The following is a 281867-nucleotide window of genomic DNA, read 5'->3' as shown; positions in this document are numbered from 1 at the left end:
CTGGTGCTGAGTGGAGCTTTTCTGCAGCCAACAGTCGAGAAGGTGAGTGTGAAAAACAAACCACGGAGTTCACTCACAGGACAACCCCCCCCCCAACGCCACACGCCCCCACAACCCCACCCTGTCAGAGGGGGCGGAGCAGGTAAAACACATTGACAGACACAATGAATTATATAAAGTGAAGTAAACTAATGTGTCAGATGTAGACGTTCATCTTCTGGTTCTAATAAACTAATCCTAAAAAAACGTGAGACTTTTGGAGCAGAATGTTTGTGTAAAATCACCACAAACGACTTCTTCAACGTGCTGTGTGTGCGTAAAAAACAAATCTAAACAAATCTAAACAAATCTAAAGTAAAACTGATAGAAACACAAAGAAAAACACAGACTTTGTTAATTTAAGCTTCTTTACCATATGAAAATAGCATTAGGCGGCAGAGTTATCAAACACACTTCTTCTTTCATTCATATAAAACAGTTAACAGTTCAGGTTAGCACAGACTGTACAATTATCTTCAATAACTTAAAATGATGTTAACTTTGCTTTGTGGACAGCATCACTAGTGTTTGCATCTCTAAACGAGCCCGACGAAAAGCCACATGTGCGCTCGCGAAAAAAAGTCACTTCCTGCTTTTAATAAACGGGTTCCAACGCACTTTTTCATGTTCCGCCTATGTCCAAAACAATGTCTGGAAGTCGGATCGAGCGCGCGCTGTAATGGGAAAATACTGCTGTAGGATACGATGACTTTCCCAGAATTTCAACGTGAGTGATTTTCCAAAAGACGGGACTCGTATCTGCACTGAAGACAAACGCAGGGACCGGGACTAGAGGGAGCGTGGGCGTGGGCACCAGCCTCACGCCGCGGGACGTTTCATATCTGAGAGACGTCGCATGCAACACCGAAGCACTGTGTACAAATAAAAACCTCTCTGTCGCAGTATAAAAACAGTTAGTCCACAGTTATGGTAATGGTAAATAAATAAGACATAGCACATAGACCACAGGGAATATCGACACGGAAACAGATATTGTGTTGTTGGATTGACCATTTTACATTTCCAGTGTATAGAGTTAAACACATTAAATATCGTTACAGAGACGTTGTATATGAACATAAAGCATAAAGTGTAAAAAGGTGATGTCAGACTTGGTAATACTGGTCTTTTCAGTTTGATTGTCTCTCCGTTTTTCTCTTTTTCTGTCCTTTTTCTGCCCTAAACTGTGGTGTGGGTGGGGAACCTGCCCAGCCATCCTTCAGTAATGTTCTACTCCACACAAAACTACAGGCTGGTTTTTCATCATTTTCCAGGGGATTTGTGGATGTGTTTGGTGTTTATTAGCACGTAGCATTAGCACGTAGCATTAGCACGTAGCATTAGCACGTAGCATTAGCATGTAGCATTAGCAACATGTGTGAAGTGTCTCTGGACCGATGCAGTTTAATAAAAATAACATGACAGAGCGTCGGGGATTTAGACCGAGCGCTGAAATAAGGAATATTACATGAATTTGGTAAAAGATAAAGACATTTACTGTTTCAAATTTAAATATATAGGATTTTTTCAGCTTAGTTCCTGGTTTAGTCAAAGTTTAGGTTTTGTTTAGTCCTGGTTTAGTCCTGGTTTAGTCCTGGTTTAGTCCTGGTTTAGTCCTGGTTTAGTCCTGGTTTAGTCCTTGTTTAGTCCTGGTTTAGTCTTAGTTTAGTCCTGGTTTAGTCCTGGTTTAGTCCTGGTTTAGTCCTGGTTTAGTCCTGGTATAGTCCTGGTTTAGTCCTGGTTTAGTCCTGGTTTAGTCCTGGTTTAATCCTGGTTTAGTTCTAGTTTAGTCCCAGTTTAGTCCCGGTTTAGTCCCGATTTAGTCCTGGTTTAGTCCTGGTTTAGTCCTGGTTTAGTCCTGGTTTAGTCCTGGTTTAGTCCTGGTTTAGTCCTGGTTTAGTCCTGGTTTAGTCCCGGTTTAGTCCTGGTTTAGTCCTGTTCTACATAATCATGTTTAAATCCTTTTTGTTTCTCATTGTCCAGATTTAACTTCCACATAAATTGTGTTTTTCAAACTCAATTTTGATACTAAGAAACTCAATCGTCTTCACTGACACGACAAAAGAGAAAAACACTCCCTTTTTCAGTCACAGATGTATTTTCTTTCCTAATCTTAGCACGACGTCTTATATTTATTCTTCTTTATTTATTTCACACTAAAACTTCAGAAAATCTCAAAGTTTTTCTTGTTAGTGATTTTTTTCCTCAGTATCAAATGTGCATCTAGTTTCGATATTAGCTTTAGCATCGATTAGCATCAGATTTCCTCTACTTTTCCCATCCCTGGACATAAATACCGCCTGAAGACGTCCCTTTAACACGTCAATTGTCTGCTTTAATTGTACGGCTAACACTAAAAGAGCGCGGGAGCCTCGTGTTTGTGTGACCTCAAACTGTTTGACCACCTTGTATATACTTTAAGTTGAAGTAGCGTCCTGGTACACCCGCCAGGCCCGCCCCCTGTCCCCGCTTTGACGCTCCACAGACCCCGAGGACAGACACGGGGGAGGGCATCCGACGCGAGCACGAACAGACGAGCTTAGGAGGGTGGGAGTACCCGGGAGAGTACCCACAAGCATCGAATCCGCTCGCACGTTTACTGTAATAAGTGTTTCTACGCGGCGAAAGCTCTTAGTAGTCAAAGTCGTGGCGCGGAGGGCGACTCAGTCCTTCTCTGTCGATATCCAAACACAAATGGAGTCCAGAATTGCACTATTTGTCCACAGTTCTCCAGCTCTGCAGCCCCGGTCCGCACCCGGCTCCCCGTCACTCGGTTTATCTCTTTAAAGAGCACCCCCCCCCCCCGACCAAAGTCCTCCTCCAGAAACGTGTCCCGTGTCCTTCCGTTCTCTCCGACTCCGTTCTCTCCGTGGACGTTGGGTTAACGGTCATTAGTAGTGTTATGTAGGAGATCTGACGGGAGAAGTGACTGACGGGCGAGTTAAACGCTGCGGGAGGGAGATGGGAGGCTTCATCTCGGGGGTGAGTCCACGAAATACACCGGGTGGTCAGAGCAGAGAGCACCTGGAGGAACAACGAGAGATGGTCAGGAATGAAACAGTTTAAGAAGAGACACGAGAAGAAGACGAGATTAGGGCTGGACAGGATGTAAATGCACCGTCTCCACCTGAATTTAATTAAACAAACAGGTCGTCTCCTCCTGGATTTAACTCAAATACAGAGATATGAGCCTCCTGCAGTCGGTCCGATCCAGGTTCAGCAGAGTGAGGTCAGCTGACACATGAATAAACTGAATGACCAGGTTATTACAGCAGAGGAGTTTTGGGAATATTCCAAGATGAAAATGCCATGATTCAACAGGATTAAAGTGTGAAAGAGAGAGACAGAGAGAGAGGGAGGGAGAGAGAGGAGGAGAAGAGGGAGGTATAGAGAAATAGAAGCAGAGAGGGTGAGGGGGAGGGAGAGAGAGAAAGAGAGAGAGAGGGAGAAACAGGCAGAGAGAGAGATGTACAGAGAGAGAAATAGAAGCAGAGACAGGGAGAAGCAGAAAGAGACAGACAAAGAGAGAGATGCACAGAGAGAGAGAGAGAGGAAGAGAGAGGGGGAGAGAGGGAGGAGAAGAGAGAGAAATAGAAGCAGAGAGGGGGAGGGAGAGAGAAAAAGAGAGAGAAGGAGAGAGGGAGGAGAAGAAGAGGGAGGGAGAGAGAACTAGAAGCAGAGACAGGAAGAAGCAGAAAGAGAGACAGAGACAAAGAGATAGATGCACAGAGAGAGAGGGGGGGAGACAGAGAGAGAAATAGAAGCAGAGAGGGAGAAAGAGACAGAGAGAAAGAGAAGCAGAGAGAGGGAGAAACAGGCAGAGGGATGCACAGAGAGAGAAAGAGAGAGAGAGGGAGAAACAAAGGTAGAGAGAGATATGCACTGAGAGAGAAAGAGGGAGGGAGAGAGAGAGAAATAGAAGCAGCGAGGAAGAGAGAGGGAGGCAGAGAGAGAGAAAGAGAAGCAGAAAGAGAAAGACAGAGAGAGGGAGAGAGAGAGATGCACAGAAAGAGAGAAAGAGAAAGAGGGAGTGAGGCAGAGAGAAAGAGAAGCAGAGAGAGACAGAGACATCATTTTCACACATGGATCGTCCACCACAGAGTCCAGACCTTAACCCCAGTGAGAATCTTTGAGCTGGAGAAGCTTTGAGCAGCGTCAGACTCGACCATCATCAATGAAACAGGAGAAACATTAAAGCAACAACTGGATGGAAATAAATCTGTGACGATGCAGAAGACGGAACAGCCAAATATTAAAGTGTGAGACTTTTTTTTTTGGCGAGGCAGTGTAGATATTTATATAAAACATTAGAGATTTGGCCTGTAACATGTAGCAAAACAAAGTCTCATTGTACAAATAGTTTTCCAAATGCATCAATTAAATTCATCATTAATTTATTACATTTCAGTTAAATAAACAGCAGTAAAACTCACATTCAGTTTGTTGAAAAGGTAAATTGAACAAGGTTTGCTCTTTTCGCTATTTTTATATCATTTGGTCACCTTCAGCGGGCCGGATTCACAAGCCCAAAGTGCCGTGTGTGGCCCTAGAGCCGTAGTTTGCCCACGTGTAGCATCAACATTTACTTAAAATATAAACAGGTCCGAGGTCCACGGGCTCCAATGGCATTTCACCAAAACAACAGGTTGTCATTTCATTTTTTTTATTGTAGTTGAAATATTGGTACGTAACTTTCTTAAACTCTACGTGTGTGACCCAGACTCTGAATTTGTTTAATTTTGTTTACAAGAAAGTGCAGCCATGTGGGCGGAGATACGGGAAAGATAAAACCAGAAAACAAGTGTCAAACCAAAAACATTTCAGGATGAATTAAACCTGCATCAACGCACAAAAACAAACGTTCTCACCTTAGTTTATTTTACATTAGCATCGCCCTCATAGCTGCCTTGCTAATCCGTTTGCGGTTTTTCCTCCTCCTCCTCTGCCGCGGCTGAGCTGGAGGCCTGGGCCCCGCTGGAGCTGCCGGCGGCTGTGTGGTTGCGGTTGTCGTTGTGGCGGTTGTCGCTGTGAAATCAAGATGTAACAGATAAGTTTGTGGAGCTTTTGTGACTCTGAATAAGCCTCAATCAGCTGCGCGTCGTGTGTTTACCTGTCGTGTGTGTGGTCGTTTGCACGTGATGGCGGTGGTGTTTGTGCAGGTGACCCTCGGCCTCCCTCAGCCTCTCCTCCTCTTCGCGTTTTAGCTGCTGTTGTCTGAGGATCTCCTTCTCTTGGTCCAGCCTTTTGTGGAGAAGTAACAGCTCCTTCCTCTCCTCCTCCAACTTGGCCTCCTCCCGCTCAAATAACCTGTCCTTTTGGGGCGTTTCATTGTCCCCGTGTCTCACCTGCGGGTCCGGGTTGGGCTCTTTGGTGGGACGGGGCCTCCTCTCGTCCCCGTTTGCCTCCGTGTGGGTGTCGGGGTTCGGGGTGACGGATGCAGGAGAAGAAGAAGAAGCGCTCGTTTGGATTTGTGTGTATTTGTCCTGGTGCCATGTCGGGCTGTGCGTTTGCGTGCTCTCGTCCAGACCAAAGCTGGGAATGTCCCGCACGTTGTCCCTGACCTCAGTAGTGATATTCCCAGCGGAGTGTCCAGTCTTGTCACTGGTGGAGTTGCGGGACCAGAGGGGCGTGAGGTGGAAGGCCTCCTCAGCCCGGGATGGGTGCTCTCGGGGCAGGCTGGAGCTGTCCGCCGCCCGGGTGAAGGTGTCTCCTCTGAGGCTCCAGTGCTGGTCCGTGAGGTCGTGCTCCATGTGGGACCTCTGGTTCTGCTTCAGCTCGTCCCACTGGTGCAGCTCGTCTTTGGAGTGAACTTTCACCTTAAGGATAAAAACAGAAGCTTGTGTGAAACTGTACGGCAATAAAATGGTGATTTAGTTGAGATATTTGGTCAAATTTTTTAGTTGAGTTTAAGTTACTAGTCTCCACAGGGGTATTACTTTGACTGAAATGTTCCATAATATAGCAAGTCTTCACGGGGGTATTACTTTGACTGAAATGTTCCATAATATAGCAAGTCTTCACGGGGGTATTACTTTGACTGAAATGTTCCATAATATAGCAAGTCTTCACGGGGGTATTACTTTGACTGAAATGTTCCATAATATAGCAAGTCTTCACGGGGGTATTACTTTGACTGAAATGTTCCATAATATAGCAAGTCTTCACGGGGGTATTACTTTGACTGAAATGTTCCATAATATAGCAAGTCTTCACGGGGGTATTACTTTGACTGAAATGTTCCGTGATATAGCAAAAGATTTCTAATTAAAAGACAAGCAGGTGTCAGATCTGTGAAGAGGCGACCCTATTCACTGTAACAATGTTTTATCAATTTATTATTTTAGGGGAAAAAACAAAAACATCATCTGTAATTGAATAAATGTAAGCTAGGTATGTGTAATGCTATAATGTGGTGCACTCCAGATCTCCATGGAGACAGGACACGTCGCCAGAAAAGCTACACACTGCAGGTTTAATGTAGTATTTTTCTAAATCTAAATAATAATTAACCCCGAGTACAAAGTTAAAACTAAATGTACTTTTCATTAAAACATAAAAACTAGACAAAAATGAGCAGATGTGACGATAGAGACGAGATCCAAGGTCAAGTCTCAACGAAAATTATAATAAAATATGAAAAAAAAACTAACACAACTGCAGTAACACAACAGTCAGACGCATGTGATTGGACAAAGTTAAATAATATGATCATCAGGAAGGGCATCTGGGACGTTTCCTCGTGGTTGTCTACATTTGTTCAGGGTTGACGATGACACCAGTGAAACAGAATCTCAGTGTGCAGTGTTGTTCTTCTCTGTGTGCAGTGTTGTGCATCGTACCTGTCCCTGTGCAGTGTTGTTGTGTTGTTGTGCGTCGTACCTGTCCCTGTGCGGTGTTGTTGTGTTGTTGTTGTGCTGTTGTGAGTCGTACCTGTCCCTGTGCAGTGTTATTGTGTTGTTGTTGTGTTGTTGTTGTGCTGTTGTGCGTCGTACCTGTCCCTGTGCGGTGTTGTTGTGTTGTTGTGCGTCGTACCTGTCCCTGTGCGGTGTTGTTGTGTTGTTGTGCATCGTACCTGTCCCTGTGCGGTGTTGTTGTACTGTTGTGCATTGTACCTGTCCCTGTGCGGTGTTGTTGTGTTGTTGTGCATCGTACCTGTCCCTGTGCGGTGTTGTTGTGTTGTTGTGCGTCGTACCTGTCCCTGTGCGGTGTTGTTGTGCTGTTGTGAGTCGTACCTGTCCCTGTGCGGTGTTGTTGTGTTGTTGTTGTGCTGTTGTGAGTCGTACCTGTCCCTGTGCAGTGTTGTTGTGTTGTTGTTGTGTTGTTGTTGTGCTGTTGTGCGTCGTACCTGCCCCTGTGCGGTGCTGAGCGTCTGGTTGCCGTGCGCCTGGTTGCCGTGCGCCTGGTTGCCGTGCGCCTGGTTGCCGTGCGGTCGTCGGGGGCTCTTCTTTTTGGGCGGGGGCGGTCGTGTCGCGGGCTGACACCGACACTCCACATGGTCCAACACAGACACCACGGCTTTGGCGTATGTGGGTTTTTTGTTCATATACTCGATCTTCATGACCTTTAAAACCAAATAAACACACACGGTAAGAAAATGCGGCATTAATTTAATTAACTTTTTGGTAATTGAGCTGAATAATCAGGAAGTAGATCAGTTTACACTTACAAAATATTAATAAAAGGCTAGTTTTAGTTTAAATTCCTCGATATATTTGCAGAATCCATAATCTAAATCTTTAATAGTACGACTCTTAAAGGGGCTAGAGCATCCACCATCTCATTCTGTCATTGTGCCTTTAAGCAAGACACTTCCTCTTTGACAGGCTGGTGATTGTCATTATTCACAGCACAGACACAGTGTTATTATTTAAGGCAAGTATCAAATGTTCAGATATCACTCCAGTCTAAAGGTCTGTCATAACTGAATGGAAATGGTAAAAATACAGCGGTAAATACACAGATTTAGATTTTAATGTCAAGTTTAAGGTCCAAGTCGCTCGTAGAAATGCTTTTATTCAACTTTTGTGGAATTTCTCAGGAGTAAATAGTTGTCAAAATCGTCTCTTGACCCTTTAAAGTTCCACATAATCCCATTCTACGATCTGAGACACCAACAGAAGCACAGAAGAACCACCATCTTGCCTGCAGTCGTGTGTAAATGTGTGCGGTAAACGTGCAGCGTCGTACCTGCAGGTATCGGGTGTGCGTGACCACGGGCACACACTGGAGACTCTTGGTGTTGCAGCAGCCCGAGCAGCGCTGCACCTCCACGCAGGGAGGCCACAGGAGGAAGTGCGCGTTGCTCTGATCCAACATGGACCTGGTCACCTCCACCACCTCCGTCCGGACCTTGCACAGGGCCTGCTGCGCCGGCTGGGCATCTGACACGACGGAGAGGAGTGTGAACGCACGAGAATCTCAACAACGCGACATCCCGCTACATCCTGAACGACTGCCAAGCGACGCGAGTGACCACGGCTGGAGCGATAAGCAAACTTCAAATAGGACGGGTCATTATTAGCCTCCGTCTGGTCGCTAGGAGATCAGCGTCCGGCAAATATTATCATCGTAATGGCTTTAATTTAGTTTGGCTTATGATGTCGTCCACGGTCACCCGGCCATTTTAAATACATATATATTTCTGGACTAGTACGACAGATGTGCTTTTAATAGAGTCTCAGAAGTCACGCCAATGTTACCCGTCCTTGTTTTCTCTTACGACTGAAGTTAGCATTCACTGAACCCTCAAATAACAACGCCACGCCATTAAAAAACACAGTCTAGTCTTTGTTTTGCTCGTGAACTTTGACATAAGCCTCGTTAAATAGTCTGCAGATCTATTATTTTACGGTAATTATTTAAAAAAAAACACAAAGAAGAGAAGGTAAAGCTCACCAAGACTCCTAGGAAGTCTGTGACCTCCAGAGGCTGCTGATGTGTCCTGGTCTTCATCTGAGAAACAACAAGAAATGACATGTCTTTAGAAATGTGTTTTTGCATTTAAGACCCTGAAAGTATGTGATATTTTACATTTATATACCAAATGTTGTATAAAAAGAACATGCTAATCAGTGTTTAGTGCTTATTTAGACAAGGAAAGGTGTTTTCTAGACACACTTTGGCTTGAAAACTTACTACTGTTGCTGACGGAACTTAAAACTCGGATAAAACACAATCCACGAATCAAAACTAAACGTGTAACTCTAGAATAAACATGTGCGGTGTGTAGAGAGCGTGGGATAAAGAGGTCGTCTTTACCTACGGAGTCAGAGAGCAGCAGCAGCTGGAGGTCTTCTATGGACGAGATGGGAGAGTTTCTAACCAGCTCCACCAGCGCTGCAGGAAGAGGGTCCCCCTGGAACGCAACCAGCAACAGGGACTTAACACAATGACAGTTTACGGAGAGTTACGGGCAGGATTGTTCCCTCTGCAAGACTTATTTTTGTCACGTAGATTCGATAAACGCAGGTTCCACAGACAGTCCATAGATATTCAAGTTAAATGTTTAGATGGAAGGTTTTTGCACATGTACTGCTCTTATAGTCAACGCGGAATGCTCGGCTTTCCAGATTGTGGGACAAATACAGGTTATTCCATGTTATTTTTATACATTTCCACTGTGTGTTTATTGTTAGCATTAGCATCAGGTCGAATAGAGGCGCTAACCGTGGAATAAAGTTCACGTTTATGCAGAATAACGCAGAAGATTTTGTCGTTTCTTGCAATTTTTACGACTTGCATTCACTCAAACTGCAATTTTGTTTGTTTTTAATTCATCTCGCAGCTCAAATAATCGTCGTAAAGTTCAAAATGAATCCCCCGAAGAGCGAGTTTTCTTGACATTTCAGCTTTAACTTTCATCTTGAATTGTCCAAATCCCAAAATCAATATCGTAATAGCCGTGCACTTGGTAAATGATTCCCTAAATAAGCTGCGTATTGAGGCGGTGGTTGGGGTGTAGGTTTAACCCCCTCGGTCAGTAATGGCCAAAGGTCCTACACCGGGGGGGGGCGGCGTGGGGGGGTTTGAAGCGACGCGGGCCACACAATGGTCACTAAAGAGCGCCCTGAATGACTATTGGCGTTGTGTCCTCTCATCTGCTAACATTTAGGGGTCAAAGGAGCCAGGAAGGAGTCAGGAAGTGGGGGAAGGAATGATACGGAGCGGAGGACAGAAGGAGGTGCATCTAGAAAACAAGGATAATGGATGAATAAATGTCAGGCCCCAAATGGACAGGGATCAGAGCGTCGGGTCGGGGCGCAGGGGCTAGAGGCGCTGGACGTGCTTCATTTGGTTTGGCGTCAGAGTAAAGCGAGGCGAAAAACGGCTTCAAAGGAACAATGAGGTGCGGCAAGTGCATAACACGACCATATTTCAGTGTTTGTATGCGGACAATATGGAAAAGGAGGTGAAAAAGAGGCAAAAAGGAGGCAAAATGTAACGTCTACGTAGTTTTGGAGACCATTTTTGTTCAATTTATGATGCTAAAATCTGCGTTTAAACGTCTTGTAACTTATTTTGTAACTTAAAAATGACAAACCCAACAATCCTGAACAATTCTCTTACAGATTTTCTTTTCTAAAATAATCAGAATTTCAGCGCAACGTGACAAAAACTACACACACGTACATTTTTACTTAGCCGAGTCATAAACCAATGGACGTTTTTAAAGATGCTAAGAACTAAACCTGGTGTATCTCTGTAGACGTTTGACGCAGTTTGACAACGATTTGACAACGATTTGACGTTTTTGTTATTCGATCTCGTGCTCTATTGGAACAGTCGCCATGAAAGAGAACGATCAACTTCTCTGGAATAAAAGGGTCGTAACTGAAAGGTCAGACTCGCCAATATTAAATAATCTATTTGCCTTTAGTTCCTGTAGCCATAAGTCTTCAAAATAAACCTTTAAACAAATATAGATTTACTTTAAAGTGTGTTTATATTGTCTTGAGAGTTTCAGGAGTCTCCCAGCAGGCTTTGCGTTCCGGCCCAGGAGGCAGCGGGCCATGCATGTAGCTCCGCCCCGTCCATTCTGCGGACCAGGCCCCAGTGACTTGTGCCATTGTTGGTTTCTTCTCACACAGTCAAAGAATAGCACATCTCTGCCGCCCCTCAGGACTCATCAGCACCGTTTCCTTCTTTAGCCCAACAAGCTAACCTGCCTCCTGCTCTCGGGCTAATTGTTAATTATAGGATGTTTACAGCCGAGCACAGCCGAGCGCGCTGTCAGGACCATCAGTCAGAGCCAGAAATGTGCACGAAACCACGCACTTTATCATAATATTCAGCTTCATTCATGCACAGACAGAATAAGACACAAATCGATCGATCCAGAAACATCGATATGAACTAAAACTGCGCCAAAATATTATCAAAGTTTCACAGCGTTTCACTGAGACGAAGGACGTAAAAGTGAATTTCTAAACGTTTGCGCAGTTATATAAGTATTATTTCAGGTCTCAAACACAACTGTGGACCATTGCAAAAGAAAATTGAATTCTTTATCATGATTTTAAGAGTAAATGTGTTTCATCTCTGCTTCGAGTAGCTTCTTCGGGAAACTGGTGACGATACTGAACACGTATTAACTCACAGAACACCGAAAACATGAGTTAAAGTGTACTTTTTAGTGTATTTCATAACACGGATCAATGTGCACAGAGTTTTTAGTTGTGTTATGTTATACTGAACTAAAACTCAGCATTTGTACAGTATCTGGAGTTACATTTGTGTGTTCTGTACTGTCAGTTTACGATAAAAACGTACGACGCTTTCTCTTATAATCCTTTTTAAAACGGACTCACATGAACAATTTTCTTTGACTAAGTTGTTCTTTTAGCGCAGTTTGAATTACAGATGCTTTCTTTGTTTTTCCGTCGTGTAAAGTCGGTCTTCCTTTTCGTTTGTCGTACGTGTGTGTCATGTACAGCTGCATCTGGGGCTGTGGCTCTTTGAATAATGACTTTCTGTGGAGAGGCAGAGGCAGCAGCTGTTACACACTGCACCAGGGGCTCGCACATAAATGAACTGTTACATAAACGCCCAATTATACGCTCAAGTTAACCAGCCTCCTTTCTATTGAGGAAATCCTGCACTTTATGTTGGAATATGCCACAACGTGAGTTAGGTCAAGATGATGGAGCTGTTTTATGTTTTTTATGTTTGTATATTTGCTATTTGACAGTGGGACCCAGGTTTATTTCTTACTAATTTATTAATATCAATTATTTTTTAGAAGAATCACTGTGTTATTCTCCTGATTCTAGGTTTTTTTTGGTTCCATGGAGTGTATAAAAATGTGGCTTTGTGGCTTTAAGTATCGGCCGATTTTAGGGCAAAGACTGAAAATATAATGTATCTCCTTTAAACACAAACAGCATAAAATGATCTAAATGTGTTTTGTATCGACAGAACAGCTTAAGTTTAATAATATGAGACGTTTTTTTTGCCAATATTAGCTCGTAAATCATCTTATTACACCAGTTTATTGAGCAAAATGGGATCGGTTAAAGAAATATCTTGGAAACCGATATATGATCCATCAAAATTTTCAATATCCGCACCAATATTAGACGTCAGTATCGTATCGGTGCATCTCGATCACGTTTAACAGCCTAAATAAAGCGAGAAAAAGAATCATAATGAGCAAATATCTTATTAATAATTGAGGTTTAGTGTCTGCATTTCCCTGGAGTCGTGCAGTCGCCTCCACAAAGTCAAAGTGGAAACCAAACTTTGGAACATTTTGCATGGAGAAAGATAAACTTCATGCCAAACTGTGGAGGATTACAGCAAAAAGAACGACATTTCACATAAACATAAACATCATGCTTTTCTGGCTAAAAAGTTAAATACCGTGGCTTTAGTTTAGGCGTTAGAGTGAGGAGTTAAGCTATTTGTTCATAATTTGTTCATGTTTTGTTAAAGCTACAGTCTATAACGAGATTGGCCGACCCTCCTCTGCTGCATTCTCACATTTCACCACTAGATGCTGTCTACGTTACTGCAGGATGAAAGTGTGCGAGCTTTGACCTGACAGAAGAAGAGCACAGAGCACAGGTGAGACTGAAACAAAGACAGGAGAGACGAGGGCGGAGGGAACAGGTTTCACATCCGTCATTTACAGTTATATAAATATCTACTTTTCTTTTATGGAGCTAAATTATTTCCTGATTGTGGGAAAGCTGGACTGGTGTGAGCGAGTGTGATTTAGTTTGAGTTTTTCCTCGAGTGATGCAGAAAAGAGCGAAGCCACCGTCTGTGTGAATGCTCATCTGAATTAAGGAGTAGTTATTATAAAATATTACCAAAAAATTGCAATATTATGTTAAATATTCTGCAGATCACAATTATTTTCTCCTATCGCCTCTTTTAGACTCTGACCAAACACTTGAGACGCTCAGGTGTTTTGTGAAAGTCGTGGACGTGGTGAGGAGTCGGAGAGGACGGAGGTGAAGCTAACGCGACGTCACTGTGCGGTGGAGTGTGCGGGACACGTGGGAGCTTTAGGAAACATGTAACAATGGACTTTATTAACTTTACATTGTTGTTTTTCTCTGAGATTATAACACAGGTTAATCCAACTGCAGCACAAACTCAAATAATCTGTGAAAGTATGAATATTTAGCGGTGCCTAATGGGTCTTTTTTGGCATTTTTGAAGTGAAATAATGTTTATCCATCACTTTTAGCTGCTTGTTTTCATAAAAATAGACGAGTTTAACCTCATTCCGAGCGTTCCAGACAAAGTAATAACACCTCCATGGACACCAGCAGGTAGCAAACCCTCTACCACAAAGATTACGAGGCGTTTCTTTAAATATTTGGTTGCTCCTTCACCGCCGTTTATCAGAGCTTTATTGACACAATGTATAGAGCTTATATCACCGAACTACAGCCTGACTGCAAATACTTTTGATAAGACGACTACAAAAGCCTTCTGAACCGTATCCAGTGTAAAAATAATGAAAAAAAACGTCTGAGTAACACAAGTATCCGTCATAAAACTGCACATAGGAGATCCTTAGGGTGAACGCAGCCCTTTGTGCATCTGCCAAAATTAGATCAAGCGCGGGGGCAAGGGTCTACTTTTTGACTCGCACCTACTTTCATCTCCCCTCAGAACATGACTGAGCCGTACAGCGCTGCCTCTGCTCCGACTCTTTCGCTTTTTTATCATGGGGAATTCCTGTTTGCACCTCAAAGCTCTCCAACTCCTCCAGCCTCACACGCCCCGCCGCGCTCAACCTGCTTCACATGTGGCCCATAAAATACAAATAAGGGTTGAAGACAGGTATATTTAAGTCATCTTTCATAGATCTGTACGTGCCTTTATGTCGAGTTTCCACGGCGATGCTATAGAACAGTTTAATATATAGTTATGGGAGTCAATAAAAAAAAAGAGGAGTGGAGGATTTCAATTTGCTGTAGGATTTTAATTGTAGGTTTGTGCGCCTATAGCTTTCAACATATTCAAAATACAGCTTAGGTCGACTCGAGCAGGTAGGTCTATTTGAAAAAACGTTCTTGCAAAAGTAAAACTGCAGTCGTCTACCTTAAGTTTAACGCCAAACCGTCGTGTTTTACTGCTCAGGTGAAGTAAGTACTACTATTTTTAACAATCTGCATGTAATTCCTGCGTATTCCCTGATTGATTTGGTAGATTTTGACACTAAACTCTTAAAATCCACTCAAAAATATGATCCAATGAGCTCTGTGTGACTGTACCGAGTAAGAAACACAGACAAAACAGTCCAAAATCCCCCAAAAAGTGAAATTAAAAGTTAAAATCTCTATCGTAACCTTCCAAAACCGGCTAAAAAAACAAACCAAAACTGTCACTAAACAAACTCACGGAAGGAAATAAATGCATATAGGTCTATGTAAGTTCAAGGCCAGCACAAAATGTCTCTAAACTCTCCATTTAAAGCTTCTTATCTGGCAGCATCGACAAAACAAGAAGTTGTACATGGATCACCATAAAGCCACTTGTCATGACATTAACTGACCCAGTCGAGACCTTGGGATAAGTTTTGTCTTCCTGTTTGACCTTAAAGGAGGTTCAACGATCCCAATCTCTCTTCCAATCATACATCATTGTCCTGCTTTATTTATTTACGTAAAACTTCCCCTGTGCGTGGTCATATTCCACTTTGGGCCGGGCCTATGTGCGCGCTTTTACGCACGGCACGGTCTGTGTCCAGCTGCGCATGAGCCTCTAGCCATCCATTCATTCAGGTTAATGACCAAAATAACAGTTATTATTTTGAGAGAGGAGCCCAGCCGTGACATTATAAAGACGTGGAGGGGAAACGGCGCGCTTCTCCTGCTGCGGGTGCGCATATGGGCAGGTGCGCACGCTTCAAAGGAGCCATACAGTTGGTCTACTTTTGGTTTAAAGGAAAGCACAAGCAACATCCAGATACGTCTCACGCAGCCCACGTCGTTTGGTTTGGTGCTTGAGAAACGCAGCCCATCTGGAACAAAGTCAAACTGAAAATATAGAACTAAACAATGGCACAAAAAGTCCCATCAGAAATCATTTACGCACAAGAGTGTCAGGCGTACAATACTACGTCAGAGGAACAATAATGCTCCCACAGAACTGTTTCCATTTTTAAAACATTTCCTGCTATTGTAAACTTACAATGTCCCAAACTACAGCGCAGTTCACTTTAATGTGAGCTCCATCGTGCGTCCAGCGCCTTTAAAACTCATTTGACACGCAGTTACACCGAGTCTACGCGTAAAAACACCAACATTTCCGAGTCCTTTAGTACTTTTACACAAGTTCAAGCACATTTTAAGAACCACAGTTGAATCTTTCACGACCTAAACGTGTCTCTATCCCTCAGAATCCCCCTGTACCGTCTGCGCCTCTGTATCGCGCCCCTGCCCCAAAAAAACCGCAGATATGACGGTCACAGCGGACGATGGGCTGTGTCACGGGGGAGGGGGGGTGCCCAGAACTCACCTCGGCACCGCCAAAGCGCAGACACGCCGCCGTCACGAGCAGCAGCGCCAGCCACGAGCTCATCTTGCTGGGCAGCCTCGAGCCGCTGCGGACCGGGCATTTAGGGAGCGCGGGGGTCTTACGCAGGGGCCTACACTCCACCGCGGAGACAGCCAGGGACAAACCAGCGGTGTCAGATGTGTATCAGTGAAGTTCAAGTAAAAAAATCCACTTTGTTCTCGTTAGGCATGGTCATGAAGTGAAACAGAGGAGGTGTTACATCCCCGCGTTTTGACAAAAGTATCCAAATTAAAAGCCAAGATGGGATGGAGAGGGAAAAGTTATTCCAGTATCTATCCGTTTGAGTGTTCTCCCAAGTCCAGCTGTGTCAAAATGTAGAAATAAAAAGCAGAAGAAGCCGCAGAGGAGGAAGTGTCAGGTCGGTTAAACGCTGCGCTCCCTCTTGTTTCCTCGGAGTCTTATCACTGAGCAGAGCGCGGCGTGGACTCAGCGCTGGATCGGCCTGATTACGCACACTGGCTGCGCTAAAGTGCACCTCCTACGGCTGCTGCTGCTGCTGAGGACTGCTCTGCTGCTGCTGCTGGTGTTGGTGGTGGTGGTCGGGTGGTGGTGGTGGTGGTGGAGAGGGGAACAGCACGTTTCCAAGTGTGCCGTGTGAGCGTGCTCTGTGTGTGCGTGGCTGCGTATCTCTCCCGCCCCCTGCCTGAAGAATGGATGATAATGTGCGCACAAAGACACACGCACAGCTCTCATGGCATCGCTGTGGAGCATTATTAGGCACGTGTTTTGACGCACAGCCAAGACAAGTTTGTTGGGAGTGTGCTGAAATGTCGCTGATTAAAAATGGACATAGATTTAGCCACTTGCTCCAGAATAACTTAACTTAAAACTGCACTATGTTACTATTTTTGCACTTATCTTTAAAAAACTGTCATTCCTTTGCCTGTAATGTTGCACAGTATGGCATTACAGTTATGAATCTTGCATTTATTCAGGTGTTTTATTGCCTTTTCTTGTCTTTTTCTTAAACTAGCTCCATCATTTTTCTGCTCACAGTGGAGATACTTAAGTCCAATCATGCAACATTCCAGGAAAAGCAATACTGTACTTCAACTGTGGATAAAAATGTGGCTGAAATTCCACCAGAAAAAAGTAGTTTCAAAGTCAAACCTGTGGTAAGTTGTATTTTTCACTCACACACTCAAAGTCACAGTACTACAAACATTCAAATTTGGACTTTTTCATAGTAAAATACAATATGTTGACACCAAAATCGAGCAAGAGATGGACGTCAACACCATCTGGAAGACGGCAAAGTGATCAAATAACAGCTCAGGTATCACTTTTACAATTATCTGACTTTAATTACCTAAAAACTCATAAATATAACACATGTTTGAATCTGTATCTTTCGTTTTGTGCCTTCTCTCTTCTCTCGGCGTTTACTCGTCCTGCTCGTTCACGTGTCTTCTCTTCTAGTGGACGGTTCACCACCTGCTTGTCTCCATGGAGATTATAATGCTCCACAGTATGGCATTAAACTTATCTATTCCCCATGGAGACAGATGACGCCGTGAGGTCAAGTTACAGCTCAGTTGAGAGGTGACCCCGCGGTAAGAATGCATGTTTTTCAAAGGAGTTTGGATTAATTACATCATTTTAATGCCACACCGTGTGATTTTACATGTAAAGTAAATATCAGCTGCTATCAGAACCCCCGTCTGAAAAGTTCCATAGTGCATCTTTGAGCTTACAGGCTTCAGTTCGTTGACTAAAACTCGAGTGACTCTGACAGAGCAGCTTTTTAAATAGCAGAGCTTAACATCGACGCTGGTGGATAAACTCGGGCCACTCAATGAAATGTGACATTAATAAACTTACTAAAACTGGACGGGTCACGGGGACAGTTGCCATGCCAACCGACTCCTCTCATTACATCAGCATCACCCCGAGCCAGGCCATCAGGAAACAAAAGGTGGTTCAAAATATCACCGCGCTTATTCTGGGCACCTGACCTTTGCACAGTCACTTCTGTTTGGGGACATTCTCAAACAAAGAAACGACCGCACGAGCTTCAACGAGAGCCCAGAAAATATAACTCCAAAAGTATTTCATGGCAGAGAGAGTGATTGTTCTTCAAAGAGCGTTTATGTGATGCAAGAATTATGGGAAAAGTGGTGGTGCAGTGGTTAGGACAAGGCTGCTGGTCCCAGGTCTGAGTCCCACAACATTTGTGTCATTTTGTTTCATAACTTTCAAGTAGAATGACAAAAAATGACCTTAATTATCTATTGATATTATGCTTTCCACGCCCACAATTATAAGTACTTCATTCAAAAGAACTATAGGCACTGATACTGTAACTTTTAACAAAACTTGACTTATATTACTGCAGTATAGTGGTTCTTCAAGTAGTGGATAATATTTACAAAAATAATAAAAATAATTACTTGTTTTGATTATCCTGTCAGAAAAAAGGGTCTCCTCATTTGTGTTGGCAGTTTCATTCCTGAAATCCAGTTGTTTTAAATTTAAAATGCCTCTGTCTGATCCTCACGACCAAAACCTCAGCACCTGCAGCTAATCATGAGTCAGTGCAGCCTCTGCAGCTCAGGGAGTGAATTCTGGAGGTTCTGAACTTCCACATGAGGCCTGTCCATAAACTGTGTGTGTGTGTGTGTGGGGTGTGTGTGTGTGTGGGGGTGTGTGTGTGTGTGTGTGTGTGTGTGCGTCTTCTGACAACCCAATCTAGGTTCAGTTGTGATTGTAACACTTAAACTACACTGTCAAAAAAAAAAGTCTCCACCTGGATTTAACTAAACAAACAGGTCGTCTCCTCCTGCAGTCGGTCCAGTCCAGGTTCAGCAGAATGAGGTCAGCTGACACCTGAATAAACTGAATGACCAGGTTATTCCATCAGTGGATTTTTGGGCAGATTCCAAGACGACAATGTCAGGATTCATCAGGATTAAATTGTGACAGAGTGGATCAGGAGCAGGAGACGTCATTTTCACACATGGATCGTCCACCACAGAGTCCAGACCTTAACCCCAGTGAGAATCTTTGTGCTGGAGAAGCTTTGAGCAGCGTCAGACTCGACCATCATCAACGCAACAGGTGAAACATTAATGCAACGATGGAGGGAAATAAATCTTGTGACGTTGCAGAAGTGAAATTGAAACAATGCCATGGAGAATGTGTGATGTAATCAAAGCTAAAGGAACAAACAAATATTAGCGTGTGTGACCTTTTTTTTGTCCAGACAGGGTATTTAAACTTTAAGAGTGCAGGCAGTTCTATTAAGTATCAGATAAATGTGAAACAAAATGTAAAATAAAATTACCAGCTCTTAGAAATCTCACTCTGCACTTATTTGAAAGATTTAAACACACGTTTGCGCCTTTTCAAATGAGTCACATTGCAATTTAGGTCAAAATTTCCCACCCGTTTAGTTGCTTTAATTGGAAAATGCTCGGAAAAGTCAAGTCCAGAGGAATGTCGTACTTGTCTGAAACGTGTGAGTTCAGTTGTGCTTTGGTGAATAATAGGATGCTATTGTTTTCCTAACAAGAGTCATGGAGGAAACAGTGTGTGAGCCGCGGTGCTATATTTACCCTCAAATTCATATTCACATGTCTGACCAAGGTCACTAGCTCGGAGTCGACTCGCCGTCAGAGAACGCTGAGGTAACACAGGACTCATTTACACTACAAATGTTTGGCGGTTAACAAAGGGAGGCGTTTCAGTGTCTTCCAAATTGAAATGCCTTCCCTCTTAGTTATCGTACGCGTCTTGCCAACTTTATGACAGCGTAACGTGTCAAAACATATTCTATTCCCCCGCTCAGGTTGTGGTTCCCAAAACAGGAGCGTATCTAAGGAGTCAGTGGAAACGAAGAAGAGGAACTGCAGACAGATGAAGAGGAGGGGGTCATCTCGACTGGAGGCGGGGGCTTTCCTACCGAACCCGCTCCCGCCGCCGTTTTATAGACGTCACCTGTGATCAAAACGACAGGAGACACTAAAGCGCCCCGCTACAGTACGTACTCAATTTCAAAGTCGTTTTCGCACCAAAAAAAAAAAACGTATCTAAACTTCATCCCCGAGGCGTGAAAGTTACGAGTGTTTTTACCGCGTGGCCTGAGCTGGAATTGACACGTTTATTATTGGCAGCCATTAATTCACTGTTTACAGGGGGAGGGGGCAAACAGGACAGGGGCTGCTCTTATTTTACTGCGTACGAAGAAGAGCAGGGGTGAATATATGCAAATTTGAAAAGCGTATTTATAAAAACTGGGCATTAAAGCTGCACTATGTAACTTTTCCGTTGGAAATGTTGACATGTTCTGTTGAAATGTCGTCGTTTTGCTTTGAAAACCTCTATTGTTTTTTGTATTATTTCAATTTTAGACGTTCTGATCGCTACAAAATGATCCGTGTTGTCCGTTCTAGTGTAGTACGCTCCGGTCGTTGTAGGGAGTATTATACCTCTGATGACGTAGGATAAGATAAAGGACTGAGGCGGCAGCAAGAGCCCACAATATGTCCAAAATGGACAGAAAACAACGTGTCTCTCCACAGATCAGACATGTAACTTGACCTGGTGGTGTCGCTCGCTGTAATCGACATGAAGATACTTTTGTTAATGCCAAACTGTGGAACATTGCAGGCAAAAGCAGTAACATATCACACATTTAGTGCACATTTAACTTATTTAATGTGTAATAAAGAGCAGAGACTTTAGCGACACAGTTTTATAACATATAGTTTGGGGCTGACTCGCCTTTGAATGTCCAGTGTCATCTTTGTGGACGCGGAAACGGTTGGATTACTGCAGCTTTAAGCGTTGCACCTGTCTCTTTAAAGGAGCATTAGAGACTTTGAAGGTGGAGAGGTGTAAACAGCGCGGGCTTAGACGGTGGGAGTGGATGTTTTGAAGAGGGGTGTATGGGTTACTTGTGCTGCCTGGAGTATCTTAAAGTCTTACTGACAGTCAGCAGAGTTAAAAGAGCAAACCAACACCTGCGCTGTCTCTGAGGAGGCTGAAACGGACGCTGAAATGGACTGTGAGCACGATGGGACACGGGGGTGGATAAGAATCTTTTGCTAACAGAGTGTTGTTAATTGTATTATTATTATTATTTATAATTTTTTATATTTGATTTTTATTGTATTTATTATTTTTGTATTATTATTTATTTTAATGTATTTATTTTTTATTATTATTATTTATTTTATTGTATTTATTATTTTTTATATATATTATTATCTATTTTATTGTATTTATTTTTTTATTATTTTTGTATATATTATTATTATTATTTATTTTATTGTATTTATTTTTTATTATTATTATTATTTATTTTATTGAATTTATTATTATTATTATTATTATCATTATTCTTCTTCTTATTATATAAATATTTTTTGTATTCATTTATTTTTTCACGTTGTCAATTCACAACACAACCATTAAGTTTCTTTTTTTATAAATTGTCATGTTCTGGTGAATGGTTGTGCTCTTCAAACAGATTCAGTTTTGTAACGTATCTAGATTTTTATGTATTTTTTGCGCGGTGGTAGGTTTTTTTTGTGCATCTTAGTGTTTCAAGATATAAACATTTTAAACTAAACAAAAATTTCGATACTAAGGAATTTATTTGATGCCCAGTGCTGATTCCAAACTGCGATGAAAATAAAAAACACTCTATTCTTTGGACATTAGAATGTGATTTTCAACCTAAAATGATACTTTCTTTATGTTTGTTGTTATATCTGTGCTCTGCAGGCCGGTTCCATGAGCGTTTACTCGTCTATGCGTCGTAAAGTTGTTCTGATGCAGCTCAAGATCATTCTAAACACATTCAGGAAAGGTTCATTTCCTGTGATTGTGACATTTTTAGCATCAAAACCTGTTCTAAGTTCTAAGTTTTGATACTAGTTTCAGTATCGATTAGTATCCGATTTTTTTCAAACCTACTGCATCTGGACCTCCTTCAGTCCAGTTACACTCCAAAGTTGTTTTAATTATTTTTTTATTTTGTCAATTGATAAATCAACTCAACCAAGTCAATATATTATGTATAAAAGTCAAAGTTAAATCTGTCAAAAGGACAAATCTTCATAGCCAACATTCAACCTTTAATGGCCCTACTAACTCACTCCATTGTTCTATTTGTTTCCTTTTACCATATTTTTGGAACATTTTCCCTGGAGATACATAAAATACTTAAAATATCATGCAAACAAATCCTCAATCAACCAAAAATGTTATTGATTTACTAATTATTTAATCAGGACTTGGAGGATTTGCTACTGAACGTCTGTGTGAACTTTAGCATCACCTCCTTTTAACCGAACTGAAGACGCAGCTTGGACGAGCAGCAAAACGTCTTCACTCCTACGACGTTTTGTCCAGTTGACAGATTTAACTTTGTCTTTTTGCTCAGACCTGGACGACTGAGGAATCACACAGACTTTAAACATCAAACTAAATTCAGCCGCTCCTTTTCCATCGGCGTATCGTCCACCGAACGTCCTTCCTGTCCCGTACAAACGTCGCCGCTGAAGTGTCCTATCGGCTCTAAACGCTTCAACGTGAACAAATTGTCGAATGTTCTTGTCACACTCGCTTAACGTCCGTCGTGAGGACTTCCAGCGCACATGTCCTTTACACACACGGCTCTCCGCAGACCGAGCCGGCACAGTGGGCCCTCTGTGCTTAACAAACGAGTGAAAAATGACAGCACTCGCTCAAATATTTAAGCTTTTGAGAAGATCCGGAGAAGGTCACCACTCCCCGTTCCCTCTAATCTCCGCTCGGACAATGGCGGCATTTGATTTCCCGAGTTTTCCAGTGGTTAAATTGACGTAGTAATGGCCGCGCTGGCTCCTTTCGCCCACTATATTCAATGGACTTGCGGTTTGTGTGGGTCTATAGGTGCACAGTTGACCCCTGATTCGTCGAGGGGTATAGGCTCTCGGCAGCGCGTGTCCCGGAGATAATAGAGGATCATGGGTAGAGCCGACGGGGCCGCTGGGAAGTCATTAGTTGGCCCCTCGGAGCCCCAGTTTGAACCCTCTCCTCGGATCTCAGGTTTCCTTTAGCCATAAGTCGGAATGTGGACAAAAGAGGGATGTATGCAGGTGCACGAAAAGAACTATAGACAACTCTGTGACTTTTAAGAGCGGAAAGGTATTTTACGAGCTCATCTGTCAATAAAATGTCACGACAAGTGCGATTGGAAAAGAATTAACCGCTGGAGTTCCATCAGAAGGACAAATATACAGTTTTTTGCGCCTGAATTTGACCCAACTTTCAATGCCACTTCCATTGCCTCAGAATTCCTGTCCATATCTCGGTCTGGGAGTACCTAGCTGAAGTATTTGACCTGGGAAAAAGCACAGGTTTAGATGTTTTTGGATGAATCAGAGCTAAACTGGTCGGATACTCGTCACATGCTCTGGGTCGGCTGTCAACACTGAAATAATTGGCTCCTGATAACAGAGTAAAACACAACACAAACACCACAATGAGACAGTTTAGCACCGTTAGCGTCGCACAATTTACTTGTACAGATGGAGATGTTGTTGCTTTGCCTGGAATATTCCACAGTAAAGCATTTAATGTTCAATTACACTTTTGCATTCTTTTAATTGCTAAAAAAAAATACTTTGACAATCATGTATTTCAGCTGATAGAGGCGTTTGTCAACAAGTCTCTCCAGGGGGGCTAAACCTGGACTGAACTTGGACAAAACCTGGACAAAACCTGGACTAAACCGGGACTGAACCGGGACTGAACCGGGACTGAACCGGGACTGAACGTGGACTAAAGCAGGACAAAACCAGGAGTAAAGCGGGACAAAACCGGGACTAAAATGGGACTGAAACGGGACTAAAACGGGACTAAAATGGGACTAAAATGGGACTCAACCGGGACTCAACCGAGACAAAATCAGGACTAAAGCAGGACAAAACCAGGATTAAACCAGGACTAAACCGGGACTAAACCAGGACTAAACATGTTGAATCAGTGTTTGAGTTTTGTTCAGTTCAAACCTGGAACATTCTTCCTGAAGGTGCGAGTGTGTGTGTCTTTTTTATTCTGTAAAACACTTTGAATTTCCTTGCGTATGAGTCGTACTGTACAAATAAACCTGCCTTGTCTTGCCGTAGCGGTGTCGTTTCTCCACAGATCTGACCTGTAACTTGGCCTGCTCGCCTCCGTGAACGCCGTCACACTGTGGAACACTCTGGAACAAAAAACACTTGTAACTGATGATGTTCATGAGGCAGTTTTATTGCATAACGACTGATAAACCAAAAAACACACTTGTCTATCAACGCAATCAGCAAATCTCAAACGCTGCACCAATTTCCTCCACAAACAACCAAATATCCTGAGTTATTCTGCCCAAAAAAGCGCTAACATGTTCTGAAACGTGATTCTATTGTGAACCGAATCCTAGAATTAAACAAATAAATCATAAATATTCCCCTGAAATCATTCATTCTTCCATCGGAGCTTCATTTCGAGTGCGTGCCACCCGTCTCCGACATCCACGGTCCTTATATTCCCAGCATGCATCTGTCAGCAGCAGCTAACCAACGAGCGCACAAAAAAGAGTGAGAGGAGGGAGAGCGGCAGAGAGAGTGACAGACGGGGAGGAATTACTGGAATGCACTCTATTGAAACAAGGGCAGAGAGAGAGAGAGGATATCAGGAGGGAAAACAGATCGAGGGAGATAGATGCATATTGACGTTTAAAGTGCATTATGGGAAGTATGACTGCGGCAGAGTGAACCGTAATGTGTGTGATGTGTGTGATGTGTGTGATGTGTGTGATGTGTGTGATGTGTGTGATGTGTGTGGTGTGTGTGATGTGTGTGATGTGTGTGATGTGTGTGATGTGTGTGGTGTGTGTGATGTGTGTGATGTGTGTGATGTGTGTGATGTGTGTGATGTGTGTGATGTGTGTGATGTGTGTGATGTGTGTGATGTGTGTATCCCAGTTACAAGCAGTGGTTGTTTATATAAAGTTAGACCAGAGCTGTTTCATAATGTTTGTAAAATCAGTTAAAGGTGAATTATGAGGCGGAGATAATAATAATAATAATAATAATAATAATAATAATAATAAAGTTAAAGGTCAGAACTGGAGATTTTTAATGTTTTTGAGCAATAATAACCCACACTTATTTTTGATTTCTTTCTCCTTTTGTCTGTAACTGACTGTTCACAAAATATATAAAATAAAATATAAAGAATGTTGAAAATAATTGATTTATTTTTGTCATTATTATTTTTCTCACATTTCCACATTTACCAAACTCCATTTAACTTGAAATTAAAATGGCTCTGAACTGGTTTTATCTGAACATTTTTTAGATTAAGTAGTAATTAAACAGGCCTACTCGTGGTTCCCTGCGTGTGGATACTTGATGTTTTGGGGCGTAACACCTTTTTTCCGTCGAGCAGCGTGACACGCCTTTGAAGCAAAATACAAAAATGGTTTTCCCCAAAAACAAGTCAGCTCTACAACTGTTTTAAAGACGTTTTTTCACAAACAGATATTTTCTAGCACAAATCTGGCAACTCAAGATGGTCTACTGGAGACCTACTGGAGGTCTACTGGAGGTCTACTGGAGGTCTACTGGAGGCCTACTGGAGACCTACCAGAGGCCTACTGGAGACCTACTGGAGGCCTGCTGGAGACCTACTGGAGGTCTACTGAAGGTCTACTGGAGGTCTACTGGAGGTCTACTGAAGGTCTACTGATTGTCTACTGGAGGTCTACTGAAGGTCTACTGGAGGTCTACTGGAGGTCTACTGAAGGTCTACTGATTGTCTACTGGAGGTCTACTGAAGGTCTTCTGGAGGTCTACTGGAGGTCTACTGGGGGCTTACTGGAGGTCTACTGGAGGTCTTCTGAAGGTCTACTGGAGGTCTACCATCACGGCACTATTTGAGCATAGATTCAGTTTGATGTTCTTGATTATTTGTTTATTTTTTGTTCCTTATCTGAAGGCTAAAGTAGACTGTACAAATACAAAACAAAATGAACACGTGAAGAGCTTTGATTATGAAGAACACAATCATGAGCGAGGAAATGACACTGACACAGACGTCCATTTTTATACCGATAATTAGCTGGACTGTGAGTATTTTATTTAAGGTGCAACTGAAAGGGATTCTCTGTCTTACATTTCAACAACCAGAGTCTCTACGGCAACTTTAGATTATTTTAACATGTTTGAGGAGAAGTTCACTCAGAGACTTGGAAAACTGAGGGAAAAGAGCTATTAGAATAACTTTAGAACGGCTTTGAATGTTTGGTTATAAGTTTAATAAGACGATCTCTGAGCTGTTTGAGGAGTCGTAATGAGCTGAATTTGATTTCTGGCGACTTAAACATTGATTTGTCTAAAACTAAAGAGTTTACCACACCACAGAGTTTAATAAAGCAATGTTTAATCTTTTTTTTTTACCCTCTAAGTTTAAGGCCAAGCAGAGTAACTTCAGATCGTGCTACATTGATCGTTAACATATTTGTAAACCTGTGTAATCCCTCAGTCGTCCAGCTGTGATCCACAGTCCAAGAAAAATTCAAATAAACTCGGCAGGTGGCAGAAGTGAAGACGTTTTGCTGCTCAGAACTGAAAAAGCGACTTGGACGAGCAGCGAAACTGGCATAAAAACTAAAAGTTGGCTTCTACTGACGGATATTACAGATCACTCACCTGTTTTTGTGGTTATGGAAATAAGAAATTGTGAGTAAATATCATTAAACGTGAAAACTGTGAAATGCAATATTGGCAGAATGAAATGACTCAAGAAAAACAAGCTTTTACTTTATGATTATACAAAAAACGTGCTCATGTCGACAATATTAATGACTCTTATAATCGATTCTTAGACATATTGGAGGGCGATAAAGTGATGGAAAATGAAAAACAAATGTATTTTCCAGCAGGCATCAAAAACATAAACACAACAATCCAAAACAAACAGAAAATTGTCATTAAGTTTAAGTATTTCCTTAATGTGGGTGCTGAGCTCAAGACATGCTACAGCTAAAATATGCTACAGCTAAAATATGCTACCGCTAAAATATGCTACCGCTAAAATATGCTATCACTAAAATATGCTACTGCTAAAATATGCTACAGCTAAAATATGCTATCACTAAAATATGCTACCGCTAAAATATGCTATCACTAAAATATGCTACTGCTAAAATATGCTACCGCTAAAATATGCTACTGCTACTCTCACTGCTACTGCTAAAATATGCTACCGCTAAAATATGCTACTGCTACTCTCACTGCTACTGCTAAAATATGCTACCGCTACAATATGCTACTGCTACTCTTACTGCTACTGCTAATGCTAAAATATGCTACTGCTACTCTCACTGCTACTGCTACCGCTAAAATATGCTACTGCTACTCTCACTGCTACTGCTAACGCTAAAATATGCTACTGCTACTCTCACTGCTACTGCTAAAATATGCTACCGCTAAAATATGCTACTGCTACTCTCACTGCTACTGCTAAAATATGCTATCACTAAAATATGCTACTGCTACTCTCTCTGCTACTGCTAACGCTAAAATATGCTACTGCTACTCTCACTGCTACTGCTAACGCTAAAATATGCTACTGCTACTCTCACTGCTACTGCTAAAATATGCTACCGCTAAAATATGCTACTGCTACTCTCACTGCTACTGCTAACGCTAAAATATGCTGCTTCTACTCTCTCTGCTACAGCTAAAATATGAAAAAAACTGTTTGTAATTAGACATGTTGCTAAAGCCATTGACCAAAAAGGAAAAACTGTGTGTGTTTGTGTTTTTGTTGATGTGAGTGAAGTGTCTGACAGTGTGTTTGATTAATGAAGCTTATTTGCCAGTAAAATGTGAAAACTACGGCCTTCAAGGTAAAACTAATCCACGGCTCCCACAAGGCTCTGTCCTTGGACCTAAACTCTTCACACTCTATGTAAATGATATTTTCTCTGTAACAAATCTGCTAAATGTTTTATGTTTGTGGATGATACAAACTTGTTCTTTTGCACAGGTAAAGATATCACTGAGTTCAAAGTGGTGGAAAAACAATTTGCTTTGGTAAAAAAACGTGGTCCCTAAATGAAAATAAAACAAAACTTATGATATTTTCAGGTGACAGAAATGTAGGTAATGCAGAATTATATTAAAATGGAATAGAAATCCAACATATTTATGAAGTCTTATGTTATATGTGTGATCACAGAAAATCACACATTAAATATAATAAACATAAAGTCTCAAAATCTGTGGGAGAGCTGTATAAAACAAAGACGTTGTTCTTGATTTACTGTTTCATTTTGCTGTACTTCTCTTATTGAGCAGATTTGGGGAAATGCAGGAAAAGTCTTTATTTCAGTTTCAAAAGAAAAATATCGAAATTGTTCATAAAGTAACGTATCGTGAACCGACTAATAATGAATTTACTCAGAATAAATCTTTAAAGCTGAGGGACACTGTCGATATTAAAACATTGGAGATTCCAAAAAGCGCACAGCATGACTTTAAACTAAAATCTGGCCATTATAATTTAAGAGACTGGCGTCATTTCGAATCTGATAAAATAAACAAACATTAAATCAGGATGTGTTCAGTTATTGGTGTAAAGTTATAGAATGAAATTATGTAAAAAATGTGTCAAACATAAAACTATCTGTGATTATCAAAAACATGCACACATATTTGAAATACAGGCATTGCTTTCCTTTTTTTTGGGTTGAAAAATGTGTTATTATGTAAATTATTGAAAAAATATGAACCAAAAAGAAAGACGTCATCACCTGGACATATGCTGCAAATGTTCCATGTTAAAACGGTCTGATAAATGACTTAACACGTCTTTAGTGCTAGTTTCATAACTGTGTAAGCGGCTCATTGTAAAGAATATCATTTTAATAATTATAATTGTATTTTTCTCGGGGAACACGGCTGTGACATCAAACCGCCGCAGGACATTTTAGTGTTTTTTTTTATAGTTGAAACCTGCCGTCACGGGCTCGTCTTGGATACAGAAGTGGGCGAATCCTTAAAATACTTTATAAAAAGGAACTTGGGAAATAATGAAACCACAAGACCAAAGTGATTCCTGTCAACAACATGACAGGAAATTAGATCACTGTTTTTTTGTAATCCTGGGATAACAAAATTCCGCTGAAATCTTTATCAAAATCACCACATTTGAAGCTTTAGGTCCTTAGCTGATTTTTCCATGTGATACTTTTACTTTTACTTGAGTACTTTTTTGCTTATTGTTTACTTGTACTTCTTCCTGCACTGCGTATTCTCCTGTAGTATTTGCAAGGCCAGTCAAAGATAACCCTGACAAACCTCGCAGACCGTAAACTGGTCCAAACGCTTTTATTTGGACCGGCGCCAGGACCCGACCCTCTGCGGTTCTCCTCGTTCACGGTTCCGTCTGACCACATCCGTCCTCCGTAAACTCGTGCACGCTCCAGTTCCTGTGTTTTTCTTTAAGTCGGTGACCTCCACATAACTACCAGCCCGTTCTAAGGCGCGCAGTAAACACAAGATACAGCAAAGTGCGATGGGAATACGCAGCGCTTTATACACACACTGACACGGGGTTTGTTATTGTTATTGTCGCCATAGAAACGTGTTCGGCCTCACTGTCGATCAGAAGAGAAAGTCACTGTGCTGTGGATTGTACTGTGAAAATATCACTTATGTTTAATGAAATGACTGGTTTCAATTTGGTTTTAAGAAGTTGTCAAAGTATAATTTACTTTGACAGTTTGGAAATAAGAAGTAACAGTAGTGACAGTTTATTAAATATAGCAAAAAAAGACAGTTTTTATAGTCAGTATATGCATATGCTACTGCTACTGTCACTGCTACCGCTAAAATATGCTACCGCTAAAATACGCTACCGCTAAAATATGCTACCGCTAAAATATGCTACCGCTAAACTATGCTACTGCCACTCTCACTGCTACCGCTAAATATGCTACCGCTAAAATATGCTACTGCTAAAATATGCTACTGCCACTCTCACTGCTACCGCTAAATATGCTACCGCTAAAATATCCCACTACTATTGCTAAAATATGCCACTGCTACTCTCACTGCTACCGTTAAACTATGCTACCGCTAAAATATGCTACTGCTATAATAAGCTACTGTTAAAGTAAGAATGCATAAAGCTGCTCTATGTAAGTTTTCTAGCAGAACTTTAGTTTGAATATTCCACTGTATGACTTTGTTTTAAATGTGCGTGTATTTAGTCACAGTTTAAAAAAAACAACAACAAAACAAAGCAATCTTACTGTGAGTAGGATTGCCTTCCCATAGATGTGACCCGGTGATGTCAGCTTCTTGTTTCCATGGAGGTAAATAAGACTGCACTGTGGAAAAGCAAAAACATCAGCAACATGGAGGTAAGAAGGTGGTACAGTCCACTGGAAATGTTACACAGTGCATCTTTAACCTGTGTATATACTGTATTTCCCAGTCCCGGTTCAGTCCTGGTTTAGTCCCGGTTTAGTCCTGGTTTAGCCCAGGTTTAGTCCTGGTTTAGTCCTGGTTTAGTCCTAGTTTAGTCCTGGTTTAGTCCTAGTTTAGTCCTGGTTTAGTCCTAGTTTAGTCCAGGTTTAGTCCTGGTTTAGTCCTGGTTTAGTCCTGGTTCAGTCCTGGTTTAGTCCTGGTTTAGTCCTAGTTTAGTCCTGGTTTAGTCCTGGTTTAGTCCAGGTTTAGTCCTGGTTTAGCCCTGGTTTAGCGTTGGTTTAGTCTCGGTTTAGCCCCGGTTTAGTCCTAATTTAGTTCTGGTTTAGTCCTGGTTTAGCCCGGGTTTTGTCCTGGTTTAGCCCGGGTTTTGTCCTGGTTTAGCCCGGGTTTTGTCCGGGTTTAGTCCGGGTTTAGTCCGGGTTTAGCCCTGGTTTAGCCCCGGTTTAGTCCTAATTTAGTTCTGGTTTAGTCCTGGTTTATTCCGGGTGTAGCCCGGGTTTAGCCCTGGTTTAGTCCGGGTGTAGCCCGGGTTTATTCCGGGTTTAGTCCGGGTGTAGCCCGGGTTTAGTCCGGGTTTAGTCCTGGTTTAGTCCTGGTTTAGTCCGGGTTTAGTCCACACTATTTCCCACTGCTTTGACAAACAAGCTTCACTGTAAATGTAAATCTATTTTATGAAACAAAAATGATTAAAGTTAGCAAACAAAGTCAGTTTTCATTTATTTTTTACATTTCTGCTCAGTTATCTGTAAAAGCGTCTGACATTCTGTTCCTCGGCGCAGACACAACATCACAAAAGCGTGGCCGTGTTTCTCTCACATTATTTTATTTTGTGGTCCATTGTGAGGACAGTGAGGCGTCCAGTGGAGGATGGACCACACCAGTCTGCAGAACATAAACACCAGGGTGAGGAATGCCTGGTTTTGTTCAGCTCGCAGTGGCTGTATACAGCAGCAGCATTCCTGTGCCAGCACCCCTCCTCCCTCACCCACTCCTCCTCCTCTCCCCTCTGCTCCTGGTGCACGGGGGACTTCCCTACTTCCCTACTTCCCCGCTCTCTACTGTACGCAGCTAATGAAAAGCTCACGGGGCCGCCGCGCTAAATTGGAATTCTAATTTCGAGTTCTCCGCGAGGGGTGGTAAAGTCGTCTCACTCACCCCTCCCTCGGATAGGTGCGGCTCACTGTGTAGAGTAAATTAATTCAACATTCTGAAGGGAGGAGAAGCCCCCCAGAAACTTGTGACTCTGGGAAACTTATGGCTCCATAAAACTGACATCATGGATCTATTAAAATAACACACTGATATACAGATATGTCACACACACGCACGAGGTAATGCAGAGTTTTACATTAAAATCACAAATGATCATCATAAAATTAACACTAAAGGAGAAAAGTGCAGAATAAACCCCTTTCAGTCACATTCACAGATAAACAGAACCGTCTGAGTCTGGATTTAAACATCGTCAACGTCGAGGTCTGAGTCACATCTTCAGGAAGAATGTTCAAGGTTTAAACTGAACAAAACTCAAACACTCATTCAACATGTTTAGTCCTGGTTTAGTCCTGGTTTAGTTCTGGTTTAGTCCTGGTTTAGTCCTGGTTTAGTCCTGGTTTAGTCCTGGTTTAGTCCTGGTTTAGTCCTGGTTTAGTCCAGGTTTAGTCCAGGTTTAGTCCTGGCTTAGTCCTGGTTTAGTTCATGCTTTGGTCCTGGTTTAACCCTGGTTTAGTCCTGGTTTGGTCCTGGTTTGGTCCTGGTTTAGTCCTGGTTTGGTCCTGGTTTAGTCCTGGTTTGGTCCTGGTTTAACCCTGGTTTAGTCCTGGTTTGGTCCTGGTTTGGTCCTGGTTTAGTCCTGGTTTGGTCCTGGTTTAATCCTGGTTTAGTCCCGGTTTAATCCTGGTTTAGTCCCGGCTTAGTCCATTATTTCCTCTAAATTTCTAGCCTGATTTGAATATTGACCTAAAGTTTGATTTTGTAACTTTTCTGCTGGATGCTCTGCCACCTGCTTGTCTCCACACAAATACTATTTATCTGCATTTCAAAGTTTTAAATTAAGCCTTAATACTTTCATAATCAGCTGTTGACTGGGACTAAACCCGGAACTAAAACAAAACCAAAATGTCTAGATCGGGATTAAAAAAAAAAAGCAAATTGATGTTTTTTTCCTTCCAGAATGGTGCGCTCTCACTGTGCATTAGAGAAGTGTAACGCATCCATTGCTCTTTTTTTGGGGAGTGAAAAGTAAACATGCTAAAGCTAACGTCAGTGTAATGAGCGGACATGTTTGTGTGAGTTAAACATTGACAGAACACTGGAGCGCAGCATTATCTCAGAGCGCAGAAATGAGGCCGCTGCGTCTTAAAGTGCACATTTTTCACGTTAGACTACTTATTTAACATCATTATATTGACGATGTTAATAAAAAGGTGAAAATACGACATGGCTGTTTACTGTTACCTAGCAACCAACATGCTAACTGGAGCCAAAACACATTTACAACGCACAAAAGTTATGATTAGACTAATACAAACAAAACACAACACTTATATTTTGTAAAATGCATGTTTAAACTGCCTGAAAAAATGGTTTCCTTGAGCGTAAAGCGTCTCTGCGTTTTGGACGGAATTAGCGTTATCTTTGTCGATTCTGTTTCCAAATTTAGCGCTACTTCCTGTGTTTTATTAGACTTACTTTTCTGTCACTTAACCTGTGCAAAACTATGATAAATACAGTGTTTACGACAAGTTCTATTCCCTAAAACCAAAGAATAATTAGAAAAACATGAAAACTACAAGCACTTTAAGTTTGTCTATGTGAGAATTACACATTAGAGCTTTAACTCCCTGAGACGTAATGGCAAATCAACGACAGAAAGACTTAAAGGAACAAAAAGAGCAGAGAACAGAGCAGTAAATGGACAAACGGAACAGTCTGTCCCATAGCATAACCAGACAACAAGAGGAAAGAGGACAATGCTCCACGTACGACGGATCAACAAACAGGACGGTTTCCCAGAGCTCCGCCCCCTATAGACGCTCCAGTGTGGACAATCATTTACATTTATTTAAGCAAACGCACAAGCTTCAACTTCAGCTTTTACATCAGATTTTATAGAACCAGCAGCACGTTATGGTGATTATTGTCCCTCATTATCAGCGGCTTTGAGGCCCGATACGACCAGGACCGGCCCGAGCGTTTAGGGACCATGAGCCGAGTTTATTTGGACAACATTAAAACATCATCTCAGCCAGTTATAAAAAAGACTGAACATTCTAGAGACGCAGAACAGCAATAACCACAAGTACCACAGAATAAAACATGTGAGGAAAACTTAAAATTCTGGACATTTTTTTCTTGTTTTCTGCTGCATTTTAATGTGTTTCAGTCGACTAAAGTGAGTTTATATTTATCAGCTCATTATGTCATAAAATACAGAATTAGATAAAATAGATGTACTTAAACAAGAGTACAGATACTTCAAAATCATATCACTCCAGAAGTACAAAGTAGTGATCCTGAGTCACATCAGAGAAACAGCCTGGACAGAACATCAGACTCATAATCATCAGATCATTTGGACTCAACATTAAATCAGACGATTTTAGGATCATGTTATTTTTATGTTTATTGTCGGGATTTGGATGCAGTGATTTAATGTAAATAATATTAATGAGCACGATGCACAGATACTGACACCAGTATCAGGCCAGTACTCGGACTCATCAATGAGCTGCCGATACCAAGAGCCGATACCACAGTAGCTGTTCTGTCTCTTGTTCACAGAGGACATCAGCTCAGTGCGGCGTTTACAATAGTAGCATGCTAACGCTGCTAACGCTGCTAACGCTGCTAACGCTGCTAACGCTGCTAACGCTGCTAACGCTGCTAACGCTGCTAAGTGTTTCTGGTGATTATTTTCTTGCTGCAGTGAAATTTATTTAAACAAACACATTTAGACTGAACAGAGATCAGAGATTTAAAAAGACAAACAACAGGAACAAATGTGTGAAAGTAACACAACACTCACTGTGATGATAACAGAGGAGTGTTAGCAGTTAGCTCATTAGCAGTTAGCTCGTTAGCAGTTAGCTCGTTAGCAGTTAGCTCGTTAGCAGTTAGCTCGTGAACGTTGTTAATGTGACACAGGAGCTTCAGCTTCACTCTGATCTGATGTTTAGAGACAAAATGACCAGACACAACCACACTCACCTGTGTCCTCTGTCCCTCTGAGGCGTGTCCTCTGTCCCTCTGAGGCGTGTGTCCTCTGTCCCTCTGATGTGTCCTCTGTCCCTCTGAGTAGAGATGTCACGCTCGAGTCTCTCAGCTGGACATTGTACCGACCTTATGAAGCGGAAGTGTCGCCGAGCGTCGTTTCGATACGCACTTCACGCCAAAAAACACGTGACGAGTCAAACCGAGGCCTCGTTACGTCAGAAGTGTCAGATACGTGTCGAGCTCCAGTTTTAAAGCTGCTTTGTGGGAATTTTCATGGGGGTGGCTTGTACCGGTAATTATATCAGAACTTTAAAAGAGAACTGTGGGTTTTGAGAGGAGGACATTTTGTTGACACATTTCTAACACTATAGTAGTTATTCAATAAGGGAAAGTTTATATTAAAGCAGGTAAGAAACAACAGGTAAGAACAGATTACACCTAGAACAGATACATTTATACACACAGACATATTACATCACACAAGGTACACTCCACCACACACACAGACTCACATCGACACACACCTGGGCCTATATAACACACACAGTCATAGTTTTAGGTCAGTGATATGGGGAAGTGGTAGGTAAGTCTAAGAGTGAGTGAGTATTGCCACCAAAAAGAGCAGGGTCATATGCACAGGAGCACTTTGACTTAATAAGCCCCAATAAAGTGTTTGATTTGTGCTCAAGAGAAAATCTCTACAACTTTATAAATACCATATCTTACATTTTCCCCGCTCACATCCCCGACACCTTTTCCAAAAATGTTCCAATTTCAGAAAAACTACAGTGTCACAATCACTATCCCAGTTGCTTAACCACATCATTTTATTCTCCAATTTTTCCAGTTTAAAAAGCCTCTGTAGCTGCAAACTCTTTAGTAAGTCAGAGTAAAACTAATACAAACAGTAAGTACAGGACACAAAGACACCAGTTTGAAAAGTACTTTTTTTTTTTATTAGAGAGCAGCCATTTTATTTGTATAGTGCATTTAAAAACATGAGCTGCGCCAAAGAGGGAAAAGAAACTTAATTTAAACACAAGTTGACTCAAAATAATGTAAAATAATATCATAATAAACAGGAGAATAAGTTATAAGAGAATAAAAATAAAATGGAAGTGATAAAATTCATTCAGATAAAAGTCAAGGGGAGTGGGGGTTAGTGGAAGGGGCGAGGTTCACAGAAGCTTCCAGCAGGTGTCGCTCTTCTGACTGTGTCAAATGATGATCAATGAAACACTTTTATTACGATGTTTTTGTGAATTTAGCATTTTCAAAACAATAAAAGGAAACGCGATTATCTAAATATGTGATGTGTGTTCTGATAAAACACAGTTGCGTTGCATAATCTACATACAAACATACAGGACTGTGCAGTGATATTTCTGATATTTCCTCTATGTTTTATCATTTTATTTTCCTGCTAAGTGGATTTGTTTCTCTGGGGCTGTGTTAAAGACGTCGTGGATCGAACAAAGATACGAGACTTTACTGAACTGAAGCAAAACATAAAGATGAGACTGACCCATCGATGAGTCTCTGCTGCAATGAGGTAAAAAAAAACAACAACTAAAACCTAGATATCTTCTCAACTGTCTTTATAACACACACTTTTTTAATCGTAAAGATGTGGTGGTGTGGAATAAAAATATCAAATCAATAGAGAGAAGTCTGGGATCAAAAAGTCTGGTTTAAGGCAAAGAGAACCATAAGAACACAAGTAGAGATTTAGAGTAAAGACGACTTTATGGACCATCGTGTCGTGCGTCCTGATTGGCTGTTGGACTGTAGACCATTGTCCATCAGTCTCCTCCGTGCCGTGTCTCCTGTCCAGTACAGAATGTGTTCAGACAAATTTACATAAACGTTGGATCTCAGTGTGACTCTGAAGTGCTGTACGTTTGCGATTTGTTTTCTCCCCGACAAAACCCACAATGTCGATGAAACGTTCTGCACCGACAAAGACGCCTACGAAGGTTTGAACTTTGAGAGAGTTTAAACGAGAGAGAAATGTGAGAAAATGTTAACGCCTGTGTGAGAAAAGTGTATAAAGTGTGTGGTGAGGGGTTTTACAGACAAAAACAGAGAGAATAATGTCAAAAATAAAGCTGATACTTCGTGGATTTCATCTATTGCGGGTTATTTTTAGAACGTAACCCGCGCGATAAACGACAAACCACTGTATGCCCAGCTAGACACAGGAAGAACATGCAAACACCACAAATAAACACCTACTACTACTCAAAAAGTACATTGTCGCTCATATATCTTAGTTGTTTGATTAAATTTAATGTATTTTTAGCCATGTGCTGTGATTCAAACACACTCACAACAGGCAAAAGTATTTATAAAAGCCCAACTTTTGTTTAAAAAGTAGAATTAGACGGATAAGTTTGGAAAAATCTGGGAAACAGCCAATTTCTTTATGTACACATTTGTCCAAACTACCCATTTTCAACACTATTATTTATCTTTCTTATAAGTAATTGGCTGTAATAAGTAGTTTGAACGGAGAGATATTCGTATTCGGTATTTTCAGATTTGCTTTGACGAAGAGAGAAATGTGAGAAAATGTTAACGCCTGTGTGAGAAAAGTGTATAAAGTGTGTGGTGAGGGGTTTTACAGACAAAAACAGAGAGAATAATGTAAAAAATAAAGCTGATACTTCGTGGATTTCATCTATTGAGGATTATTTTTATCTCTACTTTTCGGAACTACGCTTCTCGAGAAATGTAAAGTGCTGGGATTTAACCTTTTTGTACCCGTCACCTCGTCTTTGCGGTTTCTCTTTCCTCCATTATTAGAGCGCCGCGCGGTTCACTCTGTCCCCGCGGTCAATGTGATTACACGGAGGTCTCGCTCTAACAAAGTGAAAACTCAAAGGTGAAGTCAGAGCGAGGTCGACGACACTGAGAGGAGAGTTACGAGCGCCGCAAATAGAAAGAGCGGTAAAATTAGACGTCGGGCAGGAAGGCGGGGCCAGTACAGGTGGATCTGCGTCTTTGCTGTGTCTAAAAATGCCTCTGTGACCTCTTCTGTCTGTGTGTTTTTTGTCTCGGCCCGAGCCTCCTCCCCGACGTTCCTGTTTACAAGGTCATTTCCTCGTGACGCGGGGTCCACTGTGTCATGGTGTCATCTGGTATTGCTCTCAAAAAAAAAAAAAAAAAAGCGGGGGAAAAAAAGCTCACATTCGCTCAGAGCAGGTCGCCGACAGCCGCAAATTCCTTCTTGTTCTCGTTCAGCGACGCAAAGTATTCCATGCATCTACGCCGGGTTTGTTATCAGCGGAGACGTGTTTGTTTTGATAAAGGCAGCGGCGGGTCGGAGAAACTAAACTTGTTCAAATTATGAGAAAATAAGAGTAACTTTCCAACAACTACATGTGCTCAGAGAAGGGCAGTGATGTTTGAACCGCTCCTTTAGACGCAGTTTCTCTCATTTAACCGTCTTATAATTTGAAAACACCGGATTTTGTGGATCTTTTATGTTTATTTCCTTCAAATTATAAGGTTAAAAAAACTCCCACAGTTCCAAAACAGAAGTCCTCCCTGTAGCTCCTCATCCACTCTCTCCAAATCTAACAACTTCTCAATCAACATCAACAACTCAACTGTCCATCCTTCCTCAGGTCAAGGGTCGGGGTGTCATCCTCCACAGTTCACTTTCCTTTCGCTCACACATCAATAACGTCGCCCGGTCTGCATATTTCTCTGGTCTTGGCCCCTCCCTCTCTCCTCACGCCGCTGCCGTTCTCGTCCACAGCCTTGTAACTTCCCTCATTGATCACTGTAACTCTCTTCTCTTTGGTCTCCCCGATAAATCCGTCCAGAAACTGCAGCTCGTTCAGACTCTGCAGCCCCGGGGTCATAACACGAAACACGGACCCCCACTGTCCACCGCGTCACCCCCCGTCCTACAACACCTCCACTGTCTCCCCGTAAAACAGAGAATTCACTTCGAAATATTAATCACCACCTTCAAAGCGACACACAACCTCGCCCCTTCGTACATATCTGACCTCCTCCACATCGCTCCTCCTCCTCTGTCCAGCTCACTGTCCCCTCTGTCCGACTTGTGACCACGGGGACCGGGGCTTTGAGCCGCTCTGCCCCGCCCCCCCAGCTCTGGAGCGCTCTCCCTCCTGATCTCCGCACCTTAGACTCTCTTCACTCTTCAAATCCAGACTCAAAACTCACCTGTTCAGTCTGTCCTGTCTCTTGTAACAATCACACGTCTTTTATCAATCAGTTTTTTGTCATGTTTTATTGTATTTGTATGTTTTTTTTCTCATTTTTATCATGTTCGTTGTCCTTGGGTGTTTGGAAAGGCGCTTATAAATAAAATGCATTATTATTATTATTACTGTCTGACTCTTGATTCGCTTTTATTCAAACGTTTCGGTTCCTCCAGTGTGAGTAAAGCCCCTTCTGCTCTGATTATATAAGTTAAAGCTCCGCCCCCTTAAAAGTAATCAACCAATCACAACACAGAAAAAAATATATTTACAATTAGACCCCGATGTACCCGCAAAATAATTCAGTTTATATCAGTGTGAGTTAAAACACACGGACAATGACTAGAAAAATATAAAGACTATTATTACACTAAAAAGAAAACAATTTGATCCCATAAATTTGACCTTTTTTTTAGCAAATCAAGTGCCTCCGATAAGTTGACATAAAACCTCAGAGCTCAGAGAATGGACAGATATCGCTCTTCATTACGACACTTTTTAACATCATATTACATTAAACAATAATTCATCATTTAAGCGTTTTGGGCTAAGAGTTTGTAAAGTAAAACTCCAATAGACTTCAAATTATAACTCAAATATTAAGTCAAGATGGTTTTACTTATGATTACTTGACTCATTTCTTGAACCACTACTTTGTATTTCTATTTGAGTAATATTATTTTGAAGTAACACTATGTAAACTTGAGATTAGTTATTACGACATAAAATAAGAAAGTGATTTTGTCTTTGAAGTAACAGGAAAAAGAACAACACACAAAAAAGTTTCAAATGTTTTACTGATTAAACTGTTTATGTATCAGCTAATTGTTTGGAATTTCATCTTTCCCGTGTCTGTGTCTAAGGTGTTTCAGTCAAATGAGTCCCCCCAGGAACCACAGCATCTTAAGAAGGTTCCGGGGCAGACCACTGTGCGCCGAGGAAGAGGGGTGTCAAATATTTTAGCTTTTTGTGTTTCTTATTCATGTTCACAGTTAAAACAGACACAGTTAATGTAGAGTTCTATGTTTAACAACCGATTTGACTGAATAAATATTTACACTGTTTTGTCAGAGCTCACTTTTAACACGATTATTGGATGTGTGTAAACTCACCTGTGCTGCAGAGTGGACTCAACCAATCAGGGACGTGCTCTATAAAAGGAGCAGGTTGAGGACGCTGTGTGGTCAGGAGGTGACTATGGACATGTGGAAGTTTAAGTTTTCTGACGTTTTTGGTGTCAGTACATAAATGCACTTGGGTCTGCACTGGAAAAATTGTTTCAGCTCGTCGTTAAACTGCTAAAAATGTTCTATCCGGGCAATTACATCAATAGATTTCAATACCATAAAGCACATGTGTCAAACTGAAGGCCCGGGGGCTAAATGCGGCCCGCCATGTCATTTTATGTGGCCTGCGACAAGTGAATTAAAATGTATGACTGTCTTAAAATGTGAGTTTATCAGGAGATACGCAGTTGCAGTCATATTTTTTACATCTAAACGCATTTGCAATGTTTGTAGTCAAGTAATAAGTTAAAAAAGCAGTTACATTTATATAGTTTTACAGTTACATCTGGCCCATTTTGCTGATGTGGCCCTCAGTGAAATTGAGTTTGACCCCCCTGCCATAAAAGTTTTAACAGAAGGACATAAGAAGCTCTGATGTAGTGGTCCTCCAAAAATAACTGCATTGTGTTCTGACGTTCTTAAAACACATCTAAAACATTCTACATTAAAATGATCCAAACAGTAAAAAAAATCCACCATTGCTCTTTAATAAACTCGTCTCCATTTTCAGCGTGTCATTTTCAGCGCAGAATGGTCCTAGTTCTTTCCACTTTTCGCTCACACTACACGTTTTTTAATCGACGAGAGCGTGCCGTTGTATAGATTGAGTTTGTTTCAGTTTGGAAACTCACAGAAGGTGGAGCATGTCGTTAGGAGGACGCTGAGGTTATGGCTCAGGACGCAGGAGGCCGAGAGCGAGACCAAAGAGGAGATTTATGGATGGAGAGAAAGAGGACGGGAGGCTGCGGCGTGAGCGATGGAAAGAGGATGCAGTGAAGACAGGAGGAGACGGATGATTAGACCGGACCATTGTAATTAGCCGTGAGAGTCATGTGGGGATAACCTGCGAGGGTGTGTGCCCGTTTAGACGATCACAATGACTCACATCCAAACTGTTCACACAATGTGCTACAGTTTTTTAACGGTAGAAGATGGAAAAGTTGACGTAAGTGCTGGTTGTTTTGCAGTAGAGTCTTCTTCATTTATGCTCTGGCTTCATATTTACTGTAATTTATTTTGTAATTTGTTGTAAAAAATAAGAAATGTGCTAAAATGTGTCTGTAAATCTTGTTTGACGTGGAGGAATCGCTCAGAAAATGCCAAAAAAATCACGGCATCAGTTATTAAAACGATTACACGGCAAGTTTGTTTTGTTTGTATTTTTAATCAGCTCTTACAAATCCATATTTAAGCCTGGATTCTTGTAGTTTTTTTGTTTTTTTTTAAATGAACAATCACAACAAAACCAGAGCCTAAACCTGCACAAACGACACAGACACACACAGGTTTTTCCTCAGTATTAATCTTATTCTTTTGCTATAAATCCTGCTAAACCGCACTTTCTTTGTGCTCGATTACATGCGATTAAACACGATTAAACACGATTAAGTGGGCTCATTCTGTTTTCTGATCGGATTAAAACCAAAACACCAATTTATAGCCGCAGATCCTTACCCGTCATGTCAAACGTTTTGTAATTAAGAATAAATCAGCCTTACAAAGATTATCCATAAAAGTCTAAAGGCTATAATTTGATTTGAACATGTTTACGTCGCATCCAATCAAAATTTTACATGAGTTTTTTAAAATCAGGGTTGTCCAAACTACGGCCCGGGGGCGAAATGCGGCCCTCAGACCAATTTTTTTCGGTCCTCCCCCTGCAGAACCGGCCCAAATGAACACAGACAGACTTTTTTGTTGTGTTTTTTTTGTGCATAAATGGGTTAGTAATGTAATTCTACCACTATTTGCTCAAAATACAGACTTAAAATTACTGTTCCAACCCTAATTAAATCCGACTTACTGTATCGACACGAGGCTGTAGTTCAAATATATTTCAATATGTGTCGCTCTGTGAAAAAAGTCTGGACACCTCTGCTTTAAATAACAGACTATAGACAATCTGGCCAATCCTTTTAGAGTTTATTATGAAGTGACCTCATTATAAAACGCACCATCCTTCCATAATAATAATAATATTAATAATAATAGTAATCCCTCACTCGTCTCTTAAACACCTGCTCCTCTCTCCTTTTCACATTAATGACCATCATCCCTAATTCTCCACAAACACAGGCTCTGAGCGTCGTCATGACCCTTAAAACACGAGGTCGGGCAGCAGCAAACGCATCTGACACGCCCCGTAATTTCACAACTACTTTTTTTTTTCTTTCTTTCTTGTTGCTTCCAGTTGCAGCTGTGCACCAAAAGTCAAAAGTAAAAAACCTTTTGAGCTCCATAAATTACCCAGATGTTTGCTCCCGTGTTCAGATGTGACTCTTGGATGACTTTTACGACCTGCCCGTGCAGCCTCTCGGTGTTACGCTCACACGCACACGCACACACACGCACACACACGTTTACGTACAGAATGTGGCGGATTGGACGACGTTAGACACACGGCCAAGAAACCTGTAACCACAATGAACAATCGGACAGGTTGGGGCAGTGATAAAGAAGAAGACCAAGGCCAAAACGTGCAAATGAACCATCGTCAAAGCAAATCTGAAAATACCTCGAATATCTCTCCGTTCAAACTACTTATTACAGCCAATTACTTATAAGAAAGATAAATAATAGTGTTGAAAATGGGTAGTTTGGACAAATGTATACATAAAGAAATTGGCTGTTTCCCAGATTTTTCCAAACTTATCCGTCTAATTCTACTTTTTAAACAAAAGTTGGGCTTTTATAAATACTTTTGCCTGTTGTGAGTGTGTTTGAATCACAGCACATGGCTAAAAATACATGAAATTTAATCAAACAACTAAGATACATGAGCGACAATGTACTTTTTGAGTAGTAGTAGGTGTTTATTTGTGGTGTTTGCATGTTCTTCCTGTGTCTAGCTGGGCATACAGTGGTTCGTCGTTTATCGCGCAGGTTACGTTCTAAAAATAACCCGCAATAGATGAAATCCGCGAAGTATCAGCTTTATTTTTGACATTATTCTCTCTGTTTTTGTCTGTAAAACCCCTCACCACACACGTTATACACTTTTCTCATACAGGCGTTAACATTTTCTCACATTTCTCTCTCGTTTAAACTCTCTCAAAGTTCAAACCTTCGTAGGCGTCTTTGTCGGTGCAGAACGTTTCATCGACATTGTGGGTTTTGTCGGGGGGAAAACAAATCGCAAACGTACAGCACTTCAGAGTCACACTGAGATCCAACGTTTATGTAAATTTGTCTGAACACATTCTGTACTGGACAGGAGACACGGCACGGAGGAGACTGATGGACAATGGTCTATAGTCCAACAGCCAATCAGGACGCACGACACAATGGTCTACAGTCCAACAGCCAATCAGGACGCACGACACAATGGTCTACAGTCCAACAGCCAATCAGGACGCACGACACAATGGTCTACAGTCCAACAGCCAATCAGGACGCACAACACAAAATTGCACCAAAAAAAATCCACAAAACAGCGAAAGGTGAACCGCGATATAGCGAGCGACAACTGTATTTGAATGTCACCTGCATGATTCCATGGAAATAGAACATTAAAACCACACTTTTTTAATGTTCCGTAGTGACAAATGGCTAAAAAGATGCACGATGGAGGGTCTGAAACCTTCTTTTCTCTGTGAGGATGTTGTATTTCCTGGTACGTTCCACAAAAAGGCATAAAAGTTGGCATGGAACACTCTCGACACACCAGAAAAGTTATTATTCTACTGCTGTTCTTGTATTTTTTTATTGTAACACTGACATTTTCCAGAATAATCACATCTTTTTTATTTAAAACATGCACATTTTGATGGTTAATTGCTATTTTAAGATCTTCAGCATCGATGATCGTTGCGTTCGACGTAGTAACATTATAATTATAAAAGTGCAGTGCGTCGTTTCAGCAGCAGCGTTGATAATATCCATATTTCTTCTACTAAAACGACTTTAACTCTAAAAATATCCAGCTCACAGTGCGTGTATGCTCGTGCCAGGTGTACTGGAGGTGGCACAGGTAGAACGAGGGGAAACGGAGAGGAAACTGTCCTATAAAAGACATAATGGTTTAATGTGGAGGGGGGGGAAATGAGAGGAGCGGCGCTAAATGAGAGGGTGCTGCTTCTGGAGGCAGGGAGAGTGGAACGGGGGAAATCCAGGCTTATACCTCCCAGAAGACGCTCACTCGGGGCTGGGAGGGAGGGGGCACATGGCAGCGCCTCGCTCTGCTCTGCTCTCCAGGGTTCGATGAGTCCAACAGTGTCTGCAGTCAAAAGTCATTCCCATCTCCTCCTACTCCAGTCTGGGACAATAGCTTCTGCACAGACGGAGTGGGAAGATGCCAGTCTCACAAGTGTCACGGCCCAGTTACTTACAGTTTATAAAGGTATTTGGTTTAAAAAAGACAAATTACTTCATTTTCCGGACTATATGTCGCTCCGTAATATAAGAAAAATAAGTAATAATGTGTAAAAATGTGTAATAATGAAGAAAAAAACATATAAGTCGCACTGGAGTATAAGAAAAATAAGTAATAATGTGTAAAAATGTGTAATAATGAAGAAAAAAACATATAAGTCGCACTGGAGTATAAGAAAAATAAGTAATAATGTGTAAAAATGTGTAATAATGAAGAAAAAAACATATAAGTCGCACCGTAGTATAAGAAAAATAAGTAATAATGTGTAAAAATGTGTAATAATGAAGAAAAAAACATATAAGTCGCACTGGAGTATAAGAAAAATAAGTAATAATGTGTAAAAATGTGTAATAATGAAGAAAAAAACATATAAGTTGCACTGGAGTATAAGAAAAATAAGTAATAATGTGTAAAAATGTGTAATAATGAAGAAAAAAACATATAAGTCGCACTGGAGTATAAGAAAAATAAGTAATAATGTGTAAAAATGTGTAATAATGAAGAAAAAAACATATAAGTCGCACTGGAGTATAAGAAAAATAAGTAAAAATGTGTAAAAATGTGTAATAATGAAGAAAAAAACATGTAAGTTGCACTGGAGTATAAGAAAAATAAGTAATAATGTGTAAAAATGTGTAATAATGAAGAAAAAAACATATAAGTCGCACTGGAGTATAAGAAAAATAAGTAATAATGTGTAAAAATGTGTAATAATGAAGAAAAAAAACATAAGTCGCACTGGAGTATAAGAAAAATAAATAATAATGTGTAAAAATGTGTAATAATGAAGAAAAAAACATATAAGTTGCACTGGAGTATAAGAAAAATAAGTAAAAATGTGTAAAAATGTGTAATAATGAAGAAAAAAACATGTAAGTTGCACTGGAGTATAAGAAAAATAAGTAATAATGTGTAAAAATGTGTAATAATGAAGAAAAAAAACATAAGTCGCACTGGAGTATAAGAAAAGTAAGTAAAATTGTGTAAAAATGTGTAATAATGAAGAAAAAAACATAAGTCGCACTGGAGTATAAGAAAAATAAGTAATAATGTGTAAAAATGTGTAATAATGAAGAAAAAAAAACATAAGTCGCACTAGAGTATAAGAAAAATAAATAATAATGTGTAAAAATGTGTAATAATGAAGAAAAAAACATATAAGTCGCACTGGAGTATAAGAAAAATAAGTAATAATGTGTGAAAATGTGTAATAATGAAGAAAAAAACATGTATAAGTCGCATTTTTTGGCTCATTTTACATACAAATATACACTTTGTCACTTTGTCCTGCGAATAAACAAACTGTTGAACCCAAAACTTTATATTTTATTTTCAATTGTTTCTTAAATTGTGCTCTGTCGGGTAAGACTTTGCTAAACATTTATAATATTGTTCCAAATGAAAAATTATCATCTTTATGGTTTTATAAATGAAGTGAAATAATTAAGGGGAGATTAAATATGAAATGTATAAAAGAAAACGAGTTGAGTACATTTTCTTACAGGTATTACAAACACACCAGTGCCATCTATTGGTCAAATAAGTGAACTGTAACACGTACAATCATTATTCTGCGACATGAAGCACAGACAGAACTGAACTCGTGTTTGGTTTGTTAACGTAAGATATTAACCGTTAATCTAAAGCATAAAAAAACAAGCTAACGTTTACTCTGGACCTCACTCCAAATCAATAAATTCTTGAAGCCCAATAACGAAGATGTGACATAATATTTCTGAATGATTTTAATTATAAGTCGCACACGGACAAACTGTGAAAAAAGTGACGCTTATAGTCCAGAAAACACGGTCTGCAAAATGTTTTATGAGCTTTGAGTCGTGTTTGTTTCCTCTCGTCATTGTTTCCTAAGGTTATAAAAAAAAAAAATCTAAATCCAGAGCGTCAAAACTAGACACTGATTAGAACATCAAACTTCTCCTGAACAGTTTTCAAATCATCCTGATCAACACACGTCTCCGTTTATTATTTGCAAAGAGAATCAGAATTGTAATAGTGTAACATAATACTATATTTTAATTTAATTTTATTTATTTTATTTATTTATTTATTTATTTATTTATTTATTTATTTATTTATTTATTTATTTATTTATTTATTTATTTATTTATTTATTTATTTATTTATTTATTTATTTATTTATTTATTTATTTTATTTATTTATTTTAATTAATTTATTTTATTTATTTTAATTATTTTATTTATTTATTTATTTATTTTAATTAATTTATTTAATTTATTTTAATTATAGTTTCATTTTGCAGGTTCTTACGGGATTTGCTGGTACGTTAATCCTTCATTGTCCTGCACGGAAAGCTTGAGTCGTCAAAACTGCTGTTCACACTTACCCCTTATCCCCGCCCACATTCAAACTCCTGGTTATACACAGAGGGCTCACAACTGTCGTGTAATTATTAAAAAAAAAACAACAACACTGTAAATGAAAATCAGCTCTTTGCGTCGACACACTGCACAATGAAGAGATGAGTTGTGCGATTTTAGATGAATATAGAGTTTTATATTGAACATAAAATAAAATAAAAACACGTGACACATTTATAATAATAATAATAATAATAATGTGTCGTCTTTATGATTTGAGTTTGTGTTTTATTGGACGGTGAACAAAAATGTGTCACTTTGACTTGACGTTGTTCCAGCTCTAAATCTGCTCATGTGACGTCTGAATCTGATGAACCGAACGACTGAGAAACAACGAGAGGAGAGAGAACAGACTGAACACGGACACTGAACACGGACAGAGGAACACGGCTCAAGACAAAAACTACAGATTACTACTGGTTTCAGAAAAAGGTCACTTGTTTTTGAAGATGCTCTTTTCCTTCAGGTGGTGGAAAGTCAAATATAAGAGTAATGATGTTTCACAATAGTATAACTTTAAAAGAAACACAAAATAGTGGTACAAGAAATGTTCAAATAAAAAGTACAGATCTTCAGAGGAGCCGTGTGGATGTGATTAGTGATGTGTGATAAAAACTGCAAAACTAAATCCCTTCTATTCAAAGGCGACAAAAATGAGAAAGATACTAATAAGAAGAGCAAGAAGTACAAATGTCACTGTACAATTACTCACAAAAGGAAAGTATCCAAAACTTCTCAAGTAAAAGTACAGTTATACTGTAAAACTGATGACTCGTGTAGTACAACTGTATTATTAATAAATGTATTTGAGTAGAAGTAACTAAGTACTGCCCACCCATCTCCACCCTCTGCCTTTGATTAGAAGAGGCCATCTTCCTCCACCTTCCTCCACCTTCCTTCTTCTTCCTTCTTCTTCCTCCATCTTCCTCCATGTTCCTCCACCTTCCTTCATCTTCCTTCTTCTTCCTCCGCCTTCCTCCACCTTCCTTCTTCTTCCTCCGCCTTCCTCCACCTTCCTTCTTCTTCCTCCGCCTTCCTCCACCTTCCTTCTTCTTCCTCCACCTTCCTCCACCTTCCTTCATCTTCCTCCACCTTCCTCCATCTTCCTTCTTCTTCCTCCGCCTTCCTCCACCTTCCTTCTTCTTCCTCCGCCTTCCTCCACCTTCCTTCTTCTTCCTCCGCCTTCCTCCACCTTCCTTCTTCTTCCTCCACCTTCCTCCACCTTCCTTCTTCTTCCTCCGCCTTCCTCCACCTTCCTTCTTCTTCCTCCGCCTTCCTCCACCTTCCTTCTTCTTCCTCCACCTTCCTTCTTCTTCCTCCACCTTCCTCCGCCTTCCTCCACCTTCCTTCATCTTCCTTCTTCTTCCTCCTTCTTCCTCCACCTTCCTCCACCTTCCTTCTTCTTCCTTCTTCTTCCTTCTTCTTCCTCCACCTTCCTTCTTCTTCCTCCGCCTTCCTCCACCTTCCTTCATCTTCCTTCTTCTTCCTCCTTCTTCCTCCACCTTCCTCCACCTTCCTTCTTCTTCCTTCTTCTTCCTTCATCTTCCTCCACCTTCCTCCACCTTCCTTCTTCTTCCTTCTTCTTCCTTCATCTTCCTTCATCTTCCTCCATCTTCCTCCATCTTCCTCCACCTTCCTTCTTCTTCCTTCAGGTGAGACACATCGCTCCTTTTATTCTCTTCTAGTTTGTGATATTGTCTAACTTCTTTGTTGCACAGAAAATGCCCAGTTTGTGTATAAAAAGTGTGACTCTGAGTAGATTCCCTGACCGCTGAGCCGTCCACCCTGCACTCAGTGTGAGGAACCCCAGTGTGAGTGTGTTAGTCACAGGTCTGTCATGTTCAGTACAATAGAGACTCACAGTGACTCTGGCTCTACAGTTTCATCACTTCCTGATAATGAACTTTTGCCAAATGTGGTCAGAACATTTATACAATACAAACCCTTATTCACTTATTCAATATTAGCAAATTTATAGTTTTATATCCAATTTATTCCAAATGTAAATCCAGTCCGCGCATGATTTATTTTACAGATTTGACATGAACAAGTTTGTCATAGTTTGGGACTGACACAGTAGTTGAATATTAAAAATGACTGACCTTATGTTTTTCATTTTTTATTATTATTTTATTTTTATTGTATTTATTTTGTATTTTATTTTATTTTATTTTTTATTATTATTTTATTATTATTTATTTATTTTTATTTTATTTAATTTTGTATTTTATTTTATTATTATTATAATTTTATTTTATTTTTATTTTATTATAATTTTATTTTATTTTATGTTTTATTTCATTATTATTTTATTATTTTTTTCTTTTCTTTTATTATTATTTTATTTTATTTTTTAATTTTTTAATTGTCACAGTTTTCCCATGTATATATTTTAGGAGAACATCCACATTTTAAACAGATGATCTTAAATGGGGGCGTCCCACTGTGGCCCTGATGTTCTCAGTCGTCTCTCGTCTAAATTCGGACTCACCTTTGCGTTGCTCCTGACTCTGACAGGACCAGACTCTGTCCATCTGGTACGGCCACGTTTTAAAGTACAGTGTGTAACTTTCTGGAGGTGGCGTGTCACCTGCACGATTCAATGGAAATAGAAAGTTAAAACAATACGTGGGAACATTCTCCATGTAAACGGATCAGAAAATAACACGGCCCTTTAAGCAGCAGATCAGACGTGTTAAAGTGTTAAAACACAAAATGGACAATCGCACGTTAACAATTGTGATGCTAGCTGCACGTTAGCTTGACAAAACGAGGTATTTAAGTGTTTAGCTCAGGTAATCCTTATTTTCAGTCATTTTATTCATAATATTTTGAATTAAACTCTTTACTTTTTGCTTGTAGATATATGCTGTTAGATTAGCATTAGCATTAGCATTAGCATTCCCATGTAAACAAGCAGGAAGAGGCTGTTTTTCCGAATAATAAAACATCAAAAATGAAATGTTTTTATTTTAGTTTGAATACGGTCAACTTTCTTTCTTTTTTTTCCTTTTTTTTTTTTTAAAGTCACATTTATCACGTCATTTTTGAATTAAATATTTTGAATTAAACTCTTTACTTTTTGCTTATAGATGTATGCTGTTGAAGATTAGCATTAGCATTAGCATTAGCATTTCCATGTAAACAAGCAGGAAGAGGCTGTTTTTCAGAATAATAAAACATCAAAATGAAATGCTTTTATTTTAGTTTAAAAAGTGACATGTTGTGGTTTGAATACGGTCAACTTTCTTTCATTTTTTTCTTTTTTTTTTTTTATAAAGTCACATTTATCACGTCATTGTCATCGTCGTAGTTCTTGAAGTCGTGTCCCATCTCTAACGTCCCGATTGTCTCGTATCTAAACTCTCGGTCCTTCCTGGAGTGTGCACATTCTGAATCCCCTCCCTCCTCATCCTGCCTCTGCCTCTTCCTCGTCTTCCTCTCCCCTCCTCCGGGTTTGTTTGTTCTCCTCGTGGGCTTACCAGGTGTTTTCCGGACAGCGTTCCCTCCGTGATGTTCCCCTCCGTCTCCTCTTCCTGCTCTGACTCAGGTAGCTTCGTCCTCGCCCCCGGTCCTTACGCTCGGACCGACCAATCAGAATCCGTCGTCGGTTCCACTATTCAAACAACAAGTTCACATTTCTGCGCGTCCGACGTCACTCTCTCACTCTCCATCCAATAATAACACAACAGACCTGGCTTCCTGCGCCTGTGGGAACAATAGTAGGATAGCTTTGATGGCCGCCGTGAGTTTGTTGTAGATACTGGCTTATCGGAGGCCCGCATCGCCGCGCTGGCCATAGATCGCGCCGGCCGCCCCGTCCTCCTCGGCCAATGGGAGGAAATCGGGATGTATAGATGAACGAGTACATTAACGGACACACAGGAAATTGGGCTTTTGTTATGACAAGCCTGACAAGAGCAGGAGTTCGCAAACTGCTATTGTGTAAACGTTAGCTAACAATGAGCCCGGGGGGTGTATTGGTGTTGAAATAATTAGGCGCTGGACGCAGAGGTCGTAGGTCATGACGATAATAGCACGAGTTTATAATACTCTGATGCTTCCTGTTTTATACAATGTCCAACGTATAGAGTCATTGTGACGAGTTATGATTTCCTCGGCCTATAAATATTGAGCGTGAACTTAGATCCTCATTTGTCAAGTTAAGAAAATCCGTGTAATGAATGAAAAGTCTCTGGATTTAACCCTCTGGTGTTTTTATTCTTCTCAGGACATGAAACAACATTGTGAACTGCCTGTAAAAAGTTCTATTGTAAATATACAAACACATTTCAACAATTTTTGGGGAAATTTCAGCACTGTATAGGTGTAATGTTTAGCCCTGAATAAGAAAACCAATCAAAAACCAAGGAAATTTACTTGCAGTTGCACCGACTGACCACTGAACTGACCTCAATGGAGTGTGGCAGCAGAGAGCACTCTAGATATGCAGCTCCACCATTTAAACCAACGCATTAAAGAGAAAGTTCTGTTTTAGTAGCCGTCCACTGCAGTGACCGCTGAGCACCAGAGGGTTAAACGATACTTCAGATGCGGTTGTTCGTTTTTTTATCTTTTAGTGTTTGGGTTTGAGGTGGTGATTTGGAGCAGATCGTGATTTAGATTCGTCGCGGTTCATTTTGCACTTTACAGTTTTTCGATCGGTTTTAAGACGTAAATAAAGTCGTGTGGTCGTTCTGAAAGTTCAAACTTCTCTGTGATTGGTTAGATCCAGCTGTCAGTCACTCAGAGGCTTCAGAGATTAACCAATAAGAGCAGAGATCAGGAAAGGCGTTGAGTTTGAGCCTTGAAAGCCGCGTTAAATGGTGAAATTGTGGATTAGAATTTTATGATTATTTTAAAGTCACACTTGCACAAATCAAATGCATTAATCCCATGACAACAGTATAACATTCGGCTTTGGATTTTTAAAAGAAAGGGGTTGTCTAGCGAATTCATTTTTCAAATATGAATGAATGAATCTGTTTTATTATTGTGTCTTGATGCTGATCCCGTTAATGGATTTATAAGACGCCAACAGACTCATTTAAACAAACTCATCTGCTGCTTCTTCCAGGTTTTACAGAGAAATAAAGTCGACTTATAAACATTAGAATGAAACAATCATTTCATCTTGTTGTCGTTTTTACATCAGAACATCTCAGAGCTTTGGGTGAATGTTTCAGCAAATAAACGATTTAGAAATTCTTCATAAAATGGACAAAACAACTAAAAGTTTAATGAACCAGAGAGTCTTTCTTCTACAGGGGCTTAAACCTCACAGGACTAAACCAGGACTAAACCAGGACTAAACCAGGACTGAACCAGGACTAAACCAGGACTGAACCAAGACTAAACCAGGACTAAACCAGGACTAAACCAGGACTAAACCAGGACTGAACCAGGACTAAACCAGGACTAAACCGGGACTAAACCGGGACTGAACCGGGACTAAACCAGGACTAAACCAGGACTAAACCAGGACTAAAACAGGACTAAAACAGGACTAAACCAGGACTAAACCGGGACTAAACCGGGACTGAACCGGGACTAAACCAGGACTAAACCAGGACTAAACCAGGACTAAACCAGGACTAAACCAGGACTGAACCAGGACTAAACCAGGACTAAACCAGGACTGAACCAAGACTAAACCAGGACTAAACCAGGACTAAACCGGGACTAAACCGGGACTGAACCGGGACTAAACCAGGACTAAACCAGGACTAAACCAGGACTAAAACAGGACTAAATTAGGACTAAATTAGGACTAAACCAGGACTAAACCAGGACTAAACCAGGACTAAACCAGGACTGAACCAGGACTAAACCAGGACTAAACCAGGACTGAACCAAGACTAAACCAGGACTAAACCAGGACTAAACCAGGGCTAAACCAGGACTAAAACAGGACTAAAACAGGACTAAACTAGGACTAAACCAGGGCTAAACCAGGACTAAACCGGGACTAAACCGGGACTAAATTAGGGCTAAACCAGGACTAAAACAGGACTAAACCAGGACTGAACCAGGACTGAACCGGGACTAAACCGGGACTAAACCGGGACTAAACCGGGACTAAACCGGGACTAAACCGGGACTAAACCCAGACTAAACCAGGACTAAACCAAGACTAAACCAGGACTAAACCAGGACTAAACCAGGACTAAACCAGGACTAAACCAGGACTAAACCAGGACTAAACCAGGACTAAATTAGGACTTTTGCTGTATCATCTTTAATTCCTGCTCAAATTTGCTCTGACATAACATTTCGTCTTAAACGTGCCTTTTATTTGATGTTATTTATTTTATGTTCTCATCTCGGCTCAGGCTCGACGCAGTGGAGCAAATTTGTACTTTTACGTGGCTAAAATCAAAGTACAAATAAAGTCTATTTTTCTGCGTTCAATAAACCAGCTCCTGTGTCATTCGAGTTTGTTTTTTAGGCCAATGTTTTCGTCCAGAATAATTTAGTGTCAGTTTTCGTCTGACATTTGCGGCTCTAATGGGGCTGTTGAAAAACTTGCTAATAAGTTGCATAATCGGGGCGGACCGCGGCCGCAGCTCAAAGCCATTGAGCCATTTCACCATGTTTCCTTGTTGTCTCACTCTCTCCGTGCTTATCAATAGCGCCATTGATCGCAGCTGCCACCGACATTACCCGGGTCAGAGCGGTGTTGGGATATCGGTCGCCCCTGGCAACACGTCCACGGTCCCGCCCCCGTTTCCTCCGAACAGCCCGAGCCCCTTTGTGCATGAGCGAGATGACAGCATGTGTATGACTGCGTGGGACATTAGGAGGCCATGAGTCATAGTGAACATACCAGGAGCCGGACACAACAGCTCCCCCTGTTGCCGGGGCAGGGGAAGTCCCGGAGGTGTGGGTGTATTGTCTGGGCCCTGGCAGAGACTGTGACATCATGAGAGGAAGGGGGTGACAGGTGGAGGTGGTGGTGGTGGGGGGGGTTTCCTCACGCCGGTGGGAAACTCTAAGGTGAAGTCACAGCGGCTCCGTCACCGGCGCTAATGCTACGCTAACTGTGGCTTTCAGCGGCGATTAGGTTTATGAATGAGGCCAGTCTGTGCGGGATCTGTGTGCGACGACTGAAATGTTAGATGCCAGAGCGGGGAAATGCCAGCTGTGTGTGTGTGTGTGTGTGTGTGTGTGGGTGTGTGTGTGTGTGCTCATGTTCACACAGGCTACAACTTTATTATTGTCTCTATGCTAAAGCTAAAGGAAAAAACATATTGCTATTTACGGTATTTCGTCCCAAATAAGATTCTTTTTCACATTTTACTTCATGATGTGGGCAGAGTTGTGTTTTTGCTTTAGTTTTTCCTCAAATGATGCAGAAAAAGAGGTAAAAGAGAGTTTGTATATCTGAAATTGAGCGATTGCGTTGGTGTTTTTGCAGGTCTTTCATCCACTTACACCAAACTGTTACTCTTATTTAAACTGGATTTACACTTATTTTATGCATTAAAAGTAAACATAAATATGGATAAAAGTGTAAAATAGAGGTAGTTGTGTGGAAAAATGCAAAAGTACATGCTGGTACTTCATTTAATGTGATTTTTATGGCTAAAAAAGTCTAGGAGAGCAGGGACGACAAGTGGAAATTTGTATTTTTGCTTTAACCTGGCGCTGTACATCTTTACTGTTGTTTTTTTTTTAAAGCTCAGTGTTTTGTTGTGCACTGTCCCTGTCCAAATAAAACCACACTATACATGTGAAAACTGTGAAAATAAGCTGCTCTCGTACTTACTTAGCTTAAAGTTTAGAGTCTGGACTGAATAAATCTGAAAAGTTTCACCATTTCTGCAATAACTTCAAACATTGTGCAGTGGATTTATAAACTTTACATTTGTTTGTGTGTCCAGATGATTCCAGACGAGAGCGAAACGATGCACTGATCCAGGAAACAGTGAGTTTATTAAGTGACATGTCTGATGTGTCTGTCACCAGGTGAGAAGTCCCTCTGTGTGTGTGTGTGTGTGTGTGTGTGTGCGTTTGTGTGCATGTGTGCGTCTGAGGAGCGCACACACACTGTACTCGCCGCTCTCAGAGGAAACTGCAGCACAATGATAAGCCTCAGGACACAATGGGCCCAGCAGTGCACAGACACAAGCCAGGACCAGCTTAGCTCGGAAAGGTCAACAAGCCTCTCCAGGCTTTCATTCAGCTCCCGCACTTATTATTGTTCGACATTATAACCATTACTGCGATGGCCTTTATTTTGCAAATGTGGGAGCCATCCGGAAATACCAGCAGAATATGAAAATCCAGGCCAATCGGCTTATTCAGAGTGTGAACTTCTCTGACGTGAAGTTTCCCATGGCCCGGCCAGACAGGGATTTGATTTGCATCACACAAGTTTCTGGTTGAAGGCCAGGTTAATGAATACAACAGACTGTGTCACTGCGGACAGCTGTGGGGCAACACCGCTGTATCTGTGTAAACAACCACTTTAAATATGATGTACGGCACAAAACAGTCGACCGGAGCTGTGTCTCTGCAGGTCTGAGCGACGCTGTGGTGGAGCTCGTGGAGGTGAACACACCATGACAAACTGTTTCACATTAAACCTGTGGTAATGTTTAAAAGTCATGAGAATAACACGAACATCTGCTCCTGTCGTCACACAACTCAGCGATTTGGATCAAATATCAGATCGACAAAGTTCAGACAAATCAGAAAACATTGATTGTACAGAAACATTGATTTTTTTTATTTTATTTATGCTTTAATTATAGGATTCTGTTCAAAGTTCACGTTTTAAACACGTCTGGAGGAATAAGAGCATCACGTTTCAGAACAGGTTTGTACAGATCGAAACGTCAGATCGAAACTTTGGGGTTAGCAGATTTTATGCAGAATTTGCCTCAGTGGGTTCATTCAAATTACAGTTTGGATTTGATTGTGATTATAAACTGCACCATAACATGTTGAAGACGGGACAGATCTACTGCGTTTAAGCTGCGCTCAGTCTCTCAGTAAATGTTCCATATGAAGCTTTGAATTGTGGGTATAATACTGCTCTTTGTTCCAGTCCATCAGTGGTTCCTCAGAAGTCTCATGTTACATCAGTTCTCCTGACGAGGCGCCGTGCTGACCCCGAGCCCCGGTGAAGAACAGCGGCTCTGAGCTCAAAGCTGGAGGTCACTGCTCCAAACATGACACAGGCCTTACATAAGAGGGGCCTTCTGAGGACACGTGGACCTTCTGACCTTCTGAGGACACGTGGACATTCTGAGGACCTTCTGAGGACATGTGGACCTTTTGAAGACACGTGGGCATTCTGAGGACACCTTCTGAGGACTCGTGGACCTTCTGAGGACACATGGACCTTCTGAGGATACGTGGACCTTCTGAGGACACATGGACCTTCTGACCTTCTGAGGACACGTGGACCTTCTGAGGACACGTGGACCTTCTGAGGACACGTGGACCTTCTGAGGACACGTGGACCTTCTGAGGACACATGGATCTTCTGATCTTCTGAGGACACGTGGACCTTCTGAGGACACATAGACCTTCTGAGGACACACGGACCTTCTGAGGACACGTGGACCTTCTGAGGACACATGGACCTTCTGACCTTCTGAGGACACGTGGACCTTCTGAGGACACGTGGACCTTCTGAGGACACATGGATCTTTTGAGGACACATGAACTTTCTGAGGACACATGAACTTTCTGAGGACACTTTTTTTTTTAAACTTATGATCGCGGTATTGGAATCGGTATTGAGTATCGAGTCTTATCTTTTCTTCTGCTTATCCGGGGTTGGGTCGCGGGGGCAGCAGTCTAAGCAGGGACTCCCAGACTTCCATCACCCCAGACAAGTCCTCCAGCTCCTTTGGTGGGACCCCAAGGCGTTCCCAGGCCAGACGAGAAATTTCTAACCATCCCACTGTAGAAATTCTGAAAAAACACATTTGAAAAAGTTTTGTAAAAATATGAAAAGTGAAGAGAAAAGCATCCACGTCAGCTCAGATCAGGTTAAACTCTTCTCTGTTTTGAGTCCACCTGTGATAAATCCTCTCGATTTGTCCTCCCAGTTTGGAAATCTAAACATGTTGACGTATTTTTGTACTTTCAACTGGACAAAACGTTGTAGGAGTGAAGATGTATCGCTGCTGCAGAACTGACAGACTTTACTTTTGTCTCTCCCGATGGATCAGACCTGGACGACTGAGGATCACACAGACATATTTTTGTACTGTACGTTTTTAAAAATATATTTGGTATTTAATTTGGTGCAGGCAGATGGAAATGAGAGGATATTTCAGAGTCTCATTCATCAAGAACATGACTCCAAAGATTAATCAAGTTATTTAAAGAGTTGGATAAAGTATTCATTAACTGAGATGAGACTAACGCTGTCGACGGCAGAGTTTCATGTACGTCTTTTTCGACTTTTCTTCAAGTTTAGGGTTCAGCGAGTAAACGTTTTTAGTTTTCAAGTTTGATAAAATTATTTGCTTATTTAAAATCTGTGAGACGCAGTGTGAGGAGGAGTGTTCAGACGTGTAGGCTGGACTTTAGCGGCTGGAGGTGGGACAGACGACAGCAGCTCGGGTGTGGTCCGCAATTTTTATTTCTTTTTTAAATTACCAAAGTGCAAAGTGCAAATGGAGGTGTGAGGAGCAGTGTCTCCTCCAGCTGCAGAACCTCATGTTCCAGGCGCCTTTTATACCGTCTCCCTGACTGGATAGAACTATTGTTACATAGAGGGGGGTCTAAAAATAAGGTTTGCTCTTTAAAACTCTTAAACCCTGTCTAAACTGTCTCCAAACTGTCTCCAAACTGTCTCCAAACTGTCTCCAAACTGTCTCCAAACTGTCTCCAAACTCTGTCCAAACTGTCTCCAAACTGTCTCCAAACTGTCTCCAAACTGTCTCCAAACTGTCTCCAAACTCTGTCCAAACTGTCTCCAAACTGTCTCCAAACCGTCTCCAAACCGTTTCCAAACTGTCTCCAAACTGTCTCCAAACTCTGTCCAAACTGTCTCCAAACTGTCTCCAAACTCTGTCAAAACTGTCTCCAAACCGTCGCCAAACCGTCTCCAAACCGTCTCCAAACTGTCTCCAAACTGTCTCCAAACTGTCTCCAAACTGTCTCCAAACTGTCTCCAAACTCTGTCCAAACTGTCTCCAAACTGTCTCCAAACTGTCTCCAAACTCTGTCCAAACTGTCTCCAAACTGTCTCCAAACTCTGTCCAAACTGTCTCCAAACTCTGTCCAAACTCTGTCCAAACTGTCTCCAAACCATCTCCAAACTCTGTCCAAACTGTCTCCAAACTGTCTCCAAACTCTGTCCAAACTGTCTCCAAACTCTGTCAAAACTCTGTCCAAACTGTCTCCAAACCATCTCCAAACCGTCTCCAAACCGTCTCCAAACTCTGTCCAAACTGTCTCCAAACTCTGTCCAAACTGTCTCCAAACTGTCTCCAAACTCTGTCCAAACTGTCTCCAAACTGTCTCCAAACTGTCTCCAAACTCTGTCCAAACCGTCTCCAAACTGTCTCCAAACTGTCTCCAAACTGTCTCCAAACCGTCTCCAAACTGTCTCCAAACTGTCTCCAAACTCTGTCCAAACTGTCTCCAAACTCTCTCCAAACCGTCTCCAAACTGTCTCAAAACTCTGTCCAAACTGTCTCCAAACTGTCTCCAAACCGTCTCCAAACTCTGTCCAAACTGTCTCCAAACCGTCTCCAAACCGTCTCCAAACTCTGTCCAAACCGTCTCCAAACTGTCTCCAAACTCTGTCCAAACTCTGTCCAAACTCTGTCCAAACTGTCTCCAAACTCTGTCCAAACTGTCTCCAAACTGTCTCCAAACTGTCTCCAAACTCTGTCCAAACTGTCTCCAAACTGTCTCCAAACTGTCTCCAAACTGTCTCCAAACTGTCTCCAAACTGTCTCCAAACTGTCTCCAAACCGTCTCCAAACTGTCTCCAAACTGTCTCCAAACTCTGTCAAAACTCTGTCCAAACTGTCTCCAAACTGTCTCCAAACTGTCTCCAAACTCTGTCCAAACTGTCTCCAAACCGTCTCCGAACCGTCTCCAAACTCTGTCCAAACTGTCTCCAAACTCTGTCCAAACTGTCTCCAAACTCTGTCCAAACTGTCTCCAAACTCTGTCCAAACTGTCTCCAAACCGTCTCCAAACTCTGTCCAAACTGTCTCCAAACTGTCTCCAAACTGTCTCCAAACTGTCTCCAAACTGTCTCCAAACTGTCTCCAAACCGTCTCCAAACCGTCTCCAAACCGTCTCCAAACCGTCTCCAAACCGTCTCCAAACTGTCTCCAAACTGTCTCCAAACCGTCTCCAAACCGTCTCCAAACTGTCTCCAAACTGTCTCCAAACTGTCTCCAAACTGTCTCCAAACCGTCTCCAAACTGTGACCACATCTCTCCATCAAACCTTCACATTTTGACTGGATCCTGAGGAGTTTATGTCTCTGTCAAAACTCGTAGCAAAATCCAAACCACTTCCTGATTCAGTCACATGGTGCAGCGGCGAGTCTTCAGACGTCATCATTTTCAGCTCCTCCCCTAAACGAAGCAAACCTCCGCATCGCAGACACGCCCCCTCACCTGCTCAGGACAAACTTCGAAGCCTCGATACAGAACATCACAACACCACAAACTACACACACACTTAAAAACATCCTTAAACAAACACTGCACTAATATCACACACGTCCAATTTAATTATTAGCCGTTAACTTTAAATTTGTCGTCTTTTCCCTTTAGGACACACAGGTTTAATTGAAAATGCCACTGCGCCTCCAGATCGAAAACTAGACAAAAGAACAGATAAGTTAAATTAATAAACATTGTAAAATCCTTTTGTGCAACTGTCTTTTTAAAAACGCAAATAACGTTCAAATGCTGCGTGCTCTTAAAGTGAACGTGCGATTTAAAGTGCGTATACTGAAAGTTGCTGTTACTATGGGAACACTCCAACGAAAGAAGAAGAACATTTCCATCGAGACGAGTAGACAAACTTCTGAAACAATTTGTCGTGCACTTTTCACTTTATTTAGACGATTGCCGATGTTTCCTGGAGTAAAATCGTGGTTCATCTTGAATTTAATAAATATTTACCCCAGACCGGAGCGTCTAAACGAGGCGGCGCCGCTCTGAAACTATAAGAACCTTTCCGATCGGTTTTGGAGAACATCGCTCAAACGGAGACACGAGCAGAACACGCCAACGCCATAACGTCTGGGAACCTCCGTGACCTCCGCCGCTGTGAGACTAGAGTGCTAACTACTTCACATCATTCTGCGTTATTTAGATTTTTCGACTTTCCTTCAGTGGAAATTGTTGATCGCTGCTTGAACAGAACCCCCAGGAGACCACACTCGAAAACTCACGAGATATCTGCCAACTTCTAAAATTGTAACCGCACAAATTCGCTTAGTCTGTCGTTTCTCATCATCTCCAGAGCCTCCCAAGCCCAAATATAGAGCGGCCGCAGACGCTCGAATACCAGGGGAGGATCTCTGGTTTTGAAGCGCTGTTTGTATCCCGTGAAAGTGATATTTTCTGAGGACAGAGATCTATTTTACTGTGCGTTCCAAAGCAGTAATCTGAGTGGAGAGACAGTAAATTGGAGACCTGTACGTGCTAATAACTGTTTGCCCAGGTTTGAGATAACTGCTCACCTGTGCTTACCGAGGACAGAAGCGCCGCGCTGGAAAACTCAAACTGTTCAAATAAATACTTTGTGTTGATGTGCGTGTATGTCATCACAAAAGCGACGGCGCGGTGTGAGTTTTTTCTGCGGGTCTACGTGGGTTTTATTGGTTTAATCGTAAATGTGCCTAATTACAAACTTTAAATTTATTAAAAGGAACGTATTTTAAGATCTGGAGTTGTGTTTTGTTTCTTTCGCGCTGAGTTCTTCTCTCGAACTGGAAAAAAAACCGCTCTGTTCCACCTCGTGATGTCATCTTGTGGTCATACAGGAAGTGCTCAGCTCCACACACCTTTATTTCTAGAATCATTTGGATCATTTCAGAGCCAGAATTGATCATCTTGACTGAAATAAAGGTTAAAAAAAGGAGCTGTTAACTGCTTGAAAACTACCACTTCATGACATCACAAGGTGGAACAGAGCGTTTTGAGGTTTGGAGATGTTACAGATTAATAATAAAGTGTTACTCAAACATGTGTGAATGAAAAAAACAACAAAAAAACAACAACTCTAGGTCTGTTTTTGAGGAGGAAACAGCATTAGCAGACCTTAAACTTTTCTTGAAATGAAGTCGATCTTATGCATTTAACATGTTTTATTAAGTTAAATAATGATAAATACCAAAAAATTATAATGTGACAACTACTTATAACTCATTTGTCGACTCAAATCATCAAAGTTATCCACAGGTTGCATGTTATTCTTTGTTTTATTGCTTTTAGACGATGATTTAGACAGTGATCTCGCTGTACAAAATAAAAAATCTGAAGTGAAATGGGACATGTCGTGCTTTTTTTTTCTTTTATTTGGGATTAAACTTCAACATATAACGATCCCGTGAACCATAGGAACACGTTTATTGAGTTTCTCTTCAAAACTGCCTCTTCTTCTCACAGAGACGTTTCACTTTAGCGAGAATTAGATTTTCATTAACGTGTTTTTATCATTAACCTGCACGTCCTGTACGACCTGGAGTCCGGCTATTTGAAGAGTTCCCAGTAAATACAGAAGTGAGTGGAGATAAGGCAAAGGAAACGATGGCAATTTTTCCAGACATGAGCGACTGTGTGTCCCGACGTCTCAGATCCGTCGATGATCAGGCAGTAAAAACGCTCGATGAAGAAACCCCTCGTTATCACCACCGTCGTATCAAAAGTAAATAGAAAATGTTCAGATCCTCAGCCTTTTCTTTTCAAACCATCACAGAATCAGCTCCAGACTCTGAAATTATCTGTAGATTTAAATAATTTTACTAGAAATTTGAAAAAAGTACATTTTAGACGTGTCAAACTCAAGGCCCACGAGCCAAATGTGGCCCGCCATGTCATTTCCTGTGGTCCACAACGAGGTAAAGTAAAAAGTCTGACTGTGTTAAAATGTCAGTTTATCTGGAGATACACAGTTATACAGTTATATTTTTACATCTGTGGAAATACATGTGTAATATTTGTAAATTGAATAAGTAATAAATGCACAAAGTTTATGAACAAGTTAAAAAAGTAGTTAGATTTATTTTACATTACATCTGGCCCTTTGGGAGTGACCATTTTCCTGATGTGGCCCTCTGTTTTAGATAATCAAACGCGTCCACATCGGTCTGGTTCATTTGTTTTGTTCTGTTTCACTGTAAAAACCTGCACAGAATTGATTTTTTTTGACTGAACATGGGAAATTTATTGTATTTTTCTGCTAATGTCAATGACGAACTATTAGTTTTACAATGTAATCGCAATGAAATGTGTGTTTTAATGTGTGTTCACCTGCACGTGGAAACCCGCTGGAGCTAAATCTGGTACAAATCATCTTTTCTTTTGTAAGATTAATTAATTTGTACACGGCCCCTGACAAATAAAGACGAAAGAAAGAAAGGAAAGACTATCCAAACAATCGAAATATAACCTTTACATACGCTAAAGATGAGGAAACACAGATATAATACGGCTCAAAACTCATAAAAGTTGATGTTTTACTCACTATATTCTCTGATAGATAAAGTTTCAAACAGGATTCACTTCATAAAAAACTGTGTCGAGTGTTTTATTTCCCGCCGTCTTTTTATAAATCTGTCTCTTATCACCTGAAACAAACCGGCACCAAAAAGAGCAAAGTGAGTCATTCTGTGCCATTTTTTTCCATTTAATTCCCCTTCACTTTTCCTCATCTTCTAAACCCCGTGCACTGAAGCGTTCCCAGTGTTTTCTGACAGACAAATGTGAGTCTGTATAAGCCCCTGATAAAGATGGATGTGACACAGAGAGAGGAGAAAGAGGAGGAAGAGGAGAAAGAGGAGGGCAGTGGAGCGGTGATCTCAGCCTCCTCCTCCTCTCCTCTGTTCGCTCACGTCCAAAACGCTGCTGCCCTTTTGCCGAAAAATGCCAAGCGCAGCACGACATTCCAGCGGACAATCAGACAAGGCAGTAATGATATAATTAGGCTGGACAGGGCGGGACAGGGCGGGACACGGGACACTCGAAAGTGGGAAGTAACTGATTACAAATACTCACATTACTGTAACTGAGGATATTTTGGGGACCGTTTTAGTTTTTGAGCAGATTTTTGAACGTTTATCACATCGAGGGGAAGTATCAGCTTTATTTTTGACATTATTCTCTCTGTTTTTGTCTGTAAAACCCCTCACCACACACTTTATACACTTTTCTCACACAGGCGTTAACGTTTTCTCACATTTCTCTCTCGTTTAAACTCTCTCAAAGTTCAAACCTTCGTAGGCGTCTTTGTCGGTGCAGAACGTTTCATCGACGTTGTGGGTTTTGTCGGGGAGGAAACAAATTGCGAACGTACAGCACTTCAGAGTCACACTGAGATCCAACGTTTATGTAAATTTGTCTGAACACATTCTGTACTGGACAGGAGACACGGCACGGAGGAGACTGATGGACAATGGTCTACAGTCCAACAGCCAATCAGGACGCACGACACAATGGTCTACAGTCCAACAGCCAATCAGGACGCACAACACGACGGTCTACAGTCCAACAGCCAATCAGGACGCACGACACAATGGTCTACAGTCCAACAGCCAATCAGGACGGACGACACAACGGTCTACAGTCCAACAGCCAATCAGGACGCACGACACAATGGTCTACAGTCCAACAGCCAATCACCTGCTGTCCAGCTTCTCCAGATCTGTGTCCCAGGTGTGTGAGAAGTGGGACGCCCCCTTATCCTGATGCACAGTTCCTCATGTCTCTGGATCTCGATGTCCTCCCTGATTCCCTCATGACACTTGTTGCTCTTCGTGTCCGTGACCTCAGATTGTCCCAGTCCATCAGGAGGTCCTCCCTCTTGGAGCTGACCAGCCACCTCACAGCAGCATCATGTGACATTTCTGAGGCAGCAGAGAATCACTGAAACACGACAAGACATGACACAAATGTACAGGTCTGAGTGTTAGAATCTAAACCAGGTCCTCATGATGTAAAGGCTTTAAGTTCAGTTTAAGGTTTAAGTTCAGTTTAGCAAAGTAGTGACTAAAGTTCAGTCTCCAGGAAAGAAATAAAAGTCGAAGTAATATCCCCAAAAAGCATGAAAACCCAACATCTGGACAGAGTAACCGAGTACACAGTCTATGACAAAGTATTTACCACCTTCTTCGTCGCACTTTTGCCAAAAAACACATTGATGATCCTCAAAGCTTTGATGAAAATATTATAAGGTGAAGCTTTTGGAAGGAAAGCCTCTCATCACATCTGAACAGACCATTTGATAAAAAGAACATGGTGTGACAGTGAAACACGGGGCTGGGACTGTCACGGTTTGGGGCTTTGCTGCTTCAGGACCAGGGACGACTCGCTGTGACTGAACCATGAACTCTGCCGACAAACCCTGAAGGAGAACGTCCGGACATGAGTCTGTGACCTCAGGCTGAAGCAGGATAATGATCCAAAGCAGCAGCAGCAAGTTCACTCCTGAAAAACAAAATGAGGGTTTTGTCGTGACCTGAACCAACAGAGACACCGGGGCACGACCTTAAAAAGACACTTCATCTCCATCTTCTCATGTGGCAGATTTAAAACGATCCTGCAAAGAAGAGTGGGCCAGAATTATATTGCTTACATTTTAAATTGTATTTCTCACCTGCTCAGGGACGATAGATGGAAACTTCAGCTATAATTTTTTATTACTATCACATGTATGTCTTATTTAGGGTTGTGTTTTTTTGTTTTTTTTTTATCTTTATTTTGCAGCTGGCCTGTAGTTTTGTTGTTTTATGTGTGTGGGTGGGGTAATTTTGTTAAATATTGAAAAAAAAGAATATGTTTTAATAAGTATTGTGCACTTCATTGTATCTTTTGGCAGTTTAATAAAAAGACCTTTGAAAGAAATAAACTAATAAAAGAAAAAAATCCTCCACGGCGAAGTGAAAAACTCATTGACAGTTATCACAAACTCTGATAAAAGTCCAACCTGTTATTAAGTTTAGGGCCTTTTTTTCCCTTCATAAATAAAATCAGCTCTTAAAACTGTATTTTGAGTTTCCTCTGAGTTTATCTTTGTGTAGTATTTACGTTTGCTCGATCTGAAATGGCCAAGAGTGACCAAGGTGCGGAAAAAGTAATAAATCTGTAAGGGGGGAACTACTTTTTCACAGCGCAGTAATTCCAGCCATGTAATTGTAAACTGTTACTATTAAAATCATAGGTCTGCTCTGTCCACAGCTCAGATTAGGACCTTTTAACTGTTTACTCAAGTTTTGGATGAAATACTGACTTTAAAATGTCAAATAGCAGGAAAAAGGGGGTAACTAGTCCCTAACGCAGCTGTAACTGAGTAAATCCTCGCTGTACTTTTACTCGAGTAGTGTTTGAGTGCTCGTTTCTCGCTCACACGTGGAGTCTGTGCACACAATGCTGAAGCGGGCGGGTCTGATGTGGCATTGTGTGGGCGCTCCAGCTGTGATTGTCTCGATAGTTGATAGAATGGCCTTTTCGCTGGTGAATCGCAGAGTATTGTGTCGACATGTGAGGAGGTGGGGGACTTTTTTTGGGGCTGCGGGAGGTGATGATGAGTCCGATGTACGTCCCGAGCGATTAGAGCACCCCCCTGCCCTCCTCGGAGACGCTCTCCACGCTCCCAGACGAGAATCGGACCAGTGTCCCATGAGGGCTGGCTCCTTCCCAACTATGTCCCCCCCAGCTCCGCGGCCTTGGCTCTGGGTGTGTCGGCTCTGGCACGGCACGCTGCAGAATAGACTATTGTTGAGTGCACAAGACACAGAGAGAGGGGAAACTGGTCCCACACACAGAAATGAGACTCCTCCTACTCCCAAATACAGATGTACACAGAGAGATACATGAAGGAGCCACACACGGAGCACAGGACTGGACTAAAGGGCCTCTGCTCCACTAAAGTGCTGTTATACACTGAGTCTCACCACGATTTAACACAGACGCTCTGTTAGACGCACGGAACCTGCTCTGAACAGGTTTGAAAAGGAAACACAATCACCACTGATCCTGATTTCAACATAGAACAACCACGAGTTTTCCTCAGTCTCAGTTTATGGACAGGCCTCACGTGAAAGAACCTCCAGAACCTCCTCCTTCAGATCAGAAAGTGGCCTTTTTTTTTTTTTTAAACCAACAGGATTTATATGTAGGAATGAAAAGCAATGATTATAATTCTGAGCTATATTTGATTTGAACATGTTTGGACACAGATTGGTCATTTTTTGGGACATTTGTACACGCTCTTCAAGGCAATCACCAAGAAACTATTATATTCCTACTGTTCCTGCTGTAAATGTCCTAAATGTAGCGTCTCTATGGGCCACAGGCGTCAACGGAGTCTAACTAAATAAATAAAAAAACGAACTAAATAAATAAAAATAAATAAAAAACGAACTAAATAAATCAAAAATAAATAAATTTAAAAAAACTAACTAACTAAATAAAATAAATAAACTAACTAACTAAATAAATAAAAAACAAACTAACTAAATAAATAAAAATAAATAAATAAAAAACAAACTAAATAAATAAAAATAAATAAATAAAAAACTAACTAAATAAATAAATAAATAAAAATAAATAAAAAACGAAATAAATAAAGGGAAATTTAAGACAAAATTAGAAGGTGAAATAAGTGGACTGTGCTCTTAGTTCAGATTCAAAATAAAGCAGAAAAGGCACCAGGTCTTATAGTTTTGACTTGATCTGTTCACAGTACAGTAAGTTTTAAATGAGACATAACTTCTTCCACCCAGTGTTTTAAAAGACGGCGTCGCAGCTTCAGAGCCGCTCGTTTCAATCCTGTATTGTTCACCTTTCCTCCTGTCTGTTTCTCCTTATTCTAACCTTCAGCTGCCATTCTCCTGTTTATGTAAAACCTCACACACCGTCCATATCTCACTTCACTCCACCACGAGCGTCTTTCTTTGATACGCCGTGGCCTTTTCTCGTGGAATGTGCAGGATTTGGTGCGGCGATGATAAGGCGAGGCAGGTGGTTGCGGCGGACGGCCCGGTTTTAGCCGTGTGATAGCGTAGCGGGCTAAAGACTGCGGCGTGCCTCCAGATGCCCGCTATTGTTCCTGCTCTGGGGGATAAGGCCGAGCAGAGCGCCAGCAGCAGGTGTTGGAGCAGATTACAAACGTGCACGTCTGCTCTTAGGCGCGCCACGTAAGGTTTCATAACACGTAAAAACATGACATTTACATCAGGGGCCCCTCAGCTTTTGGGCAGAGGCGCTGATTGGATGAGTTTATTGGCTTATCAACGGGCTTTCACGCTCACTAATGAAAACAGTAGGTTAAGAGGATTTGGCGCCGAACTTCTCGGTCAGTAGAATTCTTTTGGCTTAGTGCAGATCGGAGCCAACGCAAACAACATAATTACAAGAGAAATGATGGTTTTTGCGTCACGATTCAACAGGTTTAGCTCTTTGGAAGAACATCTATACACGTACAAAGTGATTTATACACATATTTTTACACTTAGGGGCTACAAAGGACAGATCTCCACGTAGTACACAGGACGTTTGATAGTTCAGGTGTAAAGGGAAACACAAAAAGCCACGCCCCGTCCCGTCCCACCTGGATAACACCGAGACCACAAACTAAATGACTTTTCTAGTGGATGTAATTCAGCTGCATGTGTGCGTTGTGTTGTTTTGTGCAGTTTGTGATGTGTTCAGGAGCCACGGGACACAGCGGGAACTTTTTTGGAGCTGCTCTCTGTTTAATCTGGTTGACAAAAGTACAAAAAGGATCAACGTGTGCCGCTGTTTAAACGGTCCAGCCTGAACTACAGAAGAGAAGATAATATGGATAACATGAATAAATGAAAACAACGTCAATATCGACTTAAACGCAACTAAAATATACACTGTCTGGACAAAAAAAAAAAAAAAAAAGAGTCGGCAACTGGATTTAACTCGACAAATACAGAGATACGAGCCTCCTGCAGTTGGTCCGGTCCAGGTTCAGCAGAGTGAGGTCAGCTGACACATGAATAAACTGAATGAACAGGTTATTACAGCAGGGGAGTTTTGGGCAGATTCCAAGATGAAAATGCCACGATTCAACGGGATTAAAGTGTGAAAGAGAGGATCAGGAACACAGAGAGAAAGAGGGAGGGAGAGGGAGGAGAAGAGGGAGGTATAGAGAAATGGAAGCAGAGACAGGGAGAAGCAGAAAGAGAGAGACAGAGACAAAGAGAGTGAGAGAGAGGAAGAGAGAGGGGGAGACAGAGAGAGAAATAGAAGCAGAGAGGGAGAAAAAGAGAGAGGCAGAGAGAGGGAGAAACAGGCAGAGATGTAGAGAGAGAAAGAGGGAGAAAAAGCAGAGAGAGAGAGAAACAGGCAGAGAGATGCACAGAGAGAGAAAGAGAAACAAAGGCAGAGAGAGATATGCACTGAGAGAGAGAGAAAGAGGGAGGGAGAGAGAGAGAAATAGAAGCAGAGAGGGGGAGGGGGAGGGAGAGAGAAAGAGAGAGAGAGGGAGAAACAGGTAGAGAGAGAGATGTACAGAGAGAGAAATAGAAGCAGAGACAGGGAGAAGCAGACAGAGAGAGACAGAGACAAAGAGAGAGCTGCAGAGAGAGAGAGAGAGAGAGGAAGAGAGAGGGGAGACAGAGAGAGAAATAGAAGCAGAAAGAGGGAGAAACAGGCAGAGAGAAAGAGAAGCAGAGAGACAGAGACGTCATTTTCACACATGGATCGTCCACCACAGAGTCCAGACCTTAACCCCAGTGAGAATCTTTGTGCTGGAGAAGCTTTGAGCAGCGTCAGACTCGACCATCATCAATGAAACAGGAGAAACATTAAAGCAACAACTGGATGGAAATAAATCTGTGACGATGGAGAAGACGGAACAACCAAATATTAAAGTGTGAGACTTTTTTTTTTTTGGCGAGGTAGTGTATAATTACAGATGTAAATAAAGGCAAAAATAATAACAGCAGGACACTTTAACCATCCGTCCTCTTATCCAGGGCCGGGTCGCGGGGGCAGCAGTATAAACAGGGACTCCCAGACTTCCCTCACCCCAGACATGTCCTCCAGCTCCTCCAGTGGGACCCTGAGGCGTGTCTTTAACCATGGGATTACAATAGATACTGACCTCAAAGAAAAGAGGCAGGGGTCAAACTCTAAATTTATACTAAGCGAAGGTCACACGAAGAAGAAACAAAAACACAGAAGAAGAAGAAGAAGCTGGAGGACCAAGACTGGACTAACAGTGTCCAGTACCAAAATTTAACTTGACTTTCTTCCAAAGCCACAGATCTACGCGCTGTATCTGTATGAAAAATAGAACTGAAGTAACCGTGAAATCCAACGTGCTGATGATCGGTTCCGCCGTTTCCAAATAGTAATGTCTTATCTGAGTTTAATCACCAGATTATTGGATCAGAGCCACGTTTTTTAATCAACTTTCATCTCACATATTTCATGCGTCTCTGTACTCGCAGCAGTGCATACTCGACATGACTGTTTCAAAGCGGCGTGCGGAGGGCAGGAGCTAAAAGCACTTGAAAAATCCCCATCAAATTCCAGGGCATCCGTCTGATCCGACTGCCCCCTCCAGAGCGCACACAGCGGCGCTTATGTGAAAGAATGCTGCTGACACTTGGGACTACTATTCCCCCCCCCGAGCTCACTCAAAACCACAACGAGATCCTAAATAAAAGCTCAAATTGGACAATACTTTGACATAAACCGGACTGGGATGGTCCAAACATGGCTGCAGCGAGACCCTCAAATGTCAGAGCTGCTCAGAGTTTCATTGTTCAGTTCGTCTAAAAGAAAAAAAAACAAAAAACTGACAGATTGTGCTCATTGTAGAACGTCTGTCTAAACTTCTGGCATCTTCCAAGTATGTGCTGGCACCAGACCAGAGCTGCACTGTTCCCATCACAGTTAACTGACTCTGCAGCGCCCCCGCAGTCAGCACTGGGACACAGCACGTCTGAAAACCCCCGGAAAAGCCTCGGTCACAGCTGGATTCTGTGTAATAAGGGAAAATGTAGAGCGCTGGTAGTATTGTGCTGCGCTCCCCAGCTGGCAGGTGGAGGGGCGTGGGAAATCAGACTGTTCCTGGCAGTCGGCCGCGGTGCACTGACTCGGAGTTCATTTTGGGTTTGGGTTTGTTTTGTGTGTGTTGCAGATGGAGCGTAATCGTGACTTCTGTAGCGTTTGTATTTTAATCTCACTGCTGGAGACGTTAAAGCTCGTCGTTTATTCAGTAACGTGTTGTTTTATCGCTCGGAAATATGGGGTTTTCTTATGAGCAGAGTTTCCACAGACGTGACCCGGGGCCTCCTGACGTCACCCGATCGTCTCCTGGAGCTGCAGGTTTGACGCCGCTAAACCGGGGGACGTCAAACACATTTTCACCAACGGCCACATCAGCAAAATGGTCGCTGTCAAAGGGCCACAAGTAAAATAAATGCAGCTAGTTTTTTTAACTCGTTCATTAACTATCTCTGTGTTTATTTCTTATTCATGTTACAAATATCACACATACATTTCCATAGATGTAACAAAAATGGTTGTACAACTGTATCTCCAGATAAATTAACTGTCTTGACTGTCTTAAAATGTCAGTTTATCTTGTTGTGGGCCACATAAAATGACGTGGAGGGCCGCATTTAGCCCGGGGGCCTTGAGTTTGACACATATGTTCTGGCTTAATTATTGCTCAGTGCACGTCGTAGTAAAAGCAGGTGTACACTCTCCTGAAAAGTTACATACTGCACGTTTGCAGTTGCACTTTCATTTTTTTGTACCTTCCATCTGGCACATTCATCACCTCAAGCTTCATGTTGGAAAAGTATTTGCTGCGTTTTTGTGTACATCTGTTTACTGTTGATGCATGTGTGTACTTTGTCATGAGTGTGTGTGTGTGTTTAGTTAAATTGCACATTTGGAGTCTGTGTAAGGTAATCTCATAAACGCTCAACGCTAAATATTTTATCAGACTTTACATCATGTAGAAGTGATGAAGTTTTGCCGTTACTTCAGGAATTAACTGGACTAGGAAAGTATTTATTTATTTTACTTCTGTTACTGTTAATGTTTTAAAGAGCATATTTTACAGCTCCATCCTCCTGTGACATTCTGCAGAAAACACACACATTTTCACTCTGAATAACTTTGCACTGTGTTTCTATTCTAAGCTCTTTAGCGCAGAGGAATGGCGCCACCTTGTGTTTAAATAAATACATTTGAGGTTGTTTCGTGTAATAAAACTGCATAATCATAAACACAAGTTGAATAATTTGAAATACATGAGTTATGATACAACTGAGGTCATGTTTTGTACAGTACTTTTTTAAATAAATTAAAGTTTGTCCTTTTGTGTGTAAGAAAATACAAAATACAAAATGGATTTAAACAACAAATTACAAGAGTTCAGCGACATCCTGTTAAGATTTTCTACAAAAAGATGAGTGTGACTGTAAAACTGGTGACTGTGTTAAAACAAAGCTCAGAAAATGTCTTAAATACAGAGTTTCAGACAGAGCAGTGCCTTCAGTTAGCGTCTTGATGGCCTCACTTGACAAATATCAATAAAAACAGAAAGTACTTCCCCAAAAATCCACACTCCACCTTCTCAAACTGCTCAGACTGGAGTGTTCTGGACCGTGGCGAGGTGGTGGTTGGACACGACGCACAGGGACGTCCTCTGTGTCTTCAGGACGTGTCTCTGGACGGTGAGACGGTGACAGTCGACGTGTCTGAACTCTGCTCCAAAAAGACCGAAGAGGCAGAAGAAGAGCATGACCAGGGCCCACTCGCACGCGGCGGCGGCCGAGCGGTGACCCGTGTTCGCCAGCGCCACCACTGGACGCACGGTCAAGGAGATACACACAAGGAGATACACACAAGGAGACGCACACAAGGAGATACACACAAGGAGACGCACACAAGGAGATACACACAAGGAGATACACACAAGACACAGACGCACAAAGACAAGGAGATACACAAACACAAGGAGAAACACACAAGAAAATACATCAACACAAGGAGATACACACAAGACACGGAGATGCACAAAGACAAGGAGATACACACAAGGAAATACACACAAGGAGATACACAAACACAAGGAGATACACACAAGAAAATACACAAACACAAGGAGATACACAAACACAAGGAAATGCACAAACACAAGGAGATACACACAAGACAAGGAGACGCACAAAGACAAGGAGATACACAAAAAAAAATACACAAACACAAGGAGATACACAGAAGACAAGGAGACGCACAAACACAAGGAGAAACACACAAGAAAATACACAAACACAAGGAGAAACACACAAGACAAGGAGACGCAGAAAGACAAGGACACGCACTTGCACTGAGTAAAGGGGGACACAGGGCGGAGTTTGGGCTGAATAATGAGGCAAATCTTCCATTTATTGTACTAGTACTACTACTACTACTACTACTGCTACTGCTACTGCTACTACTACTACTACTTTTAACCCTAACACAAGCAGTTTGAGAGAAGAATCACTACACACCTACATTATAGATCATCATTAGTGACAGTTAGTGATATAAAATGTTGGTGTTAAAATGTCAGAGTAAATGGTTGTATTTTAGTGACTGGCAAATTAAAATGTCAAGTACTTTTTAACACACATACACTACTTTTAAAGTCTAAAGCGCTGCGTTAGATATTTTTACATAATATCTACTCTCAAATGTACCTGTTTACATTAAAGTGTTCATATGTGTCTACACGTCTGGAGGATACTGGTGACACAGAGGACGGTGCAGAGGCAGCAGCACAGGGCCCTGGTGGGACCGACCCAGTGCCGGTCGTACGAGGGCTGGACTCTGTACGTTAGAAACAGCTGCACCCAGAAGTAAAGCAGACCCACGATGAAGGCGGTGAAGGCCCCCACCAGGTGGACCATCCTCTGGACAGACTGCTGTGAACATGAGGGTCATTAATCTGATAAATCTGTGTGTAAATGTGTCAGGGTTATGTCACAGAGCTGTGGGTCTCAAACTGCGGAGAGAGTTTCAACGACAATGTCCAATGACAATGTCCCGGTTAAGAATGGCTTTGTCTTAATCTACTTTTCTTTTTTTTTTTCTTTTTTAACTTATTTAATTTAATGTATTTATTTTTAATTTACTAATTTATTTGTTTTATTCAATTCATTGTAATTATTTATTTTATTCATTTAATTGTATTTATTTATTTATTTAATTGTATTTGTTTATTTATTTTTATATAATCATTTTTGTCTGTTAGGCGTGATATTGTATTATATTTATTACTACTATTATTATCATCATCATCATCACCACCATTATTATTATTATTACAACACTGTATTATCACTATATGTATATTTTTTTATCGTTATTGCATATTTATTTATTTTATTCATTTCATTGTATTTACTTATGTATTCATTTAATTGCATTTATTTTATTTTATTCATTTAATTGTATGTATTTATTTATTTTTATATAATCATTTTTGTCTGTTAGGCGTGATATTGTATTATATTTATTACTACAATTATCATCATCATCATCACCATTATTATTATTATTATTATTTTTACTACAACACTGTATTATCACTATATGTATATTTTTTATCCTTATTGTGTATTCATTTACCTTCTTCTTTGTACGTGCTCATTGAAAGGGAATCTTGGAGAAAACAGATGTGAGTTGTGGAGTTTAAAAAGGGGAAAATCATCAAACTGTAACTTGTTGTAACTGCAGATGAGATCAACACAAAAATAACGGCGTTGTCTCGATTCCGTGTCAGTTTCGTGTTTAGTCGTTCTTGTGGCGAGTGAGTTTAGTTGTTATACGTTGGTGTTTTGGTTATGTCCAGCAGTAGTTTTGAGTGTGGCATTTTAATTTATTTTAATTTTTATTCAATTCAATGTCCATGACCATCACCACCACCTCACTTTACCCCACCTGGCCCCACCCTGCCACCTTGACCCATCCTCCTCGTGACTCCTCGCTATATTTGCCAAATCGTGAGGTAAAAAATGTAACAATATAGCATCTAACTTCGTCGATAAAAAAAATAAATGCGTTTTTTTTTTTGTTTTTGTTGTTTTTTTTCATGTTGGTTGTGTTCATTGTATTGAAAAATGCTCCTTTCTGTGTGTGGGTTTTCTGAGAGTTTGCATCTCCACAAACCAGGAAGAAGCAGGAAGTGCTCCTCTCACCTGTAGGGGGAGCTCTTCCTGCTCATCTTTATGAAAATGTTGTTCCTTTGGCTCTAATAATCCACAGTATGGCATAAAATAAATATACGTCCATAGAGAATGTTCCTAGACATGGTTTTAACTTTGTATTTCCTCCAGAAAGTTATAAACTGTACCTTTAAGTGTTAGTGATAATCTTTACACTGATAAAAAAAAAAAGAGATATATATATTCACAAAGCTTATTCAGAGAGATTTCAGAGTTACCGTTAAGTCATCCCAATATTATCAATACTTTTATGCATTTGTGAGTGAAAGTTTGTTATTAAACAGTGAATTACCTGGAAATTCCCAAGAACTGAGACTCCAGCGCACGAGACGAATCCCAAAATCACACCCAGAGTATTGGCCTTCCCATGGTCCCCGTAGTCCCGGACCTGCTGGAAACGAACAAACACGATCCACAGGCCTAAAAAAGTCAAAACAGAGACATTAAAACACTGAGAACAATGTTAAATGTGTTTAAACATGTCACAGAAGTGTTTTATAATGACCCAATCCAAAACAATATCACACAGAATTAGTGGAATGAGAAATAACCTGCACAGTAACTTTACCTATGATCGTGCAGATGTTGCAGTACTGAGAGAAGATAGTACTCTGAGGTGTGTAACTGCCACACTCACTGCAAACAAAAACACAAAAGAAGTGAGCTGCCCTGTCCATCAAAGAGGATTAAAGGTAAAAAGAACGTCCAACCTGATGTACGGGAATCGTTCTGTGATGTTGACGGTGCCATTCGATACCGATATCACGTATCTGATCAAAACAAACAAGAGGTTCATTAGTAAAGTGTTTTCTGGACTATAAGTACCACTTTTTTCATAGTTTGTCCGGGGGTGCGACTTGTATGTGAAATTATTCAAATATATCTTGGTTATTGTCACAGTGATGTCCACACGAGGGCGCTCTAGAGTCGTGCACCAGTATCTACGCCTCCTGTAACAGTGAAAAATTAGAATTTCAACATTACGGAAATTTTAAATTCTTCTTCTTGTTGTATTTCTTATTGTTCTCGTTGTTGTTGTTGTTCTCGTTATTATTATTCTTGTTGGTCTTGTACTTCTTGCTGTTCTTATTCTTCTTGTTCTTGTTGTTTTTCTTGTTCTTCTCGTTGTTATTATTCTTCTTATTCTTGTTGTTCAGGTTCTCATTGTTGTTGTTCTTATTCTTGTTGTTCTCGTTATTCTTCTTGTTGTCTTGTACTTCTTGCTGTTCTTATTCTTCTTGTTGTTCTTGTTTTTCTTGTACTTCTTGCTGTTCTTGTTGTTGTTGTTGTTCTTATTGTTGTTCTTGTTCTTCTTGTCGTTTTTCTTGTACTTCTTGTTCTTGTTCTTCTTATTCTTGTTCTTATTGTTGTTCTTGTACTTCTTGTTGTTCTTGTTGTTTTTGTTGTACTTCTTTTTGTTCTTGTTCTTCTTGTTGTTTTTCTTGTACTTCTTGTTGTTTTTCTTGTTCTTCTTGTTCTTATTGTTGTTCTTGTGTTTGTTAGTTTGCTCATTCTTTGTGTGATCCATTTAACTGTTGGACTGTTCTTATCGACATATTTCTGCGAGATATTTCAGAGTTTTCATAATCCTACATCTTGAATAGAAACCTCTCTCTGGAAAAACACTCTCGGTCGAGCTTCTATTTTTATATTTTCAACATTAAGTTAAAAGACGTCTGAGAAAGACTGAACAAAAATGCGCCTTATATGTTTTTTCCTTCATTATTCTGCATTTTCTGGCTCTGGAGCGACGTATAATCTGGAAAATACAGTCGTCAAAAACACTAAACTCTAAAAGACGCAACTAAATGAACTGAGCTGTACAATTTTAGGCTGATTTGCAAATTTATCCAGCACATTTTAGCATTTTGTTTGTTGTTTGTTTGTTTTGTTTTGAACGTGCCAGATTTGTTGTTATTTGAAAATGAAATATATGTATGAGGAAGATTTTAAAATCTATATTAATTAAATGCATTTTAATCCACATATTTTAGTCACAGCACAAGAATATTCCACACAGGAACAAACCAAACAGAAGATATGAAGTACTTGGATTCATAAAAAGTACTCACACAATCCAAATCCCAGCAATGCCAAACACAGCGAGACTCAGAGGAAGCAGCGCCCACAGCCACATGTCCAGATCCTGAGTTTGACCCTTAACACGACACAAATAAACACATCAGCACCGATTTAGTGAATGATTAACTTTACAAAAAGACACTTGGACTTACTTCTGCTTAAAACTGTTTCCAAGGTCGAGAGTTTAAAGGAGTTCCATCCAAAACAGGAGCAGTCGACTCAAGTTTATGACACAAATCAAACAAAAACTATTCACCAAAACCTGTTGTGTGGAAATGTGCAGTGAAAAAAAACTATACGGTTCAACTGAATATAAATAAATTGGTAAAACTACTATAAACAAATCTGTAACCAACTCCACTGGAATGTTCCACGGGTTGGGCTGGACTTTGACCCTGGCTGAGCGCTCGTGGTTAACGCAACTTTACATCTGGAATTTTGATTTAAATAAATATTCTAGAGTAAAAATTGAAGGTATTTTGAATCAAGAGGTGGACAGATCTACAGCCGGTCCGTCTCATCAGGAAAAACATGTGGTTTGGAGTAAAGTTCAGACTTTACAGGAAGAAATTTGATTATTTTTAGTTTAAATTGCATTGTCTGTATTGTTTATTATTGTTTATGTTCAGGAAATGTGAACTGACAGCTGTTTTTATTTGTGTTGAATATGAAATGTGAAAATAGGTACGTCTAAGTTTGTGATCAGTTTGAAAGATAAAAGCATCAGTAATGATCAATGCACCGATTAATCAATAATTATTACATTCTGAGATTAAAGTCCATTTCAGAGTTGTTCTTGTTATTCTCATTATTGTTGTTGTTCTTCTTGTTGTTGTTGTTCTTGTTTTTCATTGTTCTTCTTGTTGCCGTTGTTCTCGTTGTTGTTCTTCTCGTTTTTGTTCTTGTTGTTATTCTCATTATTGTTGTTCTTGTTTTCATTGTTCTTCTTATTGTCCTGGTTGTTGTTGTCGTTCTTGTCACTGTTGTTCTTATTGTTCTTCTTGTTTTTGTCATTGTTGTTCTCATTGTTATTGTTCTTGTGTTTCTTCTTGTTGTCATTGTTGTTCTTCTCGTTGTTCTTGTTATTCTCAATATTGTTGTTGTTCTTGTCGTTGTTGTTCTTGTTTTCGTTGTTCTTCTTGTTTTTGTTTTCGTTGTTCTTCTTGTTTTTGTTTTCGTTGTTCTTCTTGTTGTCATTGTTGTTCTTATTGTTCTTCTTGTTTTTGTCCTTGTTGTTTTTGTTGTGCTCATTGTTCTTATTGTTGCTCTTGTTATTTTTGTTCTTGTTCTTCTTGTTCTTCTTGTTGTTGCTGTTAGTTTGCTTATTCTTTGTGTGATCCATTTAACTGTGGACCGTTCATAGCCTCATATTTCTGTCAGATATTTCAGAATTTCAGTGTCTATACTCTGAAAAAAAACACTCTTGGTCAAGCCACTATTTTTATATATTTTATTTAACACCACTGTACCATTTATATTTGTTTACAGGTTCATTTACATCATAATTCCAGCTCAATCTTGACATCCATTTTAGATTTGTAAGGCTCCAGCAGAGGGCGCACTTCTTCAGAGAGAAACCTGGTCACCTGGAGAGAACGACAGGTTTAAACTGAGCAGCGGAGGCAGAGCGACTCGCCGTGAGTGTGTTGTGTTAATGTTTGTGTCGTGTTCATGTCGTGTTCATGTCGTGGCTCTTGTACCTGCTGAGGAGCGCGGCCGATGAAGGTCTTAGGGTCCAGTAGAGAGTCCAGCTGTCCCAGGATAGGAGCGAAGTACGGGTCAGCCTGGACTCTGGCCAACAGGTCATTATCTCCTCCCTCCTGTTTGACCACGGCCGCTGCCTGCTGCGACAGGACGCGAATCTTCTCATGGCAATCCTGAGCAGACACGAGAGAGAGGACGGGTTAAGACAAACAAAACAGCTGAAAACAAAGATTATATCGTTTTAATATAGTTTGTTTTGTGTTGGAACAGGTAGATCTTTGGACATTTAAGAAAAAAAGAATATCACAGTTAACTCATGTCTAAAAAACAGTTTTAGTTTTGCATACAACATAAAAACATCTGTACAACATGATAATTATGTTGAATCTTGTGAGAAACTGTAAAGCTTTAGACAGAATACAGAATTTTCACTTAAATCGGGCATGTCCAAACTGACTTTTACTGTATATTTCTGAAAATCTTCTTTAACAAGCCCTTATCAAATATTCAATGTGTCCCACTGAGGATGTAAGAGTGAGTAAAGGTTCAGTGTAACTTGTAATAAAACACAGATTTGAAGTATTCACTGTATTGGCGACAAATCTATGTCCCTCAGTCGGTCCTTGGCTTTGTCTGTGATTTTATATGTGGCCCTTCATGAGAAAAATTTGGACACCCCTGACTTAAATTAATGTAGCAAAATAAGTCTTTGTGAAGTATATACAGTCTAATTAAAATACTTGAACATAAACTAATACGTTTGGCTTGTGACAGAAAAGAAAAAATGATCACAAGATGCAAAAGACCATAGAGCAGTGGTCCACAGTAAAAAACAAAAATAAAGTAAATAATTTATCAGCGACCGCATCTTCTCCAACAGAACTTTCGCCCGTCCCTCATGACACGCTAATATGCTTGTCCGTAGATATATAATAAAATCCTGAGAGAAAATCGCCGCAGAAATCCATTTGATATAACGCAGAGTTTATTATATCTGTGCTGGATCTGCTCTCGTCTCCGCGATGACGTATCACGTGTAACACATCAGACACGACGCACAAAAGTAGAGCCACAAGCGACTGAAAATGAGCCAAAAATAAAAGTCTTTAGAGAGGTTTTGTGCAAAGGTGAAAAGGTCGACTGAGGAGCCAGAAGTTGAGCCAGAAGAAGAGACTACGACCTCCAAGAAAGAGAAATTGAACAGACAACACCAGGAGTCCTACTTAAAATATGGGTTTGTCGCTACAGGTGAGTCTCAGGCGCCGAGTCAGCTCTGTGTAATATGTGGGAAAAACAAATGAGGCAATGAAACCTTCAAAACTGCTTCAGCTCATGGAGAATAAGCACCGGGATTAAAAGATAAGACTTTAGAGCTTTTTGAAAGAAACAAATGTGAACAAGAAGGACGAAGAAACAAGTGCAGGGCTCCCTCTGATTTAACAGTATAGTGAGTTGTATTTTTTATGCATTTAACTTATTATTATTTTTGCCATATTTATCTGCCACGTGTAGAAGGCTGGTCCGTGAAAATAAAACCTACATTATTCCTTTCTGTGGTGCAAAAAAAGTTGGGGACTCCTGCCACAGACGACGCTAAAACTCACACGTTAAACTAAACCCGAGCCTCGTACCTGTCTGTTCCCTCCGGCCTTCACCATGGCCATGATCAGGTTTTCCGTGGCCATAAAGGGCAGTTCGTGGCGGATGTGCCTCTCGATGACTTTGGGGTAAACCACCAGCCCCTCGGTGATGTTCTGTAAAGTGCTCAGAATGATGTCTGCGGTGAGGAAGGCCTCGGGCAGAGAGATCCGCCTGGACAAGACACATCAGTCAGATATTAAATGACGACTTTATTATTATTTTACATGCACTAGGGCTGAGATTAACCTGAATACTACACTTTTAAAATAATCATAATCATCATTTTTGGATAATTTAATGTTAACTGGACTGTACAGACATGACAAAACATCGTCTACGGGTCTTATAAACACGACAAAAACAGCGGCAGTATTATATAAACATCCTAAAAATAAGAAAATGTTTCTGTGTTTCATCAATAATGCAGTTTATCTGTAAAAAGTCTCTTTCTAGAAGCGTTCAGCCTTCATATTTATTCTTTTTTTTTTATTTCGGGAAGAACACACACAGTATAAACACATTCACTCCAATTCAAATATTGTGTGAAACAGTATTATTATTCAAAGTACTATTTACTTATACTTAAAAGTGTCATCCCATTTTAGTTTATTAAAAGAGTAGAAGGGAAAAATAAAACTATTTACAAGAACTGGAGAGCTTCAGGTCAAACTGTCCTCACATTTCAACCTTTGTCTGGCAAAAATCCACAACAAAATCACACAGAAAAATGTAAAAATGCATCTGAAAAATCTCAATAAACTATAAAAACAATGACTGACGGCTAAAATAATTGTTAGTTGCAGCTCAGTCTGATAAACTGCTGTTGTGCTGGATCTTTGACACAGTTCCTGACCTGTTGGCACTGTCGTCCAGCGTCCTCTCCAGCCACTGCACTGAGGCCGTCTGCAGAGGGTTGGCCATCAGCGCCACCAGGTGACGGGCGAGGCTGCAGCAGCGCTCCGCCCTCATGGGATTCCTCTTGTACGGCATGGCACTGGAACCTGCGCGCGGAAACTCATTTAACTCGACTAAAAATAGAGAAACGTACAAACTGTTCGTAACCAGGACTATTTGTTATAAACCTGGCGCCGCAGAAGGTGACCTGAAACGGGGATAGACCGGGCTCTCCATCATGTTTGGTGCTTTTCTTTTACCAGGCTAAATTTGGGCAAAGACCTACTTTTTGTCCATACACTATTAATCCAATATTTTTATCACACCTGCTGTGGCCTAAATGCAAAAACCTCTGATATAAACTGTATTTGGCTCAGGGATTTAAAACAACAGATGAATTTTGTGACTAGATTTGATGAGATTTTATTGCTTTGCCTGGAATTAAACACATCTTTTTCCATCACGTTCTAAAAATAACCCGCAACAGGCGAAATCCACGAAGTATCAGCTTTATTTTTGACATTATTCTCTCTGTTTTTGTCTGTCAAACCCCTCACCACACACTTTATACACTTTTCTCACACAGGCGTTAACATTTTCTCACATTTCTCGCTCGTTTAAACTCTCTCAAAGTTCAAACCTTCGTAGGCGTCTTTGTCGGTGCAGAACGTTTCATCGACATTGTGGGTTTTGTCGGGGAGAAAACAAATCGCAAACGTACAGCACTTCAGAGTCACACTGAGATCCAACGTTTATGTAAATTTGTCTGAACACATTCTGTACTGGACAGGAGACACGGCACGGAGGAGACTGATGGACAATGGTCTACAGTCCAACAGCCAATCAGGACGCAGAACACAATGGTCTACAGTCCAACAGCCAATCAGGACGCAGAACACAATGGTCTACAGTCCAACAGCCAATCAGGACGCACGACACAATGGTCTACAGTCCAACAGCCAATCAGGACGCACGACACAATGTACACTCATACGATGCACAAAAACATGTAAAATTACACTAAAATAATCTACGAAAGTTGAACTGTGTCATAGTGAGGAACAAATGCAAATACAAAAAAGAGAAGTTTGATGCCATACTGTGGAACGTAACATGCGAATCCCTCACCAGAAAAGTTAAATAATGCACCTTTAATTGTTTGAAAAGCAGTACTGATGTTACACTGAAATAGTAGTAGTAGTTTTGCTTTGAGTGTGTACATATTCACCGATCTGTTCCTTCTCAAAAGGCTCTTCGATCTCCTTCAGGTTGGCGAGGAGGCGGATGTCTGTGCAGATCTGTGAAGTGAATAATATTAAAACACGTCTCCATCTAGTGTCCAGAACGATGACTTTGAAGAAATAGTTTTTTTTGTTTTGTTTTTTTGAGTTTACCTTGTGCACAGTGGCTCCCATACTCGCCAGACAAGACAGACAGTCAACGTCGACCTTGCGGCTGTACGTCTGTCCAGTCACCAGGTAAGATCTGTGCAAAATAAAACATGTTTGAGTAAGAATCGTTAAGTATTTGAGACTAAAAAAGACAGCACTACTTACTTTTTGAAGCCTGCCATCTCAGTCACCATCCTGTCCAGCTCTTCTACCTAATAAACAGAATGTGACGTTGTAAAAATATCATTTATGACATAAGATTAATTACAAAAAAAAGATAAATTTGAACATTTTTAATAACATACTGGTAGATAAATGTCCATATGTCCAATGTTAATCAGTTCCAAATTGTGTGTCAAGCTGTTTTTCTTGCCATGTACTATAAAATTTACTTACTTTACTTTTTAGTATTAGTTTTGATGCAGAAAAGATACAAAAATCTGAAACTAGAGGATATTGACACGGGTGCATAGACTGGGATTGTTCCATGATTTGCAATTCACGCAACTACGCAGGAAAATATTTGCTTTTATAATGATTACTACAATTTTCTTTTATTTATTTATTTATTTATTTTTATTTAATTTAATTTATTTTTATATTTATTTTATTATTTATTTTATTTTTATTTTTTTAGAGATAGTACATAATCTATAATAAAACTGTGCAGATCAGTACAGAATTTTTGATTTATTAGTTTATTTTGTGATTCTAGGCTGTTAAATGCCTGCAGAAATAAAAAAAATCTCATGTGTGCACACTCTTGTCTTCGGTGTAATTGCTTTGTCTAACTCCACCTTGTCATGATCTCCCTGAAAAAGCTGCAGGAAGCTGGCCTGAGTCCCCGTGGTCCCCTTGACTCCTCTGAACCTCAGGTCGTCCCGCGCTCGCTGTAGATTGCGCATGTCCATGGCGAGGTCCTGCAGCCACAGACACGCCCGCTTGCCCACAGTGGTGAGTTGAGCCGGCCTATTGCGCCGCACAGAAGAAAGAAAACACTTAACCAAGCAGAAGTTATTGTGTCTAACTGGCCGATAATGAACGAGCGTTAGGGCAGTTTAAAGGAGGTGTCTAAAGCCTGTGATTTATGCGCACGGAGGAGCACACTCACTGGTAGTGCGTGAAGCCCAGCGTTGGGAGATCAGCGTATTTTTCTGCAAAGTTGGCCAGCCGGTCGATAACTCGGGCCAGCTGTGGACAAAGAAGCACACGGTTTATCGTTACATAAAGCGGCAGATGTGTCCACGTACACATGACTTCTCCGTTTTGTGCCAAGGGAAATGAACTTGCTTGGAAGATAAACAGATATTATTATTTCTACTCAGATGGCTCGGTTGTAAACAGCTGACGTCGAAGTAGGCGTTTTTTGAGAGTTCACGCAGAGCAAAAGGTGTTGTTTTTTTATTATTTTTTTACACAGCTGAGCCTCACCTTAGGCAGCAGAATGTCAAAACCATCCCGCAGCATAATCAGGTCCTGAGGGGACAGAGGCAAAAACAGACACAATAAGACCAAACAAACTTGAATTAATCCATTAAAGAAGACGCAGATTTTTGATGTTTCTTCTCAAAAATAAGTAGCAGACGTAATTAAGCCTCTACAAAATAAATGAGCTCAAATTCTAAGAAAAAAACTCAAATATTTTGGTGAACTAATAACCCACAAAGTGTAGATAATGTTGAATTTAAACACTTTTTCCCCGTGTTTCTGCTGACATAACTGGACAAGAGGAAGTACTTCTTAGTTACCGTATTGTCCCCCACGTAGCAGGACGTCGCCCCCAGGTGGATGATGGGTGCGGCGGTCGGGCAGCAGTAAGCGAAGGTGTGCACGTGAGCCATGACGTCGTGTCTCAGTTTGCGCTCCTCCTCTGCGGCCATGGTGAAGTCGATGTCCTCCACGTGGCTCTCCATCTCCTGGATCTGAGCGTCTGTGATGGGCAAACCTAAAGCCTAAACACGGAAACAAACGAGCGCCGATTTAGCTTTTTTAAATACGATTCACTGTACATGGTTTCAGTTAGAGGTGAGGGTTTTACCAAAAAAGACTCTCGTTTTTGGAGGGATCACAATTGTTTTTCTGGAGACAAGCAAATTTATAATATTAACCGACTGTATTTCCTATTATTTCAGTGATAAATTATAAAATGAATGTGTTAATAATCACTCGTCTCCAGTTACTCTTAGGATTGTGCGATATTTACAAAATGAAACTTCCATAATTTGTTGAGATACGAGTTAAAACACACCTGAGGTTCAAATATTAGACAAAAAGTAACTCGACAAACACCAGACTCCAGATCTCTCATATTTATCCATATTTGTTGGATCACACTGCAGAATTCTGTCATTTTATTTAAAACTAACAGTGCCGTTTAAAAAGCTATCGACGGATTAATCGACAAAAGAACCACAGCGTTACTCCTCTGAAGCCTTTTAAAAAGATTTTAACATAACTATAAATAATGTACTTGATATTCACATGTCAAATCTATCTCTAAAAAACTGTTTAATATTATTATTTTTTGTCTGATTTCCCCCTTCTCGATGCAGTACATGAGTCATACACAAACTATTAACTGTGACGTCATTAGGGATGTGCAAAAATATATCGTATCGTTTCATTTAATGATACAGTATCGATATCGTGGGCTGCTGTATCGATATATTGTATTTTTTGTATATTTTTTTCATATATTCTGTCACAGCTCTACATTTGTGTGGCTTTTTTAGAGAAAAGAAACTTATTTATGCAAAACATTTGACATTTGATTCACTGTTTTGATGAATAAAACAAGTTTATTTCATATTAACTTTGGTTTAACACAGACTTTTATTCTCACAGTTGTTTTAGTCGATGTGTTTTGCTCCTTCAGAGTCGTTAAACTGCACATGTCTCTGTGTAAATGTAAACGTGGAGCTCGTATAAAACTGACACATGGAACAGTCTGATGTGTTTTTATCGTTGGTAAAAATCACAAAAGAAAATGCACTTTGTTCTTTTCATTCATCTTCAATAAATGGAAGATAAATAAAAAATAAAAATAAAATTAATCTTTAGTTTTTGTGAAAATGGGGTTGATCATTAAGTGTCCCGAAAGTCTTTATTTTTCACTGAATTGTATTGAATCTAATTGAAATATATTGTATTGAATTAACAGTGCACTGTATCGAGATCAGTATCGTGTCGTGGGCTAAGTATCGTATCGACAACTCAATGACACCCAGCCCTAAATATCACAGTGACTAAAGACAAACGCAGACGTCTCTGTTGATGCGTTTTGTAGTTGGAGCTTTGCCTTTTACTCTGAGCAAATCCCGTGAGAAACAATTATCATGATTCAATTAGAGCTCGACTGGGAAGAGAACGTCATGTGACATATTCAGCCCTGATTATACTTCTGTCCCCGGTTACAAAACAGTTAAAGGTCACGTGACGACAAACAACAGTGCAATGTCAAAGGTCATAGACGGAGTAACTAAAAGATAAGAGCTTCAATCAATCAAACTTTATTTATATAGCACTTTACAACAGCAAAAACTGAACCAAAGTGCTTTTCAGGTGCATTAAAATGTAAAAACAACAACAACAACAACAAATATTCTATATACAAAACAACAAACAATAAAAACGGTCATTAGCTGAAGGCAAATGTGAACAAATGAGTCTTTAACTTTGGCTTTGAACAGGGACAAAGTAGTGACTGAGCGTAACTCCAGGGCCAAAGTAGTGACTGAGCCTAACTCCAGGGCCAAAGTAGTGACTGAGCCTAACTCCAGGGCCAAAGTAGTGACTGAGCCTAACTCCAGGGCCAAAGTAGTGACTGAGCCTAACTCCAGGGCCAAAGAGTTCAAAAGTCAGGGAACAGCCACAGAAAACGAAAGGTCACCCCACTGTTTCAAAAACCTACAGAGCGTACACGGATATCCCACTACTCCACACGAGGGAGTACTCTCTAGAGGCGCTCTCCTGTTACTCTGACATTTTCTGCATGCTATTTTTTCACACAAACCTCACAGCACCAGCCGCTGACCTAAATAGAACGTGCGCTGTAGCAAAGACGAGTCCGGTCTCCAATAAAAGGCGACATACGATCTGAGATAACGAGGCAAACGCAGGTCATGTGAGAGAAGAGTGAGGGGGGGAACGTTAATCTCATCTTCTGTCGGGTAAATAATGTGACAGCGACGCACATGACTTTGTTCAGATGGTTAAAATTAACACGTAATATCTCGAAATGAACTGAGCCGCTTTGCTTTTTTGTCCAACCAATACCGTAAAAATAAAGTGACTAAAATGTTAACCAAAATATTAAATACATGCAATTATCCAATTATTCAATCAAAGAAAAAGGGAAAAGGAAAAAAAACAAAGGAAGGAAGGAAGAGAGAAAAAAGGAGGAAGAAAGGAAAGGAAGGAAAAAGGGGAAGAAAGGAAAAAATAAATAAAAGAGAAATGAGACTCAACCCTGAAACTGAATGTCAGAACTAGTTTTAACTTCATAAATAAACTCACTCGTTCGTTCATTTTACCTGATCAATAATAAAACATCAGCTCATTGTAAGACCCCAGCCCAATCCCACCTTCATAAATAAAATTATAAAAAAACTAAAAATAAAACATAATCAAATCTGCAATAAGTGCGTTTGTTCTGACGATTATAAAAAGAAATCAAAAGTATTGCTTGTGCGTTCCTCCAGACTTAACAGAATCAGAAATTATTTTGTGTTAAGTTGAAACTGAGGACGATGAGTTGTTAATATGAACACTATAATAATATATTTTTAATTAATTATATCTCATTTCTGAAACAAAGCAATATGGGCCAAGGTAGTTTGGAGTCATCACAATGAGGCGAAGACTGACAAAACAGCAAATATCTGCAGTTTGCACCATATTAATTAAAATTTTAAAATAAATTAAGACATTGTGATATGTGAGTATGAGCCAATGTGTGTTTTATATCAACCTATGACACTTCATGGTCTTACAGTTTGATGCAAGATGCAAAACCACAAACTTTTGACATTGCAAACATGACTTTATTGCTGCAGACTTGGTTTTGCACAGACACTCTGCAATTTATTTATCTAATAGTCCTCATCGTGCAACTAAAATACTGACTCTTAACTTACTTTCTTTCATGATTAGGCTACTACTAAGGATCCTGCACAGTCCTAACCTGCTCAGTCTGCAGCTGCTGTGTCTGGATCCTCCTTAAACTTATATTTAGACACTGAGCCTGGTCTGACTTCCTCAAGGTCGGATTATGTTTGTGAGTAAAAGTAAAACAATATGTGGAAATGTGCGATCAGAACCAAATAAACTGATGCCAAACCTTCTCTGCTTTGGCCAGGCAGATCCAGAGTTTTCTCCAGGTAGAAAACTTCTTCCTGTCACTGAAGTTGAAGGCCATTTCTTTACTCGCGTATCTCGACACCAGCGGGGAGCGATACTTCATAAAATCATCCTCCATGTTTCAAATCTGGGTGTTTTTTTTCCTCTCTTTTGCAAGAACTTTCCTAAAGAGACACGGGGACACGCTCAGGCTGCACAAGAACCCTCTGGACTGGGGTTTAGTTTGTCTCCAGATTCACATGGAGCATCTGTGCGGATTTACGACACTGCGTCTTCATTTACGGCAGGGATTTTTTACGACACATGTGACTGTTTACGGCAGCTGTTACGTAATGGCTCTAACAAACGTCTGCTTTTATTTTAATCCTGCGCAGAACTTTATTTTTATGCACAAATATTCCTTAAATATAGTTTCGTACATTATTTTGGATTTTTTTAATTTATTTTGTATAATTAACTCATAGATAAACAGTAAATACGCCACTAATGAGACAAATGTGATTTTTCTTATCCTTCAGATCCTTTGCATCTTATTCTCTGGTGACACTTGTATCTCTGTAGTGTATGATTTTAGCAGCATTTTTCATGTCTTACGTGTATTTGCTCTGTCCTGTGTCATTATTTAAATGTATTCATGCTGTGCTGTCTGCAGGTATCACATTAATATCTCTGCTAGTGCCATAGACTGTATATCTAGTGCACGGCTGCAGCTGGGGAATATATTCCGCTGTAAACAGAGCACAGTGCCCTCTCTCTCTCTCTTTCTCTCCTCCCTCTCTGTCTATCCATCCTTCTGTCCTCACTGCAGTCTGGATACAGCCTCACTGCTGCTGCTGCTGCTGCTCTTACACAAGTAAGTAAAACGAAGGGTTTTCCTTGTAAAATGATGCATTTTTCACAGGCTGATTTGTTTTTTCTTTCTTCAGTCACAGAGATGAAATATGCCACACTGAAGGACTGACTCGAGAGGAGGAGAGGACTTTCTATGGACAGCTGTAGCTGCTGAGGAGGTGTGTGGGCTGGAGCAGTGAGGGAGGAAAGGTTGAGTGGCAGTGGAATGAGGAGAGAAAGGGGTGCAGAAGAGGAAACACTGACGGAAGTGCACTGCAGTAGAATGAGAGCCACTGCCAGAACCGAGACGCACATTAGCTGCCATCCTTCCCCGCTCCCTTCTGGATCCTCGCAGTCTCCTTTGTGAAGAGGCACAGCGCAGCAGCACGCCACCGTGGAGCCCAGAAGGAGAAGGAGGAGGGGGGCCGAGGAGGATGAAGCCAGAGGTTCGACACACAAGATGGCTGCTGTGTCCTCTGCTTCTGACACTGGTGAGTGGCTGTTCTTGCTCTGTTGCTCTGAATGCTGCGGGTCCTGTATCTCCACCATCTGTGGAGCGAGGTCCAGACCTCAGCTCTAAACTGTTGCTGCTGAGGTCCACTTCCTGTGTGGCCGCTCACATGGACATGTGTCAGCCGCTGTAGCGTGCGGCAGAAATCAATAAAACTTCCTGCTCCTCCACATGTTTACTCATTATGTCATGCACTCCACTCACACTCTGTTTCCGTGCTTTGCCTTTCAATTCAGACTCATTTCCTTTGATGCATCACATATTCTGCTCATTCGTTCATTCAGTATTTTAGCAGGTGGTCTCAGGTTTGTCTCTCTCTTTTCCATCAAAGGCTGAGGTCATGGTGCACAGACACTGCATGATTCAGATCAGTGACATGCAAAAGTGCTAATGTAAAAGCCAAAAAGGACAGTCAAAATACAGGAGAGCAATTTAATAGTGTGAAGATTTGATACAGGAAAGATGAAGATGTGAATGTGAGGATTAAACTTTCACAGCTCTCACTGATCATTATGGACATGTTTTTACTCATTTAAATATCTGAGTCCCTGTAGATCTTTTACACAGGTAGAATAATAATCGCATGTGCTCTACTCTAATTATAGAATCCCGAGGGCGGCACCCACCTGAGCGCCGCCTGCTGATTCTCGGGGGGCCTCGGTCAGGAAAAACCACCACTGCCAACACCATCTTAGGGGAGGAGGCCTTCGACGCCGGCGTGGAGACGACTCACAGTAACGTGGGTCAGACCGAGATCTACGGCCGACGCGTCACTGTGGTGGACACTCCCGCGTGGGCCATTCCCCGAGACGTGGAGGAAGAAGAGGAGGAGGAAGAGGACGACACGGAGACAGACGACAACGACAACGCGGGCGCCGAGTCGGACAGTCCCAGGAGACCCCCTCCCAGCCTGGACAGCGAGGGGCCGAGCATGGGGGCGATCCTGTGCCCTCCGGGGCCCCACGCCATCCTGCTGGTGGTGTCTGTGGCCCAGCCTTTCACAGACGTGCACCGGAGGGCAGCAGAGGAGCAGCTGGGGGCTCTGGGAGGAGGCACGTGGCGTTACTCCATGGTGGTCTTTACGTGCGTGGACAAGCTGCCCAAAGGGGTCTTCATCGAGGAGCACATAGCCAACACCGGGGAGGCCCTGCAGTGGCTGGTGGAGAGATGTGGGAGCAGGTGAGCACAAATACACTCAAATTAAACAACAATTACCCAATCCTAATAAATACACATTAGGTATTTTACTTTTAGAGTGTATTATAACATGTATTCAGCTGTTAGACCAGGCAGTATCGACAGAGAGAGAGAGAGAAGTCAGAATGGCTCCGGTACATATTGTTCCAGGTAGCAAGAGCGTTTAAGGGACAGTGAAGCTTCAGTTTGATCATAAACGACTCTACGCCTGCAGCGCTCGTGCTCCTTCTGTTTAAAATATCCAAAACAGTGACATCATAGCGTGTTTTTCTTATTGTAAATCACATTAAACATCAGCACAGCATGAAGTCATGAGTTTTCCCGGGATATTTAAAGGTGCACTGTGCAGTTTTATTGACGTGGAGTCCGCTGTCTGATTGACTCCATGCTCAGTGTCGTTCTGCGTAACATTTCAAACGATAACAGCTCCATGGAGACAAACATTTGGTTGAGAACCCGCCAGAAAAGTGACATAGTGTAACGTTAATAATGCAGTCCTGTCGTTTTGTGTTATTTGTTGATACACCGGTTTTATTTTTGTAGATATCACGCTTTTGATAACACCCGTAAGAACACGGAAGACAACACACAAGTGCCAGAGCTGATGGAAAAAGTAGAAGAGATGATCACAGACAACCAAGGTACACTTAAAAGACTTTTTCATTTCACCGCTGGGATTATTACAACTGTATTCTGCGTATTGGGAAAGTTATATGACTGGAATCGATTTGTCTTCGGTGCAGGCTGGTACTTCGAAGTGAACGAATTGATTTTGTTGGAAGAAGAGCAGGCACGGAGAGCTCTGGAGGAGGAGAGGATGAGGATGGAGGAGCATGCTCGGCAGAGGGAGCAGATGATTGGAGGACCACCCCGAGGTAGGCGGGATTAAGGGGCTGTGAGTCATTCAGTCACGAACGGAGACGGTCACACAGCTGCCATCAAAACAACTCTATGGAAACGACCTTATCACGCTGCACAATTAGAGCGGCCTTATTGCTTTGAGCGGCCCTGCCCAGTTTCAAATCTAATTCTCAGGGGAAATCAGTGGTTTATGGTGGTACTGTAGAGGTTTGTAGAACAGATCGCAAACATAAATGATGGTTGTTTGTCAATGACCGAATCAAATCTGCACTTTGCTGTAATAATGACTTTTTTTCTTGTTAAGTTTAGACGTTAATAAATGGTTTCACTTCAGCCTAAACCTCAAACAGTCATTGTTGTTCGATTGGTCGATTGGTCTATCAACTGGAAATCCATTTATTTAGATTAGAGTTTAAGGATTTATAAGGAACAATAACAAAAAGGAAAGTTTGTGACTGAGTTAATTGAAGATTTTGTATTTTTGAGTATTTATATGTAAAAAGGCAGATTAAACTCATGACTCACAGCTGTAATCTTGGCTTTATTGTACTTTTTTCTACATAAATACTTGTTTTTGCAGGCGTAGTCTTGTGTGTGCAGTTTAGTTCAGTTCAGATACATAGAGAGCGTTTTTTTTGCTCACTTTTTAGTCGAAAAATTGATCGGCAAAGTCTTTAGTCGAGCAAGAATTTCTTTAGATGACTGCTGCCCTAGAAATGTACTTTAAGTTAATTACCGTAAATTTGGGACTATAGAGCGCACCTGAATATGAGCCGCACCAGCTAAATTTGAAAAGAAAATCAATTTTGTACAAATATAAGCCGCACTTGAATATAAGCCGCAGGTTTTTCTGTTGTAACGTGCGATATTTACACAGAAAGACGGTGCGCGGAAGGTTTTTTTAGTTTTAATTCAGGAACTTTTTTAATTGAAGACTTTTTTTCTTTTTTCTTTTTATTTTTTTAACTGTGTCTGTAATCTTTCCCCATGTCTCACTTTTGTATTTACTGTTAGAGCGCCCCCCAGTGGCATCTATAAATTATCCGCACTGTTGTTCAAAGCGTGGGGAAAAAAGTAGCGCCTTATAGTCAGAAATTTACGGTACTTAAAAAATAAAGTACTACTACTGCTTGTTTTACTGTCAGTGTGTTTTTGTCATGTACATTTACTACGTTTATGGATTTAGTGAGTGACCTGCATCTGTTGATCGACTTTGACCCTCTTTACAACGGACATTTTAAACGTTTCTTCACAGATTTATTGATCGATTTGTTTCGCGCACTATAACACGCACTCCCTTCGCTTCACAGAGCTGCGGCTGCTGTTATTGGGCTGGAAAGGTGTGGGGAAAAGCTCAGTGGGGAACTCCATCCTCGGGCGCCGCTACTTCGAGTCGGGACAGGAGACAGAGCTGTGCCTCCGCAGACAGGCCCTTGTGTTCGGACGCCGCGTGACCATAGTCGACACCCCGGGGTGGGACTGGTTCTCTGTGAGGCGGACCCCCAAACGTATCCGTCAGGAGTCCCAGCGGGGGGCGGCCCTGCTGCGACCCGGGCCCCACACCCTCCTCCTGGTCCTGCCCGTGGTCTCGTCCCTCACGGCCCGGAAGAGACGCACCCTCCTGGCCCACATAGACACTCTGTTTGGGGAGGGCGCCTGCCTGCACACCATGGTACTGTTCAGCTGCGGGGACTGGCTGGGACGCACGCCGATAGAAGAGCACATCCTGAGAGGTGGACGCGAGCTGCAGCGCCTCCTAGAGTACTGTGGCAACTATTACCACGTGCTGGACAGTAAGACGCCAGGCAAGGACCGCAGTGTGGCCATGCTGCTGGATAAAATCGAGGAGATGATCAGAGAGAACGGGGACAAGGCCTTCCTCCCCATCCAGACGGAGTGGTGTAAGTCGACTGTCTGTGCTCGTACGTGTTTCCAAGTCCAGAAAGAACCGCTTTTGTCTTGCATATTTTCATCCAAATACGTTAACTTAAGAAAAACTAAATCATTTTTTCGTGGATTACAATTATTACATTTATAACAACTTTGTAATCTTGAATTTTTGACAATTTTATTTACTTCAAACCTGTACATACCAGTAGTTAACAAATAAATAACCGTAGATCGATGCTTGATACAGAATTTTCCCAGGTAGAAGTACATATTTAGTGATACTGTTAACCGTATTTTCTGGAGTATAGGTCGCACCAGCCAAAAAAACGCATAATAATCGAGAAAAAAAATGGATTTCGCATATAAATCACATCTGAGTATTAGTCGTACCAGCCAAAAAATGCACAATAATTAAGAAAAAACATAGATTTCACCCATAAATCACATCTGAGTATAAGTCACACCAGCCAAAAATGTATAATAATGAAGAAAAAAAACATATTTGACATATAAATCACATCAGAGTATTAGTTGTACCAGCCAAAAATGCACAATAATGAAGAAAAAAAATAAAAATTCACCTATAAATTACATCTGAGTATAGGTTGCATCTGCCAAAAAAATGCATAATAATCAAAAAAAAAAAATTCCATATAAATCACATCTGAGTATAAGTCACACCCCCATAAGTGCGACTTATACTCCGGAAAATACGGTACTCTCTTAAAAAACAAAACAGTTGATCCTGGAACATCAAATGCGTGGATGTTTGTGCAGTATCAGCTCTGAGTGGTGCAGGTGCTGCTGCTTGTGTCTCCAGTGCGACATTACAGACTCTAATGTCTCTGTTTTTGCCTTTGACAGTGAGCGAGGAGAGCTCCTACTCGTCGGACAACACTGAACCAGAGGACGACTGCAGAGGCTGCCAACTACAGTGACTCACACGTTTGAAAAGGAATTCACTAATGACATCACCTCATTTTAACCTCATCTATTTTACAACGAGCAAAAAGACAGCGACCTACTAGACTCTGACAGCAAACCAAAACCACCGTTTACTGAGATAAAAGCTGTGCCGGGGATTTCAAAGTGCACATAAAGTGAATCTAGAGGGAGGTCACATCTGCTGGAGGGAGCAGAGCCACGTCCCGGTCCATGAGCATGTTCAGAAGTACACGAGCTGCTACAGAGACCCTGTTTCAACACTGCAGAGTAAACAGCCACTCATCATCCCAACTGGTAGACACGCTTTCTACTCCAAAGAGAAACATCCCATAGTGTTTGAGCTGAGGTAATCGTGGTGCAGTAAGTTTGTATTTCCTGGTATTTTTACATCTTGTACCATTAGCTTTGTGGTTAGTGAATTGTATATTTTGCAAGTATACCTCTTAGTTTATATTTTTAAATAGGCTTCAAAGCGAAATGCTCTGAGTGAAAGTGTTTTTAAATCCGATTAGTTTTGTGTGAGTTCTTTGGTGTGTAGAATATTTAAGTGAATAATCTATTTGCACTCATGTTTCTTCAAACAGACTTCAGCACACAGAACATAGAACATCATCAGCGATGTACACAATTTACCTTCTGCTAACTTTTAATGATCCACTGCTCAGGGAGTCGGCAGGGGCTGAATTGATTCCTCTAGGGCAAAATCTGGCACACTTACAAAAATGCTGAGTAGTGCTGAGAGGAAAACTGCAGATGCAAGTTACTGTGAGTGAACCAGCTTTACACTGACGCAGAAGTCTATTTGCACTTTGGTTGATATCAACTCTTTTCACCTTAAAACTCATAACATTTTTGGTCCTTCAATCAACTTGCCAAATAATTTATGGTTATGTTTGCTGAAACAACTGCAAATGAGCAAAGAGGCCGTTGTGAGACTGTGCCGGCCTCAGATGTGTCGGGTTGGACTCGCTCCGCCGCACTGTTCATGTGCTCACGCTTTCATTACATTTATTGATAAAGTAGATTCAGCGATGTGCCTCAGCATTAAAGTGTACGACTTCTCTCAGCGACATCGAGCTTTAGTGTGCTGCGGAAACAAGATAAAACCTCATCAGCCATTCAAGCTCACGACCCGGGAACTTACTATGCCACTGACACTGTTGTATGACTAAACACATCTCACAGGCATGTTCGTACATCGCATGCAGTGAAAAGAGTGCCTCAGTACAAATGGAAAGGCAACCTCATTTCTTATTCTTGCCCAGCTCACACATCTGTGTACCTCTAACAGCAAAAAACACCAGAGTGAAAAGTCTACGTTTTACTTTGAATAGTAGACAGTCAATGTCCAACACCACTGCCAAGCAGTTGTATTTGTTTTATAGAAATGAGTAGCAAATACTGATAGTGCTCCATCTAGTGGCTTAGGCAACTACAGCACTTCTGGTGTGTCGAGCATGACTTTTTCACCTGAAGACGCATCGTTGGAGTAGAATTCCTCTCACATAAGTTGTATTTTGCAGTTTAGTAGAAAAACAGTGTAATTAATGTTACATTGTGAGCTTTTAGCAAGCACTGTGTAAGCTCCACCACTGTAGCCAAAATGCTGTACTCTGTGTGGTCTTAAGTACTGTTCGTTCTAATCTACAATAAAGAATATGGATATATTTCAGATGTTGCCATTAGTGTTTTTTTTAGTTGCTTTGCAAAGCAATTTGCTTATTTTTGGTTACATCTTTTCTGATAAGAGATAATTTTGCCAAGAGATAATGTATAGAATGTGTTTACAGTCATGTATAGCTTTTAGAAAAGCAATTAAAAGAACACAGCTTAAGCTTCATCTGGTGAGAGAGTTGTCTTTTTATTCCATTGCTTTATACAGTATATTCAGCTCATATGGCCTTTAAAGTTGCATATTATGTAATGGGGTCTCCTTCTGAATTCAGGTCATCGTTTCTGCTGTAATTTTGTTCCCAAATTGGCAAAAAAACAAAAGAAACTTAATTGCATTGGTTTTCACATGTAAATTCAAATAGTCATGTGATTTTGTTGATGTAATGGCTTGTTGCACTTTAGTAATGCTCATTGATAAATATTAAAAATATTTAATTTCTCAACTTTGTGCCTGTGGCTTCTGTTTCACTGCCATTACTTAAAACACTTGAGTTATTTGAAACACAACATAAGTCAGTAATTCCCCATTATGACTCTTTATTAAGAGATGAATACATATGGTCTATCTACAACTCACAATTTAAAATCTTACAAGACATTATACTTCAAGGTCCAGGGGATACATAAATGTAACAAATCCATACTATAGAAAACACCCTTTCCATAGAACTACTCTATAAATACAATTTTAATACCAAGTTAAATGTTCAGGAGAATAACTGACATGTACTTCATGGGTTAAGCATGCTAAATACAAAAAAGCCTCAGCCGAGCTCACGTTCTCACCATTCCACTGAAATTCATACTATACACTCTGGTTCTAACCACTAGGGGTCAGCACTAAGCCCTTTCTTGATCCTGGTCAGCCGCACTTCCTCCATCAGCTCTTTGAGGTACTGGATCTCTCTGGCCATGGACTCAACCTTCTCCGTCAGCTCCATGTTCTTCCTCTCTAGTATGACATGCTCCTCCAACAGAGCGTCTTGCTCAGCTCTCTTCTTCTGTCTGTATCGAGTAGCTGCAGTCTTATTCTGCTCCATTTTCTTGATTTTCTTATCTCGTGGTGCCTTCAATTGGACCCTATCCTCCATCACGCTCTGGGAGGACTTGACCTTAACACTAGCACCTGTGGGAGGGGATGGACAGGCCTTGTATTTGGGCTCAGGGTAGGGCCTGCTGCGAGAGGCCCGTGTGGGAGGGTCAGGCTCTGACGGCTCTGAGGGGGTGGTGGTGGTGGTGGTGGTTACAGTGGTGGTGCTGATGCCGAGCTCCTCTCGGGGGGCCAGCACTAGGACAATGCGAGTGGGGGAAAGGGACACCACAAACCTGGGGATCTGGGGGATGACTGAGGTGACGACTGGTTTGACCTCCGTCACCTCCACCTCGCTCTCGGACACATCTACCTCACTGCCCAGCTCCAGAGTGCAGGCGGGAGACAAAGGCTCTGGAGAAGCAGGCTCAGATTTGATTTCGAGCTCCTCCTGGGGTTTTGGGACACACGGGGGCGTGGAGGGAACCTCCTGAGTGCCGACTGGGGAGGCAGGTTCTGAGATGTGAACAATAGAGTCGTCTTCACAGGTGGAATGTACAGAGGGACCCATTTCTGGAAGAGAAGCAGAAGAAAGACTGGTATGCACTGGGGAGGAGAGAGTGGTCACAGGGTAGTCGAACTCCATGGAGCAATCAAGAGAGGCGAGCAGGTCCTCTGGAGAGCTTGGAGAGTCTTCAGAAGGACTGCAGGACCCAATAAGAGAGTCAAAGTCAAACTCCCTCTCATCCATCCAGTCGAGGTCCCCAAATACGTTTTCTAGAAGACAAAACAAAGTCCAGTGTAAGAGCACAGTTAGAATCAGCGCTTGTCAAATTCACACTTCCTCATCTTACCTTTGCTGTCATCTGAGACGGCGTGACATCTCACTTGACCAGGATGGTCCAACCAGGAAATGGAGAGCAGGTCCGACTCAGACCCAGGTTTGACCCCATGGAGACGGTCAGTGGGAGGTGAGGGAGGAGGAGAATAGAAGGGAGGGGGAGAAGAAGAGGAGGACAAAGATGAGTTGAGGGGCGACACCGGCGAGGCACTCCCCTCAAATGAATTTTCTCCGCGTTGTTCGTCTTGGTCAGGGTGGGCAAAGGGGGAGTCCATGGGGTCAGCCATGGGAAAGGTAGGCCCCCATAGAAGGGCCTCCATGTCGTCCAGGCCAAACTGTGAGCTTGTCATCATCATGGTCATAGTGGCTGTTGTTGGTCACAAAGGGAATATGTGACAATAGTAGGGAAGTGTCAAACTCTTTAGTGCTGTCAGATGCAGCAGTGCTGAGGGTTTCCTTAAAGGACCTGAAAATAAAAGACAAACATGGTAAAAACAAACTCATCACACTCTGAGCACAACACTGCCCCCATCACTGCAGTGCACCTGCTCCAGTCACGTGCCCAGACTTGTTGCTGACGTCATAAGTCTCAAATAGGTCACCCTCCCCCACAGCACCAGTCCAAACATGTCCACATCCGCCCGCCGCCATTTTAACACAAAAGAGGAACAACCTTCAACGCCACGCTGGCATTTCAAGTGCCCTTATACCGTGGATATAGTTTAGAAATGTCAAGGTAAACGGTTCATTTAAAACACAAAAGGAAAGAACACGTCGATTAATCGAGTTTGTTTCTTTCACAAAAATGTTCAATTTCTTATGACGTCATGTCGCCGCCTCACTGAGAAATAATATTAATAATCACAAGAATTAAGGTCTTTAATGACATTAATGTCATTATACAATTACAGGTTTCGTTCTCCTCATGAATAAAGAATCGGATCATTAACATAAACAAACATTTAGTCCCCGGCCGCGTGGGCCCGACAGGAAGAAGACAAGTGAAGAATAAAAACAACACTTACGACATTTTGCTGAATTAGAAGAGGACTTCAGTGCACTTGCGTGATGCACTGGTTGTTCTGGCTGCTGCTGGGTCGCTGCACACTTTTACACTGCCATTTCGGCAAAAGGACGCGGTGCCTCAAAGCTGTTCTTTATCTGAGCCTCAGGAGCAAAATGGCGCGGGGCGGAGCGCGAGGACGATTTAGAGCGCGAGGGTGGGCGTGACGTCTCAGCGCGCGACGTCTCAGCGCGCGACGTCTCAGCGCGCGGCCCTGCGCGTGTATCCATCCGCGCAGGACTGTCACTCCACCCACAAAAGTAGTTCCACCCATAAACACATGACGCACTGTGTCAAAGTGGAAATACAAGCGAATATATGAGTGAATAAACACAGAATACTAATATTAAAGGATCGCGTTACGCTGTTTTCTTAATCTGTTCTAATGTTCATCATCACAAACAGACCTGGAGTTGTGTTTTGTTTCATTCTCACATGTTTAACACACAAACCTGCTGATTTAGGCTGAGTTCTACCCTCAAACAGAAAACGCTCTGTTCCACCTTGTGATGTCATCATGTGGTAATACAGGAAGTGCTCCACTGTGTTTTTAAACTCCACACACCTTCACTAGAATCATTTGAATAATTTCAGCTCTAGAATTTACTCTCTCTACAGAACTAAAGGTAAAAGGAGCTGTTAACATGAAAACTCCTACTTCATGACATCACAAAGTGGAACAGAGCGTTTGGAGCTTTGGAGATGTAGACAGACTAATAATAAAGGGTTAAACGTGTGTGAATGAAACAAAACATCCAGACATGTTTTTGATGGTTCTACATTCTAACATGACGAAAAGCCTCACAAGGCGTTTCCATAACACAGGACCTTTTTTGTTTGTTTTTTTAAGATGGGACCTTTAAGGAGCACTAAGGCTCATAACTTTCCTTCCTCTATCTCCATGGAGACAAACAGGGCTCGCCTCCAGGCCAAGTTTTAGATCTGTGGAGACCTGGCCCCGTTCAAAACACTTTCATTTAAATAACTCCAAACCAATGTGCAAATAACTTTAATGCATTACTGTGGAACATTTTTGACATGGACCTACAGTTTCTATGGACACAAGCAGGTAGGGCACCTGCCACTAGAAAAGTCCCATAGCGTAGCTTTGCTGAAGGACAAAGAGCGTGTCTGTACAGAGGTCTCAGTTGAAAAGTTCCCACATATAATTTAAGTAATCCAGTTCATCCTGAAGGTTTTCACCGAGTAAACGCACTCGACCAGAAAACCTGCTCTTTCTGGACTCTTTCAGCTTCTGTCCTTCTTTCTCTGTAAAATAATAATCCAGTTCTTTGGCAAAGCCCTGAAGCAGTCTCTCTGAGGACATTCCTCCAGGCTGTGCTGCCAGGTTCCTCCTCACTGTGTCCATGTTGTTAAACACAGACTGAGTGAGCTGTGCCACCTTCAGAGAGTCGGGCTGAGCTCCTGCTCTCTGCAGACGAGCAGAGTCGTAGCGACGCACCTCGTTCATGGCTGAGAGGATGAAGCACAGGCAGTGCTCAGGGTCCTTCACTTTGTCTGTGTAGTCGTTTATTAATCTCTCCATTCCAGCTCTTGTGATAACCTTCTTTTTGGTCTTAGCCACATGTGCAGATACTCCCCCCGCAGAGGCCACCATACCGGCGCCTACGGCCGTGGCAATAAGAGACGCTCCGAGAGTCACAGGAGCCAGAACGAGGCCCACCACCGCCGTGACTCCTCCCACAGCGCCGGTGGTGCCTCCGGCCACTTGGATGGTTTTCTTCCTCTTGAGCGCCTTGTCCAGAGCGTCAGACGTGGACGTGAGCTCGGAGATGTGGTCTCGAAGTATTTCACTGCGCTTCATCATGAGAAGATTGAAGAGGCGCAGAGCCTTTTTGAGGTTCATAGTTGTCTGATGAAAAGATCTGTAGTAAAAAACAAAGTTACGACAATATCAGTACTAACTAAATACTATGTAATACATGGGCATATTATCTAATCAGCATTATGTATGTATAGTACACATGTGTCATGTACCTTATTTCTTCTTCTAAACTAGCGCCATATAAAGATGGAGCCATGTAGTCAGTCTCTGCAGAAATGAGAAAACAAAGACATATTACATCGTGAGTGACTGTAGTACTATACATCTTTTACATTTTGGGGCAGGCGTGTACTTACTGGACACTACTTTCAACCACCTTAACATCTCAACTATTTCCTAAAGAAAAGATGATAATTTATGTTTTGGTTCATTTAATGTTGATCAGATTTGTTTGAATAAGACTCTACCTGAGTGTAAACCATACTTGAACGATTTGTGGAAGAACGGCTGTTGATCGTCTTGTTCTCGAGGGCCTGACAGGACAAAGATAAAGATCTTTTGTAATGAACATCTGAGCTCACACATTTGCACATTTACCACTATCATTACTTACCACATTGTTATCATGCTCAGGCAGAATGTGCAAATAAGCTGGATACTGTATCTCGCTGTATAAAGGTTCTGTTTCCGACGGTGGAGGAGGGGGTCTGAACGGCGGCGGCGGCGGTCTTGGCTGCGACACGACAAAATTGTCAAAAACGTATTCATGAATTTAGTTTTTGTTGGTTATACTTGTTTATTATCTATTGGGAACACAGATCTAAACACTGTAGACAAAATAGGCAGGTAAAACTCAATATTGACCAACAGGATGCAAATATTTGAGGTCCACGCCAAGTTTGGTTCCTCTGTAACTGATAAAGCTCTAAAGAAGTGGACAAACCTGAGAAGCCAGCGATGCAAAAGGGACGTAGGGCTGTTTGGGTTGAGGGGGCCGAGGTGGAACAGCAGGTTTCTCAGAGTCTTCGTTCTGCGTTACAACATAATTACAGCACGTTTGTTCAGCAGGTGGTTATTAAAATGCAGCATGTTCAGTGTTACCGAAAACAAACTCGCTTTTAAACGTCTAAAACATCTAAAAAAAAGTCCTACCGTTCCTCGATAAATGCCAAAAAGGTTCCCGTGGTCGTCTGCGGGACCTAGAGACACAGGAGACTGCTGCTCAGAGCTCACAGAGGAAGACATGGATTCCTGGCCGTCCTCGTAGTCAGAGCACTAACGGAGGAAATAAACGTGTTAAAGTCAAAGTTAAAGTTACTCGCTGGAGTCGCTTTCACTTTCAAACAGCATTGTACCACAGAAGCGGGTTTAGAGGTGCAGGAGCGGACGCCGTAGTAACCAGCTGGAGGTGGAGGTCGCTCGGGCCGAGGGCAAGAATACGAACGCTTCACTTCCTTCTTTTTGAAAATCTAAACAAAAAACAAAAAAATCATTACGGTATGGGAAGTATTTTTTGAATTACTTTATATAAATACAGACTAGAGCGAAAAGAAGAAGACTAGACCGAAAAGAAGAAGACTAGAGCGTGCAGAGGAAGACTAGAGTGCACAGAGGAAGACTAGAGCAAAAAGAAGACTAGAGCGCACAGAGGAAGACTAGAGCAAAAAGAAGACTAGAGCGAAAAGAAGAAGACTAGAGTGCACAGAAGAAGACTAGAGCGAAAAGAAGACTAGAGCGAAAAGAAGAGGACTAGAGTGCACAGAAGAAGACTAGAGCGAAAAGAAGAAGACTAGAGTGCACAGAAGAAGACTAGAGCAAAAAGAAGACTAGAGAGCACAGAGGAAGACTAGAGCAAAAAGAAGACTAGAGAGCACAGAGGAAGACTAGAGCAAAAAGAAGACTAGAGCGAAAAGAAGAAGACTAGAGTGCACAGAAGAAGACTAGAGCGAAAATGACAGGTTATAGCCCTGTGTAGTGTGTCCTCGTTTGCCCTCTTCCCTGACCTTGTGCTGTTTAAACACTGAGTGTTGGGATTGTTATGAATGTTTTGGGCGCCAGTAGGGCCCCTTTCACTATCTGTTTATGAAACTGGTAGTGAAACGGGAAAATCTTATCCGGGGAATGCCTGGGAGAGGAGCTTGGCCCGCTCCTCTCCCCACGCAGGCCTTGTTTGTTTCATGTTATAAAGACGGGGTAGCCCCTGGTTCGGTAGAGTCTGCTGTGGGATACGTACGGTCGCCCAGCTTTGTTTTTGGACAGCGCAGCGCTCTACTGGACTGTTGGCTCTCCAGTCTTGTGTCAAGGTAAGGCGCTGGTTGATTAAAGTTGCTGTCTGAAGAAGTGATTTTGTATGCTGCTTTTGTGTGGGGAATAAAAGACACATTATTCTAGCACTAAGTGGTTTCTGTGTTTTGTTGCTCCGCCGATCCTCTAACGATCCTGCATAAATATATGAATTAAATGTTATAAAACAGAAAAGAAGAGGACTAGAGTGCACAGAGGAAGACTAGAGCGCACAGAAGAAGACTAGAGCACACAGAGGAAGACTAGAGTGAAAAGAAGAGGACTAGAGCGCACAGAGGAAGACTAGAGAGCACAGAGGAAGACTAGAGCGAAAAGAAGAGGACTAGAGCGCACAGAGGAAGACTAGAGCAAAAAGAAGAAGACTAGAGCGAAAAGAAGAGGACTAGAGCGCACAGAGGAAGACTAGAGTGAAAAGAAGAGGACTAGAGCGCACAGAGGAAGACTAGAGTGAAAAGAAGAAGACTAGAGGGCACAGAGGAAGACTAGAGCGCGCAGAGGAAGACTAGAGCGAAAAGAAGAAGACTAGAGCGCACAGAGGAAGACTAGAGCGAAAAGAAGAAGACTAGAGGGCACAGAGGAAGACTAGAGTGAAAAGAAGAAGACTAGAGGGCACAGAGGAAGACTAGAGCGCGCAGAGGAAGACTAGAGCGAAAAGAAGAAGACTAGAGCGCACAGAGGAAGACTAGAGCGAAAAGAAGAAGACTACAGCGTACAGAAGAAGACTGGATTATTATTATTATTATATCAGTATTTTATTTTATTTTTATTTATTTATTTTTACTTAGGTTGTCTGGTTATTTCTTTTTTATTTCTGCTTTTACAGTTTCAGGACTAGTACGACTGAGCTTTTTATTATATTTGTTTCCTTTTTTTTTTCTCGTTGCATCTCTTTGGAAACTGTTTCACAAATAAATAAACAAACCAGACTCCGGGTGATGGAAGCCGCAGCTCTTTGGACTTCCTTGTTTGCATTCTCTGCATAACTATGTCGTTTAAACACAGGGTGATCTTACATCACTTGGCGCTCCGGGCTCAGTGGCGAGTCCATAAACGCTCTGGAGAGGAGGCGGTTTGGCGCAATCGGGAGACAGATTCTGGCGACAAAATAAAGTCATAGAATCGACAAATAATAACGTGAATGTTCATATTAAATTGAAAAAGCTGAGGCGGTTCTCTTACGGGTTCGTTGGTGGGTTGTTCTGCAGAGGGGGGCGTGTCGGCCTCGTTTGCAGGACAGTCCAGGTGTATTTTTGAGCCGCGCAGTGGGACAGGTTTGGGTTTGGCTTCCGTTTCGTCGTCGTCTGTGGGAGTGGGCTGAAAAAAAACAAACGCATTCTTGGTTTTTGTAAGTGAAAAATGGTAAATACTCTTCGATGTACACAGGAGTAACTTTAGAATCCAACATTTCCAGTTTTTCCGCACCGTTGACCGTTGAGTACTTTTGTCCATTTGACCATTGACCGTTGACCGCCAAAAGATATAATATTTAGTTTCGAATTGTTCTTTGTTATAGCAACGTCGACTCTGAAACCCATCATCATTTTCTTTTCAATATCAGACAAATAAAGTCGGACTATTCGTTACCGTTGTGGGTTTTGCCTCGGTGCTGTTGTCTTCCTCTGTCTCTTGATCGTCTGACGGACCTGGACACGCGTCTGACGGACCTGGACACACGTCTTCCGGACCGGGACACACGCTGGACGGCTGGTCGGAGATGAGCGGGGCGTCAGCACTTTCCTCTCCATCTTCATTATCAGGCGGCTGTCAAAGAAAACCAGCCCCGTGTAAAAGAAACTCGTCAGTAATGTATTTTCCAGAGTATAAGTCACACCTGAGTATAAGCTGCACCGTCCAAAAATGCATAATAATGAAGAAAAGAACATATATTTCACTTATAAATCACCTCTGAGTATAAGTCGCACCGTCCAAAAATGCATAATAATGAAGAAAAAAACATATTTCACTTATAAGTCGCACCTGAGTATAAGTCGCACCATCCAAAAATGAATAATAATGAAGAAAAAAACATATTTCACTTATAATTCGCACCTGATTATAAGCCGCACCATCCAAAAATGAATAATAATTAAGAAAAGAACATATATTTCACTTATAAATCACCTCTGAGTATAAGTCGCACCGTCCAAAAATGCATAATAATGAAGAAAAAAAACATATTTCACTTATAAATCACCTCTGAGTATAAGTCGCACCCCTGGCCAAACTATGAGCTGTTTACTTTGCGTATTGTTTACAGATAAATGTAAGATTTAAACGTACCTTTGCTGCGCCCACGTCCTCAGGGACACTCTGAATCGTCGTGTAGGAGCTCGTTATACCCGAGGTCATCGTGCGACTTTATCATTCTGTTAAAAACACACAGATGTTTCAAAAACCTGGTCCTGTTTGACACGAGAGAGAGAGAGTCCTGACACTGTGTAAACGACATTCAGCTGTGATGTTTGTACGTTTAAATGTGATATTACAGGTGTTGTGTGTTTGCTGATGCGTAAATGTGTGTAAAATGTTGTGTAAAAATGCGTTATATAAATCATTTTGCTCTTACCGTCTCTGTACAAGCGTCTTCTAGATCCCGTCCATGTTGTTTCGGCGCGGCCACCACAGCCTGTACTGGTCCGTCCACAGATGCCACAGATACTTGCTCCTCCCACTCTTTTTGTCTTGCCCCGTCCCGGCCGTTCTTTCTGTCATCGGGTAAAGGTGTGTTGGGCCTGTTAATAAAAGTAAAGGGTGGTTCCATGTGTTACGGCTCGTACGCGTTTAACACAATAACACGTCACATGGGACAAATACCTAAATATCACGTACGCTCTGTCGCTGAAGTCTGATGATGAGGAGGCTCTTTCTCGACGCCACAGAGAACAGTTTTATTAAATACAGTGTCGCTTCAAGTATTGACTCTGACGTGTGTGATTGTGTGTGTGGTTGTGTGTGCGGTTGTGTGCACATTTTTTGTACTTCGTATTTATCAGGTGGAGAATGTGAATCTGAACAGGTCGGGCTGGTCCGGTCGGTGTTTGAGTTTGACTGGAGGATTTGGTCTTTGTCAAATGTCGGAAAGTTCCTTTTGTTGAAAGTTGCCGGTGACTCATGGACGTGTGTTTCTTGTTTCTGTTAAACAGAAATTAGTGGAATTTGTCAACTGCGTCAAAATGTTGAATTTACACTTTAATATTTGAAATACATTCACTGGCCTTAAGACTTTCTGAAAGAGACAAGAAAACAGAACTTTTGATGTGGCAGAGCTGATACTGAACATGTTTAACACTGAGGTCGTCTTTTATTCACAGTGTTTGTTTTGGACGTCAGTGATAAAATATTCCAGTATTTAGTCCCTTTGATTGACATTTGACAGCACTGTCCTGACGTGCTGTGTCTCTGTGGTCCCTCAGTCTCCAGGGGCCACAGTCCTGTGACCGTCCACTCACCTGAGACGAGCTGAAGACGTCCTGCTCCAGGACAAGGACAAGACTGTTTTAAATTTGACCATTTATCCAATATTATTATATTTCTCTAATAAAGTGAAATGGGCACAATTTTATGAATGAAAAGGAGCCAAGTGAACAACCAGGAAGTGAACAACCAGGAAGTGAACAACCAGGAAGTGAACAACCAGGGAGTGAACAACCAGGAAATGAACAACCAGGAAGTTAATAATAATAATAATAATATTAATAATAATAATAATAATAATAATAATAATAAAGCTTTGCCCTTGTGCTGTGCTTCAGACCCACAGGCTTCACAAAGAACAATATACACACTGTACACACTGTACACACTGTACACACTACACACACCGTACACACTGTACACACTACACACACTGTAGTCATAAAGTCTCAGCAGCCACAGTTGGAGTCACAGTTGTCCTGGGGTAGACAATGAGCTGATGAGCGCTATGGGCCTCTGTGATCACACACACACACACACCCCCACACACACCCCCTCTCACACACAAACACACCCCCTCTCACACACACACACTCTCACACACACTGTGCCAGGTGGGTGGAGTTCTTTCCGTAAGAACATTACTTCACTTGGTAATTTGTGTCATAAGTTTTGTAAACTCGGCCTGGATCATTATAAATAATGACATTTTCACACACCACTGCAGACATGTGAGTTAAATAATGTGCAGTGGCTCAGGGGAGAAGCAGCGTCCACAGCTCACACTGTGCCCCACACACACACACACACACACACACACCCCCACACACACCCACACACACCCACACACACACACACACACCCACACCCCCACACACACACACACACACAGCAGTAAACGCGTGGTTACAGGCCTCAGTGATGCTGCAGAGGGGCTGAGGACACTGGAGTATAAAAGGCTCTGGACACATGACATTTTATTACATATTTGCCTTTGCACAGTTTACAAAACTGTCACTGCACCATCGACACAAAGTGACCAAAGCATTTGTCTCTTTAGTTCAACAGTTCACACAATTTAAAGATGATTTATCTTTCCTCCTCGCAGTCATAATGTTGCTCTTTGTGGGATTGTATGTCATGTTTTATGTCATGTTTTGTCATATTTTATGTCATGTTTTGTCATTTTTTATGTCATATTTTATGGCATATTTCCTGTCATATTCTGAACACTTTTATGATCTCTGTAAGAACTGATGACACAAGATCATCGACATACCTGAGGTGATTGATGATCTACGTCCAGTGACAGCCTGTTTTACAAGTATTTAACTCTGTAGAGTTCATTAATATTCACTTTAAATAAGATAGGACAGAGTATCGTCCTCGCTGAACCATCACTGACATGAAACGCGTCTGATAACAGCTTTGTCTCATTTCACTTTTATTAACTGTTTAACCACTTCCCGTTCCGACGGCCCGCGCCTTTACGTTACAACTTTATAGAAATGTACGTGTATTTCTGCGTCACTCACACAAACAATCTACACAACAAATGAAAGCTACGGCATTCATCTTTCTGAATATGTAAACCATTTACACCTCGAATCACCACAGTGCTGACAGGAAAGACGTTTTTACAGAGAAGTCAGAAATGTGGATTTGGACTTCACTCACCATTGAGGCTCTGGTTCTGTCAAACATCAACATATTCACACAAAGTTGGTCTCATTCGTTCCGTAAAGGTCCAGAGAATATAATCCAGTCAAGAAATTATGTCCACAAAGGAAGTTAGAGCCTCCATGTCCAATCTGCTGCAGGAAAGTGAAATCTGTTCCGTCGCTTCTCTGCATTTCTTTTGTCAGTTTCAGACATAATAAACTTCTGACAGCGCCAACTTTGTTCCTCGGCGCAAAACAAACTTGTTAGCTTGTGATTGACACCAAAGTTGGCCAATAAGGTGGGGGCTGTGGGTTACTGGAGCCGCGGACAGTGAATGAGAGCCACAGATGACTGAAAGAGTACGCCCCACTCTCCCCCTTGTAGAATCAAGCTGTTACATCACACACGTTTAGTGATGTTTTCCTCTTAAAGCCAATGAACAGCGGAACACGCTGATGCGTTACACGCAGTGGTTTACTGTAAACAGACGGAGTTTTCTACGCGCGTAAAAAGACGAGAGTGGATATAAAGATCCGCGCGTAAAATTACGCGCGCGTGTTGCGTAATTTTACGCGGCAGTTTTGCGTTTTAAACATGACGAAACGGACAAAACAAAGGAAGTACGGACCGCGGATACTGTGGATGTTTGTACAAGTTAAACTAGAGGCATCTCGGACCCGGAGCGGTTCGTGGAGCCGAGTGAAGATCTAATGATGGACTCAGGAGCAGAGGACCTGATGTCCCTGATGGACTGGATGCTGTTCCTGATCGGTGAGTGTGGTTTATTCTGCTATTGACTTAATTGTGGGTCAAATGTGTATCATGTGTAATCATTAGCATTAGCTAATGCCAATCTGCTCCCCCCGACCACCACCAATCATCACACACACACACCACTTGGGTGAAGTGTCTTGCCTAAGGACACAATGACAGAAATTGGTCCGAGCGGGACTCGATCCTCCAACAGCTTTAAATGTTGTAGTATGTTACTCGTCTAATGCACATACACGTCCCTATCAAATAAAACAAACAAATAAACAAACAGCAAAGAAAATAAATACATAAAGTTAAATCCTTTACTCTCTCTCTCCTGGAAACAGCTTCTGCTCTCATCATATTTTCTTTTCTTTTACTATAACAAAGACCATAAATGCAGCATTAGTCTCTTTTTTAGACTCAAACGTTGCTTCTTGCTGATGTTTCCCTGCTTCATTTCTCAGTTTAAAAGCTTCAGCAGCAGAAACATGATGTTCAGACACAAAAACATTCCACCAGGTTTAATTTATCAACCGTTGTATTTCCTGTTTTAAAGACACTGACTCGAATAATGTTTTTTATATAACACATAGTTCTTTGAAATGCTTAAAATTCTCACAGTTTGGATTAAAACAGGTCGACGCGTCTCTCAGCAGCTTCAGAGTTTGCAGCAGAGCATCGTTTTTTCCTGCATAATTATCTTTTTTTGTTACTTTAGAGCAGTAAAGTCTCGCTGCATGACCATCGTTTCCTTTAACCTCCTGAGACCCGAGCTCTTGCAGGACTTTATTTGCAAAAAAACTATTAAGTGCTTGAACACAGACAATTTGTGTAAAAAACTAAATGAGAAACAATTGTGCCTCTAGGAACAAGGTGCAGGAAGACATATGCCTTGAAATTAAAATGAAAATAAATAAAAAATAAAATAAAATAAAAATATATATATTAAAATACAAAAAATAAAAATAAATTAAAAATAATACAATAAATAAATATTGTAAACTCTTAGAAATATTCAAAATTGACCATGTTCTTGTTGCAGTTCATATAAAAAATTGCACTAAAGTATTTTGTTTGGTAAAATTCAGTTAGTTGGTCTTTACAAAACTGGATAATTTGACCTGTGTTTGTCTCCGTTTGCAGGTTAAGGTGCAAACCAGGCTCAGTTGTGATTGTCGTACCTTTTTTATTAAACCAGGGCAAAACTTTAAATTTCACTATTAAAAGTCTCACGTTTATGTTCAGGTAATTGATGTTGAAAGCTTTTTTTTAAACTTCCATACAAACTAGATTTAAAAAGTTAATAGTAATTGACCAACATGAAGAAAAACAAAGTGATATTTTTTTTGTCGCACTCTGTTTTTACTTTTATCTGTCTTTCACTACAGATCAGCATTAAAATCTCCAAAAACAAACACGCACCTTGTCAGTTAATATTCATTTGTTTAAAAACTCATCATGACTTAAAATGCAGGTTCAAAACTGTACATTTCTTATCAGTAAATGAACAAATGAACAGTTCAGTCAGAGTTTTAAAACTTTCACAGCAGAATAACATTTATATTAAACTATAAATGTGAGATATTACATAAGAACAGTTTACCTCAAGGTTTAGATTTCACATTTCGTTTCATTCAGTGTCATTTCTTTACTAAACCAAATCAAACCACTGAACCAAACTTCACTCCTGGCGCCATTTCTGCTCTGACTGTGATGGACGCGCCTCTGCACCAATGCGCGCTCCTCTCAGTCTCTCCAGGGACAGTTTGAGCCAATAGTCCCCGCGAAATAAAACGATTAGACACGAGTTTTGCCGAATGGAGTTGGTTTGTCAGAGTGAGTCACATGAGGCGCAGTTTGAGGCTTGGATAAACAGACGTGCGTAAAAGTTTTGTAACGGCGCCATGGCTCGGTGCGCATCACTTTACGCGCTCCTGGTTCTTGGAATAACAGTGACTTCAGCTGTTATAAGGTAAATTTATTTATTTTCTGCATAATGTCACAGTTTGTTATGTGTCACAGCAGCACATTTAACCGAGCAGAGCTGTCACATTGATGTGTGTTTGTTAATTTAGCGCAGTGTTAATGAGTCTCACGCGCTTTTTTATGTCACATCTCATTCCTTTGTGAGTGCACAGAAGTTGCAGGTTTACTTCCTCGGCCTGTGTGTGTGTGTGTGTGTGTTGCAGAGTTCCTCTTCATAAAACCAGGAGTCTGCGGCGTCTCCTGAGCGACAGTGGCAGGTCTGTGGAGGAGCTGCGCGCTTTGGCACAGTCCTCTCTGGATGTGACTCCTGCTCCACATCTGCCCGTGGAGAGGCTCACAAACTTTATGGATGTAAATGAACTTTTAATGTTTCCACCGTGTCATATTTCCTGGTGATAGTGAAGCTTGTTACAGAAAAGCAGAACAGGAAGTGCGCACAAAAGTTTTAACACTGACTAATATAATATCCAATAAGTCCAGCAGCATCAGTTTCCTCATTAAACAGGCACAAGAGAGAGTATTTTTGCATTCCTCCTGATTTATTATGGTTTCATGGTTGGATATGACATTTAAAGATGAAATGTATTTATTAATTTATGTGTAATAATCATATCTTTCTAGGCTCAGTACTTTGGCTCCATTAGTATCGGTTCTCCTCCTCAAGAGTTCACTGTCCTGTTCGACACCGGCTCCTCCAATCTCTGGGTTCCCTCTGTCCACTGCTCCTTTTGGGATTTGGCCTGCTGTAAGTGTCTTAATCTGATGTTCTGTGGAGCTGTAAAAGCTGCTGGAGCCTTCACCTCACAGCGAGAAGGTCCCGACGCCTGAGGGACGTTCTGTGTGGAGTCTGTGGCGTTAAAGGTTAAAGTTCAGTTAAAGTGAAGATGACACAGTATCATGTTTTTAAGTGACACAAGTATAACATAATACATGAAACCACTAGTTTACATACTCTGTATAAAAAGACCTGTGCGAGTGAAACGGCCACAAACTCACACCAGTTCTGTCGGGAGGAATGGGCCAGAATTTCTGCAAACTATTGTGAGAAGTTTGTGGAAGGAAATCCAAAACATTTGACCCGAGTCACACAGTTTAAAGGCAATGGAACAAAATACTAATGAAATATTTGAAACATCTGACTCATGAATAATTTCTTATTATTCAGGCATTTAGCAAATAGACATAATTTTGTTTATCCTAACTGACCTAAACCAGGAAAAGTTTAGTCTGATTTAATGTCCTACAGTTAAAAAAGTGTATGTTTCTTTTTATATACTCTTTGTAAACTTCTGGTTTCACTGTAAGTGCATAATCATAACGTCTTTTCTTCTCCTAAAAGGGGTCCATCGCCGCTACAACTCAAAAAAGTCAAGTACTTATGTTCAGAACGGCACACAGTTCTCTATTCGATACGGTCGAGGCAGCTTGTCGGGGTTTATCAGCGCAGACACAGTCTCTGTGAGTTTTCAGCCACATTCTCTCTTCACAAAGGCCTTTGTGGAGCTGCATTCCTGATTTTATTGTGGTCATGTTATTCACATGAAAATGATTTTTTCTCTCTCTTTACTTCCTGTGCTGCAGGTGGCTGGTTTGCCTTTGCCTAAGCAGCAGTTTGGAGAAGCGGTCAAACAGCCGGGCATCACATTTGCAGTGGCTCGTTTCGATGGCGTCCTGGGCATGGCTTATCCTTCTATATCTGTGGCCAAAGTTACTCCAGTGTTTGACTCGGCCATGGAGGCTAAACTGCTGCCACAAAATGTCTTCTCATTTTACATTAACAGGTTTGTGTCTACCTCTAAATACTGTTCTAAAGTAAAGTCTTCATCGTGGTAATAAAGGGGCCGTATGTTTTCAGAGACCCTCACGCAGCTGTAGGAGGAGAGTTAATCCTCGGAGGAACTGATCCACAGTATTACACCGGAGAGCTGCACTTTGTGAACGTCACTCGAAAAGCTTATTGGCAGATTCAGATGTCTGGGTATGTTTGTTTTGTCCTGTAGTCAGGAGTGAATCTGTTTGGGATGATAGTTTGATCAAATCTCCCTTTTACAGGATAAACGTTGGCAGCCAACTGACTCTTTGTAAAAGTGGATGTCAAACTATTGTTGACACGGGGACGTCTCTGATCGTGGGACCTGTGGCAGAAATCAGAGCGTTACACAAAGCCATGGGAGCGCTGCCTTTGATAATGGGGGAGGTAAGTCTGTCCACAGTGTAGGAAACACATCAGTCTGATTTAACAGTGTAAACTCTGCCTCTGCAGTACATCATTGACTGTAAAAAGATCCCCACTCTGCCCGTCGTGTCTTTCAACATCGGTGGAATTATGTATAACCTGACGGGAGCCGACTACATCATGAAGGTGGGTTTATATGATACACATTTAAAACAGAGGTTATGACATAAACTGTGCCACTCTGGAGTTATGTTTCTGCTGTAAACCAGGAGTCTCAGAGGGGAGTGTCTCTGTGTCTTTCTGGGTTCATGGCCATGGACGTCCCTCCTCCTGCAGGACCTCTGTGGATCCTCGGAGACGTCTTCATTGGGAAGTACTACACCGTTTTTGACAGGAGTAAAGACCGAGTGGGCTTTGCTCCTGCTAAGTCCACTGTTTAGTGTTTTGAATTATCTTTTTACAAGGACGTCAAGTGTTTTCACGTAATATCTGCAGGTTTAATTGATGTTTAATTGATCAGACAAAAAAATGTTACATTTATTTATGTGACATGTAATCTTTGCCAGTTTTACACAACTGCAGTCATGTAAAGTTGTATAAAAATAAAGTATTATATGTAAACATTTCTATGGTACTATAGGAAATAAAATTAATTGAACATAGTTGTTTGCAACATTTAATGTTGTGCCCCAGGGATGAGTAAGAGACATCATGCAACACAGACCCACAGAGCAATACAGAGTCTGAACATTTAAATAATGTGGCACAGTCCGTCACAGTGCAGCACGGCGTCCATGTCTTTATATTCAGTACAAAGCAGAAATAAAGCAGAAAATAAATGCGTCCTTTGGTTTACAAACTTACATTAAATACAAAGAATAACCAGATTTGGTTCTTATATAAATAAAACACTTGACTTTGACAATACGACTTTAGCCACTCGCACTTTTCTCAAGGCTACGCAGTAAGAAAACACATGTTTTAGACTGAAGACCTCCCTTAACTTGGCTTTGTAAATGTTTAATTTTTCTGTCAATATTTATGGAAATGAAGCACGAGTTACACATTTTAAACTGAATCTTGATCTTGGATATGTCTTTAGTGATAACAAAAAGTTAAAGGTGATGCCTCCTGCTGGTGGCTGTGGATGTTAAACAACTTTCTTAAAATGACCTGACTTTCATTAACACTTTTTGCTTTCCCCAAACCACCAAACCAGTGACACCCAGAGAACGTCAGGCCGAGAGCAACTTTATGTCTCCATAATGAAATAAAAGTTTAGAACAAACAAGTGAAACTGACGAGAATTCAAAGACCACATTATAATTCTGTCACATGGAAATATTTCTGCTCATGACAAAATTAAAGCCATTATCCAATTTTCAGATGTTTTAATAATAACCCACTTTCATAAACGGTGCAATGACTGACTGCTTTTCCCCCAAGCACATGAATATCATAAATTAGACTATACTTAGCTGTACATTAATATTGTTTAATTTTAGGCTATTAGAAAACATACACTTTAAATATCGAAATCAAGTCTGTCTTTTGTGATTTTGTGTAATTTCTATTAACTGAGTGTTGGCTTATCATTTTAATACGTTTATAACTTAAATTAGAATTTATTGTAACAGCAGCACAAACACAGTAACAACTGACGACTCTTGTAGGTTTTGTGGTAACGTCTAAAGTTAAAGCATCATTTTCTGTGTAGTATCCCTGAAATATTTAATCTATTTAAAAACTCCATTTCTGCTTCTGAAACGTTTGAAACTGGCTAGAGAGTCATAACCTCTAATAATCAAGCCTTTCTTTAATATCAAAATAAAAGTATTTATTTCAGTCTCATAAAGCCTTACGTCACAGGTTAAACTGAACTCAGTATAACAGCCACTTTATTTAGAGTAGGTCATAAAAACAATGCAGGCGTGTGTCCCTCTGAAGGATGTTATCATGCATCTGTTTTTACAAACATTATGATAGAAAAGAGGTCAGGGGGGAGCTTCCAGGGCAGTTCTCAAAAGCCCCTCTGGGTCTGAAAGAGCACAGTACAGTGTATATCCCAGTTCATCCACTTCCTGTTCAGTGAGTTCACAGAATAAATTCACTTTGGGGTTGAGCGCACAAGGCAGCCTCCCAGCTTCCAAGTGTCCGACTAGAGCTCGCAGCAGCTGGAGGAAACGATCCGCTAGTGCTTCCTGTGTCCAGTCCCCTTCCTTCTCACTTAGCAGTAAAATGGCATTGGTGAGCTGGCTGGCATTGAGCCGGCTCAGAGCAGGGTTTAATTTGCACACTGCCTTTGCCACCTTCAAACAGGTGCAGCGACAGCCTCCGTCCTCCTGGTCCAGAGCCCTGAGCCGAGCCGTCTCTGCCACACGGAAACTCTGACGCCACAGGTTTTCGTGGCGCTCTGCAGCCAGGCGGTGGGGCTTGGCAATAAGTGATGTTCCATCTTCCATCACCAGTAATGGGAGGAAATCCACATAGAGCTTTCGATCGGTTTCATACTGCACCTCCAGGGTGAGCGTTTCAGAGGGAACCACTGGATGGATGACATAATCGAGGACACTTCCTATGGCAGGCCAGTTGATAGAGCCAGCCACAAGCTTGTCAAACACCTCCAGAACTGATTTGGGAGACAGGTACCCACCCACCATGCAGCGGTCCCAGTAGCTACTGTTTCGTGGAAAATATTCTAAGTTTTCCCTTCGAACAAGCCAAAAACCTGGGACATTCATAATGGTGTCTTCTCCAGGGATGGATGACCACAGATTCTTCTCCAAGACTAGAGGCACCATCAGCTGAGCATGATCAGCTGTTACAACCTAGAGGCATTAGGAAAAAGTCATCAATTAACCATTTGTTATTGCAGGGTTTTCAAAGTACATAAACTGTGTATTCTTGGTACCTGCAGGTCGTCATACAGGCTGCCACTGAGGTACATCTCCCTTAGTGGCATGTCAGGCAACTTGGCATGAAGGAACACTCTGAGCTCAGCGCAGATGTCAAGGGCTGCCCTCCTGGCCATGGCCTGCTCCTCAGAAGGAATATTCACTAAATTTTGGTAGAATTCCCAAAGACGTTCTTGCAGTGAAAGGCGCATCCGGGCACGAAGTAGGTCTGCCTCAGTCGACCCAGTACAGCCAACAGCAGCTCGGCCAACAGCTCTTCGGAGGCAGTCTGAAGGAATTATTATTAACATTGTTACTCAGGTTTGTTTGCATGAAGGACTACACAACACAAATGTTACTGTATCTAAATTGTATCTCACACATGTAGGTAACCAACACACAAATTATCCTACCACTGGGGTTATATTTCTTCACTCAAAGCGCTTTACTGCAAATCAAACAATACAAACACAGCAAGCTAAAGAACTAATGCAAATTTTAAATTACTTGCTACAGCTCCAAACATAAGCAAAACCCACTGTAAAGAAAAAGCAAGAATCCTCCAAAAAGGCTGTCTGTTAAAATAATTTGATCACAAGTTATTTATCAACAGCAAACAAACTGAAAAGGTAAACAAAAGACACATTACAAATGAATCCTGACCTGGTTGAAAAGATTGTGAAGAAGTAGGCAGAGACTGTAAGGAGCGGCTCACAGTGGTTTTCATGTCACGATTTAAGACCCGAGGTGAAGAGCCCATCCACGCAGGTTCCTCCCAACTTCTCTTCCCTGATTTCTCCATCTTTGTAGGGCTTGTGGGGACACTTACAGCACGATCATACATCTGTAGAAAACATACCCTTACAAAATGCTTTTCAAAATTATATTTAAGGGGAAATATTATCATCACTCACTCTTTTGACGGCAAGTGTAGCAATACCAAGCATGGCCGCTCCGCCCACACCTAGGACAAGTTTGGCATTTGAAAGCATAAAGTCTATTGCCGTCCCGATGCCATTGTCATCTTTCTTGCCTTTACGATCTCCATTCACACCCGCCATGGTGACACTGAGAGGATATAGGTTTAGAAATACTTCAACTAAAAAAGAAAAAAATCACATGTAGTTTTGTTTTATGTTTTCATTTCCTCACCTAGGAGATGGCTTCCAGATGATTGATTCACCTTTTACTCTACATAAGCCCTCCCAGTTTGCTGTTCAAGAAGAACTGCCCCCTCTTCAGAGCATCCTCCTTCTCCTGGGGTCCACTCAGAGTTTGGCAGCGGCGGAACTCTCTGGTGACGGCGCGGCGGTAGTAGTTTCGGTCGGTGTGCTGGAGGTGACGCCCCGCACGGAGGAGCGCTCTGTACAGCTCCAACACTGCACTACGTGACCAGCCACCCATTAGTGATCACACATGGAGAAAGAAGCACCCTGACACACAGATTTCATTATGAACCATCAACACAATGCTTGTAAAATACCGCATGTTCACAAAAAAGTCCAATGCCAATTACATCACCCCTTATAGTACAAACTCATTAGCATCTACGCTAGCCTCCGGTAGGCTCTGTGGGGGAATATAAGCTCTCTGATGGGAAACGCAGGTGCATGAGAGACAATTACACCTCAGACAAAACGTAAACACACATTTCAACCAAATCCAAACTGGCACAACGGAGTGTCGCACATTTCTTGCACCGACTTAGCTCAGTTCGCCGTGCAGCTCTTTGGCTAAACTAGCACTGACCTTACAATAAACTAATCACATTTACAAATTAACTCACGTAAACGCGACAGGTCAACTGGAAAAGCAAAAACAGACACTTGTCCACCAAATCAGCCCAATCAAACTTACAATTCAGGGACGAAGGTGAGACTTTTACTGTTTAAAGAGGAACAGTTCTCCTGGAGCCGGGGTCAGACGTGAATGGCACCGGAAACAGTCACGCGCTGGAATTACAACTTCCGGGTTACGCAAAAAACGTCATTTTAGTTAGTTAGTTAGTTATTATTCTGTTATGTACTCTACTTTGTTAACTTTTAATTTAATTTTATAATAATAAAAAATAAATAAAATAGTTAGTTAGTTGTTTATTAAAATATATACTTTCTATACATGTAGACTTGATTGAAATAACAAAAATTGAATCCTAAATTAACCTAATTATATAACAGCTATACATATTATATTTAAATTCATATACATTTGATTTCAATTACACATATTCTCTAATGTAAATACACTGAAATCATTATTACAGGAATTACTATCTTATACATTAAATTTGTTTTAAAAAAGGTACTACAATCACATATAGTTTTCCTCATGTGAAAGCTCAGAGCCTCCAGAATTCACTCACGGAGCTGCAGAGGCTGCACTAGCACTGACTAATGATCCGCTGCAGTCGCTGGGACTTAAGTAGTGAGGATTCCAATGAGAGTCACTTTAGGTTCAACTAGAGGAGGTGGAGGAGACTAGAGGAGGTGGAGGAGACTAGAGGAGGTGGAGGGGAGAGCGGTGCAGAGGAGACTAGAGGAGGTGGAGGAGAATGTAACTTTTCTACACACACCTGCACGTGTCTGTAATGTTATTATGGACTCATACACTTACTGTTTTGTTTGTTTTTTGTGTGTATTGTATTTTAAACCGGACACTCACGAAAAAGAGAGTCTGGGGGCTTTCACTGGTTCCCTTCAAAGATAAAGAAATAAAAGATTTAGAGAGGCGTGGTATTACACACAACACCAGGCGGCAGCAGACACCTTTGATTTGCTCAGTAAAAACTCAGAAGAAGTGAAGTGAACTGTTACTTGCACAGAGTTGTGTAACTGTGTTGTGAGTAAACATGGGAATGCAAACCCAGGCTCTAGTTTCTGCGAGATGGCTCGCAAACATGGTCAAAAGTAATCTGGTAGGACCAAGTCTGCGCGTTTTGGACACGTCCTGGTACCTGCCCATGATGAACCGAGATGGAAAGAAGGAGTTTGCTCAGACTCACATCCCAGGAGCGTCTCATTTTGACATAGATGACTGCTCAGACAGGACGTCCCAGTTTGACCACACTCTGCCCAGTGAGGAGCATTTCTCTGACTATGTGGGGAACCTCGGGGTCAGTAATGACAGTCACGTGGTCGTGTACGACGCCAGTGACTTTGGTGCGTTCTCCTGCACCAGGGTCTGGTGGATGTTCCGTCTGTTTGGACACTCCAAAGTGTCTGTGCTGAACGGAGGCTTCAGGAGGTGGGTGAAGGAGGGACATCCCGTCACAGAGGACTACACCAAACCCCCAGCGGCCCACTTCAGCGCCACAATGAACCGGGACTGGGTCAAGTCCTTTGAGGACGTGACAGAGAACATCACATCTCACAGATACCAGGTGGTGGACGTGAGGCCTTACGCCAGGTTTCTGGGCAAAGAGGCGGAGCCACGAGAAGGTAAAATATCAACTACTTTACTCCACCTCCTCCACCCACGCTCAGGACTCAGTGTTTAAACAGATATAAAGATTAAAGCTGTAGAAAATAAGATACAGGAGGCTCTGACTTCCTCGTGGCATTTCCTTCCTTCCCTGATGATCCTTTGAGGATTGTAGATGTCTGATAACACAGAGCGGAGTTACAAACATGGGGTTGAAGGTTTCTGATCAGTTCTATTTGCATTTTACAGAGTTTTCCATTTTCATAGGACCTTTTTATGTAACAATCCATCAAGACTTCACTGAAAACAGCTCAAAAGAAGTTTGTCTAATGACATCTATCCTGAAGTGTTGACAGGGGACAGTAACACAGACTAAATCACACACAAATAACCCGCCTTCTTTTTGTCTGCCCCGGGGCAGCTGTGGCTACAGTAGAAACTCTTACCACTAAGTGTGGAATGAATAATGCACGAAATTGTCAAACTACTTTGAGCATCTGGAAAAGCACTGTATAAAACTCTGCATTAATATTATGTGTCCTGTGTTGTTCCCAGACAACATTTTTAACCCAGTTCATATTTATTGATAAAAAAAGCCTCACATTAATTTGTTTTTGAAATATTTTTGTTCATGCCATGATTAGCTCTTTCCTGTCATTAGCACATGTAAAAGGTTTATTCTTTATAGAAATGTATGTTCTGAATCTTATGTCATGCCGTTCAGGTGTGGACCCAGGTCACATCCCGGGGTCAAAGTGCATGCCCTTCTATGATTTTCTGGATGAAGATGGCATGATGCTTTCTCCAGAGGAGCTAAAGAGGTTTTTCCAAAAGGCGCAGGTTGATCTGAAGAAGCCCTTGTGTGGTACATGTGGGTCTGGGGTGACGGCGTGTCACATGGTGCTTGCGGCCCACATCTGCGGCGCCCCGGATGCGACTGTGTATGACGGCTCCTGGTACGAGTGGTTCACTAAAGCTCCTAAAGAACACATCGCCACAGGCATTTCACACACGCTCGGAGGATAGAGCACGTGTCAGTCAAATCTATTTCATATTTAATCAGAGGCACTCGGCAGTTAAGGATCTAACAATAACTGACATATCGTGATATCATATCATTAAAAGTCACACAATAATATCGTGGCCGTCACATTATATCGATTTACAACTCACTTTGCTTAAATTCATTGTTATGGTGCAGCATGAGCTAAAAAACAGGGAACTACCTGTACATTTATCATTTACTCTGTTTCAGTGCAGAAAGGAAAAAGTAGCATATTCACAGTTTGGTTAGCTTCAACAAAATATCACAATAAACATCATACTGTGAGATATATTATATATATTATATATTGCATATTGTGAAAATATCGTATCGAGAGATTTGGATGTCGTTACATCCCTGTCAACAGGTGAGAGGAGCATTTTGGCTGAAAATCAGATTGTTGTACAAAATAATTATTGACCAGACACCAGTATAACCTTTTACGTGAAATGAAAGTTTGTCCAAAAAAATCCCATTGACTCACTGCCTAATATTGTCAAACTGTTAAGTCCTGAGAGCAGTTTGTCCCCTGCAGGACCAGGCTGTGTCCAGGAGGGGGGGCTGTTACAGGCTGTTGATTGTTACAGTTTTGCTGTGGTGTCTGTGTAATAAAACATGCATTTGAGCCAAAAATCATCACTATCATCAAAGTTTCTAGTAATTGTCTCTTCTCATTTCGGGAAGTAGCAGAATGTCTGTTGTGCTCTTTGGATTCTGAGCATAAATATCTTATACTTTATCTGTCGCTGCACTGTTTTATTTTGAATACTGAGGCTGGTGCTATAAACCCAACAGTGGCCTTTTTTAGAAACATTAAACTGCACAAACTGAATTCATTCATTTATTAGACCCAATAGTATATTTCAAACAGCCTACTGCATCAGTGGATGAAAATATTAAATAAGCTAATTATTTTTACTGTAAGAGTTTATAATAAATGTGATTTAAAAGCATCTGTGTCTCTCCTTTATTTGGGTTTGGGCTGGATGCATGTGGAAACATCAGGTGTGTTTAAGATGAAATGAGCTTAAACGCTCCATGACTCCCAGATCACGCAGAGTCCTGCAGAGGGACAGATCTCGCGTTAATTATAAGTTTTGTACTGAAAAAAAAACAACATAAACATAGTGAATGTTTTCTCCGGTTTCCCCGCACACCACAGACTGACACACATCACCAGAGCAAAGAGCAGAGGTCACAAAGTTCACACACTTAGACTTTGATCCAGGCCTTAATCCTCATGTGTCTGTGTTTTACACCAGGGCCTTTCTGTTTGACTTTGACATCTGTGTTGATATAAAAGTAGAAGAGATGGAGAAAGAGGAGAAAGAACAATCTGTAACTGTTTTATCCTTATGTTTGTCTGATCCAATCAGCCGCCAGTCCACTGCTGACGACACTGCATTTCGGTAGGCTTAAGACACATACTACTACTACTACTACTACTACTACTACTACTACTACTACTACTACTACTACTACTACTACTACTACTACTACTACTACTACTACTACTACTACTACTACTACTAATAATAATAATAATATATTTTTTACAGATAAGGTTGAAGCAGGTGCAGTTGCCTTAATCTCCGTAGCGCTGTCATTATTTAAATAATGTTAGAATAATGTTGTATTTTAGTGTTTTATTTTGGTAATCAGGTGGAACTGTTGTTGTTTTGTTTGGTTCCGCGGGACCATTGATAGAGACGCACAGCAGGTATAAACAGGAGAGTGGTAAAAATAAAGTGATTAAAGGTTATTTTAAGGTTATTTTATCTCACAGTTTGGGTCAGAGTTTGACAGAGACGTTGGTCAAGGTTTTATTTACAAATTAAAGTTTGTACAAACCACAGTAAAGATGAAGACTTCAGTAAAAAAAAAAAAAAGCAATGAAAAGTGTTTAGTGTCTTTATGTGACATTAAGTGAATGTTTTTATCACATTATTAAACTGAGCGTTAAATAAACAGATGCACAGCCCTAAACATCATCATTTTATCCTCAGTCTCCGCCTGAAAAACATTTGTTTCACTTTGCTGCACTTGTCCTGATTTGAGTTCAGTGTGTATCAATGTGGTATATTGTTTGAATTGCACACAATAGCCCCGCCGCTAGAGGGCGATCGTTATGTTTACGGGTTCACGCAGAGTGACAATGTGTGAACCGAGAGTGTGACTTATATAAATAAAATGCCGACCCGGTTTGGCCAGAACAAAGGAGCTGGACTCGCCTATAATTATAAATCCCTCAGTGAAACACAGTGGATCTGATAAAAGTGTGACCTGCAGTGACGAGGCTAAAACAGATACATATTTATTTTTTATTGTGTGGTTGTCATTTTATTCAAATTAATTTTACTGCTAGAATAAAGTTCGTAAAAATGAAAGTTGCAGTGCATTGTGGGCCATTTTAAGCGCTCTGAGGTGCTGAAGGATCCACAGGTGCATCTTTGGTAAAGACATAAGGACATGAGGTTTTGTGTGGAGCATCACTTGGCAGAGTCTGATCATGTAGATTCCTCTGAGCCGGAGATCCTGGACATTTGGAAACTCCCTTTAGTCCCATTTCCAAAAGTTCCTCCTGTGGTGCTGCTCTAAACCCTGTGCCAGAGCACTCCCCCCAGTGGTCCAGTCCGCTGCAGCCACGCAGCTCCATCATGGCGGCTCAGATCCACACTCTGGTCTCGGCCAAGTGGCTCTTAGATGCCATTAAAAAGAATCGCATCGGCCCAAAGCTCCGGCTCCTTGACGCGTCGTGGTACCTGGCGAAAACCAAGCGCGACGCCAGAGCTGAGTTCGTCCGGACGCACATCCCCGGAGCCTCCTTCTTTGACATCGATGACTGCTGCGACAAGAACACGGAGCTGGATCACATGCTTCCAACTCCAGAGCGTTTTTCTGAGTACGTGGAGGAGCTGGGCATCGGGAACGAGACGCACGTTGTGGTTTACGATACGCACGACGTCGGAGCGTTCAGTGCGCCCCGGGTTTGGTGGATGTTCCGTCTGTTTGGGCACAACACGGTGTCAGTTCTGGACGGAGGAATGAAGAACTGGCTGCACAATAAGTACCCCGTGACAGCAGAGTACACGAAACCCGAGCCTCAGAAGTTTAAAGCCTCACAGAATAAGTCCTGGGTCAAAAACTATGAAGATATTCTAGAAAACGTCCAGACGAGGAAGGTGCAGGTGGTGGATGCCAGGTCCGCGGGCAGGTTCAGGGGCACAGAGCCAGAGCCCAGGGACGGTGAGAAAAAAACTCTAAAATCTATCATCAAAGAGCATTTAGTAACAATAAAGTGAATACATGGGGTTTTTACAAGTTTAATTCAAATTATGCAGGGATTTATGGACATTAGGGCAAACAGGACATTATCTCAAATGAAAAATATGTCTAAAATAATGAACTTTAGCTTTTAAACATATCACATATTTCTGACAACATGGAGCATTTAATCAGAACTATTTTACTGACATTCACAGTCTTTTTTTTCTACTTGACTGTACTGTATAGTTAATTATTGCTGGTGTGTTGAGGGGCACGGTCATAGGGCATGAGTGTCCAAACATAAACATATTGAACATGAAACATATTCTAAGCGGAGGGCCACAAAACGGTGGTCATTGCCGCCGCCGAACCTTTTAATAAAGTTTGGAACATTCATTTTAGGTCTGTTTTTACAATGAAATGTGATATTATTGAGGTTATAGTGGTAGAAATACTTAAATTACTGAAAAAAAAACATCTGTACGATCAGTTCTGACAGTTTAGCATAAGGACTGACGGCCGATAAAAATGGTCTGAGGGCCGCATTTGGCCCCTGGACCGTAGTTTGCAATGCATCCTTAAAAAATGGAGGGGCAATATGAGCAATGTGGCAAAACAATAACAGTAAAAAAATTAAAAAAATAAAATAATAATATACATGCAAAAAATAAATAATAATAATAATATACATGCAAAAAAAAAATAATAATAATATACATGCAAAAAATAAATAATAATATACATGAAAAAAATAATTAGTAATAATAATATATATGCAAAAAATAATAATAATAATATACATGCAAAAAATAAATTAATAATAATAATATACATGCAAAAAATAAATACATAATAATAATAATATACCTGCAATAAATAATAATATACATGCAAAAATAAATAGTAATAATAATATATATGCAAAAAATAAATACATAATAATAATAATAATAATAATAATATACATGCAATAAATAATAATATACATGCAAAAAATAAATACATAATAATAATAATATACATGCAATAAATAATAATATACATGCAAAAATAAATAGTAATAATAATATATATGCAAAAAATAAATACATAATAATAATAATAATAATAATAATAATATACATGCAATAAATAATAATATACATGCAAAAAATAAATTATTAATAATAATAATAATAATAGACATAAATCTATTTTCATAAAACAAAATAAATATGTTTTTCAATCTTAACATCGTGGACTTAAAAAAGACAGACTTCGTTTTTATATATGAGGCTTGAATAGTAAAAAAAAATATTGTAGACGTATTTGTAGAACGAGCTGAGACTGGCTTTGTATTTTAAAGGGATGGGCCCCGTGATTACATAACTCATAAACCAGGTCATAGAAATACGAGTTTAAACGCTGATTCTACGTCAGTTTGAAATAACACAGCTCTTTAAACGCCGTGACATCAGTTCGATTCCGTCTTTTCTTCTCGCAGACGTCCTGCCTGGTCACTACCCCGGTGCGATCAACATCCCCTTTTACTCCATCTTCAACCAGTCTGGGGAAGTGATGCCGACTGAAGATTTGGCAAAGCTGTACAAAGAGGCGGGTGTGGACGTCCAGAAGCCGCTGTGGACCAGCTGTGGGTCTGGGGTCACCGCTTGTGTCATTATTTTAGGCGCTCACCTGCTGGGACACCCGGGGCCCTGCCTGTACGACGGCTCCTGGACTGAGTGGTTTAAAAGAGCTCCTGCAGAATACATCGTCTCTGAAGGACAAGACAAGTCAAAGTAAATCATTTTAGTGTTTAGTTTTGTAACACGTTTAGACAAATGCTCTAAAATCTATCAGATGTTTTATTTTTGCAAAAGCTTTGGGGTAAATTACCAAAGTGCCTCTGTTACGTAATCGTCGCTTGTCTCTAACACAAGAGGAAGACGAGGTTGAGCAGTAAACTGAGCAATTTAAATCCAAGATGTCTTAATATATGTTGCAAGATGTGTAGGATTTATCTAAAAAAAATAATAAAAATCTACAGAACAAGTTGAGTGAGTAGATGAACCAGTTTTTGGTTTTTTTGGGGTTTTTTTTGTATTTTATTCAGTCATTACATTCAAAAATCAAACATTATTCAACTTGTATAAGGTTGTACATAACATTTTTATCATGACTGAAAGGGTTTTGGCTGAAGTTTAATTTATTTATAACCCTATTTAATAATAACGCACAAGAAATCCAAGAAACGTTCACATGAATCAGTCCTGAGTCCTGTCATTTAAAAAAAAAGTAATGTTTTATGCCTCTTTTTAAATGCTTCTATTGTGTTGGAGCTTTTTAATTTATCATCGAGGTTGTTCCACACACTAACGCCTCGAACAGAAACACAATGACGTTTTTTACTGTTTACTTTTTTTGAATATTCCTGTTCGTCTTCTGTAAACCCGGGGGAGCTTATGATTATCTGCCTTTTACATCATTACGGCTGTGCTTAAGCCAACAAGATCAGACAGTTTTACTAGTTTAAACTTAACAAAAATAGGATTTGAAACCAGTTAATAACGTAACGATGCTGCTCTTAATCTGCCATGACCTGGACTGAATAGAGTCAGTTTAAAGTTTGTAGTTTTTAGGGAGTTTTAAAGCGGCTCAGTGAAAAATTAAAAGGATTAACTCAGTGTAAACAGCCTCTTTTCAGTTTTCTCTGCTCGGCCTGTTCTCTCAAAAGCCGTTCTTTAGCCGAGTTTTACTGCAATAAGTCAATATTTAAATGTCAGCGGACAGTAAGTGACGGATGTGCGATCACAGACGACACGTTAAGACCTTTAGGACGATGTGTAAGCACTAAAACTGTGTTCATAAAGTGGAAAGTATGTGTGTCTCTCATCTAAATCAAAATAAAACGCAACAACGACTTGATGAAAATACGTTTAATGACATTTTTTCAGTGCAAAATCATTCAGATTATAGCACTAACTCATTTTTATTCCAGTTAGCATTAGCTTTAAGACACGAATCCCTCCTTTTCTAAACACAGAAGCTTTCTCCAGTCAAGTATTTTTCATTGTAGTAAAGGTCTTAACATGCCGTCTGTGGTATTTTCTTTTCGCTGTGGGGTTTTTAAAGATTGATTTAATTTAGCTTTGACTTTGCTAATTTCCACTGTACAATAAACGGAGCGGGCAGTGCAGATCCAAACGTTTTGAGAGAACAGAAACTACCCAGGAGGCTTCGTGAAAAGGTCACGTCCACCCTGCGATTCTGGAAATAAGTTTACCATTAGTTTTTCTCATACAGTTTACAAAAAAATGAATATTAAAAGTTTGAAAGCTCAGGGATAATCAGCTGTGGTAACTAATGACACAAGACCTATACTTTTCTGTTTTCTGAAACTTTATAAACCCTGAAATTATTAAAACATTTTGCAGAATCTTGCATTTCCAGCGGCCTTTTTGGACTTGAAACAACTACATCATGGATATTAGTTAACTCTTCACTGATGAGACTCTTTGAACTCTTTAATATTTGAGTTTTTTGAAAAGCCCATAAGAAAAATGAATGGAAAATTGACTTCCAGACCTGAGCAGACTGTGGATGTGCAGGTCAGTGTTGAGCTCCAGTGGGGAAAGAAGTTATTTTGCACTTCATTTGCGTTCTACTCTATGATCCAGACCAGGTTCAAATGCTGCAGTCTGTACTATTTCTGTTGTCTCTCAAACTTTCTGATAAATGAGCCCATATTCAATTCAACTCACCTTTAAAAACAGACAAGGACCGTGACAATACAAAGAGCAACATTTACGTTTTAAAAAGAACCACACCAGTGTCTCACATCTGGGACTGAAGCGACTGCACTGAATCTTATGTTTGTGAGTGACATTATTTCATTTTCTGACTTATTCTGCTGCAAATTAAACTGTACATTAAAGTTCTTGGTGCAGCAAAGTGTTCAGTCGAGCAGTGACAAACCTCAAGAGCCACGCGTAAACCGTCATTACAATCCACCTGCAGCTTCTGGACACTGGCTTTTTTGTAATAAGTCCAGAGGTGGGCAGTGTTTAGTGGTGTAGAATATGATTTACTTACTGTTAATATGTAAATATGTTTATATGTATGAATGTTTTAGGACCTGCTCTGTAAACTCCAGTGTCTTGGTCGTCTCTGAGCGGCAGGAGGCGACTCACACATCTGGACTGAACTGGCTTTAAACTAAATTAACTTATTCATGAGAACATTACAGCACTTTAAAATGACTGGAAGCACTTCAGCCACATACGAACTTTATAAATATGCACTTTAGACTGTATGGAGTGTGGATTTTTTGTGATCTGTGGAGTTGTTTGATTGTTGTTTGTGTTGTCCTGTCTCTTGTCTCGTTTTAGATGTTGAGGGACTGAGAATGAAAATGAGCTGTGCAGTTAACTTAAGCACATTTACACGTGTATTTTTTACTGCTGTTCATTAATGTGCATTGTCCCTTTTAAATAAATAAATACATTTAACTTATTTAATAATTTAACATTTGCCTGTCCAATTTAACATTAGACAGGTAAAAATCAGGAGATCTCATGTGCTTGTCGTCTTTGGTCCTACAGATCATCATCATACTCTTAGTTGTGTTATATTGACATCTAAACTTTTTGCTTAGAACTAGACTTGACGTAAGTGTTGGGAAACTGTCTCCTGTCTCTGTCTTTACAACTGTCGGGCAACTAGAACTTTTCTACAACAATAAGCAAGAATATTCTTTAGGTGAGACACCACAAGGCTCCACAGACACAGCTGTACTTTACTCTAAATAATGTTCTGCATCGACCTGTGAAAAAAGAAAATCTATCAAATTTAACTGTTAATTTATAAAGAAAAAATGTAAAAATGTTTCTGAAATAATATATATGATGAATGGTCTTTAGAGCCAGGAAACAGTCCTTTATTATTATTATTATTATTATTATTATTATTATTATTATTATTATTATTATTATTATACTGCTTTTGTAAGGCATAAAAAGGAGCACATTATTAAAACAAAAAGACTGGACATTAAATATAAAATGTTCTTGGCACAGACAGATTTAAGCAATTTAATGGGGGGGTAAAATAGATTAAATTCATTCATATATTGTTGAAAGCAGCGGATAGAGACTCTGCATTTACAACAATGAACATGGTGTTTAGCCAAAAATAAAACAATATTCACAGTGTCAATGGAAACAGTCATTTGTGCATCATGTCCTGTGCAGATGTGCAGCATGTTTCTGTGAAGAGCCACACTGATTCACCAGGTTTAAGACAATTATTACATTTGTGCAAGTTTAACATATTAATTTTTGCAGTATTTCTCAAAGTCTGAAATCCAGAAACAATTTGCACAGCTCAAAACACACAAAGATGACACACAATTGCTTGTTGTTGTGTTCCTACTGACAACTCAAATCTGTCCCTTCCTAATGCTTAAAATTGGATAAAAGTCTAAAAGTCTTTCATTCGTGTAATTATGAAGTTAATGAATAAGTATGACACTCATAGACAGATTTTTTTAAAGGTGCTTTTTGGTTGATGGATAGTTTTTTGTTTATTATTATTATTATTATTATTATTATTATTATTATTATTATTATTATTATTATTATTATTATTATTATTATTATTATATAAAAATATCTCCTCACAAATTTGCTGTGGGATAATTACACAACGCTTAAGATTTAACATTCATATTCAGAGGCATTATGCATTGAACAAATATATACAATAAATTAGGATTAGGTTTAAGACTTTTTTTTTTTTTTTTTTACTACAATATCTTTTTTGAAAACACCAAAAAGTATATGTTTGGCATTAAGTTGTAGGTTTGTATTAAGCTTTCCATTCCAAAAGATTTGAGTGTAGGAGCAAACACAAAATACAGGGGTAACTGTTGTATTCAAACAGGGGTGCTTTTTTTTTTTTTTTTTTTTTTTTTTTTTTAATAAAATTGTAATTAAGTTTTATAGGATCTTTTTTCATTCAAATTCAAAAAGGGGGCAGTTGTTTTGTTTGGTTTTTTTTTGTTTTTTTTTTTCCTCGTGTGTCCTGAGCGCCGCCTGAAGGTCCTCATCAAATAAACAAGTCTGGGTCCTTTGGTGTAAGCTAGCTCCGTGTATGCTAGCTCCGTGTATGCTAGCCTCAGAGTCTCCACAGCTGCACACTTTCGCACATTTCCTGCTCCCTGTAGACTGCGTCCATATTATTAGTCCAGGGTAATGTTGAAATAGCAGTAAGTTGTCGCTTTGTTAAATTCCCATCTACAAAAACCGCTGTTGTTTCCAGACGTCGAAGGCTGTGTTATTTTTGTTAGCCTCCATTAGCATCCGCCGCGTTAGCTTTAGCCAAACCAAACCAAACAAGGTTATATTTGTTATTAAGCCCCCGTATTAAACACTATAAGAGGTAAGTTTAACCAAAAATAGAATCTAATAAGCTCATATCTGTGCTAATAAACCTATTGCTAGCTTGTATCTCATTTCCAGCCATATATTTCCAGAGTAAAGCTAAGCTAATGCTAATAATCAGCTAGCGCTTAAAATGTACGCACTTTTTCAATTCTCTGTGGCTTGCAAAAACGCATAAACAATGTGTAAATGTGCACAGATATAACAAGCATGTTTATGTGTTTGTGGTTTAACTTATTGTTGTCATCATTAATTGGATAATTAACTTGTTTTTCCACAGGGAGGCGTTAATGAGCAGTCATGTCGGGTATCGCTTTGAGCAGACTGTCCCAGGAGCGTAAAGCCTGGAGGAAAGACCACCCATTTGTAAGCACTTATTGCTTTATTTACAGAGCTGTGTAACAATGACTCTTCTCTTATTTCTGTTTTGTCATGGACTCATTTATGTTTTCAGGGTTTTGTTGCTGTGCCTACCAAGAACCCAGATGGGACAATGAACCTCATGAACTGGGAATGTGCCATCCCGGGGAAGAAAGGAGTATGATGTTAATGTTTAGCCACCCCCATTATATAGATTTTATACATACGTGTGTTCTGTAACATGCCCCAGGTTCAAATTTTAGTTGCCTGTAAGAATTAATGGAATATAAATGATTAAGACAACTTTTTTCTTTAGACCTTGTGGGAGGGCGGCCTTTACAAACTCCGAATGCTGTTCAAAGATGACTACCCATCTTCTCCACCAAAATGTGAGTTATGCTCAGTGACTGATAAATCTACATTAACATCTTTTTAGTTGAGGATATAATATATAAGGGCTTATCCCAGAGCAAAGCACTTTCACACATCCTCTTGTGTTTTAGAGATATTCAATGCAAAACCAGGTAATGATGGTTTTTACAATGCCTTACCATATCCTGAACATTCTGAGTTTAAACTTTAACCTCTGTTTTATTGTTTCTCCACTCTGTATTTAGGCAAGTTTGAGCCCCCAATCTTCCACCCAAATGTCTACCCATCAGGCACTGTGTGTCTCTCCATCCTGGAGGAAGACAAGGACTGGAGGCCGGCTATCACCATCAAACAGGTTTGACAAGGGCTGCATATTTTACAGACCTCGTAACGGAACGCTAAACAAAAACGTAAGCCCCACAAAGAAGGTGCAATAATTACGTTTCCTCTTTTCAGATTCTTTTGGGAATCCAAGAACTGCTGAATGAGCCAAATATCCAAGACCCGGCCCAAGCAGAGGCATACACGATTTACTGGTCTGTGTTTGCTACACAAAGTAGATGTCTGCTCTATTTCAACATCTTAACACGTTGTGTTTGGTTTCAGTCAGAACAGGATGGACTATGAGAAGCGCGTCCGGGCACAGGCCAAGAAGTTTGCTCCTACATAAAGAAGCACTGGCCTGTGTCCTGCCTGAGCTGAGAGGCAGGCAGCTTCGGAAGGACCACTCCAACAGACATCTGATTATGAGTATTTCAGCTACCCAGGTAGCAGCAAACCTGCTTCATCCTTTGTTTTTAAAGCAAGTCACATTTTATAAGAGAATGATTTTACCGGTCTTCAAAAATGTGTATAAAGATGCATAGCCCACCATTCTAGAACTGTGCCGTCTACATGAGCCTCGCTCTTCGCAGAAATCCACTTCTACTGTTATGGTATGAGTGCCTGTATGCCTACTCGTATGCCCATTTAAACATCCAAATCAAGTTGTAAAGTAAGATTTCATGTTAAAGTCACTCTTTGTTATGTAGTCAGTATTGGAGGGAATGGGGATGTGGTTTCAAGCTACTTTTTTAGAATATAGATAACTGTTGAATGCATTTGGACACAAAATAGAGCAAGACCACAAAAAAGCACAAATGAAGATCTTTTTTTTTTTCCGATTTAGTTTTCTGAAGCCAAAACAGGTCAAAGACAATCTTAGCACTTGTTTTTCATTTGGTACCATGTTGTTTCATGACTAATTTAAAACAACAAAAAGCGTTTGAAGCATTTCTTTACATACTCCATTGTGCGAGCTTTGTTCCCTTTCACATAGCCATTCCTAATTGGGCAAATTATAGTTTTCTAGTTAGAATGTGTAGTTCTTAAAAATTGAAAAGTGACAACATCCAGCTAGTTTGCCATTCACTGATCCAAACAGCTTTTACGAAGAAAAGCAAAGACGAAAACAGTTTCATGCTTCACTCTACTGTACAATAAAAATGTTTAAACCGTATGGCATCAGCTGTTAAGTTCTCTGTTAATGTCCTCGGAATGAAACCAATGAAAGTGCACTTGGGAGTGAACAATGGACTCTTTAATTTCTTTAGCCTCTGAGAAAATGAGCGCATGTACATAATATAAATAATGTTGTGGTTGTTATGTTTTATATTGTTTTAGCCAGTCTGACATTTGTGTGCGGTAAAGTTCAACAACACAAATAGCATTTAAGAGTGTCATGAATTCAATAAAAAGACAAAACAAAAATTAGATGTTCGGTTTGTTTTTTACCAAAATGCAAACATTTCCTGTTCGTGTGTCTTCTTCCTGAGGTGAATGCAAAGCTCTCAGGTGTCTTTGTGACTTTCTTGAGAAATGCAATACCACTTGTTTGTCCGTAGCCTCACTGTGGTTTGGCTTCACAGTTTGACCTCAATACGCTGCAGCCATGTCACAGGTGAGACATTTGCCTTTTGTTACATTTTTTGTCATTTCTTGCTAAATGTGGTGTTGTTGTCACTGTGTAAGCTGCAGATTGGAGCGTTTGAGAGTCCTCAGGTGAAGATGCCATCACTCCCTCATTTTAGTCCCTCTGGATCAAGCGGCGCACTAGAAAACCGCTACCACAGCCTGGGCCACTGTCTCCGCTCCAACATATTCCCAGGTCTGAAATCACAAATTTACATTATCCAGGCCATTATCCAAGCGTTGAAAATGCCACCTGACTGTCTGCGTGGAGACGTTATGTCAAAAGTACAGAAATGTCATGGGGCCTTTATCAAAATAAAGCAGTATTCTGTCAAAACAAATTCTGCAGATAGATTCAGTTTTATATCAGCATCACTACTACTGTTCAGGGACGAGTGAAATATTATTCTTTATTTCATAGTTGTAATTTACTTGTAAATTGAGTTTCATGTCATTGGTGTTGAAGCTTTTTAGAACAAACACATGGGCAAAAATAAATGTCTCATGTTTTTGAGATTTTCTCAAATGGAAAGAGACATAAACATAACTGCAAGGTAGATTTTTGTGAATTTAGCAATTTTAGCAATAATTGTATGTGAAAATATGGTGAATAGTTTAATAACATCAATGGCAATAGTATAACACCAATATCTCTACATTAAAAAGCTTATTTTTATTTCTTAGGGTCTAACACCAGTGACTATTACACCAAGTTTCATTAGAATGTAACTTCATATATATTCTGTTCCATCTCAAAATAAACATTCTGTTTCTTAGTAAGGTTGTATCATTTCCCTACTGAATCAATTTCTTTTAAATGTTTTATACTGCTGCGAAAGAGCGTAACACCAGTAATGTTCCAAACTGAACCATGATAAAAATCTATGTCTTAAAGTTATTTTTTTGGTTATCAAAAGGCACTCACAAATATCTTTTACAGAAAGAGTCTTTTTACTTTGTCATTTCTGATCTGAGAAATATTTGCTCACAAACAAACTGGTCAGTAATGCAGCTAGCACCAAGGGACAGATACTTTTGATCAAATATTTCATTTATTAAATTGTTTAACTCGTGTTAAACGTACGTTTATCAAAAGTGTAAATACTAGGTATACTTACTGAATTCAAAGAGATAAGGTAACTTTTTTTAAATACAAAATTATCTCATCAATGTATAAAAGTGTTGTGTCTTGGACTGAGTGATTATGTTGACTATGGTTCTTTGAAAAGTGTTTTTGTTTTACGGCCAAAAAGTGTGAGGACACATTTGTCACCAGGCAGTTTGAAAAAATGCCATGATTGCGAAACAATTGAAATTTATAGCAGAATTAGTATAAGGCCACTGTATTTTACTGTTATAACAAAGACAATTATTTGTGTGTTCAAACTACCTTCTGTTGTATCAGAAATGTGTTTTTTGTTTTTTATTGTGGTGGACTAATCAGAAATGGTAGTGAGTCATAGTATTGAGATGAAGTTGGCACCAGGAGTGTCCAAACTATGGCCCTCAGGCTCCTGCTGAATGGGTGATAGGTTCACCTTTTTAACCTGTATTACAGTTCAAAAGAGAAGACAAGAGAGATTATTTTGTCTCAATATTGAGGAGAAAGAGCGGGGAGGCAAAACCTTCAGTTTACAACCTCACTCCTTTCTGAAGTCTCCACCCTCTTTCTCCTCCTTTTATTTACTTAGAAACCCTAGTTACAAATGCACTATCAAGGGATGGGGGACATACTTTACATACTTTGCAAACAGTGTAAAAAACATATAACGAAATTCACAGAGAAATATATTCTGTTTTTGCATTTCTAAAGGTCATTCCCAAGATGTTTCTGTTTCGCAAGTTCACAGTGACCTTCTTCCCGTGGGATCCTGCAACTTTCAAAAGACTCAAGAACAAACATTAGTGCAGATTACATAGTTTACATAGTTGAAATGAATATAATGATCATAGTACCTACAGTTACATTACAGTAACTACAGTACCTTTAAAATGAACAGTGAGATAACATAACTTGAATATATATTTTGAATCCATCAATGGGCCATACTTTTTTACTGCAAATGTTAGTACTATTTTACCACTTTAACCTCAAAAACATGTGATACAGACCTACAGTGATGATGTCCAGCCGTATTTAAAGTCCTGTGGGTCGGTCAAAGCTGTGTCAAATGTCAAACGCACTGTCTGAATGATTCACTCTATTAGGTCTGTGGCCCTTTGCTCCAAATGTTCCAAATTACATGTGAAAAAAGGGTTTGTAGAGCTCTGCATTTGATAAAACTGAATCTGTTTTTCTCCTTTTTACGCAGGTTGTCCAGTCATTTGGAAATCTGTCTTCAGAGAATCTTACGTCGCTCACCCTCTGACTACATGGCCTCCAGATCTTTGGTTTGGCCACAAGACGGATGATTTGGGTAAACGTGACCACTGTGCTTTTCTTTTTCCACAGTTTTTCACTCTTTACCTGGTGATATTGTTGTGGTTTTTGCAGTTCAGTGGACAGAAATAAACATCCTGAACCACAAGCTCAAGAAGACTCTGACTAAGGTCGACAAAAGTGGCACAAAAATGTAACGTCCTGTTTGTTCGCCTGAGTGTGAAACCACTTTATTTTAGAATAAGAAAGAAATAAGTATGTTAAGTTCGAATATGTCTACACAAAGGTCAATATATTCATCCTGCCCAAAATCCTCACAGTAGAAAAATGATCCATGAGCACATCAAGCCTGACTTTAAGGACGACTGTGTTAAGAAAATAATCTGCATAAATGATGAAGTAGCTCAAATGGCAAAAGCTGACACTGTTCTCAAAACCAGAGAAACTGTTGGTTTGAGCATAAACCAGTGAAACTACCTTTAGTCATTTCCAGAGGCACTTTGGTTAACACGTCTAAAACAGTCATCATGTTGTACGTCTTTACTTATACAGATAATGTTTTACTTGCATCGTACTCTCCATTCCGTACAGTTTGCAAATCACCACCAATAAATGTAAGACAGAAGAGAATTCACAACAGTGTGTGTCAAATAAAGACATTTTTCTTCCAAAAGGCCTTTTTTTTATTACCATTTTAACTTGTTCCTGTCTTTGAACTCTTATTTTAACTTAATCTACCTGCTGCAGCTCTTTATTTGACTTATTTGAAATGTTAAGTGCAATATAAAACATAAAAAGTACAAAGAAAATGTATTATTATTATTATTATTATGCAATTATAATAAGGATTAAGAAAATAGCTTGCAAACATAATTAAATCTGGAAACAGCTTTTTCAGGGACTTTGCCTAAAAACAACAGATTTGAGATTGGTCGGTAATTGTTCAATATTGTGGCATCAAGACTGCTCTTTTTTAGGAGAGGCTTGATAACCACAGTTTTCAAAGCTCGTGGGAATGTTCCAGATTAAGATGGTAATTATGCAAGAGAGTGGTGACAGCAAACTATTGAGCACAGACTTTAGAAATTTAGTAGGTCACACATGGAGGCAGCGTGTAGATGAACTCAGACTGGGGTCGATCTCTGGGACAGTTTTGTCAGTTACAGGTGCAGAGTGAGTCCGCTCTCTGTGTCTTGGTCTAATTCACTTACACCTAGAAAGACACGGGGGGAGCAAAAACTCGACTGGGGAAGCATAACTTTTATTTTATTTGTTTTTAATTGTCTGCATGGCCTGGCCCCACAGTATCTGTCTGACCTGCTGGTGCCTCACACGCCCTCCCGCTCCCTCAGGTCTGCAGGTCGGGTTCTCCTTGTGGTCCCCAGGCCAAAAAGGAAACACAGGGGTGATCGGGCTTTTTCACTCTGGACTGCACTTCCACTGAATGTTAGAATGGCCGACTCACTTCCTGTTTTTAAATCTCTTCTTAAAACTCATTTTTTTAGCTTGGCTTTTAACTCGGTGTAAAGACTTGACATTTATCATGTTCTGTTTTTAATGTTATTCCATCTCATGTTTTGTGTTTTAACTTGTGTGCAGCACTTTGGTCGACTGTGTTGTTTTTAAAGTGCTTTATAAATAAAGTTGGATTGGATTGGAGTTGGATAACTTGACCTCTCCACTTCTGATGTCACCTTTGGGTCCATTTTTTGGACTCTCCCAGCCCTGTCCCAGCCCTGTCCAATACCAAGAAACATTGGAACAACAGTCACGTCCGTCAGCAGAGCGTCACTATCATCTACTCCTGATAGCACAAGGTTTAATTAGTCTCATTTTTGCTTCAAATCTGACCAGTTTACCTCTGATTATATGATAGATCTGTAAATATTGACTCTCAACTTTATACTCTGACACAGAAGAGGACAAGAAGAAGAAGAAGACGACCCTGTGCCTGGGACTTCTGCCTGACCCTCTCACACCAACTACATCAGGTTTGAGAATAATAAACAAGAAAATATAATGTAAATATATTTTTAATACTTTTTAAAAAATGTACATGTAAAAAAAAAAAGCTTTGATGACACAGCGGAGTCTGACCTTTCAGCAGGTTGTGCACCTCCACCCCCCACTTCCCACCTCTCCGCTGCTGATGCCGTTACACAGAGCGGGGACCGGGGGCGGCAGACAGCGCATCAGCTCCTGCCCCACTGCAGGTCTGTGCTCCATCAGTGACAGGTGCTGAAAAGAATGACTTCAAAAAGTGTGTTGTGCAATTGTCTCTGCTTCTGTGTCAGTTATCTCTTGCACAATGCTCAGTTAAACAGAAGAAAACAGTAAAAGTCAGGTTTTTATCATCATTATTATAATTATATTGCACTTATATGTGATTTGTTCATTATAAATGTTGAAATTAGCCTCTGGTGTTTCACTGATTTGAATTCAGGCTCCATATTGGGGGAAAAATGCCCCGTTATCTCTCAAATCCCCCCAAACTATTTCATTTTCTTAAGGAAGTTTGGCTTTTGTTGATTGTTTTAGCTCTTAAAAGACAAACATATCTTATAGACAAGCGTTCTGCTCTATACAATGGCAGATGTGCAATAACAGATAAATAAGTTCTGGTGATTGAAAGTTACTCCTCTTGGCCTTTATTCACACTGGAGTAGGACATGTCTTCAGTGGTTGCGGCTTTAACAGTGGTTTTAGCACACTTTAGCACTGCATGTACACAACCCCCTCCTTCTAAATTAGGTCCCACTTCAATCTTTTCTATCCACTTGTTTAAAGTGACTTTCATTGAGTTTAACCACTTCACAAGCGAACATGCAGGTCTGACATTGTGTTAGGCTATTGAAACAGGATGTGGTGCATTCTGTCTTTTTGTGTTTTTAACTGTGTTTATTGTGTTTGAAAAAGCCCACAGAGGAGTCCAGATATAGCAGTAGCAGCAGTAGCGGCAGGGGGAGGAGAAGGTGCGACTGGGCCCATCCTCTCACTATTGCTCAGCTACATGGGGCTTCCTGTAAGCCCTCTGTACACAGGCTGCGGTCGCAAGTGGAAAATGTCACCGGGCACTTATAAAAAGCCCGTCAAGAGTCTGAGGAGATGGAGGATGACTGACAGAGAGGCAGCCCTGGAGACACTGTAGAGACATGAAGAAGGCTCAGAGAATGCAGCTTCAATCAAGGAAACAAGGAGAGCAGTGAGGTACATGTTTACCTTCATAACAAAACAGATCAATTTCTTTACGCACATTATGGATGGATTTTCCCTTATGTGTTACTAGTATCTAGAATTACCTACATTTGCAACATCTTTTAATTGCAATTCAACAGCTGGAGGATAGTACATTCAGTCAAAGCTGTGATCACAAAAATGACTTGATTTTTCTGCATAAAAGTAGCATATTTATTCAAAAGTAGATCCGAGCTTGTTTGTTTAAATGTGTGTGTGTTTTGGTTTGACTGAAGCGATGGCAGTGGGGTTTCAGTGCTGCATGTTCTTGGCTGTGCTTCCCCTGTGGACGCATGCAGCCCCGGCTCCACAAACCTCGCAAGGTACAGCTGCGACTGTGGTCTCTGTATTACTGTGCAAATCACTGAACATGCAAAAGACAAATGCGGCTTCTGTTTTGCCCTCCAGGACTCCTGTACTGTGTGAACAACTTTGTCAGAAGCGTCACTTGCACTTGGAAAAACTCTGCATTTAAGCCCAGCTCGGACTGTTGGGTCTCTGGGGTGAAGACGACGTCAAACTTTAAAAACAATGACCTGCAACACGTCATGTAAGTTTACTGTAGGGATTATGGGTACGGGCAGAGGTGGGTAGTTACATTTACAAATACAATTGCCTTAAAATGAACTGTACATCTTGAAATCTCTAGTTTGCAGACTCCTTTTTGAGTAATAGTTTGTTTAAAGTAATGTACTCTCACTTGAGTAAAGGTTTTGGTCACTTTCCACTGTTATTAAGTCAAAAAAAAGAAAAAAAGATGTTTAATTTGAGAATATTAAATTGTTAATTGACGTTTCTTGCGCCGCTTCTTCAGATATGAACATGTTTTTTCCCATTTTTGTGACCTAACTTTTCAAAACACCAGATTTTATGCATCATTTAAAGTTTTATACATACTTTAAGATGTTTGTTAGACAGTTACTTTTCCAAATACTTCTTACACTCATCTGGGTATTTTCTTGTACATTTACCTGAGTACAGTTTTGTCTACTCTGCCCACCTCTGGTTATGGTTAAGTTTACAAAATAGAGCGTGATTGTGATTGAAATGTGTCCAGTCGCAGCTGCAAACTCAAACAAGACGGAGAATTCCCAAGATGCACCTTTTCCTTCAATAGGGTAAGTCATTTATACAGTACTTGTACTAACTGGAGATGATAGAAAGTAGATAATCTGCCCACATTTCCTCACAACAAACCGAAGCCTCACCACAAAACACTGCTGTCCACTCATTCACCCCCTGCCTCTGTGGTGCCGCACGTAAAACTATCACAGCTGTAGGGCCAGATACTTGTGTCAAATTTAAACATTATCCATCATTTTAGTTGGAATACATTTTCTTACTTTCATATCGAGTGTGTTCTTTTTTTTTAGACATTTAACTCTTTTGAAAAATTGCCAAATATTAGTATGATCTGCAACGGAACATTGATTGAAACCCAAAAGAATTATAACCCTAAACTTCACAGTGAGTAAAATTAATCTTAAATCGTGTTACTTGTTTATCAGTTTCATTTAAAATATGTTTTTTGTGCTTTCATGTTTGGATAGTAAAACTGCACCGTCCCGGCGCTCCCAATGTCACCAGCTCGGCCAACATGACCCGGATCTGGTGGAGAATCGGGAGCCAGTCGCGATTCCTCGAGTTGTTCGACCTCCAAGTTCAGATCAAGCGTGTGGACCAGTCGTGGGATGAGAGCGTCTATGAGTTTAACAGGACGGTGAGCAAGAGTCAGCTTTCAGAGATGATCATATGGCAAAAATTAAAGGGTCATCTCCAGGTTAGAGTAAGAATAAAGTCTGGAGGGGGGAAAGGGGGCCAGTTTAGTGAGTGGAGCCCAACCACGTCCTGGATAGAAGAGGATGAAGTGGCAGCATCACAGAAACAAGGTCTGTTTTAGGAGTAATCGGGTTTTCTGTCAATTCAGCAGATGTTAAATAATAATCTTTTTAATTTCTTTTTTTTTTTTCAGATTTAAATCAGCCAGGTGTGCTCATTTTTCTACCTTTAGCGCTCAGCTTGGGACTGTCCTTCGCGTCTGTGCTGGCCATTTACGGTTTTTGCATCAGAAAACGGTGAGTGAGTTGAGTCATTTATATTATCTTTCATTTAACCCAACCTTTTGTGTGTCTATTTCAGGAATCTAAAGGAGAAGCCTGTGCCAAATCCTTCACTATACTTCTGCTCACTGCATGAAGTTTATGGAGGAAATTTGAAGGTGAGGGGAATAAACCAATGCTCACTTATCCTCAGAGTCATCTTTGCTAATCCGTAAATTGAGGGAAATTGTACTTTATATATTATACTTAAGGTTATACACATGTGCTTCTTTTATGGGAATGAGTCTCTGTGAACATATCCATCAAACAAAGGACTAAATGTGTCGCGTAAACACATAGAAATATCTTTATAATTGACAGCCTCAGAAATGAATCGTATTTTTTTTTACAGAAATGGCTGAATCCTGTGCCACTGTCCGAGCTGTTCTTCGTGTCCCGGCCGTGTGAGGACATCTGCGCCGTGGAGCTGTGCGAGTCGTGGGACGTGGTTCCCTCCAGCTCCCCCTGCAGCTCCTTACCCCTGGTCCACTCCTCTGCTGCGAGCGACCCCCTCTCCTCCTGCTCCTCCTCCTGCTTCTCCAACATGGACTACTTCATGTCCAGCGGAACCAGCAGCTCGACTCACACTCACGCCAACCCCAATTACCAGGGCGACGTCCCGATCGCGCACAGGAAGCTCTACATGTCTCTGTGCCCGCCCTTCATCTCCTCGTCCATCTACGAGAGCCTACGGATGGAGCCGCAGAGCCCTGATTCTGGATTTGGGGTGGGGAGGTTTGAAGAGCAGGACATGGAGGACTTCCATGAAAACCAGAGCTCTCCTCTTCTCCTCCGCCTGCCCCTGAAAGTCTCATCCTTTTCTCCTGAGCCTCCCTTTTGCCCTCCTGATGTTAACTTGGTGTTTGATAACCACGGGCTGGAGGAGGACGCGCCTGTCGCTGCTTCTCCTGCCAGTGAGCACCTGTCAGGCTGGCCCGTGACTGAACCCATGTGCAGAGCCTCCTCTTTACCTGTCGACACGTGTAAGTCGGGTTATCTTACTCTCAAAGAACTGCACACCACATTTAGCAACAAATCCATCTGAGTTTTGTGTCAGACTTTTCGGGTGGCACATGTTGAGAAGCGCCTGTTCACTGTACGTCGTTTTCTTTTTTGTTTCAGCTGCTATTTTACACATCAACAACATATATGCACAAATATTTTCTGCATACACATTTGTCACATGTTTAGTTTTCCTAGATTGACCGTGTAAATACTGTAGGATTAATGTATGTAGCAGTAATCTAAGTAAATGTGACGATACAATGACTATGGCAGCTGGTTTGCAAAGTACATCTCATTTTTAGTTTTGTCTTTACGCAATCTGAGTTTTGAGTTTGAATGTCGACGCCTTCCATTGCAAACTTAAATAAATAAAGTTGTGGCAGAAGTGGGTCACTGTTCTGACTTCCTGTGTGTGCGTGTGTGCGTGTGTATGAGGCGTGTGTGTTGGTCCGGGGGTTTGTTGTGTGTCCTGCCAGGTGGCCCCTGAGGTGAGCTTCACAGTGAAACGGAGAGAGTCATTAGTGCGGTTTGACATTTCAATCTGACAGCCCTCATCCGCTCACCTTGCACAACCAAATACATTTTTAGTAGGTAGGTTTGACACAAACCACAGCACCAGAATACTGTTCAACTTTTAACTGAATCACTCACCAAAGGCACTGATCGACGGATGTCTCTACAAAAACCTTAGAAATTTGTATTAAAGCTCACGTTTCAAATTTAACCCCACAGTTTGTAACTTTTTAATCAGTAAATACATTAAAATAAAAGTATGTTTCTGTCGGTTTGGTTGTATTTATTTCCTTGTAAAATTGAAAAACTTGTCCTTACTGTGAGCTGGCTTGCATCTCCATAAACCTGATTCATATTTTCCCTGAAGCACGGCCTTCTCCTGTTTGTTTTCAAAAAAATGTTGTTCCTTTGACTTTATTATTTAGTGCGGCCACTTTGAAGATGCACTGTGTAACTTTTCTGGTGAAGATTTTCTTGTTTCCATGGGAATGTTATTAAACGTATCTGTCTAGCATTGATTTAATTACAAGTGTTTTTATTCCTTAAAAATATAGTGAGCAGGGTCGCCTCTGCACAGATCTGACCTGTAATGACCTGGTGCTGCCTCCTGTTTTTCTCCGTAGAGATGATCAAGTTTAATGCCATACTGTGGAACATTCTAGGCAAGGAAAACTCCATGAAGACAAGGATGACAAGGATTACACTGTGCACCTTTAACAAAAACACTTCAAACTTCCAAAAGGTAAACAGCAGGAAACACTGTTCATATATGTGACTTGTAATAAGTAAAATCCACCACAAGAGGGCGACATGTGTTACAGCAGTATTACAGACTCTTCAAATTTTCCTTGGGATCTGCCACTTCTTTCCTTTTAAACAACTTTAAAATGTTTAAAAATCCCACCCAGTCTCCTAAAAACTACACTGACTTATTCAAACAAACAGCTCTTACGTCTCACATTCTCCTGTTAAAGCTTCGTCTGTCGGGCCTCAAACTCATTACTAGATGTGAACAGACAGCCCAGAGACAAAACAGTCCAATTAAGAGACAGTTCTGGGAAACTTGGCAGTTTGAAGGTCGACACAAAAGACACTGACACTGACCACGGAACTAAAAATGACAAACATGTGCTGTAGCTAAGGAAGAACCTCAGCCAGAGCTGCACCCAGAGTCTGTGAGGACTGAGGTCTGCAGCTGTGAGAGGTCAGAGGGCGCACCCTGTAAGTCTGTGAGGACTGAGGTCAGAGGGCGCACCCTTTACGTCTGCAGATCAGTCTGTCTGTCAAAAATCATGATTTTAGCAGAAGACAAACAGATAATTAAAGGATATTTGCACTTTTCTCTGGCTGCTTGGTTTGCACATTCTGATACTTCATGTTGATTGATGCCCAGTGTCCTGCAGTGTGTATTTAAATCTGATTCATGTGTTCATCTTTGTGACCATGAACTCTTCTTCCTTTGAGCTGTGACCTTCTGGAACAGGCTCGGATGATTTCATGGATATAGAAAGTTAAAACCAGACTTTGGAGATAAATACGTTGTATGTCATGTTGTGGGGGATCACAGAAAAGGAGCAACGTTTCAGTCAGAACCACAGGAGGAGGCCCTTAGAGTCAGGTTTGTGGAGATGCAAGCCCACTCACAGTAAGGACCTGTGTTTTTCACTGTTTGTTTGTGTTGTTCAGTGAAATAAACAACTAAAATGATAAAAAACCTCATTTATTTTAGTCCATTGTTTGGCAAAAATGACATATTGGGACTTTAAAATGCCAAATTACCAAATGGTTGCCAACTGCACCTTATATTGAACAACACTTGCATTTAGACATAGATCCTGGTGACCTTGCGACCTGCTGACCTTTGCCCTCTTTGTGTTTCTCCTTAGTGCTCCTCCTTCTGCCTTCACCTGTCAGACGCCTCAACACTTCTCCACTGACCCTGATGTTTAGGCGGAGGAGTAGGAGCGTTTCCTTCCTAAAAACAGGAGACGGTGGATGTTTGGACAAAGGTTAAAAGTCTGTAAGAGGCACATTATAGTTTACTCTGTTTTCAGGACAAAGGAATGCGCCTCTGATGTAACTGCATTAGGCTTCAGCGCACATGGACAGTAACGTCAACCAGCTGCGGGGTCATACATGTGCACGACCTCTTCATATTCCACCTTTCCCTTCGTTTATTATCTAAAGTTACTGTCAGGTTGTACTTTTTTAGATCCAGTTTGATGGCACTTTTGCAGATGCCACAATTAGATTAAATGACACAGAAAACAACAGAATCAATCACACATTCCATCTCAACTTCAACCATTGGCTTTTTTCAGATACTATCACCATCATCGCATATTTAACTCTGTGGAATGGCTTTAATCACAGAGTCAAAACTGTAACTTATGCACTTTGAGTCGTGCTGGAGATAAACCATGTGGAAGTCTGTGAAAGTGCTTATTTTATCAGTCAAGTTCACGCAGAGTTCTTGGGGAATAACTTCCACTGTTTGTCCCTGGCACTGGGTCAAGACAAGAGGTGTAGACTTTAGAACCGCAGGTAAACACACAGTTTAGATCCACTGGAATGTGTTTTGTTCTATGGCATCTATTTCCCCCTCACAACCAGGATAAGAACTTTAGTGTCAGATTTGTTTGCAGATGTCTAGAAGGTCAAACATCCGCCTCTGTGAGCAACATAACCCTGAAATTACACTATGTACTTGGACTTTTGGTCTTTTTTTCACGGTCCCAATCAAGGTTTCCTGTCATTTGAACCTTCTCCATCCCTGCTCCGTCCTTCCCCCAACGACAGAGCGGTCTGGGCTGCTCTGGTGCAGCTGTGGAGGAGCCGATGGGAGGGATGGAGCGCAGGAATTCAGCCCAGCGGAAGTGCACGAGCTGAGGTGCAGTGTGGGTACATCTCCACGCGCTCTCCACAAGTTCACTCAAGCCTGGGAACACGGATGTGGATGTGTGACTGAGGAGCACCAGTCCTAACACTCCAGTTTGTGCCAGCACTTTTAAATCAGCAGCAGAGTTTTTTGTTTATTGTTTTTGTTTTTGTTTTTTTCATCCAGAACAACTTGGCTCCATGTTTTGGCTTTTACGCGCGTCAATGATCACTCCAAGGCCACTGAGTTTCTCCACAAGCTGACATTCCCGGGGGTAGTTTTCTCTTGTTGACGTTGCAGAGACGTTGCAGGATATTCCCACGATCACCCGAGGAGGTACTGGAGTTTTGTAAGAGAAGGAAAAGCTGCTGACTCAGGAAAAAGTGCTCGCCTCCTCCTCCGCGCGCAGGACTGGAGCGGCCAAAAGAGACGTGGAGGTGAGATGAGCGCGCGTGGCCTTTTCACCTGCAGGAGACCACATGGTAACAGCTGGATTTAAGATGTCACATGTGCTTTTTTGCCTCTTTTAGACTGGCTGCAGGGCTGATTACGGGTTTAGTTCGTGCGTAAAGCGCTCGATGGGGGAGTTTTTTTTAATGAGAGTAAACGTGGCAAACTGTTAAATGCAACAAAGTGAGTCATTCTGTCTGTGCATATGCGCCTCTGCTCTGTAAACTTAAACAAACACTAGAGAAATGTTTTGACATTTAAGAAGTGCTTCAGGCTGCAGTAGTAATTTAACAAATTGGAAAATTATAGGCAGCGTGACTGAAATAGTTTAAGTTTAGAGCAGAGTTTGAGGCAGCAGCAGAGAAAAAGAGAAAGTAATAAACAAAAGAAAAGATAATGTATAATCAGATTAAACAGTTTAACTCTACACAGCAGCTTCAGATTTAAGAGAACAGCCATTTCATCTGGATTTAAAAAAACAGTTTTATACAAATGGAGTTAAATCATAAATGTTCTGATGCTTTGGTCAGTGACTTTCATCACCTCATTTTTCATTTATTCACATGGAACATGACAAAGGTTTTAATGGATCAGGTCTGAGCTGCTCTCACTGGCTGTAGATGTGTCTTTTTCAGTCTGCATGTTTCTCAAAGTGATTTTTTACGACTTAAAGCAGCTGTAACTGAATAAATGCAATAGATGAACACCACCACCTCCTCCTCCTCCTCCTCCTCCTCCTCCTCCTCCTCCTCCATATTATAACTTTACATCCTCAGTTTTCTGGAGCAGACGCTGCAGCTTTAAATGTGCTGCAGTTTCTTGTTGGTTACATAATCCCTCTGGTCAGTAGGACATCCAAGTCATTCCAAACACTGGGACGGGTCATTTTCTCCATAACAGTCATGGCTTTAGGTCTGATTCTGTTTGACGACATTTAATTCCTCAAAATGAAGTGTGAAAAGTGAAAAGCACATTGACACTCTCCAGCCAAGAATGCTTTTTGATTAGAGGTTTGTTCTGTCATGTTTGCAGCTGTATCCATTTAGTGTTTCCTTGGCCACAATTTAGAGTTTCACTTGTAAAACTAAATCACTTGTGATTTCACTTGTGAAGTGCTGCATTCCTCTTGTGTGTTGCTTAATTCTTCATTTTGCAGTTATCAGCTCACGATCTGTTTTACTTTGTATAAATGTAAATGGAGGATTTACTATTTTTATTATTTAATCACATTTTATAAAAACTTAAGTACAACCATCTGCTTCTTCACACTTAAATGGACCTGACACTCAGAGCATCAGGGCGGCTGCAGAAGGAGAGGAGAAAAACTGTCTTTATTTGAATGTACAGAGCTGGATTATGTAGAAAAACACTGAATCACAATCTGAGAATATGAAGAATAAAGACGATAGTTCAGCTGCTCCATCTGTAAAAGTGTCACATGATTCAAATGTTTAAAGTTTTTAGGAGTTTCTTTGGTTTTATTTGGTCATTTGGTCACGTTCTTCATGTTTAATCTGTATAATTACATGTGCATAGACTTACAAACCCTTTACAGAGCTGATAAAGCCTTGTATATAAAGTCTCTCTCTTACAGTGGCTGTTCTTGGCTGTTTTTCAAGCCTGACACACTAAAACAAACCAGGGGCGCACTCAGCTCCTCTCCTCATGTTAGCACTGGCAGATTTATGGACTCATAAATACATGTTTGTCTCCGCAGACAGAGGCCTGAGCTGATTTCTGGAGGATGGAGTGTGCTGTTGCGGTGGGAAAACCATCCTCAGTTAATTGGTCATAAATCAGCAGCTGCCTACAGGGTCGTTTAAGTGAGATTTATTAGCCCATCATAATTTAGTAACTTCCCATTTATCTGAGCTCTGCACTTTTATGCTGTATTTCACTTCCTGGAAGGTTCCGCTGACCTCCAACCATCTCCTCCTCATTTAGACTCTTGAGATGTTTATGTGCAGCAAACTCCCTTCACCAGATGATTTATCGTTCCTTGATCTTCTCTCTCCCGTCGTTTTTTTTCTCTTCAGGCCAGAGACTATTTACTTTGGCACAGTCCAGGGATTAAGTTCCCATTTTCAGCGCTCAGGCAGTGACTTTAAGGACGTGTAATGACCTTATTTTCCACTCGTGCTTCAGTTTATGAGGACAGTGCACCGTGTCCTTAACAGTTTTCTAAATATGGCTGAATTTTAAGTGGTGCAATGTTCTGTTCACAACATCAGGAGTAGATTTTATGCTCTAGTTGTGACACAGGTCTACAGTTGAGCTCAGATTACATGACAACATCTTATAGAGCTGTGTCGTGGAGAGGAGAGGCTGGAGAATGTCTGTTATTTGTATTTATATATCTGTATTTATGCAAAGGAACCAAATGAGAGCACTTGGACTCTCCTTTTCATGGACGCTCTGCTTAAAATACAACACAAACAGAAAAACAAACGTGTATTTTTACGTTTAGATTAACTCTGATGTACCATATGCTGTTCCTCGTTTGTCCCAGTGAGCCGCACCATGTTGGGGCCCTTGCTTTTCCTGTCCCTCCTCTCTGTGGTGGCCCCGGGGCCTCCTCCGTCGGGTGGATGTAGGCGCTGCTGTGACCACCTCGAGCCACCAGAGGGAACTAGAGACCGCTCAGGGAGGTTCAGCCACGTGCCAGAGGTCCGCACCTACATCAACATGACCATCCTGAAAGGTAAAACACAACAGAATGACAAGCAAAGGCAAAACAGAGACTGGAGTGAACATAAATGAACAGAGGAACTGGTTGTTTTTGTGCAGAAGTCAAGTCTGTTATTAGAAAATCAACCTGAAATCATGAAATGAGTAAACGTGTCTGACTTTATGACCTTTTGTTTAGGACATTTGTGCTACTTTTGCAGTTTTTTTGCACCACATAACGATCTGAATGTTAAATTTGACCAGTTAAAAGGCAAGGCAAGTTTATTTGTACAGCACAATTCGTACACAAGGTAATTCAAAGAGCTTTACAGAATAAGAAAGACATTAAAATCACACAAATCAAAACATAATCACAAATAATCATCATAAAATTAACATTAAAAGAGAAGAGTGCAGAATAAAAACCTTTAAAGCATCATCTTATCACAAGTTCATGTTCAGTTTTCCATCTTTTAAATAAAAAAGTAATTATACGTCTGATTTTATTTTATATTTTATCATTGCATCTGTTTCTAACTCAAAAACAGACTCGCCTCCACCTTCAAATCTGAAAGAATATTTTGATTTAAGAAAGAACATTTTTAAAAAGCCAGTCTTGTTCCTCCATATTCTTTCCTTTTCACTCACTTCTTGGACTAAATTGGAGTCTTGAGAACCTTCAGTGTGACCCCACTCCGCCCACAGGTGACAAAGGAGACCGTGGAGACCGAGGGACGCCCGGTAAAGTGGGTATGGACGGTCCCCCGGGTGCCAGAGGTCCTCTCGGCTCCAAAGGCTCCAAGGGTCAGGCCGGTGCTCCGGGCGACCCCTGCAAAGTCCAGCACTCTGCTTTCTCCGTGGGTCGCAGAAAATCCCTCCACAGCCTGGAGACGTACCAGGCGCTGATCTTTGACACCGTTTTTGTCAACATGGACGAGCACTTTAACATGTTTGAGGGAAAGTTCATCTGTCAAATCCCAGGTATCTACTTCTTCAACGTCAACATTCACACGTGGAACTTCAAGGAGACGTACCTGCACATTATGCTCAACGAGGCGGAGAAGGCGATCATCTACGCCCAGCCCAGTGACCGCTCCATCATGCAGAGCCAGAGCGTGATGCTGGAGCTGGGGCTGAAGGATGAGGTGTGGGTGCGGCTGTACAAGAGAGAACGGGAGAACGCCATTTACAGCGACGACGTGGATGTTTATATCACGTTTAACGGATACCTGCTCAGAGCTATTCATTAGAACTGATAATACCCTGTTTTCTTTACATGCGTTTCATGGGAATAGTGGGGAATTAGGACTGTTACCATAGCGATTAACAGTTTAATAACAGCTTAAATAGATCATCTGGGTGGAAAATCCTCAAATTATTCATATAACATAAAGTTGAACCGCAGGTAGAAGCGACAAACTGTATTTCTGGTGCTACTTTGGTGCTAAAACGTCGTCCAGACTATTGTATTTTTTGGAATATAAGTCGGACCAGCCAAAAAAACGCATAAAAATGAAGAAAAAACATGTATTATAAGTCGCACTGGACTATAAGTCGCATTTTTGGGGCAAATTTATTTTACAAAATCCAAGACCAAGAACAGACATTTTATCTTTAAAGGTTTTATTAATAAGAATAAAATAGAGAACAACAGGCTGAATATCAGAACAACACACGCACGGATTTTAGTTCAGTCTTTCTCCTTTGTCTTTTAAATGACTGTAATGTTGAATTTTTACATTTTCAGGAGGAGTAGACACTGGTACAAGTGTAGAGCGCCCTCCTGTGGTTTTCAGTGTGACAATAACGACGATTTTTAATTAAATATTTGAATAATTTCACATATAAGTCGCACCCCTGGACAAACTATGAAAAAAGTGACACTTATAATCTGGAAAATACGGGATTTGTCCTACATTTTCCACCACTTTTTTTTTTTTTTCCGCACTTTTGTCATAGTTGGGGGTGCAACTTATAATAATAATAATAATAATACATTTTATTTATAACGCACTTTACATTTGAACAACAAATCTCAAAGTGCTACAGTGCAAAAAAGACATTAAAACAGAAGACAATTAACATAAAAAACAGAAAACAATTAGTGTAAAAGCAATACTTCTACTCAGACGCGACTTTTATGTGAAATCTATGTTTTTTTTCCTTATTTAAATGCATTTTTTTGGCTGGTGCGACTTATACTCTGGAAAATACAGTATTTGTAACTGGGTCGATACAACATCAGTCCAAGAAAAGATGATTTCAACTTGATCATATGGAGATTTGGGGAATTGTTACGCGATTAAAACAAAGACATGGTGCTCAAGCCAGACAAAAACATGTTTATATTGTACTGTACAGTTATTATACATTATATTACTATACATTATGACATTATTCTTACAAGCCAAAGTGTTTAACCTAAATTGTGAGTAACCAGGCGATGTCAGAAAAGTTAAATCAGTGCAGTTTAGTTGAGTATTTCCTGCCCGCTGTGTCCTGGTATCTAAGGATTTGTCTGAAGCAGCTCAAACGGGTCAGAAAGAAGTCACCGTTTTATCTTTTCTTCTTTTCTTGTCTTAAATAATGATTTCGTTTTGGCCTAAATCTTTCAAACATGACATTCCCAGCTGTACTAGATGAGACTTGTTCACTTGCAAGACTTTCTAAAAATCCTTCCCAGATCCCAATGTTTTCACAACTGTCTGTTTTTCCTCTGTGGCCACTGTTTTTCCGGATTCTTGAGCTGTTTGAAGAGCTCCCCACGGAATAACTCCCTGCACTTCTGTAATGTCTATGTACTATAATCCTCCAGTGTTTAGAGGAACGGTGGAAATTCACAACACTATTTTATGTTTGCATATAGTCGTACTGGTAAAAACTGTGTGTTTTTTATTAAAATGTGTCACTTATTCATTACACTTTTGTTGTGCGTCTTGACCTGACTACTTATAACAACCACTAACATTTATAATAACTACTACTGCTTTTTAATAGCGTCAATAAAGCAAGAACAAAGACTTCATTCATGTTCAACAAACGTTTCATTAGGATTAGTCTTGTCCTCTGCAGGTGTGGAGAGTCTCTGCCTCAAAAGGAGGAGTTCAAGTATCTCAGGGTGTTGTTCTCGAGGAGGGTGGAGGTGAGATTGACAGGTGGATGAGCGTCTGCAGTGATGTTTGTCTCTGTATCGTCTGCTGTGGTGAAGAAGGAGCTGAGTCCAAAGGCAAAGCTCTGGATTTACCTCCGTCTACGTCCTGCCCTCACCTGTGGCTCTGGGTTATGATCGAGAGGACAAGATCACAGACACAAGGTTTCCTCCGCAAGGCGACTGGACGCTCCCTTAGAGACACAGTGAGGAGCTCGGACTAGAGTCGCTGCTCCTCCACGTCGATAGGAGCAGGTGATGAGGCTCGGGCGTCTTGGGGGAGGTGTTCTGGGCGTGTCCCACTGGGAGGAGGCTCCGGGGAAGACCCAGGACACACTGGAGGGACTATGTCTCTGGGCTGGGAACACCTTGGGGTCCCACCGGAGGAGCTGAAGGACATGTCTGGGGTGAGGGAAGTCTGGGAGTCCCTGCTCAGACTGCTGCCCCCGCGACCCGGCCCCGGATAAGAGGAAGAACATGGATGGATGGAATATTAGGACTGAGGTTTTGTTCCTCACTCACTGCCCGACCTCCCAGTCCTTTCATTAAGCAGCTGCTAAACTTAAAACATTCTTAATAAACTATTTGTTCATTGCTTCATGTTTTTATTCATGTTTTATTAAGGCTAAGATGTCGTTATTACTTTTAAAAAACATAAACTGGTCCCTTTCATAAATGAACTTTTGAATTTTAAATATGAGCCAAAATTAGACCAGATTCATTTGTTTAGTTTGTCACAGACAGAACGGTTCCTCTGGTTTTATCCATAAATACATTCAGTCTATTCATTCACTCCCACATTGTTACACTGGCCCAAAGGGACAATTTATTATGTGAATTTTAATAGAATTCTTAATCTAAATCTGTGCTCCACACATACAGCCCTGTGGCTGCTCTGTAACAAAATGTAATCTACTTTAACAGTTTGTTAATTCAATAGCAGAATGTTTTGTCTCGTAGCTGCCATCTCCATCAGATAAAATGCTAATGTACGGCTCAGAGACGAGAAACAACGAGGACGCTGCACATTCTCTTCCATCATGCCCACAACCTTTATTTCTCCTTGATGCAAAACCACAAATACAAATTGTCCAGATGATAAAGATCCATAAGTTTAAAATGTAAAGGAGGTTTCCAGAGATGACACTGGTCACTTCATTCAAATGTGCGTTTCATGTTTCAAAACGTTTTCCCTTTGTCCACAGCAGCAAAACTGAGATATTTTTTTTGTCTTGCGATAAAATTATATTAGACAATAAGAAACAGTTTATATGGTTTGATTTGTTTTAGGCAGATATGTGACGGCAACAGATAAAATAAAAATGAAAAAGTCAGGATTGAAAAAAACAAAACAAATGCAGATGAAGCGCAAATGTAAAAGTCTGAATGCATCTCATCGGATCATTACATTTAAACGTCTCACGATTTACACGAGATCAACAAAGGCATAGAGACGACAGTGTTACCAGGGCGACGGGCGGACCGCGGCACAGAGCGTCTGACATCAGGTACAGTACATGTCCAACAACAAGAAACACTACAAAACTAAAGGAAATGTTCTTCTCTTTTTTTTGTAACCACAAGGCCCATGGACCAAACACCTCCTGTGGCTGATACAGAGTAAAAATGAAGTCCTTCTACAAAAATACTCTATCCTGTGTAAACTTTTGCATCCAAAGGCACTTCCTTTATCTGCCCATCGTCTGACCGTACGACCCACCGCAGACCTTTGTGATACGAGTCAAACGTTTCATCGACATCAACTTTAACTGTTACTTTACGTTTTAAGTGCTAGTTTAAGTCTATTCTATTGGAGTGACTACATTACAACACAGTAGCATTGCACATACTCGAAAACACTTTTTTTTTCTCAATAAAAATACACCCTTTTTATGCAAATTTGGTGATAAAAACACTTCTGCAGTCTCCAGTGGTCCCCTTTACTGTTACGAGATGTATTCTATGAAAACAAAAACAACTGAATGTGTTCTTTTAGTCTGTGGGGGCTCGCTGAGATGAAACCAAAACCAAAAATGTAAAAATTCAGCCTTGAAAACAAGCTCAGACAAATCCAGCTGCAGAGGCCTTTGCTGGAGCTACTAAAAGACGACGCTACAATGAGGCATTCGTATCATGCTCTGAAATGTCTCCGCTCGAGCTGTAAAAACTACACGAGTCAAATCTTCTCTTCATGCACAAACCACATGTATCAGGCTCAATACATCACCAGGTTTGTTGTGGTAAACGTGTTATATGGATATGTTTCACTGGAAAAAAAAAAAAAAAAACATAAAAATATCAGAGACCCTTTTGTGCTCAGGGTGATCATTGCACGTGTGAAATAAATACGATGTTTTAGTGCAACTACATTTCCCACGGTTGGAACAGCATCGTGTTTGAACAGTTCAGCAGCTGGAGCTTTGTGTCGTACGTGTTTTATCCTTCATACAGTTACAGTCAGACGCCGTGTGACATTTAAAGGGACAAGCACGACCGTGGCGCCCGGGGCAGGGCACGCTCACCTCCTGCTCTTCACTTACAGATAACCAGCTGTTTCTAATCGACTGTGATTATTCCGTTTGGCACAAAGCACTTATATCTCATCTCCCGCAAACTGTGCTGTGTTTTCTGATACAGATTTGACCTTGTTTCTGTCTGTAGTTGCGTGTGAGTGTTAAAAAGGCGCAGCGGAATAGACTCTTTTCCAAAAAATATTGAACGTACATGGGCGAGCAGCGGATATTTCACATGTTTTTGATTAGTTTTTGTGCTACATCAGCTAAATGCTACACAGGAAATTAAATGCTTTGTGGAGTAAAATACAATTTCATCAGGTCTTTCTGCGTGTACTGAACAAAATTTCAGTTTAAAATGTTTCAAGATAAAATGTCAGCAATAGGTTTTATAATACTGGGGCTAATAAACTTTTCGCTGACTGTTTTAAGACGGGGAATAAGGTTCAAGAAATGCTTTGCTATACTCATAAAATTGTTGTGGAGTTAAGTTTTGCATCAAATACAGCTACAGCGTTTTGAAATTAACGTGGGAGTTTGATCACGCCATGTTTGAACTTTTAAATACAAAACTAATACTTTGTAAGTGGTTCAAAATCATAATGTGTTTTCCGAAAATGACCCCAGCTAAGAAATATGGTTTTGTGTCACTGTTGCAGAGAGTATAAAATATTTAGTTTGTCATTTTATCTGAGCAGTAAACTTAAACGTTGCAGAATCACTCGTTGAGTATCGAATCTGGACGCTCGTAGCCAAAAAGCCTGAAGTCCGGTTCATACAGCTTGTACAGTTTCCTCCGGGCCTCTAGGGGCACTGTGCGGAACCAATCGGTCTCCCAGCTGCTGTTAGTGACGTTTCGAGCCGTGATGGGAAACTCCACCACGTTGTCCACTTTGAGCAGTCTCAGGAGGTGCTCGGCGTCCTCTTCCGCTGTCTCCAAGTGTCCCACAAAGTCATACTGGATCTGGCACGGGTGGCACAGGCGGTACACCTGTCTCCAGTGCTCATTAAAGGGCTGGTCCTTCTCAGTCTGAGGGTCCAGCAGGTAGTGCACAAAGTGGGCGAAGGAAGGGTGGATGCCCTGAGAGAAGGCCTCGTCAGCGTGCGCAGGGGGCGTGGGCTGGTTAGCAAAGCGCCGCAGTATGACTTGTCCGAAACGCTGGTAAAACTGCTCATTGTTAAGCTCAAATTTATTCCTGTAAGCCGAGATGAGACGCACAAACGGGTCCCGCACAAAGAGGAACTTGGTGTACTTTTTCAGCTTCACCTGGGAAGAAAAATAAGCGTGAGGCACAAAAGCATGGCATGAAATGGGCAATTGATTCAAATTATAGTCTACTAAGGGCGATCATTGTGCAGCGCTTTGCCCATAATAGCACCCTGATATCGTAAATTAACATTAGCGGACGACTGGTGCCAAGGTAGTAATTACAGAGAAGGACTTTTATAGCCGTCGACTTGGAAACAAACTGTACGTGAAGAATATTCTACAGAGTTACAGTTCAGAGCAGTCTAGAACAAACCTCCATCTTTGCTTTCACTGTGTACTTCATGTTACGTGGGTGAATCAACTAAAAAGGATAAAATTGGTCTAAACAATGACAAAAGAAACCCCTACGTTTAGGACTTTATATTCAGTTTACCTTCACCTTTCAGTAGTTTGTTTCTGCGACGTCTCTATAAACAGATTTAATCACCACTAAAAAAAGTACAAACATCAAAATATAATCTATAAAACTGTACAAGCGACGTCACTTTAACAAATGTGGCATCTGTTTCTAATTCTATTCTGTTTTAAACGTTCTTCTAAACACCTTCATGTGCTCGATTAGAGAAATATAGTCTTTTAAAGCTCAAAAATGTGTCTAGTGTACAGGGCACTAAAAGGCTCTGCCCCAACACCCCCTGGAGAAATTCAACAGAAAAAGAAACTGTGATAAGAGCCGCAGACCAACGAAGAGACGGAAGAGCAGCTGAGGACGTCCACCTTTGTCCAGACTGTGGCCTCTGAAGAGCGGCAGCAGCTGAACGCTCAGACAGCACCACGAGTTTAAGAAACATCTTAAAGAACGGCTTTTTTAATAAAGACGTGACCACGAGAGTCAGTTTACATTTGATTTCCTTTGGACTAGTGTAAGTGTGAGTGTGTGTGTCAGATGTTGTGAGTTAAATACATTAAATGGATTAAGATCATGTAATGTCATGTTTTGTACGCGACAATGGATGGATTTCGCTTTGAGCTAAAAATACACACTGTCCATTCAAATTAAATATTATGTGACGGTGCATAGAAAATGTCTGTTAATCTGCACATTTTGCGATAATGTGGTGATAAATACGTCATACGTCATCATCTAAACACATGTTCCTACTGTAGATATTTTAAATTAAAATATTACAGTCAGTAAAGACGACTGGTCCCACACATCAATTTAAAATTTACAGTTTTTCAAAATGAAAAGCCAATTCTCTTAGATAAACTTTGATTTAATTTTGGTTTTATGTGTTTTTTTTTTTGTTTTTTTAATAACCGATCTGACTAGTAAATTAAAGCAAAGTTAGATTTTACTTTCAGAATAACTGTATATTTGTGTCAAAAATATATGGTCACTTCTCGTGACTTTGTCTTAAAGCGGCGCAGCCTTGAGTTTCTCTCACCTTCATCAGATGTTTGGCGAATTTTCCGTATCGTTTCCAGAAGCGGTTGAAGGTGAAGTGCATACTGGTGTTGTGCACCAGCTCCCCCGGGACGGCCTGGGGGTCCCTCTGTGGGACGCCATCATGGAGCAAACTCTCACTCAGGACGATCATGATGCGCTTCCAGTTACTGCAGGCGACCTGCGGCAGAAGAGACGCACAACACGATCATACACACACAACACGGTCATACACACACAACACGGTCATACACACACACAACACGGTCATACACACACAACACGATCATACACACACAACACGATCATACACACACAACACGATCATACACACACACAACACGGTCATACACACACACAACAAGGTCATACACACACACAACAAGGTCATACACACACACACAACACGGTGATACACGCACACAACACGGTCATACACACACACAACATGGTCATACACACACACACACAACACGGTCATACACACACACAACATGGTCATACACACACACACAACACGGTCATACACACACAACATGGTCATACACACACACACACACACACACGCCACTACTCCTGTTCCAGACGTCACTTTACTCTACAGGTCGATATTATTTAATACAGATGAGGGAAACATTTATATTTTTTAAATTTAGGGTCAAGTCACTAATAAATGATCAGGTTCAACATTTGAACATTTGCCTTTTGAATATTTTATGCCAAAATACAACGTCATCAACATCTGTGAGAATGACATCATCACAATGAATCTGAAACTGAAACTGAAACAACAACAACAACAACAACATCAGGCTGCGTTCACTTTGTGGAATTTCATATTGCCGTTTCTGTTTCACTGTTGGTTTTCTAACTTTCTATTGGTTAAATCGATTCTCATGTTCATGTTTGGGCTTTGCAAAAATAAACTGAATTAAATCATTTCACATGGATAATCTGCGGAACTCGACGGGAGATTCACAGTTTTGGCAGGAAATATCCAAACTTACGATGCACAAATGTTGAACCTCGTCATTATTTATTTGGGACTGGCTCCACAAACGGAGACGATTTCTTGTTTTGCGTAGATAAGCCGCGTAATCACAGAAAAATGAACCACAAACGAGGTCAACGAATCTGCAATTTAACACTTTAACGGCGAATTCCACCACAGACGTGTAAACATGTCTCCTCCACTTTAAACTATAGGAATGTCGTGATGCGAGTTGAACCTATGGAAGTGTCAAAACCAAACACCGAGATGGAAAACGACCGTCATTTAAGCACCTTGGGAACGTAGCAGTAGATAATCCCGTGTCTGTCGTCCACAATGAGGTGATTGAGTTCTTGGTTTGGAATGTCGTCGAAGGAGCGGTTTTTGCCCGGAAATGTCAGGCTGTCGTTGATGCAGAATTCTTGAAGCATCCGGCGTCTCTGTTCCTGCGAATGTGAGATATAAAAAAGGAATGATAGCGGGATTTATGGCGGACTTATTCCTCTAATCCCTGAAAAGTAGCTCATAATTCAAAGCAGCCTTAAAGGGGAGTGCGTCGTATCTCTGCGTATTTATATTCACCCTGGAAATATTTGCTGTGTTGTTTTAAATCCGTTATTTTCTTTCATGTTTAGTCATGCGGAAAATCTTCAAAATAGCCACAGTACGTAACCAGACTCGTTCGCTTCGGGAGAAATACATATATTGCATAACTGGCAATGGTTATATTGATTTTTTTGTTTTATTTTGGAAAACTCTGATCCTCCGCAGATTCAAAGCATTTTCAAATAAACGGAATGAACAAATTGATCAATAACATGTTAACTAAAGTCTGTTTTTAAGCAAATTCAGACGCTAATCCTATCAGTAGCTGTTAGACACGATAAAAGATAAACAATAATATCGTTTATCGCGATAAAAAGGGTTGACAATAATTGTACAACAAAGATAATCACCAAAATGTGCAGAAAAAACGACTTTTCCCTGATGATCTCGTCTAAATCAATGTTGTTTTCACTTATAACAAAGAACAAGTTTAAATATGGAGGCTGTTTATAATATTAAAACTGTAATTATTCATATCAAGAACATTTCTAAACAATAATTATCGTGATATAATTGTTAAACGCAATTATTTTGGCCGTGATAATCGTGACGCCACATTTCAATATCGTCCCAGGCCTTAGATTTATCACTTATCCTCCAAAGCTGCTGAAGACACAACATTTGTTTTAATGTAGAGCTGCACAAATCTGTAAAAATGTTAGTGTAAATAAGTAGAAATAATCTGATATTGTCCCACCTGTCTCTCCCGGAGCTCCGGCGCTATCGGGGTCAAGTGAACCTTCCACTCCTGTCGGGGAATGTAACGCTCCTCTGCCTTCTCTGATTGGTTGCCCGTTTCAGCAGGCGCCGGGTCAGTGGGCTCATCACTTCCTGGTTCCAAAAACTGGTTGACAAAGGCGTCGATGTCGGAGAGAAAAGAGGGCATCTGAGACGTCTTGGGCTTGGGTTGCGGAGGCGGGGCGGAGGTCTTGGGTCCGGGCGAGACGTGCGTGTGCAAATACAGATAGGACGCCCCGACGTCGTCCCAGTAGATGATTATGAAGAGGATCATGAAGAGAGAGCCCAAGACAACAAACACGCGCAGCATCTTGGACGTTCCCATGGCGACTAACAGATGTGCGAGCTACAGTGTCACCATAGCAACACAATGGTCTTGGTGGGGCATCTCTACAGCGTCGCCATGGCAGCAGATTGAGACCTGTTACCTGATGAGGCTTTACGTGAACAAAGGAGTTAAAGGGGTGTTCGTGCTACGCGGTCACCATGACGACAAAGTCGAGGTTTGGACACGGCCTGTCACCATGGTGACAGAAAGATGCGAGGTGGAGGTTGGAGCAGGTTGTCATGATGTTGGTGCAGTGCCATCCATAGATTCACTGCTCACTCCTGCAGCCCCTGTGCAACAAATAAAATAATACACTGTAGGGGTGGCAGTGACAAAATATATCAGGATTGTACAGCTGCATCATGTCTGACCTGTAACATACTAGTTACATTCATTATAAAAAAAAAAGTAAAATAGTATTTATCATCCCTGTAGTCCATTCCCCATAACAGGCCTACAGTGAAACAAAAGGCATTAAATAAAAATGCCAGAGGTGGAGCCCTGTATTTAACCACTGTACAAAATATCCTCAAGTTACATCTTTATGTGTCAAATCAAAACATCACACTTGTCCAACGCCGTCCAAGTGTCAACATCACACAGAGCTGTCAAATGTCTCCAGTCAGTATAGTCTGTGGAGGTATGTGCGAACCCCCAGAGCACTGCACAAATATCCAGCTCTATCTAAAACAGGCACACACTGTGTATTCTGCTACACCAGCTGCATTTTAATACAGAGCCTAAGCCGCCAATAGCTTTATAGTAGAGCCGTTGTCTTACTCCAATCTCATATTTCCTCTTCAGTGAAGTACGACTTTCCAGTCCAGCACGTTTCTAAATCTGGTGTCATGCAACAGCTCACACTGTTTCCTTTTGCTAAAGCTAAGATGCTAACAGCTGCCACTTTGGCAAAGTGAAATGAACCAACACAGAGACTGAAATGACCCCGGATAATTCACTTTTATCATAACATTTTTTAATAAAAGGTTCAATAACAAATCAATAGACCTCCACAACTGCACATGACCATCATCCTCTCAATATGAAGTTATTACTCTTGTTTTCTACATGTTTGTAATAACATGTAAATGTTACTGTAAAAACACTTGTGTGTGCTTAATGTGTGTGTTATAAACAGGTTTGTGTTGAGCCCAAACTCTGACACACACCGACGTGAAACTAACGACACAGAAAGGTCAGAATCACAGTTTATTTTAATTCAGACCCTTAACAAGATACAACTGTGTGTAAACATCAGTGACCAGAGCAGACAGTCCGGAAACACTGCGCAGACACAGTGCAGACAGAGCAGAAACACAGTGCAGACAGAGCGCAGACAGAGTGGAAACACAGCGCAGACAGAGCGCAGACAGAGCGGAAACACAGCGCAGACAGAGCGCAGACAGAGTGGAAACACAGCGCAGACAGAGCGCAGACAGAGCGCAGACAGAGCGCAGACAGAGCAGAAACACAGTGCAGACAGAGCGCAGACAGAGCAGAAACACAGTGCAGACAGAGCGCAGACAGAGTGGAAACACAGTGCAGACACAGCGCAGACTCCATGCAGACACAGCAGAGACACTGTGCAGACTCTGTGCAGACACAGAGCAGACAGCGCAGACACAGAGCAGACAGCGCAGACTCAGAGCAGACAGCGCAGACACAGTCCAGTCTCCGTCCAGTCTCCGTCCTGACCGCTGCAGCCGTCAGCAGATGCCAGAGCGGACACAATGTCGCCTTTGACTGGGTTTGGACCGCAGGAACGGGCTGTTCTGCTCCGGGCACATGTCTGCATGTGCTTTCATTCTACATGTGCACTCATTCATGAAAACAGCGGCGTGTTACATTTACGTCACGTAACGCTCGAAGTTTGAAGCAAAACAGTGAGATTGTTCCTCTTTATCCGCGCGTAGAGTCACAGAAGAGAGAGAAGTACTACAGACCCACAAAGGAGCAAACACATCCTCTGCACGAGCCTCAAACATCACACTGCAACAACACACTTAAATAACACAGTCCACTAAAGACACTAAAGACAGAAGAGACAGAAGAGACAAGGAGACTGTCCTCACCTCCCTCTGGAGCAGCAGCGCCGCGTCAGCTGAGTCTCTGATGGACCACTGTCTTTCCCTCTACAAAATAGACACGCGAGCTCAACAAACATCGCGAGATTTCACAGTCTGAGCTTCTGCAGCGCGAGCTCATGAGAGAAAATTCACTTTTCTGGGTCAAATCCTGCACAACCTCTGTTCTTCTGTGGATGATTAATGTTGACAGTCTCCTCTCTGCAGCACAGACTCTGCGCCTCCTGCGGAGAAGAGCTCGAAATAACCCGCGACCTGCGAAGACAAATGTCTCCAACCAGAGGGAGGACAGAGGGAGGACAGAGGGAGGACAAGAGGGAAGACAGAGGGAGGACAAGAGGGAGGACAGAGGGAGGACAAGAGGGAGGACTGAGGGAGGACAGAGGGAAGACAAGAGGAAAGACTGAGGGAAGACAAGAGGAAAGACTGAGGGAGGACAGAGGGAGGACAAGAGGAAAGACTGAGGGAGGACAGAGGGAAGACAAGAGGAAAGACAGAGGGAGGACAAGAGGAAAGACAGAGGGAAGACTGAAGGAAGACAGAGGGAAGACAAGATGGAGGACAAGAGGGAAGACAGAGGGAGGACAAGAGGAAAGACTGAGGGAGGACAGAGGGAAGACAGAGGGAGGACAAGAGGAAAGACAGAGGGAGGACAGAGGGAAGACAAGAGGAAAGACAGAGGGAAGACAGAGGGAAGACAAGATGGAGGACTGAGGGAGGACAAGAGGGAAGACTGAGGGAGGACTGAGGAAAGACAGAGGGAGGACAAGAGGAAAGACTGAGGGAAGACAAGAGGGAGGACTGAGGGAGGACAAGAGGAAAGACTGAGGGAAGACTGAGGGAGGACAAGAGGAAAGACTGAGGGAAGACAAGAGGGAGGACAAGAGGAAAGACTGAGGGAGGACAGAGGGAAGACAAGAGGAAAGACAGAGGGAGGACAAGAGGAAAGACTGAGGGAGGACTGAGGGAAGACAGAGGGAGGACAGAGGAAAGACTGAGGGAGGACAAGAGGGAAGACAGAGGGAATGAGCTCGAAATAACCCGCGACCTGCAAAGACAAATGTCTCCAAACAACCAGAGGAAAGACAGAGGGAAGACAAGAGGAAACGGAGTCAGGAAACTGACTCTGCTGCCCGGGGCTGATGGGAGATATTTATGTTGTGTTTTTCTGAGAGATTAATGACAGTGGTAGAGCCAAGTTCTGCAGATTCACACACACACACACACACACACACATATATATATACACACTCACACACACCTACACACCCCCACACACACAGAGAGACATATACACACACACAGAGACATATACACACACACACACACACATGATCACCTCAATCAGTCTCATGAGACGCTCATTTCACCTTCAGTCAAACAAAACCCATTAGTGGAGGATAAAAGACATTTAATGAGACTTTATCATGTTTCAGCACAGGACTGTGATAAACATGTAACATGTAACATGTAACATGTAACATGTAACATGGTTAACACACGTGCACGCTCAGTGACATTTGTAAATCAATGTAAATCACATGCACAGATCCCCCCTGCTGAGACACATCCCACACTGGTGCACATCACTGTGTCCTCTGGATTATGAGGTGAGAGCAAATCCCCTTCTGGCTCAGGCGTTTCAGACTGAAACATCTGCTGTTTGCACCAGTCACATCATTTTAGATGTGACGCTTTAGTGTCTAATTAATTTGATTGATCAAAGGAGCCAGGGGCAGAAATCTGTGGACAAAAAAATAAAATAATACAAATATGACACAAAAAAGTAAATGTCACATAAACATCAGACCAACGACAAACTCACTTTTATGTTTGAAGTGTAGAAACTTCTGTTGCCATGGAGATATTAGTATAACTGTGAGCCACCAGAGGTCCCTACACCCGTGAAACTGAGGTCCCTACACCCGTGAAACTGAGGTCCCTACACCCGTGAAACTGAGGTCCCTACACCCGTGAAACTGACGTCCCTACACCCGTGAAACTGAGGTCCCTACACCCGTGAAACTGAGGTCCCTACACCCACGAAACTGAGGTCCCTACACCCGTGAAAGTGAGGTCCCTACACCCATGAAACTGAGGTCCCTACACCCGTGAAACTGAGGTCCCTACACCCACGAAACTGAGGTCCCTACACCCGTGAAACTGAGGTCCCTACACCCGTGAAACTGAGGTCCCTACACCCGTGAAACTGAGGTCCCTACACCCGTGAAACTGAGGTCCCTACACCCACGAAACTGAGGTCCCTACACCCGTGAAACTGAGGTCCCTACACCCGTGAAACTGAGGTCCCTACACCCATGAAACTGAGGTCCCTACACCCATGAAATTGAGGTCCCTACACCCGTGAAAGTGAGGTCCCTACACCCGTGAAAGTGAGGTCCCTACACCCGTGAAAGTGAGGTCCCTACACCCATGAGACTGAGGTCCCTAGACCCTTAAAACTGAGGTCCCTACACCCGTGAAAGTGAGGTCCCTACACCCGTGAAAGTGAGGTCCCTACACCCATGAAACTGAGGTCCCTACACCCGTGAAAGTGAGGTCCCTAGACCCTTAAAACTGAGGTCCCTAGACCCTTAAAACTGAGGTCCCTAGACCCTTAAAACTGAGGTCCCTAGACCCTTAAAACTGAGGTCCCTACACCCTTAAAACCCTTTATGATCCTTCAGAAAATCATACTCATTGATTTAACGTCTGTTTATTTAAAATACAAATATACAAAATATAGGCTACAGTTCAGATTATAAAATATTTTGAGATAAGTATAAATAAATATGGTTTTATAACAAGTCCTGCTCCACCCAGATGGTCTTCTTCTGCTCCTCCACTATCCTGTCCTTCACGACCTTGACCAGGTCGTCCAGCCCGTTCCACGTGTCGGGCTCCAGACTGGCGTACAGACACGGCATCCCCTCCAGCTCCTTCTCTTTGGCCCGACACGACCTCACAAACTCATCCTCCACCTCCACGCGCACCGGCAACTTCCTGTCAGGGCAGGAAACAGGAAGGAAGAACCATGACAAAAAGTAGACCTCGCCGACCGTAAATACGTCAACCAATTTACCGAGATTTCACGTGAAACACAAACAGGATTTTGGTTATGAAACATCGCCATGAACCACAAACTTTCCATTTATAGGACTGTTTTTTTGTGTGGGCAGGTTTTTATTGTGTTGGAGGAAATAAAACCTGTAAAAACACTAACGTCATGGGGAGCTGCTCTGTTTAACACCTGATTTAAAGTTAAGATATTTGATAAAAAAACTGAAGAATAGGGTTTAGATTAAGTTCAGGCAAAGCAGTAAGTCTCAGTGTCCAGTAAATTCATGTTAAATTACAGTAATATCTCCAAAAAGAATGAAAATAACAAACGTAATCTGTGTTTGGTTGAAAGGAGCTGTTGCTAGATATACTTTTTGCGACTTTTTGTGAAGAAAATATTGAAATTACTAAGTTATATCAAAGCTAAATTGTGTCTGCGGGATCTCGGTGTGGGCTACTGTAATAAAAACATCAATAAATCAACTATTTGTCATCAATTTCTGCATTTTTAAAGTCATATTTTTGAACAGTTTAGTTACTAGTTCAATCTGTATCACCTCCATTCAATAAAATATGATATAGTTTGATTATTAATAAGTAAATTACTGTATTGTTGCTGCATTTCCTTAAAGGCACTAACCTGAGTTTCTTGATGTTCTTTTCACAGATCTTGATGTAGATGATAATGGGGTAAATCTCTCTCCTCAGCAGGTCTTTGATGCAGTTCAGCTCAGCCCCCACCAGACAGTGTTTGCCCTGAGCACCAGAACAAACACCCGTCTTACCGCACGTGTTTACTGCGTTCACGGCTGCATTGCATTTTGGATATCTGATATTTTAGCGTCAGCACCTGTCGGTCGACTCACCTTTGCGGCGATGGTTTCGATGTTTTCTCTCGTGACGCATTCGTACACGCCTTGTTTTTCTGTGTAGTGAACGAAAGGCTCCACGTTTTCTTTGAGCTGAAACTCCTCTTTGGTGAAAGTCTCTGCAAAATAAACATCAAGAAAAGCAAAAATAAATGTTGATATTCATCCTTTTTTTTAAGGAAATGTGCTGAAGGGGAAGAGAAATGAAACGTTCTGTTTTGTCAGCGATAAAAATGTTACATGGACAAAATAGACATGAGGATATATTATGTTATTAGAGCATTTGGAAATTGTGTTTATTTTTTACTTTAAAGTTGCACTCTGTAACACCCAGGAAACAGAGGTCCCTAAACCCATGAAACTGAGGTCCCTAGACCCATAAAACAGAAGTCCCTAGACCCATAAAACAGAGGTCCCTAGACTCATAAAACAGAGGTCCCTAGACCCTTAAACAGAGGTCCATAGACCCATAAAACTGAGGTCCCTAGACCCATAAAACAGAGGTCCATAGAGGCATGAAACCATGACTTTTGCTCAGAAACACCTCGCCTCTCCACCGATCTGACCTATAACTTGTCCTCTTGTCTCGATGGAGATAGATACGTTTAATGCCATACTGTGGAACATTCTCTTAAACCATAACCTCCATGGTGACAATGAGTTTATGAAGATGCTTTTCTGTGTCTGCTGAGTATTGACATCAAAAACTACGCTGTTATTTATTATAAAATGACATTTAAATATGTTTGGAGGGATTACTGAGGCTCGTTATGACATTTAACAGAAATGATCTCTGAGGCTCGTCTGAATCACTCGTCTTCATCTTTATCATGTAGGCCATCTTTCTTTTGCCCCCCTGGAGGCTCTAAAGTTACCGCAGGCACAGTACATGACCTACATCCTCAGGTCGCCTTTTATCTGCTCTTTTCTAAACCTTTGATTGTACGTTATACCCACCTGGTTTACAGTTGCTGAAGTCCGCTGCTCCTGGCGTGGTGAGGATTTTGTTGATGATGGTTTTGGCTAACGCGCTCGGGGCGAATAAAACCGGTCGTCTCCTCTGGGTTTTCTGAGGTGTGACTGGACTGTAGGGGATGAGGTTCAAACTCCGACAGAACTCATTGTCTGGGTCAGCAGTATCTGAGGTCAGGACGTAATGAGCCAGAGTTAAAAGTGGAAGCTGAGACTCTAGTGCAGGATCATTTTATGATTCCAGTCCTCCTGAGGGTTCATGTAATGAGACAAATGTTGTTGTGAAATGTTCTCACCTTCAGGTCGGAGCATCTCAAAGCTTTGTCTGGGCAGAGGGCCACCGGAGTTTACGAGCCTGACGCGCTCGCTGCTGTTCATGCGCTTGTACTTTATATCCACCCTGCTCACAAACTGCACAATATATTATAATTATTAATATATTAAAAGAGCAGACGTTTAAATGTGTCACTGTAACAGAAAATAAAGATCCCAAACACCTGATATATGCACAGAGCCTCAATAAAGCTCAAGTACTCTGAAGTACCTTTGAAGTACAGTAAAGCAGAGGAGCCTGGCTGAAAAATGCATGTATACACTGTACACATGTACTCTGTGTACATGTACACACTGTATACATATATACACTGTACACAGGTACAATGTACACACTGTATACATATATACACTGTACACAGGTACAATGTACACGAGGGAGAAACGAGGTAAATTTAACCCCCTGGACCTGGCGTCCCAGGAGGACACAGTGAGGTTTGTCTGAGCCACAATTTAGAAGAAGAAGAACAGCAGCAATGCAAAATGTTCAATTTAGAATATTTTTAAGAGTTTAGAATGTGCAGAATATTTGTATTTTTCTTGTGTAAAGGCTCAGTCTGCTCCTGCAGCTCTTCACACACATTGTTCCAAGAGGCACAATGTTGCTGTTTCAGGCTCTTAAATACTTTGACAAATCATTATTCAAATGTTCTATCAAAATTATTAAAACGCAGAACAAACGTCCTCACATGTGGACATCATTTTTCTGTAAAAAGATATTTTGTTTTGTTTTTTCATCATCAGGTCCAATCAGCCCAAATAACAGTGAAATTAATAAAACATGTGCCACAAAAGAGCTCGGGTCGTAGGAGGATAAATCTACTTCTTCTTGACTTTTTAAAGTCAAAACTGAGATGGAGAGAAGGTCTGAACTGTAATAGTTAAAGTTTAATTTTATCTGTCAAAAAGCAGATGTTTTGTCCTGATCAAAAGACAAAAAATCATCTCAGCTGAGCTCTGCACAGATCTGTATTCACTCATAACTTCAGTGATTAAGTGATAGTTTAGATAAACCGGCCTTTATGCACCTGTATGATCTGTGTGATGAAGATTCCAGCTTTGGACAGACGAGGACTGGCTTTAAAGTCTGAAGTGGAACCCGGGTCTTCGGCCAAAAGATTATTCTAGACACGCGCAACACACACACAGCACACACAGTTATAAAACATGAACAGTGATGGTGTATTATTATTATTATCGATGACCAGAGGCTTCTTTACTCGTGCACTGCGGGTGATTTCACTTTCCTCTTTCCCGCCTCGATAAACCAACTTCTGTATCTTCACCAGGAGCAGCTGCTGAGCCCTGGAACAACAGGATCGTTTAGTTACACATCTCAAACGTTTGATTTATTTACCGTCTTTAAACCTTTTATTATTTATTAACGACTCTGATTAGCTGAAAGAAACTGCTGTGAATAACTGGAAAAAGCTCACATTTGTGATTCATGATTGCATTTATCGAGTGTGCACTAAATTTAGAGTCTTCACACCAGTGTTTCCTGTTCAACGCACTCACCCTGCATCAAAGTTATGTGTGAAAAGCTGCAGTTGCGAGAGGGGGCCGTGTGTGAGGATGTTCATATGCACCACAAACAGCACGTCTGTCGTTTAATATTATAAAGCTGCATCGTCAAAGTAAAGGACATAACGGTGCGAGGAAAGAGCAGCAGCGAACGGGAATAATGTGGTCAGAATAAAAGTGTAGTGCAGTTTGTTTAGTTCACTGTGTGTCAGAAACAAAACATCTAAGTTAAATTTGTTGTAGTTTTCCGTTTCATTTCATTTAAACTCATTTATTCATTTATTTAACTCAGAACATACACCTGTTTATACAACATAACGCCTCAAGACAAAGGTCGTAGTGCCAGATTCTGCGTTTGCACATAATCCAAAGAAAGACAGGAGATGAAAGGGACTTTTTTAACTTTTTTGACTTACTTCTATGTTTCTTTTCTTCTTTTTAGCTAAATTATCTACAGTTGAGAGTGATTTTGATGTATAAAACTGACTTTTTTGAGCTTTTAATCACGCTGTAATGTTAAAATGTTCCCTCTTCATTTGCTTACTCAGAGCTACAAAAGCTTTTTTCACCTAAACCATAGTCCCGCCCACGAGTTTTTTACTTGTATTTATTCAAAAGAACTGCCTCAGGATCAAACATGTGGGGTTTAAAATGCTACATAGACATTTTCTGTAATAAAAAACGTGTAAATTAAAATTCCCTGATTGCTTGTTACATTATTAAACCATTTCAAATTATTATTATTATGATTTACAATGAAGAAAATACAAAATAATGATCTACGTGTGGAATAGTTTAATGCAAAAAACCCTTATTTAAGTGTAGTTTTTCAGTCTTTTTGTCATATATAAAACTTGTTCACCTCGAGTTGCATGGAATCGTTCCTCGTTCGGGCAGGTCGTGGCCGGTGTAGGGATCCACCCGCGCGCACAGCCACTCACAGCGCCCCTGGTGGCGGGTGTCCAGCACGTGCACCACCTCGTCACAGCGCACATTTAACGAGCAGTTGTCCTGGTTGGAGATGTTGAGGTTGGCGCGAATGTAGAAGGAATCTCCAGAAGCCAACGTGCCTTCGGCGATGTCCCTCTGAAGACGGCGATAAGCTGGAGAGAAGCGTTAAAGTAAATACATGAATTAAACATTAAATAAAAGCAGAGTTTGAGTGATTTACCACGTACCGTCGTAGTTGGATCTGTAGTGCAGTTTGACGGGGCCGGAGCAGTGCTGTAGTGTCCAGTGAGCTTCTTCCTGAGTGCTGGTGTCCAACGAGACGCTTTGGTTCTCTTCTCGTATAAGACCTTCCAACTATTAAGATAAGATAAGATCAGATCTGCCTTTATTAGTCCCACTGTGGGGAAATTCTAGTATTGCACCGCACAGTTAAAGAACAGAAGGAAAATGGTACATGCAATAAAACAAGATAATAGGGTTAGGGTTAGCTTAAAATAATTAAAAAAATAGACTTAAAAATAAACTAAAAATAGACTCTAATGTAACATCTCTGTAAAGTGACTTGAGTATTGTGCATAGATGTGGTTGAATGACACATATTCAACCAAACGTCATGAATATATTGTTTTTAGTTCACTTTTTGCATGTGTGCAGTTGCAAATCTGGCAACAAATCGAACAAATATATACTTAAAACTGTACGTTGGGTTGGGCGTGGAAAATGATATGGTATAATCTGCAATTTAACGGTAAAGTTCAGATGTTTTCATGCGGTTTGTGGTTAATATCTGTGAAGTTTCTGGGTTTATAAAAAACGAATTGAGGTGGAATTTTTTTTATGGCTTTAGTTTTAAAAAGACGTTGCATTTAGACTTGTGAAAAATGTGAACCTTGAACTAAACATCACATTTACAGTGCTCGTCAGAAAAATCACAGATATAAATACAGTTGTCACTATATCGCGGTTCAACTTTCTCGGTCTCGCTGTTTCATGGATTTTTTAGCGTCATTTTTCATGTTTTTTTACTGTTTTTGAACGTGCATTGTGTTGGCAAAGGCGCCTATGAGTTTAAACAAGAGAGAAATGTGAGAAAATGTTAACGCCTGTGTGAGAAAAGTGTATAAAGTGTGTGGTGAGGGGTTTTACAGACAAAAACAGAGAGAATAATGTAAAAAATAAAGCTGATACTTCGCGGATTTCGTCTATTGTGGGTTATTTTTAGCACGTGACCCCCGCGATAAACGAGGGACCACTGTATTAAATATTTTTTCTAAATTGTGCTCATTGATTTATTCACTTTCTGGTTAATGTGACAAATTTGTGGATTTAATTCTCCAACAAAAAATGAAAAGATTCAACCTTTTCAAAAACAGTGAATTGCCCAAAGAGTTAGACTTACACACGATCTAAAATGATGACACAAATGGTAAAATCCTACTACTACTACGACTAAATACTACTGTTTCTAAGTGAACATTGCGCACCATTAGAAGGTTGTGACCCTCTCTGAGCCCCGCCTGCTCCGCCCCAGAGCCCGACTGCACAGAGGAGATGAAGATCCCGCTGGAATTGCCCCCGACTAGTGTGACGTCCCTCAGCAGGTTGTCTCCGAGCAGCGACACCTCCTGAACCGGTTTTAAAGTTGGACTGATTCTGGTTATCGAGGACAGAGATGGACGAAAGGGTCTGCGCGAAAACGAATCAACGAAACAAATGAAAAACAAACAGATCCATGAGTCGTTTTGATTTTTGTTACCTTTTTTTCTCACCTTTCTAGAGACAACTTCCTGAAGATATTAGTGACCTGCTCCAAGTCGTACGTGTCCATGTTCTCCGACTGATGCGAGGAGGACGACGAGTGGACGGAAGATGGACCGTGGTGCCCCTCATCATCTAAAAATCATGTTTATAAATAAAAAACACAGAATTATATGGGACTAAATATGCATGTTTGTATATTATCACTTACCTAAATCCATTTCCTGGTTGTCGCTATCAAAGTCTGAGTGACTGAAACGCACGAATAAAGAAGCCGTCGTTATATATGATGATGATTAAAGCCTAAATAAATATAGTTATAGTCCGTATTTACCTGTATCTACGTGGATAAATGTCCTGCTCCTTTTCCTTCTCCCTGCGGTAAAGCGATGCCTTGTCCGGCGGCTCGGGGTTTGTGGACAAGATGCTGTCAGTTCGATATCGCAACTGACAAATTCATACGAAAAAAGCTCCAATAAAGTTCCAACAAAAAGCTAAAATGATAAAACGAGGAAGGATCTTACCATATTGCACCTGTCCATGTTGAAGGGGAGGGGCTTTGGCGACGAGGAGAGCGTCAGCGCAGACGTGGGTGGGAATATCGGCGAGATCGGCATGCTGGGAGACGACGGTGCGGAGATGCTACGGATGTTGTTGGGCGTCTCTAAGAAATCACCGCCATTGGCTAGAGAAAAGAAAAATAAAGAAAAGGGATTCAAATCTGTAACCACAGCTGCAAAACAAGGAGAAAGAAGTGATTTGTCCACAGTAAAACGAGAGTGGGAGTGAGTTAAACTTCCAGATTTATTATTATTTCAACTTTCAATAGAACGACGCAGAGATATTAGCGATAACGAGTAATAATAAGAAGAGTTACCTGCTGAAGTAGAATGCTGGTCTTTGCAATGAAACACCGGTGATTTGACTCTGATCTGTTGGAGAAAATTCACTTATTATAAGAATAAACAAAACATTTTTCATCCCGACTGCTTTTACAACACAATCAATTTGCATCTGCATAATACAGACGCGGTGGCTTTTGTGGTTTCGCTGTTTTGGGGATTTTTAAACTGCAATTTTACATGTTTTATTCCAGTGTATAAGTGTGTTCTGTGTCCTGATTGGCTGTTGGACTGTAGACCATCGTGACAAAACCCACAATGTGAATGAAATGTTCTGCACCGACAAAGACGCCTACAAAGGTTTGAACTTTGAGAGAGTTTAAACGAGAGAGAAATGTGAGAAAATGTTAACGCCAGTGTGAGAAAAGTGTATAAAGTGTGTGGTGAGGGGTTTTACAGACAAAAACATAGAGAATAATGTACAAAATAAAGCTGATACTTCGCGGATTTCACCTATTGCGGGTTATTTTTAGAACGTGACCCCCGCGATAAACCAGGGACCAGTGTATAAATGAAAAATGGCCACATGGTTCAGAGTGACAGAGTGACATAAAATGACACATTCAGGCATGTTTTTTGATAATGGAACAACATCACAACACGGTAAAAAGCTCAAAAAAAGTATAATACCCCGTCTTTGACCATCGCTTTGATGTTGGGTCTGCGCCTGAACCGTTGCACCTCAGAGTTTAATCTCTCTTCTGGGGATTCATCGCTGGACCACTCGGATTGTCCCGGGGCGGGTTTAAACTCTTCCTCCTCTGAGATGCTCTTTGGTGCAAAATCTCTTGGTAATGTCTGTGCAAAAACAACCAGTATATTTAGTATCACGTCATGTCATTAGAATCAAGGACTTTGCATGATTAAAGAAGACATATTATGCTTTTTCAAGTCGTTTTTAGTATTAAACTCTAACATAAGTGGATCATTATTGTATATTTTGTTCATTGGAAACAGCTAAATTGATCAAAATGAGTTAATTAGAGAAAAAGATCAATGATTAATGTTTAAATCTGTAAAAACAATCAGCACTGGCTCTTCACAGTGGCCCAACAATCTGATTTTTATCCACCTGTTTTTATTGTCGAAAAATGTCTTTGTGACATTTTGGCGTCACAGTCAATTTTTACATTTTTTTTCTTTAAATAAAAAGTACAGAGAAGTGGGTGGAGACAGGATAGAACGATACAATGCAATATTCAAATATGCATGAATTAAAATACTCCTCTTTAAATAAAAAGAAGGATAACAGCACCAGATTCTTGTCCGTTTGATCCAGCAGATGATCCTTTCCCAGGCGCCGTAGACGAGACTCCAGTGTGATAATTTTAGCGTCTTTGTGAACTATCTCTATATGAAGCTCGTCACTTTTCTCCTCCAACTCCCTAATCTGCTTCCGATATTTGTCTTTATCCATCAAACATTGGGAAAACTGGTGCTGGGCTTCATCTCTGGCTCGGAACGCCTGGGAACAGCATAAAAAAAAAATCATTTTACTAAACATTTGACACTAATATGATAAATATAAATAGTTCCATGTGTGAGTTTGCACCTGGTCTCTCTCTTTCTCTACTTCCTCTAATTGTATCGTGATCGTGTCCATTCGGTTGCGGTACATTTCACAGTCTTTTTGAAGTGTGGAGCATTTCAGTTCCAGTTCCTCCTTCTCCTCCAGATACTAAGAGCGACAAATCAAACGCACCCATGTATTAATTTCACATCAGCACCGGTGACTCACGTGCGTTCGTTTTGCGCACCTTGTCGCGCAGTTCCTCCGCCTGTCTCACTTCCTCTTGCAGGTTGTAAAGGCGGTTCACCAAATCCTGCCGATCCTCCAGAGCCTCTAATCGATCATGTTCCAGAATGTCCAGAATGGTTTTGTCAGAAGTGGGAACTATACCCGGCTGTAAAACAAAAGTTACACATAAATCTGGGACTCGACCACAAAAGCAGACAGAAAACAGGAAATGGCATCGCCGTTTACCGGTAGTTTCAACATGAGGTGTCACGTTATGTTCCGTTTTTTTGTCCATTTTATTTGCACTAAGCAGCACACGGTGAAATAAAACAAGTTCATTAATTACTTACCCATGACGTGAGATAAAACAGTGGATAAGAGAAACCGCAGCACCAGCGAGCACCAAGAAAATAAATGACTAATTATGCAACGCTTCGGCCTGATGTCAGTGCTGATGTATTCAGTCGAGTGTTGTTGTTTATTGTTAGCGGTGCACAATTAATCCCAACAAAAAAACAAAACCAAACGCTGGATTATGTTTCATTAGTTTAGCAATTCAAATTTATCTCAAATGTTAATGCTCCTGATGTGTTTAAAATGTACGATGTGAACTGAATCCTGATTTCAAAGTGTAAAAACTGTATTTTCCAGACTATAAATCGCACTTTTTCATAGTTTGTCCGGGGTGCGACTTATACTCAGATGCGACTTAAATGTGAAATGATTTAAATATATAATTTCACATCTTCGTTATCAGCTGACAACCACGCGCTGCCCCTAAAATAAAACGGTTTTCTGCTGAGTCTGAGGACAGAAACACAGAAGAGGAAAGTGAAAAGTGAAAAGCGGAACTTCCTCTGGAGTTGGTGAAGTTGAAACGACACCGACGATGAAGAATTCAGTGGATTTATTGATTTGGAGTGAGATCCAGAGTAAACTTGTTGCTTGTTTTTTCTGCTTTATTTATCTGATTAACTGTTAATATCTTACGTTAAACCAGACACGTGTTCAGTTCTGTCTGTGCTTCAGCTGAATAAATATAAATGTGTTACGTTAGTGTGATGTACTGATATTCAGCCTGTTCTTCCACATTTTATTATTATTATTATAACTTGCCTTTAAAGATAAAATGTCTTTTCTTGGTCTTGGATTTTGTAAAATAAATTTCCCCAAAGATGCGTCTTATAGTCCAGTGCGACTTACACATGTTTTTTTTCTCTATTTTTATGCATTTTTTGGCTTCGGGGCGACATATAATCCGGAAAATACTGTAGCAAATCTTAAGAAATCATACTTAATATATACTTAGACTAAAAAGTAATACATAAACATACAGCTCTAAAGTAGCTGCCGAATGATTCTTTCAACGTAAAACATTCGTGTCGTCATTTCAACCCAAACGCTTTAACTAAACTAATACAAAATAAAGCTAAACGTGCGTTGTTTTTTTCCCAGAAGGCCTTGCGGGGGCTTGTACCTGTATGATGGACTGCAGCTCCTGGACTTTGATCTTGAGCATCTCATTCTCTCTCTCCAGCTCGTGGATCTGCTCTCGCTTGGGCCGGTTCTCGATGTCGTTCTTGAGTTTTAGACTCTGCCTGCGCTCCATCTTACACTCCTCCTCCACCTTATTCAGCCTGTGCTTCAGCTGGTCGATCTAAAAACCCACAGAATCACACACGGTTACGAAAAGGCGGTGTTAAAACATTACTGACGTCGCTCAAATTGTCAGACGTATCCACATGAAACGCAAACGTCTGCTGAGTTTATCGTCTGAACGAGAGCTAAAATAATGTTCACGACGATCCCGGAAAGTCGTGCCGTGATTCAACCCCAACATTTGAACGTTTTGGACCATACGTTTAAATAAAAACAGTGTGAAAAAACAGTACAGGCTCATGCAGTTGTACCTCAAGCTGTAGATCCCGACTCCGCATCACCGCCATGTTCTTCTCCTCGCTCAGAGCGGCGTACCTCATGGCAAGTTTATAGTTTTCATCCTTTACTCGGAGTAGCTCATCGCTGTACGCATTTCTCTCTTCTTTTAACTTATTGAACCCTAAAAGACATTATTTCAGGTGATTATGTGCGTATGTAGAGAGAGTAGAGTCAGCGCAGTTTTTGTAAATGACTTGGTACTTTCAGTTTGACGTCCACGGGAGTTAAATGGACATGTGCCCTTTTATATTGGGAAGTGGTAGTTTCAGAAAGTACCTCTGTGGTAGACCGGGGTCGCAAATGGCAGCCAGTACTTTCACTCACGGTATTTGCAGGACATTTTGTACTTTTTAAACAATGCAAGTATCAAGGACAATGTAAAACTAAGACAAAGGTCCACAAAGCTCCAGTCCAGAGTCACCGGATGAGACGATTTAATGAGGTTTGGTTGTAAACATTATATTTTGGATTAAGATTATCAAATAAAATTAAATAGGAGTAAGACAATAGTGTAGCCCTGTATGATTAGAGATACTACAAGTGTCTATCCTACACCAAATGATGAATATTATATGAATACTGCACTGTATGCTGCACGTTTGAATGATTTGTGTGGTTTTATCATCATTTTAACTCACTTGGCATTTTTGTGTGCGCGCTCTTCCTCCAAGTGAACAAAAATAACTAATGCGACTGAATCGGAATCGCAAAAATCTGGGTCAGACCTCGACAAACATGTTCTGAAAGGCATGTAGCGTATTTTCTGGACAATAAGTGGCTCTGGAGTATAAGTCGCACCAAAAAAATGCAAAATAATGAAGAAATAAACATATATAAGTCGCACTGAACTATAAGTCGCAATTTTGGGGGAAATTTAGACATTTTATCTTTAAAGGCAAGTTATAATAATAATAATAAAATGTGGAACGACTGGCTGAATATTAGTACATCACGCTAACGTAACACATTTATATTTAATCAGCGACATGAAGCACAGACAGAACTGAACACGTGTCTGGTTTGACTCAGACGCAGCAGAATACGATTTTCTTTTTTCGATTTTCTTTCTCAGGTGTCTTTTAAATTACCGTAATGTTGAAAAATAAAAAAGCAGGAGATACAATAACAATACAAAGGCGGTTCACCTTTCATGGTCTCGCTGTTTCATGGATTTTTTTGTGCAATTTTATATGTTTTTTTACGGCATATGAATTGTGTTGTGCGTCCTGATTGGCTGTTGGACTGTAGACCATTGTCCATCAGTCTCCTCCGTGCCGTGTCTCCTGTACTAAAGTGTGACTCTGAAGTGCTGTACGTTTGCAATTTGTTTTCTCCCCGACAAAACCCACAATGTCGATGAAACGTTCTGCACCGACAAAGACGCCTACGAAGGTTTGAACTTTGAGAGAGTTTAAACGAGAGAGAAATGTGAGAAAATGTTAACGCCTGTGTGAGAAAAGTGTATAAAGTGTGTGGTGAGGGGTTTTACAGACAAAAACAGAGAGAATAATGTAAAAAATAAAGCTGATACTTTGCGGATTTCCGGATTTCTCCTTTAGAACGTGACCCCCGCGATAAACCAGGAACCACTTATCATCCAGAAAATACAGTGTTGTGTTTAAACGTGGACAGTGTTGATAATAAGAGGACGATTACTCTGCTGAAACGCCTGTAGTTCCTGGTTGGCGAGCCGTAGCTTCTTCTGCTCGTCCTCTAAAGTGCAGTTCTTGCTCCGAAGCGCCGCGTGCTGCAGGGTCTTGGCTTTGGACTGTGCCTGGAGTTTCATCACCTCGTTCATCAGGAAGTGCACCAGGCCCTCGTGACCCTCCTCCACTAGAAACACAGCGGCGCAGAGTTCAAACAGGGACGTTCACTTTATCACCGTGTGTTTTCAAACTTCTAAACGCTGGCTCAAGGTTAGAAAATCGTAACTATTCATTTCAAATTGAATTAAATAGGTTTAATAAGAGATTTAACGAAGATGTGATAACTAAAGAAATGATTTTTGACGCACCAAGAGCAACTTAAATGTAAGTTTTTTTGTCTTTTATATATTTAATGATGCACATATAGAGCAGGGAGATGCTAAACATATAAACAAATGACAATATGGTGATTATTTTTCTGTGTAAAATTAGATTATCAAGTATATAGTCTATAATAATAACTAATAAATAAACTAAACAAACTCGCAACGATATGAAGTGATATTCTGCACTTGTGCTTTTATAGTTTATTCATCTTTTTACAGCATATTTCTCATATTTTTACCAACAAATCATCAAATTATTTAAAAATACGCAGCGTCGGTGGTCATATGTCTGCATAACCTCAGACAGAATTACAAAATACATGTGACAAATTAAAATAACCACATTTCGCATTTGTGTAAGACGTTTTCGACAGATGGGAAATTCTCTACTTGCATTAACTTGTACAGAAACAGCTCCGTCGTAGTTGCAGTTGCAGTAATAAAGTTTAAAGATGTCTGACCTACGATGGTGGAAAAGCGGCGCGTCGGTTCTTTTCCCGTCACCAGTTTGTACAATTCGGGATAATATAACTCCAAACTCTCCAGGAAAGCCACATATCCTCGCTCTCCTTTGGTTTGGAGGATGTCCAACAAGCGGCCTGATGGGACAACGAGGAAAAACACTTAATAACGACACTTTTAATAACTTAAACACAACATCAACACAGATTTAACTCATTATGAACAAAGACCCTGCACCCAGTTTACCACATTTCCCCCCTCTCCATGTGTTTAAGCTGAATTTGTCTTGCTCCAGTCCAGATATTTCAGATATTTCCAGATATTTCAGATATTTCAGATATTTCAGATATTTCAGCAGCTTTTGAGCCCAAAATAAATCAGCTGCACTTCTGTGTTTCCAGATAATCAGGAAGTGTGCGTTAGCATGGTAACCGTGATGGTAAAACTCTGCTTTGACCTCTGAAAGTTGTGAAAAGTGCTGATAAACTCATTTACGGTGAATATTTAGGACGTTTGGAATGATTAAGTAAAGTGACGAATAACTTTAGACCAGTGCATTGAACTAAGACAGTAAATATCAAATAAATACTCTTAAGTAATAGTTCTATACTAGGTCTGTCAGATTATTTACTATATTGATTTATGGCTCATCATATTATAAATGGAACAAATGTTTTTTGTAGTAATGGGTTTATTTTTCTGCAAAATGCTCATATTTAAGCTGTAAAAGGTTGAATTATGAACTAAAATGACACAAAGTAATTACTTAAGTGTTGCATTCTGCTGTTTGTTCATACAGCTAAAGAATATTTAACAATACTGTACATTTAGAATACTTTTTTTTGGACTTAATTCTGCTTTATCGAGTTATACCTTGCACACGATAATTTGCACTATTATTTATTTGATTTTTTTAAATATATATGCTCTGTTTATCGTATGATTTATCTATTTTATACCAAATTTTCTCTATACTTTGGCATCCAGTGTGGTCAGCGTGTTTCTTTACTGAACATAAAAGCTTTAAACCTTTAATCTTAGTTTCAGTATTATCGTTTATCGTTTATCGTTAATCGTTTATCGTCTATGGCCCAGTTCTAAACCTGAATCCTTCTTTATAAACTATTTGTTGCTTCTGAACTAATACATTCCACATGCTTTTTTAAAATCAAACGTTATCAGAACACTCCACACTTTCTCCTGCAGTCGAACAGACATATCGTTTGTTTCGTACTTGTGCGGTTTGCGTTGGACACCAGGCGGAGCGAGTTGAGGACTTCATCTTCGTCTTGCTCGTCCACGACTTTGCACTGACGCAGATACGGCATGAGTTTGGCGGGAGAGATGCTACAGCAAAGCTCGTAGCGTTTGCAGTCCACTTTTTCCCATAAACACTCCTCTTCTGCAGCAGCCGGCACTCCATTCTCCATGTTTGACTCTCTGCAACGGAAAATAACTTCAAATACAAGACATGAAAGGTGATTTTTAGGTCTAAGAATAGAACTGGAGCGTTTTGGAGTTTTTGGACGTATGGAAACTACTCACTAGACTCTGTTCTTAAACCAGCAGGTGTCCATGTTTGTCATTTGTATATTGAAGTACATAAGTAATCTTTGTGCCTTATATAATGTTGATCTTTATGAAAAATACATTGAATTAATTGAATTTGCAAAAAAAAAAAAGCAAAATGTTCAGTTTAAGTATCGCCGTTAAGAACCTTGTCAAAAAGATGCATAAAAGAGTTGATGAATGATGAATATCCGCCAGAAAAGTAAAGTTAGAATGACTATGATCCATTGACTTTCTGTGCAAATACTTGAACTACGACATTTACAGCGACAAACCAGCGCATTTTGATCAATTACAAACTTATTATCATATTATAAAATACACTGGAGTCACTGACAGTTGAACAAAACCCATAACTCTTTTGTTTCTAAATAGTTTTACTTTATTTTTCCAGAGCATTTAGAACACATATGTCAAACTCAAGGCCCGGGGGCCAAATGCGGCCCGCCACGTCATTTTATGTGGCCCGCGAGAAGGTAAATTAAGGCTTGACTGTCATTTTAAATATAAGTCTGTGCTGCTTTAATGTGTGTATTGACAATAAACTAATGAGATTTTCCCAACAAGTGACACTGACAAATCTTTGCAAATAATCATCCCAAAATGTTCAGGAAGAGGAAAATTGTCGACGTGGAAGGAAGTTTCAAGAAAGATGCTAAAGGTGAATACAAGTTTGTGCTTTGAGGAGAAAAATCTGTGTGTTTTTTGTGTTATGAGGCGCGGTCGGTACAATCTACGTCGACATTTTGACACCAAACACGGAGCTAAGTATGAAAAAGTGAGTCTGCAAGAAAAACAACAAATTGTCCAATAATTAAAAAGCTAAAAAAGTCTGTTTTTGAAGCAGAGCTGAAGGTTCTGACCAGATACACACTTTTAAAAATGTCAGTTTATCAGGAAATACACAGTTACACAGACACGTAATATTTCCAACGTGAATAAGTAATAAATACAGAAACACTTATTTAACAAGTTTAAAAGTTATTTTACATTTAGTGACATTTACTCTGCCGCACAGTCACATCTGGCCCTTGATGGCGGCCATTTTGCTGATGTGGCCCTCGGTGAACATGAGTTTGACGCCTCTGATTTAGAACGACTCTTCCCACATTAATCTGAGCAAATCCAGCACCGAGGAACGAACCCTCAGTGTGCAGTGGAACTTTGAGTCACATGGGTCAAATGCTCCGAGCGTAAATGCCATTAAAGGAATAATAAGTGTTTTTCAAAGACAGGGGGCAGTATCTCCACAGACCTGACTAGTCCTGATTTCTTCCTGTGGGGCGATCTTAAAGAAAAGGTGTTTGTGAATAAACCTCAGACGACTTAATAAACAACTTAAAACGTAAAATCGAGGATCAAATAAGAGACATAAGCCGGAAAAGCTTTAAATGTGACGCAAAGTGAGTTGGATCGGGCTGTTCAGGATGAAACTGAAAATGGTGGACACTTAAAAAACATTATTTACTTCTAGTTTAAGTAGAGATCATTTCAAGTGTAAGTGAACAATTAGTTAAACAATTGTTATCAGGTATTTATGGACGCTTGCCTTATTTTTAAAGTTTTAAATGGACTTGCTCCTCCAATATTAATGGATTTTATAAGCAAAAAAACGACTGACGGAGTGAACACGAGAGCATTGACCAGAGGAGACTCAAACAAACAGAGACGCAGAACCAAATTTGTCCAAACGGTGACGTCCATCAGAGGATCACAGTCATGAAACACACGACCTGCCCGTGTCCGGAACTGTGGAACTTTTCAACCTTCAAGAACAAGACTCTGAAACACTGAAAAATAATCAAACGCGCTCACACAGGTGGATTATTTTCTTCTTGGGGCGTCTTAAACTCAGAGAACGGTCTGTTGTGGTTCACTTGTCGTGTCTTTGTGCACTTTTGTCTCGTCTGTGAGTTTCTTAAATGTTCTGTTTCTCACCTGCATTAGGACGACGGATGTAAATGAGCTATTGTGCTAATTCTGGCATATTTACATTGATGCTGTTGATTAATATGCACTGTCCTAATTAAAATACATACATAAATACATAAAATAAATAAAAATTATAACCGTATATATTGCCAAAAATCTCAGAAGGTTCAGTTTATCTTCTGCTAAAATTTGTCGAGTTTAACTTAAGAATTATAGGAGCTACTGCAGATTTAAAAGTGTCAGTATTAAACATTTTTATTATTAATATTTTGCCTTTGCAGTTGGAAGTGTCTAGATGATACTAAACACTTTATAAATGAATGACAACAATCTCTTTGCCTCCATGTTACTCATCTGCACACACAAAAGGCCTTTGTGAGCTGTTTTTTGTAATAAATCGATACAATCAAACGAGCTCAGTAACATGAATTAATATGAAATTCTACTCCCACATTATTTTTCCGCCTTTGTAAGAAAAAAAAACACAGGAACCAGCTCTTTTCTCTCCGTCCTACACTCAATATCTTTCCACACAAATGCACACATGGGATATTTGCATGTTGTTTGGCTCGTGGGAGTTTATCCATAATCATGCCTTGTAACTTTAAGTCAACAGTAAAAGCAAATCTCGAGTCACAAACGTGTGTCACCGAAGGCACGACACAAACAGCGCACAGTTGTAACCGAGAGCAAAAGGTTTCACTCTCCAGCTTCAGATTTGGACAGCAATATCTCATGACATTTGACATCCGTGCATTCCGGCAGTATCCCGTGCAGAAATCGAACACCGGGCCCAACACTGAAGCTATTATTTTACCCAAAACTTCCACAGTCATTGCAGATAATGAAAAGTGCACAGGCAGAAGTCTATAGACAAGCACACTCAAAACCGCACGCATGTTTCCTCTTCTGTTATTTTAGAGTTCTTTACCGAGAAAGAACATCCATGCTTCCTCTTTTTCAGACCAGATGCGAGTTGTAAATGGCCTCACTTCTTCTTGTCTCTTCCTGTGGCCGTGTGACTCGTCTAATAAAGTGTTTTCCCCTTTTTGGAAATACACTAATGAACTGCGGGCACAAATCATTCACAACCGCAACGATTAGCAACGTTTTAGCTGTGTCACGGAGTAATTAGGACATAACGATAACGCAACACGGTGACTAAAACACTCAACGCACGATGCTTATGTTTAGCTTTGGTGAGGTGGGTTTAATATTCACATAAAAATCACATGTATAAATGGATTTAATTGGAGATTGTAATGTTTTGTGAGGATTTTATTTGCTATAAACGGTCTCTGTGCCAGTCCCAAACTTGGATAAAAGTACAGAGTTACATCAGTGAATCTAGTGAATTTACATAATATAAAAACAGGCACAAAAGGAGGAGGGTTTTCGGGAACAATATGATAAATTATAATGAAAAGAATGTATTTTAGTCTTAAGTATGAGCTGTTGCACATTGTAGAGTGGAATTTTATCAATTTTTCATTTAAGTTTCAAGTTATAGATGAACAAAACAAACATTAATGTAACTTTTTTAGTGCAGAGTCCATCATCTGAGCGTCTTTATTGTTTTTGCTGTGTCTAGAATGTTCCTTAGTGTGGCTTTAAACTTCTATATCTTCATAGACACAAACAGTGGCATCACCTGACAAGTTCTGACAAATCAGATCTATGGAGAGACGACCCTCCTCGCTGTAAGAACGCACATTTAGCTATGCATTTTCGAGCAATACACGTGTAACTGAACAATACAATAAAAATATGTTTAATGCCATACTGAGGAACATTCCAGGCTAAGCAATAACATTTCCATTAAGCCAAACTGATAAAAAGTGACATAAAGCACCGTGTTCTGTCTCAAAACACTCACATTGTGATACTTTTTACAGTGACGCCGTATTTTTTTATCCAGCGTCTGTGTCATTTATTCAGTTTCCACGGCGTTTAAACAAAAAAAACAACCACATCACCAAAAACATGACTCAAAACGAGCGCGCTGCTTTGTGACCCACATTCTCTATCCTCATTCTGCCTCTCACTTTAAGATCGCTGTTACTTTTGTTACCTGAATAAACAGATGAGGCCACACGCTCGATTAAGAATCTTTTCACTCGCTAAATGACTAAATAAACATGTGTAAATAGATGCAGCTCGAAATGACACGGACAGTTCTGTACTAGCACGACAAACGACAATCAGATGTTAATTTACAGGGAATCCAAGCACTATTCCCGGGGTTATGTCCAAGTAAACTGCAGCCATGTTAAACGTAGAGGACAGAATACATAATCACACACTGTAGATCCGGTGTCTATTATGAAACCAGGCTCAAAAAAAGAAACTAACTTGATGCAAACGACAGCAGCAGTGTGTCAGTGTGTCAGTGCTGATGCTTCACAGGCACATAACCAAAGACTTACTAAGGAATATTAAAACTGTGCATAAAAAATTCAAGTTATAACGTTGTTCTTTGCCGCTACTGGACAAATAACCACATTTTACTCATTCATTTTGTTTGCAGTGTCTACTTGTCCTTTGTTGATTCAAGGTTTTTCCTGTGAAGTTGTAGCTGCAGTGAATCAAGCCTTATCTTTTCAGTATTCAGATGTGATTATTTGCAATATTTGAATATGGCCCCAGCAAAACAAAATGTCTACACAGAGCTAACTATTGTAATCCTTGTTCGCTGAATGTTCCATAACCGCTTTGTTTTATCTGCCCCGTCGTTTGTCATGACGCTGTGAGATGATACGGGTGTTGTGTGAAAGATGGTTTCAGTTCCATTGACTTCTCGTTGAACCAGCTAATTAAAGAGTTTCCTCCCCAAAATATATCAGAGCAAAGTTAATGCATTTGACTAAAATTTAAATCACAATTCTGAGGAAAAGAGTTGATAGTCGATACCGATTTAGATGATAATGATGATAATGAGAATAAAAACATGATTATTCTTAGATTAGATTGTTTTCAAAATAAATAAATAAATAAATAAGCAATATAAATAAATAAAATAAATAGTACCTTGAGATCTTGTAAAGTCCTGGTATAGATCAAGACCACTCTAAAATTATCCAGGAAAGGTCCATTATTGTTCAGTATAGATGTTAAAGCTCAATGATCAGAATGCAAACTGCAGTTTTGATTCTATTTTTTCTACTGATTCATTTTTGACTCTGTAGTACGAGTCCCAGTTTAGTTTTAACATGATGTGAGAGCAACACAGGGCGCAAGGCAGGGGCAAGTTAGTCACATAAATTAAAAGGATTTTCACTATCAAATACATTTTTTTTTTTACCAGTTTCCTGTTATTGCACTGTGCCATGGACTACAGAGTTCAATAAGTGTTGTGATGGCACATTGATATGGAAAAGTCCTCTAATTTTCCACTACATTTTACTCTGTTTACAGTTTACAAAGCTTTTCATTATCTAATCGCACATAGTTTTTTGTTTTTTTTAGGGGTTTTTTGTGTCATTTTACCACAAACCCCACCCCTCACCCTGCATTGTACTCCCCCTACTTTTTCTCGTCATGCCTCACCACACAACTGACTCAACAAAGGTGAGACCTCCACTACGTAGACTTTCTGAAATAAACATCAGGTACCTTCAGATGACGAAGGAACCTGTTTCCATTCGGTAGTCACACAAATCCACCAAGACCAGTGATGGTCCAGGGGCTGCGTCCAGAGGCTGCGTCCAGAGGCTGCGTCCAGGGGCTGCGTCCAGAGGCTGCGTCCTGCGTCCAGGGGCTGCGTCCAGAGGCTGCGTCCAGGGGCTGCGTCCAGAGGCTGCGTCCAGGGGCTGCGTCCAGAGGCTGCGTCCAGGGGCTGCGTCCAGGGGCTGCGTCCAGGGGCTGCGTCCAGGGGCTGCGTCCAGGGGCTGCGTCCAGGCTTAGTTTAAGTGTAGATACGACACACTCATAAAGGCCTCATTGTTAAACGCATAATATAGAAATCTGATACAACGGTTTTGTGTAAGAGGAAGTAAAATGCAAAGGTCAAACAGGTACAAAAGGGGCAATAGTGTGTCTGGAAAATGGTTCTCAGACTGGTGCTCCAAGTCTTACACTGGCTTCTTCTAATGACACTCCAGGAGGGATTTGCAGTTTATGTTTGTTTCCTTGTTTTTTCTGTCCTTAACCAGAAAAAACAGGTGCATAAATAATGAATGAATTTAAAACTAATAATACAAACTACAAGAATATTTTACCAAAAACATAAAAATAAAAAAGCACAGACAGAATTCCCACAGCTGTGTCTTTTGTTTTACATTTGTCTGGGAGCTACTGTCCCCTGCACCTGCTGCTGGAATCCCAAACATTTTAGCTCCAGATAATCCACTCTTGGTGATTGAGAGTTTACAGCACAGAGCCAGTGAAAATGTTTCAGAAGCCAAAAGGAATGAAGTACAAATCCAGAAGATAAAAACCCATTCAAATAAACTATAAATATGTTTGGTCTGCAGCTCTAAAGTGACTGGCTTAAGTTATATTTTTGGGAATATTTGATTTGGTTGGTTGAAACTCTTCTACATAACAGCCTATAGCTAACAGCCTAATGTTGTAACATATCTGAATGGGTGGATATTTTATACTGGGATTATATTATTAAAGAATAACACACAGTTCAATTCCATGTTGCCATTATGTGACAAAAAAAACTTCTTACCTCTTATGCACATTTTTAGTATTTCTTATTTCTTAGACTTCACATAAAATCCCTTAATGACATTTAAACTTAGGCTCTAAATTGCACACTGAGGTTTATCTTCTCAAGTTTAAAGTGCACTTGTTTTCTTACCTGCAAGGTGGCAGATACGAAGCCCAGGGAGACTTTGTAGACTTTAGACTCACTCAGACCTTGTAGACTCACACATTCTTCAAAAAACGTGGTTAAAATGAGATGGATTCGGTTTGTTTATCCTAAAATCAAGTTGTCTCCATGTGTACAAGAGAGAGCAGCTGAAGACCAAAGTCGGGCATGGGACCAGAGCGTGTGAGAGACAGAGGAGGAGGGCGGTGTGGAAATAAGATGAGCGCACTGAGGTGAGGAAGAACGCCCCGCTGCAGCACCCTGGACCTGCAACCACTTTCAGCAGAGAAGTACTTATTTTGGAAACTTTAGCTGCTGTGGGTGTCACTTTCACCAAAAAGTGACAGATTTTTTTTTTGTTTTTTTTTGTTTTTTTGACAGAATTTGTAGTCTCCTTCTCGCTGTATTTGCGTCATTTTCCACGTTTATTTTTTTGGGGGGGAAATTACTTTTACTGGGGCTTAACAGCTTACATCTGAAGAATTATAATTATGCGGATAAAATAAAAATAAAATACCAATAAAACACAATAAAAGTTACATACATGTATACACAATTGTTTTTGTTTTGTTTTTTTGTTTAGTTTTTTTTTCCGTGTTTCCGGAACTAAAGTCTCGGACGTTGTTTCAGTCCGGACATGTATTTTAAGCGCACTGTTTACGTTCATGCCGTGGATCTGTCTGTTCGCTCCGGAGACAAAATATACTAATGTTTCTTCTTTAACATGTATTCTCACGGATCTGAAAGTTTAATAAAACAGGCAAGGTGAGGAAATTTAAGATTTAAAGATTATTAAATTATTACCTTGTGTGTTTTATGCCTTTACTTCCTTAGCGGTGCTAGCTCTACAACATGCTAATCCATTATATATGCTAATATTATTGTATTGCATTTGCCATTGACTGTTTTTAAATATATTTTTTTATTGATTTTTTTCCAGGACAAAATATGCATACAGTGTGCAATTGACACACATCCCTTTTTCCTTATAAAGAAAATAAAATAACAATAAGACATCTGAGTGGCAGAACAAAAAAGAGGAACAATGACATTTAGTTAAAATCAGATCTTAATTTTACATAATCCAGCCAGTCTTTCCATATATTCTCAAATTTCAAATTTTAAAGTACAAGTCAGTTTCTCCATAGCATAAATGTCATGCATCACATCAATCCAGTTTTCCATTTTTAGTGCCTCTGCCCTTAACTATTTCCTAATAATACCCTTTTCCCCGCTAGCAACATGATCCTAAACATTCTCATATTGTTTTTACAGTTAGCATCAAGTTGACTCAAATAGAGCAATTAAAAAGTATAAGGAATAAAGTATAAGGAATTTCAGCATTGAGTACTTTATCTACACATTTCTTTAAATCTGCCCAGTAATTCTGTACCGAGGGATGAGAAAAAAAATATGAACATGAGTTGCCACCTCGTCCCCACAGCTCGTCTCTCTATACTTTGTCTGAGCCGGAGCTCTAAAAAAAATGTCACTACATTTTTCCAGGCTTTCTCTCTCCACATTAAAGATGATGTTGTTTTCCATATATGTTGCTTAGTCTCATTCCATTCCTCCTCTGTCAAACGTATATTTGCTTCAACTTCCTATTTTCTTTTTATACATTGTGTGTCTTCACTTTTTACATTTTCTAAACATATGTATATGTTTGAAATCCTTTTTTGTTTAGCTTGAACTGTTTTTATTCTATTTAACTGCCTCTCTTGTGCAAATGAGTTGCCACTAATTATATTTTAAACCTGCTTATCTTGACCTGCTGTTTTATGCTCAGGGATATTCAGGAGTCTGAGCTGCAGAAGTTTTACAGTAGACTGTTAAAACTGCTACAGGGGAAGGATCTCGGACATGAAGCTGTGGACTCATTACAAAGATTGCACCTTATCCTGTCAGCCACAAAGTTCACCAGGAAGTAAGATGCAATCATGGATCTCAACTGATTGTCTGATAAACACGTGCTGGCGTGTTAACACTTTTAGTGCTTGTAAAATCTCTTTTGGCCTGAGTTACCCAGCAGAAAATAATGGTAAACTATGCAATTGTATTAACCATTCTTAAAGCAAGCACATGCTCAGACAATCATATTATGTATTTTGGCACTGATAGGCAACATACAATCACTGATAATTACTTAACTAAAAGTGAATAATCTGTATGCAAATAATATGTGTTTTAATGTGCAGTCAATATTTTCATGATTTATGTCTGATCTATTGACAGATTGCCTTTAGAGCTTCACAAAAAGATTTTCTCCCTCATCTCCTCACCTTCAGAGCAGTTTCAGATCCTGGGCTCATCTGTCCTTAGAGAAACACTGCCACTGTCTGATCAAGATGTGAACTACATCCAAAATAACCCAAGTGTTTTGAATAGCCATGTCACTGGTCTGCTGCTTGCACATGTGAGCAAATTCATTACATGAGTTTTGTTCTGTTAGTTAAGGTACCATAACAAAAATGTAAGTGGACTAATTTTTACTTCTTAACCGTCACAGGCCAGCTACACAACTGTCCTGACACTTTTCTGTGCTCAGCTTGTGCGCAGTCTGGAAAGTCGACATTCAGAAGCATTATCTCACTCACAAACATACACTTTGCCAATCCTTAATAGCATTCTGACACATCGGCCTGAATGCTTAACAGAAGGTAATGCATAAATGCCAATAATTAACTATTAATAAGAGGTAATATATGGCTTCTAAACATTAACTATGAGCACCCGTTACAGAGCAAGTGACTATCCTGAGTAAAAAGCTTGTGGATTGGCTGCGCTACGCCAGCATCACTCAGGCAGCTTCCCCTGGTGGATTTTTCTCTGGGAGTCGGTCTAGACAGGTGGACGTATAAACATTTAGTTTTGTTTTTTTGTTATTTTTTGTTATGACAAGCTAAATGTGTTGTGTGCTTGTTTCCTTTAGCCTTGCCCTATTGCAGAGTTGGATGGAACTGTGTCTGGAGACTTTTTTACAGTGTTGTGTGTGGGCCAGGGTTTCACTGAGGACCAGTGGATGAATGTCCACTCTTTCTCAATATTACGCAACTGGCTTCTCACTTACCACTCTGTTTCCAATTGCAACAGTGCCTCAGACGCAGCAGGTATGACCTATCCACTCAAATCCATTGATACACCAATTACCTGAATGTGACCAAATAGAATCTAATGTCACAGCTGCAGAGACCAGCTGGTAGCCTCAGTTATTACATGCTCTGTTTTCAACATCTCCAGCAGCCAGGCTACAGTACAGCCTCTCGCTATCCCACTCACACTCTCTCTCCAATGGTAAGATATGGTGTGTGTATCTGCTTCGCCTCTGTGAGAATTTTGTATGAACTAAACAAATAATTTTGTTAACTCATGGGGAGCACATCAGCATTGCACACACTTCAAGTGGCTTTAACTGACTAACTGTTCCTAATCAACTTTTCTAATAACTTGTCACCAGCTGAAATCTAATTATGTGCGTTCTAAATCTTTCACTCGTGTGTTAATACTGTTTTAAGTTCACAATGGTGTGTCACAGTGATGTGGCAAATGTGGGTCTTAGAAGTTAAACAAATGTGTTTTCATAACTGTCTGCTTTTCTAACCAACCATGATTTTGTATATTCAATTTGTTAACATAATTATAATATTAAATACAATATTAATTGTAATATTGCTGTGCCAATTTCACCGTGACTGGTGCCCTTGGACAGTGTCGGTTTTGGACATACAGTGTAATTTCTCTGTTGCAGATGATCGCTCTGTGGATGGGTCTGTTATCTCCATAGTTTCAGCCACGTCGTCCTCCAGTCGCGTCCTTCCTCCAAAAGAGCGTCTAAGAGAGAAATCTTTCCAGTACTGTCAACGCCTCATAGAACAGAGCGACCGCAGTGAGTCTCTTATGTTTCCATGTTTGATGATAAGACCTGATGCCCTGTCTGCATATTCATTCATCATGTAGCTTTAAACTGATGCTTTTATGTTCTGGTATAATTACAAACTGATCATAATGTACACAAATGCTTTTTTTCAGAGGCCCAAAAAAAGGCAGACAGTGATTTACAAAAAGCTGTAAGTCACCAAAATCTTTTTAAATACCGTATATATTTTTTCATAATAAATATACAGTTCTTGATGTTTTTGTCCAGTGCCTTGTGGAAGCAGTGTGTATCCTGGACACCTTATGTTTAGAGGACTGCTCGCTGGTTTACCGCGCGTTCCCGTGTATAAAGGCTCTTTACGGCCGCCTCAGCTCTGACTTATCCCACGCCAGGGTCCTGTTACCAGTCGCACAGTTCTACCTCAACCATGGTCTGTTACTTACATCTTAATGACATCTGCTCCTCTCCACATTACACTGACCGTTTTACTATTATGTGCCACTGTTTTAAGGTGAGATGGCAGCAGTGGACTGTGAGTGCATGTGGCAGCTGGTGTTTAGTCGTTTTCCTGCTGAACTTTTCAATGACCCTCTACTGGCCCACGAGTTTCTGCGATTCGTTCGACAAAATATCCAAAATCTGCCAGTCAAAGTACCACAGTACACTAGATCATTCCCAAACCTGCTCAAGGTGAATATAATACCAAAAACAGGACAGAGTTAATTAACGCTGAAAAATTAATGTTTAAAAATGTAACGCATGCTTGTTTTTTGTTGTATTTTTAGTTCTTGGCCTGGGACAGTCCAGCAATGATAGATGACTTTGTAGATTTGCTGCCCTCTGTGGTAACTACTGGAACTGCACTGGAGCTGTTGCATACTCTGCTCGACCTGCCTTGCCTTTCTGCCACACTAGTCCTACAACAAAGGTATCAAGACCTTCACTGTCAATATTCTGCACTCAAATTTACCAAAGTTTCACCTTATATTGTGTTGTATAGGTCTGTCCTGTTTCCTATAACTGAACCAAACACTCGTTGTATTAAGGCCCTGGATGCCTTTAGAAATCCCACTTTCCGAGGTTTTTTTCTGTTCCTGCTCAGAAACGAGGCAGGCTCAGGTAGTCACACCCCGTATGTGTTAAGCGACAAAACAGTTAACAGTTTAATGACTTCTAAACATTTTTAGGAGATACTATTGACCGACTGAGCGTCCTGCATGAGCTTCTGATCGAGTCTGCTGATTGGCCGAGAGTGGTGCAGTGTGCGCAGACTGTTCCTGTGCTGCTGCATATATTTTTCAACACAGTTTTAAAGGTGGGAGAGTAGTCAAGTAATACCTTTATATGACATGTAAAGCATATTCTGTATATTAATTAGTCTGTTTTTAGGTGGCGGATGAAAAGCTTTTAGCCCAGTTGATTCTGGTGCAGCTGGAAAGAAGCAGTCTCCTCCTTAAAGTTCCCAACTACATGAATGAAATTCATAGGTCAATTATTTAACTCGTCTTTTTTTTCCCGGGGCCTTGTACACGTTGCCTGAAATGACCTATGTCCTGACTTGCTCTACTCGTGTCTTGCAGGGTGTTTAGCTACCACCTGCTGAAACTATGTAAACTCCACCCTTCCCTCGTGGTCGACCAATCACATGAGCTTCTGGATTTTGCTGGAACCACATCCAATGTCTACAACAAAGAAGAACTTTACACTCATGTTGTAAGAGATGTGCTGATTTACAAAACTAGATCATGTTTGTGTTTATTGGAGCCATTTCAGCAGACTTGATTTCACCCCTGTAAACACAAATCTGTTTTTCAGGTGTGGGTGCTCGGGGAGTACCTCTCTCTTTCTTGTGACTCCCGCTGTTCTGTTAGACATATCACTTCTTGTTTTGAGGCGCTGGAAGCTGTGCTGTTTGAGATCACTTCCTCTGCCCCACCTCCAGGGGGCATGTGTCCCAACCCCAGAGTCATTACAACTCTGATGAGCGCTCTTGCTAAATTAGCATCAAGGTCCCATGACCTTATCCCAAGGTTAAACTTCATGTAATGAGTATTTATCGTTTGTATTGAACTTTATTTTAACTATGTTTCCTGACTTTTTAGGGTTTCTCTGTTCCTCTCTAAACTGCGGACTGTTTCCAGAAGCGGCTCGGTGGCCTGGTGCTCAGATGATGATGACCTGGTTGCCATAGTAACAAGAGGGGAGGAGCTATGGTCATTGTTGAAAACCCCTGGTGTAGCACAGAGCGTCCTGACTCCACCTCCTCATGTCACAAAACCACAGTGGCACAAAGACAGTAATGTGGCCATGCCTCTGCGACTGCAGACCCTCACCAGCCTCATGCAGCCGCAGTAAGACTCTGCTCTGCCTCCCTGTGGCGCCTCGCTGTGGCGCCTCGCTGTGGCGCTTCCCTGTGGCGCTTCCCTGTGGCGCCTCGCTGTGGCGCCTCACTGTGGTGTTTCACTGTGGTGCTTCACTGTGGTGCTTCACTGTGGTGTTTCACTGTGGTGTTTCACTGTGGCGCTTCACTGTGGTGTTTCACTGTGGTGCACTTTTTTGAAGGAAATGAACCAAATCAATCTTATGTCAAATCTGTTTTTGAATATGAATTATGATGACACACAAATACAAAGAACAAAGTCATCATTGTGTACACTTTTAATACAGTATTTGTATTACAATGTCAAAATTATGTATTACAAAATAGATCTTTTGATTAAAAAATGTCTTCTGATTAAAACTCTACCTGAGTGTTTTAAATACAGAAACAGAAAAGCTCAAATTGTGATCTACACATTACTTGAGGCATGAAAATAATAAAAGAAGTTTAAGAATCTATCAGACATATAACATTTACACTAATAATAGTTTTTAGTGTTGAAAAAGTCTCATTATAAAGTGATTCTTTCTAATAATAAAATTTAGAAACTATAGTTTTCCAACAGTTTGTATAGAATGATTTTCTGTATTCCAAAATAAAATGTGCCACAGGATCAGGACCAGACCAGCTCTCATGATGCCTGTGTGTTTAAAAGCACTTTTGATCAGTGGAATTAAGTGTTTTAGGCAAGTCCAGATGTGCACACATGCACATCTGTTAAGGGATCATAAAAAAACACTGACCTTGTTGAAAGTTGGTCACTTTTAGACTAGCGCCAGTGCAAAGTTGAGGAATGTCTCCAATTTAAGTAATGGCACATATTTGGAATGTGTGAGAGAAATACTTCTGGCTGTAGCACACACAGTGGGTGGTGCTGATAGCCTTTAATGCCCTGTTTGATGTAGTTATTTTGCATATAGATATTGTCTGGTCCTGTTTTTGGTCCCTATTGTTCAATAGCAGCTGTACCACAGTCCCACAGCGTCGTCCTGTCACCTGGACGTCTGCAGCAGTGGACCCGGGACGTACAGATACTTCCATATGGCGTAATAGTGCACGCCCGCTCCAGCTGCCACAAACAAGTGCCAGATAGCGTGAGCAAACGGAACCACGCCGTCACTCTTAAAGAAGACCACACCCACCGCGTACAAGAGCCCTCCCACCGCCAGCTCGCCCACACCTGCACGCTCCACCTGGAAAAACATGCGAGGTAAAAACATGTGAGACTGTGGAAAATTTAACACCAGCCTGTTTTGACAATGTTGATGTGAAACAGAGATGATATTCAAACTGTTTTTTTTTTCTTTTTTACAAATTCACAGCTTTAATTTGATATATTAAAAGAGCTTTAAGGATTTTTGGATAAAGAATTTACCCCTGAACTAGGAGAAAATAGCAAAATAGGGGTGTGATTACCATTCCCAAGCTTTTCTGTTTTCTGTTTTCTGATTCTCTTGCCTTATTTATTGTCTTTTTTTCACCCTCTGACTGAAGAATAGAACAGGAGGAACACGCTACTGTATTTTACTACAGGCGTGTGGCAGGTATGACCCACACATCCTCAATAAATGGAAAGACGTGAAACAATAGACTCGAGGAAGTTGCTATTTTTATTTCATTATGTCCATTCAAAACATCTGGACTTATAAATCTTTGTCTTTTTTCACACAATAACAGGAAGGAAACATTTATTTGCCAAAAAAAGGAGACACAGAGTCAGAGTTAGTGGCTGTTCGCTCTTACCATAGACAGGATGACCAGCGCCGGTACGACCCCCATGGACACATAGCCCAACAGTTCGAGCAGCTTGTACCTACGATTACCAAAAAAACGCAACATGAGACAACAAAACATCAACGCTCAACACCACACGGGATTGTTTTTGCCTTAAACATTAGTCCCTGGTGTCTGGTGTCAAACCGGGACAAAGGCTGAAGAAGGGACTCGGTTACCTCTCGTGGAAGAAGAAAACGTATATGGACCCTGCAAAAGCCATGACCCAGATCATCCATCGCATGTGACAGGCCCAAGGTCCGAGCTCCCGCAGCATCAGCCTAAACAAACAACACGGTTTTGTCCTGATTTGAGTAATAATACTGCACATGTGTGAGTACAAATTAGGACTCACCAAGGAGAGTAAGTGGCAGCAATGAAGAAATAGATGGCCATTCTGTCACACATGTGGAAACGCTGCTCAACTTTCCTAGTAAATAGAAGATTTTCCATAGAGAATAAGTATTTTATTGCATGTTTTTAAATAAATTGACCAAATTTGGCTTTTTTTTGCACGATAAAAAAGAATCACAATTTTTTTTTTTTATTAAATCTATTAAATTTTGTATTATTTTCAAAAAGACGGACTTTTAAACATTGCAATTTAACTCAAAAATAGCCAAATTTCTTTCTCCAAAGTCCATAATCACACACTTTACTGACTGACAATTAGCTGGGATTGCCTTGATTAAAAAAGAAACCAAGCATTTCATTTCTGATTAGACATGAATTCATTTTGATCTTAATTAAATACAAAATAATTCCCCAATCCTAGTTAACCCGTCGTTTAGATAATGCAAAAACACGCTGACATCTGCAATCTAGTAAGTGTTAAATTTCAAAAAGAGGGTCTGTATTTTTGTAATAACACCGTGTCGGCCTTGAATTTTCCATAAACACTGGCGTTTGTTGTGTCTTTGGAGGTCGTAGTTCTCTGTACAACGACACGGGATCAGTTCATACGTGAGCGTTGTACAGTCTCGTCACCTCGTGTAGCGCAGAGAGAGAAACCGCCGTGTAACATCTGTTGTTTGCATCACAGCTCTCTGGCATCATTATAATTAACCTAACAGGGTGTCTGTGCAGTGATAGACATCTGCTCTGGATTATGTGCGCACCGGAGATGGCCGATTTTCCAAGCAGCGGTGTGGAAGAGCGTGGAGGTGACAAATAGACCGGTGAGGCCGCTTCCATAGAGCCAGGCGGCGACGCGATGCCATTGGTCCACGGACAGGAAGTACAGCACCGACCCACCGACGAGGCTGGGAATGATCCAGAACTATGAAAACAGTGATAAAGAATCTGATTATACAGCAAACTTTACATTAGATGATGCACAAATTAAAATAGATTGTCAGAGATATTTGTGTAGTGTAAAATGTGTAAGTATATCATCTAATACATGGAATAAATAGTCACATAAACTATTGATAAACTTGGATTTTAAGACAATTGGCTCTTTTCTTCTCGTCTGTAGTTCAAATACATTGCGCTGTATAGTTCAATATTGCATTTTTGTAAAAACAATTGTAGGAAAATAGACCAAAGTTTACAAAAGGTCCATAGATCGTTTCAACATTAGTTCTTCTGCGCATCCCGGTTCATCTCAGCAGAGGATGTTATGCCTCTGAAGCTTAACACTCATTCTGTGCATGTTTTCTCAATGATGTCTTTCATGTTTATGTGTTTGATTCACTGTCCACGCTCTCACAGCCAGAGGCCTCCGGGGATTACAGCAGATTAGAGAGCGCTACAGGCTGAATCACAGATTATCAAATGCATTCAAGAGCCCACGTCCTCACAATCCTCACGAACGTCCCGAAATCCTGTCCTAAGTATTTCTTAAAGGCGTCTTGTGTGTGTGTGTGTGTGTGTGTGTGTGTACTTACTCCATGCGTGGCACAGTTGGCTGCATGTTCGTATTCAGTCGGCTGGTATCTTTTACTGGGTGGCACTCTGCAGTTCATAAATCTAGAGATGAAAAGAGAAAGGATTTTAAGGGGGGTATGCAAAGGCCATTCAGTCATTAATAAGTAACTTTGTGTTTACGGTTCGGAGAGAACAAGTTAAAACATCAGGAGCAGACTCACCATACAACTAAAATACATAAAGAAGCTCTGTATTTACAGCTTTGGATGTGACCCACTGAGCGCTTGGTGAATAATGAAAAATCAGGGACATTTAACAATTTAAAACAACATCTTTTGAATAAGAAAAAGTCCTCGTGTCCTGTCGTATTTAACACGAAACTGAAACCTCTGAATGTGAAGCCCACCAGACTTTAAATACTAAATACTCAACCTCGTAAGATATCTGTGCACTTTAGTAACCAAACTACTAAAACAATATTTAACTTTTATATGATCAGCTCTCATGTGTCTGATTCATAATAATTTGTGATCTTGTTTTTAAAATGTAGAGAAAACTTACAATTTTGATAATATAATGTAAATGGCTCTATTAAATACGTGCCCTACTGTTGGATTCATTTGTGCATACTTCTGTTTATTCCTGTAGTTTTTATTTTACTCTGTTTTAAGTGTACATTAAAGATTTTTCTGTGTAACCATAGCAACTGTTTTGGCCCCTGCAGGATCCCACTGACCACTCGCCCTTAACGGCATTTGCATTTTGGCGTCGTTCACTTGGGCAGACTTACTCCATTCATCGTTAGTGCTCACGTTGGTTTTAATCAGCAGTTAATCCTGTCTTACACAGGGGAAAAAAAAACACATCTGGAGCTGTTACGAAATCATGTTTCACACTTGAAGAAGCACACGAGTCTTCAAAAAGCAGCGGTGTGCTGGGCCACAGGTGTCTCTGTCGGTCAGCTGTGTTATTTCATTACATATGATGGTCATAAACACAAACAACTGCATTTATCTGGAACATTCTGCAGGGAGAAGGTTATAGTCAAATCAAAGAGATAATAAAATGGAAAAAAGTACAAAGATACAGTTAAGGCTATTTAAAGTATAGAACAGAATACAATAAAAATGGAATAGAATTTGTAATACTGATGTCATGAGACTGATGGACAGTGGGAAACGTGGACTTGTGTGTAAATGTGACTGAAATATCACCACTAAACCACTCCGGTCTTCTCAGTTGTAAATTTTAAAAGAAATCATTAAAGGATTCTGTACCAAAATGCTGAAAAACTAAAATGCAACACGGTGGTAACATATGCTTTGAAACCCAAATGAAATCATTTTGCATGACCTTCTTTTTTATGTCCACTGCTCTATATTTGGACCAAGAGCCTTGTCTGTTTCTGTATTGTGGCTCCATCAATGGCCCTGAATGCCACACTGTGAGTCCCTCTAATCAGTTATGACAGAGCGGTGTGAGTGCGTGTTTGTTGTGTATGTGTGTAATGATGTGAAAGGAAAAGGGACGGGGGTGGGGGGGTGGGTGTAGTAGAGGAGGGAGGATGTGATCAGAGGGGACATTGTCATCATCAGACTTGCACTATCCCTGCTCAGGCCACACAGTAAACCTATACACGTGAATCCTGAGCTGGGGCAGAGGTGTAAGAGGGGGCCTGGTACAGGGGTCCACCGGCCTGTGCATATTACCTACAGGAGGCATTTAAGAAGATCTGCAGAACTGTGGAACATTTATGCAACAAAAGATTGTTTTAGAGCTCAGTGCTCCTTTTATTTTTAGAGATCTACTTATCTGCGCCATGAGGCTAGGTTTACATAATAGAGCCTTGTGCACAGCAAGAAAACAAGGCTCAAACTGGTTTTTCTGATAATGTATTTTGATAATAGATTCTATGACTATATTTAAATACAGTATAACTTTTGAAATGTTTTGCCTTTTCCTGTCTACATGGAGATTTGAGTCAGACTGAGGATTTTACCCAGACAAACATGGTGGACTGCAGGATGTGAACCTGTGAATGTGAAGTGACCAAGAGGCTGAAGTGACAGAACATCACCAGGTCCCAGTCACATATTCAAGACTATTGATAATCAGAAATTAATACATAAAATATATTTAAACACTTTTAGGCTATTAAAACACAATATGAAATGCAAACGTTTTTTTTAATGAGCAATGATACAATTAATCTTAAAGAAGAACAGTGTATTTGATTATTCTTTGTGGAATCATAAAGGCTAAAGTGATCAAAGTAAAATAAGATATCGGTGCTTAAATGTCTTATTATTTGCTTCTTGCACTTTGTGATTTCTTGTGTATCACTTTCTGCTCCTCAGAGTGATTCAGTCAGACTAACTGCACCAAATACTTTCAGTTTGGAATTGGATTTTAAACTAGACGTGTCTAATATAATGAAGGTTTCCCCGTGCGTCATTACGCACGGACGCACCAAACTGGTCCCATATTGGTGCCAAATGCAGGGTTTACAATGACGGTACGTTTACCTTCCAAATTTGGTCTTCTTAAAGTCCATCTCGTCCTGTGTGCGCGCTCTGTCTGTGGACTACACCAGAGAGCGTCGTCTCCTCCTACGGATTCCCCATTCCGGATATCCCACCGAGGCACGTCCAAACGCATAAGTCCCGCCGCTGCACGGAGCTGGAGAATGCAGCGGCACAAGATTATTTCATGTGAGGACAGAAGTAAAAGTGTTGTTTTTGATGCGTTGCTGACTGATGACACTTTAGTTGAGTCTGAGAGTTCGCAGGATGTTCCACGGGACTGGGTTTGTAACCCCTCCTCTGCCCCCTCCCCTCTCCCCGCTAATGGCTCATGATAAGAGAGCAACAAACAGCAGCCCCTCCCCACCACACACGACCACTGCTGCTCGCCTTTCAGACAGAATTTGTCCACTTTTACCATGGATCAGGGATAAAACTGTTACAGGTCCAAATGCGTTTTGGATAAACAGATGAAAGTGCGCCTCAAGTTTAGGACGCGCACAGTGCGCTCTCCTCATGGATTTATGGATAAATAAACATTATTCAGTTATGCAGCTGCAAACACATGGCCCATGCTTACGCTGTAAAACATGTTCCTCTTTTTTAACCAAGCTGTTAAACTGTACAGAGCTTGTGGAAAAGTCTCTGGAGCAAAAACAAGATGAGTTTTGACCTGATGTTTTAACAGGCAAAGTTTGCTACAGTAAATGATACAAATAGACCCAGAATAAGGAGATAACACAGGGACCTTCTCTTGGTCTCTTGTTGTGTGTTTTAATGAGCAGTTTTTATTCTGGACGTGTGTAACACAGTGACCAACTGCCCAGGATGATGCAGCCTCGTGTCTAAAACAGTAATTCCTTTTCTATCTAATGTTTTAATTATACCAAACCTTCATAAACCTGCATACTTTGTGTCAAAGTTACTGTTCACTGTTTCAGATGGTAAAGTGTCAGAGCAAAATCGCAGAGTCCATGTTGGTCCTACTGTCTGTGCAGCTGTATGTTTGGAAAATAAAAGAGAATTATTTAGGCCTAGTATTTTAAATAACATTCCAGTTGAGCTGAACCAGTTTAGCTGATAATAATTTAGAGATCCTTATAAACCTGTATTTTTTCTACCATATCCTGGCAGTGGAAACATGTCAAGATATGACACAAAAATACAGGTCTGATTATTATTATATTTAAATTATTAAAATGTGAAGCCCCGATGAACCTAATTGGACTCATTTATCTGCTACTTTTGCATCTATCCATGGGATTAAAACAAATATGGTTTATGCACGTTGCACAGTTAGACTATAGAACAGATCAGAGGTCTCCAACCTGCAGCCTGGGAGTATCCTGCAGCTCTCCACACTCTTCCAGGTAGATCACCAAGGGATCTCTGAATTATAATCATTGTGCTGAATAACTCTAATTTGATTAATTACCATTGTTAATGTATTTGGATACATAACTTTGTGCACTAATAAATAGATAATGGTTTATGTTTTTAAGCATCTAGTTCTAGTCCTTGTAAAGTTATATTGACTCAGTTTATTTCGACACTAACAGTAGGAGCTTTTTGACATTTTTCATTTTGTAAAAGTCCCTGGACTAGATAGTTGAAAATAAATATTCTCCTCTGCATAGCCCCATGTCATTTTTCTATTAAAATATAAACATTTGAATAGTTGGAGCTGTTTCAAAAATACATATGTGTCATTTTCAAAGATCACAGTTTCTACAGCAACTTTTCAATTGCCATTTTCATCACATGAGATGGAGGATGTTTGTGATGGTGTGTGTTCTGGTAAGAATACGGCTTTCAAAAAAACAAAGATTACTTAAATTTCTAATATCTAATTGTGTAATTTAATAGTATCTTTTTGGCTCCATACTGAAGTTTGAGTTTAGTTAAAGTTATTTTAATAGATGAATATTTAAAGGGGCGTCTGTCTCTTTAAGAAGTGTCACGGCTCCATGTTGGCGCATGCGCATTAGCAGAGTGCAACAGCCTCAGTGAAAAACAACAACAACACTACAGCGGGGAGAGAGATGTCCCCGTGAACAAGCACACGGCCCTGATCACTGTGCTCGTAATACTCACAGCTGCTACTTCCATCGGAGCTGTTTATGTCGATGGTGTCGAGCCCATGAACTTGGCCAGTTTAAGCGGGGAGGCCGGCGGGAGCCAGCTCCTCTTCGCCAACTTTAACCAGGACAATACGTAAGCTGCGGCCGGGGTCTGGTCCAGTGGCCTGTGAGGCTAACAGCGTTAGCTCTGTGTCTGAACACTTTGTACATAGACAATGTCCACAGTGAAGAAACATGCCACTGCTGCAATTAAGCCTCTTTTACAAAATATATGAACTGCAGCTGTTTGTTGTAATCACTCTAATGTATTTACTTAGGTTAGCTGCTAGCATAGCCTCCAGCTAACATTTAGCCGTGAAGCTCGATGTGAAATCACGTCCATTTGGGTTACGATTCAAATATTAAGATCATTTATGTGTCAGCAGTAACACTAGACACAGAACTACTCGACTGCAAACAGACACAGCTCCAGGCTTTAAGGATTTGTTGAAATAGCCTGTGATGGTTAATAACTTTGTCATCTTCATCATTGTGACGTTTGGGAGGGGAAGTCCTATTTTTCTACACCACAAAAGCCTTACGTGATGATCACGTTTGATTGCCTTTTCTGTTCGTGGAAATGATGATTCTTAGTATTGTTTCTTTTGTTTCTAGGTCCTTGGCTGTTGGCACAAAATCTGGTTACAAGTTTTTCTCCCTGTCTTCAGTGGATAAATTGGAGCAAATATATGAATGTAGTAAGTGTTGTTTTTTTTTGTTTTTTTTCTCAGCCGTCATAGTACTGTGTTTAACTGTGTATATTGACTAATTGTGTTTAAGGCAATCTGTCTGACTTTGCATTGTTTGACTACCATTAGAGTATAGCTTGTTCTTAATAATTGATTGCACTTCCTAATGGACATTGGAATAGTCTTTATGTTGTAGTAGTAGAGCAAAATGCCTGTCTGGGTTGTCATCGTGTTCCTCTGTGGATTTTGTGCTTTCTGTAGCGGACACAGAAGATGTGTGCATTGTGGAGCGTCTGTTTTCCAGTAGCCTGGTGGCTATTGTCAGCCTCAAAGCTCCCAGGAAACTCAAAGTCTGTCACTTTAAGAAGGGAACTGAGATATGCAACTACTCATATTCCAACACCATTCTGGCAGTCAAACTCAACAGACAGGTAGAAAAGAAAAATGTGTTTGACATTTACTGTTACCTATATAAAAGAAGAAAGTTTGCTGTGTACATCTGTTAATCTTATATGTGTTATTCCATCCAGAGGCTTATAGTTTGTCTTGAAGAGTCACTTTACATCCACAACATCCGTGATATGAAAGTTCTGCACACTATCAGAGAGACTCCTCCCAATCCTTCTGGTGAGTGAGAGTAATAAGTATTTTAATATTTATAAAGGCTGAATATGAAAAATAAAAACACTAAACTGTATTCTATCTTTTGTGTTGTGTTATTGAACATTTTTATACAGGATTGTGCGCCCTTTCCATCAGCAATGATAACTGTTACTTGGCGTATCCAGGTAGTGCAACGATAGGAGAAGTTCAAGTGTTTGACACGGTCAACTTGGTGAGTGCAAAAGTCGTCAACTGTGTCTTTGACTTTTGTGTGGACTTGGTTCATGTTGTTTTTGGTGTGTTTGTCTTGTTAGCGAGCAGCCAACATGATTCCTGCTCATGACAGTCCATTAGCTGCTTTGGCTTTTGATGCCAGTGGAACTAAACTTGCAACAGCGTCAGAAAAGGTAGTCTTTTTAAACACTCTATTATTCACTTTTATTCTGTTCTAATTTTGTTTCTGTCTTTTGCTGTTAGGGCACAGTTATACGTGTCTTTTCAATCCCTGAAGGACAGAAGCTTTTTGAATTCAGAAGAGGGGTCAAAAGGTAAGTATTTATGTAACCACAGAATTGTTTTTGCAGTTATTTTTGCCATTATTGAAGTTATTTACTAATATAATTGTCTTATGCCTCAGGTGTGTGAGCATCTGTTCACTGGCGTTTAGTATGGAAGGCCTGTACTTATCAGCCTCCAGCAACACAGAGACGGTCCACATTTTCAAACTAGAGACACAAAAGGAAAAATATGTGTATGCATCATTTCTTTAACCCTATATGTCACTCAGTGCCCTGAGACTTTTGATGGATGGAAATGACCTTTTTTCTGTGGTTCATGTCAGGCCTACAGAGGAACCCGCCACATGGGGAGGATACCTTGGCAAAATGTTGATGGCGTCCACAACCTACCTGCCTTCTCAGGTCACAGAGATGTTCACCCAGGGACGGGCCTTTGCCACTGTGCGCCTGCCTTTCTGTGGGCACAAGAATATCTGCGCCTTAGCTGTGTGAGTATGAATTTTACAACTGCAATGTTGAAAAGATGAAAAAATAAACTACAAGGGCAAGCTTTTGTTATTTTTCAACGAGCATTGCATAGTAATAGTTAAATGGCTTTTCATATTGGATACTACGGATGGGACGAGACACTTTTTCCATAAGACAACAGGCACAAGATATGATGAGTCTGACATTATTTAAAATAAATATATTGGGCAGTTCAGTTTACAATTTTGGCCTGACCATTATTGATGTACTTTATTTAATATTTTGCTGTCATTGTAGCACTGTTTTTAGGAATTACACCTTCTGTAGAGTGTGACTCACCACAGATGGAGATGGAGAAGTCCACATTTGTGCACTTGTAGCAAATTTTTCGCTGAATTTATGATGATAATCTGTACATGGATCTGGTCTTATTTGACAGTTTTTACCCTTTTTTGTTTGAAATCAGGATTCAAAAGATTCCGAGGTTGCTTGTGGCAGCAGCAGATGGATATTTGTATCTGTACAATCTGGATCCCCAAGAGGGAGGAGAGTGTACCCTAATGAAGCAGCACAGGTAACACACACACCTAAAATTCAAGTCTGTTTTACTTGTTTCCTTTTGCAAAATCTTAGCATTTTCTCCTTGTTCTCAGGTTAGATGGCAGTACTGAGCCATCTAACGAGATCCTTGAACAGGGGTCACATGACCGCCCACTTGTGGCCCAAACCTACAGTGCAGCAGTCACAAGAGGTAATAACGCTCATATACTCTTACATGTTTGTGTTTATATTTTATATACATATTTCATTTTCACAAGGGACACACTAAACATCTGCTAGATTGCAAATCTGATTTCATAATTCTAACAGCAAAATCATAGCACTGGTTTGACTATAACATACATGTTTTTCATCCACTTGATATTTTAAATAAATTAATTCTCCAACAAGTACTTATTTGTAATATATCATGTAACACATATGTTCTAGGTAACTGTGAGGAGCAGGGTGCAGTGGGCGGGGCAGGGCTAGATGAAGACCTCAATGACCTGCGTTTAGAAGAGGAGAATGAGCAGCCGCCACTCATATTAGAAACTGACTGAACAAATGAACAGCTGTATCCACCAATCAGGACGCTCCTCTGGTGCTGCAAACACGAGGGGGGAGGATTCAAGACGGGGGTGTTTTTCAACGCTTAAAAATCCTGTCTTATGTTATGTATGTGTGTGTTTCTGTCTACACACATGTCGACATTTTATCCATCTAATTTCCACATTCATATGCTCCTTTTTATCTTCTCCCTGCTGCTTTGCATGTACATGTGCCAACTGCAAACATGCTCCAACCATGTGGCAATGCTGTGAGTGTGAGCATGTAAAACATTTGATTTCAAAATGTAGCTGTGTCCAAAATGAAGGCACAACTCCACACAGACACTGTGTAAAATGTAAGTGGTGTGAAAGTGCCTCAATGTCATGGTTAATTCTGTGAGGGAAACCTTTCTGCAATGACCCAATAAAATCTGTTGCTTTGTCAGATCTTAATTAACAATGTGTTCAGTACTTTTGTCTTACACCATACGCTCTCACTGATAGACTACATAGACCGCTACAATCCACCCTGAACTTTCAGATGAGTGAACATTGCCTCATGTGTGTCTGTGCTGGGCATGTACATTGGCAAATCCTCAAGCGATGACCCTACATTTCCTCCTGCTCACATTCTATACCTCCAGGCTCGGGCTTCATGGTACCTCCCTTTCCCTGACAGACCTCTCATCATTGATTTGCTTTTTTGAACTCTTAATGTAAAGACCTGTTTTGAAATCTACTTAACCAATCATAACCAATGCGTAAGAAAACATGCATGGTGATGGTGATGTACTGTGTTCATACATTGAAGGCATTTAAGTGGTTACTGACATACAAACCTGCTCCTCCTGCTGTACTTTGTAGATTTCCACTGTACCATAGTGTTCAGGAGATGTGTTTTTGAGTGAGATCAAGGAGTCGTCTGCATGATTCTAGTCCTTTTGTTTCAGAAGGATGAGTAATGTCAGACATTTGTAATAATTTTGTACAAAATGTGAAATATTCATTTGATCCATGAAAATAAACCCATGTTTATGTGTTAAATGAGCACCTTGTGTTCATGTTCTTGTTCACTGTCACACTGGGAGTTTGTGATGGTACTGTTTACTTTTGTCATTGGTTAAAATTTATAATTTTGAACATTCCTTTTGAGGCAACTTGATAGTAACATTTGAAGGAGTTTGAACAAGTCCATGTGCAGTTCTCACTAACATGTCATTTAACATTCCATATTATTTTAAAGAAAAGAAAACTTGCTTTTGTCTGGCAAATTCATTATGTGTCATTTCTTTGCCTATTCCAAAATGACTCAAATTAATGTAAAAAACACAGTACATGCAGGATGACTTGCTCTTGGTTTATTCTACTGCAGCAGGAAGGACAGGACACTACAGCATGAACGACACACACAGGTGAGCTCTCTATCGTTGATGTAAGAGCACAGCTCTCCCACCCATTGTTTCAGATAAATGCTTCAAAGAGAAGAGGCAATAGACAAACGCACAGCTGAGAAGAAAAGAGCAGTATCTTGACAAAAGAACAACAGTATTATACTGTTACTGTTGACGACATACACAGAGCAGTGACAAAGTGCAGACAGACAGTTGAGACAAATCTAAAAGTAGTTAAGACTATAGGTGATGTCTTCTTGTGTTAAGACTTTCCAAAGACATTTTAAGACTTTGTAGAAGCACAGTTTCCTGCTTCCTCAGTGATGCTTTCTCTGTCTGGTTGGGTGGGCATGTGTCATCTGGAGGGAAAAAAAACCCTTGTAGTCCATGGTTTTGTTTTAACAAATAACTATTATGTTACCAACCTGCTGTTGAGTGTGTACATATTTACTCTTCCTGTCCCCCACTGGCAGGTTTAGTGACCTGCACAATCTCCACTGAGGTGAAGCCCTTTGTAGTCGATGCTCGGTTCCTGGTTCGCAGTTTATTAAGTGCCATTTCTGCCATTTCAGCTCTCTCCTCTGCATCATCCAGCTCATGCACGGTCTTTCTGTATTTAGACAGGCTGCAGTTAGCCTGCTCCTCCTGTGACATAAGGACACACATTAATATTTGTACAACTTTCATTTAATTCAAACAAGATGCTTGAACTTACAGCATCTTCTATCTGTCGCTTGTAGGACTTGAGCTTGTTCTGGAGTTTCTCCACCAGCTCCTGCATACGCTGGTTGGTTTTGTGGTCCTCCTCCGTCTGAAAGATCAGCTCTTTGACCCGACGTTCCCCTTTACGAAGGTTTTTCACAGTTTCACCATGGCGCTTCTGCTCTTGGTCCAACTCATTCTCCAACTCTTTAATCTAAAGAAACCACATGATCGTACATCAGAGCAGACATATTCAGCATTAGTATAACATCTCTAGTAAATACCAGTAAATACTAAGAGTCTGACCTTGGTTTCCAGTTTCTGGATGGTTCGTTTTCCTGCTTTCAGAGCCTGCTGCTCGGCCTCCTCTAGTTTCAGAGTGAGGTCTCGGAGGGTTTGCTCCTGGCTCTTCTTCACCTTCTCCAGGTGAGAGCTGCGGTCCTGCTCCTGGCGAAGCTCCTCACAAAGACGGGTTGCCTATATTCAAGAAGGAGAGTGGAATGTTCACATCCAGCTGGAATGATAGAAGAAAATGTAAATAATTGAGATGACTCACATCAGTCACAGCCTTTTTGGCTCTTTCATCTGCAGCACGGAACTCAGAGATGAGCTCTTCATTCTCTGTGGACAGTTTAGTGAGATCTGCCTCCAGTTTCCTCTTCAGTATGACCAGGCTCTGATTCTAGAGAAATAAAAGATGAAAACAGTCCACATTAAAGACATAGAATCATGTGTCTCTTATGTGTGACACACAAACACACACCTGCATGTTGATTTCGCTGAACCTCTCCGTGGTTTCCACCAGCTCCTGTTCGATTTGTTTTCGTGCTCTCTCAGATGCCTCCAGACCTCCTCGCAGCTCCTCCATCTCAGCCTGCATCAGGCACAGACGCCGTTCCTGTAGACTGTACTTCTCCCTGAGCTCATCGTGGAGACGGGCGTCCTCATCCATCTGCACCTGCAGGTCCTGCAAGTACACACAGGGGTCATGACATCTGACCTGTCCATACGATATAGTTGTGTTGTGTACTTTGTTTATCAGCTTTTATTTTTATAAGCTTTTACTATTTAGTAGCTTTTTGCTGTAAAAAATAGTGAGCTTACTTTGATCTGCTGCTGCAGCTTTTTCAGAGTTTTCACCAGTTCTGCGTTGTTTCTGTTGGCGTGCTCTAACTGAATCTCCATCTCATTTAAATCCGTCTCCATCTTCTTCTTCATCCTCAGAGCCTCAGCGCGACCTTTGGCCTCTGCCTCCAGGCTAGCTTGGAGCGACTCAATAGCACGAGCATGGTTCTTTCTAAACAGCAAGTATGAGTCATGCCAATAAATAAAAATACTGCCTTCACACTCATATGTTAGTGACGTGGTCCACTTTATAAAGACCATGAGTGTGTGCTGACCTGGTAACCTCAAACTCCTCCTCCTTCTCGTGGATCCTCCGGTCGATGTCGGCCTTGACCTGAGCAAGCTCCAGCTGCACACGCACCAGTTTACCCTCCTCTACCTGAACCACAACACAAATCAAATAAAGTCGTCCCATAAATGACATTAAGTATTTTAAGGTTAAAACTTCTTTTTGCACCTCAAGACAAGCCTCTGCCTCCTCCAGAGCCATTTGCAGCTCCTCTCTCTCCACCTCCAGTTTCTTTTTGGCCTTCTGCAGCTCATGGACACTCCTGCCTCCTTCTCCAAGCTGGTCAACTAACTCCTTAATTTCCTCTGTGGATGAATCATGACTCACATGTTTCACCTTTCATTATCATTCATGTTATGAACAGTGAGTACCTGAGAGGGACTTGTTCTCCTTGCGTATTGTTTCCATCTGATCTAGGCTCTCCTCGTAGGCCGTCTTGAGTTTGTAGAGCTCAGTCATGTACGAGCGGCTCTCTTTCTGACTGGTCTCCAGCTCCAGTTGAAGTTCCTCGTTCTTCTGGTGCCATTCGGAGGCCATCTTGTCAAAAGCTCGCTGTTTCTTATCAAGAGCGGCTGCGGCAGCATTTGACTATAGAAATACAGCTTTAATGACATTTTGTTCATATATTAACTTGTTTGTCTTCTCTGGTGTACCTTCTCCAGGTCTATGGTGAGGTCCTCCACTTCACCTTGTAGTCTCTGTTTGACCTTCTCCAGACTGGCTGCTCTGGCCTGAGCTGCTTCAGCTGCCTCCTCAGCCTCCTGTAGACGCACTGCAAGTTTACGCCTAAATGTGTGGAAAAGAAAAGAACAATTCTGTCACTGAAATGGCTACAGAAAGTGGAATAATAATAAGTGAAGTTTTTAGGATCATGTGCAGTTGTTGTTAAGCGTGAGATGACTTTAGACTTTAGACTCAATCTGAACTCATTTACAGCATATTATTCATTTTCCACAAAAATAAGGCATACTTGGTTTCTTCCAGTTCCTCAGTGCGATGGATGGCGTCCGTCTCATATTTGGTTCTCCAGGTGGTGACATCAGCGTTGAGTTTGGACACCAGACGCTGCAGCTCTCCTCTGCCCTCAGACTCCTCCTCCAGCTGCTCTTTGAGTAGGGAGAGGTCATGACGAGCATTGGCCAGGCCTATGACTGCAGAGTTACGCGCCTACAGACAGAGGACGTTTAGATGCAGTGTCAGAGTAATGCCAGAAAGCTGACTGTGCATATCAGAGCCGTGTACCTTGCTCTCCTCATCCAGCTGCCTCTTCATCTCATCCACCTGTAAAGTGAGTGTGGCCTTCAGCCTGGTCACCTGGGTCAGTTTACTCTGCGCCTCCTCCAACTCTCTGCTCAGATCGTTGTTCTCAGCTTCATGAAAGAAACAGAGACAAACATCAGTAATTATACAGACTGTAACTATCATTATATTATTTTAGTTAATGATTTGTCCTTAACTCATACAGTCATGTCAAATATGTATAATTTAAATATAATACACATTTATTATCATTGTGTATTTTTATTTTTGAGACTTCCGCAGTTTTAAAAGAGTGTTTCTGTACAGCCGTATGGGGACATTTCTTTGTACCAGTCAGATGGATTTTGGCAGTGTTGAGTTCTGTTTGCGTGCGCTCCATCTCAGCCAGGCGAGCGTTGGCCTCTGCCAGACTGTCCTCAAGTTTATGGGCATGAGCATCAGAGTTCACCTAAAATGCAAAAACAATGTCTTTGTCTTTTCTGTGTTGGCAAACCTGCACAAAAACACAAACTGAAAAAGCAGAACTTCTGTAGGTTTCAGTACCTTTGCCTTGTGCGTGGCCTCCAGTGTTGCGTTGAGATCTTCAATCTCTGCCTTCATGCTCAGTTTGTCCTTCTCCAGTTTGACCTTGAGCCTGGTCAAGTTCTCCAGATGTTCTCCCAGCTCGGCCATGCCGTCAGAGTGCTTCTTCCTCAGAGCGGCGGCCGTGGCCTCAGACTGCAGCGCGGCCTCCTCCAGCTCACGCCTTAACTTCAGCAGCTCTGCCTCACGCTTCCTGTTCTGCTCAATCTAATGAACCAATAAAGAACAGGGCCATCCATTCAGCTCATTCATCAAGTCAGAATGTAGATAATTATTTTGACTGACAGCTTCCAGTCAAACTCACCTGAGCGACAGTGGCTCCTCCAGCCTCTTCCAGCCTATCACTGAGGTCCTCTAGATCACGTGACAGGTCGACTCTCTGCTTCTCCACCTTTCACATATTCAATCTTCATAAACGATAATGTCATATTTAATATAGAACACTCTTTATGAAGGGAGTTACCTTGGCTCTCATGGCCCTTTCAGCTTCAAGCTCTTCCTCCAGCTCCTCGATGCGAGCCTAGTTTAATCATAATAGACAAAAAAAGTTATTTTAAGTCCAGTCAATGAGTTGTCTTTAATCATTTCCATCTGTCATCATCCTGAACCTGGTGCTCTTTGAGTTTACGGCTGAGCATTGTGCTCAGAGCTTGTTCGTCCTCCAACTTTGCGTTCATGTTGTTTATCTCAAAGTCTCTCCTGTAAAAAAGAACATGTTTGATTATGGAACTTCCACATTTATTCAAATGGAATTGATTGACAGTAGCTCCTAATTCGTACAACCCTATTTTATGTTAAAAAAGAAAACAATAACTAATACTAATACAATCATCAATATTTAGCAGCAATAACAAAAAAGTGAATTTACTGAAATGTACTCATTTCCGTAAATTCACTCACTTCTTGATGACATCTTCCAAATCCACTTTGGCGTTTTCCATTTCATTGAGGTTTTCAATGGCCATCTTCAGATCACCCTCTGCTTTTCTTCTGGCTTTCTCCACCTCTGCCCTGATTCTCTTTTCCTGTTCCCAACTGTCCTCCAGCTACAAGCCACAAAACATGTGCAATTATTTTCATTATTTATTGTTTCCATAAACAGCAGAATTTCTGTCCAAATGCAGATTGTAACGTGCCTCGTTCACTTGGGTGTTGAGTTTGCTGTTGGTCTTGGTGAGATGGTTGACTTTGTCTTCTTCTGTTTGGAGATCATCTAGAGTTTTCTAAATTATATTTAGAGAAACAAATAAGCCTGAATGTTACAGGTACACATAATTGTGTAGTCAAAGTAAAGTGTGCTTCCACAGACCTGTTGCAGTTCCTCTAGTGCTCTCTTCTCCTTGTGCAGTTTGGCGATAGTGTCATCTCTCTGGTCAAGCTCTCCAGTCAGACTTCGCACTCTAAAGTCCAAACTCTAAAGAAATGAAAACTAACTCACTTCTAACCTCAGTCTACATTATTATGCAATACAAAACCACGTGTGTGTGTGTGTGTGTGTGTGTGTGTGTGTGTGTGTGTGCTTGTGCGCTGACCTGTTTCTCCTTCTCCGTCTTGGCGAGAGTGGACTCTAGAGACTCCAGGTCTCTCTTGAGCTCAGTCACTTCCCCTTCGAGCTGCCTCCTCTGGCTGTGGAGCGCAGCTGAGGCCCCCTCTTCCTCCTCCAGACGCTCACGGAGGTCCTGAGTGCACAGTTCAAATCATACAGTGACTTTCTATTTCCACATATGAGTTCATTTGCTTTGCCATATTTAAAACTGTATTTCTTTAATATCTGTAAATCACCTGGGCTGATTCTTCAAGCTGAACCTTCTGGTGCATCAACTGAGTACATCGCTCCTCCGCATCCCCCAGCATGTCCTGCTCCTGTCGTTTGAAAGTTTATTCTCATCATGCAAAATATTATAGAACAGAAGAACATTATGTGTTTATGTGTTGAGGAGCAAACTTACAGCAGCCAATGCAAGGGCCAAGTCGTTCTTCTCTTGGGACAGAGTGACCATCTTCTCATCCAGAGTTTTGATCTTTGTCTCCAGCTCCTTCACTTTCTCCACAGCTACTCTCAGCTCCTCCTCTTTGGCCTTAAAGATCTCCTCCTGACGGGCCACCATCAGCAGAGGCTTTACCTGCACAGAGGAGAGAAAAGGATTTGACAATGACAATGGAAGTAGTAATGTAGAGCTAGTTAACACATATGTTTTATAAATACATGTAGTTTAGTGTTTTAATACAGTGAACTACATAGTGCACCTTGGTATAAAGCTTCCACCATCCCCAGAAGCGCAGCTGAAGGAACTTCCTCACATTTCGTTGGATGGCTATCAGTGCGATTCTGTATCACACAAAGATAAATCATTGTTCAGAGACACAAACTCCACACCGACTTTCACTGTAGTCTCACTGACCGACGATCCACCATCTTTTTAAATTCGATCCTCATGAGGACTCCTCTGAGACGAGCCTGGAACAAGGTGATGACCTTTGTCAGCCGTTCATCGCGCATGTCCTCCAGCTTCGCCAGGACACCAGCACGGAAAAACACCTGAGAGGATGGAGAAGACCAATGGAAATGGGAAAAGTAAAAGAATTTAAATACTGGTTTTAATAATAACCTTTGTGTGGCCTATGCGGTACTCCATACTGTCAAGGCCAGTGGAGCTGAGAATGAGTTCAGATGCTTTTTTGTTGTCAACAAATCCCTTTGGCATTACGTTGGGGTTGAGAATGTAGTACCTAAGATGAAAAGTAAGAACATGAGTATCATCAAGTTTATGTGCACCGCAGTATGAGCAACAGGCTGCTATAAATGCTAAATATAAGTGTATTACCTCTGTTTGAATTCTGGGTACTGCATTCTGTTGGGAAAGCCCTTCCTGCAGATGCGGATTCCCTCAAGAACACCATTACAAGCCAACTGGTGCAGGATCAGATGATTGTCTGTCACACCTTAATCACAAAACAGACTTTGCAAATAGGTCTGTCACAATAATTACTATATTGACTTATTGTTCAATAAATAAAAGATGGAACAATAGTAAACTGCCAGGCAAGTTAATGGTCAGAAGTGAAGGAAAGTACATGGAAAAGACCATTAAATAAATACATCAGAGTCAACCCTTTACCAACAGAACATCAAATTAACTTTTTTTAAACCCATGATTCACCACTATGTTTATTTCACTTGTACCTTCTTATTTTAATCACAGCTTTTTGCATATTACAGTTCTGTCTCCGCACTGACCTGACTGTTTGAACTCATTTGGCACAATGCAGCGGACAAAGTGAGGGGCGGTGCTTCGCAGGGTGCTCATCAGCTTGTTCAACTGTTCCTGCAGGACAAACATGAGGCTGTAAAGGGGCTTGTGGGTTTAAAGGAGAGGTGTGATATTGACACGGTTGTTTGCTCAGGTGTGTGTGTCCTGTGCTGCGGCTGAGTGAGGGAGTTACCCTGTAGAAGTTGGACACTGTTTGAAACGAGGAGCCCTTCTTCTGTTTTTTGGTCCCGGCTGCGGCCTCCTCCTCTTTGAAGAGCAGAGCCAGCAGAGGCATGGACGACTTCTGGAACAGCCCCACCACTGTCTCGTTCAGGGGGTCTTTGTTCTTCTCCAACCAGCCTGTAATGTTGTAGCCCACCTTGGACAAACGCCACAGAAATATTTTAAGAAATTTGATGCTCAGACTTCTAAATTACAACAACATCAACGCTCAGACATTCAGTTAATTGAATCCTGCAGCCCCTTAACTATAGAGGGGCTTGTGATAAAACTAACAGCCCTAAATATGTGCTTGAAAAACTGAGCTCTGTTGAAATACGGTTTTGTTCTATGATATTAAATGGTTGTTTTGTATACTGTACATTATAGTTATTACTAAAACTCACTGTGCCGGCATAGTGGACCAGTTCAAAATGGGCTTCTGTTCCCTTCTTCCCTCCTTTTGGCTTGAGGAAGTTAGCGGATTTGCCGAGGTGATTGTCGTGGAGAGCTGCTTTGAAGGTAGCGTCAGTCGCCTTTGGAAACACACACTGCTCTTCCAGGATGGAGAATATCCCCATGGGCTGAATATGTACAATACAATGTTAAAAACTGCTTACATATATATCCATAGTATGTTTTGGTGCTCTACCTTCTCCAGCAGGTCTATACAAGCTTGTAAATCCAGACCAAAGTCAATGAAGACCCAGTCAATGCCCTCTTTCTTGTACTCCTCCTGCTCCAGCACGAACATGTGGTGGTTGAAGAACTGCTGCAGCTTCTCATTGGTGAAGTTGATGCAGAGTTGTTCAAAGCTGTTGAGCTAAGAGACAGGAGGATGTGTTATTTCATTTGTGCAAGAAGAAACTGGGGCGAAAAGACAAAATGACCAAGTGTCTTACATCAAATATCTCAAACCCTGCGATGTCAAGCACTCCTATGAAGTACTGCCTCTGTAATTTAGTGTCCAGGGTTTTATTGATGCGGGTCACCATCCATTTGAACATTCTGTCATAGATGGCTTTTGCAAGAGCGCCAATGGAGTAAACGCACTGGTCCTGGTTCTGACCTGATAGTTTAAAAACAATAGAGTTTATGTAATGTCATATTAAGAAGATTAAACAGTTTTGACTAACCTTTGGTCACAAACTCATTTCCAACTTTTACTCTGGGTCGTGTTAAGCCTTTTTGCAGCTCACCGGAGTTAATGGCCATGAGGTGGGCAACTTTGTCAGCCACTAAATAAAAAGTTTGCATTAAAACCGTACTTTAGTTACAGTAGTAAGTGTAAGACTAAAATGTGTAGCAGCAGCAGGTGGAAAAACAAGCTTGGCGTAAGACACAAAGGATCTTGCTTCACTGATCGTGAAAAGAACAAGTTAAAAAGCAGGAGAAGCAGTGTCTACCCTCAGTGGATTCCACGTCAGCCTGTTCCTCTCTGGCTTTCTGTTTGAACTTCATGTTGCCGAAGTGCATTATGCCTCCAGTCAGCTTGTACACGCTCATCTTCTCATCTTGAGTGAAGCCCAGAACATCAAAAGCTTCCTTTAGACACACACGAAAAAAAATACATGTGAGCTGCACAGTGCTGATGTGACAAACCATCAGCAGGATTTCATTTTAAGAGTAATTTAGGCTGGCAGACTAAAAAAATCTGAAGAGACTTGTTTCTTACATCAGTGAGGAGCAGTTCCTCCCCGTCGTCCATGTTGTCCACCACAGTGACCCCCTGACACACCCACACATACTGCTTTGGGTCGGGACTCAGCAGCAGAGCCTCTACATGTAAAGGAATAAAAGTGTTGATAGAAACAGGGTCTTCTGTGTTAACTCACTACTGTAAATATACCTATGAGCTCTGGCTTTCTCCCTGACAGAAGCTGGTAGAAGATGTGATATCCTCTTTCTGCAGATTGCTGGGAGATCACTCTAGATTTCTCAAGCAGGTCTAAAAAAAAATAAATGTTTTAACACATGATTTTCAATATAAACTTCTCTAGAAAATATGTGAGCACTCACAAGTCTCAATGTCGGCACCAGCCAGCTTAGCTGTTGGACCAAAGTGGATACGAATGAACTTTCCCTGTGAGATAAAGATAAATACATCGACATAATCAGGTTAAATTACATGGTGAACATGTAATAAAGTTTATAGCGTACAAAGCGTGAGGAGTTGTTGTTCCTGATGGTCTTGGCGTTACCAAATGCCTCTAGCACTGGGTTGGCCTGAATGATCTGATCCTCCAGTGAGCCCTATGAAGAGAAAGGCCAGAGTCAAAGTACTAGAAGGTAATATTTTATACAGTCTATCACACTATGGTATATATGAACAGTAAAACATGCCTTGGAATCGGAAACTTTGCTCCCAGATGCTCCAACATTGGCAAAATACTGAATGACCTTTTTAGTATTCTCGGTCTTGCCTGCACCAGATTCTCCACTAATAAAGAAAAACATTTGGTTACACAGAGATCAACACCGACATGCACTATAAGTTTACAGAGCAGGGCAATAGTAGTTTGGAGGTAGATCGTAGTGTGTAACTCATGTGAAATTGTTTTTGATCATTACTCTCTACACTGACTCCTCAAACTCTGTGTCACTCATGCTTTGATAGGATGTACTTACGTGATCAGCATGGACTGGTTTTCATGCTCTGTAACGAGAGGACATAAAGAGGGCAGTGTGAGAGAGATCGGAGTAATACCTGATGATTTCCCACTGAGCAGATCAGAGAGCCGTGGACGTGCTTCATTCTGCTCTCAGCCAGACAGACAGCTGCCCATTCTCCCCTGACTCCACATAATGGCTTCAAAGTATTTTTTACTCCCTGAACAAATCATCACGCGGCACGCTGATTACAAACCTGAAGCAACTGGCCCGCTCCCTCCATCCCCGTACAACTGTGGAGCGGCTGTCTAAGAACTCCCCGGGGGGCCCTCCACATCACCACGCACTACTTGTATGTCTATTTCACGGCACTGTCAACCACTTATCCGACCTGTTTTTGCTTCTACTTCACTGATTGAATTGATTTTCCCTTCCTCGTTCCCCATAGATCTCGCTGCGCAGTCACTCCACTTTTGACGTCGTTCATTCTACACCATCAGACTCTCTCACCCAGCAGCATGTCGTGGTAGGCGTTATCAGAGACGGAGAAGAGGTGAGGAGGAACTTCATTGCGTTTCTTCCCCTTGTATAACTGGGCCACTTTCGCTCCGTAGATGGGCAGCCATTTGTACGGGTTTATGGTCACGCAGAAAAGGCCTGAATAAGTCTGTGTTAGAGAGAAAAGAGAGGATAATGGACTTCATGCTGCTGTGGTGGTTAAATAAAGACCTGTTCCCATTTATAATCTTTCTACTGTGATGGAATATGTCTTTTTTTGGGGGGGGAATCATTTATCTTTGTCCATAACTTTCTATGTTTAGCTTTTCAGACAATGATGAGAGGTTTTTCCTGAAATATGTCTTTATAGATATTGTCAAGGTGAGTAAATGTGTCTTGTTTTTTTATTTTTTTTATAGTGTTTGCATTTTACTGAACTTCATTTTTAAAATAAATTGATGTAATAATATATTCAGGGATGTCACTTACATAGATCCTCATGCTGACGTAGCGGCTGCGCAGGTTTTCCATGACGCTGGCCTCGTTGAGGAAGGTGAGGTTGGCCATGTCACTGGCCTGGTAAAACTTAGGAGGGTTCATCTGGTGGACGTCTTCATCCTTCACCGTCACCGTCTACGTAAGTCCAGACACAATAATGAAATCAGACTATAAAAAGGAAAACATAATAGGATTGTGTGTGCGTTCTCCTACAGTATTCTTAGATGTTTTAACAGTGACTTTATCTCCATCTTTAGACTGAATCTCCCCAGACACAAACGCCTCCTTCTCGTCTTTGACCCAGCAGGAGAGCTTGATGTCGTAGGGCGTGTTCATGGCATCCAGGCGCTCCTTCTCGGAGGGCACCAGGAATGGCATGGGGTCCACATCGTCCCCACACTCCCCTTTGTATCCGCCCGGCATGGCTCCTGCTGCCAAGGGACGCCAGACAAGTGAAAAACCTGCTCACACACTCCTCTGAAGCACTGCAGAGATATAAAGGGCACAAAAGCACATTATTGCATCATATTTATTAGTTTCTTCTTCCTGATGTAGGCAACACTTTAACTATTTTCACTATTTCAAAGATAGAATATTTTGTTGTTATACACTTAATTTCTATGACAACAGCCCTAATTTTTCATCATTCTGAACCCCATAGATACAAAACAATGAACCGTCTGTTGTGCTGAAGTATTTACTCTTCATGTCCAACATTCCTAAAGAGAAACCTGCTCCATTTACCAAATATACTTTAATATTTGGGTATAAATCCTGCATGATGCATTTAAGAGATGTGAACAGAAACAAAACAACTATTTTTTTTTAAAGTAAAATATAGAAATAGGAATGCACCACTGAATTATTAACAGAAAAGTATGAGTTTATTATTAGCTGTGCAGAAAGGTATAATCTGTCCTGTGTACTTAAATATTTTTGGTTAAGATTCATAGTAAAATGAGCAACATCCATTCTAGTTTAACACAACAGTTCAATCAAACCTTCATAAAATAATAATTTACTTTAAAAAATAATATTTCCTTGTACATTTTATCCAATCTCAGTTCATATCTCATATTGAAATAGTACCTGACACGCAGATGTACACGTGTAAAACTCACCAAAGCAGCAGACAGGCGTTGTGTCGGTCTATGGCCCCACGCATCGATACGAGAGCTGTTATATATCAGAGCAGCTCCCTCCTGATATGGGCACAACTCTAAAACCAGCCACTGCCCAAAGGTCTCATCCCTTTGCTCGGCCTTGACAGCCACGGAACTGGGAATTCTTCAATCTGAGTCTGCTCCATTTAAGGTTTCCCTGGAAAGTCATCACCCGAGCAGCAGCCACCTCCTTTCCTCACCCCATCAGTCTCACCACCTCTCCCATCCCAGAGCCTGAGGGCCAGCACACCTAGGGGCCCCGAATACATAGTACCTCACTGGAATATCTGAAAGTAAATAGGAAATACACATTAATTTAGATTTTAGAGCCATAACATGTGGAAATTGTTTATATATGGGTCACATGTATCTCATATTTGTTCAAAAACATATAGCAGATGCCAATAACCATCTAGATTTCTTAAAATTCTAAAGATGTACTGCAGAAATCACCTTGCGTATTATTGATATATTAACTTTTATATATATACCTCAATAATATCTGCTTGTTAACACAGAAATCAAAAGACAAAATCATTCAGAGTTGCCTAATGGCACCAAATCACCAAATGACTTCATGGTTGTTAAATAAGTGCCTCTCATGGGCCTTGACTGTGGTGGTCTGTATATGACTGGAATGATTTATGTAGCCCACTCAGCTGGTCCCATGAGCTCCAACATGCACACAAACACGATCTAATCACATAATGAGACCAACAGTTGCCAGTGTGGAGCGCTCTCATCATCTGCCCCCAGTAGATGTCCGGCCACCTGTGGAGTGTTGGCAAGTTTAAATATACAACAGTTTTATATGAGAAAAAAAGTGTAATCTTTCAGACAAAAAGCCGCTCCGGGATGTGGAAGTTAACTTAAAATATATGTCTAATAGTGATAATGTAGGTATCTGAGAAAGTGATTTGGACTGGATTTATTTTCAGTAAACAGGCTGTGTGTGAGAGAGGGTCTATTGTTCCTGCGGCTAATACTGCAGCCCCCAGCTCCAAATCCCTCTGGCCTTATTATCCCTGTCCTTACAACTTATAGCATCCACATATCCACTGGCACAGAGCAAATGAGCCATGTGCATAAGGTCAATTTACTTCTTGAAAATAGTTTGTTCATACGTATTAACACAGTCATTATAAAAAGTAAAATACCCTGGAGTTATAACGTAATAAAATAAAATACAATCACTAATATGTAAATTATTATTACATTATTTTAAGCTTAATTGACAATTTATAAATTATTCAGAAACAGAAGTGAAAGAAACAAAAAACAAAAGATACATTCTAGTTATTATAAAAAAAAAAGAAGTAACATACCCTGTAGTTATAACGTAATAAAATTATAAAATAAAATCACTAGTATTTAAATTATTATTACATGATTTTAAACTTAATTGACAATTTATAAATTATTCACAAACAAAAGTGGAAAAAAAAAGGAAAAAAAAGAAACATACTGGTTATTATAAAAAGTAACATACCCTGGAGTTATAATGTAATAAATTAATGAAATAATAAAATAAAATAAAAATGAAATCACTAGTATGTAAATTATTATTACATTATTTTAAACTTAATTGACAATTTATAAATCATTTTACAAACAAAAGTAAAAGAAAACAAAACAAAAAAAACAAAAAAACCCCAAAAGATAAATACTGGTTATTATAAAAAGTAACATACCCTGGAGTTATAACGTAATAATAAATTAAAATTAAAAACAATTGAATAAAAAAATGCAAATAAAATAAAATCACTAGTATATAAATTATTATTACATTATCTTAAACTTAACTGCTAATTTATAAATTATTCCCAAACAAAAGTGAAAGAAAACAAAAAACGAAAGATAAATACTGGTGCACGCCCACGCTTTCCGGGCACGAGCACGTAACACTAGTCACGTTAAGAGCATGACGTCACTACGTGCTTGAGCCTGCCCGAAAATGTTCTCCCGTGTTGTTGGATTTCGAAGGAGCGCAGGACTTTACAATGAAATAATACACGTTTACCCCAGAGGAAAGCAACACCAAGCCGCATGATTGGACTCGGAAGTTCGTTGTGTTTCCACTAAGTTGTGAAACTTGTGGTTCGGGGGGACTCTTAACTTTGAGGGGTCGTTTTCTGCGGAGTGATGTCGAATCCTGGGACTCGGAGGAACGGGTCCAGCATCAAAATCCGACTGACAGGTAAAAGCCACAGCCAGAATGCGTTTAGAGCATGCTCCTTTACTGTAAATGCAGGACACTTTGGAGAAGAGGGTTTTATCTGTAAAGATCACGGATGAGTGTGTGTTTGAACGGTCGGGTCTGCTGTTTAACTAAACATCCGGTTTTTGTGGCAAAGAGCAGCATTAGCCTGTTAGCTTAGCCACATGCTAACCAGAGCAAAAGAAGCTTCTGTCTGTTCTTTTGAGCTCATATATCGCTGCATTTCTCTTTGTTTGCTGCGGTGTGATCATTGTGTCAGTGGATGTTTGGAGCCAGAGCTTTAGGTTTTAGTATTGATGTGGAGTATTGTGAAATCAGAGTTAGCTTTGACCGCTAAGGGCTGCTACACCCATTTCTGCCGCTGACCACTGGACGAACTCCCCTGACCTGAATGCGACGTGCGTGTCCTGTACCAGGGAATAAAGTGAATGTCCAACCGCGTCTCTGTGAATCAATGTGTGGCTGGTTTTGTTTTTGGCATGCTAGCACTGTGCCCTGTATTGATTGGCAATCCGCCACTGTGTCAGCTGAAACTACAGTGAGTATCAGACTGTACACTGAGCATCACTGTGTGGGTGCTGAGAAGTGGTGTTTAAACTCCTCTAACAGTCTCCTGCTGCTCTCACTCCCTAAACACAGCCAGAACAAAAGGCTTTACTGTAGCTAATGTTCCCTGGACTAATGACCCTGGGCACGCAGCGGCCTCTTTTCACATGGAAATGACCAGCCTCAGGACAGACACCTCTCTTATCTTTTCCAAATTAAAAGAATGAACATTACAAGTGAGTTTCAGTGAAAATATTCTCTATCATGCTTGCTGTTTCTGGAGTAATCTTTCATAGATTCATAGGTTTTATATTACAGAACGTTTTACTTTTTGTCAATATTTTTCCACTCAAACTGTTAAATATTTGTAAAGGAGCAGGAACATTTGTTACTTGTTAACCTCAGATAAAAAGCACCAACATCTTCCTGGTGTTTATTTTGCTCCTGCTAAAGATATTTGTCAGGGTCATAAACTACAATTGCCTTCACAGACCTCACAGTTCCACCTCATTAGGTCAGCCAACACACACAGATACTGTAATGTGGAGGGTATTTGACTATAGAAGCTTTATTCATGACGGTAGGTTTTGTGTAGAAAGATGAATAAAGGGAGTTTGGTTGAAAAAAGTCAGATTTTTGAGTTTTTGGCGAGGAGTGCAAGCAGTTGTGTGAAGCATCTCATTATGTCAGCTCAGAAACAACCGAGGTTATTTGCCCTAGCTGTGCTCCGCCCCCACAGGTATGAGAGGAATCCTAATTGGGTGAGGAATGCACCATGAGCCAATGGCAGCACAGTGCTGCTTGGCTGGCTGTGCTTTGTTTAGTCTGTCAGAGCGAGGGGTTGTTTGACCCCGATGAATTGAATGTCTGAGGCAGGGGCACATTACTCTTGTAAACGAGGATGACAGAACTAGAGAACTGCATCTCCTTACTGACTCAAACCCGTGAGGATCTCCTTGACTCTGTGGAGACAGTGGGAAAATCTAAGTCCATGTCCATCACCATGATGAATTAGATGCCACTGTAGCTGCTCCTGGTGTAAATTTTGCTCCTGCTGGTGTGGGATGCAGTCAGCCAACCTCTACCCGTGTTCGGTGTAAATACATGGGGGTGTCACGGTGCAGCTAAATCAAAGGGTCTTACATCTTCTTCTCCCTTGCACAACTGGTCCTTTGTAACAAATGGTAAACAAATGGCCAAGTCTCCCATCATCATGCAAGTCCTAATCAGAAGCAGCCATTGGACCTGTCAAATAGATTTAACATTCTTAACCTGAATGAGTTTCCAATTTATATCAAGTCATGGGGAGTTACTATCACCTCTTCGATCCTCGCTGGACATCACAGCAGCACCCACTGCATTACAACAAAACCAGAGTAATTTCCACGTCTATAAAGATACTACAAAATGTGGATAAGACTCCCCACCGCAACATGTGATTAATCATCAATCACCTCGACCTTTGATGTTAAGAGAACAGCATCCTTCACTGAATGAGATCTACCTCCGGCTCCTCATCGGTTTGTCGATGATATGCCATGTAGCCATCCTACGGGCTGAAACCAAGTCCCACACTAGAGCTCGGGTATCACACATAAACACGGTGCTCACAGACACACTGTCCAATCGTGCGGACATATCCACTGTGATAGTGCACATCGGCTCAATGATACTGAGCAACAACAGTCCAAAGTGTTGGAAATGCTTATAGACACAGCGGTAAAGTCGGGAAAACAATGTATAATGTCTGGTCAATCTCTGTTTCGGTGACAAGAAGTTTAGTCGGCTCTGTAGTGCTCTAGGAATTCCTTTTGTGGATAATCTCTGTGGATTCTGGAAGAGGAATAATCTATTTGCCCGCCATGGAATTCATTTGAATAGGGCTGGAGAAAAAAAACTGTTGAGACAACCTAATAGCTCCTCACGTGATTTTTTTTTTTGACAAAATCAGTACCCACCGCCTTAGATTCTGCATTAAAACAAATGAACGTGCAGATTTCACGTAGAATATCTCGTTAACATCAGTATTCCCTGACTCTGATATGGCCTTAAATGTTTTTATTAATACATTAAATTAAACTGCAGACTGACATGCACCTAAAAGAAAAACTAGAATGAAAAACTTAACAATACTTGGTTCGACACTGAAACTGCAAGTTTAATTAGAGAAAACAATTCTCCCTGGATAGCTGCGCACAACTAGATCAGATTTGGATTGGATTTTTTAATAAAAAAGCAGAGAGGAGGTGGAGCCGAGACGAGAGCTGAGGGAGAGAGCGGCATGAATGGGTGTGACTCGTTTTATTACTCAAATTAACACATTTAATGAAAATACTAAGCAGTTCTGACTGAGAAAATTATTAACTTCTGTGAATTTGTATGCACCTCACATGTGCAAGTGCTTCAAAAATACTCACACAGATGCCAAAAATTTAGTTTGCATGTGCTCCCTCTGATGATCAGCAAGATTTTAATTAAATCCCAAATTCCCTCAGAAATCTTAAATTATCATTGAATGTGATTATAACCAAGTATAAAATCAATAAAACCAAGTATTTCCCTAAGTAACATGTGATGTGCAAATATTTATACATTGGTTTTGGCTTGTCCAAAACGTATCCTTTAAAATACTACTACTAATACTCTACTCTAGACCTTTAGATAAACGTTTTCACAGCCCCTTTGTTTCATAACAGGTGATGATGCCAATACTATTTAATACAGCTAAAAATAATATTGTTTAAATGTAATGTTTGTGCATTTACCACTTGGATACTTCATGCCAAAATACAATGTAATCAATAGGAAAATCTGTCTCTTTCTAGAATCTGAAAACCACCAATAATCACACCTGCTCCTGTTTTTAAAGCTTAAACTGACCTGTGTAGTTACTTGTTTTGTTTGTTTTGTTCTGTATTTTAACCGGGCCCTTGTGAAAAAGAGTCTGGCATTCTCATTGGGCTCTCCCTGTATGAATAAAAATGAAAATAAAAAAGAAACGCAGGACAAAGGCCACGCAGAGCCCACTCCCACTGACTCCCACTGTCCCTGGACATATAGGCCACTGTTTGTGCCACAGTGAAAGAACGAGCCGCACTACAGTTTGAAATAGTTTTACTCTAGTTATATTCACCTGTTTTTGTTTTTCAGTACTATTAGAATATTAGCTTGAATAGATAAGGATAGGACAGTTGTGTTATATCCACTAATATTGCGGTTATGAGGTTTTTTGTAACATTAAGAACCGTTTGGGAAAAAAATAGGTCAGCCTTTCTATAAACGCACATTGTTAACAGTTTCAGATGTTTTGAAGGTAGTTGTTGTTGAAAGGGTTTGTGGACCAGTCTGTGCGATTGGATTAATTTGCTCACAGTTGCTCCACGTGCCGCTCAGGGATTGTTGCCAGATACTTGGGTTACGCTCCATGTGCTGACAAGCCGGGTCACTAGTCTGTAATCACACAGAACGTAAGGTAATGGTCTGGAGGTGTTTTAGGGGAATACAGTGAGGAAGAAGGAAGTGGGGCAGATAAGCAACCAAGATATGAAAAGTTGCACAACGTGAGTGAGAAAAACGTAAGGAAATTAAGAAAGAGTGCATGCTTTAGGAGCTGAGTAAGTACTTGTAATCCCCTCAGCCTTGGGCCATGTGCAGAGTCACATTTCAGTAACACACAAACATACACACATCTTTTAGTGTGCGGTGGACTGACCCCAGTACACACTAAATTAAATTCTATTAACTTCACTTTTGGGTTGGTTTTATTCACATGCACCGTGTGTCACTCGCCCCAAACGCCCCGCCATGAGCCACTCGAGAGCCACCAGCTGATCGCCAAACTTATTTCCATGACAACCCGCTTCAAGAGCTAACTCTCGCCGTGCTATACGTGATGGACTTTTCCTTCACCTGTGGATAAATACAACGTGAGGATGACGGAGGAGACGATGTGTCGCTGATATTAAGTTGATCCAAACGTACTCATCAGACGAGCGTGTCAAATAGCAGCTCTGCAGTGCCCATTCATACAAATATACGGGCACTTTTTTATCCACTGCAGACTGTGTAGGTCAGCCTGAGGTCAACTGCGTTCACACCACACTTGTCCCGCTCCAGAGTGTGAGTGGAGCCGCTCCGAGACCACCCATTTCAAGCACTTTTGAAACAGTTGTTTACTGTGAATCAGAGTGTGGCTGTTGGCTTCACACCGGCCCAAACGCACCACTGTCTGAGCAAATCCTCTTTTATGTTGACCTAACTAGTGGCACTATGAAAAGTATCTTACACACATGTACATATAATTACCCTATGCTGACAGGGAAACAACACATTTCACAATATTGATGTTAGGGAAGTGCTTTGGTCTTCTGTTTTGGTGGCAGCGCACACACAGTTACTAAAGATCTTTCCTTGCTCCTACTGTTTACTTTGATTTTGGTGTGATTTTATGCTACTGAGGACTCCCAAGACTGAAGTAGACTTGCTTTTCAGAGCCAGCTTTCAGTTTGTAAATGTCTAAACTACAGGTACAGCAGAGATTTTATGCTCCATGGAGATTAGTTGCAGCCTTGGCATTCAAATTTGTAGTTTAAATTAGCTTGTAGTTAATCTTGCAGGCCTACCAACAACTTAAAACGTTAACTTCATCCTACCTGACATTTGGATTTGAGTAACACTAGATAATGCATATTGTTAAATTAAATTCCTACAGAGGTCACAATTCAAACTGGCAGCAATAATGACATTTGTTGGATATTTCTGCTTTTTTCCACACAAAAAAACACACAGAGCACTATTGATTTGACTGGGACATGTTTTGACTTTAAATTCCTTTGTGTTCCCTCATGATTAAACGAATAGCTGCTCTCTTTCCTGCCTGCTGCCTGTCCCTCTCTTTCTCTCACAACGCCAAAAGACAGAAGGAGCGGGAAGAGTGTCAGCAACCAGCGATGAGTCCCGACCTTGGCAGATTTAGGAATTTCCTGAAACTTTGTCACACATTCAGAGAAGGAAAAAATGGTTGAAATTAAAGGGTGTCCCGGGTCTGAGGCTGCAGTGAAAGAGACTGACTTCCTGTTGGGCTGGTTCAATGAGAGAAAGAACTGAAGAGAGCAAGAAGAAGAAGAAGAAGAGGAGACTGTGTGCGCCTGAATCACTACCACACAACCCTCAGATGGTCGGATATCCAGCTGCCATTCTTTATTGGTTGGTCACAGGAAATAGTCCCGACTTCACCAGACAAGCCCACGACTGACTGAATCATGACACATCGCCAGAGCACCTCAGGGCAGTGCTTGTGTTTTAGGCACCATGGAGATTCAATTAGGCACAGTGCGTACGGGAGAACAAAGAGCTTTTGTTCTCCTCAGCTGGGACATCAATACCATTTTCTACCTGTAATGGTGCCCACATTACCCCCTTTGTTCATTCAACATTGATTGAGGGCATCTTTGTTTCCATCACATGTTAATCTGTGTTTTATGGTCATTTCGATTGGAAATTACGTCCTGTAGTAGTCGCCTTGTGAAATTATTTCTCCTGACGTACTGTAGAATAAAGGTAATGTGTAATTTGCAGTACAATGATTCGGTGAAGGGCAGCTGAATCAATATTTCCATGAATATTTTTGGTAAATTTCATTAATGTCTGTGTGATCCCTCAGTCGTCCAGGTTTGATTCGTAGCAAAAGACGAAATTTAAATCTTCACCAGCGAAACGTCTTCACTCCTACAACGATTTGTCCAGTTGACAAATTAAAATTTTGTCTTTTGCTAAATTTCATTAATGTAAGTTTGAATGACACTTTTAAAATGTTTTATATTTGAAGCAGTGTTCCCTCGTTTATCGCAGGGGTCACGTTCTAAAAATAACCCGCACTAGACTAAATCCACAAAATATCAGCTTTATTTTTTCCAATTATTCTGTTTTTTGCTGTAAAACCCCTCACCACACACTTTATACACTTTTCTCACATAGGCATTAACATTTTCTCACATTTCTCTCTCGTTTAAACTCTCTCAAAGTTCAAACCTTCGTAGGCGTCTTTGTCGGTGCAGAACGTTTCATCGACATTGTGGGTTTTGTCGGGGAGAAAACAAATTGCAAACACACAGCACTTCAGAGTCACACTGAGATCCAACGTTTATGTAAATTTGTCTGAGACTGATGGACAATGGTCTACAGTCCAACAGCCAATCAGGACGCACGACACAATGCGCGATCATACAGCGTAAAAAAAGCATGTAAAATTGCACCCAAACAAATCTGCGAAACAGCGAGACCACGAAAGGTGAACCATGTTATACCGAGGGACAACTGCACAGTGAAAATATCCTCTATACTAATAATAAAAATTTCATATTTGGCATACAGTGGTCGAACAAATAATATTGTTAAATTGATATGATCTTCCTCAATAGTTTTCAAAGCTCTTCTGGGGACTGGCGAATTATCCCAGTCTATAAACACTGACATCAGATTACTGAGTTGTTAATCTGTGTTTGTTGTATCTGTCCTTTTTCAAATAAACAACAAAAATCTCATGGTGGTGTTGATTTTTTCTGGGTCGCTTATCAGAAGGAGATTCTCAGTCCTTTTGTCCAACACTTTTCAAGTCTCTCAAGTCAGAACCTCAGGACTGATCGTTTGCATAGCACCTGTATGGAAATCTGTTGTTTTTTAAATGCCGAGGGTGGATCCTTTTCTAAATGCCCATCTCAAAATTGCACTGGGAAAACCTTTAATAACTGAGAGCTGACAAATTGATATTCTGAGTAAATGACTCACTGGTGGTTGTATCATATGTTATTTTAAGTTGGAAAATGATGACCAAAGTCTGGCCTCTAACCCTAAACTATCTCTTGCACAATTATGTTTAAAAAAAATGCGTAGTTTTCATTTTTAGTTCCCTGCTCTTTGTGCTGTGACTATGACTACTTTACCAGCGTCAGCAGTACTGTCCTCTGGTATTCAGATATTAACCTCATAAGCAGATCTCGTCCTACTCGTGAATACATTACAGCTCGCACAGAAGAACAGTTGATCAGCCTACACTGTGCATCATTTAAATACTTGTATAGTACATTTGGTCCATAATGATTCTCTTTCTCTTTCTCTTACAGTATTATGTGCCAAGAACCTCGCAAAGAAAGACTTTTTTCGTAAGTATTAATGTCCAAAATTAAAATAAGGGTTGTTAAACATAGATATTTGTAAAAGGCAATACTCAAATACGTATCCTATGATCTAAATGAAATGCACTGTACTATTACTGTTATTAAAAGCTTAATATATTTAAAACAAGTTTGAAATATAATCACTTACTATAAAGTCATATTTAGGGATACCGATGTCTGACACCGGTGTTGGACATCAGCACAAATCCAGAAAGAAATGCTATAGGTTTGGCCTGTATGTTGATATAATATTTACTGGTTGTAGTCGGCCCAGAATGTCTCATAATGTTTAAAATATTATTTATACGAGCTGATAGTGGAGATCGACGGTGTCAGGATTGGTATCAAAACTGAAAAAAACTGGATTGGTGCATTCTTAGTCGTATTTTTCACAATAGCGTTAGCAGTAAACCATATGAGACACAGAAACAATGGCTGTGTCCCAATTCACCAAATGCACCGTTCGATGTACCGTTCGTTGTGCCCTTCGAAGTACCCGCCCGACGAAGGGTACTCCTCTATGTAGCCGCCTTCGTGCTGAGAATTTGTCCCGGTGAATAAGTGGCCATTCTCGCCCCCAGCCGGATAAACTCCACCGTCTGCTCATTGCTCGCTAAAGACAAAAACGATATTGTTAAATAAGGACAAATATTAAACATTACGATAGCTGCACTAATATACAAATGTCAGGGATAATTCCGCTCACCGTTTCATCAGTTACACAGCGATTACTGTAAACCCAAATGAACAGGACTTCACTGAGGTTGAGTCGTCTCATATAGATTTTTACTCACATTTTAACTGTTTCATGTCGCACTGTTGTAGTTGACGTAAACCGGTATTTACATTTAAACGTGTACTGTGTAGCGTACTCCCTTTTTCGTCTCTTTTTTTCGGATGCACGCTTTGGCTACGGTCGATCTCAGAAACACAGGGCACATTTTTGCATTCGTCTGGTGCATGAAATGGGACAGAACTTCAGCGAATTGGGGCACGGCAACTGTCTAAAATATTTTATCAGTTACTACCAAAATAAAACCAAAAAAACATGTAGCATTTCATTAGTTGCTGTTGTTCCACTGTTATCAAATGTGGGCAAATAATTACGTCCTGTTTGCACGTTTTAAACATTGTCCACTGTCTATAACAAGCTGCTGTTGCTTTTCTGTGCCATAATTGCAGCCCATCAGCCGCAATGATTGACCCACAATCTCTTGTTTGTGTTTGTTTGCCAGAATCAATGTTAGACTCGGGCATTACACGTGAACTAATGGGTTATTTTTAAGCGCGCTCTCGTCCCGTTGCACTGCTGTCCTTGTGTTTTGAATTGGCACGTGTCAATTTAAATCCTGTTTTGTGCCTGCAGGTTTGCCCGATCCTTTTGCAAAAGTGGTAGTGGATGGATCGGGTCAATGCCACTCCACAGACACAGTCAAGAGCACATTGGACCCCAAATGGAACCAGCACTATGACCTGTAAGTCCCCACCCTCCAAAAACGACAACTATATATATGTGTTTATTTCACTGTGCTCCTTTGTGAGTAGATAAACAATCTTAAAAAATATCAAATGATTGTCTTTCACAGATATATTGGCAAAACAGATTCCATCACCATCAGCATATGGAACCATAAAAAGATCCATAAACGACAAGGGGCCGGTTTCTTGGGCTGCATACGACTTTTATCTAACGCCATCAGTCGGCTAAAAGACACAGGATGTAAGTGAAACCACAAAAATAAGATGGACTCGAATAAGATCCAGTAAAATGTACAATTTGATTTACATATTGTGTCTGCTCTGCCTCAAGACCAGCGTTTGGATTTATGTAAACTCAACCCCTCGGACAGCGACGCAGTGCGGGGGCAGATCGTAGGTAAGGCCTGACACAGATGTATTCCCTAAGCTCACGCCGACTCTCTCCTCATCGTCATGACAGCAACCCACTGAATTATCCGCTCGTCTGTCCCACTCCTGTCCATAATTTCTACTCTTTTCAGCATAAAACAAACAATTAAAGAGCTGCATTTTACCTCAGCGTGACACGTGATTCAATTTCCAGTGTAACGTTGGAGATAAACGACCCTTTGTAAATTTGCAGGGGGCGCTGGAGAGCCATTTTTAAAGATAGAATCTTAATCCACACATCATTTTGTCCAGCTCGTTAAAGTACACAGACGCTTCATTGGGTTTGTCTGAATCCGATGATGTTTGCAAAAGTTACAGGAATTTTTATGCTTTCAAAATAGCTGTTTCGTTAAGAGCTCATCATGACCACTCCCTGAGACTTAAATATAAATTAAAATAAATTATTTTAATAACATTTGACCCCAGATATTTCCTGATGATGCTGCCTCAGTTTGGAGTCCGCCGGATAAAAACCCACAGACAAGTTTGTTAAATTATAAGATTAGATTTTCGACATTTGTACAATTAGATTCAAAATGGCCGCATTCACATCAGTGTTAGTGTGGTCCCCTTAGACTTTTTTGCTCAGGGTCACATAAAGGGTGTGCATACCAAGTTTCATTAGTCTACGACAAATGAGAATTCTCTACCTCATTACAACTGTGCAGGGGGCGCTGGAGAGCAATTTTTAAAGGTAGAGGTTTAAGTTGGCTCAGTAGCACCACCTCAAAATGTACAATTTTTCAATATTTTTTTCCCAGTCTTCACTCAAACTCACTAAACTGATTTTCGATACCACTTAATTGTCTGTACTTTATTGTTTACTGCTTGATTTTTGCGATTTTCCTCCATGTTGCACAAATACACTAGGATGCTCAGGCTCTAATTATGCTAGGTGTCAAAGGTCAGTGTCACACAAATCTCAAAATTCAATTCATATGATAATTATTCCCAAAAGTATTTCTGTATTGTTTACAGATGTGCAAAGGGCTTTCAGTGTGAAGTCACATAACCTCCAGAAGAAAACTGCATAAAATATAGCCCTGCATATGGTTGTGATAGAAATTTAAGTATAGTCATGTTGTGTATTTAAAAAGCATTTGATCTGTGTCAGTCTGCCAGACCCAGACCAGACATTAACATGTGAAGCTCTGTCTCCATCCCACAGGAAACTCGCTGTTGTTCTGTCTAAGTATAAAAGTTCATTATCATATGGGTGTGAAACAAAAGTCGCTCTGCTTTGAAATGTATGTAACATTGTCATTCTGATATAAAACAGTCAGAGCTCAGATGCTCAGGGTGGTTGATTGGGTTGTTGAGACTTGGACTTAGAGGGAGAGGGGAAATGGGGGAGAGGCCGGGAGGCTCCCAGTCTGTGTCCAGGCCTGGGCCCTGTCCTGTCTGTATCTGCTCTAACAAACAATAAACCTTTTTTCCTGTATTGCAAAACTCACCGTGCTTCATAAATGGATTACTTTTCATCTACAACTGTAATTTTTCCACAACAATAATGATGTCAGAAGAGTGGGATCCACGAGTGGTCGTCCAGAACACAGTGAAGATGGGATTTTGTCTTCCTTTTGGTTCCTGCCCTGATGCACAGATCTTTCAAAGAAGAACATGGATGGACATTGGTTTCTGTCCTGGATCACTATCGCTGGATTCGAACAAGGTCTACTTGGTGAGCTTTCCCAATACAGACTTCTTTCCATTTGAAAAGGAAATCTTCATCTACAAAGACTGGTAAATCAAAGGAGAACGTATTTTGGAAATGCAAAATGCTTAACTAAACATACCCAGCAGCCATAGTTCTGATCCTATACCATTTTTGATTCATCTCACAACTTTTCAGTCTTTTTGGCTCCAAAATCTCATGTGTACCACCACGCTGCCCTAACAACGTGCTGCTAATACAATCCAAGCAACAATGGCCCTCCACCACTCCTGATTTCCTCACTTTTGGGACTACTGGAAGCTACGAGTGCTAAAACATCTAAAATGGGGAGCAAAACTTCAAGGGAGTATTCCCCTCCAGAATTTGGTGCATTCAGTTTAAAAAATGTTCATGCATTGGAAAACAAATTATGTGAAATTGAAGTCGAAATGAGAGAAAAAATAACATTTTTGATAAAAAAAATTAGAAAACATCGAAAATTACAAGGAATGTTTAAAAATGTGGAAAGACGAAGCTGAAGTCAAAATCAGAAAAACTATGCACAAGCCTCTTCTCTTTGAAGATGCAACTGAAATGTGTGAGCTGAAACTGCCCCACTCGCAGAACTCTTTGTCTCAACAGTTGACTGTACTAAAGTTTGACCCAGATCTGAACAACACCCATCCAACCTGTCTGTCTGATCCTTCACCAAATAACTCTACACCGCAGGACAGTAATGGACACGTGAAAATACAGATGGAAACAAGCAAAGTGAGCCGTGCTGAAGAAGACACAATGTACACTATGCCAATGGTTGAAGTCTCTGGTCCACAAGGTTCAACATTAGTTTTCCGCCCTTGGATTTCTTCTGAAATATCTGCAGCATCTCAACATCTGCCCAATCCTACAGCATCAGCTCAGACTTTTGCTAAAGAACTTATAGTAGGTTTGAAATCTTGACAAAAGGTTATGAGTGAACTAAGGAGAGTATTGATCCTGAAAATGAAACCTACTGAATGGCACAAAATAGCTGATCAACTTCAAAACACTGAACTGCGATGCAATCATGTTGATTGGAAACATGACTCCAATGCTTTGTATAGAGAAGCTGTGAATAACATCTGCACAGCCATCACAAAAGCCTTTCCTGCCTCTATCGACACTGACAAAATCCAATCCTGCAAACAAAGAGGCACTGAGGACCCTGAAGAGTTTCTCACACGTTTAACAGAAGTATATAACACCCACAGTGGATTTACAGGACCTGATCACATAGGTGTGACTCGTGATGTTTGGGAAACATATTTGTGTAACTATTTCATTAATGGACTAAAAACAGACATTTCTTCAGATGTGAAGAAAACCTGCGTTGGCTGGAAAACTGCTCGCCTAACTGAACTGAAAAGACACGCCACACATGCATATGAAGAAATAAACAGAAAGAAAATAATGAAGCAAGAAAGAATTCAGAAAGAACTGCATATGGCAGCAGTGACTATGTACAATAAGACCCAACAACATGAAAATCACCGAGTGAATTCACAATTACATAGACAACTACAGACTCATCAGCCAACACATAAGCAGAGCAAATATGGGAGGAGAGTCCATCGAAAGAACAAGAGAAGATTTTCCAATGAACCTTGTTTCATCTGTTGTCAAGCTGGACATTGGAGACGGGAGTGCCCTCTACGCCATAAGCCCTCTGCATTTTAAAGGTGCACGGGTTTATTTGTGCTACTTTTTGCTTTGTATAATATCTAGTATTGGGACACACTTGAATTTATCCTCCAGAGTGAGGTTTTGGAGTCATTACAGTTAACTATCAAACAGTCATGGGTGAAATTCCCCTCTAGTTGTAATGAGCTAGTAAACAGTCAAATGGGTGAAAGTCCCTGCTATTTAGCGAACAGTCACTAGGTGAAACTCCTATCTAGGGTTACTAACGGGTAAAAGGCAAAAGGGTGAGAGTCCCTGTGTAGTTGAGTGTAAGGACAGATGAACTTTTTTCATGAGGGAGAGTAAATTCAGAAGAATGAAGATATTATGTGACAGCAAAATGCAGACAAGTAATGTCAACAGTATGCTCTAATTCACTCGCAATGTTAAGTGTGGGGAAAAAAAGAGGGAAAAAAAACTAAAAGCGAAACAAAAACTGAAGAAAAAGAAAGAAAATGGTTAAGTACAGAGCGTGACACAAGAAGTGAACTGTACATTTGTGTGTCCTTAGACCTGATCAGCCAAACTGTGTGGTGTGAATTATGCGACATCAGAAAATATGTGTGTAGCAGCTAAACCATTGTAAACCGTGTCAACAAGAAAATGACAGGATGCAGTTTCAACTGATCCACTCATTTTCTACATTTCTTTGTTTCTTTATATTTCCTTTTTGAAAAATGTTGTATTTTTTGTGTTTTTTGCCTCATCACTGCAGTGAGTTTAATGACATGCATGTCCTAAGAAAAGTCCAGCTGATGCCAAAAAACCCTCCTTAATTGTAATTGGAAAGAAGAAACTGAATTCTTCCATGAATTCCCAAAATGTTAATGAGCTCTCTTAAAAACTAAATGAAGGCCTAATCAAAACAGGTAGTGATCACAAACCCAAACTGACTTGACCATCCTTGACGACTAAGCACCTGTGATTTCATTAATAATTTTTTTGTTACAGGAGATGCGGATGCTGCATAATTTCTCTTCTTTTTCTTTACATGTTCCTATGAAACAATCACACACTAACAACACTAACAACTAACAACTAACCAATAACAGTTTTGGGCTTCACAAAATGTTTCTTTCAGAACAGCAATTTAACTGTTGCAGCAGAAGACAACTAAGCCAAAACTGACACATGTATATACATATATAAATGTGTCAAAGGGGATAGTACAAATTTTATTTTAGTTTTCAAAACTGTATTGTGTGAAAAAGGTGTTATCCATTAACTACTCTGGAACTCATTGCCCACAGAGTTGCGTTCCATCTCTGACCTGCCTCTGTTTAAAGCCAAACTGAAAACTTATTTATTTAGAATGGCTTTCAGCACTTAGTGGCCCTGTGACTCTTTATTTTAATGATGTAATATGCTTTGTTGATTTGTATGAAGTTTATTGTTTTTAATCGTGTTTTTTAATGTTGTACAGCACTTTGGGCAGACTGGGTTGTTAGAAGGTGCTATAGAAATAAAGTTTGATTGATTGATTGAACTACAAGACCTGTAACCTGACAACATCTGAAGCAGAAGATAACTTTCCTTCTAGACCTGAACCAAAAACACTTCCTGAGCAGGATGACACATGGTCTTCTCCTGAGCTGGAGGACACATGGTCTTCTCCTGAGCTGGAGGACACATGGTCTTCTCCTGAGCTGGAGGACACATGGTCTTCTCTTGAGCAGGAGGACACATGTCCTTCTCCTGGACAGAATCAAACCTACATCATTAAAACCATTCTTCTGTTTCAATGTCACCGGAGAAAAACTTCAGAAAAATTCAGCTATTCACTTCTTTTCATGTGACTCAGAAGAACTCGACTTGTTCCTCGTGTCCCCAACCACAGCCCTGAAATGGACACACGGGCTGAAGGACAACTCCAGAGACAGAGAGACGCCGAGCTGCGTGCGGACGGAGAGAACAGTCATGTGTGGTCAGAGGGAGGACAAAGGGACAGAGGACAGGTGATGGGAAAGATTTAACTGAACACCGCCACCATCATGTTAAAACAGATTCACTGTCTGACTACAAATCATATTGGATAAAGACAAACTGGACTGAACACAACAATGAACTGTTGAATTTCCCTCCATCTCAGTCAACAATAATGGAACTGACTTCATCTCCAACAATGAATGTTTCTGTGCAATGATTGTTTATGAAGTATGATTAATGAATAATCAAAAGGGAGAAAGTGTGATAGAAATTTAAGTATAGTCATGTTGTGTATTTAAAGGAAACTCGCTGTTGTTCTGTCTAAGTGTAAAAGTTCATTATCATATGGGTGTGAAACAAAAGTCACTCTGCTTTGAAATGTATGTAGCATTGTCATTCTGGTATAAAATAGTCAGAGCTCAGATGCTCAGGGTGGTTGGTTGAGACTTGGACTTAGAGGGAGAGGGGAAATGGGGGAGAGGCCGGGAGGCTCCCAGTCTGTGTCCAGGCCTGGGCCCTGTCCTGTCTGTATCTGCTGTAACAAACAATAAACCTTTTTTCCTGTATTGGAAAACTCACCGAGCTTCATAAATGGATTACTTTTCATCTACAACTGTAATTTTTCCACAACATGGTTTAAATTTGACATGTTACAAATTGGACAATAAGGATAAGCCCTAAAAGACTCCCACAGTGCTTTGTGCTGTAGTTCTATTTCTCTATTTAAATCTCCTGAAGTTGTGATTCTGATATAAAGATGATGCTACACTTCTTCATAAATCATGTTTTATGTGTTTTCTAGTGAGTTTACAGACTCGAGATCGCATTGGCAGCGGTGGCCCAGTGGTGGACTGCAGAGGACTTTTAGAAAATGATGGGTGAGTGAAGCTTTCTGTGCAGTTTTAATTATGTTTTTGTGATCGTATTCTGATCAAAATCACGTGTCAGTGATGCATGACAGTGGAATTTTAAACTGATATCAATAACCAATGATTTGAAGATGTGCGTCATCCAAAACTGGTGACGTAAAACCCATAATACTTTTTGAATGAACTTGATTTTTGACAGTTTATTTGTTTTAGTTTATAGACCTAAATGTGACTAAAGCAGGCCATGTGATACACATAAAGCCTTAAAAATATGACATTTACAAATACGAAATCACAGTATTGGGTTGTAGCTCATAAGCTCAGTATAAAGTGATTATAAACTACCTGTGTCCTGCAGTTAATTCTTCTTTCCACATTGTAAATACAGCTTTATTTTGTTTTTTCATTATTATAACAACCTGCTTCAGATAAACCATAGTCTATGTGTGGGTTTCATGTTTTGTGGAACACAGAGGGAAGGGGGCGGGCAGCACTGTGACTGCTCCTTTAACACGAGGTGGATTCTGAGTGATACAAACACAAACCGGCCACTGTGTACTGTGAATATAAACGGTGAATAAAAAGTTAGCAGAGACGCAGACGCAGACAGTCTTGGACAAAGTCCGTCTGCATTGGGCTGTTTAGTGAAACATTTCTGCGTGACACACGTGTTTTCTCATCCTCACAAAGAGCACACAGCGGCTCAAACAGGCGAACTCCTCTCACTGCACCACATGTCCTCTTGTTTGATTGAGAACTAAAATACAACTAGATCCTCCCATAGTCCAAGCCCGTCAGTCCGAGAGCATCCGTGTCAAGAATGAATGCACAGACGGTCAGTCTCCTCTGGCCATGGAGGCTGTCTCATGTTTTCATGTTTTCACTTTCATGATAGAAGCCAGTATCCTCTCTCCCGTGTCTTGGGACTGTTACAAAGCTGTTTCGCTGTAATAGCATTTGTCCAAATGTAAAATAAGCCCATATATGTAAACATGTGTCCTCTGCTCTCTGCCTTTGACCCGGGGCAGACGGGCTGCTCTGGCTGGAGCTCACAGTGAGCGATCTATACGATAAATATCGGTGACTAATATTATCGTGAATCCCTTGTTAATGTGCCCTGTTGTTTGCAGACCGATGTTTGAGGGCTGTTTCAGTGAAGAGCCCCTGCCCTATTCTGATCCCACGGGAGCAGCAGGAGGTGGGAACTGTCGCCTGGACTCACCCAGTCAAGAGAACCGTCTCCAGCCTCAGCGAATCAGAGGGCAAGAGTCCAGAGGCCACGCCCACACGCCTCAGAACAGGCCACACGGACACCAACCGCCTGACCTGCCTGAGGGATACGGTCAGTCAGAAAAGCAACGCAAATGACCATGTTCAACTTGAATGTTCATGTTATTAAACAACTTTTAATGTCTTTAACAGAGCAACGAACAACAGTCCAAGGCCAGGTCTATTTCCTTCACACACAAACTGGCGTCAGCACATGGCACGACCCTCGAATACCCAGGTGAATATCACCCCCGTGGACACAAAATTACACTTGTTTGTTTCTAAAGTAGCCTGTTATAGAGGAACATACTGTAGAGTAGAGTAAGGCTTCCTAACTTTCTTCTCTTCCAGCTTACTATGCCTCAGTGTGATGCCAAGTTTTATTATTATTGTTGAAAGGCCTTTTTGCTGGTAAATGTGTGTTTAAGTTGTAAATTTGGACAATTTTTTACAGACAAGTATCTAGTAGTAACTACTTTCCTTTGAACTTATTACTACTTTCCTAATATCAACATTGTATTTAAATGTAGTGGTCATATATTTCTGCTCTCAATACCTTTGAGTTTGATTAGAAAACCATGTGAGAGGCTCAGACCACACAGTATTGGATTGTACCTAGAAACAGACTGTCCACCTCAGGGCTCACCAGATTAAGTTGGGTGAAAGTGGATGGATTACTTGCTGGACTGCTGACTAAAGTCTGGTCTTGTGCAGGGATCTGGCCAGTGTGAGCTGTGAGGAGCTTGGTCCGCTGCCAGTGGGCTGGGAGGTCAGAAGCACTGTGTCCGGCCGTATTTATTTTGTGGACCATAACAACCGAACCACGCAATTCACAGATCCACGTCTTCACAACATTATCAGGTACAACCTTCTGTGTTCAGAGCAACACAAAACATTAAACATTATACAGTGAATCTGACTGAACTTGGCTGCTTTTCGCACTAAAGCCCATCACACACTACAGGATAATTTGCTCGATTTTGGCCCCAGTTTGTCTCTTCCAAACTTCAGGGAGGCGACTTTGGATCCTCGTGTACAGTTTAAACCCCCTGTGCTCCTCGTGTGTGGTGTTAGAGAAGAATAACAAACACATTATTGTATCATCAATAATATCGTCATCACAATATATTGAATTACAAGTCTCTTTTCTTAAATTCATTGTTCTGGTGCAGCTTGAGCTAAAAAACAGGGAACTACTTATGCAATAATCTCTACTCTTAAGAAGAAATAATTATTAGTTTTTTGGGTTTTTTCTTTTTTGGATTATGACAGAACCAAAGGCTTGTTGAGGCATTTTAAAAGGAAAAAGCAGCATATTCACTGTTTGGTTTGCCTCTACAAAATATCGCAGTAAATATTGTTCCATGAGATGCATATTGTGAAAATATTGGATTGAGAGATTTGGATATCGTTACATCGAGTGACTCTGAGCTGCTCTGTCATGACGTAACCACAAAACATCAGTGCAGCCAATAAAACGGACACAGAGGCACAAGATACAAACTCAGGAAACGGCAAAAATTATGTAAAAATAACTTTATGAGAGGTGAGTAATAAAGTTAAACAAGAGCATTCTCATCCATATTATACATTAGAATTTGTCCCTCGCACATAACGACGCTCCGTCCACAAAACAGAGCTACTCATCCAGTTTGTATCATTCCTTAAAAGGTAAAAAGGAAAGAGTAGATCCTCACGTGTCTGTTTGCATAAAGCGTGGATTGTGTTTCTGCAGATTCGTGACCATAAACACGACTTCTTGTGTAATTTACCACGAGCCTTTTGTCCATCAGAAACATTTATCTGAACTATTACACCACAGTTTACAAATAATAACACAACTTTGACTTGACTCTGAATTAGAAGTGCAAATCTCCGAACTTTTGAACACTTTAGAGTAAAATGAATCCCTTTGAAACTCTAAACTCTGACGGACTAAAAATGTCATAATTGGATATTTACGAGAATAAACGTTGGAATGTATTAAACTAAATTATTAATAAAAATATATAAAGGTGTTTAGATATTAATACATACATTCTTGGGATTAAAAAGATCAAATATTCTTGTTTTTACATTTCTGTATTTATTTAGTTGTACATGGTTTTATTTTTAAATATAGTTATATTTTTTACTACTATTTATACTTTTTTTTTTTATTCTTTCTTTTTGACATTCATTTTTTCATTACTCATTTATTCATTTTTTATGTATTCTATATATTTATTTTCTCCATATATTTATTTTTACTTTTATTTATTTTGAATTTTATATTTATATTTTTTTTATATTCTCACTTATTGATTTTCACATTTATTCTTTTCCTCTTTTCTTTGTCGCTCAAATGCAAATGAGTGGGTGGGGCTGAGCGTGATTGACAGACGGTTGGGCTACTACTTCAGTTCCTACCACAACTACAGACGCTACTACTACTACTACTACTTTTTATGCTCCTAGCTCAGAGTAACCAGTGAGAAAAAGCTGTGCCTCATGGTTGACTCCACGTGCTGCTTTTTACCAGAGAATCCCGCCTCTCGTACCTGTGCCAGCTGGAGTGTGCACAGGTGTGAGTTTGTTGGCAGGACGCTCAGGAGGAGGGAGCGACCGGGTGAAGGAGCAGCCCGGGTACTGTAGGAGTGGACTGGATCTTAAATGGCCTCACCTGCTAAAAACTCAGTGGGGCTCTATGGATGTATAGAATGAATATAGAGGGTGTACTAGTGGTCTAAATTATCTAAATTACATTGTTGTTAATTTTTAAACCAGCAGCACGTTAACCTTCTGGTGCATAGTGGTCACTGCGGTGGACAGTTACTAAAACATAACTTTCTCTTTAATGCATTGGTTTATGTGGTGGAGCTGCTTATCAGCCTCTAGAGTGCTCTCTGCTGCCACACTCCATTGAGGTCAGTTCAGTGGTCAGTCGGTGTAACTGCAAGTACATTTCCACTGATTGGTTTTCTTATGCAGGCCTAAAAATTGCACCAAGTTAACTCATTTTTACAGGCAGTTCACAATGTTGTTTCATGTCCTGAGAAGAATAAAAACACTTCAGAAAAAAATCTTGACCAAGGCTTTCATAATTCATGCATCAGAGGGTTAAATCTTCAGTTGTTCATGTTAAAATGTCAATATCATGAGCAGATTCTGTCACTTCGACCATTTATGACACTTAATGATCAATGTTTACGTCTTAAAGTTAAAAAATACTACAATAAGGGTTGAGGGTGCATCCTTGTTTCATGCCCTTCATCAGTGCAAATCCAACCCCCCCTCCACGTGGTGCATTCTGGGTATCATCCCGCCTCGTCTCTCTCAGGGGCTGCTGGTTTGATGGAAAATGAGGCTCTGATTGTAGGAGCCAGAGACTTTTGCAGTACACAAGTCAAACATGTGTCCTGGGGTTAACTGCCCCTCAATGAGAGAAGCTTCAAGGTACTACTACTATTACAACAACTACTATTACTATTACAAATACTAGTGCTAGTCTACTTTAGTTTATTGGTTTATTTTAACAGGGACCATTGTGCAAACACATTAATCTCATAAAAGAAGAGTTGGCTAATGCTGGTAGTACTACTATTACAAATACTATTACTACTATTATTACAAATACTACTACTACTAGTTTAGTTGAGTTTATTGGTTTATTTTAACGGACCATGTGCAAACACTTTAATCTCATAAAAGAAGAGACGCTTTACACCAGATTTGGCTAAAGTTAGTTTCCATCTGCAGTCTCCGGGCAGGTACTACTATTACAAATACTACTGCTACTATTATTACAAATACTACTACTATTACTATCATTACAAATACGACTACTACTATTATTACAAATACTACTACTACTACTACTATTACAAATACTCTTACTACCAGGACTAAAAGTGTAAATAAATGTCAAAAAGAATAAATAATTGTAAAAATATATATTTAAATATTATTTATTTGTACATGTATTTAAGAAATCAGTACATTTAATATCCATTTTCTGCTTCATACAAAAATGTAAAATCAAGAATATTTTAGCTTTTGAATCCTCAGAATGTGTGTGATGTCTGAATGCATTTATTTATTTACACATATTTGTATTAATCATTTTATACATTCAATTATGTATTCTTGTATTTATTAGCACTCACGGCTTTTACCTCGTGGTTCAGTCTCTTCATATCCTGCTGCAGAATTTACGCTCAGAGATTTAAAATTTCATTTGATTTTCTTTGTGTCTGTGGTTTGCTCTTTTTGTTTTGTTGTTTTGTTTAAGAAAAGTCCTGTAGTGTGTGTTGGGCTTTACTTTGTTGATTCACGCATGACTTGAAAAAACAACCCTGGCACATACAGCCAAACCGACTCCACACGCTCAGCACAGTGGAGCCCCCTGCTGCCTCAAATCAGCATCATGAGTTGATATTTATTTAATATTGTGCATGATCAGCCTTATTGACAGTGTGTTTTCCTTCAACAGTCAACAATCCCAGCAAGTGAAAGAACCATCCCAGGCTCCTCAGATGGAGGTGGGGGGTGAGGAGGGTGGTGGGGGAGTCGGCGGCGGTGGAGAAGGAGACGTAGCGGCTCGATATGAAAGAGACTTGGTCCATAAGTTGAAACTGCTCCGACACGAGCTGTCCTTACAGCAGCCTCAAGCCGGACACTGTCGCATCGAAGTATCCAGAGAAGAGATATTTGAGGTGGGTCACAGCTTTGTGCCGATTCACTGAAAAGAGACGCGTGATTTGAAACGCAATGATTCATTTGTGTTTCCAGGAGTCGTATCGGCAGATCATGAAAATGCGCCCGAAAGACCTTAAAAAGAGGCTGATGGTCAAATTCAGAGGAGAAGAAGGGCTGGACTATGGGGGCGTCGCCAGGTCAGTAACAATTAGCAATGTGCGTATTTCAGTTGGAGCAGTAAAAAGTGTTTACATTTACACTCTGAATTTCTGCAGGGAATGGTTATACCTTCTGTGTCATGAAATGCTGAACCCCTATTACGGCCTGTTCCAATATTCTACAGACAACATCTACACACTACAGATCAACCCCGACTCCTCCATTAACCCTGTAAGGCCACAAACAAGTCACACAAGGGCTCAGAAGAGTTTATTTTTCAATCAAATGTTTGTGTTTCCTTAGGACCATCTATCATATTTTCATTTTGTGGGTCGTGTGATGGGTCTGGCAGTTTTCCACGGCCACTACATCAACGGCAGCTTTACCCTGCCATTTTATAAACAGCTGTTAGGAAAACCCATCCAGCTCAGTGATTTGGAGACAACTGACCCAGAGCTCCACAAAAGCCTGGTCTGGATATTGTAAGTCCGTAAAACATTAGTACAGTTATTCTTGTATAAAAATTGTCATTCAAACTAACGTCTTGTGTGATCTGTGCACAGAGAGAACGACATCACTTCAGTTCTTGACCACACGTTTTGCGTAGAACACAATGCCTTTGGGAAGTTTATGCAACATGAACTGAAGCCTAATGGGCGAAATATTCCAGTGACTGAAGAGAACAAAAAAGAATATGTCAGGTACCTGAAAGCTTTAGCTGTTAAAATAGTTAAGAGCCATTTAGTTTTCTACATCACTTTCTTTTTAAATTGCATTAAATGTAATGAACTGAATTGTGACTAACAAAATATGTCATTTCTAGACTTTATGTGAACTGGAGGTTTATGCGTGGAATTGAGGCGCAGTTTTTGGCTCTTCAGAAAGGATTTGGTGAACTCATCCCCCAGCATCTCCTCAAGCCTTTTGACCATAAAGAACTGGAGGTAGTAACAGAGTTTCATACAATTACAATGTCACATTACAGTTTCACATTACAGTTTCACATTACAGTTTCACATTACAGTTTCACATTACAGTTTCACATTACAGTTTCACATTACACTTTCACACATGCAGTTCATCATGTTATGTCATTGTTTTTATAATAGTTTTTTTTCTCTTTACATTTTCTTTTCAGTTGATAATTGGCGGCTTGAGCAAGATTGACCTCACAGATTGGAAGACCAACACTCGGCTGAAGCACTGCACAAGTGAAAGCAACGTCGTGCGGTGGTTTTGGCAAGCAGTGGAGGCCTTCAGTGAAGAGAGGAGAGGGCGCCTCCTGCAGTTTGTGACTGGATCAACACGAGTCCCCTTACAAGGGTTCAAAGCCCTGCAGGGTGGGTCAGCCACTGACTTAAAGACAGCACACACCCACATCACATTAACATTTTTACAATGCATGGCATTAAATTAACATTTTAACATGATAATAGTAACCTACAGTTTAAAATGTTACTCTGTTTGGTAAAGCAGAGCAGTGATAACTAGAATGTCTGTTTGTAAGGCTCTACAGGTTCTGCAGGACCAAGGCTTTTTACCATCCATTTGATAGATGCCAATACAGAAAACCTGCCCAAGGCTCACACATGGTATGATTACTTTAAAAGTAGTAATTATGTGCTTTTTATTTATTTATTTTTTATATATACTGACTATTGTGATCTCTGTTTAGTTTTAACAGAATAGACATCCCTCCGTACGAGACGTATGAGAAACTCTATGAGAAACTCCTGACAGCTGTGGAGGAAACCTGTGGCTTTGCTGTGGAGTGAAAATCCACAACTACAACCAACAGACTGTCACACTTGAGCTTGCACTTGCACACAATGATTTGACATTTGACGTTTTAACACAATATTGAGTATACAGTAGTATACCATACAGCCAAGCATTACAAGAACACACAGTGTCTTGCCACCTCTTGACCACCGAACTGTTGGGGCTTAAGGAGGAAGCACAGCAAAAGCAGAAAATATGTAAAAAAAAGTATTTTAAAGATTTTTCCTATGTTTTGGAGAAGCATTTTTATCATTCAATTTTAACAAACTATGATGTCATGTCTTCAGAATGTCTAGCACCACAACCAACGTGACTGCAGTCACACTTGATGCACTGAATCACATCAGCAAACTCACAAACAAGCCTGCAAACTCAAACCAGGAAGAACAAGGAACATGCTCTTTTGTCTGGCAAGCTGATGGACTGACTTATTTTCATACTCCATGTTTAACCACTGGTGTGTCCTGGACGTCTGTTATGTATGTGTGCATGACGGTCTCTTCTGAGACGTGTTTGCGTGTTTGTCTGGCATGGCACCCCTTTACTCTGTAAAAATGATGAAACGCCTGCTTCTTAATTTAGCTTTTGATTCCTCTGTTTGTATCTGCCACCACTCTCCTCCACTCTATTTTATTATTTATTATGATTACTGACCAAGCTGCTATATGCTCGAGCCAGAGCTCACACTAATCTCATCAACCCATATTCCCGATTCATAGGGTCTATTTACACAAGTAATCCACATAGTGGGTTTTATTGAATATTGTTACTTTTTTAACAGATTAAAAGCTGAGAAATTCTCTCAAGTATATGGAAACTGAAAGTGTGTTGGTGTTTTGAATACCTTGTTACATTTATTGAAGCGTCTGGGAAATCACATTCCCAGCCCTCATTTTTAAACATATGTTTTATGACATATTGGTATTCTGGACAGGTCAATGGTCACAAATGGGATATTCTTTTTTCTCAAATGGACTAAAGGAGGCATTTTTAAAATTTTCGTTGTATATGTGACATGTACAATAAAATATCATATGCTTTTATATAGTTTTCCTTGCCCAGTTTGAACCTTACCTTCCTGCCTGTCTTTTCCTCCTTGCTTGAATGTTAAAGAGGGACCCTTTATCACAGGCAAACCCCTATGATCTATGAATGAACAAAGTTGCTTTACAGTTGTTGATTTTCCTTCAAATGAAGCGTAAAACCTGTTAAGTGATGGTGAAATAGTGGGATTGAATCTGGTGTAGATTGAAGATCAAAGACTGTTACCGCAGTATGTCAATCTGCATTTTCTAGGTTCTCAGTTCACTGTGTAATGGATGCAAGAGCATTGTAACTTACTATGTACTAAACATTTATGAAAATACTATGTAAATAAGATTATATTAAAGTAAATTAAATCAATATTTGTGTTAGTGTTCTGTTTATTTCTCATTTCTAACATTGACTGTGTAGTTTAATTTACACAGAGCAGCTCTCCTGTAATAGTAGCCCAGTGGTCCGGAGTGGGATGTGTTCAGAAAATGACCCAAAAGACAAGCTCTGATAGTGTAATGATATTTATTACAAATACGGAGTTTATGCCAATCACAGAGTCTGGGTATTCTCTGAGCCAATGTGAGAAACACCACGAACAAAGAAACTCACCTATATTTATTGTCTACAGAACTATAGAACTGTAGGACAGCCCCTTAACCTACGCTGTTTGTTCGGCCGTTAGGTCCCAAGACTTAGCAATTCCCGTATCTTACCCAAACCTCCTACTGTGAGTTTATGACCTTTGTCCCCTCTGTGTCTTAACAAAGACAAGAAGGAACACCAGGACCTGGTAACAGATGGCAGGCCAGATACCACAACTGCACTGATTGACTGCACTTAGGTTCATATTTTTGTTCATTTTTAAGATGCTCGTGCACGTAACCCCGGGTCCTTGACTACAACTCCCAGAAGTCCACAGTGACGCTGCGTGACGTGTGACGTCGCTCTGCTTGTTTTGGCAGGTTTTTTTTCGATGTTCTCTGCATGTCTCTTCACCAAGAGGGCGGTTTTCACTGGATCTCCTGGACAATGCTGTGGTATTTTACACATTTGCATGTTCACATACTTTTATAAACCTTAACATGTATCTCTTGTATATTTGCATTGTGTGATTTTAGGCTAAATCTTTACTCAAGGAAGCTAACTACTCCCAACAGGCTAGCCTGCGAAGCTAAAGCCTGTAGCCTTAAAGTGCTTTTCCCTGTAACGATCAGGGCACGGAAATGCCTCTGCCTTTTTTCTCAAACCCTTTTCTAAGTTTAAAGCTGCTGTCACTTCTGTATGTGAGGACTTAATCGACAGTCGACACAATAGTCGTTTCCAAACTGTTCTGCGTCTTGTCGAGCTGGCTGTCAACTTTGATTGATTGGTTTTGCTCTTGAGCGAAGAAAAGGCTTGGCAACTTTTCATAAAGACGTTAACATGGTTTTGTACCTTTCATATAACTCCACAATCCAATGTTATTTATAATATAACTTAATCCTTGGAGCGCTGCGTGATCGTTTTATCGATGAGATTTATGTTTCTGTTTCATGTTTGTTTCTGTTTCATGTTTATCCACCTCAAAGGAAAAAGTGAAGGAATATAATAATAATGAAATGTAATATATTTAGACTATATTTTTACTTTGAAGGTGAACAGTTACAGTGATTTCTTGTGTGTCTGGAGTAGATGGTGTGGAGTTTGTGACTGGGCTGCTTCATAGTGTCTCATCATGGCAGATGGAGGGAGTGATGATGATGTCATTCATCTTAGAAGTTTCAACATTCACCGCAGCCAAGGTTCTGCACCTGAACAACTTTCACTTTCAACATATGTCTGGGATCTCCCTTGAATGCCACTCTTATGATAGACTTTTGTAATAGGTTCTCGACGACAGCAGCAGCGTCAGAGGGAGCTGATCACCATTTCTGATGACTCTGATGAAGAGCCCGTGACTTTGATACCTATTAGTCCTGTTTACGTTCCTGATGACGATGATGTCAGATTACTGGAGGTAATTGGTGTTTTTTTTTAATTAATAATATAGCCACAGGTGATGCAACAATCAATATAATACGGAATTGGAATATATATTACTTTGTGATTCCTCAGTCGTCCAGGTCTGATCCGTAGCAAAAGACGAAGTTTAAATCCATCACTGAACAAATCGTTGTAGGAGTGAAGACGTTTAGCTGCTCATTCAAGCTACTTCTTCAGTTCTGGTCAGATTACTGCTGGACACTGCCATATATTTGTCTGAAGGGAGGGGCAAACTACACTGAAAGTGTAAACAGCTATTGTCTCCAGTTTCAGCTTTTAATGGCCATATTGAACCTTTAATGGCCCTACTATTGTTCTCTTTAGTTTCTTGTGGTTGTTTTTGGTCTGAGGATAGAATCATAGATTTGTGAGAGGTTATGTCTCAGGCCCCCATTCCTGTTCAAGGAAGGATTGTCTTTCCTAACAAAAACAGCTTCTTTAACTCTTCTCTCAAACCATTTCTTTTCTCTGTCTTCACATTAGTGAAGAGTTCAGTGAGCGTTACATTGGAGAAATTAAACAGCCCCTCCATAAGAGAATGAACTAACACCGGCGCGAAAGCTCCTCTGGACCACAGTCTGCTGTACATCTCTATCTCAAAGACTCTAACTACTCCTTTGAAGAGAGAAAGGCTCAGATCTGTGCTAAAGAAAATAAATGGTTTGAGAGAAGAGTTAAAGAAGCTGTTTTTGTTAGGAAAGACAATCCTTCCTTGAACAGGAATGGGGGCCCGAGACATAACCTCTCACAAATCTATGATTTCATCCTCAGACCCAAAACAAACACAAGAAACAAAAGAGAACAATAGTAGGACCATCAAAGGTTGAATAGGGTCATTAAAAGATGAAACTGGAGATAATAGCTGTTTACAGTTTCAGTGTAGTTTGCCCCTCCCTTCAGACAGATATAAGGCAGTGTCCAGCAGTAATCCGACCAGAACTGAAGAAGCCACTTTGATGAGCAGCGAAATGTCTTCACTCCTACAGCAATTTGTCCACTTGACAGTTTTAAATGTCGTATTTTGCTATTGCTTTGTGATATTGTGTACAATATTTAATATTTTAATAGATTGAATAGGGTCAAGAAAACATACTGTGGCGCACCCATTGCAAGTGCTTTTTTGACCCTGTCCACCTCATTTACAGTCTATTACTCCAGCTCGCAAACAAGTGATTCGCCCAGCAGCAATATGGAGTGGGGCCTCATTTAACTCAAATCAAGGATCAAGTGAACATAAAGAGCAAAGGGAAGCTCCAAATAACCCATCTTCGTCCTCATCTACCGCCTCTACCTCTAGAGAGACCAAGGCCGCTTCTACTATAGTGAGCCGGGCCATCCCACCAGCAGAAGCAGCCCCACAGTCTGGTAAATCAGTTCATGGACACCCTCAGCCTGGCCCCTCAGTCGCTTTGCCTCACATTACCCTTCACACAGACTCACTGCAACCTGTAGGTTCTTCTACACAAACCTCAACAAACGTCCAGGCTAATGCCACCCCATCAGGAACACTTGATGCCCGGCCGAGTACATCTGGACACTCTCAGGCCGGGACTTCAGCACAAACAAAGCACGAGCCCCAAGCTAGTACCTCCAGTGCCTCTCGCCAGTCTTGTGCACTGGCAAGCACAGTGCCCAATACTTCTGCAAGGACACAGATAAATACTGGAACAGATGATGTAACACAAGACAATCCTCAGGCCAGCACTTCATCTGCACAACCCGGTACATCCAGGCAGGTACAGCCCAGTCAAACCTCCGCATCCCAGGCCAACCACGCACAGCTAAAGACAGTAAAATTTCTTGTGCTTCCTCAGCAGCCCAGCTTACAGGCCTCTACTCTCGTCACACAGCCCCACATCCAGATCAGGGCCCAGGTGTTCAAAACAAATGGTAATCTCATTCAGATTGAGCCCCAGACACACGCCCAAGCCCCCGCCCAGGCACCATCCCAGGCCCCATCCCAGGCCCCTAATGCCACACAGGTCATACACATCACACCCCCTCCTGTGCTCATCGCTGCTGCCCCTGAGAGACTTGGGCCTCCACAAGCTGGCCACAGAATTGTCCTTGGGAGCCTGGTCCATCCACAGCCAGGACCTGCCAATCCTTTACCAAATCAACAGAGTCAAAACCTTCCAGCCCCCAATTCTACACAAGCTCCTGTTGCTCAGCACCCAGCTCCATACCCGGACAGACCTGCACCTGCCCCAGGCCTGGGGGCGGTGCCTGCAGTGGTGGAAGATCTTCCTAGGATAGAGGACGCACGGCCTGGCCCGTCTGCTCCACGAGACAGAGCAGAACAACAGCCTGATGTCAGAGACATGGTTGCAAAAGTGGTGAGTGTTTAACACACAGTGACCATCAGCTGTGTGTGTTCTTATACGTGATCTCTCTCTGTGTTTTCTCCAGTTGGATCTTTTTCCTGATGTCCAGGAAGCCTATGTAGCAGAACTGATCCAAAAGGATAATGTGAAAGACTTGAATGTGCAAGTATCTAGAATTCATATCAGGCCATGTTATTGAGTGGCTTAAACATTTCTCCAACTATTATCTTTTATGCATGTTTTATGTTTGTCACTGTGTAATAACACTTTTGTGTTTTAGTATTTGTAATCTGCTGTTGGAGAACCCACAGTACCCTCAAAGAGAGATTGCTGCAGCCTCCAGTATCCTCCTGGAGCCCGAAGACACCCAGTCTGAGGTATGTGCCCCTCTGTACACGTGTGTCAGTGCTACTCTGCTTCAATCATAAAGTCTTCATTTTCCTTTATCGGAAAAGCTTAAAACTGTTATTGATGTGTCATTTGTCAGTGAAAGGTTAATACTAAGCTTCCTCCTAGGAGACAGAAGACCTTTTTGACTACTCTAAGCTGGTGGTTGTGGGGCATGGAGCTATAATGCAAGCTGCTGATTTGCTCATGGCGGATTTCCGGATGCTCAGCTGTCAGGACATCAAATGGGCTCTCAACGCTTTGAAGGGACACTATGCAATCACACGCAAGGTACTTCTCTCTAACACAGTGCATATTTGTAGAGTCACCTATAGAATCTCCTACATGTCGCCTATTGTGAATGTGTAAACTAAACACGCGCTCAACAGGCCTTATGGGAAGCTCTAAAGAAGTGGCAGAGCTCGGGCGACCCCTCAGGGAAAAGGCGACGGAGCAGAACCTCTAGCGAGCGCTGCTACATTGATTTTCATTTTGAACATGGTAAGTGTGGCAAATATTAATTCATAAAACTACAAATTAATATGATTTTTCTCCTTTTAGAATTGATGTATCTGTTATTCGTGTTTATTTTCAGGTTCAGTTAAACTCGATAAGAGAATGTACTTCTTGGAACATGACCGACGGTTTTGTAGAACGTACATTAACCTAGAGCCCTCTGTACAAAAAGAGCTCTCCTTCTATCAACAGAAAGCAAAGGAATGGGCGGAGGTAAACACTTTTTGTGGAAAGCTACAGAAGTGTAATGCCCTTGAATAAAAGTGTATTAATAATGAATGAATACTCTGCTTGTTCTGTCTTCAGCATGAGGACTTCCTGTTGGCTCTGCAGGTCAATGAGGATGAATATAAAAAGGTGTGGCTCTTTGCAGCTACTTGATCTGTTTTTGATGTTATAACACATGTGACACAGGCTGTATATTCAGTTGATGTATTGTTTGATTACGGTTTAGGATGGCCAGCTCATTGAGTGCGGTTGCTGTTATGGGGACTTTGCCTTTGAGAAGATGACCCAGTGTTCAGATGGGCATTTGTTCTGTCAAGAATGTCTGGTGAAATATGCTCAGGAGGCTGTTTTTGGCTCTGGAAAGGTAATAAACTGACCTTCAGTCTATGCAAATATTTAATCCATGAATCAGAAGAAAGCCTGAGCAAATCACTTTTACATTTGTCACTAACTAACAATACTAGAGAAAGGTTGATATTACACAGCACTTGTTTAAATGGAGACTTTAATCATTATATTCACATCTAGGGAAGAAGATCTGAACCTGATTTCAGTTTGTTGTGCGTGTGATTTCAGTCGGAGCTGAGTTGCTTGAGTGCAAACTGCCCGTGTTCGTTTCCAGTGTGTGAGTTGAACAAGGTGCTGCCTGAGAACGTACTCTGTAAATACTACGAGCGACAGGCAGAGGAGGCCGTCGCTGCCACCTGCGCCGATGAACTGGTCAGGTACGAGCGGCCATCGGGGGACGTGTAGTGGGGCAGTGGGGTTCTGTCATGATCTTGTGGATTGTTGGAACTGTCTTTTAAAAGTGATTCAGGGGGTAGGACTGCGAGAGGTCACTTTATACCCAGAAGGTTAGCGGTTAAAAATCCCATCCCCTCCCCATTTTAGCGAGGGTCGTCCTGCTAAAATGGGGATGGACGCAGATAAGCTTCTTATCTCAGTCCTCAGATAAGAAGCTTCACACAATCTGAGATGGCAGACAAGTGTTAGGCGTGTTCTATCAAAATGACGACTGGATTCGATCAGTTCAAATCTCAAAAGTTTATTTCCCTAACAGTTACAATCTAATACAGGACCCGGGGTCATATGATCTATCCCTCGTATGTGCAGCAGGCTCTGTCTGCCTTTCCCTGGCCCCGTAACATAAAAATGTAACATGCAACATGAATATGCAAATATTATGTTGAGTAGGTCTTGAGGGTAGGTTCCTCCCTCCGGCCTCGCTCATCTCTCCGGGCTTCACCAGTCTATTTTTCCGGCCTTGAGTCTCATCCGACCGCCCTGTCCCTGTAAAGGAGCGTCTACACACCCCAACAGTTTCCCTCAATTCATATCACACGATGTTGCCTTTAACATAGTTTCCGTATTATCAAAAGATGCTCTCACTCTAGTACAAACATTGGTAGCTGTCAAACGACATGATTCACCTCCTACAATGTTGCCTTAACTCGGTTAAAGGAGTTTCTGCAAAGCACCAACTGTCTCCCATAATTCACGTTTTACAATGTTACAACCTAATTTCAGTGTTAGTAGATGGTGTTCAACTTTTAGTATGGTGCTTGTTAGACAACCTCCAAAAAGATACAACATTCAAAGAATATATGAATTCAGTATAAAAATGGTGATTACATAATAATATTCAAAACTTATATGATTTCAGTATCAAAAGATATATATGTATATGTGATGCCCCTAAGAAACTTTATTCAATCAATATGCATTCCATATTTTTGATATATGTATTTGTAATTCAACTTAGAAGCTTTATTACTTGACATACCCTTCAGTTACCTCAGATATTCTATATTTGCCGCCCACCCACACACCCACACCATCACACGTAGTACTCTCTGCTTAACTGGTTGTTTGAACTCCATTTGATTATGTGCTTTGACTTTTTTAGGTGTCCATTTTGCAAATTTCCAGCCTTGTTGGACAGGGGCATCTCACGGTTCAGCTGTCCCAACCCCCGCTGCCGCAAGGTCAGTCAGCTCTACATTTCTTTAAGCACTTAAACACACAGAGCTGTAAAGAATGTACATCTGAACCCAGCCTCCTCCAGCCTGTAGTCCTACAAGAGCCTTTCACTGTAAACTGCATCATAAATTGGCAGACGTTTAAATTCTTTGAGGGTGAAAGCTTCTTCCCCACATTTAAGGAGGATGATAAGAAGGTGCCGTGTGTGGAGGTGTCAGACCCTGTCGTTTGTCTGATCTAGGCCCTGCTCTCCTCTTTCTGTCTGAGGAATGTTGGGGAGGCAAACATGGTTTCCTGTGATAAAACAACACTTATTGTTTCTGTTTCTTTTTTACTTTTTTTTTCTTTTTTTTTTTTATAAAATCTTACTTTCAAAGTACACAAAATATACACTGCACCTAAAGTTGTCATTACATCTCAGTCTGGACAAAGAAGAGCAGTGTGGTTCTGTGAACGTTAAAGAAAAACTTAAATGTTGAACATAAAATCTGTATTTATTTAGTTTTAAGTTATATTATACTTTACTACTTGAGAAACTAAATCAATGTTGAATATGGACTGTTAAAAAATCTTTGAATCTTTTTGAACACCTTGTTTAGCAGTGTGAGCGAGATGTGACATTATTATCACTTCATTTATGTGATTTATGTGATTTATGTGATGGCATGTTCCATCTTTAAGTTCTTTTGGCTGCCATTCTTTATATTGGTCCATAGATGGAGCCAAAGTCCTTCAGTTTCCACTGTGTCTTTGCACATCACATCTGTCTCACATTACACTATGAACACACCCAAAGGATTCAAGAAAGTAAATTGCATAATTGTTGTACAGTCAGAGTAGTGCCTGTGTATAGACTCCTTTTGTTAGTGTTTTATGTTATTTCACTAAACTTAAGAAAATTGAGTACTTTGTACTTGTTCACTCTCACAGGACCCTCCATAGAGCCAAACATATTTTGATTAAACAAGTGGGAAGTTGCTGAAATTTTATATATAAATAAATGTTACAGATTTTATCTGCATAAAAATGTCATATTGAATTTGAATTTGAATTTGAATTTTATTTGAGTATGTTCATAAATCATGTAATACATGTCATTACAGTCCATAAAATAAAATAAATTATCTTCCATTAAAGATGAAAAATGTCATATTGAGCAAATGATGACCAAAAATTGCTTATTGGTGAAAATGAAAATACATTTCAGTACTAGGTAATTAGTATTTGTTTAAGGCCCCTGATATATTTCCCTGCTGTTTTCTACATCCCGGCTCCAGCTGCACACTGTTGCTGTACAGTGCCATGAGGGAGGGGCTTCATTATGTAACTGACACACTTCCTTAAGCCCGCCCCTGTGCGTTCTTGCTGGTCCCTGACTGGCCATTTGTATTCTTTTCTCCTCTTGAACTGGTTTCCTACTGGTTAGGCCCTCTTTCTTTCCTGTTTCAAATGTGGTCCAGATTGCGCTTGACCCACTTTTCCTCGTCTCTCCCCCTGGCTCCGTCTGACCTACACATCCCTCTAATGTATTCCACATGTGGTGAAGAGAAGAACACGCCTGCATGTGATTACTCCATCAAGTGTACCTAAATGTAGGTCGCTCATACTGGACCGCTGTAATGTTTTTAACATTATTCCAGTGTAGAATATCATCCTGGAGGTCACCCCTATACCTTCAAAGCCACCTCCCTACCCAAAACCCACTGTCCCCCAATCAGTGCAATGCAAGCTTTCTGCACTACCTTATAAGGAACTGCTGCAGACACTAGAGAGTGTGCTGCATTTGAAACGGGGAAGATACTACCAGGAGGAGTGGCGTGATATGGATGAAAGAAACCGTGCGAATATGAGCGGAACACAAGTCAAAATTTGTTACTTCTTTGTCTAATAAAGCCATGTGACAGTTGAGCGATGACTGTCAAAGGTAAAGAGGACACGCCCACAAGTGCAAGGGTCATGAGTGATGTCATGTGATATTTTTAGCCTTGCTATAAAAGCTCAGGTGCGCTCTCAGTTTTGTAGAGAGCCTGTCTTTGTCTGACAGGTTGCAGACACAGCCAGGCCAGTCAAACCACCACCGCCTTCAGCAGCTTTTTCTTCTTCCTGGTTTATGTGTCACCACTAGGAGGCCATCTTACACCACACTGCTGACACTCCTCACACGCTACTGGCCTTTGTGATCTGCTTTTTACTGCCATTTGAGAGTTATTTTTTTAATATATGTACACACTGACTGTCAATTTATTAAAACGTTAAACTGGTAATAGTAAAACTGACTAACTAAACTAATGAAGGCTTGATTTTGAGTTTGAACTGTTGCTTTCCACATGTTTCAGAAGTTAGAACCCGTGCCATTTCAGTTAACAATTTAAAATAAAATATTATATTTTTAAATGGCCAGACGCCCTTAAAACAGGACCATATAACAGTGAAACCCAGAAATAAACTAGAGGAGGAGGTTGTTATTTAGAATACGAAAAATTCCATAACCTTTAGCTAACCTTGTCGGTTGCACGCACAAAAATGGTGTGAAGTAGTACTTAGAAAAACAATTTATTTTTAATCTGTCCTGTCATATCAGACTTTCAGACTAGTCATTCAAATATTAATGTGATCCCACTCAGCTGAAGGGTCAGGGGCTAAGGCTTCGTGTGCGTGTCATGTGCTCTGCTGGTTCTTTCTAGCTCCACGTCTCAAAGGCCGACGCGACAGAAGAAGGATGGAGTTGGGCTGTTTCTAAGCAACCAGGCAGTCGGAGTGAGTGTGTGTGTGTGTGTGTGTGTGTGTGTGTGTGTGTGTGTGTGGGGTGTGTGTGTGCGTGCGTGTGTGCGTATGTGTGTGTGCGTGCGTATATGTGTGTGTGTGTGTGCGTGCGCTCACTGCCAAGAGCCACACCTCTGTCTGCAGTGGCAGCAGCAGTAGCATATAGAGCAGATACAGTTCTAGGGAATGGGCTGAGAAATGGACCATAGTGACACAAAGAGGTTTTGGTGAAAGGCAAAATGAAATAAATCCATGTTTATAGTGTGTGATGTGTGTGTTTGTGTAGGAGAGCTGTCGGAAGTGCAACGTGCAGTGGAAGGAGCACATCGGGAAGACGTGCGAGCAGGTGCTGGAGCAGGATGAGATCCGCATGAGAGTGGTCTTGTAAGTCGCTCAGGGTGTCAAATATTCACACACAACTGGATAATCTCCTATATTTTTTATTTACTGATATGTTTGGAAAAAGGTTTTTTGGCAAGATAAAAAAAAAAACAAAGCTAAAAAAAAGAATGGGTTGAAATGTTAATGTTAATTTTAGACACACCAAATTTAAAAATACACTTGATTTCTGTCGCATTACATTGTTTAAACCATTTTTATAGTCATAGCTGCCCTGGGGTAGATTGATAGAAGCTTCTAGTCGCCTATTGGACGACCACCAAGCCCTAAAACGCCACATTCACACACAGGAAAGCTGCGGAACGGTCTTGCCCAAGCACTCAGTAATAGTTTGCACTGGTCCAAATTGAGATCGAACCTCTAACTTTCGGGTTGATGGGCGCACGCTTTAACCACTCACTCACTCACTCACTGCTGCTGCTCCCCATATTTACTGGAAGCCTACAAACGTTTCCATCACGCCATCATCATGCTGGTTTTACTGAACGTCTTAGATGCCTGGCTAATGGTCAGGCTTAAATTGTAAATGTTTTCTCTTGAGAGGATCATGTGGGTAGATGGCATTACTCCATCAGTGCGATGCCAGTTTAAGGTGGTATCTGTTTCACGGGAAAGAAAATGTTCCACATATCACGTCTAGACAGGTCATGAGTGTTTGTGTCGAACCTTTAGTGTGCAGCCAGACCAAAGGATGTTCTTCTGTGTTATATTTGTTATTTTACTCTAGTGAGACCATTTGAACTTGTAATTATCTTTTCACACAGACAGATTTACAGTTAATACATTTTATAATTTAAGGATCCAGTCTAAGCTTTATTTTTCCCAGTCCACGTACAGTAGAGTGTATCTGGCTAAAGAGCTCTGTTTCCCGGACAGTGTACCAGGAAGTGGAGAGACGGCTGCTTCCTGTAGCTCTGCAGGTCGTCACTCAGCACTTCCTGTTGTTCCTGTTCACAGCTTCACTTATTTCCCGGCACTGAAAGACTCCGGAAGTAGCCTGATATAGGGATCAAGGTAGAACATCTGTGCAGCAGGACAAATCCAAGTCAGCTCTATTGTCAATTCTACCAACTGTACGGTGCATAGAGCAGTGGTTCTCTTTTTTTAAAATAAATTTATTTGTTTAACCTTTATTTAACCAGGAAGGTCCCATTGAGATTAAAAACCTCTTTTTGAAGGGAGTCCTGGCCAAGCGGCAAATAAAAAATACAGTTACATAATTAAAAAGACAAGATAAGAGGAAAAGACAAACAGAATATGAAAAACAAGTGCGTGTTATGGAGTCAGCCTCGAGACCTCTCAGTTTAGACTTAAAAGCATTCAAGGAAATCAACTCTGTCAAGTTCCAATCGTTCACACCAAGTGCCTCCCAAGATAAGATTTGGCTTTATGTCGAGTACCACCAGACAGACTTTATTGGCTCTAATATTTTCGAGTAATAATGGTCTAAAATTGGGCTAAATCACTGAGGAATGAATGAATGAATCTGTGTTATTACTGTGTCTTATACAAAAAATGTCGAGCCCTTTAATGGATTTATAAAACGCCAAGAAAATACAATAAAATACAACAGACCAGCTGCCAGACATGTTACAAACACCAATTGACTCATTTAAACAAACTCATTAGCCGCTTCCCCCAGGCTTTACAGAGGAATGACACACACTTATAAACATTAGAATGAAACAACCATTTTATCTTGTTGTCGTCTTTACACCAGAACATTTCACAGCACTGGGTGAACATTTCATCAAATACAGGATTTCTAAATTCTTCATAAAATGGACAATACAACAAAAAATGAGCTTCACTTTCCACTTTTCCAGCTCACATAAACCACAGAGTCTTCTTCAGAGGCTTGAGAAAACCGGGACTGAACCGGGACTGAACCGGGACTGAACCGGGACTGAACCGGGACTGAACCGGGACTGAACCGGGACTGAACCGGGACTGAACCGGGACTGAACCGGGACTGTCGCAGGACTGTCGCAGGACTGTCGCAGGACTGTCGCAGGACTGTCGCAGGACTGTCGCAGGACTGTCGCAGGACTGTCGCAGGACTGTCGCAGGACTGTCGCAGCTGTGCCATCTTTGATTCCCGCTCAAATTTGCTCAGTCTTAAACGTATCTTTTATTTGAATATATGTTTGCAACTTGGGTTTAGTCAAGATTCAGCCTCTGCTCTTCATAAATGGACACCAGTTTATTCTGTTGATGCTGCATGACAAATTGTTATGATACTGTAGTTTTAGACAATAATTAAACCAAAGATGGGTCAAATGTATTAAAATAAAGAAAAGAAATACTGCAGAGTGCTCTGGTTACTGCCAGTGTTACACATATCACAGTTTGAGAAACGCTGACAGAGAATTGAAATATAATCTTAAATCCAAGTTGCAAAAGAGTGAAAACACATAAATAACTTGTTAATGAAAAGAGCATGTATTGTTGAAGTTCAGTGTGGATTTGTTGCACAATATTAACATATTTACTATTTAACAGCGTGTGTTTCATTCTGCTGCGTGACTTTTGTGTGTGTGCGTGTGTTTTTAGTGTATTATTCATGTGTGTGTTACTCTACAGTGAGGAGAGGATGACCGCGGCCCGGGTCAGGAAGTGCACAAAGTGTGGGACAGGCCTGGTGAAGTCCGAGGGGTGTAACCGGATGTCGTGTCGATGCGGCGGCTTCATGTGTTACCTGTGCCGGGAGCCCATCAACGGTTATAACCACTTCTGTCAGCACGCCCGCTCCCCCGGCGCCCCCTGCCGCCACTGCCGCAAGTGCTCCCTGTGGACAGACCCCACGGTACTTTGCCCCATTGATCTGCCTCAGAGTGAAGGTTTTAGGCTTGAGTCATCTTTTCAACAGACGGTTTCCTCCTCGCTCTATGACCCTGACCGTCTGACTCCATAGTAACCCGCACTGGTTTGGCTGCAGTGTCGCTGGCAAACAGAAACTACAATTAGTTCCCATGCGGGTAATGAGATGGAGCTAGTCCAGCAGCACAGCGCAAGGAGCAGGACAGCCAAGAAAATCTAAATATTTGTTTATCCTGAGTACACTTTCTGTATTAGCTTAGGACATTCTTTCTTCTTTTGACGTTGTCAAAATGTTTTGTAGTTTTAAGAAAAGTACAGTGATGCTTTAGCTCACAGGCAGACAAAGCAAAACATCGAAACACTTCATCTAAACACTTGATGCGCCGTATTATTAAATGGTATTTGAGTCGTTTAACATCTTAGCCGTTGCTGGGACGTTGAGATGCCCATTTAATCATTACTTCACGTTGTCCACATCACGAACTCAGCCTCTCAACAAATGTGTCTCCCTCCATGAAACAGCTGATGTTTCTCTCTTAAAACATTCACACCCAGACTGTTTGCTTCACAAGACACAGTGTCGAGATTTAAACGTGTAATTACAAAGTCCATTGTGCAGAATGCAAATCTATTTGATTGTGTCTGCAGGAGGATGATGAGCGAATAATTCAGCAGATCCAGAAGGAAGGAGAAGCCGAGCTCAAGAAGAAGAGTGCAGGTTAGTGCTTCAGTTCAGAGTTTTATATCAAGGAAACAACTCACAGTGGATGTCAGAATGCTTAGATTGACAATATTACTTTTTGTGTTTGAAGTTAACACAATGATTGATTGTTTTTTTAGCAAGAAACTCTACAAATTAGTAATAAGTATCAAGAAAATGGGAAAATCGTAGTAGAAGAAGAGAATACAAGAGACTAGACCAGTACACAGCTGCTATAAAAATCTACACAATTTTCTCTCCTCTTCAGAAAATTCAGGGAAGCGCGTGGGCCCACCTCCAGAAGCCATCGCCGAAGCCAAGCGTCCTCGTGTGGGACCCCCTCCGGAGCCTGTTCCTGCGCCCAACCAGGTGGCCCCTAATCAGCCACAGGCGGTGCAGGCTCCTCTGTTTGTGCCTCCCCGCGGTCACTACGCCCACGTCCCCCTCGCCCCCTTAGCCCGGGTTCCCCCTGCGCCCTACGTGCCCCCCCTACTGCCCCCTTTGAACAATAACAACCAGCAGCAGCAGCGACACCACCATCAGAATCCACACCACCACTACCCACATCACCACAACGACTGGGAAATGATGCCAATGCACTATGGACCTCACCATCGCTACTACAGACGCTTCTAACACAGTAGCCTTTTGCAGGTTTATCTTTTATAAATAAAATAAAAACTATAAAAATAAATGGGTCACGCTGTAAAGTCTATAGTTTAAACAGAATGCAGTGGACTAATAATATATTATTCCTACTATAGCATAGAGATTATGTTAAAAAGGCACATTTTTACTTGGGTGCCAGACAAAAAATGTGATTAGTGTTTATTGGGTCAGAAAAGGATTGACTGGATTATTTTACTGTTTTCATTTGTCATTAAACCCAGACAGAAATGTGCTATAATATGAATAAAATGTGGATCAGTGCATTCTGTGTCCTCACGCCGTGCCCCAGCTTTTCGGGTTGTATGTTCACGATTTCTGCGTCCGATCAGAATCTACTTTGCTTTCTCTTCAGTTCAATCACTTTAAGCTCAATTATTTCCTCTTTATACTGCTATTTTTGAGTAAAAACATAAACAAAGGAAAGCATTCCCTTGTGTGTATTTGGTGTGATCTTTAAAGACGCACAGTTTTTCAATAAAAATTATGTCAAAGAAAATGTGCAAATATCTTTTCACCAAATCCACATTCTCTTCATCATTAGATTTGAGCTTTTTGGGCCCCTCCCTCGTGGATTCGGCAGAAAGGGGCTGACTCACGATAACGAAACCCTGAGGCTGCTCTCCAATCACATGACCGAAGACTCCTGTTTTCCACCAATCACGGCTCAGCGACTGTCAGGCTTATGATGTTACCCGAGAAAGAGGAGGAGGGGGATTCTTTTGTTCGCCCAAAGTGTGCTGTGAGTGTGACAAATCACTTGGCCACACACACCCACACACATGTACACACACACACGCGGCGTCTTGTTGCTGTAAACGTGGAGGACGAGCCCCTGCTTTTGCCCGGGGGTCCTAATGGTTTTAGTCATGGGCGGCCAGGGACAGACGCTGTTTGTGTGAGACACTGAATTGGATTTTAATCACATTCAGTATCTTATTACACCGGCCATGAATTAATAATGCAGAGTTTTCTCAATCTGAACACACAAGGGCATCTCAAAGTGGCTGAAGGTCAAATATCAAACCATAAACCGCTCTTTTATTGATGGTTGGATTAATAAAACTGGATGAAATATAAAGTAACAACTGATCACTGCGGTAGAGGAGTTTACAAAAGCGTACATTATCAATATTTAAAGAGTTTGTTTGAGAATAATCTGCTGTTTTGGAACGATTGCATGATTTACACACATAGAAAACAAGTGATAAATTTAAAACACATCACTGTTTATGAGGAAAAAGTAGTTTGGGCATCGCTAAGTTGTCAGAAATGAACAATAATGTAAGAAATGTGTTTATAAACTGCTTGTTAAGCATTGATACGGGAACATTTAATGCATCACATGATTGTGTAAGTGTAAGGACCAGCCACGCCACAATTATTGAGAAAAAAGGGGTTTTGCTTCACTAAAAATGGAATAAAATTAATGTATTTTTATAACAAACACATATACTCCCACCTGCACTTGTTTTTAACGTTTTAAATGGATGGTTTTGATGTTTTTATTCATATTTTCTCTGTATTTGAACACGTTGCCTATAAAAACGAGAGTCTCAGTGTTCTGAATTTAGCCAGCCAAAAAAAAAGGTTAAATCTTGCATATTTAAAAGAATTAAACCAGTTTTCTTGAGCTCATAACCCTCAGAGAACATGACCACACCAGTCAGGAGAGCTGTTATACGTGTTCCTACGTGTCCAACCATATTTGCATGGACTTTGTCAAACGAATTAGTGTAAACTTCACCAAATCTAATTTACTTTACGCATGAGGTCAGCCTGATGGGACCCTCATGACTTCAAAAGTGCCCAGGCCCCAGGAGGATCCCATCATTTATCAAGTGCTGCTTTTAACAATGGATGACTAACCTTTGAGTGTGGTCTTCATTTAAGCTTTTGTGACCCAGAGCCGTCACTTTTGTGCTCCTAAAACCACCGTTAGCTGCAAATAACACCAGAAAACAACTGCCTCCTCAAGACCCCCGTGATGGAAGTGGTTAAAGATGCCTCCAGGCCTGTGTGGGATTACATTTGGAGGTATTATAGACTATTATGCACTAATTACTCATTTAAGCACGGGACAAAGACTGGCTTATGTGGAAACGATGCAGGGGAATCTTTTCTAAATACAATAGAACAGACATTTGAAAAGAAAGTCAAAGCGATGGCTCAAACAACATCATTTCAATCTTTCTGTTCTATCTACACAAGCATTTTACACGGAATTTGCGTGTTTACAGCTGAAACGGAGTCAACAGTGTGTTCTTTCAGCTTGTCGTTTCCCTGTAAAGCTGCTGAGGTTTTATATTTGAATTATGACTCCACCAGACTTGACCTCCGTATCTGTCTGTGCGACTGCAGAGCTGTTTCCTGTCATTTTGAATTAAATAAAACGTGAGAATTCATATCTGCTCCAACAGGCAGGCAGTGAACGAGATGACCTTCACACTTAGACCAGACTGTAGCAGCAGCACACACTCACGCAGTTTGTGTGTGTGTGTGTGTGTGTGTGTGTGTGTGTGTTTGTGTGTGTGTTGTGTAAAATGCTCTATGCTCAGTCCTCCGGGAGCTCCGTGTCTGGCAACATTCTGTCCCCCAGACGATTTTATTGCTCACAGAACGCTGCTCCTGTCTGTGCGTGTTAGAGTGTGTGATGTGAAGAGAACAGTGTTTTTACAGCTGAGATTTTCACTCTTTTCAATATGTTCTGCAGGGTTTTGCACCAAGAGGATCTATTCAAACATAAACTATAATTGCAGCTTGATTATTGATGTTTTCCCAGTGTTTTAGCCGATCTTTGGGCCTCGGATAGGTTGCAGTCTGACCTGGACACACTGATGTTGACCCTCTAAAGTGTCTGTTTGCATGAAAATCTATTAATCTGTGTCCTCTCCGCGTTCCTTTATCACTTTAGCCTGATTTGGATATCAGACTTTCACAGGTCTCTACTGTACGATGCCTCCTCTGCTCCATTATCCACACTGAATCACTGCTATTCATCTCGCAGGGACCCACATTACTCATCCTGGCCTTTAAAGCGATTACACACCCGCTGACCCACTGACCCACACTGAGGCCGGGGACTCTGCAGGAGCCAGGGGACAGGGCTGTGGAGCACTCAGAGGGAAGTGTTTTCGATCAGAGTGGACATGCTCTTCAAGCGAACGCCACGGGGAGGAGAAAGCAGGACTGTTTCTCGAATCAGCGGCTCATTCTTTATCAAATGAGACGGAGCTGTTTAAAATCTATAATATGGAGTAGTATAAAAGATAAAAAGTAAATGAGACTTTATGTTGGAGAAATGGGAGGATCCATCGTTACAAAATGTGTGTGAATCATCAAAACATGAGAAAGAGGAAGAAGTAAGAGTCATGTTCAGCATTATATGTTTCACAATAATAAGATATTATTTAAAAAACGAGAAAGTGTCACATTTGACCGAGTCTGTTTTACATGTACGGCAACGTAGAAGTGCCAAATCTGCACTTAAATAAAAATCTACAGCATGATAGTTTCATGTTAAAAATGTGATACAAAATTATTATGAGATTCAATTCAATTTATTTTTCTAAAGTCTAAAATCACAGCAGCGTCGCCTCTTAGGGCTGAACATGAGAATGATTTAACCAAAAGAAAGTTAGAAAATCAACAATGAAAGAGAAACAGACGAGCAAAAGAATCAACAGAAAACAAGCAAATGGAGGAGTGTCCCAGAGCAGAGCGCCCCCTGGACTTAGACCCTCCTTCTCAGCAAGAAAAACTAAAAAGTGAGAAAAAGAGAAACCTCGGGGAGATCCAGAGTGAAGGAGAGATCTACTCCCAGGACGGACACTGCAGATGTGTCCAGGACTAATGTGCATCTATTTACAGAGAGAGCTCAAGTCTGTAGAGCCAGAGCCGCTTGACTAAGAGACAGAGAGGGGCCCCAGCCCGGCACCGGGTCATCCAGCCAGGAGAAGGGAGGGTCCAGGTCCAGAGAACAGGACCAGGGCACAGGAGGAGCATCCAGTCACCACCGGGCGGGTACATGATCAGAAATGATCATGAAATGATGTGATATGAAAAACATGGAACTACAGCAACAGAGGAGGATCAATCCACGTCTTCACTCTGTGTGCACAGATATAGACTATCCTACTGTTGGCGTGACTTTTCCCTCCCATAGTAGCAGTAGCCCAGTAGTAGTAGGACTAATAGTACCTCATCATACGGTAAAAGCCACTTTACAAATGGTAAATGGTGGCATGAGAGAGCGATGTCAGCACTGAGCTCCTGTGGTCTGCACATCCGTCTGTGATTTCAGCTCAGAGCGATGGGCGACTGGAGATGACGTCTTTATGCACAGATTGAGGTACAAACCCACAGTTTACATCTGCACACAGTCAGAAGCAGCTGTCACTGACAGAAGTCTACACCTTTAGTAATAAATCATATGTTTAATAAAGTCGACATAAGCAGCCTGTGTGTCCTCAGTCTCTCTCCTGTGTGTAAATCTGAGCAGGACACTCGTGCGACAGGACGGAGCGTGTGGACGTATAAACTGCACAGTGTGTTTCATTTATGAACAGTGTAAATTTGTCCATATTTTCCCCCTGGGGCAGCTCTGCTAAACTCTGCTGGTCCATTGTCCAGTAAAACTCATCCCCCCAGACACCGAGCGGCAGATAAGACTCCCCCGTTAAACAGAACACTGCCTCTGGCTCAGTGGGACCCTCACCCTCTCCTCACCCTCACCTCACCCTCACCTCACCCTCTCCTCACCCTCACTCTCACCTTCACCTCTCTCTCACCCTCTCCTCACCCTCACCTCACCCTCATCCTCACCTCACCCTCACTCTCACTCTCACCCTCTCCTCACCCTCTCCTCACTCTCACCCTCTCCTCACCCTCACTCTCACCCTCTCCTCACTCTCACCCTCACTCTCACCTCACCCTCACCCTCTCCTCACCCTCACTATCACCCTCTCCTCACTCTCACCCTCACTCTCACCCTCTCCTCACCCTCTCCTCACCCTCTCCTCACTCTCACCCTCTCCTCACCTCACCCTCTCCTCACCCTCACTCTCTGACTCACAGAGTGAGGGGGTTTGGGAGAACCAGACTCTGTTTTCATAAGTGCACTGTTAAAATGCAAGACAAACAAACAAAACAAATAAATAACTACACAAGTCAATTTAAAACATAAAAAAACAGTGTGAGTATAAATATTATTATTATTAAAGTGCATTAGTGGCACCAAATCTGTCCAGTTTTACATGTCCTGGGCCAAATGGAAACTTTTTTCACCATTTCAGTTCGAGTTGGGGCAGTTTTTAGGCCTAGACAAACATGAGACTCTTGAAACTGATTTTTGACATTTATCCTTTTCTGTCGAGTCTAAACGGGCAACAGTTTGAGGACGAGTTTAGACTCATGACAGAGAAAGTCTGATCTGTAAAGTCCACAGCTCAGGACAAAACCAACAGGACATGGACTCAGGTTTTGTCATTTGTGGAGAGTAAGATTTCTGCTGAACTGGCTGTAATGTGATACTGCAGAGACGGCTTGAATGCTGCGCTTAGTTGTCAGTAATAATATGTTTTAATGTCAGTTGTCATATCTTTTGTTTGTTTTCTGTTCTTAAAATTGAAAATAAAAACTTTAAATGACAAAGAAATACCCTTTTTACGATTAGCCGACACTCAGATTGTGGATTTTCCTTTAAAGGCTAATCTTTACTTGAAAAATAAAATGAGGACGATAGTTATTTACATATTACTCTGCACCTGTGAAGCAGCTAGACCCATAAATACATTTGCCTGAATAATGCCACAGGGTAATAAACACCAAATCCAGATTATCAAATGGAATATGGGATGAGGAAATGTCCCACTGTGATGGAAATGAAGCACCTGAGCCGCTCTACTTTTGGGATTATCTCGACACAGGAGTGATAAATGCTTTTGTCCATTTCCGGCTCCGTCCTCTTCACGATTACAGATTAATTACCTTTAATAACATCTTTAATCATGCATAGACTTGTCTCATAGAATATAAGATGAGCAAATACAGACATTTTTTATTAAAGTGTGGAGAAAACACGATTCAATGAAGGAGCCAAACAACGTTCCAAATCCCAGTTTTATTGGTCGTTGGATTTCAGGTGAACCAATGGCACAAGAGAGAGATTATTCATCCACAATATCAAAAAAATTATACAAAATAATACAAAAAGGAACTTTCCAGTTATACAAAGCAAAGATGTGGACTTATTATTCCCAAATCTTCTGTTTTCTTTACATTTTCCTACTATGGCTGTGAAAATGTGGCACATAAGGCACAGTCATTACCACAAAACCTTCCACATCCCTTTGACCGTGCCTCGTGTTGGTAAATCTGGAGAAAAAAAAAAAAAAACAACATCGCAGACGACCGTACAGACCTTTGAGATGAATCGATGGAGAGACTTTGAGATGAGGACCACATGTTATTAATGAAAACAAAAAGGGCCCTGATGTGCAATGGCAAAAACAAAAACGAACGACATGTTACGCAAACTTTATTTAACTTCCCGACTCAAGACAGGAACAGAGATGATGAAATTAATTTGTTAAGGCTGTCAACATTCAGACAGTAGCGAAAAACCGAAAAAAAATGAGTTATACATAAGGCTCGCACGTGTTTTTGTGCACAGCAGGCTGACAAACTGGCATCGTTTTGAGGTTAATAGCACCAGAAGTCAATGAGGCGTTTAAGGTTTAGTTTACGCTGAAGGTAAAGTCTTTGAACCGGGGCCTACGACATTCCTACACCTACCGACTTCTCCTCTTCTAATGATAATGTGTGCCTTGGACATACAAAAGGGGTTTTATTCTTCCAGTACGACAGGTGAGTGCGGTGAACGCAACCTCCCGCTCTACTTTTAACCATTTTAAACTTTCAACAATAGCTATCGGGGTTTAAAAAGGGGGAAGAGGTCGACTTCCTACATCCTGTTTGATCCAGGACATTCAGACTCCCAACCAAAGGAGAACACAGCTAGAACAACACAGGAAATTGTTTTATAGTGAAATATTTGTACACTTGAGATGAAAGTCTTCCATAATTTTAAAATCCAGTTATATCATTTTTAATTTTTTTGTGTTAATGGACGTCTTCAGAAACATACAAAGTGATCAGCCCTTGGGGAGGTGCTGCTACACGACCAAATGAACAAACAGGAACAGGAAGTGGCTGCTTTTGGCTTATTAGATCAGGTAGAAGCATCTCCCAGTCAGACGTCATAAATACTGCCATCGTGTGCTGCTCAACAATAGAGACATTAAGAGGAGGGGGACGCGGGGAGGGGGCGGAGATAAGGGCTTTATTGTGGTTCTGCTCTGCTCTGGTAAAAAAAAAAAGGGACCGAGCCACACGGGGGAGGCCCAATCGTAAGGCGAGGGACGGGAGGAGTGACGGGGTCGAGCAGCCAACCAGATCGGAGCAGGAAAAAGTGCGCAGCCCCTCGGTAACTATGGCAACAAACAAAAATAAAAGGGTTTGACACTGTAGAGCAGAGCCTGGACGGAAGGAGATATAAACGACCCTTCCATGTGAGTGCGCAGTTCAACATAAAGAGCAGATCGGTTGACGGGGGAGGACGGTGCGCTCTCTCTCTCTCTCGCTCGCTCAGTACTCCCAGAAGGTGGCGGATTCCAGGTCGTCGGCGTTGGCTTTGAGGACGCCGGCGTGGTCGCCGCGGAGATATTTGTTGTCGGCGACGTGGCGGATGGCCAGCTTGTTGTAGTCGCAAAACTCAAACAGGAAGTCGACGGGTGTGTCGCTGCTGCTCACCACGGACTGTTCGTTACCCACCATCCAGTATTTACCTGTGGAGTCTGAAACAGGAAGATATTTAAGCAAACTATTCTAGAAAGTTCAACCAAAAATACAAGATGGCTGCCTTTTTTATACACTCTTAACCCTGTAAGGACTGAGCACATTATAGACCAGTACAGCCTAGACTTTTATTCTCTTAACTTCCTCTATTTTACATATCCATCCATATTTTTCCGTTTACACGTTGAATAACTGACTGGGAGAATCCTGGCGGTCCCTGCGCTCTGATTGGTCGTCTTCAAGGGACAACGTTAAGCACATGACCGTAATGACAGTAACACATGTAAAGAGCCTCATGCCTCTGCTTTGAGACGCCGTTTGAATTTACATGAAAGAACAATCAGTTATGGTAATGGAAAGTCGGCAACCGCGCTCTAACGGCGGCGATGTCATCCGACGCTTTAGGGTTAAACGAGCGATACACAACCTGACGAGTGAAGGGTCCATTTCCTGCTCATCTACATGAACTTTCGCCAACTGTCCGTCTTGTATTTATTCTCTTGCAACTGTTTTCATTAAATCAAAAATTGAAATGCGTGAATTTTTACTGTGTGCGGGATCGCCTCTCCATAAATCTGACTTGTTACACAGCCTGGTGCCATCATCTGTCCACGGAGATCGTTTAATGACCTACTATCAAACATCTCCATGGAGAAAAGAAACATGACACAGTGCAGCTTTAACTGTGCAGTGTGTGTTTTACAGCGTGAAACCCAATGTCGAGTTGTTGCAGTAGTTAAGAGTAAAAACGATGGATTAATTTGTGATAAATATCATGAATCGTTGCGTCTCAAAAACCCGTTGTCGATTGCGTCACGTCCGTTTACAGAGAGGACAAAGTGGACACCTTGCAGGCTGTAGGCTCCGTCTCTGAACTCCAGGGTGAAGTAGTCGTAGGACGAGCGGTTCGAGTCCAGTGTTCCCGTCACTTTCCTGCAGCCGATGAAGCCGTGCTCCCCGCGCAGCACGATGATCGGACGGTTAATCAACTTCATTATGAACTCTTCACTTGGGCCTGAAGAAACACAAAACATCTGAGTCATTTATACTGGAGTAAGGGTTTTATTTTACGGCTTTATGCTTCGTGTGGAGCGAGCACAAAGCAGCATCAGAGGAATACACCAAGAAAGAGTCTGACAAGGACTTTTATTACATACTTTTAGAAAACTCAGTGCAGAGATCTTGAATTAGAACAAGGTGTTAGATGTTTTGACTTTGAAATATGACTTGCTGAAGTTACGTGGCTCATATTTCATCACAGATTTATAGATAAAACATTAAGGATATTGTGGATTGAATAAATATTACTGTGGATATTTGGAAGTTGAAATATAGTTGACAAAAGGAGGCACAGCTTTTAAGAACCAGTAGATGGGCTTTGTTGGGTTTAGTGTCAGCGAAAAGTAAGATTTAAACCCAAAAGCTGTGGTCCCTCGTTTATCTCGGGGGTCACGTTCTAAAAATAACCCGCAACAGGTGAAATCCATGAAGTATCAGCTTTATTTTTTACATTATTCTCTCTGTTTTTGTCTGTAAAACCCCTCACCACACACTTTATACTCTTTTCTCACACAGGCGTTAACATTTTCTCACATTTCTCTCTCGTTTAAACTCTCAAAGTCCAAACCTTCGTCGGTGCGGAACGTTTCACCGACATTGCGGGTTTCGTCGAGGAGAAAAGTACACCCGTGACCCCCCGTGTCTCGTGCATCTACAAACCTGCAGCGTCGATGGCGGCTGCGAGCTGTCCGTTCTTCTTGGCGGCGACGTATTTCCCATTGGCGGCCCGGAGAGTCAGCCTCTTCCCACGCCACTCAATGTCGAAGTAGCAATTAGCTGACCTGCACGTGGACAGGGAACGTAAAGGTGAGTGAGAGCCGAGACGTTAATTAAACATGTTACTCAGGTATCCAGCCGCCCGGGACAGAACTTAAGTGTTAAATGTAAAAGCACCGATTCATTTTCACGCTCCTGCACCGACTACACCCGTCTGTTTAAACGATCGTTGTGTAATTGGATTGGCAGGTGGCTGAGGGATAAGCTTCACTGGAAATCAGACAGATAATTTAAAAGACTTTCACTTGGAGCTTTTTCTGGAGGAGTTTGTGGTATCTAGAGGAGATAAGGAGAGCTGAGTAACAGGAATGCGACGAAGGAATGTAAAAGGACTTCCTGCAGTGAAGGAGTCGAACGGCCGTCTCATCTTTCTACTTAAACAAAAGCCTGGGGTTTGCCGCGTGTTGGACAGGCTTCTGTTCATTCTTTGCTGGGAAATTATAAAAATATTAACCCGGTTTTATGGCCAAATGCAAAATACGCTACAACAAACTATTTACATGTCAAGTTAGCTATTTTTGTAGCACATTTGACAAGAGTTAAAAGACGTTAATGCGGAACAGACGTAACGGTCCCTTAACTGAAAAACCCGTGATGATAAACACAGGTGCCTCTGAAACTGGTTATACTGCGTAACATAGTAGTACATTGTAGTATTTGCGTGAAAGAGTTTGTGTCCATTGATAGAAACATATGCAATATTCACAATGCACAAACAAATTCAACTTTTTGTTTTTTCTTTTATACTTGAATTCCCCCAGTAGAAGGAGCTGAACTGAAAGACAAAGCTCTCGATTTACTGGTCAATCTACGGTCATGAGCTCTGGGTAATGACCAAAAGGACAAGATCGCAGATACAAGCGGCTGAAAAACTGATGAATTTACAAATCTTGGTTTTGCAAAAATGTCCGTTTACGTTCATTACGTTCACTGAAGTACATCTGGTCAAATGTTCCTGCTGCGCCTTTGTCTTGCCAACAGCTAATTATTCAACCGCGACTAAAGTAAAAGCAAAAAAAAAAATCACTTAAGGGATGCGCCCGGGGGCAAAGGTCAAAGGTCTAAAGTGAGCAATCTGGAGGTACAGGAACAGAACAATGAAAGGATCACACACACACACACGCACACACACACACACACACACACACGTTTAAGATGGAGATGTGGTCGGGGATGCCACAGGGATGACACAAACCCCCTCTCTCCACACCTCCCACTCACTCAGGACACCCCCAGCTCCAGTTACACATAAAAGTAGGCGCACACTGGTGACCCTGCGTCGTAAGTGCGTCTCTTACTTGGTGGAGGCGGTGCACTGCAGGCCCCCGTTGGCCGTGAGGGTCCAGTATTTGCCGGCGGCGGTCCGGAACGCGCACTTCCTGTTGTCGCGGCAGATCTCCACCTGGAACACCTCCTGGTCGCCTTCCTCGTCCTGATTGGCTGACAGGTCCATACCTACGCGGGGGGAACAGAGCGGACGCTGGGTTACACGTGTGAGACAGGTTTTTCTTCAGTTCAGATCAGACGGGGTAATGAGCAGCGCCAGACGATGTGGATTAGAGGGACACCGGGCACAGCTGCACAGAGGCCCACGCCGAGGCCCACGTCGAGGCCCACGCACATCTGTCACCGTCCAGACCCCTAAAGATCAAAAGGATTAACTGCTGAAGATGAAAACATACGGTGCCGACAACTAACAGCTAATGCCGCGCGAGTAAAGAAGCGAAAAGAATGAAATGAGCAGTAATCACGACGGTTAATGCGACAAATCTGTGAAAGCCAAAGATCAACATGTGCAGAAAATCAGACATTTAAACATCAGACACATTGAAATATGGCTTTAAAAGTTCTCATGTGACATTTGACATTTGTGTGGTTATGCAAAGTAAATGTTTCCTCATCAATAAGAAGATGATAATACAAACTACGACTCTCATATTCAAAAAAACCTAAACAAATCCATCCCCTGCAAACCTCACAGCTGCAAAAAACACTGTAATATGTCGTTAGAAGTCACTTTAAACTCTGATTGTGAAAGGATGGCTTTTATCTTACTGAGAAATAATTCAGCTGGAACTTTCTCCTGCTCAAATACATGAAGCAAAAGCCAAAAACATTTCCTGCTGGTCAAAATCAAGATCTGAATATATTATGTGTCTGTTTTTGTGCCATGTCGATGCTTCTGTCAAACTGTATATTCATCAAAGATACGTAACACGGGCACGTTCAGCGCTTTTTTTATGTATAGCACATAAAGAACATGTATAATGTGATTTCTGCTGATGTCTTTTGTCTTTTGATGGAGGAAAATTGCAATTACTATATGGAAGGAATTCAAACCTGGATTATTTTTATTATTTTACAATTATCATATTGTATTATTTATATATGCTTATTTTATGTATTTTTTTGTCTTTATTTTTATTTATTTTTCTCTTCTGTGTATATGCCCATAGCTGCAGATGAGATTAATACTTGAATAAAAATAAATAACCAAGTACAAGCTTAAGATCTGTTGATGGGACTGGTCCAAATTGAGTCGATATTTCATTATAAGTCAGTATTTGGCGTTTCTGTTGCACCTTTGTTAAAATGTGTGTTTATCCAGCTAAAGTTCTATAACAACACTTGAAAAATAAGTCATATTTATTGGACTTTTTTTTATATTAAACAAATACAGTGAGGCGTAACATTAACAAAATTATCCGACACTTGTAGTATTTGTTTGAAGGTTTAAATGTGTAAGAACTAAGCTGATATTAACGTAATATTTTATCATTAAATTCAAGCGTGACTGAGAACGTGCACCTTTATCATCATTTCATCTCTCCAGTTCATCTCATTGTTTTTTTCCATCGGTCAGAGCAACAATAGTTTCCTTTTCTGACCAACAGGTGTCTAAATATATAGACCACAACACAATGCACGCTCATTCAGTGGATGAACTGAACTGAATATGCAGTTTTAAATTACGTCCATTACTACTACAATGAATAACACAACATAACGTGTAAGTGAGTTTATACGTCCCACTGTACATGTACACAACACCAGAGCAGAGTGGACCTCATTATCCCCCATCAGCCCACCAAGAGGCCCACAGAAACAAAGAGATAAACAACCACGGACCTCTACTCCAGCAGGCCACTCCCTTCATATGGACACACACTTAATATCGCACAAAGCAGCTATTGTATATGATGAGGTCAGTGTGGACGGACCTAAAGCCTCGGGCCCAGCGGGGAAAATACACGGACTGTCTGTGTAAATGTGTGCAGAGCCAGACAGACACACGATTCAGAAATGAAAACTGATGTGTGGCTAAACCCCCCCCCCCCATCCCCAAGACGCCATTTTGGTCCTCGTTTTGTTTTGTGAGTGATCGGATTCATTGGACAAATATTTTAGGAGCATGTGACCCGCGTGTGTTCATTGTGTGGTTAAGGATGTTAGTGAAAATGAGGTTTTTTTTTTAATCCCCAAAGTCTGTTTGCATGTCTGTGTGAAGAGAAATATGTGGATGGGCAATAAATGGACATATTGAAGTTTGTAATAGTAAATCCCGAAGCACCGTGATCCTTTTTGTTCATCTTAAACCGAGTCAATATGGTCATTTTTGGATTTAAGTTGAACGCTGTGGTGTCATTTGAACATAACGACAGTATGTTCAGTATTAATTCATGATGTTACCAGTGTTTAGCATCATTTTCTTGTAAATTAATCCACCGTACATGAGTATTTGGACAAATTTAAGACGTGGAAATATTGGTAGGGGCTGGTTGGAGCCTTAAATTGGCCACGCTGATCGCACCAAATCTGTGTCATTCCAGCAAACAAACCCACTGTTAATAGATCACATAGCTGTCATTCTTAAATGCCTCTTTGTGAAATCGACTGGGGAACATTTACATTTAAGTTAAGTATTTGTAAAAGACATGGACGCTGCTGCTCTCCCGCAGAGGCCGCGCACACACGATTGAGTTTCAGGAGAAGTATGTGGGATGAACACACACGCAGATGACGGAGAAAAAACTATAACTAATGGGAACCACATGGCGCAGGGAAGTGAAGGGGGCGGGGGGCGCAAAGAGCGTACAGAACGGGCGGAGGGCGAACAAGAGGGATGAGGGCGAGGGCCGACACAGTAGCACAGTTTATCACTACAGCAGCAGCACACACCATCTGCTGTACTCTCTGTGCCCTAAAGGAGCTCGTACGAGTAAATCACCTCCTTCACGGTGTAATGTATAGACTCCTTTTGAGTTTGTAAACACGTCAGCAGCGGCGATCAATGACTTTCCCACAGAAGAATCATCACTAGCCTCTTGTACATCTATGAAATTGTGTCAAAACTTTGCACAAGAGCCAAAATAAGTCAGTGTAAGCCCCAAAGTTCAACCAAGTTCATCTTCAAACACCAAAAAAAACAGGTTTATTAAGTCATAAGAGCAGCTAATGAAAGTCACAACCTGCATTCTGTTTATCCTAAATGTGAGCGTAGTGTCCTGCCTCCTCCAAAAGTGAAAAAGTCCAACTGCAAAACATAGAAGAATCGTCCAAGAATCGCTGCACGTTTATCGTAAATGACGTCACAGACATTCGTTCTAATCCAGTCTAATAAAACACAATAAAAAGCTACAAGTCGAGAGGTAATACGTCATAAAACACTACATTTTAAGTCATTGTAAATGCAAATCGAGCCTGGATTCGGCGTACGATTTGCAGGAAATAACCACAACATTTTAACTTTACAGCCGTCATCTGCGCGGCACATACTCGATAAAAAGTGCAATTTAAAACATGTAATAAAATGAACAATAAAAGGAGGTGCACGAGGGGGAGTCTTTTAACTGAATCCAACATCATACCAACTTTTGCCATAAACCATAAAGTTTATGTCAGCTCTAGTCTAAAGTTCTTCTGTGTCGGTCAGTTAAGGATTAAGTTGTAGTGCTGAGGATACTTCAACATGTATTTTGTACCATATTCTGATACGTGGTCCAGTCAGATTAGTGTATTCTGTAGTTTGAGCTTCTATTGTTCTCGTTTAAGTAAATCTGCACATTCAACTAAAGTAATCAGGCACTGGATTGTACAAATACACAGCCCAAAAGTCACTGACGGTTGAAAAACATCCATAACTCTCTTGTTTCTAAATATTTGTCTTTTATTTTTTCAGAGCATTTAGAACCACTCTTCCCACATTAATCTGAGTAAATCCAGCACCGAGGAACGAACCCTCATTGTGCAGTGGAACTTTGAGTCACATGGGTCAAATGCTCCGAGCGTAAACGCCATTAAAGGAATAATAAGTGTTTTTCAAAGACAGGGCAGTATCTCCACAGATCTGACTAGTCCTGATTTCTTCCTGTGGATCTTAAAGAAAAGGTGTTTGTGAATAAACCTCAGACGACTTAATAAACGAATTAAAACGTGATATCGAGCATCAAATAAGAGACATAAGCCGGAAATGCTTTAAATGTGACGCAAAGTGAGTTGGATCGGGCTGTTCAGGGACAAACCAGGTCATTTTTACTTCCCCTAATTTAAGTCGTGATAAGTTCAAGTGTAAGTGACAATTCTAACCGTATATATCGCCAAAAATCTCAGAAGGTTCAGTTTATCTACTGCTAAAATTTGGTGAGTTTAACTTAAGAATTAAAGGAGCGACTGAAGATTTAAAAGTGTCAGTGACTTTTGGCCCACGCTGTACGATCATTAGAAACTTAACTGTGACTTATACCTCACTTTTTCTGTCCGCAGTTTGACACTTTAGTCTGAATGTTTGTATCACTCTTCCTGTGTCATGACGGACTTAAATACAGACCAAAACGAAACCTTTGTACAAAAGGGACAAGGGTCACTTCTTTATACTCCACTCATCTTTGTTCATCTTTAGACTGTGAAATTGTTGGATCTGTGTGTTACATTATGGAAATACTACTACTACTTACGACGAACAATCTAAATGTTATTAATCCAAACTGAATCCCGTGCCACATTTCCTCGTGTCCCACTGCCCTTGGCTCATAGGACCTTGATTATAAAGTCGTAAAAACAGCATTGAGCACACAAACATGACATGGAAATCCAAAACCATGACCCTAGAGTTTGTGTTTATCCAAAGCAGCCTCCAAACACACACTTTCCAACGGCACATTACTTATACCTTGACCCACAGTGACACATACCCACACAGAGCCAGTCTCGTCAGGAGGACTGTCCGCTCTGGTTTTGTTGCGAGCTCGATTGTTGGTTCTATTGTTTAAGGTGACGGGGCAGAGGAGGCGACCAGCTGGGGCCCAAATGAGGAGGACAAGAACGCAGGCCTTTGTTTGGATCCAAAAACACACACACACACGGACCTTTAAAGTGGAAACAGTCACCCACACTTCCTTGATGTGAAAACAGGGTCAAACAGAACAGGGGACGTCCCAATTCCCCAATTCTTTCAGCACAAATGAAATTGGATTTGCGTGTGTGCGGAGGAAAACGCACCGAGAGACACACCCAGACAGATGACACACTGGGGAAATGCAAACCTATAATAAAGAGCGGAGACGAGACTTTGCAGCGTGGTGTTTGAGCTAAAATTAGTCCAAATCATTTTATCTCGATTATAAAACCCCCTCCACTCAATTTAAGGCGACGCAAACATGTTCTGAAAGCTGTTTGAGTTAAAATAAACTATTAAAAGGGTCCAAGTTTTGTCCAGTTGTGTGTAAACAGCTTTAATAATTCGTTATTCACAGCGATTTTCACAGTTTGTCTCAGTAAACGGTGTTATAAGCGCAATTTACAACGATGAGGGGCTAATAGGGGCTTTCAATCAAGTAAAGACACTGGGAAAGAGTCTATACTGTAGTTTAAAGTCCTGTACGACAAATACTTACTGCATCTTCTACCATCTCACAAGTATTAATATTGAGCAGGTATAAAACAAAACCATAGGCCAACTCTAAAAGGCACTATATTATTATGCTAAGGATGAAATACGGAACTAAACTACAGGCCTGTAACGATATATTAGTAGAGATAAACCACGATAAATTATGATTTTGACTATACTTTATGCCTCTGCTGCAATAACAATGACGCAAGATCCACGTAAACCATTTTTAAATAGACAGTTTCATTAAAAAGCACGATCTGCGACGTCTAATGTGCCATTACTGATCAAGAATTAGCCGTAGAAATCATTTATTGAACGTTTTCCAGCTCGAATGTTATTTTATTACGACAAAAACACCCAAATCTTTCCACTTTCAGAGAGGAAAAGTACAAACGATAAATACTGAGCTTGAAAATACATCCTTCCGGCTTTTATCTATTGAATGATACGTGGATATGGTAATTATTGTGACATCCAGAGACGAGGCGATCTGTTTGTGTTAGCATTGTGGCTGTGTGTTTTAGAGCAGAGCCATCACCAGCCCTGCACACAGTCTGCACACAGCCTGCAGGGATTTTCACAGCAGCCAAGGTCTCATTTCCTGCCGTGGGAGGGGGCGACGGACACAGGGAGGGGGGGGGGGTCACAGCTGAACCAGAGCCAAATATAACAACAGGCTGCCAGTTGTTCTGCATCTTTTACATTGTACAGAAAATGACGCACTGATCGGAGGCATGAAGCGGCTCATGCTTCAGCACACGGGTCATGGCATCGTGGTCTAGTCTAAAACTTTAATGATGCACATCCACATTTCTACACGTTTACGCAATCGACTTGTGGATCAACTGCAGACCACGTTTTTGGAGAGGATGGGTGCAGTAAAATATCTAAAATAAGACTAACGGCTGCTGATTCATCACGTTCTGAGTTGTTCCTATAGGAAAATGGAGAGTGTTCGTAGCAACCAGTCAAACAGAGATGGTTTTCATTACACGGGACGGGAGACAAAGACGACTTTATCTGACAAATCAAACTGTAAGTGGGTGTGCGTGTCGACTGTTTGTGTTGCAATAACTGTTATATTGTTGACGAACCTGGTCAGATCTTTGTGCAACTTCAAAATAACTTAATGAACTCTAGTCTAGACCATTACATTTCAATCCGATTCCTTTGTGAAATCATTTGCATTGAAGACTTCACGTTGCCTTGAGGTTATATTAATCTTTTCCTGAGTCTTAAATCCTCAAACCGTCTCCACATCGTGCGTTCAAACCCTCTCCGCTGTGCGCACACATTCCCAGGTGCCAGGATTAGCACAACCCCAGCGTGCATGCATAGATAATTCAGCCTCCGTTATCTTCCTGAAATTCGACTCTGGCGCGCCGTGCAAAGAAAAACAAGCTTTCTCCACAGACAATTAAGAGTCAAACCAATGGAATCTCTGAGGATTTCCATCTCCTGCCCCTTCCTCTCTCTCTGGTAAAGGTTACAGTCGTAGCAGCCAACAGAACGACGCCCATTTAGCTAACAAACCATCTCTAGGCTCTGGTGCAGTTTTTAAAGGGCAGGACGGGACAGTTAAGAGGCTATTGTGCTTGGGCTAATAGGACACTAATGGCAGTTGTGCAGATGAAGGAAAGGGACGGGCTTATGTTGATGAGGAGAGTGATGGATGTGAACAGAAGAAAGGGGAGGATCCACACTTAAGACGTTCGGTTGGGGGCATTAGCATTAGCGAGGTGTAGCAACCAAGGTTCTTTAGCGTTGCCATGTTCGTTTACTCTTCTGGAATCGATGGATAAGAGGTTTGGACGTGCAGCAGAAGCGTTTCCTGCTCTTGGTGCTTCTCAGACCCTCTGCTGTTCATGTTAGCACTGTACATTTTGTCCCTAGAAGCAGTGATTGGAGAAAAACTGACAGAAAAAAAAAAAAAAGTAAGCCACTTCTAACATCACAGCGATTGTCTCAAATGAAAACCTCGTGACCTGCTGGAAGCATTTTGGACTCGGGCTCAAATCATAACAAACTCAAAACATTCAAGACTTTATGAAAATACAACAAACACCACAAGTCGCCTTCCCGTTCCCGTATCTTATTTTAATAAAACTCAACTTATTGCATCAAAGGACGAGACATGAATCAATTCAATTAGTTTCTGGAGTGACCTAGTTGTAAAAGTTGGCTCGCTAATGGTCCCCAGGCTTTGCCCCTTAACTTGGCTCAGTTCTGCCCAGAGAATAGCCGTCGTTTATGGGAACTATGTGCAGCTGTCGCCCGGCAAAACATCTGGAGCTAGTTTTATTTCACTCGGCATTTAATCCAGATCACAGTCATCCTGGTACTTGGCGGGCAAACGCGGTCATCCTCTAAGATTTGGGCAGCAGTCCTTGGATTTATGTGGGACCGAGCAGCAACGATTGGAAATATTTCAGGGTTTTTTTTTCATAAACTGTCAGTATCGACGCTGATAAGTCTGGGATTACCTGTTACTTCCTTCTTTTATGTCCATTGATATTAAAAAATAGGGATGACAACTGTTCACAATGGAAACAAACCAACCACATAGCATCCGTAGCATTAGCATAAATCTCACATCAAGGCAAAATTACAGCCATTTGACTTTACTTATCGATTTTGGTGGACATGACTGTATAAAAGTCTTGCTATAAAACAGTTTTTTTGCAGCATACTTGACGACAAATCATTCTCTGACATGTAAACAATGGAAAAGACACAACCGTTTCATCTAAGAAAGTCTGTGGAATGAAAATGACAAGAACTATCCAGACTTTATGTGCAGCAAAAATCACCAAAACCTCATCGCATTCTCCCCCCCCGACCACAGCCTGATTATAGATTTTGAAGGAATCAGTTTCATTCCTGCAGTAGATCTGAGAGTCAGCTGCGCCTCGTCTAAAACAAGCATCGATTCAACGCCTCTCACTCGGGCCTTTCTCTGTTGTCCACATGCGCATTATTTGGTGGGTGGCACTGCTGACAATGGGCCTGAGAGCAAAGACTAAAGACGGAGCGGTGGAGGTGTGGTGGGGGAGGGGTGTGACGAGGTAGAGCTAGAATGATGGAGGAGATGCATCAGGAATGGACATGCACACATCATTAGTTAAGTTTAACCATCTCTGCCTCCTTGAACACAGAGAATCTGACACTGACGCTCAGTTTTGCAGCTTGTCACCAGGTTTCAAAGGCTCTAGAAATAAAACAACTCAGAGAATATCAACACAGCAAAATGAAAAGGTTTCTGAATGGATTATGCAGTGCCTCTTGAGAACCACATTAATTATACAGCGAGAGAAGAAACATGTTGGTTGCTATGGAAACATGTCCCAGAATAATGATGATTCAGGCCAAGAGGGTAAGAGCTGGTTTAAATGGAGCAAAGTAAAAATGCAGAAAATCTCCACTAAACAACTCACCAGTTAGTCACTTTTGGTCTCTATGAGGACGGCCCAGTGCAGAGCTGTTTTACATGTCAAAGACACACGTGTGCTCATTAGGCTCCATGTGTTTACTCAGATTAATGCTCTGCTCTGCCTTTATTTGCTGTTTTAGAGTCAAATCATCAAATACACAAAAACTTCAAAGCCACATGTGCAGAGTCAGATTATGAGGTTTTTCTGTGGAACAAAGATGTTCCTTTGTTTAAAGGTAAGTTCAGAGTGTGGCTTTGGCATGAAGATAGTTTAGACTAAATTATTCTAAAATGGGAGGATTAAACATAGACAGATGTTCTGAATGAACAAGTTTACTTTCTTGTGTGTGTGTTATCGAAATATCCTTTAGTTTGATCTTCTAAACTGTTTCTACATAAATGACAGACCTTTGTCTAATGCTCCTCACGGAATGAAGTGATGACAGTGTAGTATGTGTCCTGTACAGTGTCCTGTGTCTCTGTACAGTGTCCTGTGTCTCTGTACAGTGTCCTGTGTCTCTGTACAGTGTCCTGTGTCTCTGTACAGTGTCCTGTGTCTCTGGCCCTGTGTCTCTGGCCCTGTGTCTCTGGCCCTGTGTCTCTGGCCCCTGTGTCTCTGGCCCCTGTGTCTCTGGCCCCTGTGTCTCTGGCCCCTGTGTCTCTGGCCCCTGTGTCTCTGCCCCTGTGTCTCTGCCCCTGTGTCTCTGCCCCTGTGTCTCTGTCCCCTGTGTCTCTGTCCCCTGTGTCTCTGTCCCCTGTGTCTCTGTCCCCTGTGTCTCTGTCCCCTGTCTCTTGCTGCACTGGGACATTCTGACAGAATACCATCACATTAACCCCGTCAGTGCCACAGGCCTCAGATTCCAGCACATGCTCCACGGGGCCTGCTCTAACACCACACCCACCTTGCCGGGTGGAGACGTTCCTCTCGTTGGCCGCAGTGAGGACGACCTGCGGGTGGCTCTGCTCCAGGACGAACAGCTCATCTTTGCCCACACGGCCGCTCTTCCCGGACTTCATGGTCCCGGAGGGCCCGGAGGGGGCCAGGTACAGGCCGTTACAGTCTCTGAACGCCACCTTCCCTGAGCGAAACTCCAGCGTGTAGCCCGTGCTCTTGTCCGCGGTGGCCGCCAGTGCGCCGTCGTTGCGCAGGAAGCGGTTGTCGGACGTCTGCAGGTGGTACCTCTGGTCCCGAAACACCAGAGTGATCATGGAGTCCACTCCCCACGGCACGTCCCTGTCGATGGCGATCTCATCCACCTTGGAGCTCAGGTGCGCGTAGCGTTTGCGCGTGAGGCTGAAGATGTTGACCTGCGGGTGCATGGCGATGTGCACGCTCCATTTCTCCGCCACGGACACGGTCTGGGCGAAGCAGATGATGCGGTCCTCGGTGCCGCCCAGGTACCGTCCAAACATCTCAGACTGCAGGGACCAGCGGCCGTCGTCGTGCGCGGTGATGATGAGGCGGCACTCGGGGCCCGGGGTCTCGCTGTCTCCTGTCACGTTACCGTCTTTATCCGCGGCGATGTACCGGCCCAGGTGGGACTTGAGGCAGAACACGTTGCTGTTGGACTCTTCTCCGCACTGCTCCAGGGTCCAGATCTGCTTCTTCTTCAGGCTCGTGGCTGAGGCGTTGATCTTAAAGCCAAAGGTCTCTGCGGTGAGGTACTTGTTCCCGCAGTTGATGAGGCCGAACTGGATCTGCAGCATGTCGCTGGTCCCGTTGGCCGAGCCGTTGGTGGTCATGGTGCCTGGTCCGGGCCGGTTCTGGACAGAGGGATGCGGCTGAAGGCTGGATGCTGCCTCTCGTGCTTCTCTTTGTTTGGGAGAGTGAAGAGGCTGACTGTGCGCGCTCCTCTCTGTGTGCGTGTCTCAGCAGCGCGAGCCCGGCGCCACAGCTGCGCGCTTTATAACCATCAGTGACGTAGAGCCGTAGACACGCCCACAACCAGCACTTTTACATTTCAGAGACAAAATATAACGGCTCTATAGTCCTACAAAACAGTCACTATGTTTGTATGAGTCATAAACACTTTAATTATCTCCATGTCTGTGTTTGTTTAAGAAGAAACAACAGAAACATCTTAAACAAAATAAATGTGCTGCTGTAGAGTCATGCACATTATCACTTATTTGAGTCATTCTGTATCTAAATAAGACTCCACAGAGTGTTTTGGGGAGATGCTTACGTCTCCCCAAAACACTCTGTGGACTCAGCATTTGAATCATGAGGAGGCAGAGCGCACAAAGCCTCATTCATGTCACATCAGAGGAAGGAAAGGCCCAGCTCCACAAACAAAGAGGCCAAACAGATCAGAGGCATCTCCCCGGTCATCCCCACTGTCCACTAAAGCAGTGTGTGAGTATGAGAGTATGAGAGTATGTGAGTATGTGAGTATGTGAGTATGAGTATGTGAGTATGTGAGTATGTGAGTATGTGAGTATGAGAGTGTGAGAGTATGTGAGTATGTGAGTATGTGAGTATGAGTATGTGAGTATGTGAGTATGTGAGTATGAGAGTATGAGAGTGTGAGAGTATGTGAGTATGTGAGTATGTGAGTATGTGAGTATGTGAGTATGTGAGTATGTGAGTATGAGAGTGTGAGAGTGTGAGAGTATGTGAGTATGTGAGTATGTGAGTATATGAGTATGAGTATGTGAGTATGTGAGTATATGAGTATATGAGTATGTGAGTATGTGAGTATATGAGTATGTGAGTATATGAGTATGTGAGTATGTGAGTATGTGAGTATGTGAGTATGTGAGTATATGAGTATATGAGTATGTGAGTATGTGAGTATATGAGTATATGAGTATGTGAGTATGTGAGTATGTGAGTATATGAGTATGAGTATGTGAGTATGTGAGTATGTGAGTATGTGAGTATGTGAGTATGTGAGTATGTGAGTATGTGAGTATGTGAGTATGTGAGTATATGAGTATATGAGTATATGAGTATGTGAGTATGTGAGTATGTGAGTATGTGAGTATGTGAGTATATGAGTATGTGAGTATGTGAGTATATGAGTATATGAGTATGTGAGTATGTGAGTATATGAGTATGTGAGTATGTGAGTATGTGAGTATGTGAGTATATGAGTATATGAGTATATGAGTATGTGAGTATGTGAGTATGTGAGTATGTGAGTATGTGAGTATATGAGTATGTGAGTATGTGAGTATATGAGTATATGAGTATGTGAGTATGTGAGTGTGTGAGTGTGTGAGTATATGAGTATGTGAGTATGTGAGTATGTG

At 41.0% G+C, this 281867-nt stretch overlaps 23 protein-coding genes across 29 annotated transcripts; 11 read left to right on the top strand and 12 right to left on the bottom strand.

Annotated features, from left to right (window-relative positions):
• Positions 1-389: 389 nt before the first annotated feature.
• pdgfbb (platelet-derived growth factor beta polypeptide b) lies at positions 390-16611 on the bottom strand. Its single transcript, XM_033970818.2, has 8 exons — positions 16015-16611; positions 9298-9394; positions 8935-8991; positions 8227-8420; positions 7385-7600; positions 5150-5855; positions 4908-5064; positions 390-3063 (listed from the first exon to the last, which is right to left on the bottom strand). Exons 1-7 carry the CDS (start codon positions 16075-16077, stop codon positions 4919-4921), a joined length of 1479 nt encoding a protein of 492 aa, XP_033826709.1. The 5' UTR covers positions 16078-16611; the 3' UTR covers positions 390-3063; positions 4908-4918.
• A 54089-nt stretch (positions 16612-70700) lies between these two features.
• tmem150b (transmembrane protein 150B) lies at positions 70701-76617 on the bottom strand. The gene is made up of 6 exons (XM_033971366.2): positions 76553-76617; positions 75191-75250; positions 75049-75116; positions 74773-74900; positions 73001-73178; positions 70701-72072 (listed from the first exon to the last, which is right to left on the bottom strand). Exons 1-6 carry the CDS (start codon positions 76615-76617, stop codon positions 71852-71854), a joined length of 720 nt encoding a protein of 239 aa, XP_033827257.1. The 3' UTR covers positions 70701-71851.
• A 1383-nt stretch (positions 76618-78000) lies between these two features.
• adsl (adenylosuccinate lyase) lies at positions 78001-87846 on the bottom strand. Its single transcript, XM_033971306.2, has 12 exons — positions 87531-87846; positions 83941-84144; positions 83624-83668; positions 83304-83383; positions 82990-83161; positions 82358-82404; positions 82196-82286; positions 82030-82099; positions 80761-80908; positions 79898-80078; positions 78263-78439; positions 78001-78148 (listed from the first exon to the last, which is right to left on the bottom strand). The coding sequence occupies exons 1-12, from the start codon at positions 87666-87668 to the stop codon at positions 78062-78064; spliced, it is 1440 nt and encodes a 479-aa protein (XP_033827197.1). The 5' UTR covers positions 87669-87846; the 3' UTR covers positions 78001-78061.
• A 336-nt stretch (positions 87847-88182) lies between these two features.
• Positions 88183-95457, top strand: si:dkey-110g7.8 (GTPase IMAP family member 8). The gene is made up of 7 exons (XM_033971327.2): positions 88183-88403; positions 88477-88872; positions 89498-90071; positions 90633-90730; positions 90833-90964; positions 92261-92851; positions 93705-95457. The coding sequence occupies exons 2-7, from the start codon at positions 88842-88844 to the stop codon at positions 93776-93778; spliced, it is 1500 nt and encodes a 499-aa protein (XP_033827218.1). The 5' UTR covers positions 88183-88403; positions 88477-88841; the 3' UTR covers positions 93779-95457.
• A 522-nt stretch (positions 95458-95979) lies between these two features.
• atf4b (activating transcription factor 4b) lies at positions 95980-98561 on the bottom strand. The gene is made up of 3 exons (XM_033970694.2): positions 98356-98561; positions 97344-97796; positions 95980-97266 (listed from the first exon to the last, which is right to left on the bottom strand). Exons 2-3 carry the CDS (start codon positions 97690-97692, stop codon positions 96287-96289), a joined length of 1329 nt encoding a protein of 442 aa, XP_033826585.1. The 5' UTR covers positions 97693-97796; positions 98356-98561; the 3' UTR covers positions 95980-96286.
• Positions 98562-99391: 830 nt separating this feature from the next.
• On the bottom strand, positions 99392-105134 carry LOC117374642 (uncharacterized). Its single transcript, XM_033970817.2, has 13 exons — positions 105050-105134; positions 104764-104849; positions 104068-104244; positions 103663-103797; positions 103497-103577; positions 101535-101648; positions 101332-101454; positions 101123-101209; positions 100793-100912; positions 100647-100712; positions 100536-100575; positions 100392-100446; positions 99392-100279 (listed from the first exon to the last, which is right to left on the bottom strand). Exons 2-13 carry the CDS (start codon positions 104830-104832, stop codon positions 99538-99540), a joined length of 1809 nt encoding a protein of 602 aa, XP_033826708.2. The 5' UTR covers positions 104833-104849; positions 105050-105134; the 3' UTR covers positions 99392-99537.
• Positions 105135-110164: 5030 nt separating this feature from the next.
• On the top strand, positions 110165-113133 carry napsa (napsin A aspartic peptidase). Its single transcript, XM_033971384.2, has 9 exons — positions 110165-110287; positions 110505-110652; positions 110923-111046; positions 111641-111759; positions 111883-112082; positions 112157-112279; positions 112354-112498; positions 112565-112663; positions 112747-113133. The coding sequence occupies exons 1-9, from the start codon at positions 110220-110222 to the stop codon at positions 112915-112917; spliced, it is 1197 nt and encodes a 398-aa protein (XP_033827275.1). The 5' UTR covers positions 110165-110219; the 3' UTR covers positions 112918-113133.
• Positions 113134-113262: 129 nt separating this feature from the next.
• Positions 113263-116432, bottom strand: mief1 (mitochondrial elongation factor 1). Its single transcript, XM_033971383.2, has 4 exons — positions 116286-116432; positions 116035-116215; positions 115389-115660; positions 113263-115305 (listed from the first exon to the last, which is right to left on the bottom strand). Exons 1-4 carry the CDS (start codon positions 116430-116432, stop codon positions 114472-114474), a joined length of 1434 nt encoding a protein of 477 aa, XP_033827274.1. The 3' UTR covers positions 113263-114471.
• A 130-nt stretch (positions 116433-116562) lies between these two features.
• On the bottom strand, positions 116563-116775 carry LOC129456459 (MIEF1 upstream open reading frame protein-like). The gene has a single exon (XM_055223742.1). The coding sequence runs from the start codon at positions 116773-116775 to the stop codon at positions 116563-116565; it is 213 nt and encodes a 70-aa protein (XP_055079717.1).
• Positions 116776-118140: 1365 nt separating this feature from the next.
• On the top strand, positions 118141-120789 carry LOC117375127 (thiosulfate sulfurtransferase-like). The gene is made up of 2 exons (XM_033971386.2): positions 118141-118808; positions 119516-120789. The coding sequence occupies exons 1-2, from the start codon at positions 118220-118222 to the stop codon at positions 119815-119817; spliced, it is 891 nt and encodes a 296-aa protein (XP_033827277.1). The 5' UTR covers positions 118141-118219; the 3' UTR covers positions 119818-120789.
• A 1381-nt stretch (positions 120790-122170) lies between these two features.
• LOC117375126 (3-mercaptopyruvate sulfurtransferase) lies at positions 122171-125105 on the top strand. Its single transcript, XM_033971385.2, has 2 exons — positions 122171-123082; positions 124587-125105. Exons 1-2 carry the CDS (start codon positions 122494-122496, stop codon positions 124883-124885), a joined length of 888 nt encoding a protein of 295 aa, XP_033827276.2. The 5' UTR covers positions 122171-122493; the 3' UTR covers positions 124886-125105.
• Positions 125106-129203: 4098 nt separating this feature from the next.
• Positions 129204-132001, top strand: LOC117375130 (SUMO-conjugating enzyme UBC9-like). The gene is made up of 7 exons (XM_033971388.2): positions 129204-129520; positions 129803-129888; positions 129977-130060; positions 130199-130271; positions 130500-130609; positions 130711-130790; positions 130861-132001. The coding sequence occupies exons 2-7, from the start codon at positions 129823-129825 to the stop codon at positions 130922-130924; spliced, it is 477 nt and encodes a 158-aa protein (XP_033827279.1). The 5' UTR covers positions 129204-129520; positions 129803-129822; the 3' UTR covers positions 130925-132001.
• Positions 132002-137601: 5600 nt separating this feature from the next.
• Positions 137602-141808, top strand: il2rb (interleukin 2 receptor, beta). The gene is made up of 9 exons (XM_033971382.2): positions 137602-137791; positions 138055-138141; positions 138227-138368; positions 138876-138936; positions 139192-139285; positions 139369-139707; positions 139791-139893; positions 139958-140036; positions 140270-141808. The coding sequence occupies exons 2-9, from the start codon at positions 138057-138059 to the stop codon at positions 140960-140962; spliced, it is 1596 nt and encodes a 531-aa protein (XP_033827273.1). The 5' UTR covers positions 137602-137791; positions 138055-138056; the 3' UTR covers positions 140963-141808.
• Positions 141809-144258: 2450 nt separating this feature from the next.
• c1qtnf6a (C1q and TNF related 6a) lies at positions 144259-150348 on the top strand. 2 transcript variants are annotated; one of them, XM_055223740.1, is made up of 3 exons: positions 144259-144795; positions 147273-147464; positions 148136-150348. In XM_055223740.1, exons 1-3 carry the CDS (start codon positions 144756-144758, stop codon positions 148678-148680), a joined length of 777 nt encoding a protein of 258 aa, XP_055079715.1. In that variant the 5' UTR covers positions 144259-144755; the 3' UTR covers positions 148681-150348. The 2 variants fall into 2 exon arrangements, with proteins under 2 accessions (XP_055079715.1, XP_033827278.1); XM_033971387.2 differs by having other exon boundaries at positions 144260-144750; positions 148136-149306.
• Positions 150349-151608: 1260 nt separating this feature from the next.
• Positions 151609-160558, bottom strand: chst12a (carbohydrate (chondroitin 4) sulfotransferase 12a). Its single transcript, XM_033971747.2, has 5 exons — positions 160484-160558; positions 158043-158701; positions 157033-157185; positions 155750-155929; positions 151609-154358 (listed from the first exon to the last, which is right to left on the bottom strand). The coding sequence occupies exons 2-5, from the start codon at positions 158406-158408 to the stop codon at positions 153810-153812; spliced, it is 1248 nt and encodes a 415-aa protein (XP_033827638.1). The 5' UTR covers positions 158409-158701; positions 160484-160558; the 3' UTR covers positions 151609-153809.
• Positions 160559-163210: 2652 nt separating this feature from the next.
• card11 (caspase recruitment domain family, member 11) lies at positions 163211-185529 on the bottom strand. Its single transcript, XM_033970731.2, has 25 exons — positions 185343-185529; positions 178269-178474; positions 177034-177171; positions 176197-176373; positions 174513-174661; positions 174080-174259; positions 172622-172768; positions 172417-172542; positions 172120-172329; positions 171495-171662; positions 170840-170894; positions 170487-170647; positions 170297-170409; positions 170174-170214; positions 169974-170097; positions 169689-169890; positions 168432-168558; positions 168116-168356; positions 166950-167034; positions 166758-166853; positions 165693-165807; positions 165382-165564; positions 164422-164543; positions 164196-164311; positions 163211-163498 (listed from the first exon to the last, which is right to left on the bottom strand). The coding sequence occupies exons 2-25, from the start codon at positions 178462-178464 to the stop codon at positions 163294-163296; spliced, it is 3477 nt and encodes a 1158-aa protein (XP_033826622.1). The 5' UTR covers positions 178465-178474; positions 185343-185529; the 3' UTR covers positions 163211-163293.
• Positions 185530-185977: 448 nt separating this feature from the next.
• Positions 185978-191971, top strand: ap5z1 (adaptor related protein complex 5 subunit zeta 1). 3 transcript variants are annotated; one of them, XM_033970732.2, is made up of 18 exons: positions 185978-186119; positions 187144-187281; positions 187590-187770; positions 187864-188014; positions 188097-188203; positions 188287-188464; positions 188595-188648; positions 189103-189240; positions 189384-189421; positions 189499-189661; positions 189743-189921; positions 190017-190159; positions 190232-190350; positions 190419-190546; positions 190621-190718; positions 190812-190944; positions 191047-191261; positions 191334-191971. In XM_033970732.2, exons 1-18 carry the CDS (start codon positions 186079-186081, stop codon positions 191584-191586), a joined length of 2457 nt encoding a protein of 818 aa, XP_033826623.1. In that variant the 5' UTR covers positions 185978-186078; the 3' UTR covers positions 191587-191971. The 3 variants fall into 3 exon arrangements, with proteins under 3 accessions (XP_033826623.1, XP_055079856.1, XP_033826624.1); XM_055223881.1 differs by having other exon boundaries at positions 185999-186119; positions 188598-188648; XM_033970733.2 differs by lacking the exon at positions 188595-188648 and having other exon boundaries at positions 185999-186119.
• An 85-nt stretch (positions 191972-192056) lies between these two features.
• Positions 192057-198053, bottom strand: mmd2a (monocyte to macrophage differentiation-associated 2a). The gene is made up of 7 exons (XM_033971076.2): positions 197779-198053; positions 195274-195355; positions 194503-194663; positions 193740-193814; positions 193564-193665; positions 193355-193424; positions 192057-192804 (listed from the first exon to the last, which is right to left on the bottom strand). Exons 1-7 carry the CDS (start codon positions 197805-197807, stop codon positions 192604-192606), a joined length of 720 nt encoding a protein of 239 aa, XP_033826967.1. The 5' UTR covers positions 197808-198053; the 3' UTR covers positions 192057-192603.
• A 1709-nt stretch (positions 198054-199762) lies between these two features.
• On the top strand, positions 199763-204308 carry wipi2 (WD repeat domain, phosphoinositide interacting 2). Its single transcript, XM_033971323.2, has 12 exons — positions 199763-199989; positions 200511-200593; positions 200846-201015; positions 201115-201211; positions 201322-201419; positions 201502-201594; positions 201665-201735; positions 201825-201938; positions 202029-202193; positions 202640-202747; positions 202827-202924; positions 203164-204308. The coding sequence occupies exons 1-12, from the start codon at positions 199916-199918 to the stop codon at positions 203274-203276; spliced, it is 1284 nt and encodes a 427-aa protein (XP_033827214.1). The 5' UTR covers positions 199763-199915; the 3' UTR covers positions 203277-204308.
• A 307-nt stretch (positions 204309-204615) lies between these two features.
• On the bottom strand, positions 204616-216836 carry LOC117375073 (myosin-16-like). The gene is made up of 45 exons (XM_055223878.1): positions 216811-216836; positions 215903-216174; positions 215681-215824; positions 215204-215360; positions 214712-214739; positions 214427-214523; positions 214244-214336; positions 214103-214166; positions 213933-214031; positions 213759-213862; positions 213490-213628; positions 213220-213321; positions 212986-213152; positions 212736-212906; positions 212491-212667; positions 212058-212243; positions 211852-211939; positions 211439-211556; positions 211223-211343; positions 211016-211152; positions 210861-210942; positions 210563-210736; positions 210396-210476; positions 210146-210292; positions 209923-210027; positions 209750-209836; positions 209514-209659; positions 209222-209312; positions 209077-209133; positions 208918-209004; positions 208575-208820; positions 208362-208479; positions 208014-208141; positions 207742-207938; positions 207425-207557; positions 207143-207359; positions 206940-207076; positions 206758-206861; positions 206462-206654; positions 206121-206324; positions 205914-206039; positions 205664-205834; positions 205371-205571; positions 205081-205300; positions 204616-205014 (listed from the first exon to the last, which is right to left on the bottom strand). Exons 2-44 carry the CDS (start codon positions 216110-216112, stop codon positions 205103-205105), a joined length of 5832 nt encoding a protein of 1943 aa, XP_055079853.1. The 5' UTR covers positions 216113-216174; positions 216811-216836; the 3' UTR covers positions 204616-205014; positions 205081-205102.
• Positions 216837-218738: 1902 nt separating this feature from the next.
• Positions 218739-244158, top strand: smurf1 (SMAD specific E3 ubiquitin protein ligase 1). 2 transcript variants are annotated; one of them, XM_055223882.1, is made up of 18 exons: positions 218739-219049; positions 226738-226776; positions 228158-228266; positions 228378-228511; positions 228602-228667; positions 234801-234876; positions 235998-236209; positions 236290-236374; positions 236851-236997; positions 240608-240830; positions 240907-241010; positions 241089-241203; positions 241276-241454; positions 241536-241673; positions 241796-241916; positions 242111-242312; positions 242489-242564; positions 242648-244158. In XM_055223882.1, exons 1-18 carry the CDS (start codon positions 218995-218997, stop codon positions 242745-242747), a joined length of 2181 nt encoding a protein of 726 aa, XP_055079857.1. In that variant the 5' UTR covers positions 218739-218994; the 3' UTR covers positions 242748-244158. The 2 variants fall into 2 exon arrangements, with proteins under 2 accessions (XP_055079857.1, XP_033827471.1); XM_033971580.2 differs by having other exon boundaries at positions 242480-242564.
• Positions 244159-244718: 560 nt separating this feature from the next.
• Positions 244719-259088, top strand: rnf216 (ring finger protein 216). 3 transcript variants are annotated; one of them, XM_033971578.2, is made up of 17 exons: positions 244719-244829; positions 245464-245573; positions 245658-245788; positions 246960-248150; positions 248224-248300; positions 248419-248515; positions 248655-248816; positions 248915-249026; positions 249121-249254; positions 249348-249398; positions 249496-249633; positions 249846-249994; positions 251176-251254; positions 254299-254396; positions 256995-257217; positions 257880-257949; positions 258200-259088. In XM_033971578.2, exons 2-17 carry the CDS (start codon positions 245507-245509, stop codon positions 258565-258567), a joined length of 3147 nt encoding a protein of 1048 aa, XP_033827469.1. In that variant the 5' UTR covers positions 244719-244829; positions 245464-245506; the 3' UTR covers positions 258568-259088. The 3 variants fall into 3 exon arrangements, with proteins under 3 accessions (XP_033827469.1, XP_055079855.1, XP_055079854.1); XM_055223880.1 differs by having other exon boundaries at positions 244733-244829; positions 245461-245573; positions 258200-259009; XM_055223879.1 differs by having other exon boundaries at positions 244738-244826; positions 258200-259009.
• Positions 259089-264703: 5615 nt separating this feature from the next.
• Positions 264704-280491, bottom strand: fscn1a (fascin actin-bundling protein 1a). Its single transcript, XM_033970764.2, has 5 exons — positions 279515-280491; positions 269589-269745; positions 268174-268295; positions 267302-267469; positions 264704-266453 (listed from the first exon to the last, which is right to left on the bottom strand). The coding sequence occupies exons 1-5, from the start codon at positions 280353-280355 to the stop codon at positions 266245-266247; spliced, it is 1497 nt and encodes a 498-aa protein (XP_033826655.1). The 5' UTR covers positions 280356-280491; the 3' UTR covers positions 264704-266244.
• Positions 280492-281867: the final 1376 nt, after the last annotated feature.

The sequence above is a fragment of the Periophthalmus magnuspinnatus genome, chromosome 8 (assembly GCF_009829125.3).
Source record: "Periophthalmus magnuspinnatus isolate fPerMag1 chromosome 8, fPerMag1.2.pri, whole genome shotgun sequence".
Classification (NCBI taxonomy): Eukaryota; Metazoa; Chordata; class Actinopteri; order Gobiiformes; family Gobiidae; genus Periophthalmus; species Periophthalmus magnuspinnatus.
This window is presented reverse-complemented; position numbering and strand designations above follow the sequence as displayed.

What these genes read in the sequence shown, in the direction of transcription:
- pdgfbb (XM_033970818.2), bottom strand. Translation starts at nt 16,077, where the DNA reads ATGAGCTCGTGGCTGGCGCTGCTGCTCGTGACGGCGGCGTGTCTGCGC. An exon ending in GCTGCTCTCTGACTCCGTAG is followed by an intron (nt 8,992 to 9,297) that starts GTAAAGACGACC and finishes GTTGTTTCTCAG; the next exon opens with ATGAAGACCAGGACACATCA. An exon ending in CGCACACCCGATACCTGCAG is followed by an intron (nt 7,601 to 8,226) that starts GTACGACGCTGC and finishes TTGGTTTTAAAG; the next exon opens with GTCATGAAGATCGAGTATAT.
- tmem150b (XM_033971366.2), bottom strand. Translation starts at nt 76,617, where the DNA reads ATGTGGCTGTGGGCGCTGCTTCCTCTGAGTCTCGCTGTGTTTGGCATT. An exon ending in ATTGCTGGGATTTGGATTGT is followed by an intron (nt 75,251 to 76,552) that starts GTGAGTACTTTT and finishes TGTTTTGATCAG; the next exon opens with ATACGTGATATCGGTATCGA. An exon ending in CACCGTCCTCTGTGTCACCA is followed by an intron (nt 72,073 to 73,000) that starts GTATCCTCCAGA and finishes CCGTGCGTCCAG; the next exon opens with TGGTGGCGCTGGCGAACACG.
- adsl (XM_033971306.2), bottom strand. Translation starts at nt 87,668, where the DNA reads ATGGAGGATGATTTTATGAAGTATCGCTCCCCGCTGGTGTCGAGATAC. An exon ending in GCTACGTGGGGGACAATACG is followed by an intron (nt 83,669 to 83,940) that starts GTAACTAAGAAG and finishes CTGTCCCCTCAG; the next exon opens with GACCTGATTATGCTGCGGGA. An exon ending in CTGGACGACAGTGCCAACAG is followed by an intron (nt 80,079 to 80,760) that starts GTCAGGAACTGT and finishes TGTCTTGTCCAG; the next exon opens with GCGGATCTCTCTGCCCGAGG.
- si:dkey-110g7.8 (XM_033971327.2), top strand. Translation starts at nt 88,842, where the DNA reads ATGGCTGCTGTGTCCTCTGCTTCTGACACTG. An exon ending in GTCCTCTGCTTCTGACACTG is followed by an intron (nt 88,873 to 89,497) that starts GTGAGTGGCTGT and finishes CTCTAATTATAG; the next exon opens with AATCCCGAGGGCGGCACCCA. An exon ending in GATGATCACAGACAACCAAG is followed by an intron (nt 90,731 to 90,832) that starts GTACACTTAAAA and finishes TCTTCGGTGCAG; the next exon opens with GCTGGTACTTCGAAGTGAAC.
- atf4b (XM_033970694.2), bottom strand. Translation starts at nt 97,692, where the DNA reads ATGACCATGATGATGACAAGCTCACAGTTTGGCCTGGACGACATGGAG. An exon ending in CGTCTCAGATGACAGCAAAG is followed by an intron (nt 97,267 to 97,343) that starts GTAAGATGAGGA and finishes TTTGTCTTCTAG; the next exon opens with AAAACGTATTTGGGGACCTC.
- LOC117374642 (XM_033970817.2), bottom strand. Translation starts at nt 104,832, where the DNA reads ATGACCTCGGGTATAACGAGCTCCTACACGACGATTCAGAGTGTCCCT. An exon ending in TTGCATCGCTGGCTTCTCAG is followed by an intron (nt 100,913 to 101,122) that starts GTTTGTCCACTT and finishes GTCGTGTCGCAG; the next exon opens with CCAAGACCGCCGCCGCCGCC. An exon ending in CAAGTATGGTTTACACTCAG is followed by an intron (nt 100,576 to 100,646) that starts GTAGAGTCTTAT and finishes TCTTTTCTTTAG; the next exon opens with GAAATAGTTGAGATGTTAAG.
- napsa (XM_033971384.2), top strand. Translation starts at nt 110,220, where the DNA reads ATGGCTCGGTGCGCATCACTTTACGCGCTCCTGGTTCTTGGAATAACA. An exon ending in CTTTTGGGATTTGGCCTGCT is followed by an intron (nt 111,047 to 111,640) that starts GTAAGTGTCTTA and finishes TTCTCCTAAAAG; the next exon opens with GGGTCCATCGCCGCTACAAC. An exon ending in GAGCCGACTACATCATGAAG is followed by an intron (nt 112,664 to 112,746) that starts GTGGGTTTATAT and finishes GCTGTAAACCAG; the next exon opens with GAGTCTCAGAGGGGAGTGTC.
- mief1 (XM_033971383.2), bottom strand. Translation starts at nt 116,432, where the DNA reads ATGGCGGGTGTGAATGGAGATCGTAAAGGCAAGAAAGATGACAATGGC. An exon ending in CTACACTTGCCGTCAAAAGA is followed by an intron (nt 116,216 to 116,285) that starts GTGAGTGATGAT and finishes TGTTTTCTACAG; the next exon opens with ATGTATGATCGTGCTGTAAG. An exon ending in GCCTGTATGACGACCTGCAG is followed by an intron (nt 115,306 to 115,388) that starts GTACCAAGAATA and finishes TAATGCCTCTAG; the next exon opens with GTTGTAACAGCTGATCATGC.
- LOC129456459 (XM_055223742.1), bottom strand. Translation starts at nt 116,775, where the DNA reads ATGGGTGGCTGGTCACGTAGTGCAGTGTTGGAGCTGTACAGAGCGCTC.
- LOC117375127 (XM_033971386.2), top strand. Translation starts at nt 118,220, where the DNA reads ATGGGAATGCAAACCCAGGCTCTAGTTTCTGCGAGATGGCTCGCAAAC. An exon ending in AGAGGCGGAGCCACGAGAAG is followed by an intron (nt 118,809 to 119,515) that starts GTAAAATATCAA and finishes CATGCCGTTCAG; the next exon opens with GTGTGGACCCAGGTCACATC.
- LOC117375126 (XM_033971385.2), top strand. Translation starts at nt 122,494, where the DNA reads ATGGCGGCTCAGATCCACACTCTGGTCTCGGCCAAGTGGCTCTTAGAT. An exon ending in AGAGCCAGAGCCCAGGGACG is followed by an intron (nt 123,083 to 124,586) that starts GTGAGAAAAAAA and finishes TTCTTCTCGCAG; the next exon opens with ACGTCCTGCCTGGTCACTAC.
- LOC117375130 (XM_033971388.2), top strand. Translation starts at nt 129,823, where the DNA reads ATGTCGGGTATCGCTTTGAGCAGACTGTCCCAGGAGCGTAAAGCCTGG. An exon ending in CCATCCCGGGGAAGAAAGGA is followed by an intron (nt 130,061 to 130,198) that starts GTATGATGTTAA and finishes TTTTTTCTTTAG; the next exon opens with ACCTTGTGGGAGGGCGGCCT. An exon ending in CCCATCTTCTCCACCAAAAT is followed by an intron (nt 130,272 to 130,499) that starts GTGAGTTATGCT and finishes CTCTGTATTTAG; the next exon opens with GCAAGTTTGAGCCCCCAATC.
- il2rb (XM_033971382.2), top strand. Translation starts at nt 138,057, where the DNA reads ATGGCAGTGGGGTTTCAGTGCTGCATGTTCTTGGCTGTGCTTCCCCTG. An exon ending in GGCTCCACAAACCTCGCAAG is followed by an intron (nt 138,142 to 138,226) that starts GTACAGCTGCGA and finishes TTTGCCCTCCAG; the next exon opens with GACTCCTGTACTGTGTGAAC. An exon ending in TTTATGGAGGAAATTTGAAG is followed by an intron (nt 140,037 to 140,269) that starts GTGAGGGGAATA and finishes TTTTTTTTACAG; the next exon opens with AAATGGCTGAATCCTGTGCC.
- c1qtnf6a (XM_055223740.1), top strand. Translation starts at nt 144,756, where the DNA reads ATGAGCGCGCGTGGCCTTTTCACCTGCAGGAGACCACATG. An exon ending in CACCTGCAGGAGACCACATG is followed by an intron (nt 144,796 to 147,272) that starts GTAACAGCTGGA and finishes CGTTTGTCCCAG; the next exon opens with TGAGCCGCACCATGTTGGGG. An exon ending in CAACATGACCATCCTGAAAG is followed by an intron (nt 147,465 to 148,135) that starts GTAAAACACAAC and finishes CTCCGCCCACAG; the next exon opens with GTGACAAAGGAGACCGTGGA.
- chst12a (XM_033971747.2), bottom strand. Translation starts at nt 158,408, where the DNA reads ATGGGAACGTCCAAGATGCTGCGCGTGTTTGTTGTCTTGGGCTCTCTC. An exon ending in CGGAGCTCCGGGAGAGACAG is followed by an intron (nt 157,186 to 158,042) that starts GTGGGACAATAT and finishes TCACATTCGCAG; the next exon opens with GAACAGAGACGCCGGATGCT. An exon ending in TCGCCAAACATCTGATGAAG is followed by an intron (nt 154,359 to 155,749) that starts GTGAGAGAAACT and finishes TTTTCTTCCCAG; the next exon opens with GTGAAGCTGAAAAAGTACAC.
- card11 (XM_033970731.2), bottom strand. Translation starts at nt 178,464, where the DNA reads ATGGAGAATGGAGTGCCGGCTGCTGCAGAAGAGGAGTGTTTATGGGAA. An exon ending in ATCAAACGGACAAGAATCTG is followed by an intron (nt 171,663 to 172,119) that starts GTGCTGTTATCC and finishes GTTTTTGCACAG; the next exon opens with ACATTACCAAGAGATTTTGC. An exon ending in ATTTATCCACGTAGATACAG is followed by an intron (nt 170,215 to 170,296) that starts GTAAATACGGAC and finishes CGTGCGTTTCAG; the next exon opens with TCACTCAGACTTTGATAGCG.
- ap5z1 (XM_033970732.2), top strand. Translation starts at nt 186,079, where the DNA reads ATGTATTCTCACGGATCTGAAAGTTTAATAAAACAGGCAAG. An exon ending in AGTTTAATAAAACAGGCAAG is followed by an intron (nt 186,120 to 187,143) that starts GTGAGGAAATTT and finishes TTTTATGCTCAG; the next exon opens with GGATATTCAGGAGTCTGAGC. An exon ending in CTGGGAGTCGGTCTAGACAG is followed by an intron (nt 188,204 to 188,286) that starts GTGGACGTATAA and finishes TGTTTCCTTTAG; the next exon opens with CCTTGCCCTATTGCAGAGTT.
- mmd2a (XM_033971076.2), bottom strand. Translation starts at nt 197,807, where the DNA reads ATGGACTTTAAGAAGACCAAATTTGGAAG. An exon ending in GCTGCCACTTACTCTCCTTG is followed by an intron (nt 193,666 to 193,739) that starts GTGAGTCCTAAT and finishes TTGTTTGTTTAG; the next exon opens with GCTGATGCTGCGGGAGCTCG. An exon ending in GTTTTCTTCTTCCACGAGAG is followed by an intron (nt 193,425 to 193,563) that starts GTAACCGAGTCC and finishes TGGTAATCGTAG; the next exon opens with GTACAAGCTGCTCGAACTGT.
- wipi2 (XM_033971323.2), top strand. Translation starts at nt 199,916, where the DNA reads ATGAACTTGGCCAGTTTAAGCGGGGAGGCCGGCGGGAGCCAGCTCCTC. An exon ending in ACACAAAAGGAAAAATATGT is followed by an intron (nt 201,939 to 202,028) that starts GTATGCATCATT and finishes GGTTCATGTCAG; the next exon opens with GCCTACAGAGGAACCCGCCA. An exon ending in AATATCTGCGCCTTAGCTGT is followed by an intron (nt 202,194 to 202,639) that starts GTGAGTATGAAT and finishes GTTTGAAATCAG; the next exon opens with GATTCAAAAGATTCCGAGGT.
- LOC117375073 (XM_055223878.1), bottom strand. Translation starts at nt 216,112, where the DNA reads ATGCCGGGCGGATACAAAGGGGAGTGTGGGGACGATGTGGACCCCATG. An exon ending in ACAACAACTCCTCACGCTTT is followed by an intron (nt 214,167 to 214,243) that starts GTACGCTATAAA and finishes TTTATCTCACAG; the next exon opens with GGAAAGTTCATTCGTATCCA. An exon ending in TGACGTGGAATCCACTGAGG is followed by an intron (nt 213,322 to 213,489) that starts GTAGACACTGCT and finishes CTTTTTATTTAG; the next exon opens with TGGCTGACAAAGTTGCCCAC.
- smurf1 (XM_033971580.2), top strand. Translation starts at nt 218,995, where the DNA reads ATGTCGAATCCTGGGACTCGGAGGAACGGGTCCAGCATCAAAATCCGA. An exon ending in CATCAAAATCCGACTGACAG is followed by an intron (nt 219,050 to 226,737) that starts GTAAAAGCCACA and finishes TTTCTCTTACAG; the next exon opens with TATTATGTGCCAAGAACCTC. An exon ending in CCAGAGAAGAGATATTTGAG is followed by an intron (nt 240,831 to 240,906) that starts GTGGGTCACAGC and finishes TTGTGTTTCCAG; the next exon opens with GAGTCGTATCGGCAGATCAT.
- rnf216 (XM_033971578.2), top strand. Translation starts at nt 245,507, where the DNA reads ATGGCAGATGGAGGGAGTGATGATGATGTCATTCATCTTAGAAGTTTC. An exon ending in AATGTGAAAGACTTGAATGT is followed by an intron (nt 248,301 to 248,418) that starts GCAAGTATCTAG and finishes TTTGTGTTTTAG; the next exon opens with TATTTGTAATCTGCTGTTGG. An exon ending in TGATTTTCATTTTGAACATG is followed by an intron (nt 249,027 to 249,120) that starts GTAAGTGTGGCA and finishes GTTTATTTTCAG; the next exon opens with GTTCAGTTAAACTCGATAAG.
- fscn1a (XM_033970764.2), bottom strand. Translation starts at nt 280,355, where the DNA reads ATGACCACCAACGGCTCGGCCAACGGGACCAGCGACATGCTGCAGATC. An exon ending in GAACGTCTCCACCCGGCAAG is followed by an intron (nt 269,746 to 279,514) that starts GTGGGTGTGGTG and finishes CCCCCCGCGTAG; the next exon opens with GTATGGACCTGTCAGCCAAT. An exon ending in CGGAGCCTACAGCCTGCAAG is followed by an intron (nt 266,454 to 267,301) that starts GTGTCCACTTTG and finishes TTCCTGTTTCAG; the next exon opens with ACTCCACAGGTAAATACTGG.